The sequence below is a fragment of the Esox lucius genome, chromosome 19 (assembly GCF_011004845.1).
Source record: "Esox lucius isolate fEsoLuc1 chromosome 19, fEsoLuc1.pri, whole genome shotgun sequence".
Taxonomy (NCBI): Eukaryota; Metazoa; Chordata; class Actinopteri; order Esociformes; family Esocidae; genus Esox; species Esox lucius.
The window spans coordinates 20535776-20820463 of NC_047587.1; the positions used below are offsets into that span (position 1 = coordinate 20535776).

Sequence of the window (284688 nt, forward strand, 5' to 3'; positions counted from 1 at the left end):
TGGGCTATATTAATTGTTTTTCAATAATGTATGTTGTGCTTTTTGGACCTGTTCTACTTGTAATGTATGCTATTGAATCAACTTTTAGGATAAGGGTTAAATTAGATGTAACACTTATATTCCTCCCAACAAAGTCCATAACCACGTCATTACTATATAATAAAACATTTGCTTGTTCCAGGCACCCCTGGAAAAATGTATTGTTCTGTAAACAGATGTTGACCAGACCTCTACATGATGCAAATTGAAACTTGCCAAGTTTCTGCAACTGGCTATAGAAAATTCCACACTTCCCGTTACCAATTTCAACTTTCTAGAAGATTGCTGTTAAATTGAACAGTGCAAGTCAGATGAAGGAGAAACCATTACAATGATTTGTATGAAAACTGGTCAGATCTACACAGGAGAACCCACAGGTCTCGGCAAAGGACCTTCAGAACAGTTTAGCTGTCACTGAAGTTGTTGCTCACAGGTCCACCACACAATTTACCATACACAGCATGTTCACATTTGTCTAATACCTTGAATATATGGAAAATACATAAATGATAATACTGTATAAACTTGTGCAAAAGGAGGCCTGTTTCACTTTGTAACATGAATAGCTCAGATCAACTATATTTTAACTGCCATAAGCAGCATTCTCAACCATCAACCTCCTAATGATGGCCTTCTACTGTATCACATATAACCAAGCAATGGCTACTCAAAGAAAAACTGACCATGGCAGGCATAGTGAGTATGACTGTGCATGTGTATGTATGCATGTGTCTGTATTATAACTGCATTCAGCAGCTTTCTAAACCACCAGTGTCTCATTCTTGACTGTAACCAAAACATTTAAAACTTTTTTAGAGGCACTTCAGTCTTCAAATGAATATATTTCAGTTGTATGTCATCAAACAATTTTAATCCTGAAACAAAACACAATTAAATGTTATTGGAAAATACCATTTTATTTTACATAATTGGTACAAGCATAATCAGACTAGAGTGCTTGGCGAACATCAGTGCGTGTAATTTAATATTCAGGAACCCCCATATTAAGTAATGCCCCCGACTTGCGGTCTGCAGATATACCTAATTGGAGAAGAATGCGCTATCCCTGACCTAGACCATCATCCCAAACGGACACCAGACAGCGGTAAAGAAGAGATTGATTCAATTGCATCATGTCGTTCTTCTCAAATCACGCATTTTGATTACAATGGCACCAATGTGGATTATGATGGTTATAGCGTCAGCGCTACTGATCACAAATTAGCCATGATTACGTTTATCCTCCCTTGGCTCCCTAAGAAAGCTCTGAGTGTGTAGTAACCCAGAATATACAGTAATGTCCAGGCGCTTGCACAGATAAGGCTCAACCTGTACAGAGCACATGTCTCTTTGCTATCTAGTGCCCTGTCCAGTTGACATGTGCCCGTCCACCTCGGTGATATCTTGTGTTATCCGTATTTTTTCCACTCACCCCAACACATCGTCTGTCTGTGTGAGCCAACAACTCTGCCTATTGTTTCAGATTCAGCACATGCCCCATGGAACGTCTGTGCACGGTACTGGTAATGTCTCATCCAGGTATATGTGGCACTCCTAAACAGGGCCAGCCCTAGACATAAGCAGCCGCTTAGGGCCCATGACTGCCAGGGGACCCCAGACTGCTAGTGAGCCCCAGAGCACTAGGGGAGAGGGGGCCCCCAAATCACATTTTGCCTAGGGGCCCCAAAAGACTATGGCCAGCATTCCTCCCAGCCGACAGACAAGGAATATGTTTAAAATGTTGCCCGTATGGCTTTGATGAGGACAACACAGTGAAAAAAATCTATATTGGGGGCTCAACCAGTCTCTACCTAGGCACACCAAATCACTAAAATCTGCCACTGGATTCAGTTTTCCCTGCTAACCAATGTAGACTTTTAATTTTAAGTCGAACACAAACTCCACTACTGTGGTCAATTCTTATTGTGCCTTCACATGCGTTTACAGAAGTTTCACGTTTTGTCATCAGAACAAGCTACAAAAGAATACTCTTCAACGATGTCGATTTCCTCACAACGATGCAGCAATTTAAATAAAATATGTAAATATTTAAAATAAAAATGGCAATACTAATACAGCAATGTTAAGATAAGGGTGCAAGCTAAGTCTGGATTACAGAATTCGCATTTGAATCAGTGGGAAGTGATGATGTTTAAATATCTTCAGTAGTAAATTACGTTATCCAATAATAGAAAAATATATTATAACCGCAGTTATAAATTGCGCGTTTGGCAAGAATGTACTTTACCAGTCAGAACTTTAGACTCATTTATTTATTATTTTTTAACAAGTTTCCACATTTGAGTTTAATAGGGAAAACACCAAAACTATGAAATAACATACTAAACTGACTACCTCATGGTTGAGAATGCCAAGTGTGCAAAGTTGTCATGGAGGCAAAGGGTGCTACTTTGAACAATCAATCTTAAGGAATGTATTTTGATCTGTTGAACACTTCGGTTGCTACATGATTCCATGTGTTATTTCATAGTTTGTATGTTTTTAATATTATTATACAATTTGGAAAATCTAAAAATAAAAAAAATGCCCTTGAATGAGTAGGTGTCCAAACCTTTGACCAGTATCGAAGATTACGGAGGTTTCTGCTAGCAAACGCAACGGAGTTGAACGCATTCCAACCACGACTGATTTCGCAGGTACCATAACGACTAGCGCTCCATTAGAGCAGTCAAATTAGCGCTGCCCTCTGCTGGACCCCCTGACACTATCATTAAGCCACAACCTGGCTTAGAACACCTTTTCCAATTAGACCTCAACGCCACATAGCATCCCAGACACTACAATTATGTAACACCACAAATAAGAAAATTAAACTTTGTAAATGCGTTCTCTGCACCACATTGATCTGTGAGAATACCAGACAAGTTTACACACCAATGGACAGAATCTGTTAGGCAGAGTCTTGGGTAATATCTATAAGACCCCACTTCTGGAAATGTCCTCTCCTTAGGTTTAACCATAATAGCAACCTCATATGATGTCATGTGACTGAACTCTGTACTGATTTAGTTTAAACCGAAGTTGTTTTGTGGTTTCAAATATGTTTATTAAGAAGCAGCTGGTCATACATACAATAAAGTTACTTAAGAACTTGCTTTATACTATAAGGTTGTGTCTAAACTTAAAAATGTGAGACACAGACATCAAAACAGAAGTGACGGCTGGGTTATTACCAGCCGCTTGCCTTCCACATACACACCTTCCAGTTGTCAAGTAAAATAATCATCCTGTGAACAGTTGAGAGAAATTATGAACCCATAGTCAGAACAGGCAGGACGTTTTAGAAGCAGAAGGCAACCATTTAGTTAACATGAAAGCTGCTACCATCTGCGGACAAATATACACACCCACACAAAGAGCAGTCCCCACAAGTTGATCAGATGGCCTTGGAAGGGGTGGAAAGCAGTGGTGGTTTTGCAATTGGGAGAACAGAGGGGGGCTTCATAATCAAAGAGCTCTATAAGAACAAGGGGGGGGGGGGGGGGCTGTGGAGGGAGTGGTGGAGGCAGCCTGCTAAAAGCTAACCTGTTAGCTTCAGAGGGAGGAAAGAAGGCTCTCTTTAAGCCACACCTCCCAAGTGCACTCAGCTACAGAAGGCCCACCACAGCCAGCTAGCTGCCATGACGAGAGCACAAAAACACACTCACACAGGAGATAGTCGGGCCATTGATACACAGACGTCTCATACACAAAACTTTCTCTCTTTTTAAACACAACTGTCTGAAGTTTCAAAAGTCTTCGTGACAGGCAGAATGTCTGCCACATCCGTCTCCAACAGCCATTACTCCTGTCCTCCACTCTCCTCCATGTCCAGCCCTCCTCCGTTCTCCGTCCCCTTGTGAGCCTCCTTCTGTTCATTCACAAAAGAGTACATTTAGTTCAAAGTTAGTGTGGATGTAGCTTTATGTCATATTAAGTGTCCTCAATTTATAAAGCTACTGCCTTGTTTTGGTTACTCTTGAGTTCTCAATTTTTGTGCATTAACAGGTAGAGAAAAAACACTGGTAGTCTCAGCCCTTCAGACCTATTGTCTACACAGACATATGGTGAACACAGACCCAGCTGAAGTGTTACATTTCAAAATATGCATGAAGCATTTTAGTTCAGACAGCTCATTTATCAGGCGTAAACCATGGCATGCTACACTGTAGGGATGGTACAGACCAGTGGAGGAGTTTTTCAGTGCAACCCTATCTGGCTACCAGCCACAGTAAAGTAAATAAATGCACAATGAAGAATGAGTTCCTACGTAGTGACTTTGTTTGATTCCTGACTCAGTTTGTCTGGGGAGTTTCATAATCTTAAAACCTACTTTATACTGATTGTTTTGAAAAACAGTTTCACATGAGTAAAATCAACTTCCAAGTTTCTCTATTGGTCATTATGAAAATTGGAGGTACCACAAAGGATATACAGTAATTCTCATTGAATAAGACATAACACTGAGGCCTTGCCACTTTCATACACCCCTTATCATGTCATCTTCTTCCGCTTATCCGGGGCCGGGTCGCGGGGGCAGCAGTCTAAGCAGGGATGCCCAGACTTCCCTCTCCCCAGACACTTCCTCCAGCTCTTCCGGGGGGACACCGAGGCGTTCCCAGGCCAGCCGGGAGACATAGTCCCTCCAGCGTGTCCTAGGTCTTCCCCGGGGTCTCCTCCCGGTGGGACGGGACCGGAACACCTTCCCAGGAAGGCGTTCCGGAGGCATCCGAAACAGATGCCCAAGCCACCTCAGCTGACCCCTCTCGATGTGGAGGAGCAGCGGCTCTACTCTGAGCTCCTCCCGGGTGACCGAGCTTCTCACCCTATCTCTAAGGGATCGCCCAGCCACCCTGCGGAGAAAGCTCATTTCGGCCGCCTGTATCCGGGATCTTGTCCTTTCGGTCATGACCCAAAGCTCATGACCATAGGTGAGAGTAGGAACGTAGATTGACCGGTAAATCGAGAGCTTCGCCTTGCGGCTCAGCTCTTTCTTCACCACGACAGACCGATATATCAACCGCATTACTGCAGAAGCTGCACCGATCCGTCTGTCAATCTCCCGTTCCTTCCTTCCCTCACTCATGAACAGGACCCCTAGATACTTAAACTCCACCACTTGAGGCAGGCACTCTCCACCAACCTGAAGTGGGCAAGCCACCCTTTTCCGACTGAGGACCATGGCCTCGGATTTGGAGGTACTGATTTTCATCCCCACCGCTTCACACTCGGCTGCAAACCGTCCAAGTGCATGCTGAAGGTCCTGGCTTGAAGGGGCCAACACGACAACATCATCCGCAAAGAGCAGAGATGAAATCGTGTGGTCCCCAAACCTGACACCCTCCAAACCCCTGGCTGAGCCTAGAAATTCTGTCCATAAAAATTACGAACAGAACCGGTGACAAAGGGCAGCCCTGCCGGAGTCCAACATGCACAGGGAACAAGTCTGACTTACTGCCGGCAATGCGGACCAAGCTCCTGCTTCGGTCGTACAGGGACCTGACAGCCCTTAGCAAAGGACCCAGGACCCCATATTCCCGAAGCACCCTCCACAGGATGCCACGAGGGACACAGTCGAATGCCTTCTCCAAATCCACAAAACACATGTGGATTGGTTGGGCAAACACCCATGAACCCTCCATCACCCTGTAGAGGGTATAGAGCTGGTCCAGTGTTCCACGGCCTGGACGAAAACCACACTGTTCCTCCTGAATCCGAGGTTCTACTATCGGCCGTATTCTCCTCTCCAGAACCCTGGCATAGACTTTCCCGGGGAGGCTGAGAAGTGTGATCCCCCTATAGTTGGAACACACCCTCCGGTCCCCCTTCTTAAAAAGAGGGACCACCACCCCGGTCTGCCATCCCAGAGGCACTGTCCCCGACTGCCACGCGATGTTGCACAGGCGTGTCAGCCAAGACAGCCCCACAACATCCAGAGACTTGAGGTACTCAGGGCGGATCTCATCCACCCCCGGTGCCTTGCCACCGAGGAGTTTCTTAACCACCTCTGTGACTTCAGCCCGGGTGATGGACAAGTCCACCTCTGAGCCCTCCTCCTCTGCTTCCTCAATGGAAGACGTGACGGCGGGATTGAGGAGATCCTCGAAGTACTCCTTCCACCGCCCGACGACATCCCCAGTTGAGGTCAACAGCTGCCCACCTCTACTGTAAACAGCGTTGGTAGGGCACTGTTTCCCTCTCCTGAGGTGCCGGACGGTTTGCCAGAATCTCTTCGAGGCCAGCCGATAGTCCTTCTCCAAGGCCTCACCGAACTCCTCCCAGGCCTGAGTTTTTGCCTCCACAACCACCCGGGCTGCAGTCCGCTTGGCCTGTCGGTACCCGTCAGCTGCCTCAGGAGTCCCACAAGCCAACCAGGCCTGATAGGACTCCTTCTTCAGCTCGACGGCATCCCTTACTTCCGGTGTCCACCACCGGGTTCGGGGATTGCCGCCTCGACAGGCACCGGAGACCTTACGGCCACAGCTCAGAGCGGCCGCTTCGACAATGGCGGTGGAGAACATGGTCCACTCGGACTCAATATCTCCAGCCTCCCTCGGGATCCAGTTGAAGCTCTGCCGGAGGTGGGAGTTAAAGATCTCTCTGACAGGAGACTCTGCCAGACGTTCCCAGCAGACCCTTACAGTATGCTTGGGCCTGCCGAGTCTGTCCAGCTTCCTCCCCCGCCATCGGATCCAACTCACAACCAGGTGGTGATCAGTTGACAGCTCCGCCCCTCTCTTCACCCGAGTGTCCAAGACATATGGCCGCAGGTCAGATGAAACGACAACAAAGTCGATCATCGACCTGCAGCCTAGGGTGTCCTGGTGCCACGTGCACTGATGGACACCCTTATGCTTGAACATGGTGTTCGTTATGGACAAACTGTGACTAGCACAGAAGTCCAAGAACTGAACACCGCTCGGGTTCAGATCAGGGGGGCCGTTCCTCCCAATCACACCCCTCCAGGTGTCACTGTCGTTGCCCACATGGGCGTTGAAGTCCCCCAGTAGAACGATAGAGTCCCCAGTCGGAGCACTTTCCAGCACCCCTCCCAGAGACTCCAAGAAGGTCGGGTACTCTGCACTGCCGTTCGGCCCGTAGGCACAAACAACAGTGAGAGACCTATCCCCAACCCGTAGGCGCAGGGAAACGACCCTCTCGTTCACCGGGGTAAACTCCAACACATGGCGGCAGAGCTGGGGAGCTATAAGCAAACCCACACCAGCCCGCCGCCTCTCACCATGGGCAACTCCAGAGTGTGGTTCCGGAGCCCAAGCCGTGCGTAGAGGTGATCCCGACTACCTCTAGTCGGAACCTCTCAACCTCACGCACGATCTCAGGCTCCTTCCCCGCCAGCGAGGTGACGTTCCACGTCCCTAGAGCTAGTTTCTGTGTCCAGGGATCGGGTTGTCTAGGCCCCCGCCTTCGACTGCCGCCCGATCCTCTCTGCACCGGCCCCTTATGGTCCCTCCTGTGGGTGGTGAGCCCACGGGAGGGCGGCCCCATGTCGCTCGTTCGGGCTGGGCCCGGCCGGGCCCCATGGGGAAAGGCCCGGCCACCAGGCGCTCGCGAACGAGCCCCAACCCCGGGCCTGGCTCCAGGGTGGGGCCCCGGCTGCGCCATGCCGGGCGACGTCACAGGACACAAAATCTTTTCCATCATTAAGGGGTTTTTGAACCGCTCTTAGTCTGACCCGTCGCCTAGGACCTGTTTGCCTTGGGAGACCCTACCAGGGGCATATAGCCCCAGACAACATAGCTCCTAGGGTCACTCGGGTACTCAAACCCCTCCACCACGTTAAGGTGGCAGTTCAAGTACACCCCTTATCAAATTTTGAAATGGTTAAATAAAACCCATCATTTTTACCTTAATTATTGTCTAATATTTTGTCATGAAGTTAGCATTGGTAGATCAATCTGTATCGCTGCCACTGCACTGCAGCCTACAAACATTCATGTACACCACAACTTCAGGTGCCAGGAAGTGTCATTCCAAGAGTTGTCTCACCTTGGCATCTCTCTCTGCAAACTTCTGGAACATATTGGCATACAGCTTCTTGTCCTTCTCATGCTGCTCCTTGATCTGCTTCTGGCACAGAGCCACCTGGGATGGCAGACAGACATGGGACCAGGATCAGACAGACAGTAATAGAGGGGGCATCCAGATGACAGGAACATATAGACTAAAATAAAATAACAACCCCATCACTTGCTCAGTTGACTTAAGGGACTTGGATACGACTTTCATTAAACATCATTGAATTGAACACCTTGTGGATTGTGGGCAACATCAGCCTGATGAGCCTTAAGCAATGTACACTTTGCTGCAAGTGATTAAAGGTAAAGGGCATAACAACAGACTTCCCTGTCATTCACAAGAATGAAAAGACCCAGATGGGCATTAGCTAATTCAGGCTTTGTGGGGGTTCCAGATTGAATTTCACATGTGAAGTTGATTACATCTTCCTTAAGAGATTCAAATTCAACCACACAAAGAATGTAGTCGGCAGTAATACCTGGCTCTTGGCAGCCTTGTTGCTAGGATACAGTTGTATGACTTGCTGGAAATCTGCTCTTGCTCTCTCAAACTCCTTCATAGCAAACAGCGCCTCCCCCCTCCGGAAAAGAGCCTTCTCGTTGGCTTCGTCCAGCTCCAGGGCCTACACTCATGCACAATACAGAGCACAAGCAAGTTGGAGAATAGGTGTGGAATACTCATGGAGTCACATGCAGTCAGATCAGTTGTGTGTACCTTATCACAGTTGTCCAAGGCAGAGCTTGGTTCCTGAAGCTTGAGGAAGCACATGGCCAGGTTGAGGTGAGCAGCCAACCGCAGGGCCCGAGCTTTCTGCTCCTCCCCCTCAGGCAAACTTGATTCGTTCTCCAGCCATGACACAATCCTTTTATACTGCACTGATGCCTGGCGATACTTCCCCTCCTAAACAACACACATGTACACAAACTTTATTTACTGCACTACTGCTTGAAGCTACTTTGCTTCACACAGAGACATGCATACGCGCACACACACACCTTGAAGTACTGTGTTCCCTTTTCTTTGACAATGACACTCTGCTCCAGTTTTTCTGTGGCATTCATCTCCCAGGATTCCTTTGCCTGGGGAACAGGAAATACTTTGGTTAGGCAGCATATCACTTCTCAGAACGACAGACTCATCTGAGGCACATGTGGAAATGTCATGAATTAAATGCCATGTTTCTAGACAGGACCCAAGCGGCATCAGGAGGAGATCCTACCTTTTCAAAGTTAGTCAGTTTAATCTTGTACTGCAGAGTCGCTCCACCAGGAATATTGTACTTGCTGTTGCCTGTGTTTCCATAGCCATACCTATAAAAGAATAAACAGTTAAATATCCATACCTATGTAGTACAGACAAACAACTCAGCAAAAATACCCAGAGGACATTTCTCAGAATTAGATGTACATTAGCTGTGTAATGTGTTGGTGAAAGTATTACTTGGGTTTTATGGTGAAGAGAGACTCTTCCCCCTGCTCCATAGCGGTAAGGCCTTTCTCCACTCCCCTGGGGAGACCAAAGCTTTCTCCATCTCCCACCTCAAACTTTAGCTCCCGCTTATCAAACACCTTGCCCTCAAAGCTGCCCTCCAAGCACACTGCAGTTAAAAGGAAGAGAAACAGGCTTGTGAGTGCTTGTACCCTGTACAGAAGGTCTTTGTTTGGAGTATTTCTGTTTTATTGATGATGGGCATGCATGTATGTACCTTCTACAGCAGCTCCTTCATTAGGCTTTGTGTATCCTTCTCCCTTAGTGATGATACGACGTATGATTCCACCATCCTCTTCGTCAGTGATGTCCTCCCCTCGAAAATCAAACAGCTCCACCTAACACAACAGAGGAATTTAAGCAGTCATGTGCCAATGACATCTCAAAAATATTCACCATCCCTTTCAGACAGAAAAGAGGGTCACCTGGAAGACAAGGGTGGCGTTTGGGGGTATCTTCGGGGGGCTGCCAGCAGTTCCATAAGCGTATTCTGGCTTACAGATCAGTTGGCAGATCTCTCCTATTTTCATTGTTGCCACTCCCAGGTCCCATGCCTTGATGACCTGACCTACACACACAACAAGAGTAGCTGTAGCCGTGTCCAACATGTAAGTTTTTATTAAACACTTTACACACACCCACAGAATCACACACACCTTTGCCCAGCTCAAAAGAGAACTTCTCTCCTCGTTCGCGGCTGGAGTCAAAAGGTGTTCCATCCAGTAGTGTCCCATCATAGTGAACAAACACCTTGTCACCTGTCATGGGCAGCTCATCGCCAGTGCCCTCCTGCTTCACCAACTAGAGGGCGAGACAGTAAAGGTTAGCTGTGTGGCAGTGTATTGCACAATCAGCCTGTGCTAGCTACTGTACAATAACTAATTGTTTGGTTTGGTGTGTTCAAGTCTTGAGCAATGGGCTCTAAAACTGCTCAAGATATACAATGATTGGTGACAATTGTCTGAAAAGACAGTGTCAGCAGTGACCACTGCCTGTAGAAATAACATTCAGAAGGGCTGGGTCACCAATCCCAGAAAGAAACCTCAAAACACCTTCTGTAGCTGTATGTCCTAAATATGGCAGGCTTTCTAACTCATCACTGCTGCCTAGCAGCATAGGCATTTTCTTTAAGGTTCTAGAACAGTGTTTCACAGCTTCATAGAGTACTCTAAATTTTGAAGCTACACCAAAAATATTCAACTGGTCACCTAATCATCAAGCCCTCAATTATTTAAATCAGGTGAATCATTTCTACTGGCAAAAACAAAAACATGTTTGAGGGCGGTTAGGGACTGCTGGATAACACTATTCCTACTCCACTGGTAGACTTAAGATCTCAATCCAAAACAAAATGAGGGCGTGTCTCATTAGGTTCAAAGTAGTGAGGTTTTGCTTTTTACCTACTCTACTGTATCGTAGCCTTTAAAACCGGATGTTTCCCGACGCTTCTAATGATGCGTTATGAGTTAGCATACAATCGGCTACCAGATGGCGCTATAATTTCTGTCGTTGGTTACACAGAAATAACAGCGCCAGCCGATTGCTAACGTTAGCTGCAAACAGAAAACCACATACTGCACGTATCAGTTTCAAAATCACCCAGCTACTGTAACTAAACGGACAAAACTAAATAATCCCACATGCCCAAGTTTTATGCAAGCTAAATACTATTATGACACACTGATTATGATTGTCATTTGTTGTGTTGATATTCCCTTCGCTGCTTAACAAGTAAGCTAAGAGCATTACCTTTAAAACCCCTCCATCTTTCTTCGGCGTGATATCTTCTCCCTCCATCGGGATGTTTGTGTTCTGAGCTTCGTTACTAGTCACTTCTTCAGCAGTCATCGCCCTGGTTCTCCTGAAACACTTATCTATATCTGCAAACTTCTCTTTCCTACTAAAACAAACGGTACTGTACAACTGCAAGTAAAGACGTCGCAAGAGCCACAGTAGTAGCTAGATTAATGCCTGGGATCTGACTGCAGCCAGGCTAACTATAAATACAGACACAAATACAATACTGCAATCCGCTTGTTAGCTAGACAACTATATTTAGCAATTTTGGTGCCAAATTATGCTGAATGTGTCGAGGAGTTTTTTAGCCAACTAATGAGTCCAGAAATCCACGCTGCAGCAGTTTTGCTTGCTCGCTTTCATTCTCTTCTCTGTCCGTCACAGATTCTGACAGTTGTTTCTATCTAGGGGAGAAAGGGCCGAGAACTTTCTAGATACACCGCGCGGAGGGAAGGGGTGGCCGGTTTTGGAAGGGACCGTCAAGAAGTTACTCAACTCAATTAAACGAAATACTCTGCTATTATCTCACAAAGAGTTTTCTGATAGATATTTTTACGGTTTCATTTACGGAAACAATGTTTTACTAACATTTGTTAAATGGGCAAATACTTGAAAAAAATCATAGCCATCTTAGGACTTTTATACCGAGTATTAAATAAATACTAGTATATATATGAGGTAGAGGGCCTGCAAACGTTCAAGGAACATTTAAGATACATGTACCTTAGCTATACAAAAGACATCGTGCAGTTTGAATGTAGGCTACAGCTCTAACTCTATAATAAAGATATAATAGAGGCTTTCTAAATTCGAATTTATGAATATCGTATTTTCCATGTATAGCCTAATATTAGATTTAGGAGATACATTTTTTTTTGCTTGTTCTTATTCTGCATATGAAAACCAAGCAGGACATTATCCCATAATAAAATGAAATCAACAAGATTATGGTCAATATAAATCTACAAATATCTTGACAATTGTTTTATATATACAAAACTATTCCTCCCTCTTGGAGTTTTATATTAGGCTTTTGTGTTGCAACATGAAAGCAACATTGATTTAATTAAGTGTTTTTGCCAAAGATCAACACAAAAACATATCCATAATGTCAAATTGAAAAATTAAATGTAAAAACAAAATATATAATATTTTATAGTATATAGCCTATATGATGGTTTCTTCAAAAGTTATAAGAAGAAATCGTAAGATAAAAACTCCAATAATAATCCGTTAGGAAGGTACAAAATCATGATATAAATATTTCATCTAGTGTTATGAATGCAGCATAACTGCTGAAAATGTGATTAAATGCTGCTGTTATCAAATTATTTCACATACTAGGTGACACGATGTCACACTTAATACACTGACTGTGGATGAGATGAGAGCGTCTGCTAAATGACTATACATTGTAATGTAAAAAATTAATCTCACGGCTGATCGATCATTTCATTTGTTGGAGTGCGGCACAATTGGATTTTTCCTCAGTAATTTTCTACGCGTTAAATTCCCATTCCCTTCTGATTATGAACGCACCGTCAGCTCTCTCGCTACGCCATACAGTCAGAAAAACGCCCCTTCCGACGTCTCAGTTTCTTCGGCTTGTACATTGGTCAGTTTCTGAAATGCTTGGCGCGCTTGTTCGTGAAGCAGGGACTGTCATAACCAATCTCTAGCTCCTGCCAACTAGTCTACACATCATTGAATATCAATCCGTACCGGTGAGTATTTTTGATTGTTTAATATCGTAATATAATCGACAACCGGTCTAATAGTAATTGGTAGTAGTTAGTTGGTAGAAGCTGGCTCAGCGAATGCACGTTTACCCAGTCAGTATATCTAGCATTAGCTAAATCAACCCTAGTTTAGTTGAACTAGCACCTAGTAGTACTCTAAGCGTTTGCCAAGGCTGCCAGTCCCAAACTTGTACAATCTCTGTGTGTAGGTACCTGGATTACTGTCATCTGTAAAACATTTATTTTTTTAATTGATCTTAACCCATAGGTTACACGATCTAATCTGTATGGCACTTGGAAATCAGCTACGTGCAAACCGTGTGTTCTATGTGCATTCGAATTTCTATATCTTATTAAATGGTTAACAATAAAAATGGTTACAATAATAATAATATTGTTACAATAAGTTATTACTCTTACAAATATTGTTGTTTCTTAATTTTATTATAGCCACATTACTAGTAATTACAACCAAGTTAATGTCTAACATCCAGTCATCTGGAGCTTTATTTTCAGTTATGGAGGAGGCTGATGCCCGCGACTTTCCTTTCCCCTACAAGCCATACCCCATCCAGGAGCAGTTCATGCAGGCCCTGTATGGGGCACTAGAGCATGGCAAAGTTGGCATCTTTGAGAGCCCGACTGGAACGGTATGTGTTTGAAAGTGTGTGTGGATTCATTTCTGTTATTAATGTCGGTTTGCACAAATTCACCTCCGAAACTGTTGTCACTGTTGATAGATGTAATGGGACAGTGTTATACTTTTTTTTAATCCATCTGTCATCTATCACCATGGGGAAAGGCAAAAAACCCACAAAGGAAGAAACAAATTATTTTTGACCTCCATTATGAGGCAATATTTATTTTTTATTATCTAAAAAGCTAATTCTAAATCTAATTTCATTGCTGTATACTGATTGGCTGAAAGCCATGGTATGTGAAACCATCTACAGCAGGTATTGCATCACACAACATTTTACTGCTTTTATTTATAGGAAAAGGCTCAGTGCTGTTATGTTTTCAAGAGGAGGGCGCACATAAGTTCTCAAAATGGGTAGCAATAACTTTCAGTGTTTTTGGTGAAAAAGATTTACAATTTCAGAAATGTGTCATTTGGGTTGATTACATTAAATCATTAATGAAGTACAATGTGTGGGTGTCCGTTTATGTTCTAGGGCAAGTCTCTTAGTATAATCTGTGGAGCTTTAAGCTGGCTGAGGGATCATGAGGCGAAGAGAAAACAGGAGGCTGACAGACTGCTGCAAGGAGACATGGGTACATCTCTCAACAGCTCTTCCTCCTCAACTGTCTCCATCCCTCCATTGTCCTCAGCTGAGCCTGACTGGATCACTGACTTTGTTCAGAAAAAGGCAGAACGGGACTTGGTGTCTAAACTGAAGGTAGACGAGTTTGTGTGTGTGTGTGGGTGGGTGGGTGGGGGGGGGGGCGCCTTATCCTGTGCATGTGAATACATGCTTGTGTGTCTGTGTTTCAGGATGAAGAATTGCGGAGGAAGAAAAGGGAGGAACGCCTGGAAATGATCAGAAACAACTCTCAACTGAAATATGCTCTAAAGAGAAAGGTCAGGGCCAGTCCTAGGCATAAGCGAAATCATTCGCAGCATAGTAAATCTATACAGACTAACAGGTTGATTTTGTGTAGATCTGTGAGGATGATGAGGCAATGAAGTTGCTGCAGCTCCCTGTGGACCACCAGGGGGAGGAGCTCAAGGACCATGAAGAGGAGGAGCTTATAGTGGCAGAGTATGAGAGTGATGACGAATCAAAGACCAAGAACAAGTGAGGGCAACCCCATTTACTAGGCCACTGTTGACCACAGCTGAAATAATGCAGTAGCATTCTATTTAATAATGGCACCCTTTGCAGATTCTCTTGCGGTGATGATGAAGATGACTTGGAGGAGGAGCACGTCACTAAGGTGTGTGACATTGTTTCTAAGTTGTTTTTCTTTGGATTCGGAATTTGGTCCTTTTTCATCATCCCCTCTGTGTGTGTGTGTGTGTGTGTGTGTGTCTTCAGATCTACTACTGCAGCCGCACACACTCCCAGCTGTCTCAGTTTGTCCATGAGGTGCAGAAGAGTCCCTTCAATCAGGACGTCAGTCTGGTCACACTAGGGTCCAGACAGGTACACGCATGCACATGCAAGTTGTCAAATGTTTTCCCTATCCCGGTAGATCCTGTGTGTAATGGGGTGTGTGTGTGTGTGTGTGTAGAATATGTGTGTAAATGAAGAGGTCCGGCGGCTGGGCAGCGTCCAACGCATCAATGACCGCTGTATGGAGATGCAGAAGAACAAACACGGTGAGATTCAATGCTCCCATATTATTGCTGACTCACCTAAATCTGGTTGTTCAGAATCTTAAGCAATATCCAAAACCACAGTGAATCTATATTTGCAAGTAACTATTCTTCTGAAGCATTGGTGGCCTGTTGTTTTCTCAAAAAAACGTTCTCTCAGTCAACGACTCTCTTAAACACACATCTCTCACTCAGACTCTCTCTGACCTAGAGACTCTCTCTCACTCAAAGACTCTCTCTGTCTCACTGGCAGACCAGCGTCCGAAGGGGGAAGTGGACCAAGGTAAGAGGAGGAGGGGCGTGTCTAAGGCAGTGTGTCCATATGTCGGTGCTCAGGGGCTTCAGACACTGCGGGACTCGGTGCTGGGGGCGGTGCGAGACATAGAACAGCTGCTCAGCCTGGCGAGAGAAACCCGTTCCTGTCCCTACTACGCCTCACGCCTCGCTATACCCCCCGCACAGGTACGCACCCTCCCAATTCCTTTCACCTGCTCCTCTCCTGAATTTCAACCAGCAAACATTGGCCTAATGCTATAGAGAACATTTTCGTGTGTGTATGTAGCTGGTGGTGCTGCCCTATCAGACAGTGCTTCATGAGGGGACCAGGAGAGCATCAGGGGTGCAGCTGAAAGGACAGGTGAACCAACATTAACATACAGTAATATCACCCCCCCCCCAGGCTGTCTGTATGGTACAATCTATTGAGCTGTTTTAACTGTTTGATTTTATTGGCTTAGGTGCTGATCATAGATGAGGCCCACAACCTTAGTGACACACTCTCCTGTATACACAGCTCAGAACTGACTGGAGCACAGGTACACACCATGTTTAATTCAGCTTTGTGTCTGTACTACAATAACAAGCTATAATAAAAAGCATTAACAGGTTTTATTTTGTTTACATCTTACCTTGTCTCCAGCTATGCCGCGCACACTCCCAGCTGACGCAGTACTCTGAACGCTACAGGTAAGCGCGCACACACACACACACACACACACACACACACACACACAAGCACCCACATATTCCCTGTTTGATGTGATGTGGTGTGTGTGTGTGTGTGTGTGTGTGTAACAGGAGTCGACTGAAGGCCAAGAACTTGATGTACATCAAACAGATCCTTTTTGTGATAGAGGGTCTGCTCCGTGTTTTGGGAGGTATGTGTGTGTGTGTGTGTGTGTGTCATTTGGTCCTTGTCCACTGGTAGGGACTGGGTGGACTTTATATCATTTTTATCACCAAACCACCTTATTTCTATTGTCTTCAGGAAAGGTGGGACAGAATCCACACAGCCAGAGTACTCAGCCAGGTAAGAACACACTCACAGAAACACTTAAAGTAAACCTAACTTCAATAACCTATCCTTTATTCCTAAAAGTCACACCTAACCTAACCCCTTAATGCCTAAATCTAAAACATACCTCTGCTCTCACACCGCTGCATCTTCACCTAAGCCATTCATTGCCTTTGTCCTTGTGAGAACCAAATGATCAGGTTTTGATAACATTGTGGGGATTGAGAATAGTTTAGTAAAACCAGGTTCACAAACTATAGAATGACCTCTCACTTTGTCTTCCAGCAACTGAACTGCTGACAATGAACAACTTCCTGTTCAAGGCTCAGATAGACAACATCAACCTGTTTAAGGTAACCATGACCACAGCACAAACACAAGACTGCTAGTGACACAAGAAATTGGGGGAGGGATTGATGAATTGTATGTTACATGACACTGTCTGCCTCCCTGTCTTCATCCGTGAAGGTGCATAGATACTTTGAGAAGAGCATGATCAGCAGGAAGGTGAGGGTCCTAATAATCACCCCCAAAAAGAACCACAAGTACTCCAGAGAGCCAAACGTCTGTGTGATTCATAGGCCCCATGGGTGTGTTTTCTCCCTTTAGCTCTGTGGCTTCATTGAAAAGTATGCAGGGACAGGTGTGACATCACACACACAAACACAGTCTGACAAAAAAGAGAACCGTCGCACTGAGGGCCTGAATCGCTACCTGCAGGCTCTGCAAACCAGCCAACAGCCTGACACAGGTTAGTGTGTACACACACACACATCCACCAAATAAGTATGTAACATTTTGGCCACTGCACTTACATACAAAACTGAAACACTCCATGCTGAACGTTTCCTTGACTGGTGACCACTATGCGCACATTCAGTTCTCATACCACTGGAACATATTTCAAGAGCACTTGTAAGCAAGCAAGCAAGTTTATTTATATAGCACAATTCATACATCGAAGCAATTCAATGTGCTTTACAAAGAAAAACATATGAAAGTACAATAACATAAAAACAAATGCTCAAATGAAAACATCAAAGCATTGGGGTAGCTTGTAGGAAAACCTACAAAAGTCTGATGCACGGGATGCATACCTTCCCCATCTATGAAAAATGACTGCCTCAGCCTGTCTGCCTCCCCTGTAGAGTCTCCTCCTGGCCTGCAGGGAGCAGCAGATGACAGGGAGCTGGCAGCATCCCCAATGATGCAGATAGAAGGGTTCTTCATGGCTCTCACCAACACCAACACCGATGGACGGGTGATGTTACACACACAAGGTACACCGATGCAAACCCGCCAACGTAACTACAACCCTCCCAGCAACGTAAACACAAGACAACTTTGCTGTTGAGAAATAAGTCATTTCCCCAATTGACTGCAAAACAAAAGACAAGCAAAAATGTTAATGTTTCTATATTCTGAGTGTCCATCACTTTGTCTCACATGCCCCCCCCCCCTCCCCCACAGGTAGTGTAGCAGTGAGTAGTGTGAAGTTCCTACTGTTGAACCCGGCAGTCCACTTTTCTCAGGTGCTGAAGGACTGTAGAGCAGTCATCATTGCTGGAGGAACCATGCAGCCTGTAAGAACACACACACTATCATCTTCACCTGGGTTTACCTAGCAATTTAAGCCAATATGGCCACTCTTGTGGCGCAGTGGTCCAACAGTTATTCATAGCAACAAGCTGTCCACTGTTGTCTAGGTTTGAGCCTGATGAGTATCCTGATCTCATTGCATTCTAGCGTTTGGGTACCTGCAAAGCTAACTGGGTTGTTCTCTGTACTTCTAGGTGTCTGACTTTAAGCAGGAGCTGCTATTCTCTGCCGGGGTCGAGGCAGAGCGCATTACAGAGTTCTCCTGTGGTGAGTACCCAAAGATGCTGTAGTCTGGGATATATCTGACAGGGCTGAACAGGGTGGTGGGTAGTTAGGTGGGATAAGTAACCAGGTTAAAGGTCTGTTTTACAGTAATACTGATAACTAAAGTAACTTTTCATTATGGAACACATTAGATTGTATCCAAACAGCACCTGGTTTGGACGACCTGACTGTTTGTGTGTTTGGCAGGTCACGTGATTCCTCCAGAGAATATCCTGCCTCTGGTGTTGTGTAGTGGCCCATCTGGTCAGGAGCTGGAGTTTACCTTCCAGAACAGAGATACACCACACCTGGTAACACACAGCCCTTTTAAATCTGTATTTGGCTATTTGGAAAAGAAAATTGTAATGCTAATATGCAGACAGGATTTTCCGGGTGAATACAACATTTGTATTTCAACCAAGAGGAAGAGCTTAATACATCTACATAAATTAAATGTGCTTTGGTTTTTTCTGCATGAATACATGAAAATTGTCACAATGACATGACAAAATACCAAAAAGTTATTTTACAACCCCGTTTCCAAAAAAGATGGGAAGCTGTGTAAAATGCAAATAAAAACAATGTAATAATGTGCAAATCATTTATCCCTGTATTTAATTGAAAATAGTACAAAGAAAAAATATCAAATGTTCTGAGAAATTGTATAGTTTTTGGAAAAATACATGTCAATTTTTAATTTGATGCCAGCAACACGTTTCAAAAAAGTTGGGACGGGCATGTTTACCACTGTGTTGCATCACCTATTCTTTTAACAATACTTTGTAAGCGTCTGAGAACTGAGGAGACCAATTGCTGGAGTTTTGAAAGTGAAATGTTTTCCCATTCTTGCTTGATATTGGATTTCACCTGCTCAACAGTTCAGGGTCTTCTTTGTCATATAATTTGTTTCATAATGTGTCAAATGTTTTCAATTGGTGACAGGTCTGGACTGCAGGCAGGCCAGTTCAGCACCCAGACTCTTTTACTACGGAGACATGCTGTTTTAATATGTACAGAATGTGGTTTGGTATTGTCTTGCCCAAAAATTATTTAGATTTGTCAGATCACAGTACAGTTTTTCACATCGCCTCAGTCCATCTTAATACACTGAGGGCCCGAAGATCAAGGCCATCCAATATTGTTTTTCGGTTTTGTCCCTTGCATACAAAGATTTTTCCAGATTCTCTGAATCTTTTAATGTTATTATTTACTGTAGATGGCAAAACTCTTTGATAATTTTTTCTTAAATTGTTGCACTAATTGCCTGCGCTGTCCTTCACAGAGTGGTGAACCCCTCCCCAGCTTTGAACGACTCATCCTCTCTGGGATGCTCTTTTAATACCCTATCATGTTACTGACCTGTTGCCAATTAACCTAATTAGTTGTGAGAGATTCCAACAGGTTCTTTTAGCATTACACAACCTTTCCAGTCTTTTGTTGTCCCTGTCCCAGCTTTTTTGTGTTGTTTGCATCAAATTCAAAGTGGGCAAATATTCTTCAAGAAATAATAACATTTCTCAGTTGCAACATTTGATATGTTGTCTTTGTAATTTTTTCTATTGAAAATAGGGTTTAAATTATTTGCACATTGTTTTTCTTTACATACTTTCTTTTGGAAACGGGGTTCTAGATACTCATCAAAAAGGTAGTGTTTCTGTAGTTTCTGTTTCCAATTGAATTAAAAAAGGTTAAAGGGATAGTTTGTCCTAGATTCATATTTGGGTGAAATAACATTTACATTGAGTTGTTCTTGAAGCCCCATGGAGTACATTTTCACAACCGGCCAATAGTCAACTCTGTCCCAGCCTGGAATTAGCATTGTTAGCATCGTCCAAATTCATGAATTGAAAGTCAGATTTTGGTGACTTCAAACTGACACTATGCAAACTTTTCTGTAGCCATAACACACAGTCTGTTATTCAGCAATGATGTCTTCGGTAGCTAGCAAATGCTGAGTGGTTGTACCAGGTTATTAACGGTGGTAATGTCGAAACCTGAAAAAACCCTGATACAGAGATTTATGTAGTGCCAATGAAAACAACATTATTTTGAGGAATACAACATTGATAACTTCTTTGAGGTAAGGTTTTATTTCTCCCAAATATTAATCTAGGACAAAATGAATACCACTTACAAGCAGAACCACAGAAGCCATTATGCTAACCGCTTGGGAATGTGTCTGTCCATGTGTGTAGATGGATGAGACTGGACGTGTGCTGTCCAACCTGTGTAATGTGGTGCCTGGAGGCATTGTGTGTTTCTTTCCCTCCTACGACTACTCAAGAAGAATTTTGGGACATTGGGAGGCCAGCGGAGTCCTGGCACGCCTCTCCAGCAAGAAGAAGGTGCAGATACCATTAAGGTTTCAAATATAGAGGTTTATGTCTCAAAACAAGCTGTCTCATAGTCCAGATGTCCTGTCTGTCTCTCAGATCTTCCAAGAACCAAAGAAAGCCAATCAGGTGGAACAGGTGCTCAATGAGTTCTCACGCACAATTCAGGTGAGGCTAACAAACAATGGTCACTCCTGTGGAACCTCTCATACCACCTTTGACTTTTTGTGTAACTATTTCCAGGCATTTCTATTCATTAGACAGCATAGGTTGTGTTTGGTGCTGAAAGAGCAGTGGGCCAGATTCAAACCCATGCTGCAGTGGTACATGTGTATCGGAGGCAGCAGCCCAGGTGGCTGGACCTCCCTAGATAGTCCTTATCGGGATGCATGTTCAATGACTCCTCTCTGAGGTGTGCTGTGGATGGAGGGGTGTTCAATGACTCCTCTTTGTGAGGTGTGCTGTGGACAGAGGTGTGTTCAATGACTCCTCTCTCTCTCTCTCTGAGGTGTGCTGTGGACAGAGGTGTGTTCAATGACTCCTCTCTCTCTCTGAGGTGTGCTGTGGACGGAGGTGTGTTAAATGACTCCTCTCTCTCAGAGGTGTGCTGTGGACGGAGGTGTGTTTAAATGACTCCTCTCTCTCCCTCAGAGGTGTGCTGTGGACGGAGGTGTGCTCTCAGGAGCGTTACTGTTCTCTGTGGTCGGTGGGAAGATGAGCGAGGGCATCAACTTCTCAGATGAACTGGGCAGGTGTGTTTTATTAGGCGCTCTCTTCTTTGAAAACAGACATGGTTTCTTAGATATACATGTTAATAACGTGTGTGTGTGTGTGTGTGTGTGTGTGTGTGTGTGTGTGTGTGTGTGTGTGTGTGTGTGTGTGTGTGTGTAGGTGTATTGTAATGGTTGGGATGCCGTATCCAAACATCAAGTCTCCTGAGCTACAAGAGAAGATGTCTTATCTTGACAAGAACCTGGTGAGAGGGAAGGCAGAAACATTCTCCATCTTGTTGAGATACATGAGCAGCTATTATTAGTCTATGGCTAATGCTGAAGTTTTAAATAAATACCATTGACGTGCTTAGAACTAGTTGAGAGGCACTGATTGCCCAACGGCCAACAAGCTGCATCCACCATAAGCTAAAAATACAAGCTGTTATGCTTGTAAACACATACCGTTTCAAATTAATTACTTTCTATTTTTTACCAAATTTAACTTGGCATTTGTGGGAGTAGTGTGAGCTCAGTGGTGAGACTTAGAGGTGTTCAGGTAAACTCACACTCAAACTGGGATCTGTTTCAGCCTCACTCTGGTGGAAGGAGTCCAGGACAGGCTCTGATAGAGAACCTCTGTATGAAGGCTGTCAATCAGTCAATAGGTACTCCTTTTCCGTCTTTACACCTTCTCAGGTAACTTATGTATTAATAAGTCAAGCTATGTAAACCCTAGCCTAACCAGTCTTCTGGGGATTACCACTTCCTGTCCCAACAGGAAGAGCCATCCGTCACCGTGAAGACTACGCGTGTATCATTCTGTGTGACCGACGCTACTCTCGACCTGCAACTCTGGCCAAACTTCCTGACTGGATCAGAGCACACACGCGCACACACACCAGCTTTGGCCCCGCCTTCGCTGGACTGAGACGGGTAGGAGAAAGACCTGGACAGAAACACACACTATCTGTATATCACATGCGCTCTCTGACCAAACCTCTTTTTCCCTTGGTGGCGTCAGTTCTTCATTGAGAAGAAGAAGCAACAGCAGCTATGAGAGGACAGTGCATATCCAGTAAAGGACAGGACTTCCCGCTGGACCGGACTCTCTTTTTGATTTGAGGGATGTTGTTCTCAAACAAAAGCCTACATCCACACTTGTGAACTCTCCACTGTAATTTATTTTTTTACTGAATGATGTTAGTTACATTCCGATAGAAGTGTTCCACTGCCTCAGTGTAGTGTTAGTCAATGGGTTATTAAATATTAAACGTCTTCATGTTCAGAAGATATGGCCTGACTTCTGTAGTTGTCTGTCCTGTCTGGTCATCAGAGGGATTACTACCTGATTTGATGTTAATCTGCACTCTAAAAGGCCCTGTACTATATATACTCCCTGTATTATATGACCCATCTGGGTCAAAGGGCAGATACTGGAGGTGTGGTGGAAACTAGTGACCACATTTTTGTTACACAGTCATAACATCCTGCTGTTTATTGAAGTCGCTCTGCGACCAGAAATGCCACAACAGTATGTCACCTCAAAGAAGCCCAATGATAGCCCAGCAGAACCTGTCCTCAACAGGGGTTGGTTTCATTCCTCAGTGTTCTGTTCTCTGATTGGCTTAGAGCTAAATGTGCTTAGAGTTCCAATTGGGAAGTGTCAGTGGTTAGGCCTCCCAGTCATCCTCTTCTTCCGCAGTTGGCTGATGAGGAGCGGGAAGAGGTGGGATTACGTCAGACATCCGAGCGAATGCACTGCCAGAACCGGCTGGGCCCTCCCCAGAGTCCCCACCTCCAGGCCCCTTACCAGAGATACCTGGAAAACACACAGCCTGCTGTCACCAAGCCCAGAAACACTGAACCATTATCCAAGCCTTCTGGACAGGAACCCAGGGAGGAGGAACCCAGGGAGGAGGAACCCAGGGAGGAGGAACCCAGGGAGGAGGAACCCAGGGAGGAGGAAGGGGTTGGCGGGGGGGGGGGGGGGGTAAGACCAGACAGGTGTGCTCACCTTTCCTTCGCATGGCCAGTTTATTGAACAGATCTGACATGAAGTCTCCTCCACTGGCCGCTGCTACCACTGGAGGGATGGAGAACAAGGAGAAAGCAGTGAAGCAGACGCACAACACGTCTTTGTCCGTGCTGGCACAGTGGAGGGAGACCAGAGTGGTTACATCTACTGTAGCTAGACATTACATAAATACTGGAGTAGTAGTTTATGTCCTGCTCAGATGAACCCAGCTGTTAAATGCTAGAGTGGCCCCATTTCAACTGAACCAGCACTGATGTCTGTTGACTCAAAGGTCTCTCAAACACAAGCGAAATGTCTTACAGATAAAAACGATGCTTAAATCAGTGCTTTAATGAAGGTAATGTTTATACCATCTAAAGGTTAATAAACTTCTCTCCTCTATAACTAGTTACATAAGTGGTTTTGAGTCTGTAAGATGAAACTCCCACACCACCTCTCCTTCCTTTCTTCTCTTACCTTGTTCCTGCTCCTTCTGTTTCTTCTTCTCCATCTTGCGTTCTTTGACGTTACGTAGTTTGGCCTTGCCAATGCCTCCAGCATTCCGGATTGATTCTAGCAAACTGGCCCGGCTGTCTGATTCAAACACCTCGCTAGGTGCACCTGATACTGGAGCTGGAGATGAACACAGACCGTGACTGTTTGCGTGTTTGTGTGTGCGTTTGTCTGCCAGTGTGGCGTTTCAGTGTGTGCGTTTTTCTGTGTGTATGTGTTTGTGGTACCTGTGCGGCTGAGGTCTGCAGGGCTCTCTGCAGGTGGAGGTGGTGGGGGAGGAGGCGGGGGAGGGGGAGGGGCCATGGTGTGCGTGGGCTCCGGCGGGGGAGGCGGAGGAGGTGGTGGGGGAGGCGGGACTGCAACTTGGAACTGAGAACCTGTAACAAAAACACATATCAATTAAAAAAATTCCCCTCAGCTGACATGAAGGGATTTCCACAGACACTGTGGAGAATAAATCAGAGTTTACCAGGCAGGTCTTCCCCAGGAAAGGAGGGGAGGTCAGGGAAGGAGTGTGTGGGCCCAGAGGGAGCGATGCCGGGCCCCAGGTCTTGGCTGTAGGACAGGTCGTCCGCGATGCCTGGCAGGTCTGGGAGGTAAGAGGGGACATCAATCTCTGGGACCTGACCCAGATCTGGAACATAGAAGTAACTCTCTGCTGTCTGTAGGGGAAGCGGGTAAGACACAATGTCACGGTGACGCCTAAACCAGTTAGCAAAGCCCTTAAAAACATGTCATCCAATTAGAGCAATACCACAGATCTCTGGTTAATTCCAGGGTTTGGAAATACAACTGTGTGCCTACCTGTCTCTCCAGCTGTTCTCTTTTGGTGATGGATAGCGGCGCATCAAATGGTTTCTCTTCCTTCTCGGTCTCTAGGGTGTTGTGTGTTTTAGTCACTGCCCCAGCCAGGGGGTCGAGAAACACATACTTCTTATATCTAAACAAACACAACCAGTTTGAGAAGATTGTGTGTATATTGCCATACTTGTAATGATCAGACAAGTATTGTAGAACCTAACCCTAACAACAAGTATGGTAACATTTAAAAAATATATCTTAAGCCTTGGATTAGGATTAAGGTAGATTTGAATTAGGATTAAGGTTAGGGCTAGATGTAGGTTTGAATTAGGGTTAAGGTTATGGGTTAGATGTAGGTTTGAATTAGGGTTAAGGTTATGGATTAGATGTAGGTTTGAATTAGGGTTAAGGTTATGGGTTAGATGTAGGTTTGAATTAGGGTTAAGGTTATGGGTTAGATGTAGGTTTGAATTAGGGTTAAGGTCATGGATTAGATGTAGGTTTGAATTAGGGTTAAGGTTATGGGTTAGATGTAGGTTTGAATTAGGGTTAAGGTCATGGATTAGATGTAGGTTTGAATTAGGGTTAAGGTCATGGGTTAGATGTAGGTTTGAATTAGGGTTAAGGTCATGGATTAGATGTAGGTTTGAATTAGGGTTAAGGTTATGGATTAGATGTAGGTTTGAATTAGGGTTAAGGTTATGGGTTAGATGTAGGTTTGAATTAGGGTTAAGGTTATGGGTTAGATGTAGGTTTGAATTAGGGTTAAGGTTATGGGTTAGATGTAGGTTTGAATTAGGGTTAAGGTCATGGGTTAGATGTAGGTTTGAATTAGGGTTAAGGTCATGGGTTAGATGTAGGTTTGAATTAGGGTTAAGGTTATGGATTAGATGTAGGTTTGAATTAGGCTTAAGGTTATGGGTTAGATGTAGGTTTGAATTAGGCTTAAGGTTATGGGTTAGATGTAGGTTTGAATTAGGGTTAAGGTTATGGGTTAGGTTTCGAATAAGGGAACATAGGATTTTTCAATGTAATACATTTTTTCCACAGAAAGTTGTCACAAACTGAGCAAAATAAACATGTGTACTAACAGGTTCTCCGTAGTATTAAACAGCAGCAGGGAGCTGACTGAGGAGATGTTTCGAGGCAGACCTCCCAGCCCCTCCTCGGTCTCATCTTCTGAATGCTTCTTACTCCTCACACACACAGGGTAATAACAGGACTTCTCCTGGAGGGGGAACGGGACAGGAAGTGGGAGGACAGGAAAGCACAGCTCAGATCAGGCTGGTAAGAGCCTCCTTTTCTCCAGTCAACACAAATGGCCACCAGACATGAACAGCCAGAAGTTTTGCTTTCCAAACTTTTAATGAAGAACAAGTAGATCACCATCATTACCTTTTAACCAAGAGACTTACTAGTTTCTCATAAGACGGCCAGCAGCTTTCAAATAAAGGCAGCCTTGCAGGCAAATCAAAGACTGATCGAAAGACCTTCAATCCAATAAATACCTCTGGCTCAATGCCTCTCATGGGTTATTTTTCTCTCAGATTCATCCTTTTCCAGTAGCACGAGGTTGCCTTAATAATACATACGAGTCAGGGAAGCTTACGGGACATACAGGGGCTATCCTTGTGTAATATAAACCATGAACGAAAAGAAGTCACATAAATATTGCATGTGATAGAATAGGTTCTCAGTTCTCCCATCCCAAATTGCTGGAACTACGCAACAACAGTTACACACGTTGACCAAATTCTTAAAATTGTGAATGTGAAAGTATTGCTGATATCCAATATATTTAAACAAATAGGCCAATGGAACAGTGTTTGGTCTAGTTGTATCTTTTTGTCCAACTCTTTAGGATTTTTGCTACATACTGTCTTGTAACGTACATAGAACCTTTTATAGAAATATTTGGTAAGTCTAGCCTTATTAAAGGGTCCTGAGATTTCAACTTTATTATCCGGGTAAATGCATTATTTCCCCCAGGCTGATTTCTAACCATGTTGTCTTTTGGGGCACAGCCAAGCTGGCGCGTTGTATTTGTGTCCTTGATTTCCAATACTCTTTCACTAGGAGTAGTACATTGAAGTGGAAATAATGCGTTCCTATCGAGATTCTATCAATAAGCCTACGGTACCCCTACGGTGCCCCCCCCTGTTGTGAACCACTGTCCTAAATCACAGTGGCTTAATCGGCCTAGCCCCACCAATCATGTCTCACCACATCTTCCCCCATGTGTCTTGTGCACTCAAGCACCAGTTGTGTTGGAACATTTTTGTGGGTCAGCTCAGTGTGCAGCTGCTGTGTGGATAGATACTGCTCTGACTCAGGGCAGAACAAGGCACCTCTTGCTTCATTAAAACTTGGTAATTAGGATCAAATTATTTTACCAAAGTAACTAGCTTGCTATTTGAGGGAACACTGCATTTAGCGTTGTAGGCTGGTCAGCTTCTCTTTGATTCTGTTCTGAAGTGGCTGTCTCAGTTGCATCTGGACAGGATGTAATTGAGGAGCGTTTGTTTACATGATCAAACGTTAGACATTCTGCTCCCATTGTACCCAGAAAATGTTCTACAGGTCACTCTAGTTCCTCTTCCATCCACAGAAGTGCATATTTTCTGCAGTATTTGAAGGGGGCTTTTTTCAGTAATGTTTTTCTTTCTCAAATGTGTGGAGTGATTGAGATATTATTGTCACATTTTTACTTTGTCATGAAAACCAGCAACTCTGTCAAAGTTGCCATTAGCCTCTTGGTATCCTCTCTACAGTAAGTGTCCTACTTGCTTGGTCATCCACCTTGGTACAAAACAGCAAATACACCTTTACTCAGTATAAACACCCGGATGAGAATAACACAAACCAAAACGTGTGGGTTTGTCATATGGTAAACTTGTGTTGTCGAATGCTGTAGCTAGTTGTATTGGGAAGCCTACAACATTAATAATGGCACTTTCTACAGACAAACAGAAACAAAATTACATTTGCAAATTGGTTGTTTGGAATAATTTTGCTTCTAGCCAAATGTACATATTTTATTAGATTTACATAACCAATTAAATTGGTTGGAGGAGATAAAGCCTAATATATTTTATTGGTGGATTTGGGATTTGTCCACAGAGGTAATCAGTTTAGCTTTTCAGAGTAGAGCTATGTGTGGCAGGTTATCTTATGGGAGCAGCTAAATGTGGCATTGTATCCATTGAACAACTTCAGCAACTTTTACTGATGCAGATTTTAAGACGGATCAGCTGTCCTAACTTTATATTTTTGCTAAGATATGCAAGTATGACCTCAATCTTTCTCTCTCGCACACAGCACAAAATACTCCGGTTCCTGCTCAATTTCAGTTCCGGCAGTGTTAGAGAACTTCGTAGTGTTCACCATTAATAATGTACAACACTGCTGAGCTAAGGTGCAAAACACACGCACACACACACACACACACACACACACACACACTCTATTATGTAAGTGTAGACAGTAGGTTCCTGTGGGTAGTTTTAGTCAGGGCTTTTCATGTCTTATCCCCAGGTCAGAACATGTCTGTCCTCAGGTCGGTCAGGCAGAGCCCAGTAGGTGTTTCCTAGCTAGGTCAGAGCCCATCACATCCGCATTCGGGTCTGTATATGCAGCTGGAACAGCAGGGTTTATTCAGCTGTGTGGATGACTGATACAACCTGAGCTTCATAAAGAAGGGCTGCACAATATACAGTCAGGTCTGGAAATATTTGGACACAGACATTTTTTCCATTAATTTTGTCTCTGTGCACCACCACAATGGACTCGAAATGAAACAACCAAGATGCAATTGAAGTGCAGACTTTCAGCTTTAAATCGAGGGGTTGAACAAAAACATTATATGAAACATTTAGGAATTGCAAACATTTTCATACACAGTCTCCTTATTTCAAGGGCTCAAATGTTATTGGACAAATTAACACAATCATAAAACACAATCATCTCACTGTCTATTTTAGGTCACTGTCCATCTGTTAAGTGAAGTGCCGTCCAATCAACTTCGCTGAATTTGGCTGAATCTGAGTGGACAATATATCCCTATACACTTCAGAATTCATCCGGCTGCTTCTGTCTTCTGTCACATCATCAATAAACACTAGTGACCCAGTGCCACTGGAAGCCATACATGCCCATGTCATCACACGTCTCCACTGTGTTTTACAGATGATGTGGTATGCTTCGGATCATGAGCCGTTCCAAGCCTTCTCCACACTTTTTTTCGTTCCATCATTCTGGTACAGGTTAACATTAGTTTCATCTGTCCAAAGAATGCTGTTCCAGAGCTGGGCTGTCTTTTTTAGATGTTTTTTGGCAAAGTCAATTCTGGCCTTTCTATTCTTGAGGCTTATGATTCGTTTGCACCTTGTGGTGAACCCTCTGTATTTGCAATTGTGAAATCGTCTCTTTATGCTAGACTTGGGTAATGATAAGCCTACCTCCTGGTGAGTGTTCTTCACTTGGCTGGATGTTGTGAAGGGGTTTTTCTTTACCATGTAAAGGATCCTACGATCATCCACCACTGTTGTCTTCCGTGGACATCCAGGCCTTTTTGTGTTGCAGAGCTCACCAGTGTGTTCTTTTTTTCTCAGAATGTACCAAACTGTTGATTTGGCCACTCCTGCTGTTCCTGCTATCTCTCTGATGGATAATTGTTTTGCAGCCTAAGAATGGCCTGTTTCAATTGCGTTGGGAGCTCCTTTGACCACATGTTGTGGGATAACAGCAACAGCTTCCAAATGTGAATGCCACACCTGGAATCAACTCCAGACCTTTTACCTGCTTAATTGATGAAGAATTAACAAAGGAATAGCCCACAACTGTCCATGAAACAGCTTTTGAGTCAACTGTCCAATTAACTTTTGGTCCCTTGAAAAAGAGGGGGCTTCATATTAAAGAGCTGTAATTCCTAAACCCTTACTCCAACTTGGATGTGAATTCCCTCAAATTAAAGGTGAGTGATTGCACCTTAAGCCCATATTCGTAATTTAACTGTAACTTGAATATATTTAGGTAAACAGCCAAAAATAAACGTCAGTGTACAATTATATTCAAACAGTGATTAACCTACAGTATATTGCAATTGCAACTTGGTATGATTTAGATTAAAAGAGTTTAATGGTTTATAGTACAAATATAATGACCTATTAAAAAGCAAAGTAACAGGCTGCATTGTTCTTGTTTTGAGGACTTGGTTGACTTCTACAATTAGTCCTAACAAAACAGCATGCAAACGTCTAGAGGATCTAATAGCGACAAGGAGGAACTGTGCAAAGATATTGTACCAAACTATAAAGTGGGCATTGCATAGTGGAGCGGTGTTGAAAATATTGCATGCTCTTGCAATATGAATATTGCACATGTCAACACTGCAATTTCCATGTGAATTCCATCAACTGCACAGCCCTACTACAAAGCATGGATGAAAGTCAAAAGGCCTAATCATATTACATGCATTTAAAAAGCTGGCCTATAACTCTATAAGGCTGTGTGCATTTGGTCTATACACATATATTGTCTGTAGTAGGCCACTTAGTGGTGCTGAGGAAGCAGTTCTTTCTGTTTCCTAGGTCCAGTTAACCCTGAAATATGATAGTGCCTTTGTAATTATTTTCCTAATGTTACTTGTGCGTTACCTGCAGGGCCTTGTCATCAAATGGCCGTAGTTTAGCCTGTATGCGATACCGGGGACGCGTCTGGGAGGCAGGGTCTGTGGCTCCACTGAAGATGGACGAGTAATCCTGGAGACGCTCTGGAGCTGGATATTTAGCACTGGAAAACACCTACACGGATATACACACATCAAAATCCGATAGCCGTGTTGAGTATTACTACAGAGATCTGCATGTACAAGGGACAGCGTGTAGAAGGGGGACATGTGTTATAACTAGGTATGTGCGAAGCATGTGTTACCTTGGTGGCCTTCTTGCTGCCTTTGATCTTGTCGACACGAGCCTGGGCTAGCCTGATCCGGTCTGTCACACTCTGCAGCTGGCAGCGGTTCCGCTCCACGCTCTCAGACACCCTACAACACACACCAGGAAAAAGACAGATGTAGTATGTGTTCCGCTGATGGTATTCTGTATCACATCACATCAGTCAGAACAGTGATCATCTGTCTCAGAAGCACTTTGCAGGCTCTTAAGAAGTTCAAGTTGTTCTTAAAAGAAGTTGTATATTATGCATTATTGAAGTGTCCAGTAAGATTTCAACCACTCGATAATACACTCGATAACCATTGGAAAGGTTAGACATTTTCTTGTTTTCAAAAGAAAATACGTTTTTGTCCATTAAAATAAAATTGAGAAATACATCAGAAATACAGCGTAGACATTGTTAATGTTGTTGTAAATGACTATTGTAGCTGGAAACGGCAGATTTTTTATGGAACATCTACACATGAATCTACATACGGAATGGAACATCTACACAGGAATCTACATACGGAATGGAACATCTACACAGGTATCAACATACGGAATGGAACATCTACACAGGTATCAACATACGGAATGGAACATCTACACAGGAATCAACATACGGAATGGAACATCTACACAGGAATCTACATACGGAATGGAACATCTACACAGGAATCTACATACGGAATGGAACATCTACACAGGAATCTACATACGGAATGGAACATCTACACAGGAATCTACATACGGAATGGAACATCTACACAGGAATCTACATACGGAATGGAACATCTACACAGGAATCTACATACGGAATGGAACATCTACACAGGTATCAACATACGGAATGGAACATCTACACAGGAATCTACATACGGAATGGAACATCTACACAGGTATCTGTCACAGGCCGTCTGTCAAGCACGGCATTGTGATGGTCTGGAGGTATTTTGGTGGTGGTAAAATGGGAGATTTTTACAGGGTTAAAGGGTTCTTGAAGAAGCAACACTATCACTCCATTTTGCAAAACCTTGCCATACCCTGTGGACGCCACTTGATTGGAGCCCATTTCCTCCTACAACAGGACAATGACCCAAAGCAGAGCTCCAAACTATGGAAGAAGCAGTGTGCTGGAATTCTGTCTATAATGGAGTGGCCTGCACAGTCACTGGATCTCAAGCCTATTGAACTGTTGTAGGACCAGCTTGAACATATGGTAAGTAGCAAGTGGCCATCAAGCCAATCCGACTTCTAACCTTGTCAATTACTATATTTCCTATTCATTTTGCAATATTTCCCATTCAAACTAATTTAATCTATGTTTTCATAGAAAACAAGGATATTTCTAAGTGACCCCAAACATTTGAAAGGTAGTGTATTTTGGGTCACATTTGTGACCCATGACATAAAACAGTGGCTCTTATGTATCATTCAGTAAATTGAAATTGAGTTAGGTAATAGATGTATTGATCAAGATGATATTAGATATTGTTATATAGTACAAAAAGTATTTACATTACAAAAGTATTCTTAGTTGTGGTTTTAGTCTATAAATCACTGAATGGTTTAGGGCCTGAATACATTTGTGATATGTTTGAAGATTATAAACCGAGCAGGACTCTTAGATCCATGAAATCAGGTCAGCTAGTAAAGCCCAGAGTCCAAACTAAACATGGAGAAGCTGAAGATCTTAGACATGCCCCAAACGTATGAATTTTTATATCTAAGTTATAAACACTTCTCTTTACACATGCCTATGACTGAGCACTCAAACGTAATCACACTTTTATAGTTTCCTCATAGAATCTACCAGTTATGCTTTTATTTCATTTTTATTCTATTTGCGTTTTCTAATTCTTTGTAAAGCACATTGAATTACTTCTATGTATGAATTGTACAATATAAATAAACTTGCTACCTTGCTTAGTTCACTAATTGGGATAAAGCATGGGTAAAAGCCTTCTGGTTATGAACATCAGAGTACAGGTGTAGACCTGGCAAATATACCAGATTAAAAATGTTGTACATTCGGAGTTCATTTATGCATTCTGCTTTAACAAGATGTCTTTCTTACTTTATGTGGTAATGTTTTTTTGTGTTTAATTCAATGTTATATAATTACTATATATTTGTTTTTACAAATGAACACTTACTGTTTAAAAAAGTCTTAGGCCACCTGAGAAAAATATTTTAAAAAATAAACATTTTATTTGAGCTGTATTATATATACACATCGATGATTGCTGTATAATTTGCATTTGTCTTTTATACACACATACACACGCACGACAGGAAATGTGAGACCTAAAACAAAACTAATTTCTATACAAAATTATAAAAGTCAAAGTATTTTATTTGTCAAATGCACCAAATAACAGAAGTCATTCTGAACAGTGAAATTATTGTGGCATGGCACACAACATTTACACAGTAAGCATTGAGAAAGATTTAAAGCAAAAAATATACATAACAGTGAAAACTAGCAGCAATTCCAAAGAGTGTAGAAATGGGGAATATGGACATATTACATACAGTTGTGCTCAAAAGTATGCATACCCGTGGAGAATTGGTAATATATGTAAAACACATATTTTCTTTCTTATGGGATTCACATTCAACCGTAGGTCATAACAGAATGGCACAATCATAAAATAAAACATGGCAACAAAGAAAAAACATGAACTGACTGCATACCCTTAATTCTTAATACGGCGTATTGCCCCATTTAGCATCAAAGACAGCGTGCAGTCTTTTGTAATAGTTGTCTATGAGGCCCTGAATTCTTGCAGGTGGTATAGCTGCCCAATGCCCACTGGTCTTGGCAAAATGCCTCCAGGTCATGCAAAGTCTTTGGTCGTCTTGCATGAACCGGATGTTGGAGATCTCCCCAGAGTGCCTCGATGATATAAGGTCAGGAGACTGTGATGGCCACTCCAGAACTTTCACCTGTTTCTGTTGTAACCACTGGAGGGTCAACTTGGCCTTGTGCTCAGGGTCATCGTCGTGCTGGAAAGCTTCACAGTGAGGATGGTATGCTGTTCACTATAGATCTTGTTGACACCTCTCCAAACATAGAACTTATGGTTGTGACCATAAATCTCCATTTTGGTCTCATCACTCCAAATTAGTTTGCCAGAAGCTGTGAGGCGTGTCAAGATGTTGTCGGGCATATTGTAACCAGATTTTTTGTGGCATTGGTGCAGAAAAGGCTTCTATCTAGCAACCCGACCATGCAGCTCATTTTTGTTCAAGGATCGTCGTATTGTGCTCCTTGAAACAACCACACTGTCTTTTTCCAGAGCACCCTGTATTTCTCCTGAGGTTACCTGTGGGTTTTTCTTTGTATCCCGAACAATTATTCTGGCAGTTTTGGCTGAAATCTTTCTTAGTGTACCTGACCTTGGCTTGGTATCAAGAGATCCCCAATAAATAAGTGATTGAACAGTACTGACTGGCATTTGCATCTTTATAAAGTTCCATTACCTTGTTACGCAGGTCTTTTGACAGTTCTTTTCTGCTCCCCATGGCTCAGTATCTAGCCTGCTCAGTGCATCCACATGAGAGCTAACAAACTCATTGTCTATTTATACACATACATTAATTGCTATTTAAAAAGCCAGAGTGGGAAATTCACCTTTAATTGCCATTTTCACCTGTGTGTGTCACCTTGTGTCTCTGTAACAAGGCCAAACATTCAAGGGTATGTACACTTTCGATTGGGGCCATTTGGGTGATTTCGGTTACCAATATGAGTTGCCAAACAACTATGTGATAATAAATGGCTTCATATGATCACTATCCAGTTTTTTTGCATGATCAGTCATATTTTCAAAATCAATGCCAATATTTCACAATTTCTGCCAGGATATGCAAACTTACATTTATTATACAGTTGTGCTTGTAAGTGTAATAGTGCCTATTATTGGGTACATTATAATATGCTAATGTACATAGAAAGTGACCAGAGCATTTGAAATGTTCATGTGATCAATATGATCATAGATTAATGTTGCTGGTAGAGAAGCCTGGAAGTGCGTGCCCTGATGCTCTGGTAGTGTCTACCAGGCGGCAACAGTTTGATCAAACCATAGCCTGGGTGGCTGTAGTCTTTTATGATGTTCAATGTTTTCCTAAGGCATTCTGTATTGTCAATGCCTTGCACGGAGGGAAAATGGCAGCCGTTGATGCGCTCTGCAGACTTTACCACCCTCTGGAGGGCCTTGCTATTAGCAGTGGAGCAGCTGCCATACCAGACAGTAGTGCAGCCTGAAAGGATGCTCTCAATGCTGCATCTGTAAAAGTTGGTGAGAGTTTTGTCAGACATGCCTAACTTCTTGAGTCTCTTCAGGAAGTATAGGTGCTTTTGGGCAGTTTTAACCGCTGAGTCTGCTTGCCTGGACCAGGTGAGGTCATCTTTGATGAACACAGAGGAAATCAGACTTTTTCCACGTGAACTCCATTGGTGTATGGGGGCATGACTCCCCCTCTGCCGCTTCCTTAAGTGTACAATCATCTCCTTAGTTATGCAGTTATTGAGAGAGAGGGGTTGTCCTCACACCATGTAGCCAGGTCCATTACCTCCTCTCTGTAAGCGGTCTCATCGTTGTTGGAGTTGAGACCCAGGATGGTGGTGTCATCCGCAAACTTAAGGATGACGTTGGAGCTGTGTGTGGCCACGCAGTCATGCGTGAACAGGGAGTACATGAAGGCACTGAGTACGCAGCCCTGAGGGGTTCCGATGCTCAGGGTCAGTGCAGAGGAGGTTAGGTTGCCCGTTCTCACCACCTGGGGTCTGTTCATCAGGAAGTCCAGGATCCAATTGTAGAGGGAAGTGTTAAGCCCCAGGGTCCTGAGCTTAGGAACGAGCATAGCGGCCACAATAGTGTTGAATGCTAGGCTGTAGTCCACGAAGAGCATCCTCACCTATGTGCTACCCTTTTCCAGGTGGGAGAGGGCGATGTGTGCCGTCAGGGCGATGGCATCGTCCGTAGATCTGTTGGGGCGGTATGCAAATTCAAAGCGGTCCAAGGTGTCAGGAAGGGTGGAGCAGGTGTGGATTCTGGCCAGCCGTTCGAAGCACACGGCCTGGAATGCCATCTGGCCCTGGTGACTTCCGAGGGTTCACTCTCTGAAAGGCTCTCCTCGCGTCAGCCGTGGCTAGGGACAGACTGCAGTCGTCCTGATCCTCAGCAAGACTCACAGAAGGAATAATTTTGGTAGCCACAAACCGTGCATAGAAGGTGTTGAGCTCGTCTGGGAGCAAGGCTGCAGGCTGGGCATCATTGCTTTATATCCCTTTATTATCCGGGATGTGTCGCAGTCCACACCACATCCCTGTGGGGTCAGAGCTGTGGTAGTTAGACTCCAACTTATCCCTGTAATCTCTTTTTGCATCTCTGATGGCCTTTTGTAGGTCATATCTGGATCTCCTCAAAGCATCCAGGTCCCCGGAACTATAGGCAGAGGATCGTGCTCTGAGTTTAGCATGTACATAACCATTAACCCAGGGCTTTTGGTTGGGGAAAGTCCAGACACTGTCCCTCTGGGGGTAGAAGGGCCGAACTATTATGGTTAGGAGCTCCAGGTCTGGTGAGCAGTGTGTTGAAAGTACCGGTAACTGCAAATTGCAGTATCTTGTCCGAGATCTACATAGGATACTGGCACTTTTGCCTCTCTTCTTTCTCCTCCTAGAAAAATGCTTTCAGTATAAACCTTATATCTAAAGCCAGACAATGGACGTATATACAGTGTTTTTAAATGTTTGTTATTTGGTTTTAACTAAATAACATTGCATTAGGTGAAAATGCAAGAATATATAGGTAATTCCACATAGGTTGTGTTTTAGATAGTTAACATTTCCTTTAAGCCCAAACATTTCACTCCACCACCAAGAGCACCACGTTTTCGCTACAATTCCACCTATCTAACTTGAACAAAAATCTCCACATGGATAATCAAAGACAATTTGACGTCAAAGACAAGTCGTTAGGGTAGGCTTTTAGTGATATGGTAGTGTTAGGTTAACGTTAGGGATAAATAGAATTTTTAATGGGAATACATTTTTTGTGAACCCACAAATAATTCCCAAAGAATGTGTGTACCTGGTAAATATGTCTGTAGAGATGGTCTCCAGGTAGTGCAGAGCATCTGCTATCTGGTGAACAGCCTCCTCCCTCCTCAGGTCTGACTGGATCAGAGGCACAGAGTACACCTGACCCTCCAGACTCTGCTTCATACTCATTCTACAGTAACAACAAACAGACAGACAGATGGAGGGAGTGAAAAGGAACTCAATACAATTTAAAAGGGCTACATTGGCATTTATTCTCTGCTGTCAGGGAGAATAAACCTTCTCCCTGACAGCAATATAGTGTCCAGACTACCTCAGAGCGAAACTTTGTAGGTCATGCTGGTCTTATTTGCACTTAATTGGTAAAAAAAAAAAAAAAAAAACGTTTTTAACCAGAGCGTGCCCATATCTAAAAGTCTAAGTCATGGACGCCCTTGGATGCCAATGTCTCATTGGCCATGTTCGAGTGTATCCAACCAACAACATACCCTGGGTAAAATGTAGTGATGGCCATTCAAGGTTTCATTATCGTTCTTCTAGTAACAGGATATTATGCTAGCAGCGCTAACTCAGATTTTCTTTTTCAAAATAAAAGCCATCTTTGAACTGTATTAGGTATATAGTCAATCTAGTCTGTACATTTTATTTTTAATGTCCATTCCAATGTTATTCTTGTCTGTTCTTTTTCACAGACTAGATTGTTGATTATATTGCCTTATACGTTTCAATTATGGCTTTTATTGTGATAAAGAAAATCTGAGTGCTTCCAGCATAATATCCTGCTGCGAAAAGAACGCTAATGAAGCCTCGAATAGCCATCACCAATAAAATGTGACTTAACCACTGATCAATAAAAAATGATTCGTTATTTATGATTTAAGAAGGTTTGAAGATCAGTGAGTCTGCAGTTATTTTGATCTTTTGATCTTCTGACTGTCATGTGACGGGTGTTTACCACTTGTGGGCGTGTCCACATGCCACGGCGGAGTTACCAGACATCAGAAATTTGAATTAGAAGTTAATTGGACCATGGTAAAAAATAAAAAGGTTAGGTTTGTGCACTATTAGCTTTAGGTCCAAGAAGAAACAGTGGTTCTTTCAGCTCTGTCTCTAATATAGTTAATTAACTTTTGGACTACTGTAACGGTTAGTGACAGCCTTGGAAGCTATTTTAAGAGAAGATTAGGTGGCAACATTTGCTAGTATCACAAGAATATGTGGAAGCATTTTTCATAAATGAGTATAGACCTACTGTCGTAATTGGAGTCGAGTATTATCTTTACAACATTGTGCACCGATCCACTGCTACATCGAATTCTCTACCGGCCACAAATTTCCAGACTGACACGCTCACAGTTTAACTGCTAAAGCCAAATAGAGACAGCTAGCTTCGTTATTCTCCACAAAATAATGTTGTTAATGTTTCACTGTTCTTACCTGACCATTGACAGCTTGTAGTGTGCAAACAAATGCAGTTATATGTCAGCTGACCGCTTATTATCCTCTGTTAAACACACAACAGCCTGTCAGACTAGCTACTTCCGCATATAATCCCGTGCGTTCTGGTTCTTAAAGGGATAGTGCACCCACAGAAAACGCATTATTTTTCCAGAGAAACTGACAGTACTTCGGCTTTATACACCAAATATGGATGAAATCAAACAATTACTCAGAGGTTAAAGGAACATTTTACCTATCGTCTATATAATGTTTTGTGTTACGTTAATGTTAAATTTTTGTTTTGTGTGATTTATTGCTCTTTTTGGACTCCAGATAGAGAATATCTGACATATGAATATGACATATGACATAATGTAGTACATAAATGAATGTAAGACATAATGAAAATAACATTTCTGGACCCTGCTTCTGTGGCCTGACGACTCAGGAATATTACGCAGCACTATCTGCTACATACTGTATCTCCCATCTTGACTCCTTCCATTGCAGTTCTTAATGCCAAAATTAAGAGTGTTGTACAAAACAAGTAATCAGATTTTGGGACCAATCAGAATGTTCTGATACAGGTGTTTTCTCAATCTAGAAATTGCCTTCAGAATGAACTAGACTCGTTATGGAAAAGATAATGGAATAGGCGGGGATATGTCAAGATTGTCCTGTTTGGGTAGCCAGGCAATGTGACCTGATATCTGAACAGTGGCTGACTGGGACAAGAAAGCAGCTGTGGATTGTCTGGTCCCTCTAGACAACATTTTTTAAATTGAATATGGCAAGCACCAGGATTGTCGCTAGGCCTAAATATGAATTAGCCCCCCCTAAATAAATCAATGTATCAGTCAATATATTTTCTCAGTGATTACTTTTTTTCGCCAACTGTTCCATCGCATCTAAACGTCTTACAAATTGTATAGAAATTGTATAGAATCGTGTTCATTTGGCAGCATGTTCGGTTGAGTTTGATGCTTTGAATATAAATCGCTCATCTGAAGCAAGCTCTCTTCTGTAAATATCAGTTAGAGTCTCCCTAATGTTCCTAGTGTTCAGAGAAGTAAAACCTCTCAAGTTCAAAATGTAAATGAACTGGAAAGCAACGGTACGTTTTGCTAATCAAAATAATCTTTCAGCTAGCCCATCACCATTTTTTACAGAAATGTCTGGAGGTAAAACATTTTTTGAGCTCATGTATGGAAATTGTTAAGACAAGTTGCAATTTGTGAAATTCGACTTGCGCGACAGACCAGACGTCATGTACAGGTGCTGGTCATATCATTAGAATATCATCAAAAAGTTGATTTATTTCAGTAATTCCATTAAAAAAGTGAAACTTGTATAATGTATACATTCATTCCACACAGACTGATATATTTCAAGTGTTTCTTCTTTTAATTTTGATGATTATAACTGACAACTAATGAAAATCCCAAATTCAGCATCTCAGAAAAATAGTATATTGTAAAAAGGTTCAGTATTGAAGACACCTGGTGCCACACTCTAATCAGCTAATTAACTCAAAACACCTGCAAAGGACTTTAAATGGTCTCTCTTTTTTGGGGGGTGATATGCCGATAATATGGGAATAGAGATTTGTTATGTTCAGTTCTTCGGTTCAACAGAACACACTTGCAAAACTGTGCATCTTTCACAGATTCATGTTTGTTTGGACTTGAAGTTAACGTATTGCAACGTATTCTGTTCAGAGGAAGGGAGAGCCGGTTATTAAATGTTTATTTTTTAAATTATGATCGATGTTTTAATGACTAAGTTCCGAGATGAATGGGCTAATGACTACATCAGTTTTGAAATGATTCAGAATGAATCTAAAATATCGTTTAGAAACAGAATATGTTAATTTACTATAAACTATAGTTAACAAAAAGTAATTTGGCTATGTACAGCCGTTTTCGTGCCTTTTGTTGGTGTTGGATGGATGAGGACAGAGTGGGCTTTAATTTCTTTATTTGGATAGAATTGAAGTCATATTACATCAGTGTGTAACACAAACTATGAGACAGGTGTACTTTTTGGCCAACCTTGACCAAAAATATTTTACACCCGTTGTTATTCTAAAAATACATGATGAAAATATGTTTTGGGGAGTATGCCCAGACCCCCCAAAATGAGGCTTAGCCCCCCCATCCATTAATTTCCAGTGATGTCCCTGGCAAGCACATGTGTCTGACTTGATATATTAGTGATTTAGCATCCAAAGGTTCAAACATCTTTGTGCAATTATTAAGGTTTGACTGATATGAAGCAAGAATACAAGTCATGATTGAACCAACTACATGCCACGGCACATTGGTGCCAGATATTTGATGTCGAACCTATCCATCTGTGAATTGACAGGAGTTATCATTAGGTCAGAAATAATTAATATAAAGCAGATTGCCAAGAAAAAAGTGGTTTGTGTGTGTGTTATATCACTGAGAAGTGCTAATTTTATCTTTTATCTCATCTCATGCTATAACATCAGGGCATGAGATGAGATTTTCTGTCCCTGCTCCCAACTTCCCAAAACACACACATACAAACATATGGCTATTCCCTTGGCAATCTGCCATGTACTTATTCTGTGACCCAGTGATATGTCATATCAACTCACACAGATGGATAAATTCCACATCTCATTTCTGGTACCAATGTGGTATGGCATATTACATCTGACCATGACTGGCTCAGCAGTCAGTAGGGGGTCACCATGACAACAGTCAGTACTTGGTCACCAATGGCAACAGCACTGTACTGTAAGAACGACTTAATTTAATTCAATATTTGACAACTTTGTCCAGGTGGCCTATTGGAACCACTTGGCCTACAAATAATTGCATTTAAACAGACATAGCCACACAACCAGTTTACAGATGGGTGTGTGTGTGCCTGTGGCAGTGGGCGTGCGTGCGCTTGCGCCCACCAATGCGTGTGTGTGTGCATGTGAAGGTTTATACGCCAAATAACTTAGGAACGTAAAACACTCTAGTCTATATGTGCGAGGGAGTGCGCATGCATGTGTGATGACGCCACGCGCCCCCACCCAACTTGCCTCGCACAGCCCCTCGGATCGCATCTGGATCTGGTCCTCTCATCAGCAGCAGCACTCAGCAGCAGAGCAGTAGCCTATCGGTGGCCTCGAGGGAGAGAAGATAGTAGATGCTCTCATTACAGGAGTTTTTACCTTAATATATCCGGTCGTCATCTCGCTTTTTCTCCGTCTCGCTTACTGTCTCGTTCTCTCTGCTCTATGTCTTTTTTCCGTTTTGAACGGAATAGCCTATCCTAACTGTTTCTTCACCCGACCATCTCTCCGAAACTGAACCGAGGATTAAAAAAGAACATTTTTAAAAAAGAACAGTAGGATACGAGGAATGAAGAGGGAAATGGAGAAATAAAAGGAAAAAGAGAGGAGGACCTCTCATCCCATCCGTCCGTTCTAACAAGAAGGAATTTAAGCGACTTCTCTACGCTCGAAATTGTCTCACTATTTCTTTCTCTCTCTCATTTACTATTGATCTCACACTCTGGTCATGGCTGTACAAGGAACTAGCCTGCTAGAGAATCCAATTCAAGCGGTGCTGTACCTTAGAGAACTGACCACTATAGTTCAGAACCAGCAGAGCCTCATCCAGACACAGCGCCTGCGCATTGACGAACTGGACAGGCGCGTGGACGAGCTACTAGGGGAGAACAGGAATCTGCGCGAGGCAAGAGGAGTACAACGTCACCATCATTACCCGGACCCGAACATTCATCATCATCCTCAGCACCAACATGCAGAACCACAAGACGTGAGGTCTGTGCCCACCCTGACCCCGCCTGAACACCCTGAGCCAGAAACGCCACTTCCTCAGCCCGCGAATCCGGAAGCCATGCAGTTGGTACCGGCCCATGCCCAGCCGCAGTCACCAAGCCCTCCACCAGGCGAGACCAAAGGAGAGGACGGCAGCACCAGTCCGGGCTGTCGTACATTAGTTCCCCTGGCTCCCCTCACTCCTAACACTCGCTGCCGGTCGCTGGCTCTTGCCAGGCAATCAGAGTGAGTCTGTTTACTATAGCCTTTATCAACGTACATTTAATAAAATGCGAGTGCATAGGATCAGGCCCAAGCTTTAAACCATAGGCCTGCCGATCTTGGGTTTTAAAACGGTTAGATCATGTGACATGATTAATTTACAGTAGCAGCTTATTTGTGGAGGGGCCCAAAACGTGGAAGATTATATAACTAACAACTGTGTGTGTGTGTGTCTGTGTGTTTGCATATGGCTCAAATGCATGCTGTACTCATGGCAAAAACACTGCCTTGTTGAACTATGGTTTAGATGTAGCTCAGCTCATATGTTGTAGTTGGAGCTACCCTGTCCATGGTTCTGAATACAGTTGAAGAAATCCCTTGTGTTCATCTGATTGTATCTCTCAGTGTGTGTAATGTTGTGATTATGACTAAAATCTGGCAGCACTTCTGATTACTCTCTTTGGGACTCACCCCCCACTGAGAACAATAACAGAGAAGAGGGAGACAGGGATGGATAAGGGAGGGCAGGGGAAGAGGAAGGAGTGTCGAGGAGGAGGAAGGAGGGATGATGAGAGACTGATAATGCTTGGCTGTGAGGAACAACCTAAGTTCTACATTTTCCACTACATGGGTGTCATGAGAGGGCTAGATGTGCCTTTTGGTGACAGAATCTGTTCCTCCCCCTTTCTCCCCCTATTTCTCCCCGCTTTTCCCTCCAGCTGATCTCCCTCCACACGTATCTGACCCACTTAGCCCCTGGAGCGAACTGTAATCAGTTACTGTTAGGGGAGAGAGTCCGCTCTGATCACTCCTAGATCATCTATAATGTGTAGGAGCGTCTAGGCATGAATAGAGGGCCAGGGGATAGACAGAGTGAGAGAGCAGAAGGAAGTGAGAGAGGGAAGAGGGCGACATGTCGTTTTAAAATATTCACTGCTTTCTGCTTTGGAGATGTAATGGTTGTGTGTCTGTGTGTGTGCTGTGCGAACAGAGGTGACCTTGCTACGGCCATCACTGACATACAGAGACCTCCACCATTACTGGAGCTAAATGTCTAATCTGGGCTTGAACTCTTCCTACAATGTTAAAGTGCTTTGTAATGTAGAACCTGTGATCTGTCACAAACAAGAAAGAGTCACAACCGTAACCTTGCTGGAGGAAAGACATCATCCCGAGAGTGAAGAAAGTGCAGTGAGATCACAACCAGACCACCACTGACTTTACTAAATCATTACATTTACATATATGGTCATCCTTCCTCATAAAAAAATCCTTACATTTTAGAGTAAGGGAATAAGGTAAGTACACCCCCTGGAAAGTTGTCTTTTTTAACATATTCAGATGTGTAATCTTCACTTCAGCGCTATTGACAGACAAAGGTAGCATAATTTAACAAATTACACTGAAAGATTACTTTTTCAATAATTTATTCATAATTCCATAAATCAACAGAAATGCAATTTTATAGTGCAGAAAAGATGAATACACCTCCAGCTTAAATAGATGGTGTTGCCCCCTTTGACTGAAACTGTCTCGTAAATCAACTGGGAGGTAAATCAACTGGGAGGTATGTCTACCCAGTCTTCTTTACAGTACTGCTTCAACTGTCATATTTCAGGGCTATCTTGCATGCACCACCATATTCAAGTCTTTCTAAACCATTCCAATAGGACTGAGGTCTGGGTTTTTCACTTAACCATTCCATAACCCCCCATTTGTTCTTTTGAACCATTACGTTGTAGCTTCGCTAGTGTGTTTTTGCAAGTTCCAAGTTCAGTTCAGCTTGTTGACAGATGGCCTCACATTTTCCACAAGAATTCTCTAGTTCAATATGGAATTCATGATTCACTCAGTGATGGAAAGTTGGCACTGGGGCAACAAAGCAGCTTCAAACCATAATGCCACCGCCTCATGCTTTATGGTTGGTATGAGGTTCTTCTGTTCAAATGCAGGGTTTTGTTTTTTCCAAACATGTCTGGCATTGCAGGCAAGCATCTCTACCTTTGACCCATCTGTCCAGAGTGCATTGTTCCAGTAGTTTTGGTCTTTACATAGGTGTTGTCTGGATAACATCAGTCATGACTTAATATTTTGTTTCCTTCTTGGCCTGAAACGGCCAAGTTTGTGCAGTCTCTTTCTGACACTTAACTGATTCAATTCAACACTGATTGTGACAAGAGTGTCCTGTAGATCCCTTGATGTTACCCTGTAGATCTTAGAGACTCCTATGAGGATCTTTCGAACAGCTCTTGGAATTAATTTGGTGTGACGATCGGTCCTATGCAGATTGCCAGAGGTCTGGAATTTTCTCCATTTGTAGATGATCCGACAGAAAGCGGAATTATGTACTTTCTTCGAGACTCACGTGGGAGTGTAGTGACAGTGCATTAGGAGACGGAATAGGTGAAGTTCTCAATGGACAGTGGTGATGTGGTGATGTGCTTCCAAGTGTAATTAAGAATTTGGGCTGCAGACTTTTGAACCATTAGTGTCTTATGGGTTTCAGACGGAGAGAAAGATGTTTAGGATGATGACGTCCAGTCAAGGCCTATTGAAAATTGGAGTTACTGTTTTGTAGTTGAACGGACCACGGAGAGGTTGACCATCTGTGTGATATATGGACAGAGACCAAGGAGGATGTGATGACTTATATGGGGAAGGAATCTAAAGAGCAGGTTGTCACCTCGGAAGAAATCATGTGTTTTGAGATATAAAGACAGCCAGGTTTCAAGGAGGTGGGTTGGGAAGTTGATGGGGGGAAGGGACAGTGACATGAATCAGTCAGTGATGAGTTTATTTTGATCATATAGACCTTGGAGCAGAGTGCAGTAAAAATAGTAGAGAAGTGGTTTGCTGACAGTGGAGAACAGAATCTGTGAGTTCAGGTTGTTTGAGCCGTTGGCGATGTTGGGGAAGTAAGCTGACCTGACAGCCTTGAGGGCATCACTGTAGTGGGACAGTTTGAGTTTGTAGGTTTCAGTGTGCACAGTAAGCCCAGTAATCCCAGACTCCCTTCTCAGGCACCAGGGGGAGGGTGAGGAGACTGGTTTAGAGGGGAGTCAGAGAGTTGAGGGAGACAGAGCAGCTAGTTCATCATGTGAGTTGGGGGCTGGTCAAAGGGCAGAGTAGAGCAGGTTGCATCGTAAAGTTGGATTGGGGAAGCCGCGGTGAGTAGTACAGCCAGTTCAGGAAGGAATTATTATTTTACACATGGATAGTGGTCATAAGGCAGGTGCTTTTCAGATGGGATATTAAACTGGTGACTTCACTCTCCATGGTCTCTAAGGATCCCATGCTTCTGATGATACCAGCAGAGATGTTAAACCCAGTGTCATGGTCAAACTTACACCTTCATACTGTACCATCATAGCTACCTAATCATCCCTAGCATCTTCCCCCTTCTCTTCCCCTGTAACAAAATAATTAAATGATGTAGAACTTTTAGAACGGCTATTGATTACACTGCTCCAAAAAATTAAGGGAACACGTAACTCCCACATCGGGTCTTGATGAATGAAATATATTAAAGATCAAAATCTTGACTCTACATTATGTAATTAGTTGAAAACAATGGAAACCAAAATCACCAACCAACTGATGTCTGGATTCGAGCTCACACCAAAAATCGAAGTAAACAATTGAAATCACAGGGTGTTCCAAGTTGTGTGAATTTCATCACGGCAACGCGTAATGTGACTCGGTAGTGTGTATGGCCCTCAAGTGCTTGCATGCACCCTTGACATCGTCTGGACATGATCCTGAGGAGACAGCGGATGGTGTCATGGAGCATCTCCTCCCAGACCTGGATCAGGGCATCAGGGAGCTCCTGGAAATTCTGTGGCGCTACTTGGCAGCGTCGGATGCACTGATACTTAACGTTCCAGAGGTTCTCAATTGGATTCAGGTCTGGGGAATGTGAGGGCCGGGGAATGTGAGGGCCTGTCAATGGCATCAATACCTTCGTCATCCAGGAACTCCCTACACACTCTGGCACCAGGAGGCCAGGCATTGTCCTGCACCAGGAGGAACCCATGGCCCAGTGCACCAGCGTAAGGTCTGACAATGGGTCTGAGGATTTCATCCAGGTACATAACAGCAGTCAGGATACCATTGGCTAGCACGTGGAGTTCTGTGCAACCCTCCAATGATATGCCTCCCCAGACCATCACTGACCCACCGCCAAACCGGTCATGCTGGATGATGTTGCAGGCAGCATAACATTCACTACAGCATCTGAAGACTCTTTTACATATGTCACATGTGCTCAGTGTGAACTTGCTCTCATCTGTGAAGAGCAGGGTAACAATGGCGGACCTGCCAACTCTCCGCTAGAGGATGTCAGGCCCTCATGCCACCCTCATGGTGTCTGTTCTGACAGTTTGGTCAGAAACATTGCACGCCTGTAACCCTGGAGGTCATTTTGTAGGGCTCTGGCAGTGCTCCTCTTTTTCCTTCTCGCACAAAGGAGCAGATACTGGTCCTGCTGCTGGGTTGATGCCCTTTTACGGATCTGTCCAGCCATCCTTGTGAAATGGCCCATCTCCTGGTATCTCCTCCATGCTTTTGAGACTGTACAGGGAGATACTGCAAACCTTCTTGCGATGGCATGTATGGATGTGCCATCCTTGAGGAGCTGGACTGCCTGTGCAACCTGAATGGGCTGCAGGTACCGCCTCATGCTACCAGTAGTGACAAGGGCACTAGCAAAACACAAAACTAGAGAAGAATCCGTCAGGAAGGATAAGGAGAGAGCAATTGTCTTTGGCCACCACTTGCAATGAAATTCCCTTTTTGGTGGTTGTCCCTTTCATTTGCACCCAAACAGGTGACGTTGATTAATAATTGCTTACTGTATGCTTCCTAATTGGACAGATTAATATCCCTGAAGTTTAATTGATTTAGTGTTACACTGTGATGATTATGTGTTCCCTTAATTTTTTTGAGCAGTGTATATGCATTCAATAATGATTATAAGTTCATTTGAAAAAGACACAAATTTACATTTAAATGGAGCTGGATGTGTTCAAATGACGAGACTGTAGGTGCAGACAGTTCGGGTACTGGAGTAGTTATTATTCAGGTGGAGGAGATCTAGGGGTGAGTAGTTATTGTTCAAGAACAAACTGCAGTGGAAACCACAGCAAACCAGGGCAGAGTGCAACCAGGAGGAACACAAAGGAGCCAGGAGGCAGCAGGTGCATGTTTGTGATTTAGAGATTCAATGACAGTCAGATAAATCACCCAGAAACCACCAGCGTTGGCAGAGCAGGAACCAGCCAGAGTCTAACTAGCCAACACTGAACCAGCTAGTACTAGAACCCACAGTAAGAAACGGAAAACACAACCGTTGCCAGCAAGGCAAATCAAAGGGAGTCTGGAGAACCACTCCATGAGATCGAAGGGCTCTGGGACAGAAGAGGTTCAGGGGAGAGGTGGAAGCACCTGAGTTTTCCTTTGACAGTACGGCTGAGTTGTTCAGTGTAGGGGTGTCGCGAAATATACCGGTACTGACGATAACCGTGATATTTAAATAAGGAAATATTGATATCATGTTAATAATACACATATGATAATATCGTATTCGCTATGCGAAACTGAAGTTGTAAACAAGTGGATCCAAAAATCCTATAGACAAACGATGCATGTGCTAAAACCTATGCACTGGCGTTAAAATCAACTTGTTAGCCACACTAGAACTGCCGGGAGAGATCCGCAAAGACGTGCTGTTTTTGTAGCCTATTCACATGGAAAAGATTACTTTTTTCCCCCCATAAACTCCTCTCGGTTCTTCCATAACTTATTCATGGACAAACGATGCATACTAGCGTTTTAATTAACGCCTTTTTGTAGCATATTTACTAGGCGAAAATGTTTTGTATTTTTCCAAAACCTCTCGGTGAAAGGCCTTGTAGATCTTTTGTTTATCAGGTCATCTGATAAACAAAACTACATTGCTTTTGCACTATCCATTAAGTGTAATTGTTCTTTTTGTAAGCTTTTATTTTTTTATTTGTACAGTTATGGTTACAGACTCTCTCCACCTCCATACACTCTTATTTTGAGTGTAAATCGTTTGCCAAAAAAAAGAGGATCCCTGTCGCATCCTGTTTGTAATCTGTCTGTACATTAAAAATTTTTTTTTTACATTTCTTAATCATTGGTTCTGAGAGAACCTCTGCAACATTTTCTGTGTTATTTTATTCTGCCTTCAACATGCACCAAAACCCCTTCACATTCTTTTAGAGTTGCAGGGTTTTGAGTACTTACACATTTTGACAAATGTTTTGATGTGGTGACAATGTAGCCTCTGTTCCTCAAAGCAGGTAATTTCATTAGTCTGATCTGGGGAAAAGCATAAGCCAGTTTACAGAAAAGGCCTGCCAGCAGACACTCAACATTGAGACAGCTGTGTCCTGACTTCCAGGCATTTAAGTGGCAGGTAACCTAGTGCTTAGTGCATCAGATCAGTAACAGAAACGTTGCTAGACTGAATCTTAGTGTGTTACCCATAAGCAAGGCCGTTAAAAGCTCTCCAGTTGTTGTTGTTCCTAAATGCCCCCAGGTTGTTGCTGTTCATGTATGTGTTCTCAGTCAATTTACCTGGTAAAATAATGGGTAAAAATAAAATATATTATTACAAATCTATTACCTTAGTCTAATGTTGAGAGACCTGATAAATTGTGAGCTTGTTTGAGACAGGGATAGAGATGCGATAAAGAGCTAGAGAAAGAGAGAGAGAGGCCTAAAGAGAAAGTAACCATCTGTATTTGTTAACTCTTATTAAAACAAGAGACATGAAATCTGATTATCCATCCATCCATCTTCTACCGCTTATCCGGGGCCGGGTCGCGGGGGCAGCAGTCTAAGCAGGGATGCCCAGACTTCCCTCTCCCCAGACACTTCCTCTAGCTCTTCCGGGGGGACACCGAGGCGTTCCCAGGCCAGCCGGGAGACATAGTCCCTCCAGCGTGTCCTAGGTCTTCCCCGGGGTCTCCTCCCGGTGGGATGGGACCGGAACACCTTCCCAGGAAGGCGTTCCGGAGGCATCCGAAAAAGATGCCCAAGCCACCTCAGCTGACCCCTCTCGATGTGGAGGAGCAACGGCTCTACTCTGAGCTCCTCCCGGGTGACCGAGCTTCTCACCCTATCTCTAAGGGATCGCCCAGCCACCCTGCGGAGAAAACTCATTTCGGCCGCCTGTATCCGGGATCTTGTCCTTTCGGTCATGACCCAAAGCTCATGACCATAGGTGAGAGTAGGAACGTAGATTGACTGGTAAATCGAGAGCTTCGCCTTGCGGCTCAGCTCTTTCTTCACCACGACAGACCGATACATCGACTGCATTACTGCAGAAGCTGCACCGATCCGTCTGTCAATCTCCCGTTCCATCCTTCCCTCACTCGTGAACAAGACCCCTAGATACTTAAACTCCTCCACTTGAGGCAGGCACTCTCCACCAACCTGAAGTGGGCAAGCCACCCTTTTCCGACTGAGGACCATGGCCTCGGATTTGGAGGTACTGATTTTCATCCCCACCGCTTCACACTCGGCTGCAAACCGTCCCAGTGCATGCTGAAGGTCCTGGTTAGAAGGGGCCAACACGACAACATCATCTGCAAAGAGCAGAGACGAAATCGTGTGGTCCCCAAACCTGACACCCTCCGGCCCCTGGCTGCGCCTAGAAATTCTGTCCATAAAAATTACAAACAGAACCGGTGACAAAGGGCAGCCCTGCCGGAGTCCAACATGCACTGGGAACAAGTCTGACTTACTGCCGGCAATGCGGACCAAGCTCCTGCTTCGGTTGTATAGGGACCTGACAGCCCTTAGCAAAGGACCCAGGACCCCATATTCCCCAAGCACCCTCCACAAGATGCCGCGAGGGACACAGTCGAATGCCTTCTCCAAATCCACAAAACACATGTGGATTGGTTGGGCAAACTCCCATGAACCCTCCAACACCCCGTAGAGGGTATAGAGCTGGTCCAGTGTTCCACGGCCCGGACGAAAACCACACTGTTCCTCCTGAATCCGAGGTTCTACTATCGGCCGTATTCTCCTCTCCAGAACCCTGGCATAGACTTTCCCGGGGAGGCTGAGAAGTGTGATCCCCCTATAGTTGGAACACACCCTCCGGTCCCCCTTCTTAAAAAGAGGGACCACCACCCCGGTCTGCCATCCCAGAGGCACTGTCCCCGACCGCCACGCGATGTTGCACAGGCGTGTCAACCAAGACAGCCCCACAACATCCAGAGACTTGAGGTACTCAGGGCGGATCTCATCCACCCCCGGTGCCTTGCCACCGAGGAGTTTCTTGACCACCTCTGTGACTTCAGCCCGGGTGATGGACGAGTCCACCACTGAGCCCTCATCCTCTGCTTCCTCAATGGAAGACATGTCAGCGGGATTGAGGAGATCCTCGAAGTACTCCTTCCACCGCCCGACGACATCCTCAGTTGAGGTCAACAGCTGCCCACCTCTACTGTAAACAGCGTTGGTAGGGCACTGTTTCCCTCTCCTGAGGCGCCGGATGGTTTGCCAGAATCTCTTCGAGGCCAGCCGATAGTCCTTCTCCATGGCCTCACCGAACTCCTCCCAGGCCCGAGTTTTTGCCTCCACAACCACCCGGGCTGCAGCCCGCTTGGCCTGTCGGTACCCGTCAGCTGCCTCAGGAGTCCCACAAGCCAACCAGGCCTGATAGGACTCCTTCTTCAGCTTGACGGCATCCCTTACTTCCGGTGTCCACCACCGGGTTCGGGGATTGCCGCCTCGACAGGCACCGGAGACCTTACGGCCACAGCTCCGAGCGGCCGCTTCGACAATGGCGGTGGAGAACATGGTCCACTCGGACTCAATATCTCCAACCTCCCTCGGGATCCAGTCGAAGCTCTGCCGGAGGTGGGAGTTAAAGATCTCTCTGACAGGAGACTCGGCCAGACGTTCCCAGCAGACCCTTACAGTACGCTTGGGCCTGCCGAGTCTGTCCAGCTTCCTCCCCCGCCATCGGATCCAACTCACCACCAGGTGGTGATCAGTTGACAGCTCCGCCCCTCTCTTCACCCGAGTGTCCAAGACATACGGCCGCAGGTCAGATGAGACGACAACAAAGTCGATCATCGACCTGCGGCCTAGGGTGTCCTGGTGCCACGTGCACTGATGGACACCCTTATGCTTGAACATGGTGTTCGTTATGGACAAACTGTGACTAGCACAGAAGTCCAATAACTGAACACCACTCGGGTTCAGATCAGGGGGGCCGTTCCTCCCAATCACGCCCCTCCAGGTGTCACTGTCGTTGCCCACGTGGGCGTTGAAGTCCCCCAGTAGAACAATAGAGTCCCCAGTCGGAGCACTTTCCAGCACCCCTCCCAGAGACTCCAAGAAGGTCGGGTACTCTGCACTGCGGTTCGGCCCGTAGGCACAAACAACAGTGAGAGACCTATCCCCGACCCGTAGGCGCAGGGAAACGACCCTCTCGTTCACCGGGGTAAACTCCAACACATGGCGGCAGAGCTGGGGAGCTATGAGCAAACCCACACCAGCCCGCCGCCTCTCACCATGGGCAACTCCAGAGTGGTGAAGAGTCCATCCTCTCTCAAGGAGTGTGGTTCCAGAGCCCAAGCCGTGCGTAGAGGTGATCCCGACTACCTCTAATCGGAACCTCTCAACCTCACGCACTAACTCAGGCTCCTTCCCCGCCAGCGAGGTGACATTCCACGTCCCTAGAGCCAGTTTCTGTGTCCAGAGATCGGGTTGTCTAGGCCCCTGCCTTCGACTGCCGCCCGATCCTCTTTGCACCGGCCCCTTATGGTCCCTCCTGTGGGTGGTGAGCCCACGGGAGGGCGGCCCCACGTCACCCGTTCGGGCTGAGCCCGGCCGGGCCCCATGGGGGAAGGCCCGGCCACCAGGCGCTCGCATTCGAGCCCCAACCCCGGGCCTGGCTCCGGGGTGGGGCCCCGGCTGCGCCATACCGGGCGACGTCACGGTACTCAAAATGTTATTCTTCATTAAGGGGTTTTGAACCGCTCTTAGTCTGACCCGTCGCCTAAGACCTGTTTGCCTTGGGAGACCCTACCAGGGGCATATAGCCCCAGACAACATAGCTCCTAGGGTCACTCGGGTACTCAAACCCCTCCACCACGTTAAGGTGGCAGTTCTTGGAGGGGAATCTGATTATGTTGTTTGTAAAGTGTGTGTGTGTCTGTTTAAGTGTGTGCAAAGGGTTTGGTTCTAAGATTAAAAGAAAAACCTACACTTTTCCTTTTCTGCCTTCTCACCTCTGCCTTTCTGCCCTCTCACCTCTGCCTTTCTGCCCTCTCACCTCTGCCTTTCTGCCCTCTCACCTCTGCCTTTCTGCCCTCTCACCTCTGCCTTTCTGCCCTCTCACCTCTGCCTTCCTGCCTTCTCTGCTCTGTGTCTGTGTCCATGTACAGGAATCAGACTGTACTACACCAGTTCTGTTGTCCTGCTCCGGAGGCTACGGACGCTGATCTCACCGGCTCGTCCAGGTAACCTTGAAATCCCTGCTTTATCTCCGTTTTCTTTTTTTCTTCCTACTCTTTCTATTAGTTCCTTCACCGTCTATCGCTGTTTTCTTTCTGTCTGTCCCCCTGTCTTTTTGCTCTCCCTCTCCTTCGTACTCCTTCTCTCAGCAGGTTGATCTATGGTTCTGTGTCTCTGTGGAGCTTCATTCAGTCTGTTTGTGTGTGTGTGTGTATCTGTGTGCTCAAGCCATGTACTAGACCAGTGTCATCATCTCTGTCTGTGTTATGTGAAAGCCTGTAGCTTGGTCAGGTCGTACTCAGGTTGATGTGTTATGTGAAAGCCTGTAGCTTGGTCAGGTCGTACTCAGGTTGATGTGTTATGTGAAAGTGCTACCAGGGACTGACTCAACCTAAAGCTTCCACCAGGATAATTATTTGATGTAACAGTGGTGTGGATTGTGGATCCTGTCCCATCCTTTAGTTAACTTGACTAATTTCACTCCGGTTCCTGACAAAATCCCAGGACCCACAAGACCCAAAAGACCCAAAGGATTCCTGTCCCTGTCAACCTCTGCCATTGATTCCTGCGATGAGTATGTAGCAAGAGGAGTGTTGAAGGGGGAGCTGGCGACAAAGTGAATGGAAAGGTGGTAAATAACATCTAATTTATTGAGGGTTTTTTTTAGCAACAAGCTGATAGATGAGAAAAGGCAGGATTGGAAACATCCCAGGGTGTGTCAAGTATGCCAAACAAACTAATTATAGAGTCAGCTTTACACTGAAGGTGGGTGCTATTGGTATACAACAGACTCTTACTCATTTCGGGCTGGGATGTTTGGGGGGGCAGGCAGGTTAAGGTAGGCTCTGATTCAAGAGCATACATTCTGTTTTAAAGAGTAGATGGCGTTCAAAGTCTTGTCAGATGTTACTCAAGCTACTGTATATTGTATTATGGAGCGTGAAATATTGAATCAGGGGCTAGTTGTATTGAAGTCACGACAGTCCTCTGACATCCCTATCCTACTAACCCTTAACCCAACACCTACAACTGAACTCTAAACATCATTCTGATCCTAATTGTAACATTTAATATAAAATTGTATTGAATAGCATTTTCCTTACAACCAACAAGGTCATATCTTCCTTATTTTGCTATACTTGCAGGAAGTATTGCTCCCCTGAAGTATAGCTGTACTTGAACGCACAGACACCGACCACACGTCTTCACATCTGTTCTTGTGGGGACTAGAAAAACGATTCCCTATTGTTCCTATCCCATAAACCTGAACCTCATCTCACACACACGTACACGCATTCCGACACGTTTGAAATTGGCCTCCCGTTATTTTTATGGTTTCTGGATGGTAGGACACCTAGGGGTACAGATTACACCTCCCCCTCTCAAATAATTATGGCTCAGCAAATTGGCAAATACCCTACATTTAGAAAGAAGCCCATACACCCTGAGTCACAAATTATCTTAAATTTGAAAACATATGGTAACCTCTTGGCAGCTTAATTACATTGCAAATTACAGCCAGCATAGCTATGTGGTTCCATTCCTGGGCCTTGTCTGTTGCATGTTGTCCTTAATCTAAAGTATGTCCTCATTCTATGTATGTCTTCTTTATTATCTTCAATGTTTACAGGAGTATGTTTTATTAATATTATTGTTTCTAATAAATCATATCTAAAACATATTTTCCAAAGCACCAGGCTACTCATGATGGCTGACACAAGCAGTTCTTTGCTAGTTGCTTTGTTCTTAATTTACAGTGAGCTCCAAATGTATTTGGACAGTAACCACATATTATCCTGACCACTGTATTTCAACACTTTAGATTATTAATGATACAATGACTTTGAAGTTAGAGTACATACTGTCACCTTCAAGATGAGGGTATTTTCATCTATATTGGATGAAATAAAAGCACTGGTTAACTCAGCAATGGAAAAACAACCTGGTATATACAGGAGAACCTGGATGACCAAAGAATGTATACTACAATGAAAGGTAGGTGTGGATGTGATTAGGAACACTCTTCCGGAGGTAGGTGTGGATGTGATTAGGAACACTCTTCCGGAGGTAGGTGTGGATGTGATTAGGAACACTCTTCCGGAGGTAGGTGTGGATGTGATTAGGAACACTATTCTGGAGGTAGGTGTGGATGTGATTAGGAACACTATTCTGGAGGTAGGTGTGGATGTGATTAGGAACACTCTTCCAGAGGTAGGTGTGGATGTGATTAGGAACACTCTTCCGGAGGTAGGTGTGGATGTGATTAGGAACACTCTTCCGGAGGTAGGTGTGGATGTGATTAGGAACACTCTTCCGGAGGTAGGTGTGAATGTGATTAGGAACACTCTTCCTGAGGTAGATGTGGATGCTACTAAAAAAGTTACACCACCTGAAAATGTTTTCCCTGTGCTGTGGCCCTCAGCAATTATAACCATATGTTTCACAGAGCCTAATAATACTACATCACTACACTACATCAAGCCACCTCTAAATAGGTAATTCACTTAGCAATTAATTGAGATTCTGTTAGAGCACTGCAGCTTTTGTGTCTTTTGCTTCTTGTCCAGGACTTTACAAAAAGTTAAGTGTGAGAGAGAACATGTCTTCCTTAACAACGTCTCTGGAGGAGATCTAAACACCACCCCCTCCCCACACACACATACACACACACACAGACATATCCACATGAAAAGACACAGGTATACACCCATACTGTGTGCTTACATGTAAGCTGCCATAGCAACACAGCAATGACGCACATTACCATGACAACCCTTATAAGTAAATCTCACATATTTAATGTGACTGTATAAAGTGTGAGTGTGTTTGTTATTGTTTGAACGTGACCTGTATGTCAGATTAGACAGCAGATATTGCAGTGGACAATCGTTTACACTGTATTCCTTTAGTCTTTACTCAGTATCTATGATTAGCCCTGTCTTATTTACACTGTTTTCACTCAGTATTATTCACGCTTTTAGTCATTTAGCAGACGGTCTTATCCAGCGCAACCTACAGGAGCTATTAGGGGTAACTGTTGCTTGAGAACAAATTGGGAAATCTCACTGGTTTGGGAGTCGATCTAGCAAGTTTATGGCTACTGGTTAGATACTCTGACCACTAGGCAATTTGCGGTTTGTCTTCTTCACGCATTATTCACCCACTGTTTAGAGCATTTTTGCAGACAATGTTGACCTTATAGATAGTGCTGTAAACTAGAGACAGAGAGATCCAAAGTCATTACAAATAGGTTGAAGTACTATTGTAGACTCTGGAATGAGATATGCAGAACAAAAAGATAATGTAGAAAAAAGAAATACAGAATATTTAGAGATAGATTGATAGACTTACAGGGATAATATCAACCCTGTAAGTTAGCAGTTGTTCACTCGTCACTTCGAGCTAAATCAAGGGCCGAACGGGCAGCTTTTGTGAATTGCACATAATGTGGCAATTGCATCTTTGCGACCTGAGTCCAGGTAGAGAGATCTAGAACCATTAAAGATGGGTAGAGATTGTGGTGTAGACCAAAGATTGAGAAATCCAGAACATTTACAGATACGTACAGGTAGTGTTGTAGAATAGTGACCGAGATCTAGAACATTTAAAGATAGCTAGAGGTAGTGTAGATTTACTATTCATGCCACCTCCAGCTATACACGGCCTTGCCATGTTATGGAGAATTTGTATGTTGGTGTGTGTTTACATGTGTTTGCAAAGGTATATGCTTGTCAAGGTGTATGTGCATATCCGCAGGCTTTAGGTCTCTGTGTGGGCCTGAGTGATGTGAGATAACAGATGTTAATTTCTGTAGAGGATGCAGAGAAACCAGTTTGTCTGTATGTGTGTGTGTGTGTGTGTGTGCGTGGGTTCGTGCGTAGGTGTGTAAAGCAGCAGTATCATTAAAGAGCCATTACTTTCTGTGTCTATCTCCATCTCCGGCTTCGAAGGTCTTTCAGATGTACTTGCTGTATTCTGATGCCGTTCTGGCAGGGTTTTTAATGGATGTCTTAATAAGAGACAGACCTCAGCATGCGCAAACACACAATCACATATTAAAAACAACTTCCTGTCAAACAACTTCCTGTGACGCTAAGGACAGATGTTTATTTATTAACAAATATTTTACTGCATTCAGTCATGTGACAAGGTGAAACACAGACACCTTGATGGTTAACAGACATAAACTGGTTATTTGAAGGGCTGTTTTATATCAAGCAGACCACTGCAGTCTGTTGGACTGGCCATCAGCGGGGGTTGACTGGGGTAACCTGCTGCCTCCCTCTGCAGTCTGTTGGACTGGCCATCAGCGGGGGTTGACTGGGGTAACCTACTGCCTCCCTCTGCAGTCTGTTGGACTGGCCATCAGCGGGCGTTGACTGGGGTATCTGCTGCCTCCCTCTGCAGTCTGTTGGACTGGCCATCAGCGGGCGTTGACTGGGGTATCTGCTGCCTCCCTCTGCAGTCTGTTGGACTGGCCATCAGCGGGGGTTGACTGGGGTATCTGCTGCCTCCCTCTGCAGTCTGTTGGACTGGCCATCAGCGGGGGTTGACTGGGGTATCTGCTGCCTCCCTCTGCAGTCTGTTGGACTGGCCATCAGCGGGGGTTGACTGGGGTATCTGCTGCCTCCCTCTGCAGTCTGTTGGACTGGCCATCAGCGGGGGTTGACTGGAGTATCTGCTGCCTCCCTCTGCAGTCTGTTGGACTGGCCATCAGCGGGGGTTGACTGGGGTATCTGCTGCCTCCCTCTGCAGTCTCTTGGACTGGCCATCAGCGGGGGTTGACTGGGGTATCTGCTGCCTCCCTCTGCAGTCTGTTGGATTGATCCCCTGGTGAGGCAGGGTTTTTCCTTTCTAGAGTGCAAAATAGGTCATCCTTCAACGTTTAAATGACCTGGACAAATATCTTATGGTGCTCTGCAAATTCTGTCACAGATCTGAACACATACACACACACACACCTAAACTTGGATCACACACAGCCACATTGTGTGTCAGGCAGTGTTAGCGGAATAGTAAAGCCAGAGAGGAACATTAGTGATGTAGTCATTATTTAAACATGAGTAGTCTTTGCTTTTACACCCTAGCTGTGTTGTTGAAGCTGTCTTATATAAGAACTGGTAGACTTACCAAGTAGGGAGCACGCACCCCCCCCATACACACACACACACACTCACGCACACACACATAGACAAACACTTAGATACAAATGTCATCCCAGGGGTTAAAGGTAAGTGTTTTTGTTTCCATAGTGATGGGCAGCTTCTGAGTCTCGAAGGTGGGACTTCCTCCAGCATACAGGAAGGAGAGAGATCAGGGGGCATGGCACGGAGAGAGGGACCCAGCGATTACGAACTTGCCCTGGAGAACAAGACCAAACAGGTGTGTATGTTTTGCTGGATACATGTGGGTTTTTGTTGTGTTACACTGTATTAAATGGTCAGTAATACATACTCTGAGATCTTTGTGTCTCTGTTGATGAGAGAGAAGAGAAGTCGAAAAAACGGCAGCCTTTCTATCTCCAGGGCGACAGGAACATGAGGGATGATGGGTTGTCATGGTAACAGCTAATAACTGCTGCTGGCTACAGGAGATGTCTTTATCTTGCACAGAGAAGGGCGAAATGGACCTTGTGTGTGTGTGTGTGTGTGTCTCTGTCTTTCTCCCTGTCCTATTTTTCTCCCTCAGTTTTCTGCATCTCCTTCCCACTCCCCCTCTCTATCTGACTCCCCCTCTCTATCTGCGCCTCAAGGGAAGAAACAGAGTTGAAACAGAATGTCTTCAAATGTCTTCTGTTTATGTTGTGTTTCTGGTGTCTCTGTCTGAGTGGGATTGTAGTCTGGTGAGGGGGTGTTGGACTGTTTTAGGAGAGGAGTGAGGTTGTAGTCTGGTGAGGAGGTGTTGGACTGTTTTAGGAGAGGAGTGAGGTTGTAGTCTGGTGAGGAGGTGTTGGACTGTTTTAGGAGAGGAGTGAGGTTGTAGTCTGGTGAGGAGGTGTTGGACTGTTTTAGGAGAGGAGTGAGGTTGTAGTCTGGTGAGGTGTTGGACTGTTTTAGGAGAGGAGTGAGGTTGTAGTCTTTTGAGGGGGTGTTGGACTGCTTTAGGAGAGGAGTGAGGTTGTAGTCTGGTGAGGAGGTGTTGGACTGTTTTAGGAGAGGAGTGGGGTTGTAGTCTGGTGAGGAGGTGTTGGACTGTTTTAGGAGAGGAGTGAGGTTGTAGTCTGGTGAGGAGGTGTTGGACTGTTTTAGGAGAGGAGTGGGGTTGTAGTCTGGTGAGGGGGTGTTGGACTGTTTTAGGAGAGGAGTGGGGTTGTAGTCTGGTGAGGGGGTGTTGGACTGTTTTAGGAGAGGAGTGAGGTTGTAGTCTGGTGAGGAGGTGTTGGACTGTTTTAGGAGAGGAGTGAGGTTGTAGTCTGGTGAGGAGGTGTTGGACTGTTTTAGGAGAGGAGTGAGGTTGTAGTCTGGTGAGGAGGTGTTGGACTGTTTTAGGAGAGGAGTGAGGTTGTAGTCTGGTGAGGTGTTGGACTGTTTTAGGAGAGGAGTGAGGTTGTAGTCTTTTGAGGGGGTGTTGGACTGCTTTAGGAGAGGAGTGAGGTTGTAGTCTGGTGAGGAGGTGTTGGACTGTTTTAGGAGAGGAGTGGGGTTGTAGTCTGGTGAGGAGGTGTTGGACTGTTTTAGGAGAGGAGTGAGGTTGTAGTCTGGTGAGGAGGTGTTGGACTGTTTTAGGAGAGGAGTGGGGTTGTAGTCTGGTGAGGAGGTGTTGGACTGTTTTAGGAGAGGAGAGGGGTTGTAGTCTGGTGAGGAGGTGTTGGACTGTTTTAGGAGAGGAGTGGGGTTGTAGTCTGGTGAGGGGGTGTTGGACTGTTTTAGGAGAGGAGTGAGGTTGTAGTCTGGTGAGGAGGTGTTGGACTGTTTTAGGAGAGGAGTGAGGTTGTAGTCTGGTGAGGAGGTGTTGGACTGTTTTAGAAGAGGAGTGAGGTTGTAGTCTGGTGAGGAGGTGTTGGACTGTTTTAGAAGAGGAGTGAGGTTGTAGTCTGGTGAGGAGGTGTTGGACTGTTGTAGGTGTCCTGCTTAGCTTTTACATTTGGAGAAACAGAAACTTGAACCACTAGCAGCTTGTACCGTTATTCTGTGTCCAAAATATCCCCTCATCTCTCATCTTCTCATCCCCTCTCCCTGTCTGACCGTAGATAGAGGAGTTGGAGCAGCGGTACGGGGGTCACTTGGTGTCGCGACGTGCTGCGTGTCGCATTCAGACAGCGTTCCGTCAGTACCAGCTCAGTAAGAACTTCCAGAAGATCAGGAACTCTCTGTCAGAGAGCAAGTTGCCACGCCGCATCTCCCTGCGTCGGCCCAACCCCAACCGAGGCCAGAACCTCACCCAGCGGCACAGCTTCCTGTTAGAGACCGGGGGGCCCCCCATACGCCCCAAAACACCCCCACCACCCCCCTCACGTTCCACCTCCTTGCCCCCGTCGACATCCACCATCCCGGCCCCCGGCCCTTCGCTCACACAGCTGGAAGACTGCTTCTCAGAGCAGGTTGGTTTTGCGTGTAGCACTTTAGCCCAGCATATTGTGATCATACAGTTCTCTGCCACGTGAAGCGAAGCCTAGCGTAGCGTCATAATACATCTTACAGGAGGTCCTTGTCTAGTATTCTTATCTGACTTTCCAGGTGCGCTCTCTGGCCCATTCGATAGATGAGGCCCTGCGTGGGTGGAGTCTGTCGGAGGGGGTTGAGGGAGGGGCTGGGGGGCTGCTGATGGACCCTGGGGCATTTCGGGCGGCTGCTCAGAGTGCCTGTATGCCTCGCAGTGCCAGCTCCCTGCTCATGGCCTTCAGAGATGTCACCGTTCACATTGACACCAACAACTACACCGTCTCCACCACCACCACCTCCACTACCACCGCCACCCACGGCAATGCAGGGGCCCCCGGAGGAGGGAGCAGACAGACCTCAATGGACAGAGGGGGAGGAGAAGGTGGAGAAGTGAGGAGGCAATCAACAACCTCCCAGCTTGGGGGTGAGGAGGAGTTCCCTGCCCCCCCTCCCAGTGAGGAGTTGTTGGTGGACGGAGGGTCGAGGAGGGGGTCCACTGTGACAGGGCAGGGGGGAGACCAGGGAGGTCATAGTGGCTTGGAGAGACTTGGATCCACCTCAACCTCCATGTCAGCACAGTCCAACCAATACAGTGGTCACCCGTCATATCCCCAGTACCCCCAATACTCCACCTATCCCCAGGCACACCACCCCCAGCCCCAGCCAGACTCCCAGACAGCCAGGAACCAGGCCCTGGTCCTCTCTGTACCCAGAGACCACTGCCAGGACCCTGCCTCCTGCCCATCCCCCACACTCTCCACTGACACACACCGCAAACGACTGTACCGCATCGGACTCAACCTCTTCAACGTGTAAGTACACGCACGCATCATGAATACGTCCTCTGACACAGGACTGAATCACAGAATCATTCATACAATGGAGCAGGGTGGTTTTTTGGAAGTGGGAAATGAACAAATTGTCTCACAAATTGCATAAATAATTGTCTTAAACTATGTGCACATTGTATTTTAAAAAGTGTGGTGTGTATCTGTCCTTAATCAATTGAAAAAAATATTTAGAAAATGTTATCAGAGAAAATCTCGACCTTATATACTAGGATGAGTATTCTGTACCTATAAATGGAACACTTTTTGAGTATTATTTAAATATTATATTTCCATTAAAGAACATACATGACCTATTTTGGTATTTGTCCCCTTTTCACAATACTCACCATACATGTTAATCTCCCATGTAGCTTTTGTAATTACATTCTTAAATCATTATGGAATTAATCACTGTGTTGACTTTTTTGTGTGTTTTCTATTTTCTATTTAATGTAATTCCCTCTTTTTTGAGACTTGAAATGCTCAAGGTGCCTTTGATCCTTGCCTCCTCTCTCCTTGTCTCCTTGTCAAAACGCTTTGAAAATGATGCAAAAGACATAGATCCCTCCCTTCATCAGAATTTTAACTCTCAGAATTAATAAAAGCATTACATTTGAAAATCAGTGCTACTGCACTGGCCTGTAAGGGTCTTTAAGTGGGGCCCTATGTAGCTCAGTCAGTAGAGAATGGCAGTTGCAATGGTGGCTGGTGGTCTTGATTCCCACAGATGACCAGTACAAACAGAAAAATATACTGTAATTTACTGCAAGTCACTGTATAAGACTGGCTGCGAAATGCCGGAAATGTAAACACGTATACTCACTGAATATTGAACAACTTTGAAAGCAGCTTTAAAGATTTATCGAGCCGACCTTCTTTTAATTAATGGTGTGATTCTGACATTGTAGGATTGGTGAAAGACTATTTGTTAGTCCTATGAGTGTTATTGATTAACTGAACTTGTCCCGCTGACTGTTTTACCTTCCCAAACCCCGCTCTTTGACACACTTCATTGGCCTCCTTGTCCCAACCCTGTGTCTCCACCTCTGATGGACATAGGGAAAAGTGGGAGTAAAAAGAGAGACAGAGAGAGCGTTGATCTCTATTTATAGTAGTATACACGGTTGGCCTGCAGCCTGTAGTTAATGTAAATTAGCTAATGTGCATCATGATAGAGCTGTTACTTTATGGTCCTATAACCACATAAATACCCACCCACCTGCACAAAAAAACTAAACTTACTAAACATACACTGATATGGTTCTGTCTTTGTCTGCCGTAGGAATCCAGAGCGAGGCATCCATTTTCTGATCACGCGTGGTTTCGTCCCAGACACGCCCATGGGTGTGGCCCACTTCCTGTTACAGAGGAAGGGCCTAAGCCGACAGATGATTGGAGAGTTCCTTGGGAACAGCAAGTTGCTCTTCAACAGAGACGTCCTGGAGTGAGTACAGAAACGCAAACCAAACATATGTACTTAAATTCATGCATAAGGCAGTACATTTTACACATACATGCACACACACACACTGATGTATACTCTCACACTATAGAGAGACACAGAGAAAGGGAGAGAGTGTTTTGCTTAGAGGAAAATAGGTCACTGCACTCAGCAAAATGTTTTCTCTCTCCCTCTACTCTTTCTTCTCTCCTCTCTCCTCCCCCTCTCCTCCCCTCTTCCACCTTCTCTTCTCTCTACTCCCCCTCTATCTCTATCTCTCAGTCTGTCAGTCTCAAACAGGTTTCTTTGACATTATCCTTTGGGCTGAATTTTTCTATATGCATTTGTTGTGTGTGAGTATATTTGTGTGTTTGTACGTGTGTTCCAGGTCAGTGCTTCTGTGATGGAACTATGACAAAAAAGGGCAAAAATGCCAAGAGCAGTTGTACATTCTCTCAACCTTTCTCTCTCTCTCACACACACACACACACACATAAAACAATGACGTCAACTGTGAGATGAGAGAGACATAGCAGACTAACCTGTCATGCTCCGTTTCTAGCTGTGTGGTGGATGAGATGGACTTCTCAGGAATGGAACTGGATGAGGCTCTGAGGAAGTTCCAGGCTCACATCAGAGTCCAGGGAGAAGCGCAGAAGGTGGAGAGGCTCATTGAAGCTTTCAGGTCAGAATCTTTCACTAATCACTTCAGATTCTCTGACTAATCAGCCAATCAGGGTTACTCCAGAGGCCGGCACTTGTGGTTCCAAAGTGCCAGAAACATTATGTTCCAGCCTAGCAGCCCACCTGACCTGACTACTAAACAACCATCTCAATTGGTGTGTGCTAAATATCCGTGATGAGCTAAATCCCATGGACACATCAACATTTGTGATTAATTCCAAACAGATACAGTTAGTTCCAGGAAATAAATAAAATAATGAAAATGGGCTTAAAGTGCAGTCTTCCAGCTTTAATTTGAGGGTATTCACATCCAAATTGGAGGAAGCATTCTTTGATATGCTCTTTGATATGTAGCCCCCACTTTTTCAAGGGACCAAAAGTAATCGGACAATTGACTCAAAAGCTGTATTATGGACAAGTGTGGACTGTTCTTTCATGATTTCTTTATCAATTAAGCAGGTAAATGGTCTGGAGTTGATTCCAGGTGTGGCATTCGCATTTGGAAGCTGTTGCTGTGAACCCACAACATCAATCAATCAATCAAATGTATTTATAAAGCCCTTTTTTCAACAGCAATTGTCACAAAGTGCTTTTACAAAAACACCCGGGCTTAAACCCCAAGTAGCAAACAACAGTAGTGTTGAATTTCAGTGGCTAGGAAAAACTCACTAAGAAGGCCGAAATTTAGGAAGAAACCTAGAGAGGACCCAGGCTCAGAGGGGTGACCAGTCCTCTTCTGGCTGTGCCGGGTGAGATATTAAGAGTCCAATTGGAATAATTTATAAATGCATGTGGACTAAATTCAGAGTGTATTTAAATTTAGACTAGGTCAGAAGTATTACCAGATGGACAAGGACAGGGACAGCAACGGGCCCCACAAACCAGGTACTCCGCAGGTGTGGACCAGGACCTCATGTCCTCCTAAAGTTTAAAACGGGAGGAAACTGGGAAAATTCAGAAAATGCATTCCTCATATCAACAACGATTTATAGTAGAGAAGGAGAACATAGTGGGGAAGGAGAACTGACCCAATCCCCCAGCACAATAGTATAGCAGCGTATGACCTTGGGACTGAGATAGGGGGGGTCCAGCGACACTGTGGCCCTACCCGTGGGGAATCAAGGCAGGAAATCAATCCACCCACTTTGCCAGGCATCAACCAAAGGGATACCCACCAACCGCAACCACCCTGAATGAGGGGCTGAGTATTGCCAGCTGAGTACAGCCCAATTGCGCAACAGGGAGACAACAACGAGCCAGTGACTCTTCCCCCAAAGGCATTGGAGGGAGGGCATCCCAGTGGCGACGAGAACCTACCTGGCAAGACAGCAAGTCAAACATGCAGTCAAAGGAGCTCTCAGTGCAAGTGAAACAGGCCATCCTTAGGCTGCAAATAAAAGTATCCATCAGAGAGATATCAGGAATATTAGGATTGGCCAAATCAACAGTTTGGTACATTCTGAGAAAAAAAGAACACACTGGTGAGCTCTGCAATACAAAAAGCCCTGGACGTCCACGGAAGACAACAGTGGTGGATGATTGTAGGATCCTTTCCATGGTAAAGAAAAACACCTTCACAACATCCAGCCAAGTGAAGAACACTCTCCAGGAGGTAGGCATACCATTATCCATGTCTACCATAAAGAGAAGACTTCACAAGAGCAATTACAGAGTGTTCACCACAAGATCCAAACCATTCATAAGCCTCTAGAATAGAAAGGCCAGATTAGACTTTACCAAAAGATTTTAAAATAAATAGCATTCTTTGGACAGATGAAAATTAGATCAACCTATACCAAAAAGATGGGAAGAGAAAGGCATGGAGACCATTTATAAAATTAAAATGAACTAAAATGCAATTTCCTTATGCAGAGAAAGTTAGTTCACCCCTAAATTTACCATCACATTAAATGGCTAAAATTAGGATAATGTGCACTAAAATAGATACAAATGATTGGAAAGTCAATAGAGTGTAATTTGGGGTGGTCCAGCTTTACATAAACCAGTGTTAAGACGAAACCCAACATGCCAAAATCAAATGACGTATTGATGACCACTGGCAATCTACATTATGCTGGTCTTGCCACTAAATTTTGCCTGAGCTGACCGAAAGATGCTCATAGGAGTCTCTAAGCATCTCATGGTAACATCTAGGGATCTATATGCCCCTTTTGCTAATCCATGTTGAAGTGCATGAGTCCACTGAAAGAGACTGCATGAACCTGGCCGACATGAGAGTTCAGGAAGGAAAAACCCTTTGCTCTTAAGAAAGAATATCAAGGAATGACTGACATTTGCAGGATAATACCTGTGTAATATCCGAAACTATTGGAACAGTGTCCTTTGGACAGATCAGTCAAAGGTGGAGTTGTTTGGCAAAACACTGTCTTTGAACAGAAGAACCCCATATCAACCATAAAGTATCGAAGCGGTGGCATTAAGGTTTGGAGCTGCTTTCCAGCCTCAGGCCCTGGCAAACTTTCCATATTGTACCAGAATATTCTTTGGGAGAATGTGAGACCATCTGTCAACAAGTTGAACATGAACCTAACATGGGTTTTGCAACTGGACAATATTAAAAAAACACACAAGCAAAGCTACAGCAGAATGGATCAAATGGAAGAAATTGAGGTTTTGTCAAAGCCCAGATGTCAATTCGATCGAAATGCTGTGATGGTACTTGATGTGGTCCGTGTATTCAAGAAACATCTCCAACATCACATACGTTTAGCAATACTTTAAGCAGAAGAGGGACAACAATTCCACCTAAACAGTAAGACACTGATAGGCAGTTACAAGAAATGACTACATTAAGTTATTTCAGCCAAAGGGGACTACACCAGCAATTAAAGGTGTACTCATATTTTCTACTCTCTGAAATTCAATTTCTGTTTATTTTTGATTGCATAAATAGTTTTAAAGCTACACTTTTGTGATCTTACTGTTTAGTGTCTTGCTGTTTAGACGGGTTTGTTTATCAGTTAATATGGTTTAAATTTGGCTCAAATATCAATTTCTCCAAACATTTACAAAAAACAGACCATTTTCCAGAGGTTTATTTACTGTTTCATATGATTGTACATAGTGGTCTCCCAGGTCCAAAAAGAGCAGTTACTGGTTCCAGTCCTGTATGGACCGAGTCATACCTCTGTGGGAGAGACAAGCGGTTCCAGTCCTGTATGGACCGAGTCATACCTCTGTGGGAGAGACAAGCGGTTCCAGTCATGTATGGACTGAGTCATACCTCTCTGGGAGAGACAAGTGGTTCCAGTCCTGTATGGACCGAGTCATAACTCTCTGGGAGAAACAAGCAGTTTCAGTCCTGTATGGACCGAGTCATACCTCTCTGGGAGAGACAAGCGGTTCCAGTCCTGTACGGACCGAGTCATACCTCTCTGGGAGAGACAAGCGGTTCCAGTCCTGTATGGACCGAGTCATAACTCTCTGGGAGAGACAAGCGGTTCCAGTCCTGTTAGGTAACAATGTTATGTCATCGTTTATAAGGGTAACTCAGGGTAACATATGAAATAATTTTAGCTGAGGTATTATTCTGTGGCAGCTGGCAAGCATCTACCATATGCAGATGTGAAGATAAAAGAACTAGCTGGTGTAGAAATAGATTTGTTACATAATCACACAAACCCACGAATACAAACAACACGCACACATGCACACACACAGGTCCTCTCCAGACTCTATGGTGTACAGTAGGAAGCCTCTGCGTAACCTCTGTGTGTAACCTCGAAGATTAATTCACCTTGTTTTTCAATTGAACCAAAGCTCCAGTTGAAACCCCACCCCTCCAAATTGGAGAGATGCAAGCTGCCACTAGTGCATGTGATCTAGCAACTATCTTGTTACTGGTAAAGTGTTCTGCTGTAACCTCTGGGCATCGTATCGCCCCTTATGACGCAGGTGCAGAAACCATCTCTGACATGATCAGCCTTTAGCAGAAAAGTTCTCTCTTTCTCTCAGTACTTTACTCTGCTTCTCCCTTTGCCTCTATCTTTTCTCTCTCTCAGCCTCGCTCATCCACTCTTTCTCTCTCCTTCACAATTTCCTTCTCTGTCTCTGTTCCACTATTTCCCTATGCCCCAGAAAGACATACTGTATATGTAATGACACCTGTCTCTCCTTTCATCCCTCCGTCTTTCCTTCTGTCCAGTCAGAGGTATTGTATGTAATGACACCTCTCTCTACTGTCATCCCTCCGTCTTTCCTTCTGTCCAGTCAGAGGTATTGTATGTAATGACACCTCTCTCTACTGTCATCCCCCCGTCTTTCCTTCTGTCCAGTCAGAGGTATTGTATGTAATGACACCTCTCTCTACTGTCATCCCCCCGTCTTTCCTTCTGTCCAGTCAGAGGTATTGTATGTAATGACACCTCTCTCTACTGTCATCCCTCCGTCTTTCCTTCTGTCCAGTCAGAGGTATTGTATGCAATGACACCTCTCTCTACTGTCATCCCTCCGTCTTTCCTTCTGTCCAGTCAGAGGTATTGTATGTAATGACACCTCTCTCTACTGTCATCCCCCCGTCTTTCCTTCTGTCCAGTCAGAGGTATTGTATGTAATGACACCTCTCTCTACTGTCATCCCTCCGTCTTTCCTTCTGTCCAGTCAGAGGTATTGTATGTAATGACACCTCTCTCTACTGTCATCCCTCCGTCTTTCCTTCTGTCCAGTCAGAGGTATTGTATTTAATGACACCTCTCTCTACTGTCATCCCTCCGTCTTTCCTTCTGTCCAGTCAGAGGTATTGTATGTAATGACACCTCTCTCTACTGTCATCCCCCCGTCTTTCCTTCTGTCCAGTCAGAGGTATTGTATGTAATGACACCTCTCTCTACTGTCATCCCTCCGTCTTTCCTTCTGTCCAGTCAGAGGTATTGTATGTAATGACACCTCTCTCTACTGTCATCCCCCCGTCTTTCCTTCTGTCCAGTCAGAGGTATTGTATGTGTAATCCTGAGGTGGTCCAGCAGTTCCATAACCCAGACACCATCTTCATCCTGGCCTTTGCCGTGGTCCTCCTCAACACCGACATGTACTCCCCTAACATCAAGCCTCAGCGCAAGATGGGCCTCGACGACTTCATACGCAACCTACGAGGTGACTGCTGCTGTGTGTGTGTGTGTGTGTGTGTGTGTTGTTTGTGTGTGTGACTAAAACACATCTATAAACTGTCTGCCTTGTATGGGAGCTGGATCATTTCTTTCCTCCGACTTTTGTGATGTTTTTATTAGCCTATTGAAAAAAGGATGTCCACAAAGACTAGGAAGAGTGTGAAGCTGATGGTGGTAATTTAGGGACAGTGTGTCTGTGTGCGTGGCAGTGACTCAGTAGAATAACGAGCTGCAGAAGCCCTGCAACATTTATGATAGTGTTTCTGGTGTTACAGACAAGAGGGGTTATTTATAGAAGTCGCACATAGAAGTGCTTTGTACATTTGAATAGAGACAGAATCAATTCCATTTGAACCAGCCCACGTCAGACTTCGGGTTGAAGGAGACCTTGGAGGGGCAGAAACCTTGACTCAGGTGGCAGGAACACTGGGAACGTAAATCTGAGACACTTACATTAGTATGATATGTTTCAAATGGTTTCAAATGTTTGAAATAGTGTTCCAATCAAATATATTTAGGCCAATTGTATGTATTTATGGTGGTAAATCCATTTGTGCAGGTAAGCTCACAAGTCATCTATGGAGGAGACTTTAAAACCAGTGACGGACATTTATCATCTAAAGTGTATATGCATGTACCAAAACTGATTGGGGTTGCCCGATTTTGTGTTTTTTTTTATAGAACATTTGTTTTCACATTGATAATCGATATTTCACAAAGTGCTTTAGTAGGGGAAGAACAATTTAACCTTCTGACGCTACACTTGTTATTCCCCTTTAAAAGAACCAAAATGCACTAAGACATTTATTATTTAAAGAAGTGTATTATTTAAAACGGATATTAAAATACAAATGTATTTTAGCCCAGGTTTGGATCAATGTTTTAATTCATATTGTACAGCTTAAGAGACCACTGCACCTTTTCCTTTCCTTTCCAAAAAAGTTGAAAAGGTTTTGAGTGAGGAACAGAAGGGTTTAAATTAAGAGACCACTGCAAATTGAACGCTCCTGTGCCTCACGCAAAACTTTCCTTTTCAACTTTTTTGGAAAGGAAAGAAAAAGGTGCAGGGGTTTCTTAATTTTTTCCAGAGCTTTATGGTAAAATGTGAATAGTGTTAAGGGAATTAGTTAAAAAAAGAAATAATGTTAGCCCACCAACCACCATAATTTCTGCATGAACTAACTTTTGGTCTTATACAATCATGCAAAGCACAACATACATTACTAAAGTAATCATGCAAAGCATAACGTCAGTGTCGTAGACGTAGGCTGAGTGTTAAGGACGAGCTAGGGGCTACTCCTGTTTGGCTGGGGATAGTGCGTCTGTTGAGTCTCCTTGCTGGAACACAACACAAGGTCTCCCTCTGCTGGTGAGATTCAACCGACATTGAAAACCATCAGCCAATCCTGTGGTGTCCTGCCAATCGCCGAGTCAGAAGCAGGACTGGGGTGAATTTGGTTCTCAGTAAATGTTCTCTAGTCCCTCTTGTCTGACTGGTATAGTGTGTTTTCTCAGGGGTGGACGATGGAGCAGACATCCCAAGGGAGATGGTGGCAGGGATCTATGAGAGAATCCAGCAGCGAGAGCTACGCTCTAATGAAGACCACGTCAACTACGTCAGCCGTGTGGAACAGTCCATACTTGGCATGAAGACAGTGAGTGTGCCCTGAATGGGTGTGGGATTTAGAAAGTGAGAAACAGTGAGTAGTGGGCCATCATTCAATCAGTCAAATGTGTTTATAAAGCCCCTTTTACATAAGCAGTTGTGACAAAGTACTTTTACGAAACACCCAGCCTGAAACTCCCAACGAGCAAGCAACAACATTGTTGATGCACGGTGGCTAGGAAAAACTCCCCAAACGGGGCCAAAACTTAGGAACAAACCTAGAGAACAACCAGGCTCAGAGGGGTGACTAGTCCTCTTCTGGTGGTGAACATTTTAAGAGTACAAATTGTAGTTATTACTAAATGCATGTAAGCTGTGTCCAGAGTCTATAAAACCTAATCCAAGTCAGAAGCATGACCAGATGTACAATGACAGGGACAACCCTCGGGGGTTGGTCGGTAGAGTGGCAGCTGGAATCTTCAAGTATCATCTTGATCTGCCACAAAACTAGGAGGACAGGGACAGCTACGAGTCTTTCATGCCTGGTAATCCTGAGGTGTGGTCCAAGACCTCAGGTCTTCCTAAGTTTAAATGGAGCAGTAGACAAGGAACATTTAGAAAGCGCATTCCTTAGATTAACAAGGATTTACAATAGAGAAGGAGAAGTGACCTTACTCCCCCGGCACAATAATATAACAGCCTAAAACCTTGGGGCTGAGAAAAACCTTAGGGGTCCAGTAACACTGTGGCCCTATCCGAGGACAGCGCCCAACAAGCAGGAAGTCAATACACCCACATTGCCAAGCATCAACCAAAGGGACACCAACCAACCTCAACGACCCTGAAAGAGGTGCTGAGTATCGCCCACAGAGTCCACTCCCATTGCTCGAGGGCCGCACTGGAGAAACAACAGTAAGCCCATCTGGCAAGGGTGGAGCCCACCTGGCAAGACAGCAAGGGTGGAGCCCACCTGGCAAGACAGCAAGGGTGAAGCCCACCTGGCAAGACAGCAAGGGTGGAGCCCACCTGGCAAGACAGCAAGGGTGGAGCCCACCTGGCAAGACAGCAAGGGTGGAGAGTATCAAGCCATTCCAATCACCTTCACACCCCTGGGCCAGACAACACTTAGACCATGCTGAAGAGATGAGTCTTTAGTAGATACTTGAAAGTTTGCAGTGAGTCTGCATCTCTAACCTTAAGAGGCAGATCATTCCACACTAGTGGAGCTCTATGGAAGAAATCCCTGAATCCGGCTCTTTGTTTAGAAATTCTTGGTACAATTAGAAGGCCTGCATCTTGCAATCTTAGGTTACGTGTAGGTATATATGGCTGGTCCAATTCAGCAAAAAAAGTAGGAGCAAGTCCGTGTATTGCTTTATAGGTTAACAATAAAACCTTAAAATCATCCCTAGCATTAACAGGCAGCCAGTGTAGAGAGGCTTATACTAGAGTAATGTGTCAAAAGATTTTTGTACGAGTTAAGATTCTAGCAGCCGTGTTCAGCACTAAATAAAGTTTATGTATTGATTTATCAGGGTAACCAGAGAAGAGCATTACAGTAATCCAATCTTGAAGTAACAAAAGCATGGATTTGTTTATATGCATCAAATTTTGATAGATTTGTTCCAAAGATGCAAAAAAGCAGCTCTTTTGACATTTGACACCAATCAGCTATAACATATGACCAATGACAGGCGAAGTGAATAACAATGATAATCTCGTTATCATGGCACCTGTCAGTGGGTGTGATATATTAAGCAGCAAGTGAACATTCTGTCCTCAAAGTTGATGTGTTAGAAGCAAGAAAAATGGGCAAACATAAGGATCTGAGCAACTTTGACAAGGGCCAAATTGTGATGGTAAATGACTGGGTCAGAGCATCTCCAAAACTGCAGCCCTTGTGGGGTGTTCCTGGTCTGCAGTGGTCAGTAGCTCAAAATGATAAAAAAGTTAATGCTGGTACTGATAGAAAGGTGTCAGAACACACAACGCATCGCAATTTGGGGCTGTGTAGCGGCAGACCAGTCAGGGTGCCCATGCTCCACAGCCAAAAGCACCTACAATGGGCCCATGAGCATCAGAACTGGACCATGGAGCAATGGAAGAAGCAGGCCTGGTCTGATGAATCCTGATTTCTTCTGCATCACGTGGATGGCCAGGCATATGTGCGCATCATTATTTCTATGCACATTTTCCAACTCCAAACCATATAAACTTGACCAGTCCTCTTCTGGCTGTGCTGGGTGAATCAGACGGATGCCACAATAGTTGAAATAGCTTAACTATTGAGGCATGACCACTAGACAATCAAAGGATTTCTTTGCGAATAGTCAACTGGGGTGCAAAAAACGCATGGAAAAGAAAATACCCAAATGAATAAAACATTATCCTCCAGTGCCATCAAATTCCAGAACTGCAACCTACCTGGAGTGTCCAGAAGTACAAGGTGTCAAGTGCTCAGGGACATGGCCAAGGTCAAGAAGGCTGAAACATGACCACTGAGAGCATTGTGTTTGTTCAACAATAAAATAAATCTTGAGGAATACGATTTGCCTAATAATCGTGCACACAGTGTAGTGAAAACAATAGTGGTCCCAAAACCGAGCCTTGAGGAACACCAAAACATACCTCTGATTCCTCAGAGGAAAGGCCATCCACACATATGAACTGATATTTTTCAGATAAATAAGATTTAAACCAGGCTAGAATGTGTCTGGGTTGCCAAATATGGTTTTCCAATCTCTCTAAGAGAAGGGAGTGATCAATGGTGTCAAAGGCAGCACTAAGATGAAGAAGTAGCAGAACCGATACTGAAGCTTTATCTGAAACTATTAGAAGGTAATCTATCATACTTCAAGATACAGGATCAAAAAAGTTCCCCATTGATACCAGGTCAGGGAAGTTCTGTGTATTCTCAGAACAACTGAGGTTTTGAGGACTATACCTGTTTGAGGAGTCTGTCATTTGTCTGTCATGAGGAAAAATAATTAAATCCACAATATCTATTTCTAGTGACAGGACTAAGGCTAAGGTATGAATGTGGCAGTGTGTTGGACCTGAGACATGTTGAACACAACCCATTGAGTAATGGGTTCAAATGCTTTTTGAAGAGGATCATTGGATTTTTCCATGTGAATATTGATATTGACAAAAATTACTACGAAGTTAGACAAAAATGCTGGAAACTCACTGAGGAATATTGCCCGGGGAACCTGTAAATAGTAGCTATGAAAAATTATTTATCAGCCTGTTCAGCTTTCATGAGTAAAACTTCAAAAGAAGTAAAACTAGTGATGTGTTCAAGAGTAAATTGTTTTTTTTATGTCACAAATAGCAACCCCCCCCCTTTTTCGGGATGCGCGGGGGATATGATCACAAGTGTAGCCAGGGGAGGCCTTATTTAGGGTAGTAAATGTATCAGGCTTTAGCCAGGTTTCACACAGGCCAATTGCATTAATTAATTTACTGCAATTTCCTTTAAAGCAAGGGATCTAACATTTAGGAGTCCCCTTTTGAAATTTGAGGTAATACATCCATTTTTTTCATGACCAAGGTGGGGGAAGGCTTCATATTAATAAGTTTGCTATTGTTAGCACTACCTTGTTTTACTTTTCTCAGCCTAGAACGAGTCACAGTCTGAATAGGCAAAACTATGTTAACTGCTCTTGCTATACTATTGACCACAATGTTAGCAGGCTGGCCAATAGCCTGCAGCCTGACCTGCATCCTATCTCATTGTGAGGCTATAAGTGAGACTCCTGTGAATGTTCATAGATAAAAGAGCAGCACTCCAGATAGGATGGAGTCTGTCTCTCTTGAGCAGATCGGGGCTTGGCCCTATTTCTGGGAGAGTCACAATAACAGAGAGTTATCTACAAACCCTACCTCCACCGATGAGCAGAAATACGTTTTCAGCCAGCAATTGAGTTGTGCGAGTCTGCTGTAGATCTCGTCACTGCCCCTAACTGGGTGAAGGCCAGAGACAATTACTCTATGCCGAAACCTCTTTCTATCTATTTTATGTTCTGCTTCGTATCGTCTGAATAGAAATAAACGATACGAGAATAAAAATATCTCTGTACTCTATACTGGCCAGTTGTAGACTTTGCTAGCACCAACCCCAGATTTGCATCAATGTCAGTGGCTCTGCCCTCCGGTAAACAGTGTATGATCGCCGGCTGATTCTTCATTCTAATACTGCAGGTAACGGAATCGCCGATGGCTAGAGTTTTCAGTTTTTTCGGGCCACCGGTAGAACATGCCTGCCGGCCATTCCCCTCCGAAGATGGCTCAGGCTTGGATTCCAACTCCAGTGGGGAAAAAACGGTTGAAAATCTCTGTCGGCTCTAACAGCGACCCAGGTTTAGCTGGAACGAGTAACAGCAAGCAGCATACAGCACGTCAACAATCCCAAAATGCATTAATTTCCGTTTGTTTAGTTTTCGGTCAGAAATGTGTCAAAGAAAGATAAGAAAGAGTGAAATTTGTGAAGTTGTGTGTGTGTGTGAGGGAGGTTATTAATACCATGGCTTGTGTGTTTATTTTCTGTAGATCCTGTCTGTGCCACATCGTAGGCTGGTGTGCTGCTGTCGTCTTTTTGAGGTGGCGGACTACAACAAACCTCTGAAACAGAAACTGGCCAACACCCAGAGAGAAGTGTTCCTCTTCAATGACCTCATACTGGTGAGAACACACATGCACCCACACACAAACACGTTTGCGTAAGGACAGTATGGCTGATGCCCATTCTGCTATCCCCTCACGCAGATCCTGAAGCTGTGTCCTAAGAAGAAGACTTCTGCCTCCTACACTTTCTGTAAAGCCATGGGTCTACTGGGCATGCAGTTCCACATGTTCAGCAACGAATGTAAATACTACAGAGTATCTCTACTACTACCAGTAATACTATTACTAATAGAACTAGTACTATCACTACTACTGAACTACTAATACTACAAATACAACTACTTCTAGTGTTCTACTACTACTATTGTACTACTACTACCATTAATACTACTACTGTTACTACTTTTGCTACTCTCCTATAACACAGAACTGTTAAAAACATAACTAATTATGAGTCGTGACACTGTCAGATTATCACCGTCATAGTTACATAGTGGTTTGTGTGTGTGTTCAGACTATGCTCATGGCATCACCATGTTGAGCCCGTTCTCGTCAGAGAAAAAGCAGACGGTGAGTTTCTGCTCCCCCAGTGGGGAGGAGCTCAGAAAGTTCACGGAGGAGCTACGGGAGTCCATAACCGAGGTCAACGAGATGGAACAGATACACATCCAATGTGAGTGCGCACACACACACACACACACACACACACACCATTTCTGTCATTATCTGGTCCTATCTCTATGGTCTGGTATCTGTCTACAGGGGAGCTGGAGAGAGAGCAGGGGGCCCAGACCCACCCTCCCCACACCAACGGAGGACAGGTGGACACAGTCAGTGGACTGACAGGAACCCCGGCCGGTAACAGAGAACTTAGCCACTAACGTCCACACGCGATCACCGGAAAACGTGTAGCAGGGCGACATTGGCCACAGCACTTTTGACCTGGTTTTACATGCTTAGGACCAAGACGAATGGCCAGCGTGCTGTTACTTTCCTCTTAGATTGGACTTAAGATTTGTCACCGCAGTCACAACTTCTCTGTCCTTCAAATCGACCTGCTGCTGCAGGGTCTGCGCGCGTCTTTACCACTCAGATATTAAGGAAATCCAAGGTCATGCAAGCCAGGTACAACACTCACGGTATACACTCTACTTTCCACCAGCAACTTATTTGTAGTGGATTTGTTCCAGGCATGCAAATAGATATTTCCATAAACACCTTGTATAGGTGAGTGCCGTAAGTGTTTCTATTGATGAGATGAAAGGCTTATTGCAGTTTATGTTGATTATTAACAGATTAGATGATTTAAGTACAAAATAAAAATTTTAAATTGTGCAAACAAACAAAACGCGTGTTCATGTTAATATTTCCTTAATGTTTCTCCTACACCATCAACCGATCACCCTAAAGGGAAATTCTAGGCAGGAGATTTAAAACTGAATTTCCTCTTAACAAGCATACATACAATTCTATACAAAATAAGTATTTTCTATACAATTAGAGATTAGCTATAAATAAATTTGTGTCAATATGTCATATACATTTTCCTTTCTCATACAAAACAGTTATAAATGTAGGCTATTTACTTAGTGTATTTTAAATCACAGATTGTGGGGTCTGCTAAACATAAATTGCACATTCATGTTTTTAAATCTGCTCTTGTATACTTTCCTGTCCACTGCATAGTTTTAGCTCTTAATGTTTTTTTCAAATGTATGCTTTCACCTGAATAGTGATCTGAAGGTATTAACAGCTTTAGATGTCTCTTCATAAACTATATTTACCACAGTTTAAATACACCATACTGTAAAAGGTTTGAAGTTTTTCTGGTTAGTTTGCCAGAACCCGGAAAAAGTAATGGCTTTAGTTTTCCTCGGCCGTGATGCCGTCTCTATCTGAAACACTGTTGTGTTTCTCCCTCAGGCCAGCAGGAGTTGTATGACAAGACTGGCAACAACACCGTGGAGGTAAGTCATATAAATGCTCTGCCTCAGGTAAGTGTGTGTGAGAGATTGTAGGAAAATACAGACAGGTGAGGAGTAAAGAGACCGTTCTCAGCTCCTTCCAGCACTGTGTGCTTCAGAGCTTTACAGCTGCAAGAGGAGGGCTAAATTTAACCATCAGCAATCTGCTAACAGGAGCCAGTAACTATTTATCACCTGCTAATACAGGGTTAATTATTAGCTTCCTGCTTGTGGCTGGTTAGGTATTAGCCTTCTGTTAACACATCTGCTTCCACACCATCATAAGCTTTTCCAAGCCCTGCTGGCTTGCTGCCATCTTCTTGGCTAAATTTAGGGTTAATGTGTATGTGTGTGTGTGGACATGTGTATGATTTAAGCCCAGATCCCCCATTCCAAAATTATTTTTGTACAGTTAGTTACATATCTCTGTTGGAGACACCATGCCCTCGGTGTCATTTTCTGTCCACACACTCTCCCTTCTACATAACACTTCCCCTCCTCCACACACTCTCCCTTCTCCACACACTTCCCCTCCTCCAAACAACCCCTTCTCCACACACTCCCTAATCCACACACATCCCCTCCTCCAAACAACCCCTCCTCCACACACTCTCCCTCCTCAACACTCTTCTCTTCCTCCTTCCTCCACCTTTCCTCCCTTCTCCACGCGCTCCCCCTAATACACACACTCTCCTTCTTCTCCACACGCTCCCCCTAATACACACACTCTCCTTCTTCTCCACACACTCTTCCTATTCAACACACCCCCTCATTGAGTTTCTCTAGAATTTTAACACTGCATTTTCCCTTCAGTAAAACCCAGGTGTGTCTCTGGGCTGGTTTGTGTATGTATGTATGTGTGTGTGATAGCATGTGCTCACTCCTTGTATGCTTGCATGCTGTCAGTGTCTAACCCACCAGAGGGCTGCTGTAGGCTGCGTCCAGGCTGGTAACTCCTCATGCCATTCTCTGGCTGTTTCTAAACTAGGTGTCAATTCACAATAGGCTGCTGCAGACCTACCACATGACCCAGCCCAGCCCTGATAGGCTCCTGCAGACCTACCATCTGACCCAGCCCAGCCCCGATAGGCTGCTCCAGACGTACCATGTGACCGGTCCTGACTCCACCCAGCTGGCTCTGGCAGCTCCCCCTGCCATGCTAAGCCCCACACACCCCGGGGACATTCGCCCAGACACCCTCATTCAATGCCAGCAGATTGTCAAGGTGATTGTTGTGGACCAGAGCGGCCGTGGGCGAATGGAAGCCTTCCTCAGCCAAGGAAGTCCCTCCTCCCACCACCGTCTCATCCAATCAGCAATGTCCACCCCAGTACGGGTCAGAGAGGGATCTGAGCCCCCTCTGCCTCCCCCTCCACCCCCCTACAACCACCCTCACCAGTACTGTCCCCCCGACTCCCCCTTGCCCCTCCCACACACCCTACCTCACCCTCTCCGCAGGCGCAACTCTAGTGGCTCCCGCAGCCTCGTCTGACATAAGGGCCTCCACCACTGACACCACCAGGCCGTTTTATTTAATAGTCATGTACAGAGACACACAACACAAAGACACAGCCAGGGATAGAGGAAGGAGCGTGATGAAGAACGTAGATAGAGGAAGAGGAGAGAAGGAGACACTGGGGACAATAGAGAAGATTCCGTAGAAATCAAGTCATCTGTATGGTGTTTTGGAATATGATATCATTTTGACAACCTTTCTACCAATACATTTTCTGACCTTGCATCTGTGATGTATGACGTGTACCTGGCTTTAAAAAATACCCTTTAGGACCCTCTTCCATTCTAAACCCTAATATCACAGCCAATGGATCTCCTCCCAGTGGAGGGAGCTGCCTGGACAAGTTGACTGGTTTCCATCACATCTTCAACTCTCCAGGGTTTCTGCCCTGCTATTTGTCAGTCTATGTTTTGATGATGTGTTACAAGGTGATCATTAAATGCTAATAATACTTCAGATTTTTCAAAGGAAGTGAGTACATCAGAGCAGCTGACTGTATCTCCAGAGTCCTCACAGAAGATTACAATATGTGTCTCTATTTGTAACGTCTGACTTCTACCCTGATTATATTGTGGGCTACGTGGATTTGTGAGATTACGAAGGTGTGCCATTGTGTGTGAGTGTGTGCATGTAAAACAGTGTGTCTGTCCGCGTGCTTGTATGAAGCCAATACCATTGTAAACTCAGAGGTTTTGCTACATGGGTCTAAACCTTACACTCAGGAAACACCAGTTATGACGACACGCTGTTCAGCATTCTAACTTAACATTTGATTGGTTGATAACATCACCTTATTAGTTTGTAATGTTCTATTAATTACTGGTTGATAAAAAAAGATGAACATAGTATTTAATTCTTTAATAATCTGCATCTTTTACATTCTATCTGATTAGTCCTGTTGAATATGCAATGTTACGTTCTGAACTTAAATGGGTTAAGTATTATCCATTCTCACATGATTAACCTGTTCTATTTTTCACTGGACTGCATGTTACAGTATACACAAAGATGTATACACACACACACACACACACACAGGGCATCAAAACAGAGAATATGACTTATGAAGTATGTTTTATCAGATTATTGAATCTGTTTGATTATTATAATTATTGATTGTTGTCACATCTTTTCCTTCCCCACTCTCTGAGGGATTTGGTACTTAGTGATCCACAGACTGATCCTCTAATTGTTGCACCATATTATTTCATCAGAACAATGGAGATGTGTGTATATAGGGGACATAGATTTAATAGAGAAAGGCTGAGTGCCAATGTGTGCATTTCTGTATTTGTTCAGAGAGGAAGAAAATGTATTTACTTTGGATGATAAAAAAATATTAGTTTTTCAGATTATAGCCGCGACAGAACCCCCACTGTTGCCATGGTGTGCAGAATAGGCAGTCCAGTTACCATGGAAATGTGCACGGAGATGATGACACATCTACATGATGACATCCCTACATTATCAGGGCTCTGTGTTAAGGGCTATACTGTAGCTGTGACCGCGCTCGCGTTAGCATTAGATGGTTTAGTGGAAGTCCGCAGCAGTCAAGGTAGACCTTTTAGCATGTTCTAAAAGCCCAAAATGTAGTCGTCCTAGCCCTAGTCTGGGTCACCTGTCCTGCACCCATCTGGGAGATGTGCTTCACTGAGCATCGTCACATTTATAAAGTATTTACTAAGAGGATATCATGTTTATAACAGTTACAGTGTTTATTAAATTCATATTTCTAAAGATTTCTGTTGGAAGAGAATTAAAGAATAAAGTAGTTTGTACTCTGTCTTGAGTCCTGACTCCTGACTGTGCGTGTGCGTGTGTGCGTGAACGCATGCGTGCGTATATATGAGTGGGTATGTCTGTTTGATCCAGGTTGATTTGAAAGCATGTGCACTGTAATGTTTTTTGACATGGACCAACTAGGTGAAATATAATTTTTGGATTATGGGTTACGTTTAGGGGAAAACAATTTCTTACATAAAATACCTTTCAGCTGAAGTCAATTTGATTCACACAGTGACACACAGGTGAGTAGTACAGTTGGTTATTTTACTTGATGTCTAAAACACAGATGTGGAACTCTCAAGAAACAATACATCAAGAACACCCCTAAATAGTGACGATTATAGCCTAAACCTTGTAATGACCCTGACAAACATAACTCATAATATAGTAACACAGGGACCAAAAATGAACAAAGTGACACAACACCATTTGGCAGAATAAGTTAATGTACAAAAATCATTACAAGAATCCAATAAAATACACTGAAAGATGACTGGTGCAAACTACCTTTCTACTTGTGGACTTATAAAATGTAGACACAAGCCAATGTAACCAACCCCGTTTCTGGTTGGGGATTTTGACCCTTTGCCAGAAAAGGCCAACTTTTGTTCCCTTGGAAAAAAGGCTTTACTCTGGACTACAACAGTCTTTCTCCTTTCACTCTCCTTTCTCCTAATCTATCTCCTCGTCTCTGGGGGAGCAGTCCATCTGACAAGCAGCGTCTGTGCCCAGGGTTTGGCCACATGACCCAGGGATAGGTGTGTCTTTATATACCGAGAACTGGCATTACATTGTGGTTTCTTCCCATTCCAGCTCAACATCACCTGGGAGAGTACAGAACAGATAACATGTGATGTAATGTATATGTATACTATTGAGTGTGTGAGAATGTGTGTGACCTCACCCTCCATAGCGTCCAGTGAGTCCATCTTTTGCAGAGCAGAGTAGTTGACAAACCAGGTGGACTGGCTGTTTCCTTTACTGCTGAGCAGGTCAAGAGTGCTCTGGTGTAGGAACATATACTGGGCCTGGAGACATGAACACACTGAGATTATCAACAGGAAACCAGAGGGAAATCCTATTAGATCCAATTAAATGAAATTGTGTTTTCCCCTAGAATACTTTCTGATAGTATAATGAGTCTGGCTGTATGACATGAGTCTGGCTGTATGACCTGAGTCTGGCTGTATGACATGACTCATGCTGTATGACATCACTCATGCTGTATGACATGACTCATGCTGTATGACATGACTCATGCTGTATGACATGACTCATGCTGCATGACATGACTCATGCTGTATGACATGACTCATGCTGTATGACATGACTCATGCTGTATGACATGACTCATGCTGTATGACATGACTCATGCTGTATGACATGACTCATGCTGACCCCCTCACCAGGTTCTGAACCATGCACATCCTCTCGCTGCGGAGCTCAGCCACGAGGCCGTAGATGTCCACAAAGTCGTGGTCACTGATGTGCTGGATCAGGTGGTCCAACGCGATGTACACGCCCGTCCGGCCCACGCCGGCACTGCAGTGAACCACTATGGTGGTGTTGTCATGCCTGTTAGCCCGGACGGCTCTGACAAACTGAATAAGGGTGGCGCTGGACTCAGGCACGCCGTGCTCCGGCCACGAGGTGTAGTTAAAGTGGTGGACCACCATGTAGTCTCCATGCTGGGGTAACGGGGGGGAGAGAGAAGGGGAGACCATGACGCTGCCAACTCACTCACTCAGGGTATAAACCAGTGAAATACACGCATGCTTTACCCTCTCCACTTTGAGAGCTCTGACTGTCCAGTCAGGGTAGATGTCCTCAGTCAGCTTGGTGATGATGATGTCCCCAAACACTGTCACTGGCTTGGTGTCTTCTGGCCAGTACTGGTGACACCGGATCTACACACACACACACACACACACACACACCATTTGGTGACAGCAGATCTAAACAGACGTTTCCCCACTACTGAGACCTTGGTGTAGACTTTACCCTTCCTTTCTCATAGCACTGTGTGAGCATGGCGATAGTTCGTGTGCGAGTCTCCCAGATCATCCTCCAGAAGTCAGCCACAGTCCCGGGGAGAGGACCCTGGGTGGCGATAAACTCACTGGGACACAGATAGCCCTGAGGGGGAGATGCAGTAGGAGAGACTGTTCCAGTCAGAAAAGGGCAGAGTCCCAGGTCTCCAGCAGTGTCATAAACACAATGTGTTTATATGGCGAAGCTCAACAGGGGGTGACATGTCCTCTAAAAGTATGTGTGTGCATGTGTGTGTGTGTGTGTGTGTGACTCACTGAGATGAAGCTTGCGTTGATGTAGTCAGATCCTGGCATGCCAGGTTCAGACAGAAGCTTGACGCGGCTGTTGTTGTCTGTTCAAGAGAGAGTTGTTAGGATCTGTGTGGGTTTGTTAAGCTCAGTGTGGGGGTGTATCTGTGTGGGTTTGTTAAGCTCAGTGTGGGGGTGTATCTGTGTGGGTTTGTTAAGCTCAGTGTGGGGGTGTATCTGTGTGGGTTTGTTAAGCTCAGTGTGGGGGTGTATCTGTGTGGGTTTGTTAAGCTCAGTGTGGGGGTGTATCTGTATGTGCCTGTACGCACAGGGTTTGATGTTAGTAAAGCGGTTCTTGGATCTGTTCCAGGGAAGGTCAGCATCTGAAGTAGCCAGGTCCTGTAGCAGTTTTGGCAGCTCCTGGAGAGGACAGGGTTGACACTGTCAGTAGAAACACGCGCAAACACACAGACACACAAACGCACACATACGCAGGTTGTCACAGAGTTCAGTCACATACCGCAAACTCTTCCTGAAACTTGGTGTTCTCATTGGCACACAGATCCTCAACATGCTGCAGGAAAGACTTCTTACTGATCGGTCTAAGAGACAGAGAGAACGTGGGTTAGAGAAATCCTTGACGTCCAACTGTTGATGAACAACACACACACACACACAGGACACACACAGCACAGCTCTCATCTGGTTACTTACTTGAGAGACTTTCTGTAGCTGAGAAGTCTGAAACAGAGTTGACGGTAGAATGTGACTAGACTGTCGACTACACTCTGAATGACAGCACTTCACTGCACGCTAAAGTCATGTGACGGGAAACAACACACAGGGCAACACCGCACCGCAACATACTGCTATGGAATTTTACTGAGCTGAATGTATTCATTCATTCTACAATGTACAAACCCGATTCCAAAAAGGTTGCGACACTGTACAAATTGTGAGTAAAAAAGGAATGGAATAATTTACAAATCTCATGAACTTATATTTAATTCACAATAGAATATATTGTAGAGAACATATTGAATGTTGAAAGTGAGACATTTTGTAATGTCATGCCAAATATTGGCTCATTTTGGATTTCATGAGAGCTACACATTCCAAAAAAGTTGGGACTGGTAGCAATGAGAGGCCAGAAAAGTTAAAAGTACAGCTGGAGGACCAATTTGCAACTTATAATGTCAATTGGCAACATGATTGGGTATAAAAAGAGCCTCTCAGAGTGGCAGTATCTCTCAGAATTCAAGATGGGCAGAGGATCACCAATTCCCCCAAAGCTGCGGCGAAAAATTGTGGAGCAATATCAGAAAGGAGTTTCTCAGAGAAAAATTGCAAAGAGTTTGCATCTACAGTGCATAATATAATCCAAAGATTCAGAGAATCTGGAACAATCTCTGTGCGTAAGGGTCAAGGCCGGAAAACCATACTGGATGTGTGAGGTTTTCGCGTCATTCCTGATCCAACTCCTCCCCGCCACGCTCCTCACCTGCCACCGTTACACCTTCACTTCGCGACATGTATGAACGCACCCAACACTCCAGATCCCAATCACCGGAATACTGTACACCTGTGCCCTGTTAACCCTTCTATTTAGCCCGTGCTCTACCTCCACTCCAGTGTGAGGTATTGTTCTTAGTGGACCTGCCAAGCCTTCGTATCAGCACTCTGTATTTGCCTTTTGACTCCCAGCCTGTTGTGTTTCTACCCTCCTGTCCCGTCCTATTTCCTTGTTCCAGAACCCTGCGTCTTGACCTGTTCGCCTGCCCCGTAGAGTCTCTCCCTGCCTAACCCTGCCTGTGTTGTTGCCCTTACGGACTGATTACCCGGAACGCCGACCTACCTGCTTGCCCCTGGATACTCTTACCGTCTCTCCCAGCCTGTGCTGTTGCCTCCTCGGATTGATCACCCGGCTTCCTGACCTGCCTGCCTGCTTCTGGGTTTCTCGTCCCTGTCCATTCCTGCCTGTGCCTTCGCCTTCGAGGACTGATCTCCCGGTTACCGAACTATCTGCCTGTCTTTCTCGTTCTTGTGCTAGCCTACTCCCTTGTACGACGAGAAATAAATCTACAATTGCACTCCTGCAATTGGACCCACACTACTCTGGTCTTGGTGTTCACTACAGGATGCCTGTGATCTTCGGGCCCTCAGACGGCACTGCATCACATACAGGAATGATACTGTAATGGAAATCACAACATGGGCTCAGGAATACTTCCAGAAAACATTGTCGGTGAACACAATCCACAATCCGTTGCCGGCTAAAACTCTATAGGTCAAAAAAGAAGCCGTATCTAAACAGGATCCAGAAGAGCAGACGTTTTCTCTGGGCCAAGGATAATTTAAAATGGACTGTGGAAAAGTGGAAAAGTGTTCTGTGGTCAGACGAATCAAAATTTGAAGTTCATTTTGGAAAACTGGGACGCCATGTCATCCGGACTAAAGAGGACAAGGACAACCCAAGTTGTTATCAGCGCTCAGTTCAGAAGCATGCATCGCTGATGGTATGGGGTTGCATGAGTGCGTGTGGCATGGGCAGCCTACACATCTGGAAAGGCACCATCAATGCTGACAGTTATATCTAAGTTCTAGAACAACATATGCTCCCATCCAGACGTCGTCTCTTTCAGGGATGACCTTGCATTTTCCAACATGACAATGCCAGACCACATACTGCATCAATTACAATGTCATGGCTGCATAGAAGAAGGATCCAGGTACTGAAATGGCCAGGCAGCAGTCCAGATCTTTCACCCATAGAAAACATTTGGCGCATCATAAAGAGGAAGGTGCAACAAAGAAGACCTAAGACAGTTGAGCAACTAGAAGCCTGTATTAGACAAGAATGGGACAACATTCCTATTCATAAACTTGAGCAACTTGTCTCCTCAGTCCCCAGACGTTTGCAGTCTGTTATAAAAAGAAGAGGGGATGCCACACAGTGGTAAACATGGCCTTGTCCCAACTTTTTTGACATGTGTTGATGCCATGAAATTTTAAATCAACTTATTTTTCCCTTAAAGTGATACATTTTCTCAGTTGAAACATCTGATATGTCATCTATGTTGTATTCTGAATAAAATATTGAAATTTGAAACTTCCACATCATTGCATTCTGTTTTTATTCACAATTGTACAGTGTCCCAACTTTTTTGGAATCGGGTTTGTATGTTTCCAGCTGAGTATTGAGCTGATTGGGAAGTACAGTCTGCGTTAAGACAAGAGGGATGTGCTGATAGTGTCATAAATGTGGTAGAGGGGATTCTGTCCGTGTTCATCTGTATGTGGCACACGTCTTTGAAAGTCATTAGTAGATCATTGGGTCCTCTGTCAATCTGTTAAAGCCATCAGTGTGTCTGTTATTTGTTCTGAAGGTATGTGGCCCGTCTGAGTTACCAACGTCCCTTCAGTGTCCTGGGAAAGGAGGGGCAGTCTGCCCTTTGGGTGAAACTTAGGGAACATGTGCTGTTGACAAAAGACTATATCCTACCACACCCCTTTCCTGTATAAGTACTGATCGTTGTCTGATCTTCGGCAGAGATTTTTCACTGGTTACCTGGTTTGCTGTGATCTCTCCTTGCAAGTTTTAATAAACTGCTGTTGTGTAATAGAGATTTGTCTCTGTCTACTGGATGGATTTTAATTTCCAAAACACACACACACACACACAAAGAGCCATTACACATGGTACAACTACAGGCTACACTGATTACGCACAGTGACAGCTACACACAGAGGGTACAAACAGAGCCAACTACCAACTTACTGGATGACAAATATCTCCTTCCGTCTAAAGAAGAAGGAGGAATACCTGGAGAGAGAGTGTGAGAAGGGGTTAGAGTGAAAGAGTGAGAGAAGGGGTTAGAGTGAAAGAGGGAGTCAGAGTGAGAGGAGTGAGTGTGGGAGGAATAGAGTGTTTTGGAAGGGGGTTTAGAGTGAGATAGTGTGAGGGTAGACAGACGTGTTTTTTTTGTGTGTGTGTGTTTACAGCCAAGCCACCAGGCTTTATGGTAGGCCAGTAGCACATTAGAGGTACAGTAGAATAGACATACAGTTTATGAAGGTGTGTGCAATAGGAAGCAGGAGTGTGTGTGTGAAAGAGAGAGAGAAAAATACCTGCAAACACAAGCACACACACATCACACACCGGTTTAGCTTCTCTTCCTTTAGCTCCAGGTCAGCCACAGCAATCAGCTGATCCAGTTTAAACTTGGTCTCTATAATCTCCGCCTCCCGGGGAGAGTAGGTCCCGCCCTCCTTCTGCCGCTGACGGATCCTGTCATTGTAAGAGGGAAGTGTCAATCGCACTGGCGCCACAGACTATGGCCGTTTGGGGCTGAACTGTCAGAACCAGCTAGAGAAACTTGAGCGCTCAGCCGGGACCTTAAGAGGAACACTGTGTTTACCTGACAGAGGCGTAGATGATGATGATGAGCAGCACAGCCAGGAAGAAGGAGATGAGCACTCCCAGAATGATCTGTTCATCCCTGGTCAACAGCCCATTCACTGACAGACAGACAGAAATATTGTTTAATCAGTAGTCCCGGAGAGGTGAGCTGTGTACTGGAGAAGATAGGGGTGGTTACCTGCAGTTCTGACATGTTCAGAGTAGTCAGAGTCTGTGTACTGGCCAATGCTGTTGGTGGCTCGAAACTTAAACCTGTCACACACACACAAACACCTGCACTGTAGTGAAATTTGAATATACAGCTCTGGAAAAAATTAAGAGACCACTGCACCTTTTCCTTTCCTTTCCAAAAGACTTGAAAAGGAATGTTTGGAGTGAGGAACACAATCATTCAATTTAAGTGGTCTCTTAATTTTAACCCTTCTGTCCCTCACTCCATATATATATACAGTCGGGAGAACAAGTATTTGATACACTTTAAATAATTAATTTGCATTTTATTGTATGACATAGGTACTTGATCACCTACCAACCAGACCTGCTAGTTTTTCTTTAAGCCCTCCTGTTCTCCACTCATTACCTGTATTAACTGCACCTGTTTGAACTCGTTACCTGTATAAAAGACACCTGTCCACACACTCAATCAAACAGACTCCAACCTCTCCACAATGGCCAAGACCAGAGAGCTGTGTAAGGACATCAGGGATAAAATTGATGATAGCCCCGATACCTGAAGGATCTGAAGAAGGTCTGTATGGAGGAGTGGGCCAAAATCCCTGCTGCAGTGTGTGTAAACCTGGTCAAGAACTACAGGAAACGTATGATCTATGTTATTGCAAACAAAGGTTTCTGTACCAAATATTAAGTTCTGCTTTTCTGATGTATCAAATACTTATGTCATGCAATAAAATGCAAATTAATTACTTAAAAATCATACAATGTGATTTTCTGGATATTTGTTTTAGATTCCATCACTCACAGTTGAAGTGTACCTATGATAAAAATGACAGACTTCTACATGCTTTGTCAGTGGGAAAACCTGCAAAATCGGCATTTTATCAAATACTTGTTCTCCCCACTGTATATATATATACACGTGTGTGTGTGTAAATTTTTGTGTGCTGTGTATACTCACACGTAGGCAGTGTTTGGTTTGAGGGGGCCGTTACAAAGTGTGTTACTGTACTCTGCGGTCAGACAGTGGTCCATGGCTCCAATGACATAGTAATCATCCAGCTGGACCTGGGGTCTGTCTCCTGACTCTGTGGGCTGCCTCACGCCGCTGGTGCTCATCGTGGGTGCCTGCGTGTGTGTGTCGGCGTGTCCACCCTCTTGTTTGTGGGTACGGGTGTTTGTGTCCCTGGTCCGGCGGTGCTTTACACAGGGCGGGTTTCTGAACCCGCTGTCAGTGAGGTAGGGAGCAGGACGAGAGAGGAAGGCTGTCTTCCAGTTGGTCAGGTTCCTGCTGTCCATCACTGAGACAGAGGAGCAGAGAGACAGACCTCAGAGGACCTCCTGTAGTGGCTCATTTTAGGGCTGTGAGACAGATCTTTGTGTGTCTACGGATGCTTATGTGATTTCATACCCCCAGATTCGGACACAATGACCTGGATGCTTCTGATTGGTCCGTTGTCATCACTATAAAAACAGGCTGGCATGTGGACAGTGATGCTTCTGGACGTTACGACTGCAGCTCCTACTCGGTCCAGCAGTGCCTTGGGTTTTAAAGAGGGCTTGGGAGGAGCTATGCACACACAAACACACACACACACACGCATACACACGCACACAGAGACAAACACTATGTTATGAAGTGTATGTAGTGCATGCACCTTTAGAAGAAAGAGTAGCAAAAGGGTTGTTTGTGGCGGGATACGTTATACCTAAAGCATTCACACCAAAACACTTGTAAAACACTGAGTACTTTTAGTACTTGTATGTGTGTGGAACAGCACAAATACAAGGCACAAATATTAGACCTTATCTAAACACTGACTGGACTAACATGATAATTACAAACTACTTTTCAAGCCAGTGTAAAGTGATTTGCAGTCCTGGTGTGGTCTGTAAAAAAGGAGTTACCTAACAGGTTAGTTACCTAACAAGGCCTTCAAAAAATGATAAATCCTATGTGATGTATTTGAGAGCATTCAGAGGGTTCTATGAATAACACAAAATTATAAAATGGTTGTTGATGGAAAGTTTTTGGCAGAAACTCTTCAAAAAGTGTTCTTTGTAGAACCATATAAAAAACCCTACAATGATGTGTACAGACGCTATGTTACAGTGCTAGACCGTGTTTTTAAGTGAGAGTTTAGCCTTAGTATGTTCATGTTGTGGTAATGCAGGGCTTATGACAAACTTATGTAGCAGACCTGTCTTCAAATACTTGTTTGGAAATTATTTCATTTTTTTTTCTGTGTATTTATCTTCTTTCAAATATGCAAGCACAAAACACCTAATTGTGTGATATTATTCTAATACTTATTTGTGAGAATGTTGGAAAATTTCCCTGGAAGACTTTTCGAAACCCTTGTCCAACCCTTTTCCAAATTTGCTACATCCCTGCTAGAGCTCTATTGCTTTCTAGTGACAAATCAAGGACCCAATAAGGATAAGCATGTATCCCTAAAAAGTCTGTTGTTTATTTTATGTATGTAATGTGGTGCACTGTACCTTTTATCCCTGTAGTGATCCGGACCTCTGAGCTGGCAGGGCTCAACCCGGCTCCATTTACAGCTGCAATCTATGTGTGTGTGTGTGATAGAGAGAAAGAGAGATAGACAGAGATTGTTTACCACCATGGGTCACCATGGCCTTCCAATCCCTTCAACACAGTCAATCCCTTCAGCACAGTCAATCCCTTCAACACAGTTAATCCCTTCAACACAGTCAATCCCTTCAACACAGTCAATCCCTTCAGCACAGTCAATCCCTTCAACACAGTCAATCCCTACAGCACAGTCAATACCTAAAACACAGTCAAAGCCCTTCAACACAGTCAATCCCTTCAACACAGTCAAAGCCCTTCAACACAGTCAATCCCTTCCACACAGTCAATCCCTTCAGCACAGTCAAAGCCCTTCAACACAGTCAATCCCTTCAACACAGTCAAAGCCCTTCAACACAGTCAATCCCTTCAACACAGTCAATCCCTTCAACACAGTCAAAGCCCTTCAACACAGTCAATCCCTTCAACACAGTCAAAGCCCTTCAACACAGTCAATCCCTTCAACACAGTCAAAGCCCTTCAACACAGTCAATCCCTTCAACACAAAGCCCTTCTATCCTTGCACCCCCACTGGTTGGACAGCAGAGTTCTAAACCCATTTACAGTTTTTCACAGTTGCTAACAAACTAGAACCGGTTTTATCAACAATATTAAAAAAGAAATCACACAAATATCACCATGTTGTCATGTAAAAAACAGCTGTCAAGCAGTCAAGTTATTTTTCAGGTTAAAAAGACTGTCATAAAATCCCTGACCCAGGTTCATGACAAGATGCTGAGTCAGAAACCTTTTTAAAGAGTATCTTAAATAACTCCACACTGTGTGTGTCTGTCAGTGTGTAGTTTGAACACATGTTTGTGCAGCAGTTAACCTGTGTTGTGTGCAGTTATGACCTGTGTGTGTGTGTGTGTGTATGTAGATCTCACCCGTATGCTGTAGTTGTTTCCACCCTTCAGCCCGTTAATGACTGCGGTCAGGGTTTGGTTCTTGTTCTGGACCACAGTGAGTTGGTTGATGGTCATCATCAACTGGCCCTGGCAGTAGACCAGCGCAGTGTAGGAACTGATGTTCCCATTGGGCTGCTCCGGGGGGTGAAAGGTCACAAACACACTGGTCACGTTCTCTGGGACGAGTTGCAGGGTCACTTTCGTCGGGGGATCCCTGGGCTCTGGGAGGAGGGGGTGTGACACAAAGATTTGTCACCTTCAGTGTCAGGAAGTAGCCACGTTTGGTGTTGTGGGTCTGTACGTGCTTCTCACCTTCCTCCAGGGTTCTGATAACACTGGGCTCACTTGGCCGTCCATCCCGCCGTGCGTTCTCCAGGGGCCCGGTGAAGGCGGTCACGGTGACGGAGTACAGGGTGAACGCCGTCAGGTTGGACACAACCACAGTCCTCAGCTCCTCCGGGCCTCGCACTACAGTCTGGTTGAACCTGCCGCTTTCAAACTGAAGGGCACAGCACGTCAAGCAGTGGAGAGGCGACCCCTTCTGTTCCGTGGGTGCGTGTGTGCGTGTGTGTGTGTGTGCGTGTGTGCGTGTGTGCGTGCACTCACAGAGATGACGTCTACCAGGTAGGAAGTAGGGCCTGTGATCACACTGGGGAGTTGCCAACGGATACGGATGCTGTTGGAGGACATGGTCACTGACAGGTTGTTAGGGGGGCCATCAGGGTCTGCAGGAGAGACAGGTGGAAATATACACACACTGCCTGGGGCCGGGAGTACTTTGTGTGTGTGTGTGTGTGTGTGTGTGTGCGCGGGCGTGTTTATATGTGTGTACGTGTGCTTGCGCACTTACCTCCGACAAGTGTGCGCGCGTATATCCACGGTGTGTGTTCTCCCGGTCCAGCATTAGTAAAGGCTGCGATTCTGAAGCGGTAGAAGCGGTACTTGGCCAGAGACTGGAGGGTGATGCTTCTGTTATTCTCTCCACCATCGGAGCCATTCACTGGAACCAGAACCTGACCAGGGTGTTAATGGAGATGAGCAACGCAATGTTAGGAAACTCGTGTTATTCAGCATGCAGACACTCCTAGAGATGTATGACGCAGTAGCACAACCATTCTGTTCACTTAGCTTGGTAAACTGATAGCCTGGTGGTTAGACAGTTGTAAGTCGGCAACCAAAAGGACACAGATTCAAAGGTGATTTTTTTTTTTTTATGCCCTTGAGCGAGGCACTTAACACAAACTGCTCATGTAATTGGCTCTATATAAGTGCCTTCTAAAGGATTAATAAACTAAGACTGAAAACCATACCTCCTGGTCCACACAGCCTGGATCCAGTGGAGAGGGCGGCTCTGGGACAGGTGTGGTCTCAGCGAGGGGTGGGGTTCCAGTTAGGGGTGGGTCCGATTGGCAGTCGAGTGTTAGCCGCTGCACGGTAATGCGATATTCGGTGAGCTTGCCCAAAACAGAGAGGGGAGGAGCCCAATGGAGTGTCACACTGGTGGGTGTGGCTTCTGACACACTCAGGAAACGAGGAACACCAGGAACTGTGGGGATTAAATACATTTCATCGGTTTATCTGGTGTGTGTGTGTTTGTCAGTGTGTGTGTGTGTGTGTGTGTGTGAGCGTTTGTACCTGACTCAGCGTGTGTGTAGGCAGTACAGTTGACCTGGTCTCCTGGGCCGGCAGAGTTGACAGCCATCACAGTGAGTGTGTATTGTGAGTCCGGCGCCAGCCCACTGACAGTGTACTGGTGGACGTCAGCCTGCTGTGTGTATGACTGGGAGTCCACCTGGACCTGGTAGTACATGATGAGTCCGTTGGGGTTGGCTGGAGGCTCCCATTGTAGAAGCACAGAATCCCAGCTTAGACCAGAGCAGGAAAGGTTACCCACCACCTCAGACACTAGAACCAGGAGACACGTGATATTTCAGGTATTTAAACTAGCTTTCATAAATAGCCATGATTAATATTGTTGAGTAATAATGTTGTTGAATATTGGACAGAATTTCAAAATTCAACTTGAAAAGTATGAACTTTATGGTTACTGGTTTTTCAAATATATGTTGTTGAATGGGAGGTACTGCAAAATAGCCCTGAATGTAAATAGAAATGTACCATTAAATAACAATCTTAACATGCACAGTTTACATTTCAATCAAAATATAGTGTCTTCATAAAAGAGGAGAATATACATTTGAAACAAAAATAATGAAGGTTTTAAAAAGACTTCTGGAAACAAAGCAGCGATCTGGTCTCCAAAGTTTCAGTGTTGGATAGGGATATTTGAGTGTATAAATGTTTTGTATATATTCATACATACAGTAAATGCATACACACGCACAACCACACACACTACACACACATACATCTATACACTATACACCCACAAAGTGTACCTGACTCGTTGGTTGTGAAGGACACAGGAGTGCTGTACTGGTCTCCATGTCCTACTCTGGTGTAGCTACACACACTGATCTCATAGGAGCTGTAAGGCCTGAATCCAGTCAGCAGTCCTTCAGTCCAGGGACCTGTAGAGTTCTGAAAGAGAAAGAGATAGTAGAAAGAAAAACCAACAAACAGAAAAACTATCTATAGGGAGAACATAGAAATGTTTCAGGACTCCAGTTTTACCTTGTTTGTTTGACTGTGTGTGTCTGTTTGTTTAGTGTCTGGTATGTGTGTGTGAGACGTACCTGGTACGTGAGTGTGTGTCTGTTTGTTTAGTGTCTGGTATGTGCGTGTGAGACGTACCTGGTAAGTGTGTGTGTGTCTGTTTGTTTAGTGTCTGGTATGTGCGTGTGAGACGTACCTGGTACGTGAGTGTGTGTCTGTTTGTTTAGTGTCTGGTATGTGTGTGTGAGACGTACCTGGTACGTGAGTGTGTGTCTGTTTGTTTAGTGTCCGGTATGCGTGTGAGACGTACCTGGTACGAGAGCGTGTTTGCGTTGATCTCCAGGATTCTGAAGCCATAGTGTGTGACGACACCATTGGGTTCTAGTGAGGGTTCCCAGGTCAGCCACACAGAGAACGCCGTGTGGTTATACAGAGACAGGTTACGGGGAGGAGACATGGGCCCTGGAACCCAGTGGTGACACATTACTGGCCTTCATCTGGATGGTAGGGGTTATTAGAGGTTAAAGGTGAGAGGTTAAAGATCACCTGCTTCGTCTGTATGCAGCATCACTAGTAACGGGGGTCCGGACCCCTTGCGGGTGGAGGCGGTGATGGAGAGGTTGTAGGCTGTGTAGGGCAGGAGGTCTGTGAATGTGAGGCTGGTGTTGGGTGTGTGGGTGGTGTTTGAGCCTCCAGGGCCAAACAGGGTGAGGGAGTACTCAGTTATCTCTCCGTTGGCCTCCGTGGGGCGCTGCCAAGCCAGAGACACCGAGCAGGATGACAGGTTCCTACTGGACACCAGCACTGGAGCTGAACTGGGGACTGGAGGAGACAGTCTGCTTATAACGTGTGTGTGTTTTTAATGTTTATGTGTGTGTGTGGGTGCGTGTATGTGTGTGCATGCGGGCCTGCAAGTAATAAAACTCACTATCATCATCTGTCCTCACGTGCAGCTGACTGGAATGGTTGTGGGCGGGGCCGGCGCTCGTTGCTGGGGTTACAGTGAAGATGTAGGGATAGTACTTCCTGAGTTTGGTGAACAGGAAGACGTTGTCGTTGGTTGTCTTGGTAATGGTTCTGTTGACAGCTTGGGGTCCCAGGGGGTTGTTGTTAGGGCTGGGGAGGGTGGGGGTGTTGGGAGGGAGGGGGACCTCAGCCTCCTGTAGGGTGAGCAGGTAGAATGGACGCCCGTTGGGTTCCATAGGAGGGTCCCAACTCACTATGATGGCCGTAGAACTGAAGATCTGAGCACTGAGATTGTGGACCGGATCACTGGGCACTATGGAAGGAGAGATGAGTTAGTATGACTGCTTCCACTGCTCCTTTCATATCACTGAATACTAGAGCCCACTGAAATCACAGATTAAGAGACGCACTAAAGAGCGAGTCATTATTATCAGTCCTGTTATGAAACACAAGCTACACTGATCTATGTGATATACCAATGCGAAACTGGCAACATTAGCAACCATTCAAAAACCCCAGACAGAGAAAAACCCCAACATCATCAACAACAACAATACACATCATCATTATCATAACTTCATGATCAACAGGGGAAAACGTTAGTGTGAAAAGAAAACAAGAAACATTTAACAAGAAAAAATTGTTGTTTGAGAAACCTGGTTGTGAGAGACTTCAGCTGGAGAACTTTTGCAGATACTTATCCTGGCCACACCCTATTCTTGTGTTAAAGAATGAGAGAGAGTCTGACCATTTAGAAACATTGAGTCTGACCATTTAGAGACATTGAGTCTAACCATGTAGAGACATTGAGTCTGACCATTTAGAAACATTGAGTCTGACCATGTAGAAACATTGAGTCTGACCATGTAGAAACATTGAGTCTGACCATGTAGAAACATTGAGTCTGACCATGTAGAGACATTGAATTTGCACCAGGGAAAACAGGGATGAAGGGCCGCCAAACTAGAGGAGAGGAGGTTGGAGAGACCTCAATGCAGGTAGAATTAAGAGGTTGGTAAAGTGAATGAATGAAGGAGGAAGGGGGGTGTGTGGGTGTCTGAGCCCAGGGCAGTGAGCCCTGCTGGGCTTGGCAGGGCAGGAGAGGCAGGGTGGCCTGGAGGTCCGGTGGCTGGAGCACAGAGGCAGAGACACACAGTCAGTATCAGAGACATCATCAGAAACAAACAAGTATTATACGGCAGATTAAGGCTTCTGTCTGTCTACACAGTTTTTCCCAAAATCACATAAAAACAAAGAGATCTTAGTAAAATACTTGGTAGGTACACTAGCTATATTGTATGAACCGAATAATTTCTATAGATATGGGCGACAATATTATCTATGCATTTGCCACATATTGCCACTTTTGTTTATAGTCAATCTGCTCCCATTCAACTGTGATCAAGCTATATCTGGGAATAAAACATTATTTCCCCACTAAGGATTACACCTCCAACGCTATGAACTACCACTGGAAGAATACCCTGCTGCTGACTCAACCCTTGGATGAAACCTCAACAGTATGTACTGGATGTATTGACAGCATGTGTTCAATAAATAACAGAGGCCTGTTAACATACTGTAGCACCTTTTTGACATATCATGAGATGTCTAACAGTTTTTTAGACTTAACTTCCACAAGGAAGTAAAAGGAGATACAAACTGACTGTCCCAGGCACAGAGGCCATAAAGGGACAAAAACAACCAGTTTGTTAGACTGACAGAGTTACCTCCTTTTACTAGCCAGCTGAAAGTCACACTTAAGCCGCAGAGTTTTTACGTGATTTTAGTTCAAGTTCAAAAAGAGGTCGGGAAAAAATCTGTGCAGACCGTGCGTGTGACAGAGAGAGACTGACCGTCCTCCAGGGTTAGTATGTGTAACGGCTCAGTTTGGACCCCCCCGTCCCCCTGTAGGGTGCTAGAGGTCAGCCAGAGGCTGTACGTCTGTCCTCCTCTTAGGCCAGACAGACGGTAGGACAGATTCTTCCCTGGAGACACAGGGTCCAGCTGTGAAACTGGGATAATCTGGAGGGACGGAAAGAGGAACAATGTCCTTACAGTAAAGAATAACCCACATTTACACATAACTGAACAATGTGTAAATGTGCAGCTTGCATTGCTGGAGACCTCACCTGCTTTCTGACCGTAATATTGTTTGAGCAGTACAGAGTGTAGTGTAGGATGATTCCATTGGGCTGACTGGGGGGTAGCCAGAGAACAGTCAAAGAGGAGGAGGTCAGGTTCACCACCGAAACGTTCTGAGGAGGATCCGATGGCCCTGTGGAAGAGAAGTGCAATAGTGATCTGGTGTATGTTGCCTGTCACGTGTTCACGCAAACTAGACTAGCCTGCAACTGAACCACAGAGTAGAGACTAAGATTTTATCAAACGTTCATGGGTGTGTATGTAAGAGAGTGTGTGTACCTGCATCCATAATACTGAAGGTGATGTACACAAGGACCCCTCCATCCCCCAGACGTGTCCAGCTGGAGACGGAGGCGTTGAAGCGACTCCTTGAGTCCACACTGATCACCACTGATGACCCTGTCACGTTGTACCACACCTCAGACGATTCATTCCTCCAGGACGGACAGAGGGGACGGACAGAGGGGACAGACAGAGGGGACGGACAGAGGGGACAGACAGAGGGGACAGACAGTGGGGACAGACAGAGGATACAGACAGAGGATACAGACAGAGGGGACAGACAGAGGGGACGGACAGAGGGGACAGACAGAGGGGACAGACAGAGGGGACAGACAGTGGATACAGACAGAGGGGACAGACAGTGGATACAGACAGAGGGGACAGACAGAGGATACAGACAGAGGGGACAGACAGAGGGGACAGACAGAGGATACAGACAGAGGGGACAGACAGAGGGGACAGACAGAGGATACAGACAGAGGGGACAGACAGAGGGGACAGACAGAGGATACAGACAGAGGGGACAGACAGAGGGGACAGACAGAGGGGACAGACAGAGGATACAGACAGAGGGGACGGACAGAGGGGACAGACAGAGGGGACAGACAGTGAGGTTGACTATATTGTGCATATCTTTCCATCCCTTTCCATCATCACATTGTATGGTTCCCTAAGGTATGCTGGCTAGCGAACATCTAAAGGTTTTTTCACGTGGTCCTTATGGAATACTTAAACAATCCAATTCAAAGTGCAGATCCCAGATGAATGGTGAGAGATCAACAGAACTCACCAGACTCTGACTTTGTAGTAGAGGATCTCAGAGTTGACCTGCTTGGGCGGTTCCCAGGACAACTCTACCTCGTAGTCTGACAACGTCCTTGCTAGTAGGAACTGAGGGGGGCTGTCTGGGTCTGAAACACACTTCCTATTATTTAAGACAAAACACGACACACTGATAACCCCGTCCCTCGGGTAAATTGACTGGAAGAAGGAGCGAAGGTTAGCCAAGCGCTCCTGAACATCAGAAGGAGCGCCTGCATCCCGTCTCATCTGTATATACAGCCCTGTGAAAGGAAACCATGTCATGACGGTAATGATGGTGTGTCCTTGTTGAACAACTTAGTGGTAACCGGCGACACCTGCCCCGTGATCTCAGAGCATCAGGACAAGATGGAGAGAGGACGTGACCTCACGGCAGAGAGAAGAAAGATGAGGTGATGATGAACGTCCGTGGCCCAGAAATCTGGGCCAGTTAAAGGGTCCACTATGCAGCCACCTGAAACAGGATGTCTGGCCCTCCTCTCCTTACACCACATCTGTCCGTCCACCAGAAAGATGTGAACAGGTTTACTGTGTTTCTGGTGTGTGTGTGTGTGTGTGTGTGAGAGAGCCTCTCACCATCCTCCAGTGTGGTGATGTTCAGTGGGTCGCTGCTGTGGTTTCCGGGCCCCATACGAGTGTGTGACTTCACCACCACAGTGTACTGTGCAAACTTCCTCAGATGTGTGATCTGGGAGTGGGCCACGGGCGTGGTCAGGTTGAGGAAGTGGGTGGAGTTTCGCAGCTCAAGGCTGTAAATGAAATCCAAGTTAACCTACAGCATATGCAGTCATCATGACACAGTTCCAGCTCAGGAGCCATGCAGAGACGTGCCTGTAGTGTGTGATGACTCCGTTGGGCACCAGGGGGGGCTGCCAGGTCACGTTCACCTCACTGGGACTGACGGACATGTAGGACAGGCTGTATGGAGGACTGCCCGGGACTAGGGACCAGACACACACACACACACACACTTCAGCATAAGGTGTTCGTGTGTGCCTGTATCGAGAGTGTATGCAAGTTTAGTTAGACTGTGTATGTGTGTATGCTTAACAGACAATGCAACAGGGAGTTAACCAGGGTCTCCCTCCTTCCTGACAGAAACGGAAGGTCCTATTGGCTGAGGAAACCAACAGGAAACTAGACATACTGGTCAGACCTCAATTACCTGACTGGAGCTCAGATTCTGATATCGGGGCAATCTGGTAGCACTGATATTGGCAGCCTCGGCCATGTATTGGCTTACAGCATGTGGCCTTCAGATTGTGGGCCTGCCATAGATGGCGACACACAGTGGCCCCAAATGTATTGTGATCCTAGCGACGCCTCTGACGACGCATTTGGCAGCCTATTCATTTGAACAAGGTACTTTCTGTATCATTGAGTGTCCATTCATACAGCGACCTTAAGAACTGAATGTACATTTCCTTTGTGGATCCAAATAAAGTATTTAAAATGAGTTTTGTGTGAGTGTTTTGGGGTGTGAAGACTCACCATCTTCCCCAGACAGCATAGTGAGTGTTTCTGAAATCTGGTTCCCATGTCCAAGGCGTGTGTATGCTCTGACAGAGACATTGTAGTAGGAGTAGGGCATAAGCCCTGTCAAAGTCACTCTTGGGACAGTGGTGTTCAACAACGCCACATACGACTGGTTCTCATACAGGACCTCATACTGCTGGATCACCCCATTGGCTCTCTCTGGAGGCGACCAGGACAGGGTGCTGGTGGATGGAGAGGTGTCCACCAATGTTAACCCTATGGGTGGGGAATCCGGTTCTGAGGACAGAGGGAGATCATCAGATTCTCAATTGCTCTGGAGCCACACAATAACAAAGGAGTGTGTGTGTGTCCATGTTACGTACCGTCCTCAGGAGTGACAACAAAGATATCGTCCAGATTAGACAGAGAGCCCTCACCAACCACTGTAGATGCAGCAACTCGCAGTTTATAACCTGTATACTTCTCCAGCCCTGAAACACATTAAGCAGGTTATAACCTGTATACTTCTCCAGCCCTGAAACACATCAAGCAGGTTATAACCTGTATACTTCTCCAGTCCTGAAACACATCAAGCAGGTTATAACATGTATACTTCTCCAACCCTGAGAGCAAGGCATATGTACAGTGTGTGTGTGTGTGTGTTACCTGTGAGCAGTATGCTTGTCTCCAGCGTATGTCTCTGAAAAGCCTGGTTGCTGTGCAAGTTGAGTCCGTAGACGGCGTAGTGTGTGATTCGTCCATTGGGGTTTAGGGGCGGAGACCAAGTGACCAGGATTGAAGTGGAGCTTACATTCTGATAGGACACGCCCACCACCGAGCTAGGAACTACGACAATGACACCAGACAACATAAACAGCTGTGCACGGCAATGACACACCTACAGACAGCGGGGATACGGTGGATCTGTGTGTACCTTCCTCGTTGGTCTTCTCAGCAACATGTGTGGCAGGTCCCTCTCCAACTGGGGTTGCTGCGGTAACGATGAACGTGTATTCAGTGAAGGGACTGAGACCAGAGACCAGGTAAGACAGCCACTCAGACTGCATGTCTATCACCTCCTTCCTCATATCCACTCCTACAACACACACATTCTGTTAATCAGCGTCTGAACACCGTTATTAGGATTAGGACAGTGTTAAATGGTTTTCCATGTGGAAAGGATAGAGGTTAAAGGTGAGTACCTCTCGGGGTGCTGGAGGCTGCAGAGCGTGTGGAAAAGCGTGGCTGGCCGGAGGTGAGCTGATCAGGCTGTGAGTGAGCGGTGAGCCAGGGGACTGCAGTAGGCAGGGGTGAGGAGGTCAAGGAGAGGGCAGGGGTCCCTGAGGTCACAGGGTCAAAGGTCAAGGGAGAGGAAACTGAACGGTAAGAGGCTTGGTCGGTCCCAGATCGAGGGCCAATACTATTTAGAGTGGGGATCTCAGTGACCCTCGGGTTAATAGTACTGATGTGGTCATGTTTTGGGTATGTCTTGCTGATGTGATCAAGGTTAGGGTCAGTGTTACTGTGGTGGTTGAGGTTAGGGTTAGTATTAGTGATGTGGTCCAGGTTAGGGTTAGTATTAGTGATGTGGTCCAGGTTAGGGTTAGTATTTGTGATGGGGTCCAGGTTAGGGTTAGTATTAGTGATGTGGTCCAGGTTAGGGTTAGTATTTGTGATGGGGTCCAGGTTAGGGTTAGTATTAGTGATGTGGTCCAGGTTAGGGTTAGTATTAGTGATGGGGTCCAGGTTAGGGTTAGTATTAGTGATGGGGTCCAGGTTAGGGTTAGTATTAGTGATGTGGTCCAGGTTAGGGTTAGTACTAGTGATGTGTTCCAGGTTATTGTTAAGGTCAGGGCTGGTTTTAGTACTCTGCGTGCGGCCGGTTGAGGTGATCGCCATTCTGCTGGTGAAGACTGAGTGGTCGGGGAGGGTGACTGTGAATGAACGCGGGTAATTGGTCAGGCTGAGGTCAGCTGATCTCTTACGCCGCAGTGATTCAGCAGGGATACCTGGAGTAGGAGTTCTGTCACCAAGGCTATCAGTGTGATTTAGATCCTAAAGACAAATGGAAAACATTAGGCACACATACTCTCTCTCTCTCACACACACACACACTCACACAGTTGTCTTTCTATTGTTGTGGGGACCAGAAAAAAAAGTCATACTCCCTAACACTAACCTGCCCCTACCCTTAACATAACCTAACCCTCACCTCAATAACCTAACATTTATGTTTAAACATAATCTAGCCCTATTGCCTACAGTTGCACTAACCCATAACGCAAAAACCTTTATGTAACCTAAATTCTAACACTAATTGACCCTAAACCTTTGCCTTAAGACGGAAATTGTCTGGTCCAAATTGATCATCTGAACCAAAGCCCAAACACACAGGTACCTGAGATCCGATCAGGGTGATGTCCTGCAGCAGTGTGTTGTCAGACAGAACCAGGATTCTGTAATGTGTAATCGGACCATTGGGCTGGGCAGGACTTCTCCAAGTCACACGCACAGACACTGAGTTTACTGCCACTGCCTGTAGAGCCTGCACAGCACTGGGAGCTACACACACACGCACGCACACACACGCGCAAACACACACACGCACACACGCACATACGCACGCACACGCACACACACACACACACGCGCACACACACACACACGCGCACACACGCACGCACACACAATGTTAGAAAGCAACAAGAGGAGGCCCAGCGCATCACTGTAGAAGACAGGTGTGTGACCCTACCCTCCGCGGGGGTCAGTAGAGTGATAAGGGCCTCCGGACCCAGCAGGCCAGCAGATCTCGCCTGAACCACCACTCTGTAGGTTGTGTATGGAGTCAGACCGGAGTACATAAAGTGTAGGTCAGCAGTGCTGTTCTCATAGAGAACCCCTGAAACACACGCACACACACGCACAAACACACACAAACACACACACACACACACACACAAACGTTTTCACTTATTCAGGTGACTCACAGGAGAAATAAAGGTTAAGTATGTTGCCTTAAGCCACAGTGATCTGGAAACCTCAGGTCATTTAAGTCTACAAGTACTTTAAAATGAGTGTTGTATATGTGTGTGTGTGGGCGTGCACGCGTGTGTATGTGTGTGTGTGTGTGTGTACCTATAGGGCCATATAGATAGATGACGTAGCTGAAGCGTCCAGTAATTATGGTTGGAGGGTCCCAAGAGACAGCAAATGAGGTTGACGTCACATTCCATACGGACAGGTTGTGAGGAGGGTCTTCTGGGGCTGAAGCATGCACACACGCACACACACACGCACACACGCACACACACACAGACACACACACACACACACACACACACACATACACTTGTTTTACTATAATTTAAAACACCTAACCTTAAATCTACCCTTCATCTTTACCCCACTTAAACCACTAGAACCCTGACATTAACCACAAACCTACAAAACCAAAAGTGAGGACCGGCAAAGTGTTGTGATTTACCTTGGGTAAGAACGCACACACCATCACACACCCACACACACATTCAAACATGCACACACACACAAACGCACATTAACATGAAGACGCAGGGTATCCTGAGAGATAGAGATTTTGTAGAGAACTAAATGGATAGGCATATAGAAATTTAAATTAACTGTAGACAGTTATAGAAATAGATAGCTGTGGAGAAATGGTGCGGATGTGTGTGTGTGTGACAGTGTACCTGACTCAGGCATGCGAACCATGGTAGAGGCCACCTGTCCCTCCCCTTCGGAGGTAAAAGCGGACACTTCAAAGACGTATGCAGTGTAGGGCCGCAGCTGGTCCACCCCTACGGATATTGGTACAGCCCAGGTAGCAGCAGGCGGGACAGCTGACAGGGTGATAGGAGGAGAGGAGGCAGTCACCTCCGACGGACTGGGAGTCCCACGAGACAAGATATCTGCTGCATCCTACACACACACACACACACACACACACGCATGCGCACACTAGGTATTTACAGGGCGGTCACCACATTTGATAAGGACAGCTTCAGTCCTAACCTACCCCTAGCACTCTGTTGAGTCAGAGACATTAGGAAAGCTTCCTGATAAAGGATTTATGATTGAAATGGTGGAGGGCAGGTTGTGGTGCCAAGAACATCTTTACAGTTGGAACTCTTCATTAATAAGTCCACAAACTTCTCTTCATTTAAATCATTTTGCGTCTACTCTCCAGAGACTAGTTAGGGAATTTGGGAAGAGGGCCATTTGGTGTTTGTTGAGAATAAGACTATGAGCCAGAGACGACCCGGGCAGGAGAAAGATGTTTAAAACGTTAGGACAACGAAAGGAGGACAATTCCTTGACCTAGCCTCCTTTTTCGTCAACTCCCACATCTCTCCCAAAGTACTTAGTGAAATCTAAGCCCTGAATTTCTCCAATCAGAGAGACTTAGGAAACTGCACATCCTTTTCTTGCAAATTGTTCAAAACAATGTTTGGATTTCCACTACGAAGGACCAATTAAATTTTGAGTCTAATCATCATATAAAGAGAGGAGATGGGGAATAATACAAAAGAACACAGCAATCCTCAGCTTATATAACCCTAAACACACTTTCTACAAAATCACTGGATTCCTGAAATAGCTTGTTGAAGTTTCCCACAATGTGCCCTCCCTAACATCACGGCCAAGTAACAGACCATCATACCAGTTAATGTAGTTTCCATCACTAAATATAGTGTATAAGAATCTCAATGTGAGGAATAATTCAAGTGAACGACTAAATCATATTCATGGATCTGTGACTATGTCCATATACAGTGGGGAGAACAAAGGCTTCTTTTTCTTAATGAAGCCCTACTGTTCTACACTCATTACCTGTATTAACTGCACCTGTTTGAACTTGTTACCTGTATAAAAGACACCTGTCCACGCACTCAATCAAACAGACTCCAACCTCTCTAAAATGGCCAAGACCAGAGAGCTGTGTTAGGACATCAGGGATGAAATTGTAGACCTGCACAAGGCTGGGATGGGCTACAGGACAATAAGCAAGCAGCTTGGTGAGAAGGCAACAACTGTTGGCGCAATTATTAGAAAATGGAAGAAGTTCAAGATGACGGTCAATCTCCCTCGGTCTGGGGCTCCATGCAAGATCTCAACTCGTGGGGCATTAATGATCATGAGAAAGGTGGGGGATCAGCCCAGAACTACATGGCAGGACCTGGTCAATGACCCGAAGAGAGCTGGGACCACAGTCTCAAAGAAAACCATTGGTAACACACTACGCTGTCATGGATTGAAATCCTGCAGCGCACGCAAGGTCCCCCTGCTCAAGCCAGCGCATGTCCAGGCCCATCTGAAGTTTGCCAATGACCATCTGGATGATCCTGAGGAGGAATGGGAGAAGGTCATGTGGTCTGATGAGACAAGAATAGAGCTTTTTGGTCTAAACTCCACTTGTTTGGAGGAAGAAGAAGGATGAGTACAATCCCAAGAATACCATCACAACCGTGAAGCATGGAGGTGGAAACATCATTCTTTGGGGATGCTTTTCTGCAAAGAAGACAGGACGACTGCACCGTATTGAGGGGAGGATGGATGGGGCCATGTATCGCGAGATCTTGGCCAACAACCTCCTTCCCTCAGTAAAAGCATTGAAGATGGGTCGTGGCTGGGTCTTCCAGCATGACAATGACCCGAAACACACAGCCAGGGCAACTAAGGAGTGGCACCGTAAGAAGCATTTCAAGGTCCTGGAGTGGCCTAGCCAGTCTCCAGACCTGAACCCACTAGAAAATCTTTGGAGGGAGCTGAAAGTCTGTATTGCCCAGCGACAGCAACGAAACCTGAAGGATCTGGAGAAGGTTTGTATGGAGGAGTGGGCCAAAATCCCTGCTGCAGTGTGTGCAAACCTGATCAAGAACAACAGGAACCGTATGATCTCTGTAATTGCAAACAAAGGTTTCTGTACCAAATATTAAGTTCTGCTTTTCTGATGTATCAAATACAAATGTCATGCAATAAAATGCAAATTAATTACTTAGAAATCATAGAATGTGATTTTCTTTATTTAAAAAAATGACAGACTTCTATATGCTTTGTAAGTGGTAAAACCTGCAAAATCGGCAGTGTATCAAATACTTGTTCACCCCTCTGTACATTCCTGTGGTATAAATAAGATGGGTTCATTGCTTTTTTGAGTATATTCTGTGTTAATTATTAGTTTATTCTGAAATGTATAACAGTAATAACAGTGAAAGTAGGTAATGAACAATATTCCCAATGCTGTTTTATCCCCACCCCAAACAATAACTCTAACCTAAACACAGGATGAACACTGCCCAAAACGCCTCAATAACACTTCTAATGTTGACGTGAGATATTAAGATCTTGCTGGAATACTAAAAGACAGAGAGAATGCGGGAGACAGTGGGGGGCCAGTTGCACTGCTCTGTTTAGACCACCACATAGTCTTTTCTTTAAGTTTAAAAAGCCCATCCATCACGGTGGACCAACGGTCTTGGAAGTAGTCACGGATAAAGCAGGTAGAGGAAGGCAGAGAGCGACACGGAGAGGCATACGTACGTTACAGTGTGGTAGTGCTCCGGTCATGATTTCCTCAGCATCCACCTCCAGCATGCGAACGGTCTGACCGGTACGAGCGTGTTTGGCTTTGACGGCAAACTTGGTGATCAGACCGTTGATGCGGAGCGGTAAGAACCAGGTGACCACGACAAACGTGTGGTTCTGAGCAAACGCTGTCAGGTTAGTCACCAGGCCGGGGGCTTGAAAAGAGATGGAGAAACAGATGTATTGGCTTTGTGTGTGACTGTGTATGTATGGGTTGTCGTCAGGTAATTAGAGGATACCTACGAGCCTCATTGGTTTTGATGTAAAGAGACTTGCTAAAAGGTCCAACACCAGCAGAGTTTTCTGCTGCCACCTGAACAGTAAGAGAGAGACATTATTAAGTCAGCATACAGGACAGCATACTAAATGTTTCCACTGTCAGTAACATTCTGACCCTAACACTACTGCAGTACGGTGGTGTGGGACACATCTCTGATCCTTGCTTTAGCAAATTAGATAAATGCGACATGCCATGCAGTTCCCGTACCAGGGCATGATTCAGCCAGGCAGGAGGATCTCCATACAGCACCACTAGCATTTCAAGCGGCTTGCCAAACCTCATCTGTCACCTTAGGAAATAGATCCACTGTTGTACCCTATTTACAGCATTGGTGGTGTTGATAGTGCCCGACAAGTCCTCTGTGAGTACACAGGAACTTCAAACACCTGACTCTCTTCACTTTGTTGATGTAGATCGGGGCACGTTTGCTCCTCTGTTTCCAGAAGTCAGCAATCTTCTTCAAGTCAATAATTTGTTTTGCGGATGTTGTTGTCCTGGCACCAGACTGCTATATTGATTCCGTCCTACTTGTAAGCCGACTCATCATCAGGCCTACAGCCATGGTGCTAGTCCAACAGTCTCAGCTGCTTCCTCCATTTCAATTTCATTTACTGTAGGTTGGGTGTGATTTTGGCCAACTGCTATTTCAGCACGCTAACTCTCCTATCTATTACCTTTCATTAAAGCAAACTACCAAAACATATATTTAAATATACAGTATATACTTTTCTTTATTAAAAGAGTCAGTAAGGACAGATTGTTGCCAGTCCTCATAGCCTTAGATAAGCCCATTAAAAAGTCCAATACCCAGTTGCACAGCGGGATGTCCAGATCTGAGCATGGTAATGAATTTGAAGGGAACAGTAGTTTTGAATGCTGAACTACAGACCATAAACAGCATTATCATGTAGGTGTGTTGTGGCTCTTTGAATAGCAATGAAAATGTCTCCGTTGATCGGTTTTGTCAGTAGGCCATGTGGAGTGGATCCAGTGATCCTGATAGTCTTCCTCTGATGTGGGTCATGACAAACCCATCGAAGGACTTTGTCATGTCTTTTTTTGGACACTAGGACAATGGTGGCCTCCATGAAGCAAATGGGAATTACAGCTTGTGACAAGGTTGAAGATCTCCTGGTTGGCACACACTCTGAGGAGGCGCAAGAGCCTTTCCCGTTGGCTCATTGCTGTGTACTTCATAGCGAGTGAAGAATGCAGAATTCATGCAGGTCAACTTTCCCATGTGGTTTGTTTTAGATTTATTTGGATAAAATATTCCATGACAAAGAAAATTGCATCTGGTTGAAAGGACTCCCATATTCATATGCAGTTTTGCTAGCTAATTTGGTCAGCTAACATACACAAAGCTGATTCTTCAGCAGTTGCACGTTTACAAACCAGAAACGTGGCAGTTTGGCTAGGATAGCTTGATGTGTCCCTTTCCTACCCTAACCCAGGTTACATTAATGTTTACTTCGGCCAGTTCTGCTGGAACAGGCAAGCTTGCAGGTAATAGGAGTCGATGGAGATAGGGGTTGAGGGCCTGCAAGCACTGATCAAGGTCTGGTAGATATTTTCTTAAACCAAAAACATTACTCAGTTAATTAACCATTTGTTAAGTAACAAATTATTGCACAAACAGCTTGAGAAAACAAAGAAAAATTGACACAAAACACACCAAACAAAAGTAAAGTTATGTGGTAACCAAGAAATTACACCTTACAAAGCTCTGACATTTTGTTTTCAGATAATTTGACACACATACACACATTCACACACACAAACTCCCTTGCCTGTCATGCTAAGCAGTGTTATGGCCATTAAGGAATAATGTATTCAAAAACAATTAACAATCCTCTCATACAGAGTATTGAAAGAAGAGTCTGTGGAAACAGAACAGCATGGCTGATCCATAGATCTGTTTACAATTAATTATTTAATTGCAATCAATTATTCAACCAGATCAAGATAATAGTTTCTGAGTCTGTGTCCGTAACGCACAACTGCATATACACTGTTCTCAAACGACTCTCTTGTACAAACCCGATTCCAAAAAAGTTGGGACACTGTACAAATTGTGAGTAAAAAAGGAATGGAATAATTTACAAATCTTATAAACTTATATTTAATTCACAATAGAATATAGATAACATATCGAATGTTGAAAGTGAGACATTTTGTAATGTCATGCCAAATATTGGCTCATTTTGGATTTCATGAGAGCTACACATTCCAAAAAAGTTGGGACAGGTAGCAATAAGAGGCTGGAAAAGTTAAATGTACAGATAAGGAACAGCTGGAGGACAAATTTGCAACTTGATTGGGTATAAAAAGAGCCTCAGAGTGGCAGTGTCTCTCAGAAGTCAAGATTGGCAGATCACCAATTCCCCCAATGCTGCAGTGAAAAATAGTAAAGGGGTATCAGAAAGGGGTTTCTCAGAGAAAAATTGCAAAGAGTTTGAAGTTATCATCAAGGCCGGAAAACATACTGGATGCCCGTGATCTTCGGGCCCTCAGACGGCACTGCATCACATACAGGAATGATACTGTAATGGAAATCACAACATGGGCTCAGGAATACTTCCAGAAAACATTGTCGGTGAACACAATCCACCGTGCCATTCGCCCTTGCCGGCTAAAACTCTATAGGTCAAAAAAGAAGCTGTATCTAAACAGGATCCAGAAGCGCAGGCGTTTTCTCTGGGCCAAGGATAATTTAAAATGGACTGTGGCAAAGTGGAAAAGTGTTCTGTGGTCAGACAAATCAAAATTTGAAGTTCATTTTGGAAAACTGGGACGCTATGTCATCCGGACTACAGAGGACAAGGACAACCCAAGTTGTTATCAGCGCTCAGATCAGAAGCCTGCATCTCTGATGGTATGGGGTTGCATGAGTGCGTGTGGCATGGGCAGCCTACACATCTGGAAAGGCACTATCAATGCTGACAGTTATGATATCCAAGTTCTAGAACAACATATGCTCCCATCCAGACGTCGTCTCTTACAGGAAAGACCTTGCATTTTCCAACATGACAATGCCAGACCACATACTGCATCAATTACAATGTCATGGCTGCATAGAAGAAGGATCCGGGTACTGAAATGGCCAGGCTGCAGTCCAGATCTTTCACCCATAGAAAACATTTGGCGCATCATAAAGAGGAAGGTGCAACAAAGAAGACCTAAGACAGTTGAGCAACTAGAAGCCTGTATTAGACAAGAATGGGACAACATTCCTATTCATAAACTTGAGCAACTTTTCTCCCCAGTCCCCAGACATTTGCAGTCTGTTATAAAAAGAAGAGGGGATGCCACACAGTGGTAAACATGGCCTTGTCCCAACTTTTTTGACATGTGTTGATGCCATGAAATTTAAAATCAACGTATTTTTCCCTTAAAGTGAAACATTTTCTCAGTTTAAACATTTGATATGTTATCTATGTTGTATTCTGAATAAAATATTGAAATTTGAAACTTCCACATCATTGCATTCTGTTTTTATTCACAATTGTACAGTGTCCCAACTTTTTTGGAATCGGGAACAGAGAGAAAGAGTGAGAGAGAGAAACCAACTGAGATAGAGAGACAGGGGGAACACATCAAAATGCCATCCAAAATAACATAAAACTCAACATCCCAATCAAGATCGGCCTGAGAACAATCAGTCATAGAGCTTTATTCCCTCTATGGGTGTGAGGCACACTTTACCATTGTTTCCATGACAGCACATTTCAACACTGGACAGGGCTGCAGTCATTACGGATTTGGCCAAAGATGAGGAGCACAGTGGGACCAGGGTGACCAGCAAGTTTTACAGACCAGCGAGGAACAGACAGATGACAAAAACAGACAGATGACAGAAACAGACTGATGAGAGAAACAGACAGATGACAGAAACAGAAAGATGATAGAGACAGACAGATGAGAGAAACAGATAGATGATGGAAACAGATAGATGAGAGAAACAGATAGATGAGAGAAACAGATGGATGTTGGAAACAGATGGATGTTGGAAACAGACAAATGAGAGAAACAGATATGAGACCTTGCTGTGTACTGTCTTGAGAGTTACCTGGATGTTATAGGTAGAACCTGGTAAAAACAGGTTCAGGAGGGTCTCAGTGTCAGGTAGGGGTTTCGGAGCCTCTTTGAAGGTGGTGTCTGGATAAGGACACATCTCTTTGTACCTGCAATTAAAGATATATATTTTTTATTTCAACACCAGTTGATATACAAACAATTGAATCTAAAACATTTTTAAGTATATAGCACAATAGATTAGCTTCATTACAATGACAGCAGTGTAAAAGGAGTCTTATCTGAGTCAACATCACCTGATCACATAACCGTGGACGTGGGAGTCATGGGGCATGACCCAGGACAGAAGGATCCCATTGGAGCCTACTCTCTCACCCTCTAGATTGTTTGGGGCGGATGTTGGGGCTAGGAGAAGAGAAGGGGAGGAAAGGACAACAGAGAAAAGACGGCATCTGTTCAGGCAAAATTCTCCAAAATCTCCTGAAAGTCTGTCAGATATGTCATACATAACAGTCGATTTAACAAATTGTGAGGACTATGAGAGAGGTTGTGACATATCCTCTTGCTCCAGATACTGCTGTTACTGTTTGGTAGTGGGTGAACCAACTGTGTGTGTGACCTGACTGCTCTATTCTCGTGAATGGACCCTCAGAGGTCTGGCATTTCATTGACATTTACTAGCACCCTTTATCGTACTTAGCACAGGGTTAGAGTTACCACACACACACACACACACACACTCACACAGGTTGGAAGATAATAAACATTATCAGCAGAGGGCAGCAACAGAGCAATGATTCCTCAGAGCGGATAAATCTATGGGTCAACTGTAGGCCTATGTGCATCTCACCGGTCTCCATGGTGGTGATTATGCGGCTGACCGGTGGGCTGAGGTTGGACGAGGAGGCGGCGGTCACCATGACCGTAAACGTGGTTCGAGGACTCAGACTGGATACATCTGCCTGAGGAGAGACCACATGATTAGAACCTTCCCACAAACACCACATTTTTATGTATGTGGTTGCATATATCAGTGTGTGGGCACACATGGAGCAATCTAACCTGTGAGTGAGTGTATCCCAGGAAACATGTAAAGAACAGCAGGAAGGTGAAGGCCATGTTTGAGTTTGCCCAGTTAGCTGTTAGCTGGTCGGAGGCAGCAGTTAATCCAGTTAGTTGGTCAGAAGCAGCAGATAATCCAGTTAGCTATTAGCTGGTCAGAGGCAGCTGTTAATCCAGTTAGTTTTAAAATGGTCAGAAGCAGAAGTTAATCCAGTTAGCTTTTAGCTGGTCAGAGGCAGCAGTTAATCCAGTTAGCTATTAGCTGGTCAGAGGCAGCAATTAATCCAGTTAGCTGTTAACTGTTCAGAGGCAGCAGTTAATCCAGTTAGCTGTTAGCTGTTCAGAGGCAACAGTTCTGTTAATTGGTCAGAGGCAGGAGGCTAGAAAGAGGCAGTGTTTGTGGTGTCCAGCTATATAGCCATGAACTCAATGTTCTTGGTTAGATGGCTTAGAGGTAAGGATTTTAGGTTGCAGTTTTTCAGTCCAGTGTGGTCAACAATTTATTTACAGCAGTTAGATCTTTGTGCATTAGTCTAGGACTAATTTAGTAAGCTATTTCACATTTAGCTGGTAAGAGTTTCAGGGCGATATAGAAATGTAGTAAAAGAGTTGGTTAGCTACAGCAGTAGTAGTCATAGTCTGGGGTACATCAACAGGTTAGCAACAGTAGTAGTTTTAGTACAACCCTTGAGTACATTAACAGGTTTGCAACAGCAGTAGTAGTTTTACTACAACACATGGGTACATTAACAGGTTAGCAACAGCAATAGTAGTTTTAGTACAACACTCGGATACATCAACAGGTTAGCAACTGCAGTAGTAGTTTTAGTACAACCTGGGGTACATCAACAGGATAGCAACAGCAGTAGTAGTTTTAGTACAACCCTTGGGTACATCAACAGGTTAGCAACAGCATAAGCTGTCGTAGTCCAGCCCTAAGGTATATCAACAGAGGTAGTAGTTGTAGTCCAACCATGAAGAAGCAACAGGTGAGCTGAAGCCGTTATATTTGTAGTCCTGCCTTTGGGTTGTAACAGGTTTGCTACAGCAGTAGAAATAGTTGTCCTGCACTGCAAGTAACCCAGTCCACCTTTAGCAGTATGTCCAATGGTAAGCAGTTAGGTTCAGAAAGAAGCAGAGCAGTGTGTACACCATGCCTCCATGTAGGCAAACTCACTCATTCTCTATTTCTCTGGGGAGAACAGTTTCCCCAAATGAATGATTCAGGGTTGAGCTCAGGAGGCCTGCCTAATAAATAATGAGCTATTACTAAACCTGTGTGTGTGTGTGTGTGTGCGTTAGGTTACACTGGAGGGTATCTGACACCTGACTGCTGAGCAGGGTTGGACGTGGGTGGGTGAGGGAGAGGTATGTGTTTGTGTGTGTGTTGTGATTGTGTGTGTGCATATACCTCACCATAAATTAGTGGTGTTGAAGTTTGCAGAATCCTGTTAACTCCTCCCGTCTCCACTGGTGCTGATAACATCTACCGTGCAAAATGAATTCCATGTGTGTGTGTGTGGGCGTGTGTGTGTATGTTTCTATGTGTGTCTGTAATAAGTTTTTAATGCTGTTATGAAAAGCCAAGTGATGTCTTTGTATATTTACTGCTAAAGAATTGGTATAGGGTCCTCCATAAATATTGGGACAGTAAAGTAAAAATGGCTATTTTTGCTGTAAACTGAAAATTATTCAAAAATGAATATGAGGCAGAAGACAGAATGTCACATTTGATGTCAGTCTGTCTCATAGTTATTTCCATATACAATGGGGGGATGGAACACTGACAATGCTGTTATTCTTAGTTGGTAAAACATGTAAGTGTTGAAATGGACAGAAATGAAAGGTGGCATTCTTAACTTCTGTATTGTCACATGCCTTGAGTGGAAACAAAAAAATATCCGTTTTGACTTTACTGTCCCAATACTTATGGAGGGCACTGTACATAATCAGAACATTTTAATATCTTGATGAAAATGTTGACCTTAAAAGGCCATTCTCTTTTAATCTCAACCCGCCAAACTCATCCTAGCCATCGTGTTTCAACATCCTATTGCTTGCTGTTTGGGGTTTTAGTCAAGGCATCTGTGAAAGAACTGTGATAACTGCTGAGTAAAAGGGCTTTATATTATCCATGTTAATGATTGGTTGCGTGTAGGATACCTGTACATGTCCATCATTTGTGTGGTAGACAGAGACAGTTCCTTGGTTGGGAAGCAGGCTGATGAGGTACCGCTCCACGCACCCCTCTGACTGTTCCCAACGAAGAGACAACTTCTGGGCAGACACACTCACCACACACAAGCCCCGCACACGGCGTGGCACTGAGAGACAGAGGGAGAGACAGAGGGAGAGACAGAGAGAGAGACAGAGAGAGAGAGAGAGTGTTGAAATCTGGGACAATGTGGACATAACGTGGTATAGTGTGGTCATAGTCTGGTCAGAGTATCCTTATTGTGTGCTTGTAGTGTGCGTGTTAGGGTTAGAGTTAGGGTTAGTGTGTGCAGAGTGTGGTCATAGTGTGTTTATAGTGTAGTCAGAGTGTGGTTAAAGAGTGGTCATAGTGTGTTTATATTGTGGTTTAAGCGTGGTCATAGTGTGGTCAGAGTGTGTTTACAGTGTGTTTAAAGTGCGGTCATAGTATGGTCATAGTGTGGTCATATTGTGGTTATAGTGTAGTTATAGTGTGTCTACAGTGTGGTCATAGTGTGGTCATAGTTTTGTCATAGTGTGGTAAGAGTGAGATTATAGTGTGTATTTAGTGTAGTTATAGTGTGTTTATAGTGTGGTCATAGTGTGGTTATAGTGTGGTTATTGTGTGGTCATAGTGTGTATATAGTGTGGTCAGAGTGTAGTCAAAGTGTGGACAGAGTGGTAGTTGTGTTGCTCTCAGGTACCTGTGGTTATGGTCAAGGAGGCTGCGGTCCCTGCCATTCCTCGTCGGATACGCTTCACACTCATATTGTAGTTACAGCCGTCCTTCAGTCCTGTTACCGTAGCAACCTGCATCTCACTGGAAACTTCGAGCATTTGTGTGTGAGAGCCATTTTCTACAGTTACCCTGTGGAAGTCAAACTGACCAATGGCAGCATCCCACCTCAACACAGCACAGGAAGAGTTAACGTGGAGCAAAAAGAGGGAACACACACGAGCCGGACCTGCAGCAAACACACACGTTAGTATAACATGACATCTGTCTCATCTCACAACCATCACAAATGTCACTAAGCTTTAACATGGCTAGCCACATTTAAAATAAAAATTGTTGATTTGCATTTCTGTGTGTCCGTGTGTGTGTCCATGTGTGCGTGTGTGTGTGTGTGTCTTACGTGTGGAGAACGGTGTAGTGACAGGCTGGCTGGAGTCTGATCCCAACAGGCTCAGGATGGTGATGTTATAATCTGATCCTGGTGTTAGGCCTCCAACCTGGACGCTGTTGGTCTGGAGCAACATTGCACGACACGACAACTTCTCCCCTGACTGACACAACAGTAGCTAAGAAGAACACAAAATATTAGGACTGCAACAAAATCTAATGTTGGAGTTTTGCAAACCAAAAACACAGAGCAACCAGTATCCTGTTTTATCTGTACAGATTCAATTGTCCACCCAGACTAGAAGTCCTTAGATTAGGAAGTTTAAGTTATTAGTAAGGGATAGATTGAGGGTCAGGACTAAGGTTAGGTTTAAGGTTATGTGATAGTGAACAGGGATTTCAGATTTTCCAGTCCGCACAAGGATAAAAAAATGTATGTGCATCTATACAGTATGTGTACTGCTTGGTCATTCTACCTGGCAGTGGCTCTGTGGGGGTCATACATATTTAAAGGGCTGGTAACCAGAGTGGCCCTGCTCTGATAAGTCGCTAGGCAACGACCAGGTGAGTATGTTCTCTGAAAGACTGCAGGTTAATATTACCTGACTCCCTGTTCTGACCCCTGTCCTGACCCCCTGTCCTGGCCCCTGTCCTGGTCCCCGTCCTGGACCCTGTCCTGGCCCCCTGTCCTGACCCCCTGTCCTGGCCCCTGTCCTGGTCCCCGTCCTGGACCCTGTCCTGACCCCCTGTCCTGACCCCCTGTCCTGGCCCCTGTCCTGGCCCCTGTCCTGGTCCCCGTCCTGGACTCTATTCCTGACCCCCTGTCCTGACCCCCTGTCTTGACCCCCTGTCCTGCTTCCTTTTATAAATTATGTGTGGCCCTGCTCTGATGAGTCACTAGGCAATGACCAGGTGAGTATGTTCTCTGGAAGCCTGCAGGTTAATATTACCTGGCTCCCTGTCCTGACCCCCTGTCCTGACGATCTGTCTTGACCCCCTGTCCTGGCCCCTGTCCTGGCCCCTTGTCCTGGCCCCTGTCCTGGCCCCCCGTCCTGCTTCCTTTTATAAAGAACTCATTATGTGTGTTCTCTCTGCAGTGTGCAAGTCGTTTGCCAAGAAGAGAACTTGGGTCTTTAGGATGGGAAATGTCCTGACTACAAAGGCACTTACCTTAAAAGTAGCCTGACTCTAGCCCTGTTAACCCTGGTGTCATGACTACCTTTCCAATCTGGCTCTCAAAACAACATGGCTACCTCATCATCCCCAGCTTCTAGTTGGCTCATTCATCCCCTCTACCTCCCCTTAAAGAAAAACATGTAAAATCCTATAGGTACTACTGTATATGTATGCAATCAATAATTTAAGACACTTTGGATGAGAGTGTCAGCTAAATGACTGCAATGTAAAATGAGAGGAGAAGAGAGTGTCCTACCTTGTACCCCTCCACGCCCCCTACTGGGGCTCCCCAGCTGACAAACACAGATGAGGTCCAATCCTCTTCCAACTGCAACACTTCCTGTGGTGCTCCCGGGACTAAAGAGATACCAACCAGAAACTCTTTTCTCATATGAGCCAGTCAACAAGAAACTAACCCAATCAGAATTAACTGTTCTGTGTTAGTAGTGTATGGATTAAGAGGTGGGTTTGATATGTTTCTTACAGTTTATATTTTTCTGCCAGTTCCCGGGCAGAAATTGTGAAATTTTGGCATTGATTTTGAAAAAATTACTGGTCATGTCTTTTATTTAAGGACAGTGAACATATGAAGCCATTCATTATCACAGTTTTTTGGCTCCTTTTAAAATCATAATGATAACAGAAATCAACCAAATGGCCCTGATCAAAAGTTTCCATACCCTTGAATGTTTGGCTCTGGAAAATTAAAGGTGAATTTCCCACAACTGTGGCTTTTTAAATTTTAATTAGTGTCTGCGTATAAATAGTGAATGAGTTTGATAGCTCTCACATGGATTCACTAAGCAGGGTAGATACTGAGCCATGGGGAGCAGAAAAGAACTGTCAAAAGACCTGTGTAACAAGTTATTGGAACCTTACAAAGATGGAAAATTATATAATAATATATCCAAAGCCTTGCAAATGCCAGTCAGTACTGTTCAATCACTTATTAGGAAAATTCAGGGATCTCTTGATACCAAGCCAAGGTCAAGTAGACAAAGAAAGATTTCAGCCAAAACTGCAAGAAAAATTGTTCAGGATACAATGAAAAACCCACAGGTAACCTTATGAGAAATACAGGCTGCTCTGGAAAAAGACGGTGTGGTTGTTTCAAGGGGGACAAAATGACGATTCTTGAACGAAAATAAGCTGCTGGGTTGAGTTGCCAGCGAGAAGCCTTTACTCCACCAATGCCACAAAAAAGCCTGGTTACAATTTGCCCGACAACACTTTGACACAGCTTCTGGCACACTGTAATTTGATGTGACGAGACCAAAATAGAACGTTATGGTCACACCCATAAGCGTTATGTTTGGAGAGGGTTCAACAAGGCCTATAGTGAACAGAATACCATCCCCACTCTGAAGCATGGTGGTGGCTCACTGATGTTTGGGGGTGTGTGAGCTCTAAAAGCACGGGAATACGGCTGGCTGAATGCAGCGTGTTATCAGAAAATACTGGCCGAAAATGTGCATTCTTCTGCACGAAACTGGGCATGGGACACTCTTGGACTTTCCAGCACAACAACGACCTTAGGCACAAGGCCAAGTTGACCCTCCAGTGGTAACAGCAGAAAAAGGTGAAGGTTCTGGAGTGGCCATCACAGTCTCCTGATCTTAATATCATCAAGCCACACTGGAGAGATCTCAAACTTGCGGTTCATGCAAGACAACCAAAGACTTAGCATGACCTGAAGGCCTTTTGCCAAGACGAATGGGCAGCTATCACCTGCAAGAATTTGTGGCCTCACAGACAACTATTACAAAAGACTGCACGCTGTCATTGATGCTAAAGGGGGCAATACACAATATTAAGAACTAAAGTTATGCAGACTTTTGAACTGGGATCAGTTAATTTTTGTCTTTGTTGCCATGTTTTGTTTTATGATTGTGCCATTCTGTTATGACCTACAGTTGAATGTGAATCCCATAAGAAATAAAAGATGTGTTTTGCCAGTTCACTCATGTTTTCTTTACAGATGGTACATATATTACCAATTCTCCAAGGGTGTGCAGACTTTTGAGCACAACTGTAAATTCAGTGTGAGTGAGATCTTGACTTTAAAATGGAACATAAGCTGGAGAGAAACTGATTACCTCTTCTTACTGGAACAAATCCAAGAAAACGTACAGCTGTTCCCAGGCATATATTTGGAAGTATGTCTGTGTGTGTGTGTGTGTGTGTGTGTCCACAACTCACTGGTGTTGATGCGTATAGAAGTAGGTGTACTCCTCCTCTCTCCATTGCTGCTGATAACATCAACTGTGTAATAGCCTCCTGGAGATAGGTCCTCAAACCTGTAGGACCTACACATAGTAACTCATAGTTAAGTCAGGAACACACACACACACACACACACAATGTTTCTATCCTTGTAAGTACCTGAAACCTAAGCGTAATCTAACCGTAACCGTATTAGCCTAACCTTCTTGCCTAAACCTAACACAACCCTTAATGCATAACCCTAAAACTAACCAGTAAGGAATAAACCTAAAAGTAAACCCATTTCTATACTATTTTACCCTTAACAAAACTGGAAAACAATTTTCCTAGTGAGGACCTGCCCAAAAGTCTTGTAGTGACCAAGTTTGAAGGTTACATTGTCGTTGTGGGGACTTACACATACACAAACTGAAGATATGGATCACAGACACAGGCCGATGTTACCCAGGCAGCAAGTGGAAGCTGGACCAGCGAATAAGAAGACAGCATGCCAGGAGGAGGGGACTTACCACGGCTCTTGGACTGAGAGATTCAGCTGCTGACTGGAGGTTTGGTTCGTGATTGAAAGAATGAAGCCTTTTGCAACGCCCCTAACCTTTCTCCAGCCGACTGTCACAGATGTGGTGGTTTTATTGAGAACAGACACCTTCACTGGACTGGGAGCTGATACACACACACACACACACACACACACACACACACACACAGACACACCTCTGTTTGTTTATCTATCCTTGTGTGGACCTGAAACTTAACACAGAAATGTTATCTTACTGTAACCTAACCTCAATAACCAAAGGTTCTAACACTATACCAAATTATATGTTTTTCTATAAATCTAACCTCTAGCAGATAATCTAAATTACCCTAGTGGAGGGCTCCCAAAACATTTTTTTTATCTGTTTATGTGCTCATAACAATCATGAATGTTAGTACTGTAGGGTTGTGTTTAGCAATGTGGTTTTGTACATGTGTGTGTGGGAGAGAGAGAGTGTGTGTGTACCTGTGGTGATGTTGACTGTAACAGGGGAACTGTCTGTGAAAGACTCTTTCTCTGTCCTCAGAGAGAAGCGGTACAGACTGCCTGGTATCAACCCAGAGAACACTGTCCTGGGAACCGACACCTTCTGGACCTAACACGCACATAAAGTGGATATAAAAAGTCTACACACCCTTGTTAAAATGCCAGGTTCTTGTGGTGCAAAAGAATGAGACAAAGAGAAATCATGTCATAAATGTTTCCACTTTTAATGTGACCCATAATGTGAACGTGAAATCTTTGAGGGTGTGCACACTTATGCAACCAGTTTATTGTAAGGTTTTTATTTTTCATTTTTCCCCCTCAAAGATTTCAGTTTGTTTTTCAATTGAATTGTTCACATTATGGGACACATTAAAAGTGGAAAAAGTTCTGACATGATTTCTCTTTGTCTCATTCTTTTACATCACAAGAACCTGGCATTTTAACCGGGGTGTTTATACCCACTGTATATATTTACACATTACATAGACACACACAACCACAAACTAACTTCACACACACACCTGCAAGACCAACCTGTAAATCAGACAAACTGGTGGGGAAAACATCTACTACCACTTGAGAATCACTTGGGGAAATTGGAAGAACTGTCACCTTTAAATAGATTACCTCAACTCGAAATGTTGTTATGTCAAATTATTTATGTTTTTTTGTAACACTTTCCTATACCTTAATGATTTGTGACCATTTGGAATGGATACCTAACTTGAACTAATTCCATAATTTCAATTCCTAACCATTTATAAAAAAAATTATACAGAAAGAATCATACTGACACCAAGGTTTCTTTTTTAGCTGAGACTTTTGTTACAGCTATGAAAACCAAATAAATACACAGAGTAAAAATACTAAATACAAAGAGTTTAAACACATTAAGAATACCAATTACATCTGACTGTAAAACAGACACTTAACAGTTTTTCTAACTGTGTTGTAGGCACCATGGCCTTTCGCTTAAGATAATTCCACAGAACATTCCAAACATGGGAGGTGTAGTAGTTAAATTACGTATTACCTGTAAATAAGCCCATGGTATGTCTAGCACTAGCCAATCCTGTGAGAGTTTGATAACTGTAGTTTCTCAAATGAATGTTTGAGAGATAGTAGTGAGTTTCTTCAGGACAGCGTTATAAACAAACATCAGCCAATGTCTGGCCTTCCTCAACCATTCAAAAAGAATTATTATGAATCATAAATTGTACCCTAAAACCAACTACTAAGCCAGAAATAGCCTTTTTCCTGGTGTGGACAGCTTAGTTTAGTACATCCAGAATAAGACACACATACACAGCTGGCTTACCATTAGTGTGTGATGACAGTTGAGACAGATTACTTCATAGTTGTGTCCATGTCCATGGGCGGGACTCCACAACACTTCTATTGAAGATTCTGTTACCTCTCCCGCTTTCACATTGCTGGGAGACACAAGGCCTACACACCCACACACCCACACAAACACACACACCCACACAGAAACATTTCACATCACTGACACCATTATAAGAGAAGGACGAGGAGAAAATGATATTTACAGTCAAGTGCAAACTGGTTGTCTTTTCTTTTTTGTTTTACACATATTTGAAAACACTGATAATTGAGCTAAATTCCAACCGCATTCATTGATAAAGGGAACCCAACTGATCAAATCACATTAAAGTTTGAAACAATTCATGCAATATATTAACATAAACAGAAAGGCAGTTCACTTATGCAGAAAAATATATTGCCACACATGACAATGATCCAAAACACACCAGCAAATTTACCACAGAATGGATAAAAAAACAGAAATGGAGGGTTATGGAAGTCAAAGCCCAGATCTCAAACCAATGGAAATGTTGTGGGAGACTTGAAGCTGGTTGTGCATTCAAGAAAGCTGTCAAACATGACAGAGTAGAAGTAGTACTGTAAAGAAGGGTGGGCAAAAAAGTTCTCCTAGTTGATTTAAGAGACATCTACATTAAGTTATTTCAGACAAAAGGGGCAACATACGCTATTGACTTTAAGGAATGCACTTATTTAGTGCGAATGTGATAGAGTGAATGATAGAGTGAATGTGTGTGTACTCACAGGTTTAGAGTATGTATGTGTGTAGTCAGATCCTGAGAGTGTTTGTTAGTACTCACGGGTCCTGACTGTGTGTGTGTTGTAGGGCGGTCCGGCTCTCTGTTGGCTGGTGCTGTAGACGCTGAAGTGATACTCCTCCCCTGGAACCAGTCTGCTGACCACCACTGTGTTCTGACCGGGAAGGAGTGGGGACCACTCACACACTCCCTTACACACACATATGCCCTCACACACTCCCTTACACGCACACACCCTCACGCCATCACACACACCCAGCACAGGTCTCTGGACATGCAGAATCACACAAGTGCTTCCCACAGAAACAGGCACAGCTACCTGCACTGGCCAAGGATCTGAAAGCAGACAAACAGACACACACACACAAATGAAACACACATACAATGTATACAGAATTTCCTGTGGTGTCTGTTGGTCTACCTGTGGTGTTACTTGGCTTACATGATGTCTGTGATCCTACCTGTGGTGTCTGTTGGTCTACCTGTGGTGTTGCTGGGCTTACATGATGTCTGTGATCCTACCTGTGGTGTCTGTTGGTCCACAACACCACAGGTAGAACAGGTAGTTCTACCTGTGGTGTCGTGGTGTTAGTGGGTTGACATTACATCTGTGATCTTTACCAGTGGTGTCGTGGTATTAGTGGGTTGACATTACATCTGTGATCTTTACCAGTGGTGTCGTGGTGTTAGTGTGCTGATATGACATCTGTGATCTTTACCTGTGGCGTTGTGGTGTTAGTGGGCTTACATGACATCTGTGATCTATACCATTGGTGTCGTGGTGTAGTGGGCTGACATGACATCTGTGATCTTTACCTGTGGTGTCGTGGTGTTAGTGGGCTGACATGACATCTGTGATCTTTACCTGTGGTGTCGTGGTTTTAGTGGGCTGACATGACATCTGTGATCTTTATCTATGGTGTCAGTGGGCTGACATTACATCTGTGATCTTACCTGTGGTGTTGGTACTGCACATCTCTTGGCTATTGTTCTGTCCTCTCACTGAAGCCACGCACACCTCATAGGTCTGCCCTGGATCCAACATGCCCAGAACCACACATCTGGAGCCATGTACCCACAGTTCCCTATGGCGGCCCTGCTTGAGAGGGCTTAGCCTGACGTTGTACCTATCAGGCCGTTCACCTGTTGGGGCCGACCAGCAAACTGTCCAATTCTTACCTCTGCTAGATACATACACATCACTTGGAGGGCTCACCGCTACATAACCCCACACACACACACACACAGACACACACACACACACAAACACACAGACACACAGTCAAGAAAAGTGTATAGAATATAAACATAGACTCAGTGTAAATACTATATATTTAAGCAAGGCATGGGGGAATGTGGTATGTACCGTATATGGCCAATATACCACGGATAAGAGCTGCATCACAGAGACACAGCACTTAGCCTTGATATACTGGTTATATAATACAAACCACCAAGATGCCTTATTGTTTGTTTAGACTGGTTAAAACCTAAAATAGTAAAAACAGTAATAAATTATGTGATGTCATACCCATGGTCTACGGTCACATATATAACTGCTTTCAGACAATAAGCATTTAGAATTCGAAACACCGGTTTTATAATCGTGAAACAGACATAAAGTCAAATACTCAGAAGACAGTTTCATACCGGTGAGTACTGTCAGTTCCTCCCCTCCACAGCTCTCCACACCAAAGTCTGTGACAGAATCAACACTGACCCTGTACTTCCTAAACCCCTCCAGTCCTGTAATCACAGTTGTCCTGGTGCTGCTGGACACGTTTATTCTCCTCTCCTGGCCGGAAGCTACACGCCCCCAGCGAACAAGGAAGCTCCACCTGATGGCATGCTTGGAGTCTGGGGCCATCCAGCTTACTGAGATATGACTGTCCGTCACCTTGCTAATAGTGACGTTCCGGGGAGGAAGGGGCAATGTGTGAGCCATGTGAGTGCTTCCCAGGCTCCAGGCAGCCCCATTGACGTGAGAGGCTCTGAGGAAAATGGAGTAAACCTTTCCTGGGGACAGATCTGGCACCTTCAGCCTCCTGGACCGTAGAGACACTGGGAAACAACCAGCCCTCCCCCTCTCCTCCTCTGCTTCCTCCTCCCTTTCCTCTTCTTGGTATTGGACACAGAGCTGGGGGGTGGGGTGGGAGGAGTTTAGGAATGTGAGGTCATTCCAGATGAGCACTGCTTCTCTCTCTGTTACCTCTGCCAGGTCAAAGGTGAACAAGGGAGGGTGTAGTGGGACTGAGAGAGAGAGGGGGGGGGGGGCTTTTGACTTTAATAAGAAACAACCAAGCACCAACACATATATCCATCCTCCATTCCAGTCATGCAGAGAGCCCCTGAACCCCTAAAACCTCCTGAAACATATCTGCATTGTTAATCATCACCACTGCTAAATTAACAACCTTAGCCTGGACAAACAAGAACCAAAACACATGTTCGCTATAACTGGGTCCACTAAAGCCCCACACACAAAGAGACATACAAAGACAGTGGTGGAATCAACCCGGAATACACATGTGGGGCAGGCTTAGGTATGGAACCATTCCATACCTAAGGTATGGAAGCCCCCTAACATTTTCAGACCAGAGAGTGTTATTGAGAGCCCTCCACCTGTATCCAGACATGCTCCCAGATCCCAAAACCCACAGAGAAAGATACTGACTGAGAGGAAGAGTGAGAGATTAGTGAGAGACAGATGGAGAGTGATGGAGAAAGGTGAGCAGTGTTAAAGAGGTTTTAGGGTTAGTGGAGGTGGGCAGTGTTTAAGAGGTTTTAGGGTTAGTGGAGGTGGGCAGTGTTTAAGAGGTTTTATGGTTAGTGGAGGTGGGCAGTGTTTAAGAGGTTTTAGGGTTAGTGGAGGTGGGCAGTGTTAAAGAGGTTTTAGGGTTAGTGGAGGTGGGCAGTGTTTAAGAGGTTTTAGGGTTAGTGGAGGTGGGCAGTGTTTAAGAGGTTTTAGGGTTAGTGGAGGTGGGCAGTGTTTAAGAGGTTTTATGGTTAGTGGAGGTGGGCAGTGTTTAAGAGGTTTTAGGGTTAGTGGAGGTGGGCAGTGTTTAAGATGTTTTAGGGTTAGTGGAGGTGGGCAGTGTTAAAGAGGTTTTAGGGTTAGTGGAGGTGGGCAGTGTTTTATATTAGATATTTACTGTGGTATTAACATTTAGTGCATACTTTCCCAGTGACAAATAAAGGGTAAAGGAATGTGACACATGAATGCAGTCAGGAAGTAGCCTTCTCCAGTAGCATTCTTCTGTAGGGCAAAACAGTCTGAATCATTGGCTGGCAGCAGGGATGACATCAAAACGCTAGTCAGGTTGTAGGGAGAGCCATCAGACCACACAGGCTGCCCTTCATCCTGCAGAGAAGGTGGTATGTGTCAATGTGTAGAAATGCACATGAAAACAACAGGGTATATCAACAAACAGGCTAAGAATGTCCAGGTCATCCGTTTTACATCACAGACAAACACAGCTCCTTTGTAAGGAGGATATTATCCAGTGTCTCTAACTGTTTAGAAAGCAAACAGAATTTATGCCAATGCAGCCCGTTTCTCTCAGTCAGATGCATGCAGCTGTGTGTGTGTGGACTTCACCTGTCTGTCGTTAAGAGCAGTCCAGAGCAGGAGGTAGTTATGGGTGGTCAGGTGAGAGGAGAGGACAAGGTCTGTCTCAGTTTTAATGTCAACCAGATGGCTTCCCGAAGCCAAGCCCATACAGGTTTGATGGGCGTTGCCCCACGACAGGCTCCGCCTACTTACACTGTAACAACTCCTTTTGCTTGCCAGCCAACCAATAGGACACTGGGCTGATGAGAGACAGTGGTCAATTGACGGTCAACTCGAGTGATACAGCAGTTAACATTGTGTGTGTGTGTGTGTTGTACCTGTCTTCACAGCAGTGTGTATTCTCTGTATGAGGCTGATGCGGAGGTGTGTTAGGGCTTCGGTCAGCTCTGCTGTGACTCTGTAGAGGGCTCCAGGCTGCAGATCTCCGACCGTGTACGAGGAAGGGTGTGTTTGTTCACTTTGTGTGTATTGAGTGTGCGTGTGTTTGGTGAGTGTGTTGTGTAGACTGAGGGCAGTGAGCGTCTGTCCATTCAGGAGGTTGACGGTCAAGAGCATGCTGCTGGTTGTCACCTCCACACTGAGAGAAGAGTTGTGGATAGAAGCTACACACACACACACACACACACACACAACTTTACACATCCAAGTGTGAAAAAGAAAATCATTCCAATCATCATTTAACATTTTTGTTTTGGTTTATAACAAGACCATAGGGGTCAGAGATCAAGGATAGGCTCACCGATGTGAAAGGTCTTGGCCTCCAGCGTGATGTTTTTTAGAATGGCACTCAGTGTCATGTCAATTCCACCTGGCTCCTCAGCCAACCACAGCAGCAGTCTGCAGTCTGTAGAACACTCAGAGCGGCCAATAGGATCTAGCCACACCTAGGGAGGAAACAGAGTGGCCAGTCATCAGGTAAGATGTTCATAACACCAGGATTGTAGGTTTGATTCCCACTGGGGCCGGTACGAAAAACTCTGTATTAACTCACCACTATAAGGGTTTTCTAAATGAATTAAAAGTTAATGTTGCGGTTCAGTCGCTGAGAAACGTTTGTGGTTTTGTGGTCAATTGGTGGGGTAATGGTGAGGAAATGATTGTATGGATGTTGTGCAGTGGTTTGCATTCTGACCGTGAAATTGCGTGCAGTCCTGTAGGAGATGATGTAGCTGTCTGGATCCTGACCGTAGGGGAACTGGCCAAACACAACCTCCACAACAGCAACCTCAGACCTGAACCCCTCAGCAAACGAGAGACTGACCACCTAATAACAGAGATGGGAAGAGACAGGGACAGGGAGAGGTACAGAAGGAGAGGGGAATCAGATGGAGAGAGAGAACTTTAACAGAAACCGTTACCATAGACCATTGCTGTTTTGCATGAATCAGATAGCTAGCTGTGTGTCTTACCTGGAGGAAAGCTGCCAGCAGCCACAACACAGCCCGTCTATCCATTGGGAAGCCTGGACATTCCATCAGTGCACTACAGGAATGCCTTCATTATCCTCTAAAGATGGTATAATATATACATGCATCCAATGTCAATGCTTTGGAATCAGAAACGCTTGTACATTTGTACATCTCATTAACATACTAAATAGCGAGACAACTACACGTCTGAAGGCTGCCCTGAAGACTGAGATCACAGCTCTGTGTAAGAACAGGAGGAGTGCATCACTGCTGAACAACATCGGGAAAGTCCTCCCCAATGACGCAACACAACGTTTGAAATTAGCGCCCCGCAGCAACTTTCCCAGAAGCAGAGGCTCACGTGGAGATGTCCACAGTCCCATCCAGTCTGTCTATGAGTCGCACGGACCAATTTGTTCTGCCACCCCCTCCTCTGTGTTGGGGCATAAGAGTAGGTTACTATGACGACATGGCTTGCAGCCACTCAGAAAGGAACTACTGAGGAGAGAAAGAGACAGGAGAGGGGGATAGAAAAGAAAGAGAAAAGAACTTGAAGTTGGCCAGGCAACACTTCATACATTCATACTCTGGTGAATTCAAGGACATTTTCACTTCTTCTCGCTCTCACACACACACACACACACACACACAGGAAATTAACTGACATTTTTGTCAATTCATTTCCAGGCTGTAGTAATGCAGCAGTAACCAACTCCAGTGCCGTGTTCCACTTAGCAGATCAAAACTGTGTGTGTGTGTGTGTGTGTGTGTGTGTGTGTGCACCCAGGGAGCGGAACAGAGTCGTTAAATGTGACTAGTCACCTGTGGAAAATTTGAGAAATAGGAATCATTCATTGATCAATCACTAATCAATCATTAACATAGTTCTGTGAATTTTTAATGCATCCATTGTTCCTGGTTAAGGTCACTTGTGTTTGACCGGATTTGGTGGCATTAACATGGAGTATTTGCATGGTAATTAGATAAACACAATCTTCAACAGACTCCCACACCACCAGGGCAGAGAAACAAAAACACGTCAGCAGTGAACATGTTGAGTCAGCAGGGGAATGTGTGTAGTGGAGCAGGAAGATGAAGAGCAGGGAGCCTCGCGGTTAAGGACATGGGGTTACGGCCCAGGTAACCAGGAAGCTTGCGGTTAAGGACACGGGGTTACGGCACAGGTAACCAGGAGGCTTGCGGTTAAGGACATGGGGTTACGGCACAGGTAACCAGGAGGCTTGCGGTTAAGGACATGGGGTTACGGCACAGGTAACCAGGAGGCTTGCGGTTAAGGACATGGGGTTACGGCCCAGGTAACCAGGAGGCTTGCGGTTAAGTACATGGGGTTACGGCACAGGTAACCAGGAGGCTTGCGGTTAAGGACATGGGGTTACGGCACAGGAAACCTGGAGGCTTGCGGTTAAGGACATGGGGTTACGGCCCAGGTATTTTCTCAATTTCCATAAAAATGGCAGGAAAATAATATATTTTTAAGAACATTTGGTCAGTAACCAAAATATTGGTTACTGACCAAATCGAATCCATGAACCATCAAGGTATAAATCTGTTGTTCTGCCCATATTAACACTCATTGATCCAGGGCCCTTGTCAATAATGGCTGACCTGCAGGCCATGATCCAACCCTCCAATGGTACCTCAGGAAGAGTCAGATATGCAGAAACACATTTCTAATTCCCATTCGTATAATAAACTCTATATCAGTGGCTCTCAAAAGTTTCTCCCCCTTTGAAATATACACATTTTACTGTGTAATGCAATCAATTATTTTCAGTTAATTATGAATGTTTTTGTGTTGATCAGTGTCAAAAACTAATTAAATCCATTTTGATTTCATTTAAGTCGAAATTAAATTAAAATAAAGGTCCAAGGGGGTGGACATTTTGAGAGCAACTGCAGCTGTAAAATAAGACGTGTTAAACGAGACAAATACGAGCCCCCACCTAATAATAATTATTAGTACTACTGACGAGATGGGTGAGTGTTTATTCAGACAAAAAGCAGCAGTCAGTCAGTCATTATGGGTTGCTTTATTGTTCTATTCTGAAAGGGTACATCTGAATGATTACCGGAGCAGGGCTTCACAAACCACACAGCCAACAGTGTTCTGTAGAAATACAGTCTATTATCAGACGATTAGGTGAATTATCACCTTAGTAAAACAATCACTGATTTAAATAAAAAAAATTTCACATAAAAGTTGTACATACTGTATGTAATGAATGGTTCTTCTTTTAAAACCAATTGTATTGGCATATAAAACACATCAGTCATCATAAGAGCACTATATCAACAGACCAATCAGTAACTGTCTACTGGAACCAAATGGTCTCAGCCTAGGTTCTGAGGATGAGCTGGTGTTACACAAAGGAGCAGTACAAACAGGACCAAAGTGTTGACTGAACACTGCAGTCTATGACACTGGGTCCCTACAACCGGTCATATAGCATATAGCTCTCAACAACAGACTAAAGGAATACTAATGAACTGGCCTGACTGAGTGTTTGATTTGTCTGTTCTGAACTCTAACCTCTAACCCCTAATGTTGGTCATACTGAAGCTCAAAGGAATCTGTCTAGTTCCATTGACAGGAGCAGTCTAGAGGCTCCTGGAAGCTGTAGTCCACCAAGGTAGCATTGCGAGAGCAGTAAAGGGTGATGGAGCGGGTCTGAAGTCCACTCTCCCTACAGCACTTACAGAAGCGGGCATGGCTATTAATATTGAAGTTGAAGATGGTGGCCGATGGACACTTCCCATCACATGAATACACTGTCACCTGAGAGAGAGAGAGAAATGTTATCTTCTGGAGATGTTGTCTTTACAACAACTGTCTGATTGACAGGCTCGGTCTGATTGACAGGCTCGGTCTGATTGACAGGCTCGGTCTGATTGACAGGCTGCCTCACCGGTGCGTTGCTCCTGCAGTCATCTTTTCTGATGGTGGTTCGGATGGCTACACGCTTACATGTCCTGCCGTCTTCCTTACCTAAACACATACGCACAGAGGGGAAAAACTGAGGCGCATACACACACCCTTCAGCCCCAGAGTCCTGTCATTCACATAGTCAAAGGCCTATTGAGCTGGGCTCTTTGTTGCCTAGCAGCAGGGGCACAGTTGGATTGACAGCCGGCTGACCGAGAGGGGTGGTGGGTGGGTGGGGGGGTGGGGGGCAGTTCTCACGCCTGAGACTCAGCTCCTATTGGCCACTGGCCTGAACTTAGTCTTACTCTAGCCAATCAAAGTAAGCAAGGGGGAGGGGCTTGATGGTGGAATGTTGAGAGGTAGCAACTTGGTATCCAGCTCTCCGCTTGGCCAAACTGTAGACCTGAAGGAAAGGGGAGCATTCTAACATGGGGAATTCAGCACATCAGTAACATGTTGACACATTGGAATGCAATTCTACCCTCAGGAATGTTTGGTTAAATTTGACCTGCAGTTCATATGATGGAGTGGTAGGTTAGGACTAGACAAACACACATACACTGTGACAGGTGACATGTGAGAAGTGAGAGGTCGTTGTACCTGTGTCGCTGTAAGTACTATCAGTGGAGGATATTGGGTAAGAAGTGAGAGGTTAAAGGTTAAAGGTGAGAGGTCGTGGTACCTTTGTCACAGTTAGTACTACCAGTGGGTGTTACGGGGTTAACGGTAAACGGTAAAACACCGACTCCAGAACCTGGGAGCAGCGGCAGGAACAGCAACGTCAGGAGAACACACAGTTTAACTTTGGTTTAGAACACATTAAACACACACAGAGGAATCAACACAGTAGTCATGCACAGCCAGGGGAGCCAGTGGTCTCTGGGACTGGACAACAGCCAGATGGACAACACGCAGGTTCACACGCTGATGCACCCAGGCTCATTCTCATTGGCCAAACTCTAAACACCAAGCATCACCATTGGTCAGACTGTAACAAACATAGCATTCCCATTGGCCAAACTGGTAAAGCAGGCAAGCGGGCAAGGAGGCGGAGCTGCTGCATTAATGGATGAGCAGACAGGGGCTGTATTCTTCACTATAAAATAAGTCACAAAACAACATTTGCCCCGATCCCATGGACACCTAGAAAGTACATTATGGATTCAGAGCGTCAGTTTAGCTACAGTTAATCACTAGCATCACTGAGCGCAAACCAAAACAGGAGTGATAGGAACCCTGTTTGCATGCTGCTATTCTTCCGATTACTGTGGTGTATGACAACAGTCAAAACCTCTTTAAATTATCCCAACAGTGCTTCAGGAGCATCAGGCAGGTCTGGGACCACCCCTAGAGCTGAGGCTGCTGGGTAGTGTAGTGATTCATGCTGGTTACTGCCAGCCAACCACAAGCTTTTACTCTGCCCTAGGCTGCTACAGGCCACCCACTCAAACCAGTCAGCCAATAAGCCCAACAGCTGCCAGGCAACACCCTGCCCACCCTTGTGATTGACAGCTGAAAGCGTATGAGAAGCGAATGTAATTGGTCACTCACACGTCTTGCAGCAGCCGTCCACATAGCTTTGGACCACACCCCCGTTCTGCAATGATAAAAACAAGAGAAAATATTTCAGGCACCTAATTGTGAAAGGACATCAGTGTGTTAAGTTGGTAAACAGGTTTTACAATATAAATTTGTACTAAAATGTCCCCCGGAAAATGTGATTCATGGGGAAATGTCCCTGTCCTCATTTTTAAAGGAAATGTTTTGGCTGAAGTGATAAGGTTCAGGATAAACATTACAACTGAAGGTAATAATTGGAGTTAGGTGTTAAGGCTAAGGTTTAGGGTTGGTTTTTTGGGGGGTTATGGTTAGGCTTCACCCTAGATATCACACTGTTGTTCTCTACAAACATCAAGATGCTGAGTCCCTTCTGCAGGTTCATGCTCCACAAAATCTGTAGAGTACAACCTTACCCCAGACAAAATCTGTAGAGTACAACCTTACCCCAGACAACATCTGTAGAGTACAACCTTACCCCAGACAACATCTGTAGAGTATGACCTTACCCCAGACAACATCTGTAGAGTATGACCTTACCCCAGACAACATCGGTAGAGTATGACCTTACCCCAGACAACATCTGTAGAGTATGACCTTACCCCAGACAACATCTGTAGAGTACGATTTTACCCCAGACAACATCTGTAGAGTACGACTTTACCCCAGACAACATCTGTAGAGTATGACCTCACCCCAGACAACATCTGTAGAGTACGACCTTACCCCAGACAACATTTGTAGAGTACGACCTTACCCCAGACAACATTTGTAGAGTATGACCTTACCTCCCACAACATCTGTAGAGTATGACCTTACCTCCCACAACATCTGTAGAGTATGACCTTACCTCCCACAACATCTGTAGAGTATGACCTTACCCCAGACACCATCTGTAGAGTACGACCTTACCCCAGACAACATCTGTAGAGTACGACCTTACCCCAGACACCATCTGTAGAGTACGACCTTACCTCAGACAACATCTGTAGAGTATGACCTTAACCTAGACAACATCTGTAGAGTATGACCTTACCCCAGATAACATCTGTAGAGTACGACCTTACCCCAGACAACATCTGTAGAGTATGACCTTACCCCAGATAACATCTGTAGAGTACGACCTTGCCCCAGACAACATCTGTAGAGTACGACCTTACCCCAGATAACATCTGTAGAGTACGACCTTACCCCAGACAACATCTGTAGAGTATGACCTTACCCCAGATAACATCTGTAGAGTACGACCTTACCCCAGACAACATCTGTAGAGTACGACCTTACCCCAGACAACATCTGTAAAGTATGACCTCACCCCAGACAACATCTGTAGAGTATGACCTTACCTCCCACAACATCTGTAGAGTATGACCTTACCCCAGACAACATCTGTAGAGTATGACCTTACCCCAGACAACATCTGTAGAGTATGACCTTACCCCAGACAACATCTGTACAGTACAACATGACCTCACACAAAGTGGTGCAGCTATTAATTCAGGCACTTGTCATCTCATGTCTGGACTACTAACAGTCCCTGTTGGCAGTGTTCCCTGCTCGTGCCATTACATCCCTGCAATACATACAGAATGCTGCAGCATTCCTTGTCTTTTAACCTTTCAAAGCTCCTCCACTCAACACACAGGCTTCCAGCTGAAGCTTCCTCCACCCACCTGGTGCCTGTGATCGGAACAGCAAGGGGAACTGCCCTTCCTTACCTTCACGCTATCAACCCTACATACCTATCACAACTCTTTCTTCCACCACCTCTGGTCTCTGACATGTGTGTGTGTGTCTGTGTGTACCTGAGTACACTCAGTATCGTTGAAGGGGGGGCAGACCACTCCTGAAGCCAGCACCACGGCTCCCACAGGTGTCTCCACACAGTCATACCGTGTACAGTTCTCCACCCAGGAGCTCCCCGCCTGTACACACACACACACAGAACAAAAAGACACACACACAAACACACACAGAACAAATGACACACACACACAAACATCTTCAAAGTTATGGTTCCAGGATATGCAGTGTTTCTCTCTGTTACATCATATTAAAAGTCAGTGTGTTATGTATTTTGTCCCTCAATTTAGTCATATTAAACGTCTGTGTGTTATGTAGTGTGTCTGTTTAGTCATATTAAATGTATGTGTGTTATTTAGTGTGTGTTTAGTCGTATTAAACATCTGTGTGTTATCTAGTGTGTGTTTAGTCGCATTAAACATCTGTGTGTTATGTAGTGTCTGTTTGGTTATATTAAATGTCTGTGTGTTATGTTGTGTGTCTGTTTAGTCATATTAAACGTCTGCGTGTTATGTAGAGTGTGTTTAGTCATACTAAACGTCTGCATGTTATGTAGTGTGCCTGTTAAGTCATATTAAACATCTGCGTGTTATGTAGTGTGCCTGTTAAGTCATATTAAACATCTGCGTGTTATGTAGTGTGTGTTCAGTCATATTAAACGTCTGCGTGTTATGTAGTGTGTGTTCAGTCATATTAAACGTCTGCGTGTTATGTAGTGTGTGTTCAGTCATATTAAATGTCTGTGTGTTATGCAGTGTGACTGTTCAGTAATATTAAACGTCTGCGTGTTATGTAGTGTGCCTGTTATGTCATATTAAACGTCTGTGTGTTATGTAGAGTGTGTTCAGTCATATTAAACGTCTGTGTGTTATGTAGAGTGTGTTCAGTCATATTAAACGTCTGCGTGTTATGTAGTGTGTGTTCAGTCATATTAAACGTCTGGGTGTTATGTAGAGTGTGTTCAGTCATATTAAACGTCTGTGTGTTATGTAGAGTGTGTTCAGTCATATTAAACGTCTGCGTGTTATGTAGTGTGTGTTCAGTCATATTAAACGTCTGGGTGTTATGTAGAGTGTGTTCAGTCATTAAACGTCTGCGTGTTATGTAGTGTGTGTTCCGTCATATTAAACGTCTGCATATTATGTAGAGTGTGCCCGTTTGTTTATTCATATTAGGTTGTGTGTTCTTACAGTGAAGAGCTCATTGGTTCCGTTGCTACTCATGAAGGAACAGGAAACATTCTTACAGGAGCCACAGCACACCTGAGGATCTGATGATGCTACATACATCTGGTGCTGAGAGGCAGGAGGAGAGGAGGGAGCAGGGTTTAGATGCTAACAGCTCTTAACAGGATGGCAGTGTGTGTGTGTCTGTGTGTGTGCCTGTGTGTGTGTGTGCGTGTGTGCGTGCATGCAGGAGAGACACAAACCTGGCCACAGGTCTGAGAGCAGTTGATGGCGGATACGTCCATGGCGTAGTATCCGGTGAGTGTGTCGCGGTGTGTCAGACAGTGGACAGTGTAACACAAATCTCCTTCATAGTACTGGACCAGGCTCTGACCCGGCCCCAAAACCGTGACTCCCTGGAACACACACACCTCCGCCTTCTCTACACACACAGGATCAGAATTAGAGGTTGGCAACTGTGTGTTTGTGTATAGTGCGTGCATGTGTGCGTGTATAGTGTGTGTGTGTGTGCGTGTATAGTGTGTGTGTGTGTGTGTGTGTGTACTTACTGCATGTGTAGCGAGGGCATCCACAGGTGCTGCTGCTGTCTGGGACCTCCACTTGTACCTCACCCTGTGAGACCACAGATATATCCATGACCACAAACACACAAACAAACACACATAAAATGATAACGCTGAAACTGAGTGACTCACCACTGGACAGACTGGGAGAGTGTTGTCCTGACACTGGCACTCTGACAGAAGGACACAATGTGTTTAGTACACAATTGGGGACCTAGAAGACTGATCTGTTTGGACTAGAAACATCTTCAGACAGTTCTGGGCGTGTGTGTGTGTGTGTGTGTGTTGGGTGTGTACCACAGTGACGGTCAGGGCAGCAGTGTCCAGGGAGGGTGGTTTGGACCAGAGAGAGTCCAGGAGAACAGCTTAGAGACAACTCAGGACACAGGTTGACATCACACACTGCATACAGGAAAACACTGCTGTAATGATGGACACTGTGAGGCCCTGTACAGATGGTTTAGTGTGTAGAGGATAATGTATGTGTGTGGGTGGAGAGTGTACAGATCAGGGATGGAAATTAGCACCTGCCACCAGCCAAATGCGGGTGATTTTGTGTTGTGGCGGGTAAACTCGCTTCACCTACCCGTGGCGGGTAAATAAAAATAGCATACTGTTTCACCTGGACACTTTTACGGAAGAGGATTAGTGCCAAGCAATAATAAGAAAAATAAAACCATCTCGACATTAGTCACTATAATGCGAGATTAAACTCGTTAAATTTTGAGAAAAAAGTCGAAATACAATCTTGAGAATAAACTCATTCAATATCAAGAATAAAGTTTAATAATCCGTCTAATGGGAAACCACGAAACCTCGATGAATCGCGCGTAGGTGAAGCCAGCGATAACCTTGCATTTGTCCACTGGTTGTCAATTCATGTTGGACAAAAGCGAGTACCTTGCGCAAATTGTACCGATTTTTCTTCTAAAAAGACCTAGCCGCTTGCAAATTATCTTTTAAATTCGTATGCTAATTATAATTCTGTCATAATTAGCTAATAGTTGATAGTATTTCTTTGTTACTGAAAGAAAGTCTATAATATAGCTTGACTAATTGATCCAACTCTGCCATGTCCTCTATCAGTAGACTATGCAATGCACACTGATCGAATGCGTTATTCTCAAGATTGTATTTCGACTTTTTTCTCGAAATATAACCAGTTTTTTCTCGAAACACAACGACTTTATTCTCGATATTTAATGAGTTTATTCTCAAGATTGTATTTCGACTTTTTTTCTCGAAATGTATCGAGTTTAATCTCGCATTATAATGACTTTATTGTCGAGATGTTTTTAATTTTTTTTATTTTTGCTTGGCACTAATCCTCTTCCGTACACTAATCGCAGAGCGTTAAGAGGACCGCTGAGAAAACATCTCAGCCAGTGGACAAAGTTTTTTTAAAGAACGATGGAGAAAAGCAGACAATGGGGAGTCCCATGATTGGTTAGTTTACGACGAGACAAATCTGATAATGTACTGCTCCGTATGTCGTCAACACGCTTCACATTGTTGGTTAAAAACAAGAAAGTGGCTGGTAAAAACATTGAGTGGCTGGTAGATTTTGAAATCCACCAGCCACAGTGGCCGGTGGACAAAAAATTTAATTTCCATCCCTGGTACAGATGGTTTAGGATGCAGAGGATAATGTCTATGTATGGGTGGAGAGTGTACAGACGCTTTAGGATGCAGAGGATAATGTCTATGTATGGGTGGAGAGTGTACAGACGCTTTAGGATGCAGAGGATAATGTCTATGTATGGGTGGAGAGTGTACAGACGCTTTAGGATGCAGAGGATAATGTCTATGTATGGGTGGAGAGTGTACAGACAGTTTAAGGTGCAGAGGATAATGTATATGTATGGGTGGAGAGTGTACAGACAGTTTAAGGTGCAGAGGATAATGTATATGTATGGGTGGAGAGTGTCCAGATGATTGTGCGCGCATTACCACAGTGGTATTGAGGGCAGCAGCTGTGGGTGCTGTTCAGGTTTACAGCTAGTATCTCTCCATAGGAACAGGATGGAACGGGCTCGATACAAGACTCACACACTGGAAAGAGAACACACACGCCCGCATAAGCACACATGCACACACACGCACACACACACACAAACACACAGTGAACCACTGACATCCTGTGACTCGTGGCGATACATGGGACGCCATATTTTTGCATTCTATTCTGTCATTCATGTTACTATTTCATATCAGTCAACAAACTGGAACTGTATAGAAAATTACTTAATTTAATAAAGCATACTTGGTCACATCCCCACTGTATTGTCATGTTTAGTTGAGAAAGGCAGGTCTCTAATTCAGCAGCCCCAGACTAACTCCGTACTCAGTTGCAGAAAGCTTATCGAGGCACCAACTCCCCTTGACTTTCTCAGGTGGCGCTCAATTGGCTGCCCTTGGATGGTGCAAGCTCAAGGGATCAGATGGGTGAGTGGGTTCAGACCGGGACACCCAATATGTCGTCTAGAGACCAGTCTGGAGGACTACAACACTGGTTTTTGTCTTGGCTTTTTGTACATTTCACCAGTTGTTTGTGACTTGGAAGATGCAGTGTGGTTAAAATCCAGCATGATGGTCAATGTTGTAATTGGGAACTTACTTTCAAACTCTGGAATCTGGCCAGCCTGTAGCAGGCAGTGCCAGAAATGAAGTAATTTAGCTAAGACATGGTGAAGTAGAAAGCAGAGGTGAGAGAGAAGTCCCTTCCATTTTGTTTAAAATGTAGCCAACATTTGATAGGAAAAGAGACCCGGCTTCCTTAGCACTGTCTTATTTTCATTCAGATAGACACTGCTTGAAATGAGTCCAACAACTTATATTGCCGGAAGATTAAAGAATTTCAGAATTTCTTTAAAATAAATTGCTTTATATAAAATATTATCTTTAAAGCAGGTGTATGTTTTTTTTTTTTTTTTTACATCATTCCAATTTACTCTTACAATGTTCATAATATTTTTACATTGATTCTGAAGTCAAATAAATAATACAATACAACGCTTGACTGTTTCTTGTATTAAGAGCGAAGTAATCAGGAAGTATAAACTGACCATAATCCAAACCCTGCTGTTATATATCAGCATGTATGTGGCTCAAAACGGGATTTTTTTTTATAGTGCAATTAATTTGTTGTATTTGATGCATATGAGTTTCCATATTGTATTTGACTCACCAATATTTTCAGGTAAAAATGAATGTTGGATGAAGGTGTATGATCTAGAAAGCACTAAAACACTTCATCTTACCGCACAGAAAGGAGTAACAGCAGGAGTTGTCCTCCCGGACCTCCACTAGGAACTGGTCTTCTCTGCATTCGGGGGCAGTGACAGGGGGACATGCATGGGGGTCGCACTCTAGGACACACCAATCATAGGACTTAGTTACTGAAACATACCAGACAATATGATAACATATTAAAGTATATCTGGGTTCAACACCTACCACAACGGTATTCTGGACAGCATGACAGGGCACTGTAACCAATCACCAGTCGGTTTCCGTTCTCACAGGGCGGAGCTTCACTCTCACAAATGGTCAGATTGCATTCTGAGAGAGGTACAGAGAGAAGGGGGGGGGGAGAGAAAAGGAGAGATATAGAGTGAGAGACAGAAGGAGAGAATTGAGAGGGAGAGAGGGTTAGTGTGCACGTGTCAGTATGTGTGACTGTCGTGTGTGTGTGTGTTCTCACCACAGATCTTTTTGGGGCAGCAGACCCCCTCCTCCAGGACTTCCAACACATACTCTCCTTCCCTCTCACACAGCGGACTGGGACTGAAGCTGCAGTCCGGTTCTTCTGGCACCACGGAACCGTTCTCCAGGCAGCGGAACAGACAACAGCCACGCACAGAACTGTTCCACACCTCTCCAGGGGCCCGTGGAGAACCCTCGTTATCAGTGCACACTTCACACACAGCCGCACAACACACCCGCGCGTTTATTAGTACAGAGAGCAAAAGCTCATAGCGTTGACATGCCACAGCTGACATGTGCCTGACATAGAAAGGCCATTCTCACCACACTGCTCCTCTGTGACACAGTAGGAGGAGTCGGCTCGGTGGAGGAGGGTTCCGGGACGACACACGCACTCCTCTCGGATGTGGGAGCAGGTCGTCTCCTCGTAGAACTCTCTGTTCTCGCAGGTCCGGGTATTACAGGTGGACACACACGACTGGTACTCTCTACCTGGGGGACACCTCAACGCTACACACGCACACACACCACCAGAACAAATCACTGTCACCTTCGCAAGCCAACCCAATGTGCGTGTATAAGCGTGTCCTGGTATGTGTGCGCGTGTGTGTGTGTGTGTACCGGGTCCTTACGGCAGAAGTTGTGTCTTCTCCAGCTGATGCAGACCTGGTAGGTGTAGCAGACCGCTACGTAGGCGGCCAGGAAGTCACACTGATGGGCCTTGTAATGGAGGTCGCCAGCCCACATGACGTCGCAGAACTGCTCCGGGGACACCTTGCCGTGACAGGGGACGAACGGCCTCTGCCTCAGCATGGACAGGCAGGTGGAGCAGTCCCCCGTGGTGCAGTTGTCCCCGATGCGCCGCGTGTGCTCCGCATCCTCCGAAGTGTGGACCCTCCAGGCCTGCAGGAACAGACGCAGGTCGTCCACCTCCCTCACCACCGTGCCGTTGGGCAGCTTCAGGTCGTCGGCCGGGTTCCCGTCGCAGCAGCCTGGGGGACACAGCGGGAACACATGAGGCGGGAGCCACTCCCGGGCCCGGTGCCGTGTAACAACGTGAGCTGGGGCTCATTTCACGCGTCAGGGCTGTCTCACCGCAGAGCCCCCTGGTGGGAGCGGAGGTATTGGACAGGGCGGTGTACTGCAGAACCATGATGCCGGTGCTGTGGTACCACTGGATGTTGACCCCTCCAGGAGTGGTGATCCGGTACATACTGCCCGTGTCCTCCACTGCCAAGGCCTGCCGGGAGAAGGGCAGCCGCGCCTTGATGTGGTTCACAGACACCTGGACACACAACCGCACAGAGATATTAAAGGGGTAGTGTTCTGCAGTTTATATGATCAGTAATGGTTCAGTCGATTGGTTAAGTTGGTTTAGTCGGTTGGTTGGTCCAGTCGGTTGGGCTGGTTCAGTGCGTTGGTAAAGTTGGTTCAGTCGGTTGGTTGGTTCAGTCGGTTGGGCTGGTTCAGTCCGTTGGTTAAGTTGGTTCAGTCGGTTGGGCTGGTTCAGTCAGTTGGGCTGGTTCAGTAGGTTGGCAGGTTCAGTCGGTTGGGCTGGTTCAGTCGGTTGTGATGGTTCAGTTGGTTAAGTTGGTTCAGTCGGTCGGACTGTTTCAGTCGGTTGGTTGGTTCAGTCGGTTGGTTGGTTCAGTTGGTTGGTTTAGTCGGTTGGTTGGTTCAGTCGGTTGGTTGGTTCAGTCGATTGGTTGGTTTAGTCGGTTGGTTTAGTCGGTTGGTTTAGTCGGTTGGTTCAGTCGGTTGGTTGGTTCAGTCGGTTGGTTGGTTTAGTCGGTTGGTTTAGTCGGTTGGTTGGTTCAGTCGGTTGGTGGTCATTGACGGTAACCTTGCGGTCGAGGCGGTTGATGATGATCCTGTAGGAGGGGGTGGTGATGTTCAACTTCTTAAAACACAGGCCTGACGTTCCTCCACTGGGGCTCTGAGTGAGAGGTGTCCGGGTCAAACAGGGTACCACTGGCCATGACAATACCATGGTAATTATTATGATAAAAGGTTAAAGGGAAACTTACAGGTCTTCTAATGGAGTTGACACTCTAAATAAGATGTGAGAAGAAATCAGCATGTCACAATAAGGAGCTTACAGCATCATATAACAGTTTGTAAAGGCTGTGCATATAAAACGGCATGTACCTGGCTGGTGGGGCATTTGTTCACTGTTCCTATGATGTTCTCCCTGGGCAGGTGAACCAGGATGTAAGAGCCGTTATCGTACAGAGCCACGTTGTTGCCGTCAAACGTTATCACGCGCAGGTCGGACATCACTGAGCAGCGACCTAGCACACACGACAACAGGCAATGTTTGACTGTGTGTGTTGATGGGTCAAGTGTGTGTACTGGATTTTAGACTGATTTAATAGGTAGATGGGTTTTTACTGACCACACTAGTTGTAGTCATGTGTTCTGGTTGCCAATAAGAAAAACTGTGCCGTGGATTCCTAGAATTGATCTACGTTGGGTTTCCTCTGCTGCATGTAGACTTCCTGACTACGTAGCCTCCTCCTGGAGTCCCTGCTCCCTGGCTAACTCAGCATTAACTATTTTATCATCGCACGGACCTCAGCCATCAACATGTAAGTCTCTTTTCTTTCTTGCTTTCTTGATGTGTTAAATATAGTCCTGTTGTTTTAGTTGGGATATGCTGGTTTCTGAGACCAGGAAACGAGTGCACAGAATTTGAAGATATACTTGTTTGTGTTCATACTGTAGAGACCAGGCTGGCTCCTTTTTACCTCATCGCAACGTCGCCAGAGCTCTCAGAAAGAAAAAGCATTACTCTGAAGTTAAATGGCAGCTGATATTTCAATAATCAAACATTGCTGTCTGATCTGAATTACCTGTATAACCAATTATGTCCTTGTATAAAAGGATCTGCTGAACTTCCTTGAGCTTCAATTAGTGATAGCCACTACATAAACAACAAAACCCATGGCCAGATAGCCTAGGGGTTAGGGCAAAACACTGCTGGTTCAAATCCCCTAGCCACCATGGGGAGAAATGTGCCAACGTGAGGTGTACACGTAACTTGGCATTTGGACTTGTGTTTGTCTGTTTACATATCTTAAAGATAAACTATACCTACACATTAAACAATAAAATCTAACTGACCAAAAATTCTGAAATTGGATATACACTCACCTAAAGGATTATTAGGAACACCATACTAATACTGTGTTTGACCCCCCCCACACCATTACACCACCACCACCAGCCTGCACAGTGGTAACAAGGCATGATGGATCCATGTTCTCATTCTATTTACGCCAAATTCTGACTCTACCATCTGAATGTCTCAACAGAAATCGAGACTCATCAGACCAGGCAACATTCTTCCTGTCATCAACTGTCCAATTTTGGTGAGCTTGTGCAAATTGTAGCCTCTTTTTCCTATTTGTAGTAGAGATGAGTGGTACCCATTCTCCTCTGACCTCTAGCATCAACAAGGCATTTTCGCCCACAGGACTGCCGCATACTGGATGTTTTTCCCTTTTCACACCATTCTTTGTAAACCCTAGAAATGGTTGTGCGTGAAAATCCCAGTAACTGAGCAGATTGTGAAATACTCAGACCGGCCCGTCTGGCACCGACAACCATGCCACGCTCAAAATTGCTTAAATCACCTTTCTTTCCCATTCTGACATTCAGTTTGGAGTTCAGGAGATTGTCTTGATCAGGACCACACCCCTAAATGCATTGAAGCAACTGCCATGTGATTGGTTGATTAGATAATTGCATTAATGAGAAATTGAAAATGTGTTCCTAATAATCCTTTAGGTGAGTGTGTAGTGTTTAGGAATTAAATGTAGTAGTGTGCAGTAGTCACTGTGTATGCTTACATGGGCACTGCCAGAGCGGGCAGCAGGGGTCAGTGTTGGCGAGGACAGCCATGCCCAGCAGAGAACAGCGAGGAGGAGTGGTGTTGTAGCGACAATGTAGAGAGGAGTTATGAAGGAGCAGTTCCCCGTTTAAACAGATCAGCTCGGCACACTCATCTATACGGTGGGAGTATGGAGGCTGGAGAGGGAACATAGACAGAGGTCAGAGAGATCTATTTGGTGGGAGTATGGAGGCTGGAGAGGGAACATAGAGGTCAGAGAGATCTATATGGTGGGAGTATGGAGGCTGGAGAGGGAACATAGAGGTCAGAGAGATCTATTTGGTGGGAGTATGGAGGCTGGAGAGGGAACATAGAGGTCAGAGAGATCTATATGGTGGGAGTATGGAGGCTGGAGAGGGAACATAGAGGTCAGAGAGATCTATATGGTGGGAGTATGGAGGCTGGAGAGGGAACATAGAGGTCAGAGAGATCTATATGGTGGGAGTATGGAGGCTGGAGAGGGAACATAGAGGTCAGAGAGATCTATATGGTGGGAGTATGGAGGCTGGAGAGGGAACATAGAGGTCAGAGAGATCTATTTGGTGGGAGTATGGAGGCTGGAGAGGGAACATAGAGGTCAGAGAGATCTATATGGTGGGAGTATGGAGGCTGGAGAGGGAACATAGAGGTCAGAGAGATCTATATGGTGGGAGTATGGAGGCTGGAGAGGGAACATAGAGGTCAGAGAGATCTATATGGTGGGAGTATGGAGGCTGGAGAGGGAACATAGACAGAGGTCAGAGAGATCTATATGGTGGGAGTATGGAGGCTGTAGAGGGAACATAGACAGAGGTCAGAGAGACCTCTCACCATCTCCATGCACTCGGCCTCTCACTGATGGTCTCTTACTGTGCAGGGAGTGGTGGGCAGGGGAGAGGGAGGCCGTGCTGTTGGCATGACGGCAAACTCAGGTGTACTGGAGGGCTCTGGGCTGGTGGCTCTTTCCGTAGTTATGGACTCCGTCATCTCGGGGGGTGATGTCGACATAGTCGCAGAGACGTCATAGATGTGGGGGAATGCTGAGGTGGTTTCTGTGGGAGTGGCGACAGGACTGTGTGTTTGAGTGGCGGTGGGTGGGTGTGTGGCCGGGTACAGAGGGGCGGAGGAGGTGGGCGAGGAGGGAGAGGGAGCTGAAAGGGTGCTGGACGGCCGGGGGGAGGTCTCAGGGAGGGTCGGGGCGGAGTCGGTCACAGCCAGGCTGGGGCGAGCGGAAGACGCCGTTTCCATGGTTACCGTCGTGTTCACAGTTAGTGTTGTTACCCGAGTGGTGCTGCTTGGTGGGGTGGGGGAGGTGGAAAGGGAGAAGGTGGAGGTGGAGGCCGTAACTTCAGATGTAGTGGTGGGCTCGGTCGCAGAGGTGGAGAGCAGAGATGGGAGAGGAGAGGGGGAGCTAGGGGGGGTGAGGTGCTCAGTCACTGGGGCTATGTGGGGAGACGTGGGAGCTCTGGTGGGAGTAGCAGTGGTTGCCAGATCACTGGGAGTAGTTTCTGTAACCGTAGAAGTGGTCTTTGTAGTGGGTCTAGATGTGGTGGTGATAGTAGGCCTAACACTAGTGGTAGTGATTATAGTTGAGGTGGTGGTCATTGTTGTTAACACGGGGGTTGTCGTAGTTTGGGGGGTTGTCGTAGTTAGGGTGATGGTTGTCGTAGATGGGTTGGTTGTAGTTGGAGTGGTGGTGGTTGTAGTTGGGGTGGTTGTAGTTGGGCTGGTTGTAGTTGGGCTGGTTGTAGTTGGGGTGATGGTTGTCGTAGATGGGCTGGTTGTAGTTGGGGTGGTGGTGGTTGTAGTTGGGCTGGTTGTAGTTGGGGTGGTGGTCGTAGTTGAGGTGGCTGTAGTGGGTGGAGTGGTGGTGGTCCTGTTTACGAAGGCGTACGGTGTGGGGGTGGGAGGGAGGGACACACCTGAGGACAAACACACGGACATGCTTTACGGGTCCAATCACTGAGCTGTACTTGAACAGACCCTGTGCCCCTCTACTCACAGTCCTCTGGGTAGACACATCTCCTGGTGACCTCATCGAGTATCATGTTTTTGGGGCAGCGAGGGAAACAGCCCTCCACCCTGTCAAGACACGCAGAAATAGACAGACGTGTTCAGAAAGCTTTCTCACACGGCTCATAACAAGGCGGGGCAAAATCGGTGTTCATAGCCTGTGCTTACGGGGGCAGGAAGTGGCAGCGTGTAGAGGTGGGGTCGGCGCATGTACGGACACACGGACTGGCACAGGCATGGTAACGCCACTCGCACATCATACGGTACGGGATCACAAAAGTGCTCTCTGTAATACACACATGGACATTGTCAGCGTACACACAAAAACCACAGAAGAAAAACCTGGGTGTGTGGGTGTGTGGGTGTGTGTTTTTCATGAGGTAGAGTTTGCGTCTGACCCTCCAGGGTAAAGGAGCTGCTGGTCTTGAAGTGGTCGTTGTTTTCATATCGCTGAGCGCGCGCAGACGTGCGTGTCAGAGTAAGAAAAAGTCCTGGCTGGCCAATCAGCTCGAAGGAAGTGTGGCCCGGTAGGAACAGTCCCTGGTGCTGCAGGAAGGATGCCCTTCGGCCAAACTCCTCCCCTCGGGTCCACTGCTCCAATCGCAGCCCGGCACTCCCAGTCACAACCAGGAAGTAGTTAGGGCGCTCCGCGGACTCCAAAGAGACCACCGGGAGACCTGGAACATACATTAAAACCAAGGATGAAGTTCAAGCGTTTCTTTGTTTGTGTGCGTGTTTGTACGTATGTGTGCATGAAACTCACGCGATGTGCGGTCCTTCTGTAGACCCGCTGTAATCATGAAGTTAAAAAGCAGTCCATGGGGTGGCAGCCCACCTACAAACTCTCTAACCAGGGGGAACACTGATCCACTGGTTCTGTTCACACCCAAGACTGTAGCGTTGTACACAGCACCGACTACAGAGAACGGCCCGTCACCTAACTCTACAGACAGGCAGAGAGACAGACAGACAGATTGTTATGCTCAGTTTGTATAACTGTGAATCAAATTCACATTTTGAAAGCGCTTATACAGACACTCAACCTCAAAGCAATCCAGTCAATGCAGATGCAACAGTGCAACTGTGTGTTTATATTTCTGTGTGAGTTGAATGATGTCAGTCTTTTATTAGAAAACATACCTTGGTTGTAGTATTCACAGTCATAGGCTGGAAAAGAAGAGACAAGCATTTTAATCAGAGGTATTCAGCTGCCTCCTCAGGGACCCCCATACGTTCCACAATTTAGTTGCAGCCTTGAACAGGCACACCTGATTCACTAATCAAGGACTTGATGATTAATCTGCAAGTGTCATCTGTTCAGCTGGCTCTGGAATACATTAAATACATGGAATCACTGGGGGTCCCTGAGGAGAAGGCTGAATACCTCTGATTTACATTACAAACAGAAACAGTAGTTGATATATTTAGAAACAAGCCACAGGTTAAGGAGCAGGTATGTGGTGGGAAAATGTGTGAGTCTAGGTCGAGAGGTGTGAAAAGTACAAAGTAGAAATACTCTAAATGACAAGGTAAACAGAATTCATAACTAACCAGTGACCTTAATTTATCATTTACACCCTTTTTATTCAATTGATCACTGGTTAGTTTTGAACTCACTTTACCTGGTTAGATAGTACTTAGATACTTCCCAAACGTGGTGACCACAGCCGAACCCAGTTGAGTAATTTCACTTAGTCCTTTTTACAATTCTGTCTAGATCCAATTGTTGACAAATAGAATGGGTCCCCCCAGGTGTATGGTGGGAAAATGTGTGAGTTTAGGTCCATTTGTTGACAAATTGAATGGGTCCCCCCAAGTGGAGCAGTGGTTTCTATCACTGCCTCAGCGTCCAGCAGAGGTCCAGCCAAGGGCCACCCTGAACTGGATCAGGTAGATGTCAAACAAAGCTGCCTTCTCTTGTAGAGAATAATTGTGGCTGTTGACCAGGGAATTTGTTCCCCGCAAGCACGCGTGTGCCGAGAAATTCTTCCTGGCTGAGCGAGCAGTGTGAGAAAAAGCTGAATGTCTGGGGCAGATGTGTATTAGAGAACCCGTTTGGATCTTTGATTCAACCGCAAGAGCATAAACACAAACTGGATATTACAGAACAAATGCCAACAACACTGTGGTTCAGGTCAGTGAGGGGCAAGGCTGTACAGTTGTGTGTCCTGGAGTATGTGTGTGTGTACTCACGGCAGACAGACGGGTTTCTCCAGACCACAGTAACGCCGTGCTGACAGCAGGTGTGTGCATAGGCAGCGATGGACGTACACAGACACTCACAGTCTCCGCCCCGGTTACAGTTACACGTGTCTGTCAAGCAGTTCCTATAGAACCATGAGACATCCACCTACACACGGACACACCCACACGGACACACACGCACACACGCACACACACACACACACACACACTCTCTGCAGGTTACAGGTGTACATTCGGGTCAGGTCATTCCACCTGGGAGGGCAGTGAAGGTTTGGCGGGAGACAGAGAAGACAGGGGGAGGTCTGATGTGGGTTAGTGGTGTGTGTGACTAACGCAGAAAGAAATGGGAGACGTGGGTGTTTGTGGGCGTTGAGGTGGGTCAACCGTTATCATTAATTCAGATTGGGTCTGAGGGTTGGGACATCAGAACAAAGAGATTTAGACTGACTCTGGAACACATGCAAGGATCAGATTAGACATTAGAGACAATTACACAATACAATATGCTTTGTATGCATGTGTGTGTGTGTGTGTGTGTGTGTGTGTCTGTGTGTGCACCCTTCATCACTACAACAAATTACATCCAATAAATCTTCAAAAACTAAAACCATTGGGCCGATCCCAAGTCATCCATTCTTTTCACATGTCCACAAGTGTGTCGGGCTTCATGCTACCACTCCATTTATACTTTCTGAAACTAGCTAAACTCAGGCCATTTGAAAAGATGGGACTATCGTCATACAGTACAAATGCGACCAAAATCTTTTCACCTACTTGTTCATCAAAGCGGATATGTAATCAAGGATAAACACATGGCAACTTCATGATAACAGAGGAAAAGAAAATGTTTGTGGGATCTATTTTTTTTTATCTTTGATAGAATTATAAACTTGCCTGTCATAAAAGTAATGAGGTATGGGCTCAAGGGTAGAAACAACTTCAAGGTTTATTTTTGCACAAGTCATTGTCTTTTATATGTTTCAGTTGGTGTAGACTTTTTGTTCTCTAGAAGGGACAGATACTGGTTGCTATATATATAAAAGGCTGTCTAGCAGAAAATCCCTAACTAGTGGTTTGAACAAGCCCCCGCCCCTGTATCAGGTTCGCACCAAAATACTGTGCCTGATATATATTGTGGAAAAAACAGGAAGTCCCTAGCATTAATATACATAGAGCACTTCATTACAGAACTGATCTACTGGGAGAGATAATTGTACTTTGGTGTTTAAAAAATATATGTATACAAGGTAATATAAACAAATTCTAAATACTGAAATTAGAAACAGAATTAAAACAATACCGGATATAATAAGAACATTTGTAAAGTGAAGTTTAACAATGAATACATTTATTATTTGTCCTTTCCAGTAAAATATTTTATGTCCTGTAATTCAGTTAATATCTGATACATTTCAAACAAAATCAAAAGTTTATCTTCATACATTGTTCAAATGTTATTATTAATGTTATTATTGCTTTCAAAAACCTTTTTGCAATTTATGAACAGCCAGTGTGCAGTTTATTTTGAGGACTTCATATAGGCCTTTGAAGGGGCAGTTAAGCAATTTTTTTAAGCATCTTTTAAAGTCTGTTATTTCAGTTGATGGGTACAATAATCACTACAGGTGCTGTCATATACATGCATAGTTATTTTGATGTATTATTTTACAAGCATTTCCCCCCGTTTTACATTTTTGGGATTTTCTAGCCATGATCATGTCCACATAGATTATTATGTCCCAATCCACACAGATTATTTTTGTTCACTGAGATTGAGAAAAGGCTACATAACACAGTGCCATGTTTTGCACTGCACCGGGATTCACTACTGTTGATAACATCGTTTTTGACAGTTGCCATGTGCAGTTTATGTGCCAACAAAGTGTTGTACACCAATGGCATGCAATAAATTAATATAAAACAATTTGCATTATCCTATTGATATTGACCATTATTGCTCTGTGATTTAGGGTGATTGGTGGGTGATTAGGATGAGAATTAACTAACAGGTGGACATTAATTAAGATTTGATGTTTACAGGCAATTTAACAATATTTTATTGTTCATGGAGTGTTCCCCATTACCTGTAATGGGTAATGGGGAACACTCCATGTTAAGTCAATCTGAAATCAGTTAAACATACAGCGATAAACCTACAGTACCATCTGTTGGCCGTTCTGAGAATATTACAAAACTATCACAAAACTACTTCTCCATGTCAGTCTGAACTGGGACAGACCAGCGTTCTAAAGAATGTATGTGGACCAATCTGGGTTTGGACTAACTACTCTGTAAATGATATTGAATATTTCTATATAAGCCCAACGTGTCTCTCAATCAGCCACAGGACGAGGCAGAGGCATCAGACAGTGTTTGTATTGTGTTGTCATTGGTGCTAAAGCAGCTTTTTAATTACAGTCATCTTTAATCCTGAAATTGTAAAAACATTGTGTATTTGAAAATACATTCCTTGCTTAGTGTTATATTGTAGAACTCAGTAATTATTTAATAATAATTTGCTTTTAATTAATGTAATCCATTCATTTAAATATTAAGTACCTGTATGGGCAGGTTTATTATCCTATTGATCGTAAATCATCCTGGACTGTTCGTGCATTGTTTCATTGATCAAATCTCCCTCTGATACATAATTCCTCTACTGGTAATATCAGCCTACTTGTTTTTATCAAGATAATGATGAAGATAATATGACCAACAAATAGGAGAGATGATGCAGAGGGCAAAGGTTGTTTTGTGTGACTCGTGTGTTAGACACAGACCAATTATTAAATATACCTTTCACAAACATTTTAAACAGTGTAAACCACACTGAATTAAAAATGTATCTAGATAAAATATATATCAGATAATGTGTCCTAATTTGAACTATTATTGGTGTCTTTATTAGAACGTGGCGTTACATCTGTAAAATACAGTTAAAATGCCATCAAGTTTGAAGTTTGAAAGACAAGCAATAGAAGCAGCAGCACATTTCCACATTGTGAATATATACACCCTATGGATGTTTTATAATCAGAGTTCTCTCTCATCCCTACACTCTATTATGTTCTTGTCAACAACCTTGTCAATCAGATCAGCAACAGGCTCAGACCTTCTGGCTTGATTAGAACTGAAAACCTCTGCAACCCTTCACCTGAAGTTGTCTGTGTACAGGTTGTACTTGATCTATCGGGACAACAATGTCCCTAAAGTGTGCTTAAACCAAGACAATGTTATTCATGGGAATATTTTCCCCTTCCCTAGTTAAAGAAATAAAGTTCTATATTTTGGCTCAAGTGAAACTTTCAATTGGCTTGTTTGATGAGATGGTTTCTGTGTGTGTACTCACCACGTTGTGACAGGGGGTAAACACGTCACTGTAGAGTAGGGCACACTCTCTCTTGGCGTACGGCTGTCTACCAAGGTCTCCTTCACACGCCCTCTTCACCACGTAGTCACTCTCACACTAACAGAGACAAACACAGAATGTGTGACTGGCTTGGTGACTCGCTGGGGGACAGGCTGGGGGACAGGGTGGGTGTCTGATTTCTGAAATCTGCCAGGTAGACCCTGGGGAGACCTGACAAGGTTGAGTGAGAGGGAGTAGCAGGAAGGGAGGAAATCAGCCTCTTTTCACTACTCAACTACACAAAGAGAACACAACAGCTGGACATCATTTATCATTAGAGAATGTGTTGTTCTGTAGAGGTGGTTCCCAGTTCCACTGTGTGTGTACCTGACCGAGGGCCCAGCTGTCTCCAAAGCCCTGAGCATTGCTGACCTCCATGTGGCTAGATGTGGTCATGTCATTCACCGTCACACTGTCAAAGTTCCCACATAGACCACTCAGGAGACCCTAGACACAGACAGGAAGTGATGGAGAGGAAAGAAAGGAGAGAAGAAAAGCCAGTGTGTTGGTGGGAGGTTGGTAACCTTCCAAAGAGGTCCAGCTAAGCTCAAATAAGATAATGTGTATGTGCGCGTGCGTTAAAGTGAGAGGTAATAGAATGCTGACCTTCCACTGTGGTCCAGCTCTGATGTGCACGGTCGTCTTGCGGTCCCAGAGTACGGTCAGGTCCTGGTTGGGGAAGTGGATGACTGTGTAGTAGCCTGCGGACCAAAGCTCAAATTGTGACCCCCTGCCTACCACCGTGGACGGGCTCTGGGGGAGTAGAGGACACAACAGAATACACCTGTTCAGGACACACCCCTGCTGCATGGACCAAACAGTCCTCAGAATGGAAATCTGTTAGAGCAGCCGTCAGAGCTGTCAGAGTTTCTAGCCAGTTAGAGGGAAAGGTGTGTACTTGTGTGTGTGTGTGTTTGTGTGGTACGGTACACACAGGATGGCCTGAGTTGTCGTTGAAGTAGATCTTGGTGAAGCCAACATGGATCACTAGCATCTTCATACAGACAATCCCACTCTCATAGCAGTCCTTATTCTGAGCCACGATGGACACCTCACCATCGATACTCTGGAAAGACAGAGGTCCAGGAGACAGGGAGAGAAAAACAGACCCAGAGACAGGGAGAGACAGGGAGAGACAGGGAGAGACAGGGAGAGACAGGGAGAGACAGGGAGAGGAGACTCAGAGAAAGGGAGGGAACGACAGGGAGAGAGTGACAGGGAGAGACCCAGAGACAGGGGGGAGAGACAGGGAGAGGCAGAAGGTGGGAGACCCAGCACAAATTTATAGAGACAGACCTAGAGAAGAGCCTCACAAGCAAGGTTTTGTCCACACATTCAAACAAATCACACATATATGAGGGATAAAACCCATTATCTGTCAGGTGAAATACAGCAAAGCCCATTCACAGCAACAACATTTGAGACCTGTTTCAATGAAAAAAGGGCAACCAGTGGAGTAAAAACATGAACTCAAACAGTATATTTATTTTCCCTTGTCATCCCTGCTCATGCCTTGTGTATAGTGTTTACTTAGTAGTATGTAAGGTGTTTTAATTGTATTTCCCCCCCCACTGCTGTTATTTACTGTACATGTCTTTTTCCAAACAAATTGAATTGACAGAAACTGAATTGACAGAAAGAGAGAGGAAAGAGAGAAGAAGAAAGAGAGCAGAGTGGGAAAGCACGGAGGGTAGTCGTTATTCTGAGCTACTATAGACTGCACTTCATTTACACTCTGGGGAAAGAGAAAGAGTACTGTGTTTATGTGTGTGTGAGGTCTCCAGAGCGGTGTGCTGCCCGTCCCCAGGGCAGGTAGAGTGCATTCCTGGCGCTCAGTGTTCCTCCACTGGGAGCCTCTGACATTTACAGTAGTAGCATCACGTTCAGGGTTGCCGTCAGAAGGGAGCCACACACTAGACAGGCAGATGGCAATGCCATGTATAGAGCTGCTTTACAGTACTTGGTCTGTCTGCCAGTTGGAGATATCTGCTCTACACGATATCATCTTTGTGGCCGGCCCAGTCTGTTGCCCTGGGTAACAGAATAGGTCAAACCAAAAAGGGTGATATGATGGATCTAATATGGCCACCGGTCCAATCGCTGCAGATCCTTGATAGGAAAGTCCCAAAGTCCCGCTCATTCAAATTCTATATCCCTGGGAGTCGGCCGCAAACAGGCCTCTCTTTGTGTAAGTCAGGTGTGTGTGTGTGTGTGTGCGTGTGTGGGCTGATACAGCTTTACTTACAACAGTCACTCTAATTAAAAATCTTTCCCAGATTACTGAAACTGCTTGGATCCCCTTTCCTTGATCTTAATCTGCCTAAATACACAAACACAATCACTTACAGCTACACACACAAACACACACATACCTTGAGTAAGTAGACCTGACAGTCAGAGTGGTAGTCATACTCCAAGCCATCGAAGGTGTGGTAATGTCTGTCACTATAGACCGTGCACACAGCTGGACACGGAGAGTAACTACAGTTGAAATATCCCCGGTGACACACGCTGAAGAGATTCAAGCACAGGGGGGACAAATATAGGGACGAAGACGGAGAAGTCAAAATTAAAGACAAAGAGAGACCGTTCCTGAAAAACAATTGAACCTTTGACAACTTCTCAGGATAATAGTGTTCTGTTTTCCATGTGAAGAGCATTAAGTGAGGGAGGCCTGGCCGTGCTACCATCTGTAACAGGGGGTGTCCACGGTCTCTCCAGGCAGATACTCCAGGCCCAGCCAGGCACAGGGACAGTTCTCTGGGTAGTAACACTCCCCACGGTGCAGCACAAGCCTACACAAATGCACACACACACACACACAGTATATATACTGTGGTTAAATTGGGATTTGAAATAGAAAGTTTGAACATTTATTTTTAAATATTAAATATTGTTTTATATTGTTTAACAGGTGACATTCTATTTTGGATGTCACCTGTTTTGGTGCAAATGAAAGTAACAGGTGCACTGGAGAGGCAACAGCAAGACAACCCCCAAAAAAGGAATGGTTTTGCAAGTGGTGGCCACAGACAATTGCTCTCTCCTTATCCTTACTGACTGATTCTTCTCTAGTTTTGCATTTTGCTAGTGTCCTTGTCCCTACTGGTAGCATGAGGCGGTACCTGCAGCCCATTCAGGTTGCACAGGTAGTCCAGCTCCTTCAGGATGGCACAACCGTACATGCTGTTGCAAGAAAGTTTGCTGTGTCTCCAAGTACAGTTCCAAGAGCATGGAGGAGATACCAGGAGACAGGCCATGACACAAGGAGAGCTAGACAGGTTCGTAAAAGGGCATCAACCCAGTAGCAGGACTGGTATCTTCTCTTTTTGCGAGGAAGAACAGAAAGAGCACTGCCAGAGCCCTACAAAATGACCTCCAGTGGGCTACTGGTGTGCAATGTTTCTGACCAAACTGTCAGAAACAGACACCATGATTGTGGCATGAGGGCCCAACTTCCTCTAATGGGACCTGTGCTCAAAACCCAGAACCGTGTAGCCCAATTGGCATTTGCCAGAGAATACCAGAATTGGCAGGTCCGCCACTGGCTCCCCATTCTCTTAACAGATGAGAGCAGGTTCACACTAAGTGTGAAAGAGTCTGGAGATGCTGTGGTGAACATTATGCTTCCTGCAACATAATTCAGCATGACCAGGTTGGTGGTGGGTCTACGCTGGTGCAGGACAATGCCCAGCTTCATTTAGCCTGAGTGTTTAGGCAGTTCCTGGATGACGAAGGCATTGATCAATCAATCAATCAATCACATTTATTTATAAAAGCCCTTTTTACAACAGCAGTTGTCACAAAGTGCTTTACAGAGACACCTGGTCTTAACCCCAAGGAGCAAACAACAGTAGTGTTGAATTTCAGTGGCTAGGAAAAACTGCCTAAGAAGGCCGAATTTTAGGAAGAAACCTAGAGAGGACCCAGGCTCAGAGGGGTGACCAGTCCTCTTCTGGCTGTGCCGGGTGAGGTATTAAGAGTCCAATTGGAATAATAAATGCATTTCTCTGGGCTCAATCCAGAGTCTATTTGATTGTAGACTAGGTCAAAAGTATGACCAGGTGGACAAGAACAGGGACAGCAACGGGCCCCCCAAACCAGGTACTCCGCAGGTGTGGACCAGGACCTCATCTCCTCCTAAAATGTAAAACTGGAGGAGACTGAGAAAAGTTAGAAAGTGCATTCCTCATATCCCCCAGCACAATAATATAGCAGCGTAACACCTTGGAACTGAGACATTGATGCCATTGACTGGCCTTCAAGTTCCCCCGAACTGAATCCAATTGAGAACCTCAGGGACGTTATGTATTGGTGCATCTGACGCTGCCAAGTAGCACCACAGATTGTCCAGGAGCTCACTGATTCCCTGATCCAGGTCTGGGAGGAGATCCCCCAGGACACCACACACATTTGTTCTAACCTTGTGGGGACTAGAAAAATTATTACCTATATTCCTTATCCCCTAATCCTAACTATGACCCCAACCTTAACCTAAACTTTATGTCTGAATATAACATAACCCTTCATTCTAACTCCTAAAATTAAAACATACCCAAATTATAGGTTATAACCTAAACATCAGCTATATCCGTGAATAGCCTTTTTCTGGTGGGGACCGGACAAAAGATCTGTCAGGACTTTCGTCTTGGATATTTCTGGTCCCTGCATGTATAGTAAAATTTGTATCTCACACAGCCACAGACACACAGACACACACACACCATACCCAGGTGGGCAGACACAGCCAGGTATGCAGGGTGTGGTCGGAGGACACGTGAGGTTCAACATCAGGTTCCGACAGGTGAGCTCACAGGCCACACCTCCTCGCCAGGCCGCCACCCCCTGAACTCCTTGTGGCTCAGAGCAGCTGTGGAACACCTTTCCTTCCGGACACTGGCCTCGCTCTGGCTCTGAAACACACAAACAGGTCATTCAGGACCAAAGCCCTTGTTGGATGGATGTCGTGGGAGAAAGAAGAATGAGAGGGTCATGGTTTACCTCTTTCTTCTGCTATACACTCCATTCTTCCATTCCTGCATAGGCTATTAGAGTCAGTGGAAAAAAGAGGAGAACCATTCTTCAGAACTCTAGTGTTACCAATTAATGTCTTGAAACCACTATTGTATGTACCCTGGTTAGTGTGGGTGAGTGTGTGTGTGTGTGGGGGTTGCTTACCAAGGGCCTGCGGCACTGAAAGACACCTCCCCTGGCTGTGAGACCCCTCCCATAGAGTAACAATGACACTGAGACCTTAAACAGGAGAGCAGGAAAGGTTTAAGGAAGGACGGTTCTATGTGCATGTCTCTGATAGTTAGGAAAATGTATTTTTTATCAGAATATCGGGTTAAGTTAGGCAATTATTTGTAAGGGGGCGGGGTCTTACAGCTGAACACAGCGTTGCCGTACGTCATCATAATAACTGCCCTCGGAGCAGCCACACCCCTCCGCACAGTCGTCAGGGTTACAGGTCTCTCCACTGGAGAGGGAACGACAGGACCGGCCACAGGACGACACACACGACTGGTACTGCATCCCACCCAGACACACCACCCCTACACACAAACACACACCTCCATCATCCCACCTAGACACACCACCCCTACACACAAACACACACCTCCATCATCCCACCCAGACACAGCACTATCATCCCACCCAGACACACCACCCCTACACACACACACACCTCCATCATCCCACCCAGACACACCACCCCTACACACAAACACACACCTCCATCATCCAACCCAGACACACCACCCCTACACACAAACACACACCTCCATCATCCCACCCAGACACACTACCCCTACACACAAACACACACCTCCATCATCCCACCCAGACACACCACCCCTACACACAAACACACACCTCCATCATCCCACCAAGACACACCACCCCTACACACAAACACACACCTCCATCATCCCACCTAGACACACCACCCCTACACACAAACACACACCTCCATCATCCCACCCAGACACACTACCCCTACACACAAACACACACCTCCATCATCCCACCCAGACACACCACCCCTACACACAAACACACACCTCCATCATCCCACCAAGACACACCACCCCTACACACAAACACACACCTCCATCATCCCACCTAGACACACCACCCCTACACACAAACACACACCACCATCATCCAACCCAGACACACCACCCCTACACACAAACACACACCTCCATCATCCCACCCAGACACACAACTCCTACACACAAACACACACCTCCATCATCCCACCTAGACACACCACCCCTACACACAAACACACACCTCCATCATCCTACCCAGACACACCACCCCTACACACAAACACACACCTCCATCAAACCCCACCCAGACACACCACCCCTACACACAAACACACACCTCCATCATCCCACCCAGACACACCACCCCTACACACAAACACACACCTCCATCATCCCACCCAGACACACCACCCCTATACACAAACACACACCTCCATCAAACCCCACCCAGACACACCACCCTTACACACAAACACACACCTCCATCATCCCACCCAGACACACCACCCCTACACACAAACTCACACCACCATCAACCTGCACAGACACACCACCCCTACATGCTGATCCCACTCCGACACACGACTCACCACACTCTGAGACGTGGGCCCGGTAGTTGACAGTGATATGGTGTTTGGAGCAGAGATAGGCGTAGTGGGCCAGGGCTGTACACAGACAGGTGTTACCACAGCGACAGGCCTGATAGCGACACTGCTGCTGGTACACACTGGGACTGATGTAACCATGGCACGGAGCAAACACACTAGCCAACAACACCTCGCACAGAGTGGCGTAGAACACTGCAAAACACACACGGAAGTTCAAAACAGAGCCCCCTGCCAAATGGCGGTCATGGGTGATGTTCTGAGGTCAGGTGTTAGAGGTTGGTTACCATTGTGCTGGTTCATCTCACAGGGGTCGATGATCGGCTGGTTGATAGGGGCGGAGCAAGCAGATGATACCCTCCAGGCACTAGCATGGAGCTGGGGAGTCCCCTCTATCATCCCTGCTGGAGACCTAAACACACACACAAACACAATAGTATGAATATACTTACTATAATTCTAGCACTTTGGATATTAAGATAGTTGTCAATGGTCAGCATAAGAGGAAGTCATGGTGTATTTCCTTACAAGAAGTCATCCCGAAGGTTTCCATTAAAGGTTCCACAGAGGCCCAGTGTTTTGCCACGCCATTGGCTGTCCAGTTGTAGATAGACACGTCCACCACGCCAGTCATAATGCAGGCGCAGTCCAAGCAATGTCCTCAGCTGGACGAACACCGATGTTAGCTTCCGCACCTCAACTACATCTATATAAACATTAAATAAGATGTTCCACAAGGCTATGTGTTAGGACAGTTACAATTCACAAAGTGTGACACTAACAGAAAGCCATAGTCTGGTGACATCCCTGATAGGATCATTATGGTTCAAAAAGGCAGACACTGACTACAGTGGGGAGAACAAGTATTTGATACACTGGCGATTTTGCAGGTTTTCCCAATTACTAAGTCTGTAATTTTTATCATAGGTACTCTTCAACTGTGAGTGACAGAATCTAAAACAAAAATCCAGATAATCACATTGTATGATTTTTAAGTCATTCATTAGCATTTTATTGCATGACATAAGTATTTGATCATCTACCAACCAGTAAGAATTCCGGCTCTCACAGACCTGTTAGTTTTTCTTTAAGAAGCTGTTCACTAAGTATGACATTAAATAAGGTGTTCTACAAGGCTATATGTTAGGACTGTTACTGATCACTAGTTATGACATTAAATAAGGTGTTCTACAAGGCTATATGTCAGGACTGTTATTGTTCACTAAGTATATTAAATAATGTGTTCTACAAGGCAATATGTTAAGACTGTCACTGTTCACTAAGTATGACATTAAATAAGGTGTTATACAAGGCTATATGTTAGGACAGTTACTGGTCACTAAGTATGACATTAAATAAGGTGTTCTACAAGGCTATATGTTAGGACTGTTACTGTTCACTAGGTATAACATTAAATAAGTAGTTCTACAAGGCTATATGTTAGGACTGTTACTATTCACTAGTTATGAGATTATATAAGGTGTTCTACAAGGCTATATGTTAGGACTGTTACTTTTAACTAGTAATGACATTAAATAATGTGTTCTACAAGGATATATGTTAGGACAGTTACTGTTCAATAGTTATGACATTAAATAAGGTGTTCTACAAGGCTATATGTTAGGACAGTTACTGTTCACTAAGTATGACATTAAATAAGGTGTTCTACAAAGCTATATGTTAGGACTGTTATTGTTCACTAAGTATATTAAATAAGGTGTTCTACAAGGCTATATGTTAGAACTGTTACTGTTCACTAGTTATGACATTAAATAAGGTGTTCTACAAGGCTATATGTTAGGACTGTTACTATTCACTAGTTATGACATTAAATAAGGTGTTCTACAAGGCTATATGTTAGGACAGTTACTGTTCACTGAGTATGACATTAAATAAGGTGTTCTACAAAGCTATATGTTAGGACTGTTACTGTTCACTAAGTATAGCATTAAATAAGGTGTTCTACAAGGCTATATGTTAGGACTGTTACTGTTCACTAAGTATGACATTAAATAAGGTGTTCTACAAGGCTATATGTTAGGACTGTTACTGTTCACTAGTTATGACATTAAATAAGGTGTTCTACAGGGCAATATGTTAGGACTGTTACCGTTCACTAAGTCTGACATTAAATAGTATTCCACAAGGCTTTGTTTATAACTGTTACTGGTGTCGTAATACATGCTACCTAATGGTGATCATATCCATGTTTATATTATATCATACAATATTAGTAAAATAATCAATCAAATTATTGTATCATACCATCAGTGTAGGGCAAGGTAGGGACAGGGTTGACCCCAATAAGCACCTCCCCCTCCCTGGTCAGAGTCACCTGGTGACTAACATCTTCATCCAGAATTACCACCACAGACTGTATACACACCTGCTGCTGGGCCTACATACACACACACAAACACACACACACACAGTGTCAGATTGCAAATGTGTGTCTCCTCTGGTATCCTTACAGAATGTGTACCTGTGTGTACCTCTGTGCAGGTTGTGTACTGCAGGGTAACAGTGAATCTGCTGCCACTGCGACTCTTAGCCAGGACGTATTGACACGCCCCAGGCTGCAGAAACATCCTCCCATCGAACGACGTCACAAACACATCACCAACTACTGAACACTCCACTGGAGAGAGAGACAGAGAATCAGAAAAAGACAGAGTGAAAACGAGATGAAGAAGGCAGACACCGAAAGGTGTGACAGTGGATCGTTCTGTTCATGAGTTTCTGATTATAAGACTTGAAAAGATAACTGACCTGTACAGTTGTTTTCTGTGCAGTTCCACACTCCTCCCATACATACACTGTAAACATGCCACAGGTTAGTGACACACGTACAGACAACACAACCCAGCGTACACGCAATTTAAACACCCTCACCAGCTGCTGCATCCCTGCTCCAGAATATTTCCTTGTGCATATGAGGTGCCGTGGTAGACACAAGGACACTGAGACACCGCGATACATGTCCCATTCTGCAGAATCAAGCCTGAGGTGGACGTACAAAAAATGGGTGAATGTTTGCGTGTATGTTAGGGATGCGAACAATGCAGTTATTGGCAAGGACATAAGTATTCAATTACAGCAGTGAGTGTTTTGTGTAGTCCTATTTTTGTGTAATCCAATTTTTATAACAATGAAAAACCTGTCTAATAAAAAAATTAATTTTACAAGTATGATAAAGGCTGCCTTTATAATTGGTGTGCTATTTTCCATATGTTTGTAAAAAAATATCCTAAATATGCAATTAATATTATTTAAATAGTGAAATAATTTAAAATGCTTATGCCAAGTGTCTGTCTATGTGTGCATAGTATCAGTGTACCGTCCGGGCAGTAGCATCCATCCAGGCAGTGTAGGTTAGTTCCCAGACATTCTTTGTCAAAAGTACAGGTGGGAGGACAGCAGCTGATACAGTCTCTATGGACAAAACTCTCCTCACAGCCGTCATCTATACAACAGTAAGATAAATCACTTCAGAGAGTGTCTTTAAACAATGCCACAAAAATCTGGGTTCATGGTAGTACAATGTTACTGACTGCAGGATGGAAAGCTGTCCCTCCACTCGCGCACAGGGTATCCTACATGACTGCAGCTTCGGGTGTACTCCACAAGCGCACGGCAAAACGTCTCCTCATCATCGGACCTGGATTATAGTAGAAACCCAGGCAACATTCACACCAAAGCCAGATAACATTGAAACCACATTCAAATTACAACCAGGTAACACCCAGACCTAGAAAAACAGCGAGACAACAACCAGACAACATCAATCAAATGTATTTATAAAACCCTTCTTACATCAGCAGTTCTCACAAAGTGCTTTAACAAAACACCCAGCCTGAAACCCCAAGGAGCACTATTGTTAGGAAAAACTCCCTAAAAGGGGCCGAAAAACATTCACAAATCATGGCGAGACTACACTGTGAAAAAGTCAGACAACACCAAGACATCACTCAGCTATGATGTCTTGGTTGGGCTGGATGGATGGTAGAAAAGGTTCACAGGTAAAAATATGTAGCACGATATTGATTGGCCCATACTGTAGGGCCGCAAAGTTAATCAAATTATGATCAAAATTGCATATATTGGCATGTTGGCATGTACAACATCCAAAAGGCCAGCTTCCACAGTTTTCTCTATTCTTTGACACTGCCAACATAACAGAAAGAAAACTGTGGTAACTCCTCTGATGAAACGTGCTTGACTTCGTTCACAGACGCTCTACATTCCCTCACTCAGGAAGGCACATGATGACAAACAGTAATTTAGTGCATCATCTGTGTTTCTTTAATTCAGTTAGCACGACACAGGCAAATATTCCCATGATGTAATTCTACACTATGTTGTGCGGCAGGACAGAGCATGGATTTTGGCATTGATGTGAAGGACTACGTTGTTGCATAAATGCTGTCCAGAGAAGACCAAAATCGCAAATAGACACTAATATGCTAATAAAAAAACAAATGTATTTCCTTTTCTGTTTCAACGTGAACAAATGTGCGGCATGAATGCTTTGTAAAAATGAAGGGTAGCAACGTCTTTTTCCTCACAATTAACATGCATGAGGGTAAAGGAAGTTAAAGAATGCACTCAGATACAGGCGTCAAACAAAAGGCCACAATGCAATCATTGCTGCGCGAGTCAATAATCAGAAGCTGTCCCTATTAAAAAACATCCTGCAGTGAAAGTATATTACATATTCTAACTATGCACCTACGTAAGAACTCCTAAATCATGTTGTATTGCAATTAGAGGAAAAACCAATAAGCTACGATATATGCCGTTAGTGTCCAAAATTCTACATATACTTTATTTTAAGACCATATCGCCCAGCCCTCATTCAGACAACAGCCAGACTACACTTTTAGAACACTCAAACATACACCTAGACAACAACCAGACAACACTCTGACAAACAACCAGAATACAACCAGACAACACTCGGACAGCCAAATGAAACCAGACTACACTCAGACAAAAACCAGACCACTCTAAAACAACAGTCCGTCAACAACCAAACCAAAGCCAGACAACACTAAAACAACAGTCTGACAAAATCCAAACAAAAGCCAGACAACACTAAAACAACAGTTGGACAAAAACCAAACCAAAGCCAGACAACACTAAAACAACAGTCCGACAACAACCAAACCAAAGCCAGACAATACTATAATACAATATAGAGAGATAAAGAGTTCCATCCATTCTGGGCTGTTACTTACACACAGAGGTCGGAGACACAGCTGGCCACGAAGGGGTTTGGATCCATATTCTCATGACAGGACAGGAAGGGGAAGAAAAGAAGAGCGCTGCATTTCTCTATGGCATCCTAAAAATACACACACACACATACACCATTCTCTGTCAATAAAACAGAAATAGAAGCACACAAACAAACCAGGTTCAAGTAACAGGATCACAAACAGACTTGTCTTACATCCATGTCAGACTCAGAATGGCAGGGTCCAGTGAAGTCTATGTCCACCAGAGGGCAGCCTCTCTCATGGGGCAAATCTACTGACCAGCTGTTAGCAAACACTGCTGGCTCTTCTGTCTGCACACCTATATATATTTAAATACACACACAGACACACAAAAAACTGAGACAACACACAGTTAAGGATTGTCTCCAAATGCCATCTAATAGGAATAATAAAATAACTGTATAATATATATATTCTGTATAATATATACAGCTCTGGAAAAATTAAAGAGACCATTGCACATTTTTCTTTCCTTTCCAGAAATGTTGAAAAGGAAAGTTTTGAGTGAGGAACAGAAGTGTTCAATTTGCAGTGGTCTCTTAATTTTAACCATTCTGTTCCTCACTCAAAACTTTCCTTTTCGACTTTTTTGGAAAGGAAAGAAAAAGGTGCAATGGTTTCTTCATTTTTTCCCGGAGCTGTATATTGGAATATCGTCTCGGTTTTTGTTTTGCTTTTTACTCGGCTCTCATCTCATCTCTTTTCCTGTCCTCTCATCTGTTCTCCTCTCATGTCTAGTCCTGTCCTCTCCTCTGCAGGTCATGTTACAGAACTAGGACCTCCTGGTCAGTAATAATAACTATAATGATTCCCAATGGTGCTGAGAAGAGAAAGGTTGTGATGGAGGGATGATTGGGTGCTGAGAGAGAGGACAAGAGCTGCTGGAGGAGGGAGGATGAGAGGCTGGTCAGACTTGTCTGTCCAGTCTTCCAGTAGCCTTTGATGAGATGTGTGTGTTTCTCACCGCGGGCTGTGGTGAAGTCATCACTGGGTAGGTTGTTGTAGTTCCCACAGAGGCCACAGGGGGTGCCGTGGTGCTCTTCAGACATCTTCAGATACACACCGCTACTTCCATCCCAAGCCAGAGAGAAGCCAAACACGCTCTTCACCAGAAGGTAGTCAGCCAGACGCTCTATAAACACTCCTCCGATTGTCTGTGGCAGGCTTAGCCTACACACGCACACACACACACACACACACAGACACACACACTTACATACATTAGTTTAACTGATTTTTATTTTTGTGTTTTACCAAAACGTATTTTGTTTGTGGTCTGTAACTGTTTTTGATTCTGCGCACTACAAAAGTATAAAACTTAAAAGAAGCTACATGTATTGATGTGCTGAAGGGCTCTGTGCACGGTCTGTGTGTCCCTGGGTTAGGGTATCTGACATACGTAATCCTCCAAAATGGTATGTCAGGCATGCTCTGATTGTACTTGACTTTCAGGGGGTGTTACAAGTTTATGATATATATATATATATATATATATATATATATATATATATATATATATATATATATGCTTAGAGGCATTTGTTTAGCACACCTAAGGGACAGCACAGACCTTGCCAGTCCCAATATCTACTAAAGACCTGAGGTCAATGAGGGAATAACACCGATGTTTAAAGCAATGTACTGTACTTTGTCTAGTGTTATCAGTGAGCGTCTATTTTTGTCTGTTCTGTGATTTTTTCTGTTTGTTTTCAATCAGCGAACCTAAACTGTATGTGTAAACATGCATACGCAAGGCCCAGCTGTGAAAGACACCTGGTCTCAGTCTGTGGTTAATAATGATGAAGGTACCACACCCCACACACGCACATTACAGGACACACTGACTACGCTCACCCACCTGCGGCCCCCCTGGTGGACTTGGTACCCAGAGATGTGGATCTCCTCCTCATTGGGGAAGAAGAGACTGAGAGCCCTGGGACAGGAGTACACACTGCCCTCACACACGCGGCTGTTATGGAGCCACACGGTGTACTGGGGGGTGGGTGAGTGGCAGTCCTGGGCAAGGATGTAAGAGCAGCTTCCAGGGAAGTAGAAGTAGTTGCCATCAAAGGTCTCAAAGTGGTGCTGACCCCAAGACCTGCAGATCCCATCTCTGTCCTGGCCCTGGTTAACGACTACACACACATACACCAACTCTGAGTCCTACGTGGTAATCTCACGTTAACCTTTGATAGTGTGAAATTGGGTAGGGGAGAAACAAAGTGGGGTCGAATCGGTAAAAATATAATATACACATATAAAAAAATAATAATAATGTAATCCAATAAGTTGTCGTCTAGTATTTCAACAGTATCTGTGATCTGAAATAATGCTTTGTGGAACAGAATAATTCATCTGAAATCATATTTACATACATGTTACCTAAACCCTGTGTGTGTGCGTTTGGTTGTGTGTGTAGGGGGCAGTTGGTCAGCCACAATGCCAGCTCTCTAAAAGCCACTCAGTTACAGGAAACCCCAGTATCTGTGCCATACCAGGACAACTGGACCCTGTGTCAAACAGAGGTGGTGCTGGGACTTCACCCAGGTGGTTTACATGTCTTATTATTAAGTGAACTGGAACAGTGTATAATGTAGTTCCTCCCTGTCTACTTCACCTGGGACAGGAACTCTACAGCAACACTTCATATTCCCAAAGCTGTTGTGTTAACCATCCCCCCACCAAAACCATGACAACATGAGAGCAATGAAGAGACCCTGCTCCGAGACACTGTGTAGTCCACAGAAACACAAGCCTAATCCTCCAGACTCAGTCACACACACACACCAGACGCAACTGAGTGTTTGTGAGTGGATGTGGTTATTAATGCTGCTTATTAATGATTGTTGATTGATGTGTCAGTCTAATCAGACACACACCAAAACACACTGTGGTTCTAAGTTCAGGATGCGTGTGTGTTACTCACTGATCTGGCAGCGGTCTCCGAGGGCCTGGAACTGTGCACAGTCACACACACCCCCCTCCTGACACCAGCCCCCATTTAGACAGCCACAGTACTCTGCGAAAACAGTGTCCTCAAGATCTTCTTTGGAATTGATATTTACCCAAACTGTGAATAATCATCTTAGTACTGAGTGTCTGGAGCCACATTCAAAGAATGTCAACACGTTAGTGTGTGTGTGTGTATACCTGAGGAGGCATCGCGGGCGGTGTAATTGTGTAGAACACTGCGAGGGACAGTTGCTTCGGACAGAAGAGGAGTGAATGTCTGGAGAGGAGGAAACACTGAGGATTACACACCAGCACACCTATCAGTCTCAGTTTGTTGGTCTACGCTGTGTGTAGCTGCATGCCTGGGCGCCCTACAAAGGCTACTTTGTGCCGGTCAGGGTATGTGGGTGTCCCCTGACCCCTCTGGTACTCTTAGGTGTAGTGTACCTACCTCCTCCCCTAGGAGATCCCGTTTCCTCCGCAGTGCATTAGCCCTCCTGCGCGCACACACACACACACACACACACAGGGAAAGAGATGAGCATTATGAGGAGAAACATACAAACTGAAGTGAAGTGCACTTTAGACCACTTGAATATGGCCAAACGTGCACACGCTCACAAGCACACACATATCATCTTGGCCACGATGTTTAATGAATGTTTTTATCTCTTCCTCACATCTTCTCTTCTTTTACCTTTGTAATCTTCCGTCTGTCTCTGTGAGTGGGCTTTGAGCTGCTGAACACAACAAACAACCATCACTAAAACATTGCAATCTGTGTTGTTTCATATTGCTGTATTTATTATTGATGTATTACAGGGTTCAACTACAAAAGTTTTGCTTCCTGGATAAAGGTGACATTGATGAAAAGTAAAATAATAATAATAATAAAAAACACTATCACAGATCTGCAGTCAACAAAACAAGAAAATCATAAAATTATTAGTTATTTTAGGATCAAAGGCCAAATTATTGAAGAGCATGTAGAAACAACTCTCAATGATTTATAAAACTATCAGTTATAACCTATTTTTATAAAATGGAAAACAATAATATTTTCACAAGACTGCGGGAGTTGAAATACATGTGACTAACTAGCTGGAACAGTACAATTATCGTCCGGTATTTCATAACGCGCAAACTGCAGAATATATATTTTTTAATCTGGAATCACGTGTAATTATGATAAACGCGCGTGCAGCACAGTAGCCTGCTCATCTATAATTACGTGGTCAATTGTGGTTTAGGGGTGCTGTGGGTGTGCGGTTGGGAGACTAACCTTGTGCCGTCAGCAGCTGAAGGAATGAACAAGAAAGTAGAGCCAGTTTTACCCCCAGCGGAATGTTCATCTCAGAGTTGATCAATCAGAAGTTTAACGGAACATTTCAGAGGACAGACCGGGGAGTGGATAAACTCTGTTCGTTACCGTGCTTCCCGTGGTTAACATTCACGCGCACAGCGTATGTTGAGCAAGTCCCTCAGAAGGATGACGAACGTATCAGTGCACCTGCGCGCAGGTGTCTGGGTGTGTGCGTGAGGTTTTGGTGCGGAACAGGTGACATCAAACAAATTACTAGATTTAAACACCGCATCTGTTAATCTTGTGGTTAATCCGAATTTTAAAGGAACAACAAAAAGTTTGTGTGCAGATTGTAGTTACGACAGTGCACAGGAGCGTGTAGACTTACCCACAGTAGTCATTGTCAGCGATAGAGAAGGAAGAAATGAACAGCTTCGAGTTTAGTTTTTTAATCAGAATGATTCATATTTTGTCATTTGTTGTTGTTATTATTTAGTCATTGCGTATTTTCTTTTCTTTTATTACTATTATTTATATTTGATAATCTATTTCAAATTGTCTCAAACTTTCTTATTCTCTGACCTTTTAACTTTGCCTTTGTTTATGAACCAAGTATAGCAAAATCACATTTTGATTTGTAGTCTTTACGTCCAGAACCAGTAAGATTTTCAGTACTATGTAATTCAACCTTAAAATGTTTATGTGTTGTTAAATCAGAAAAATTGGGAAATATATCCTGTCCCTATTTATTTTTTAAGCAGATGTTTGGATTAAGTGTTTGGGGCAAAATTCGCCATTGGGTTAGTATTATCATTCAGATTAATGTTATGGTTACGAATTATTGATTAGGTTTAGGCATTAGTGCTAGGTTCATTTGAAACATAAATGTTATTGATTGAGGGTAAGTCAGGGTTAGGTTGAGGTTAAAGTTAAATTTAGGGTTAATGAAAGTATGTTTTTTTCTGCGGGAAATCAGTTATGGTGTCCATATTAACATACCTGCGCCAGTGTAAGGCATGCACTCCCTCTGCTGGCTAGTGATATGAATCTAATGATTGAAGACAGACACCAGCAAAAATCTCAGAATGTTTAATCACACTGTAATACGATGATACAATAATTTACATGATAGTTTTATCTTAATATCCTAGATGGTTAATATGCCCTTAATACTTTACAGTAGAGGAGGAGATTTGGGTAGGAGGCGTGAGTGAGGGGGTATTGGGGGAATAGGGAGGTGGCTTGTGTTTTAGTTTTGCGGTGGGCAGTCCTCAAGTACTAGGAGAATAAGGACATGGGGGTACATGAGAGATGGAAAGGTATCAGGTGGTATGTGAAGATTTGGGGTTTGGGAGTTGGTTAAGTAGGCATTAGGGAGGGATTTGGGGATTGGGAAGTATATGTCTATATGAAGGCTGCCTATTGATGTGACATTACTTCCTGATGGCCAGTTCAGTGTTGACTTCATCCTCTGCTTTCAGGCAGTGCCATTGTGCAATGGGCCGGCGGGGGTTTGCCAGCATGTCTGACCAATGACGGAGCTCTGTGCCGGTGCTGGTTCCGCCTAGAAACACCTTCCCGATGGCGTCATTCTTGCCAATCTTATCATAGTCCAGCACTGTCACTGCAACCTGCACCTTCTACACAAAGACACAGACAGTCTTCTTTCCAAGGGCCACTCTTATGAACAGAGATATATGGTAGTAAGGGATGATAGTGTGTGTACCTGTATCTGTTCAAAGGGCACCTCGAAGCTGAAGGACTCGTTGTAGTAAGGGTTGAGAGTGTTTTTCTTAATGCTGGTTTTCTTCTTCTTCAGTCTCTTTCCATTCTGCAGTAGGTGAATCTTTACATAGGGGTCTGACCGAAGAGACAGAGGTCAGGCTAACACGCGCACAAACTCACAAATACACACAGTCATACGCACCCATGGTGCCGCTCAGCTCACCTGACAGTCCTCCTACATCCATCTTTTTCAGGTTTTTGGCCTCCAGGACTACAATGCTCAGTTTCCCTGCTGTAGGAACATACCTCAAAGACAGACAGATATCACCCAGACGCTCTGACTGGAGGGGTACAGAAGAGAAAGGGTGAAGAGAAGGGATCAGTGAGGACGGTTGGTATGGGAGGGGGTGCACTGACTTGTTCCTATCCATATCCTTTGGAACTATCCATTCTCACTTCTTCTTTCTCTGCCTTCTTGAGCTCCCGCCACTCCTGAGTAATCTGACTGAAGTCCAGGCTGCTCATTGGTACTCGTAGTGCTCCAATAGCATCGTGTTTAGAGAAACGATCAAAGTCATACACCGTCATCACCAGAGTCCTGCCTCCAAGCTCACTGTACGGTACCTACACACATTCAGTATACACACACACACACACACACACACACACAGTACTTTGTTTAATGTTGGCTCATGGTTTAGAGGTCAGTGGTTGGAGATTAGCTGTTAGGGTACCTTGAACGTGAACGTCTCATTGAAGGTTGGGTTGAGAGTCTTCCTGTGGACCTTAGTTTCAAACTTTCTCTTCTTGTCTGGCAGCAAGTAGAGTTTAACATATGGGTCTGAACTCCCACCCACATCCATGGCTGGGAGATCACAGGCCTGTAGAATTCCTACTACCATCTATACATCAGAGAGGGGGTAAAGTGGAAGAAAAGTGGAGGAAAGAAAGAAGAGAATGAACAATATAATATATCTGAAGTTATAACATTTGTTCGAAGGACTGTAATGTTTTATTCAGACAGGCTGATCAGCAGCTCGCCAGGACCTTGATGATCAAAATCCGACGGGTTAATTTGACGCTCCTTAGTTGCTAGGTTAGCTGAATCAGACTGGTTCATTTGATGCTCCTTGTTAGCTAGGTTAGTTGAATCAGACTGGTTCATTTGATGCTCCTAAGTAGCTAGGTTAGTTGAATCAGACTGGTTCATTTGATGCTCCTAAGTAGCTAGGTTAGTTGAATCAGACTGGTTCATTTGATGCTCTTTAGTAGCTAGGTTAGCTGAATCAGACTGGTTCATTTGATGCTCCTTGTTAGCTAGGTTAGTTGAATCAGACTGGTTCATTTGATGCTCCTTATTAGCAAGTTTAGCTGAATCAGACTGGTTCATTTGATGCTCTTTAGTAGCTAGGTTAGCTGAATCAGACTGGTACATTTGATGTTCCTAAGTAGCTAGGTTAGTTGAATCAGACTGGTTAATCTGTTGCACCTCAGGAACTTGGTTATCTTAATCACACTGGTTAATCTTCTACTCTGCATGATTTCGGATATCTGAATCAAGTATGCAGGGAAAATACAAAAGGTCTCACTGTGTTCTCTGTAAAGTTGTAGTCCAATGAGAACTCCAGTTTGCCCAGTTTCACGTCTTCTTTGGGATCCTCCTCCTCCCTGCCAGTCAATCTAGTCTCTGTGTCCCTCTCATCCTTAAGAGGCTACAGGACAAACACACACAGACTAACAAACAGCTATACAAAGCCTAATCTGCGTTACACCATGCTATTTATTCAACATCGTCAAGCAGAGTTCCACAGAGAGTTGACTGTATAACACATGTTTACCTCAGAGTTACCTCCCTCCAGCTCAGTGTCCCCGTTGGACACATTCTTGCCCTTCTTCTTCTTCTCCTTGTCTGTGCCCTTGTCTTTCTTTTTCAGACATTTCCTCCACACACACAAACAGCATGACAACACCAGAAACACACTCACAACACATAGAGCTATAATAGCCCATGATGGCACTGCACACACATGCATATACACACACATGCACACACGCACGCAGGGATAACATATCGATAGTGTTTAATATAACATCTTCGGGTATTGTATTTCATTTTAATGCCTTATGCGCCTGAACTGCCTTTTAACCAAAAAATTTGCTTAATTTGTAACTCACTTTGCAAGGAGTGCAACTCTTTCATAAACTTTGTAGGAGCGTGGCCTCCTTGCCAATGTTCTGGGGTTGTTGTGGCATTAAGGCTGGTTGACAGAAGAGCGGGGCTGGGCTGTGCTAAAGCAGCCCTATGACTGCCTGTCATCACCTAGAGAGAGAGAGAGCAAGAGAGAGAGCAAGAGAGAGAGAGAGAAAGAAGTCCACCATCTCATGGACTTGTGGTTACAGATGTGTATGTATGTGTATGAATTTGTGAGTATGTATTAATATAGAACCAGAAGTCCTCAGAAGTATTATAACCCATGACAAATCATGACAGTTTTATTTTGCCTGGGATTCTAATTAGTTATAATTTAGGTTTAAAAAGAGGTTTAGTGTTTAGGGTTTACAGTTATGATTTCAGGTAGGTTTAGATTCATGGTCGGATTAGTGTTTTCAGTTTAAGATAATTTTTCGGGTAATGGGTAGAGAAAAATAGGACATCTCATTGGAATATATTTTGGTCCTCAAAACATCCTTACGGACAGTAATAGAAATGTGTGTATTTGTGTGTGCATGTGCCTGCGTATTAAATTTCCTCTTGTGTTTCTGCTGGGTTCGCACTAAGGCCTTCTGTACACAGGATACACAAGCCTGTCAAACCTGCTGACCACACAACAGATGGAGAAGCGATGAGGACAGAGAAAGGATATTATGAGTGTAAGAGCTCTCTTGGAAACAAGCAGAGAAGGATTTTATTCCAGTGTTAGGATGGTCCCATTTCGCTCCCTTCACTTTTACCCTGGTGCTAACCCAATTTGCCCTTGACATTATCCATGTTAGCAGCACATAATCCAAAACAGTCTGGCGTCACACAACTACTGTAACATGCAATGATTATGACATCCTAATTTAATCACTGGAGATATAATACATTTACATATCACTGTTAGGTCTTCACAGTAAAATAAGACATCAAACTCTAAACCACTTAATCTCAAATATGACATACATTTAACCATCTGTCAGGTCATTACTATATAATAAGACATCTCTTTAACCATATTTCAGGTCATTACTGTAAAATAAGACATCAGACTCTAAACCACTCTATTAAATCTTTACTGTATAATAAGACATCAGATTCTAACCCACCTCTGTTGACTCTTAACTGTAAAATAAGACATCAGAATCTAATCCACTCTGTCAGGTCCTTACTGTAAAATAAGACTTAAGACCTGAAACTAAAAATAGCATGCTGTGTATGGTTCTAATATTCCTCATTTACAACCAAAACTGGAAATAGAATTCACCATAATCCAGTTATATATCTAACCCTAAACCAACATTCCAAACCTTTCATATCTAAGCAAAACCCTGCATTCTTACCCTAAATCAAACCCTACAAGGAATACAAATAAATGTTCATGGATTTAAGATTTTTAGTTCAGGACTAGGCTTTATCTGCCCCTAAGAAACTGTGGAATACTTTATCTAACATTAACCTAAAACTGTAACCCTAACTCTGCTCAACTCCACTCATCACTGACCACACCCTCAGGGAGAAACAGTCATCCAAATATATATGGAGTCCTTACCTATTTGTGTGTGTGCCCCACTGGCCTTGGTTCTGTCAGGCTGCAGCGTGGAGAGAGTGATGAGTCCCAGGTACACCTCTGCACAAGAAGAGAGGTGAAAGACGGGAGATGATAACAGAGGTCGGGGATGAGAATTGAAAGGATGAGGAAGGGAACAGAGAAGAGGATGGGAGGCGAGGTGGCAGCTTGTTTGTTTTAACCCTCTGTTCATTTATCAGAGGCTATGAAAATAGGAGCACAGGCATGGCAGGAAAAATGGAATGAGCGAGAAAGGGGCAGGAGTGAGGGCATCTCTGGTTGGCTGTGTGGAGGTGTGAGTTTTAGTATGGGGATATGCATGCTCCATGGGGTACATCCCAAGGGGTTGAGTCCTTCTGGTCCAAGCCCCGCCCTTTGTGACCTCTGCTGCACCACCCACATAGGTCACCCTGGCAGGGACATTGATTAATATTCATGGCTTTGTGACAGAGCTTTTTATAGGCTCATTAGCATAATGAGATTTCAGCAGGAGACAGCATCTACATTCAGCTGAATGACTGGTATTAATCTATTAACCTTCTGTGAATGTATCCTGTATAACAGTTTGTGTCTACGCTGTGTACGCGTTTGTATTCTATTCATCTGTGATTGCGCCTTAAGAATCACTGTATGTCTGTGCCATTGGACATGCACATACTGTTAAATACATTTAATGTTTTCTGCGGTCGATACCATCTTCTCTCGTATTAACTCCATAAATAGACGCTGCTGCCTGAATTAGAACTGTAGGATGCGGTTTCTGCAGCAATGTTGGGATCAAGTTCCGGCCCCACCCAGTTCACCTTGACCCAAAGGAAACAGATTCATGCACATACACACATGCGCAGAGCTTACAACTCTGTTGATCACCTTGCCCGGTATTCTGTAGACAGACGTTCTATTGATCTGTGTGTTGATGTGTTCTAGGTGAAGACATTCTGTGATGGGAAATTGTGAAATTCCCCACCAGTGTATCACTGGTTCATTTTGTAAAAAACATTGAAAGGCAAATTTGTTTGTTGACCTTAATGTTGAAATCGTGGTTGAAACATACTGCATAATATGGATTATTCTGTTTAGTCTAAAACCCATCTGGAGGTACAGTGATTATATTTATATAAAATCACCATCACACATTGGTACTCCACACATCCTTTTAATCAGAAAAAAACATCTCCACCTGACTGACAATATCACACTGTTGACAAGGCAACAAGTGACAACTTATGTACAAGGTAGTACTGGTCATTAGCGGTAGACATGGCGCATTGAGCATGTAAAAAAAACAACAGTTATATCATACAGATTACCATAATATTCTATCATTTTATAAGATAGGGAAACACTTTACTACAACACTCCATCATAGAGGCTTCATAACTGTCATTAACTATCATACCAACAGTGTGACTGCCAATCACAATCTACTTTACACTAGAAGTCATAGCATATAACATCTGTTAAGTCATTGTTATGGCAGAAATATGTAGCCCTTACGAGAGACGGTTTCGGTGAAGTTCAACCAGATCAATAAAAGTGGTTATAAAGGATCATCCAGTAAGTTATATAGTCCGACAATAATAACTAAGGACCTGAAGAGGCAAAATTCTGACTCCGTAAGCCTCCAAAGATGAGTGTAATATGTGTGTTCATAGAATGTGTTATGTAGTGTTCATGAGTGTCTAGAATGCTTGAGTGTTTAGTGGTAGAGTATATGATTCTGTAGATTCTTAAAACAAAAAGGAGGCACTCAGTGGAGAGACACACAGAAAGGGAAGAGAGACAGATGACACGTCCTAAATTCTAGGGTTTTACATTTTTGCTTCAGCCTGTACAATCACGGGGCTATGAATGTTTTCAGAAATTAGGAAGCAGGAAGATCTCAAACTGAAGTCATGTTATGTGATCTACCAAGAGCCCAACCAAGCTCAAACACACACATAGGTACTGAACCCTGCACCCGTCAGGACCTAGCAGAACCAGCCCAGTCCTGGCGGTGCTGACGTATCACACTGGTACAGTCTTCATGATTCTCAGATGTGGTCCACTCCAGGGGTATCAACCACTAATCTGGCCTTTGCAAAGCCGGGCCACATTTGGAGTGTGGCTATTAGGACAATGTTGCTGCCAATCAAATAACAGCAGTTTGTGGAGGTAGTCCATAGAGTGGTCAGCTGTGTTACGTCAGCCTCACAGTCAAGTGTATAGCAGACACACAAGGCTATACACCATGGGTGGAACCAATTCAGTTTGTTTCTAATTCACTTGAATTCCTGAATTAAAACATTAAATTACCCCAATCGGAATACATACAGTTCTGCAATAAATTGCATGCCTGGTAGATAGTTTAAAGATACCAAAATGAAAATACTACCTCGGTAGTATTCTACACATAGTTTTTTTACGAAATTACATTGGATCTGCAAACGAAGACAAAACTAAGGAAATGCTGTGTAACTTGCCCATTGTTCAGATTGGACGAGGGGGTGACGGAGGTGAATCCTGAACCAGGTGTTTCCTGATGTCCAAAGTCATGCATTACAACAGGATGTGTATAGCAGGCCAGGAAATCAAATAAATTATTGTCAGAGGCATCAGAATGAAAATGTCACTCCATTACCCATAGTGCACTATTTAGGAATTGGGATTTCAGCTCCACAACAGGAACGACCTGAAACTGAGCCTAACCCGGTTTGGGAAGTGGAAGGATTAGAATTCATCATGTCTGGCCAAGGCCTCGCCAAAGTCTGTAGCTTGACTACCCACGAAGAGGTCATACTTCTCAACGATCTCTGCCTTGGTCAGTTTGCCATCCTATAGAGGGAAAAGAAATACATAGGTTTAGTACTTGCTGAAACACCCCCTGTCATTTTACACACACAGGTGTTTCACTATCAAAGTGAGGGCTGCCAATTTAGTACCACATTTGAGTTGTTCTGTCCGTAATATGGACTACTACATTTCAGACATGATGATGGTCTTCTGCATACCAACCCTACACAATTGGTTGGCTCAGGAAGGAAATTCCACAAATTAACTTTTAACAGAGCACACCTATTATTTGAAATTCATTCCAGGTGACTCCCTCGTGAAGCTGGTTGAGAGAATGCCAAGATTATGCAAAGCTGTCATCAAGGCAAAGAATCAAAAATCTTAATGTATTTTGATTTGTTTAACACTTTCAGTTACTACATGATTCCATGTGATTCCAGTGTGGAAAATAGTAAAATAAAGAAATACCTTTGAATGAGCTGGCGAGCCCAAACTTTTGACAGGCACTGTATATGTACATGTGTGTATGCATGTATATTATAAATGCAGCCCAAAATGAGAGGTTTGAAAATTTCCCAAACTGCATTATAACATAGCTTGAATGTTAAACCCTAACTCAATGTCTACACCTACATTTAAGCCCAATACTAAGAGTAACCCTAAATGTGTAACCCCTAACCCCTAAAATGGAAATGTACTTTTTCATCATAGGGACTGGCAATAGGATCTTATAAGGGCAGAATTTTTATGTTTTACAATCATTGTGAGTAGTTCTGGTCCATCTTTCATCTGTGAAAACACACACACCTTGTCATTATCTGACTCATAAACCAGATGTTTTGCTTCTGCCTCTGCGTGGTCATAGTCTGATGGGAGGATCCAATCTCTGGTCTCCTCTTTGTCCATGCGGCCATCTTTATTTTTGTCTCTAAACTCAGTAAATTGTTCTCTCTCGGTCTTCACCCATTCTGGCTCTGATGGGTCACCCTCCTGGTTATACATGTCACCTAGAGGAGAGAAGGCAGAGGGGAAGAAATAAAGATCAAGAAGCTCTGCTGATTACATACTGTAACTCTGGGTCCCCTATGTACTCATACAGTTGTTATTACAGGTTATAATTAACCCATGTTCTCCTCCAGGTGGTATTACAGGTTATGAAAAACCTATGTACTCCTCCTGGCAGTAATACCGGCTATAAACAACCTATGTAAAACTCCAGCCATTCTTAATGTAATGTATAATTTATATGTACAGGAGTATTAACAGATAACAGCTCACCAATATACTCCTCTAGATCTATGAACCCATCTCCGTTTTTATCAATGTCCTCCATGGTCTCCTACAAAGGGAAAAAAACATAGATGTTAAAGATTTGGTACCATAATCAGTAAATACTTTGTGTGTATTCCACACAGTAAATAGTGTGTATAACTCACCAGTACAACTATGTCCTTCATATGGTCATACTCCTCAGGATGGAGGAAGGCTGTAAACTCCTCTTTATTTGCCTTCAGGTCTGTGTCCTGGTCAGCCATTTTGAATCTCCGCTCATCACGTGACATCATCTGTCTGTAACTAAAGCCATCTTCTGGGTCCGGATCATCTATGGGTCAAACATACCAAGCCTAAATCACACTTCCTAGTATTAAGGGACTGATCAGGGTTGTGTCATATATTAAATGATTTCATTTTGTGTGTGGGCATACCTAGTATATATCCATATGTAGCGTTCTTGTACTCCTCCCATGACACCAGGCCATCTCCATTGAGGTCGTGACCTTTCCACTGGCGGTCCACGTCATCATAGATCCACCTCTTCTGACTGTGTTTTATCCACTTCTTCATCTCCTCCACTGATACGTACCCATCACTGTCCTCATCTATCCGTTCAACCAACATACTGCATGTAGGGAAAGACAGGTAAGGTGTGGAACCAACTAATCTCTTAATTTCTCGCTTTCAAACTCGATTTATGGTGAGGGTGTGAGAGTGGAACCAATGTGTGAGTGATTTTCATTACCCCAGTCTTTCCTTGCTCTCTTCAGGTGTGAGCTGATCGAAGGTCTTAGCCTCGTCCTGTCCAAGAAATGCCTCATGGTCATAATCAAAGTTCTCTGCATCATCATGGTCGCGGTTGCTAAGCGGGTCGTCGTGGTGGACACGGTCCTTCTTCTCGCTCGTTGGTTTACTGGAAGCATAGACCACGCACAGCGCGAAGCACATAACCAACGGCCTCAGCTCCATTCTCTGACACACAGACACACACAGTCAGAGACAGGAGAAAGTAGTGACACAGGAGAACTAACAGTGTTTACAACAAATTATGATTCAGTGTGACACTGAATTTAGTTGACAACAATAATTTGTCATTAGTGTACCATACACAGATTAAGCCTAGTCTAGGACAAAAACAACAAGCTCAATTGAGTTTTCTATTGAACTCGACTTTTAGTCCTAGAGTACTCTAGGCTTAATCCCTGCGAAACCGGCCCTTGTTGTCGGTGTGACGGCCTTAGCAAGTTAGCAACCAACCTAATATGAAAGGGATCAGTTTGTGCAACTCAAGATAAATTAGACAGAGCTTCGAACGTAACTTAGTGATAGTATGTTTGAGCACTGACAGGACAAGTTATGTCCATGTGGAACGCTATGTCACAGATGTCCTCTAACAATCTCTATGGTACCGCCAAGTTACCCGTTACAGTTGGCTAGTAGTAGGCTAGCTAATTGTTCGATAAGTCATGATTGCATGACCATGACAGAGTTTGCATTAGTTTTTTCTTCAGTCTGTATAACGTTAATGTTACAATACCATAAAAACAGGAATTATTTTAAAATTGACGTAGGTTATTTATTTATTTTTAAATAAAAACGTTATTTCACTCACCACCGGTCCCTTAGAATTTTTTTTCCGATTTTGAACATATACTAGAGATACACACCCATCGCCGTAACGCAATTTCCGGTGCAAAACCCCCAGCCAGCCAATAGCGACTCAGACACGATTGTGTACTGCCGCCCACTTCCTCTTCAAGACTCATTCAGTCTTGTGATTAGCTAATAACCGCCACGTCCTCAAGCGTGTAAAGAAAACCACTTTCACCATTCACAAAAACAGCAGCACTTGTCTGGCAGAAATTAACAGGGCAACATTGATTTATTTCGTTGCACAACGATTTCTGGTTTTGAGTTTCATCACACATTGCCGAATGAGCGTCTGTATGCCGCCTACATAGTAATAATAAAAACATGCCATTGTCATCATCAATCATTGAAACACGGACTGAATGAAATGACAATCCCACTTTCGAAATGCTATAATGGAGATACTACAACGTATAAAGACACACGCACGCACACACATGGGTGTAGAATACGGGGGGATTATGACTCCCTCCCATATTACAGACAAGTCAATGGGACCCCCCCAAGAGTGAAAATCCTGGGACCCAGTGACACTGACCCCCCCCCCCCCCCATCCATCACACAATATGGTATTAAAGTACACATTGTCATATGATATTTAATATTTCCACAGCATACAGAATATAATAAATAAAAACATCTAATACAAATAATCTAACGGTGCAAAACAACAACTGGTTTCAAACAAGAGTGACAACTGATTATATCCTTTTGAAACAGATGTATCCTCCCGAAACAAGCTGAACCTTATTTTGACTGGGAATGTGATTTGAGACAGGGTTAGGGAATCCATACACAAAGCAGAAAGCATTCAAGCATTTGCCATATCTTCTTTCCGTGGGGGCAATCTTTCAAAAAGAGATGCAATTATGTCAACAGAACTACACTTGTCAGACAGTGTGGTGTGTGGATATTTAATAAACAATGTAGCAAGTTGGCTAACACGATCATCATTCCCTTGCTTGGGAAAGTGCACTTGTAAACGCACTCGGATGTGACCGTGTAAAACCTCATTCAAGATCTGAGGGTACAGTCTACTTTGCGATTGGAGTCCAGTAAGGGTGAGGTCCACTTCTAGGAACAAAACTTTTAGCCCAGTTCCATCTTGCACCATCAGCTTCCAATGCCTAGCCACTGGACTTCCTCTCCCAGGGAAGAGTGAAAATGATGACCTGATGGCTTTAAATCTATACATCTGATGGCCTATCTGGCTACTCCATCTGTGCCTGAACCTCTTCTGCTGGCTTGGAGGTCCCATTTTGGTTCTGGATGTAGTTAGTGGGAGAGTCATGTCTGGCTGGGGACATTCCATCAACCACTGGCTGAAACTGGAAGTCTCCTGCAACAGCACAGCAAAAAAACAGTCAAAATTCAAGCATCTAGACTTTTCATTAAGAAGTGATGACTTCAAAGATCTCAATGTTTCACTTTGACTCTAAAGGAAATGCAATTCTGTAATAGATGTTGGTCCAATATGGACAGTTAAAGGGATAGTTGGTTTGCATACCAATTATTTTGTAAAAATAATAATAAACACATTCAAGAATTCTGTGATTGTTCCCATCAAGTGCAGATTGGACCATTAACATATTTGATGTGTTAAATACCGTTATTTAACAAATCCATTTTAAAACGCAAAACTTGTAAATGGTGTTCCGTAGCGGAGAGCTTTAATATTTGTTTTTCCTTGTTTGTTGTACACATTTTTTGTTTGGCAACAATCAGCTCTTTGGGATTGGGTTAGCAGATTGCATCTCAGCTCATCTGACTCTACTGTCCCCTAGTAGTATTGCAGTTTCCCCCACCCGTTTGTTGTTTGATTTAATACAGTTTCAGGAAGTATGAACTTAAACACATTAATTTTGTCACATTCTAAACAAATTCAGCAACGAAAATGCTGAAGCATGCCGAGGCTTTTATCAGTCCAAAATAAAAAGCCTAGCTCAACAGCGTGTTACAGGGGTGAATTAGTGAACTAACCTGAGCTGTTGTCTCCTTCCTTTTTCTCAGTAAGGAAGGTTCTCTGCATCATCAGCTTCTTCACTGTGTGACACTTATAGTTCAGCTTTGGACTGGCCTGGTCTTCGCCTACAACACACAGACACAGCAGTTAGAGCAAATGAGGATCAGTTCGTCTTTAAAACTCACCACTTGTTAAAAAACTCACCACTTGAAGTTCCCTCTTCAAAGAGCACACAGGTACCCAGAGTATCTGTCAGGAGAAATGGGAGACACTCAGAACGGCAACAACAGACCACAAACAATTCCTAAACACAAAGAAACATAACTGTAGGGGCTAAACTATCCAATAAAATAAGCAATGAAGCCGCAGAGTTCACATTACGTAGATTTCCAATTAGCACTATACACCGATTAGCCATAACATTATGACCACTGACAGGTGAAGTGAATAACACTGATAATTGTTGTCATGGCACCTCATTTAGCTAGTTGGCCTTTATAATCAAGAAAATATATGTGTAAGTTACTAGATTTATGATGACGGAGAAACAATTAAACAACATAGAAAATCATTCAATGTTCTTATTTATTCTATTTGTATGAGCACAGATACGTTTTAGGAAGGTTTCTCTAAAGTCTTTGGTCGAGAAAATAATCTTTTAGGAAGGTTTCTCCAAAGCCTTTGGTCGAGACAATAATCTAAAGAGCTAAATTGTGTCCGAGCAGACACTCCTTGATTCCATTTCTTGCTGGAAGATAGTGTTAAAACCTGGCGTTCTCTGAAAAACAAAAATGGATTGTGGGTTGTTTGACTAAACCATATGCATAAGCGAATATTGCACGGAAGAAGCAATTATATTGCCTTTTAGCCATGCAAACTAGTCGAAGTGCACATATTATTGTTCCAGCTAGCACAATTATGGTTTCATGTTTGCTAGATAGCCATCAATGAGTCTCTTATGGCAATGCATCTAACGCAACTGATAGCCCAGATTACATTTTGATTGGTTTTGATGTTTACTTTGTTCTTTCTGTGTTCTGTTGTTATAGAAAGAGCCCATCAACTTCAACCTCATTTGAAACAAAAGTCTGTGGTAATTGTTCCAGCATCAATGGTTGGAGGTGACACTGCTTCAAACCGGTCAGGATGCTCATAGTAATGACAATGTCAGATCCTAATGGAGTTATTGAACCGATAAACAACTCACTGCCAACAGGTTGCGTTAACTACCTTTTGGAGCACAGAATGTGAAGTAGATTTCCACCTCCTTCATCCTTCAAAGAACTGGAGGATTTTATTCTTGAACATGGTGCAAAATCCCACAATACAATCAATCAATCGTATTTATAAAGGCCTTTTTACAACAGCAGTTGTCACAAAGGGCTTTTACAGAGACACCCAGCCTTAAACCCCAATGAGCAAACAACAGTAGTGTTGAAATACACAGTTCAGGACGCATATGACAGAATACCAAAAAAGATTGCAGGTGTTCTGCATGCAAAGGATGTTTTTTCTACTTATTACTTCCTTGACATTAATACAGTATATAATAAGGTGTTTGTAATTCTGTCCACCCGCAGTAAAATGAAATGTAAAGCAAAATTGCAACCAAAAATCTATTTAAATCTTACAAAATTAAACTTTTTGTAAATATACATTAATTAATTATAACCATTTGGTTTCTAAAATTACTCTTCTGGAACGTGGGGAATTAGAGATCCATAGCCCATCTTCCCTATAGACTCGTGGCAGGAATATGGCCACTCTTTCACTTAGAGAATCAGGAGTTGGGATGAAGCCATGCTACTTTTATTGATCTGCCTGACCTAAAGTGGTATTCTTTAGGAACTCAGTCAAAGACAAACAGAATCCAGTATCAAATAATTGACTTACCTGCATATTCTCCTGCAAACACGTATCTCCCCACCTGCATCATTGGCTGTTCACTGTCAATGTCCTTCAACACAACAAATAGACAATCAAATGGAGAGCAACTTAACAAGTTGTAACTAAATTATTGCTGTACTACCTAATGTGGTAAGCAAGGCAGAGAGAAAGAAACTAGATTACTCACCAGTATTTTGCAAGTGCCCTGACACTTTGTCAAAAAATCTGAGTTTATAATGCCTGAGAGCTCAACCACAACAATCTGCTCCTAAAGGGAGATGGATGTTAGAGAATGAGAAAGAAACAGAAAGTGGAAGAGGGAATGTTGTATTAACATTGGAAAATTACTGAAGGCAATATGACAGATTTACCTGTGTTTTTCTAAATTACTGTATTGGCCCTTTGTGCACCAAGGGAACATCCCAATCTCTAATTGTTCTCAAAATGTGCAGTTGTTCATCTACAAAATACAACCCCATTTCCAAAAAAGTTGTGAAGCTGTGTAAAATGAAAATAATGCAATGATGTATAATTTCTGATAGACCCATCCTCTCTGGAATAATCTTTTAATGCCAATCATGTTACTGACCTGTTGCCAACTGACCTAATTAGTTGTGTGATATTGCACCAGTCTTTTGTTGCCTCGGTCCCAACTTTTTTTAAACGTATTGCTGGCATCAAATTCAAAGTGGAAATTCACAAAGGAAATTACTAGTATAAGAATAATTCTAGAAAATGTATATAGCCCAGCTAAACCAAGCCAATGTGATTTTAGATATGTATACTACGCTGTATAATACTGAACGAGCGTACACTTCAGAATGTAGGCTTGATTATTGTGATGCAGACTCATATTAGGTGAATCACAACATGACCACGGGTACTCGCATTTCATTGGTTCTGCTGCAAACCAAAACCCTTTAAAACTGAAACAATAGGTCTGGACACATGTACCTATTTAAATTATTCGGACGTTTTCTAAACTGCTCTCAATTTGTATCAGTGCCGTTTCACAGGAAATCCCAACTAAGCTACAGCAAAATAAAGCATGGTAAAGTCACTTTGTGAAAACCAGTTTTTGGTCTCACCTCCTCCTCCCATTCATCTTCCATATTCACGATTATTGATTCGACGTTCCAGGGTACAGCAATCAAACCAAGGCCATCATGTGTTGACTGATCTGTTGAATCTTACGTCGCTAGCTATACGTCAACCGCGCACGCTTCATCTACACATGAACACGTGTTCTACAAAAAATATTACCATGAAGAATTTACTGTATACTAAAGACATAGATGTACCACCTGAATATACTAATTCACCTGATGGTTCAACAGATCAAACGCTATAAAATTACTTAACTACTTCCGGAAATGTGTGCAGTATGGTATGCGGGTGGATCCAGAAAACTTTAGAATCTAAACGAATGTTGCCCCCTAACGGTCACAATGTGTGTGGTTCTTCGGTTTCCATCTGACCAACATGAAACTTTGATGGCCTTCAAAACGTTTGTTCAACCAATCAATGTAATTAAGGGATTCGGTCGAACACGATTTGAAAGCCTTTCTTTTGTAAAAGTACTCCAAAAACAAACTAAAGCATGGCAAAGATCTATTTTGAGGCCTTGTACATGCTTTCTCAGAATGAGATTTATATATATTAATATTTTCATTAGAAACTAGCATCAATTCAAAACAACTCCTTGTATATTGTTATAAGTGTTATATCCAGAATGAACAGACAGTAAATGCTGTAACAAATAAAAGGTGTCGATTTATGACAGAATTAAAAATATAGTAACTAAGCTCAAATTTAAGATTGATGTCTTATCATTTGACAAAGAAAATAATTTGTCCAGGTTTCTTTCACATAATTTTTTGGATTACAGAGATATTACTTATATGCATACAGAAGTTTCTATTTTAAAACCTTTGGGTGCTGTATATCACTGTGCTCTTCATTTAATCTCTGGTGAACTTTTTATTTGATATGAAAAGGCAGGGTGTGCTATTTGTACAAAACCCTACAGGAACATCCAGCACATCTGACATTACGCATCAATGTTACACCTACAAATCATAGTATGAGAACAAGTGCCTGGGTACTCCTAGGATGGTTACTGAGCTTACAGTTATTATGCCACAATAGTGCAGAATAAGCATCAGGTAGGGCTGAGAAGTGTCATTTACAGTTTAGAAGATTGCTGATAGTTTCTGTTTGTTGATACATTTATTTGATTTTCGTCTGTTGCCCTCATCCTATGATAGTAAATATTTTAACGGGTTAAATGTATTTGAATGTGTTAAATATTTAAATGAGTTAGATATTTTAGTTTTACTGATGTGTTTTTGTTTATTTCATATTAGTTTTATCCCTTTTAAATTATATTCCCAAGGCATACTTGTAAATAAGAACCAATCGTTAATGTGTTTCTTCTTAATAACTAAATATATCTCCAATCCATCCACCTGACAGGAGTGGCATTACAATACGATGATTAAACAACATCAATACACAGATGCACCTAGTGCTGGGGACAATACAAATCCCCTCCAAAATGCACAGTTTTATCACACAATGCCTCAAATGTCACATGGTTTTTAGGACAGTGCAGTTGACATGCTGACTACATGAACGTCCACTAAAGCGGTTGCCAGAATTTTGAATGTAGATTCCTCTACTTTACGCTGCATCCAACATCATTTCAGAGGATTTCTCAGCATGTCCAACTGAACTCACAACTGGCCTCCTTACCACACCAGCCCAGAGCCTCCACATCCGGTTTTGTCACCTGCTGCTGGTTTATTTGAGACCATCTACCTGGAAAGCTGATGAAACAATTGGTTTGCACTACAGAGACATTTCTAAACAAACTGTCACTTAAGTTAAGTTAAGTTTCTCCAGTTTACAGAATGGATCCTCCAGGACATCAGAGAGCAGCTTCTCTCCAGAGTCTCCGGGTTTATTCATTTTTAGATCCAGTGTTGTAAGGTGTAAAGGGTTTGACCTAAGAGCTAAAGCCAGAGAGACACAATCTTCCTCTGTGACCCCACAGCCAGTCAGCCTGCAAGGAGAGAGAAAACATATCTTTCATTCTGTCAGTTCTGGACACATAAAAAACAGGTTCTAGTTCCGTCCGCACATTTCTTGCCTGACAAGTGCCGACAACTTAAAAAGATTGGCAGATGCTTCACTACATTGGTTTTAATAATTTGTTAGAAGGAAACCTCAGGGTCTCTCAGAAAAAGATAATCTTACCCCAGTGTTTCCACTTTACAATGTGCATTTCCCAGTCCAGCAGCGAGCAGCTTCACTCCAGAATCCTGAAGGTTATTGTGACTAAGGTACAATTCTTTCAGACTCGTGGAGTTTGAGCTGACAGCTGAGGCTAAAGACCCACAGCATTTCTCAGTGAGGTTACAGCATTTAAGCCTGGGAAGAGATAATGCACAGATGATTGTGACTGTGCAATTTTACTGTCCAGCAGCAAGCTGCCTGCAAGCCTCTATTAGGACCCATTATACCAGACCTCTTTTGAATGTGCAGTAATTCTTACGAGAGTCTCTCCAGTTTACAGAGTGGGTCCTCGAGGATTGCAGAGAGCATCTTCACACCAGAGTCCCCTGGTTGGTTGTTGGTCAGGTCCAGCTCTCTAATGTGTGATGGGTTTGACCTCAGAGCTGATACCAGGGAATTTGCACTTTCCTCTGTGATTCCACAGCCAAAGAGCCTGCATGTGATTTTGTAGAAATAAAAAAATATTTTTCAAACACTTTACTACATTTACAGTGCTATCCATAATTATTGGCAAAGTGGGGATTTGAAATCAAGTATAGATTGTCAGCTTTTATCAGGGTGTTTTTTTGTTTTGGGAAACCTTTTGCTTATACATATTCACCCTAATTCAGGGCACAAAAAGATTTCACAAAGATTCCCATAATGTCAAAATTCAGAATCATCAGAAGCTGTTGGAAAGCAGGCTGGTGAAGTCCCAATCTGCTTACTTCCATTTTTCCCTTTGTTGTGAGTCTTGTTGTATAGGCGTGGGAGTTTCCTGCTCCAGTGAGAGACTCTTGCTCTACCTACACTATTGCTGGTGTTCTTGGAATCCTGTCGGTTAATGGTAGCATGCACCTTTGCAATACTATCTACGTTTCACTTATAGGAGGCTTTATAAAAGGTTTGAGTGTACTTCGTCTTTCAGTTTTCACGCCCCACTTGGTGCTGTGGACTTTTGGTACACTTTTGCAGCTGTTGCCGGTTAGGGTTGAACCGTTGCGCTACATTCATTGGAAGCTCTGGGTTGTTTCCCGTCACCCCGCCACCTTCCTGTCTGCCTGCGGGAGCTACAAGGGGTACAGTCACTGATGGAGATCGCTGTGAGCACACCGCTACTTCCTGGAAGATTTTAATGTTTTTGCAATGTTTTTTTGTCCCGTTGGCAGGACAGCTGCACTGGTCATGTAATGCAATAGATTTCTAACCAACTCTGTATCCCCTCTACAGGAGGGTTCCCCATTCTAAGAACATGTAAGGACAATTTGTTGGCGGCCTGGCTGTGGACTTAAATTATTATTCTTTTTGGAGAAAACCCAAGCTACACACAGTTTCTCCTTCTCCTTTGGAAACCTGATTGTCCGGCGCTTGCATGCATGTCCTATTATGCAATTTAAAGAAAGAAAATAAGAAAAACTCTTCAAAATATATCTACAAAAAGTCACTCTTGCTTCCAGTCTCAATTTCAACAAAGCCAACTTGTTACAACAAATATACAGTGGGGAGAACAAGTATTTGATACACTGCTGATTTTGCAGGTTTTCCCACTTACAAATGTGATCCAGAAAATCACATTGTATGATTTTTAAGTAATTAATTAGCATTTTATTGCATGACATAAGTATTTGATACATCAGATAAGCAGAACTTAATATTTGGTACAGAAACCTTTGTTTGCAATTACAGAGATCATACGTTTCCTGTAGTTCTTGACCAGGTTTGCACACACTGCAGCAGGGATTTTGGCCCACTCCTCCATACAGACCTTGTTCAGATCCTTCAGGTTTCAGGGCTGTCGCTGGGCAATACAGACTTTCAGCTCCCTCCAAATATTTTCTATTGGTTTCAGGTCTGGAGACTGGCTAGGCCACTCCAGGACCTTGAGATGCTTCTTACGGAGCCACTCCTTAGTTGCCCTGGCTGTGTGTTTCGGGTCATTGTCATGCTGGAAGACCCAGCCACGACCCATCTTCAATGCTCTTACTGAGGGAAGGAGGTTGTTGGCCAAGATCTTGCGATACATGGCCCCATCCATCCTCCCCTCAATACGGTGCAGTCGTCCTGTCCCCTTTGCAGAAAAGCATCCCCAAAGAATGATGTTTCCACCTCCATGCTTCACGGTTGGGATGGTGTTCTTGGGGTTATACTCATCCTTCTTCTTCCTCCAAACACGGCGAGTGGAGTTTAGACCAAAAAGCTAAATTTTTGTCTCATCAGACCACATGACCTTCTCCCATTCTTCCTCTGGATCATCCAGATGGTCATTGGCAAACTTCAGACGGGGCTGGACATGCAATGGCTGAGCAGGGGGACCTTGCGTGCGCTGCAGGATTTTAATCCATGAAGGTGTAGTGTGTTACCAATGGTTTTCTTTGAGAATGTGGTCCCAGCTCTCTTCAGGTCATTGACCAGGTCCTGCCTTCTCACCCAGCTGCTTGCCTATTGTCCTGTAGCACATCCCAGCGTTGTGCAGGTCTACAATTTAATCCCTGATGTCCTTACACAACTCTCTGGTCTTGGCCATTGTGGAGAAGTTGGAGTCTGTTTGATTGAGTGTGTGGTGTTATGGAAATTTTGAACTAAGGTACATTTGAGAAATGTCTGTCTTTCCAATTGCCATCACAGTGGACATGTGTCTTTTATACAGGTAACGAGTTCAAACAGGTGCAGTTAATACAGGTAATGAGTGGAGAACAGGAGGGCTTCTTAAAGAAAAACTAACAGGTCTGTGAGAGCCGGAATTCTTATTGGTTGGTAGGTGATCAAATACTTATGTCATGCAATACAATGCAAATTAATTATTTAAAAATCATACAATTTGATTTTCTGGATTTTTGTTTTAGATTCCGTCTCTCACAGTTGAAGTGTACCTATGATAAAAATTACAGACCTCTACATGTCTTGACAGCAGTTTATCAAATATTTGTTCTCCCCACTGTACAAAAAAACCCCTAAGAACTGTATCTTAACATTATAGTTAAAATTCCAAAAGTCCAGACATTTGGAGTATCTGCCAAAAGACTAAATGCTTCACTATGCCAGCAATTATGATGGCACTGTAACTACCCAATTAAGTTTGAGTATTCAATTAAAGGTCTAAAATTCACCCATGGTTATACTGACAGTACCTCAGTGTTTCCAGTTTACAGAGTGGCTCCTTCAGTACAGCAGATAGTTTTTTTATTCCAGAGACTCTTAACTTATTTCCACCCATGTCCAGCACTCTGAGGTATGAAGGGTTTGTCATCAAAGCGGAAGCAAGATAAGAAAGTCCCTCCTCTGTGGTTTCAGTGTTATACAGCCTGCAGAGGTCAAATGCATTATTGAATGTTCTGATGTCATCTACATTGTTGTACACATATTCAATTGGAAGTACATTTACAAGTGGATTAACTTGCTAACCTAATAGGATCTCAGAATGGAAAGCGCATGCCCAAATATCTGCAACAAAATCAGATCACAAATCGACTAAATCAAACCGTGGATTATTGAGCTGTTCTAGTTCTAGTACTAACCTCAGTTTTTGCAATATACACTGAGGATTCTCCAGTTCAGCAGAGAGCAGCTTAACACCGATGTCTTTTAACTTGTTTTTACTCATGTCCAGCTCTCTCAAGTGTGAGGGGTTTGACCTTAGTGCTGAAGCTAGATAAACACAGCCATCCTCTGTGACTCCACAGCTACTAAGGCTACATATGGAGAGAGAATGTTAATGAGTATCTTCATAAAAACAGTAAACTGCTAATCATCCCAACATTCTCACCTGGAAATACAGCTTTTGGTACTAACCTGAGTATTTCCACTTTACAGTTTGGATCATTTAGTACAGTAGAGAGACGTTTTAGCCCTGAGTCTCCAAATATATTCTGGCTTAGATCCAGGTCTCTCATGTGTGCTAAGTTTGACCTTAGCGCTGAAGCCAGGGAATCGCAGCCTTCTTCTGTTATACCACAATTCTTCAGCCTGCAGTGGGAGAAATACTTATTGTTGAAATACTTACATGCAACTGGACATTTGAATTTCAATCAATTCAAAGTTCCCCCCCAAAATACTAGTACACAGCTCCGGAAAAAATTAAGAGACCACTGCACCTTTTTCTTTCCTTTCCAAAAAAGTTGAAAAGGAAAGTTTTGAGTGAGGAACAGAAGTGTTCAATTTGCAGTGGTTTTTACTTTTAACCCTTCTGTTCCTGACTCAAAACCTGCCTTTTCAACTTTTTTGGAAAGGAAAGATAAACATGCAGTGGTCTCTTAATTTTTTCCGGAGCTGTATTTCCATTTGTGGAGAGATGTCAATACCTCAGTGTCTTCAATTTACAGTTTGGATTCTTCAGACCGACAGAAAACAGCTTCACTCCTGAATCTTGAAGTTTGTTGTCACTCAGGTCCAACTCCCTCAGTGAAGAAGAGGTCCATTTGAGAGCTGAAGCCAAAGACTCACAGCATCTCTCAGTCAAGTTACAATTGTTCAGGCTAGAAGGAAGGTTTAAAACATAAATATGCTTCTCAAACAAAGACTGCAAAGAACAAACATGGAGTTCTGTCCTAACTACTCACATTGCTGTTCTGGTAGCTTTGACCACAGGTAGCAGCCTTTTCAGACCTTCTTCTGACCTGGAATACTTTCTTAGTTCGAACACACCTTGCTTCTCCTCTGATGTAAGCAACACAAAGACCAAAGCTGACCACTGTGCAGGTGACAGTTCAGCTTCTGAGAAATGCCCCTTGTTCAGGTATCTTTGAATCTCCTCCACTAGAGAATGGTCATTCAGTTCATTCAGACAGTGGAACAGATTGATGCACCTCTCTGGAGAGAGATTCTTCCTGATTTTCATCTTTATGTACAAAGCAGTTTCCTCACTGCTCTGTGACTTACTTCCTTTCTGTGTCAATAAGCTTAGTAAGAGAGCTTGATTGGGCTCTAGTGAGAGGCCTAGAAGGAAGCGGAGGAAAAGATCCAGGTGTCCATTCTTACTTTGTATGGCCTTGTCCACTGCATCTTTGAGTAGAAACATTACAGGTGTTTCTCCTGACTCTGTCTGAACACTTACGCCCTGAGAGAGAAGATTTACATTGCTGTTTTTGAATGTTAGAAACACAAACAGAGCAGCTAAAAACTCCTGAATGCTTAGATGTACAAAGCAGTACACCTTCTCCTGGCGCAGCCCATGCTCCTCTATAAAGATCTGTGTGCACACTCCAGAGTAAACTGATGCTTCAGGGACATTAATGTCACATTCTCTTAGATCTTCCTCGTAGAAGATAAGATTGCCTTTGTTCAGCTGTCTGTATGCCAGTTTACCCAGTTTCATAATCATCTCTGTATTCTTGTGGTGGTCACCTTCTCTAAGATACTTCCTACTTCTCTGTTTGGTTTGGAAAATCAGAAAGTGTATGCACATTTGAGTCAAAGTCTTGGGTATCTCTTTACTCTCTGATTCAGGCAACAGTCTCTCTAGAACAGTGGATGAAATCCAACAGAACACTGGTATGTGGCACATGATATAGAGACTAACTGAGGATTTCATGTGCGACAAGATTCTGCTCGCCAGGTTCTCATCACTGAATCTTTTCCTGAAGTACTCTTCCTTCTGTGGGTCATTAAATCCACGTACTTCTGTCACAAGGTCAATACATTCAGGTGGGATCTGACTAGCTGCTGCTGGTCGGCAGGTTATCCAAATAAATGCAGTAGGAAAAAGATTGCCTGTGATGAGGTTTGTCATCAGTGAATCCACCGAGGTTAACTCTGTAACATCAAAACAGCGCTTAATCTTCTGGAAATGAAGAGGGAGTCGACACTCATCCAGACCATCAAAGATAAACAGCACTTTGCATTCATCAAAGTTTATCATTTTGGATTCCTTTATTTCACAGAAAAAGGAATGTAAAAGATCCATGAAACTGCATATCTTCTTCCTCATCAAATTCAGCTCACGAAAAGGAATTGGAAATATGAACTGAATATCCTGATTGGCTTTTCCTTCAGCCCAGTCCAGAATAAACTTCCGTACAGAAACAGTCTTTCCAATGCCTGCTACTCCTTTTGTCAATACGTTTTTTATAGGTCTATGTTGTCCATGTATGTTAAAGATGTCATTACATTTGATTGGTGTATCTTCTGCTGTTGTCCTGGATGCTGTCTCAATCTGTATTATCTCATGTTTATTATTGACCTCTCCAGATCCCCCCTCTGTGACGTAGAGCTCTGTATAGATGTCATTCAGAAGTGTAGGGTTTCTTTGCTGTGTTAGTCCCTCAAAAACAAACTGATATCTCTTCTTCAGAGTTGATTTGAGTTTCCTTTGGATTTCTGCCACAACACAGTCATGTTGGTGCCTGGGGAAATTAAATCAAAGTTTTAAAGATTTTGTCTCAAAGGAGGAACATGTAAAAACGTTTATATTACTAGTATCGAGCCCTGAGTGATGGGAAACTGTATAAACAGCAGACACTCACAACTTCTGATCCTCCGTTGCATCTAGATGGTCCTTTACCTGGTCCTCCTCCCTAGTCTCCATGCTAGGAACAGGACAGTCATGAGTACGTATTTATCAGTGATATTTTATTTGATGAATCATGAATCTATTGTGATAACCTTTTTTGTTGTCTGGAGCTTATCATCACTGAACATTATTGGCAGGACTGTAGAATGGTCCCTCTTATTGACGCACAGCCGCGTAAAGGGGTTATTGAATAGTATTACATAAAATCCATTGAATTATGTATGTGTGAGGGTAAAACAAGTTACCGTTGTTCAGAAGAAAATGGTTCTTTATTAAAGTTATATGGAGGATCCATTGAAATGTTACTCTTCATAGACACACAGCTTGGAACAGAAGATGCCTGTGTCTTCTGATGGAACCTGACCAAGGAGATTAGAAATGTTTAGACTGAGAGAGAAAGAGATATCAACTCCCATTGTTGGAGAATAGTTATGTATGTCTGAGGTTAAAATGACATTGTATTACTCTGGTTCACTGGAATAATTGATTGGTTGTCCCATAGACCTGTTACTCTTCATAGACATATAACTGGGAACAGGAGATACTGGTCCTTCCAGATGGATCCTGCCGTAAGAACAATATTATCTTTAGTCTGACGGGACGATATAGTAACTGTTGAGAAGTACTCAGATATCTGTGTAAGGGTTATGCAAGTGTATGGTTAAACCATGAAGTATTATTACCCAGGTTCTTCACTGAAATTAGGTGGAGGATCCACTGACATGTCACTGTTCATAGACACACAGGTAGAAACCGGCATCTTCTCATGGAACCTGACAAACACAATTTGGCATCTTTAGTTAGCCTGAAGAAGAAACCGTATTTTCTTGGGGAATACTGTATACATGTGTGTGGTTAAAACATTGTCTTATTACCCTGGTTCACTGGAAAAGTTGATTGGTGATCCCATAGACTGGTCACTCTTCATAGACAAATAATTAGGAACACCAGATACTGATGTTTCCTTTTCCCCTTTCTCAACAGCAAGAATATTCTTTGAAGACGTCTCCCCCTCCTCTATCTCTGCCCAGAGACTCATTTTTTAGATGTAGTACCTCCTTTGTCAGAAGCAGACAAATCCTTTCCTCTGACCTCAGTCAAATCCTGTGAAGGCACCCAGAAACAGAGAATGGTATCAATCACACAATGCAGTCAATTTTGCTGCCAATGGAGAGGAAAGTTGATCCATTACAATCACCACAAAACCAAGCAGCAGAATCTGAAGTGTCTCTTTCCACATTAGATGATTCATTTATCCAATAAGAGCTTTTAGATTTACAAATCAGGTCTGTGTTTCGTTTAGTGTTATCCTGGCTTGATGTTTAGATAACCATGTATATCTTGTCAGGACAAGGTGATGTTTGTCAACCTATTCACAACAACTCACTCTATATAAAATATAGGCAAAATATAGGCAAAGCTATTGAATAAAATTGTTCTATAGATATTTACATAGTTATTAAAATGCTAAGTTGGAGTCATCTTACATGAAACACAGACCTTATTTAAAGTGGATCTCAAAATTCTCCTACGGATGAAATTAATGGTATAATAATCAGGGTAGGAAATAAACTTTTTGGTTCACTACCTACTGTGGCTGGTGGATGCCCATATTTTACCAGCCACATTTTCACCTCAAAATAAATGATAAATGACAGAAATCAAAATCTTAAAACAACATGTATTAAAAAGAACAACAAATATTACAAACATATGTTTTTATATACACTGCAGGGACAATTAGTAGGCAAATCCTATTCCTCCAGATTTATTTTATTGATGAACAAATACAATGCTCATAGTCAATCCAAAATATAATTGAACCTCAAACCTGAAAAATGAGTTTTGATCTTTCTCAGGGGAATACGTAAGTGTGCAGAATTATTAGGCAACAATTAGTGTGCAGAATTATTAGGCAACTAAATTACAAAAATAATTTCTCCCACCGACTTGTTCATTCAACATTTTTAACGTAAGTGCAACAAATAAGTAAAACAAAATGAAAATTAAATAAAATGTCTGGCCGATATAGCCACCCTTCTTTTCAATAACTGCCATGAGCATTCCATCCATGCAGTTTATCAGTTTCTTGATTTGTTCACGATCAACTTTTGCTCAAGCAGCAACCACAGCCTCCCAAATGCTGTTCAAAGAGGTGTATTTTCTTCCCTGACTGTAAATCTCACATTTGAGAAGGGTCCACAAGTTCTAAATAGGATTTATGTCCTGCATAAAAAGACATGGCCTTCTTGAATGCTGAGGACTTCTTCCTGTACAACTGCTTGAAGAAAGTATCTTCCAGAAACTTGCAGTAGGTATGGGAGTTGAGTTGGAATTTTTTTAAATGTAATTTAATGACAGCAGCCCATACCAGAACCCCTCCTCCACCTTGCTGGCGCCTGACTCAAACTGATGCCCTGTGTCCATTAGTGATGGCCACAAGCCCATCCATCTGGTCCATCAAGAGTCACTCTCATATTATCTGTCCATGGTCCTGAATCCAGGCACAGGACCATGGACAGCACCCACATGGATTAGAATGTACTGCTAGGTATACCACTGTGGCCTTGTTAGGCCTTGGCGCCGATCTCAAATTGACCAAAACATATAATAGTAAAAAAATTGCAACCTGATCTATTAATCTATAATTACAATCGCGCATTATGACAATGTAGACGTGTAGACCGCTAGCATGTCATTTCCTCATGTATATTAAAAACTCTGGGGGGGGGGGGGGGGCCTCTGGTATATCATCTGTGTTCCAGGAAATGACAATATATTCTGATTCTACACACACATTGTTTGAGTATTTCTACATACCCTAGGTTTGAATAATTCTCGAATGCCAAATCTCAATTCAGATTTCTTAGTGTAATTGTTTTGTTATAAGGTCATTTGCATTGGCCCAATTTGGACATTTTCACTTTGGGGTGTACTCACTTTTGTTGCCAGCGGTTTAGACATTAATGGCTGTGTGTTAAGTTATTTTGAGGGGACAGCAAATGTACACTGTTATACAAGCTGTACACTCACTACTTTATATTGTAGCAAATTGTCATTTCTTCAGTGTTGGCACATGAAAAGATATAATCAAATATTTGCAAACATGTGAGGGGTGTACTCACTTTTGAGAGATAAATGATCATATCGAATCGGAAACTTATTGTAAAAGTCAGATTAGTACCTTCGGCCATGAAATAAAAATACCCAATTAAAATGTAAATAGACAAATACAACTCAAATTAACGACACATTTTAATCATTAGCTACAATGTAGCTACCCACTTCGTTCCTTTCTAATAGCATGTGCACGTTTTCCATAATGATTTATTAGTTGTGGCTACTACATCACCCACTCCATCTCCTGCATGTTCTTGGTTTTCCTAATTTCTGTAACTTACCTTAATTTTGCACCCGTGGGTTTTTAACAGTTTGTCTATAAAATTATTGAGTAAACTTCATGAAAGCTTAAACAACAAGGTTTATATTTGTATCTATGTAGGATAGGTTCGATTACGATTTGTTTTCGTTGACATTGATACCATCGTGAACCTCAGCTTGAGAGACCTTGAAGATTGGAAGGGGTTGGGGTAAACGCGTTTGACTCCGCCCACATTGAGCCCGGCCCACTGCAGTCAGGGGCTTCTTATGGAGCCAAATTGAGGCTAAATGTACACCTTTAGCCTAATTTATACAATTCTTAAACTTCTCTCCACATATTGCATTGGGAAAGCAGTGCATGGAAAGGCTATGATTTTCATCTTATAATGGTGTGATTCATGGCTATTCGGGTGCGAGAATTCAATGGCCAGATAAAGCCCCGCCTCCACGCCAATAGAGGCTCAAAACTTGGTTCGAACGAAGGTGGGAACTGTAATCGTAAGAAGCGAACGTGGAAAAAACGTGTTTAAACGAAGACATTTTATGATCGGATGCGAAAATCAATATAATGATTTTAGCATACACTTTTTCCACGCTTGATTAAATTTTTTTCATACGATTGAATGTCGTTTTTTTCATACTATGAAATATTTCAGTTACGTTTTTCTTTTCTTACAGTCAATATATTTGAGCTCATTTTGGCTCCCTAGCTTATCGGAATGGGTAAAAGGAAACGGGGAAGATACTTGGACTAAAAATGTATCATGACACATAAGAATGACAAAATGAACATTTGTACGATTTATTTACGTTTGCAGCGTTTTCAACAGGTCACCTACACGATCCTTCCTGGCCAAGGATTCTCATGCCACGCCTACGTCGCATCTGGAAATGTCAACAGTTAATCCGAACAACACCCTAACACCGGAATGCTCGTCTCTGCAGTGCTCATTTCTTATTAGGCAAAGTTTTGTCCACTGTTTATTACACACAGGCAAAATCAATGATGTAGTTATTGCGATAACGAAAAATGACATTCTCAGTAGGCTATTTCACAATGGCAAACATCATGGACCAACGTTAGCTACATTAACAAGCGTGTAAGCAGAATGCAAACAAACCAAATTGCTCAAACTTAGACAGTTTAGCTTCCATCACTCAGTATGTATGCAAGCACTCAATGAATGGGGTATACAGTAGTATTATATCTGTGTATTATACGACATTTTCTTTAATAAATAATTGGAGAAGGCGTAAAGATGATCCATATTCCTATACAGGTGCATGGTCATATAATTAGAATATCATCAAAAAGTTGATTTATTTCAGTAATTCCATTCAAAAAGTGAAACTTGTATATTATATTCATTCATTCCATGCAGACTGATATATTTCAAGTGTTTATTTCTTTTAATTTTGATGATAATAACTGACAACTGATGAAAACCCCAAATTCAGTGAAATTGACAACTGATGAAAACCCCAAAGACACCTGGTGCCACACTCTAATCAGCTAATTAACTCAAAACACCTGCAAAGGCCTTTAAATGGTCTCTCAGTCTAGTTCTGTAGGCAACACAATCATGGGGAAGACTGCTGACTTGACAGCTGTCCAAAAGACAACCATTGACACCTTGCACAAGGAGTGGTCCAAAGTTATGTTCTCTGATGAAAGTAAATTTTGCATTTCCTTTGGAAATCAAGGTCCCAGAGTCTGGAGGAAGAGACGAGAGGCACAGAATCCACGTTGCTTGAAGTCCAGTGTAAAGTTTCCACAGTCAGTGATGGTTTGGGGTGCCATGTCATCTGCTGGTGTTGGTCCACTGTGTTTTCTGAGGTCCAAGGTCAACGCAGCCGTCTACCAGGAAGTTTTAGAGCACTGACCAACTTTATAGAGATGCAGATTTCCTTTTCCAACAGGACTTGGCACCTGCACACAGTGCCAAAGCTACCAGTACCTGGTTTAAGGACCATGGTATCCCTGTTCTTAATTGGCCAGCAAACTCGCCTGACCTTAACCCTATAGAAAATCTATGGGGTATTGTGAAGAGGAAGATGCGATACGCCAGACCCAACAATGCAGAAGAGCTGAAGGCCACTATCAGAGCAACCTGGGCTCTCATAACACCTGAGCAGTGCCACAGACTGATTGACTCCAAGCCAGGCCACATTGCTGCAGTAATTCAGGCAAAAGGAGCCCCAACTAAGTATTGAGTGCTGTACATGCTCATATTTTTCATGTTCATACTTTTCAGTTGGCCAACATTTCTAAAAATATTTTTTTTTTACTGGTCTTAAGTAATATTCAAATTTTCGAAGATACTGAATTTGGGATTTTCATTAGTTGTCAGTTATAATCATCACAATTAAAAGTAATAAAAATTTGAAATATATCAGTCGGTGTGTAATGAATGAATATAATATACGTTTTACTTTTTGAATGGAATTAGTGACATAATTATATTTTTTATGATATTCTAATTATGACTAGCACCTGTATATTATAAAGAGGTTACTCTCACTTTCTGCCACCAGTTCGTCTCTGCCCACAAAAACGTAATCACTGTTCACTAACACAAAAAGGGTCTACACCTCCGTAAATCAACTCTGTTCTCTTATAGACCTGCAATATTGAATTCTTGAGTTCACAGGAGTATAAACTGTAGTATTCATGCATTGAACATCCCTCCTCTTACTAGCAGGCTAAGGAAACAACATAATTTTGTTATTTGGGATATTACCTACTCACCCACTTCATTTGCAAACCTCATACAAATCGTGATTCCGAATGCACAAAAAAGTCCATGTAAGCTTTCTACAGCACCGACGCAGTCTTCTCACGGGAATTTAAAACGGCAAATATCGAACAATTGTTCGTAAACAACAGTAACAGTAAGCTACTGACTATTGCCGGGTCGTTCGCGAACGAACGATTCTTTTTAACGTTGGGAACTGACTATTGTCGGTTCTTTTTGTTTAACGTTGGGAACCGAATTTCTTTGGTGAAAGGAGCCATCGATTTGTCTCCTTAATTTGCTTATTTTTAAGCTCAAACAATGATTATTTGCAGATAACGTGAAAATGTATTCACTAAAGTTTGTGTATCCGCAATGGAGAATCAGTACATATTGGGGAGAGATCATCTCAGTGTTTTGGGGTTACTTGTAAGCAAACGAAGACCCCTTCGGTAGCCAAATGAGCCGGCTTCATCCGGAGAACGGAGCCAAAAGAGCCGGCTCACCAAAAAGACTCGGAATACCGTAACTTCTTCTGACATGCTTACGTCACAAAGCCATCTAATTTTATGGAAAATGAAACTTAAGGTGACCGGTGAGGGGCGGGGAATATGGAGCATACATACGCATACACACATCTGGAGCTATTCAGGCACGGCGATACATAAACCTACATAGCCCAGTTCAGCCCCCTCAAACGTTTTTGTATCTTAATGTAAAAAATGAGCTTCCTGATAACACTGAAACCATGAAAATCTACTATTTTTTTTCCCCCCACGTTTTGGTCAAACTCCACCTTTTCTCCCCGGGAGAGAAACAATCCTGGCGCCGTGCCGGTTGATAATACACTATGTTGTATATCCAGCACAAGTAAGAGAAGCGGGAGAGAGGGAGGCGTGGAGCAGAACATTTACTATGTGCTTTAGGTTTCTCTTTCCAAACCGCTTGCAGGTTTGAACTAGAAAATGAAGCATTTAAGCCTTGTTCAGCTGGCCCACGATTGAAAGTGACGAATGTTGTTATAGTGTCATTGGAGACGAACCTGGGTCTCCCCATTGAGAGGGAGTCTTTAATCGCTACGCCACGGAGCTATACGTTTGATAACCGTCTCAACATTAGATCATTTTATTACGCATTAACATCACGCACATTTTAAATATTTCGCTAGAGACCATTAAGCATTGTGTTAAACTTTTCTTAAGAAGTTTACTACCTCCACCACAAATAGCATTTATAAACTGTATGGATTTTGCTACTATGCCGTTTTCACAGTTTATTAGCCAGTAATAGGCTTCTATCAGAGGTGTTGCTAGGATCACAATACATTCGGGGCTTAGACCCCCGGGACAGAAAATACAGGGTATGGATGCTGTACTACAGCTCTTCTTGGCCGGCTCCGTTTACAGGGTCCGGCAAAAACTCTGTAAAACAACCACCATAACTGCTATATCTAATGACTATACCGTCTGGTGAGAATTCCAAGCATTGGTACTTTAATTTGATCAATCCATACATTTGTCAGATTGATGTATTCAGTGCCCTTGGGTGGCCCAGCATCCAAAATAACAGAATGCCTGAAAATATATTTTTAAAATTGAAATGAAATTATTCCCATATTGCTGTTGTTAAGCAAGCTATTATTCTATGTGGACCAGACATGGAAACAGAATTCTGAGCCAAAGCCAATTTCTTTTCACTGATATTGTTGCTAAGATACAAAACATTGAGCAACTCCAAAGTTAATTAATAACAATCCCGGAAGATATTTAAGCCAGCCGTCTGCATGTGCAACTGTGTGAAGCAGCCTGCTTTAAAACCCCTATAATATCCATTGAAAACTTGACCTATTGAGAAGTACAGAGCCTTCACTGTGATCTTGGAGATTTTCTACTCTGATTTTCTACATCTGATGAGCAATAAAATATCTTGACTGATACATTTAGATACCTTTCACTTAAACAGTCCATGTTTGATCGTGATTTATATGATGGCCTGGTGAACGCAAGACCCTTCTTGCTCCCTTATTTGTTCTGTGGGAGTCAGTAAGGTTCAGTGGAAGTCAGTGAACTCAGTAGATCAGACCCAGTTGCTGACGTTGTGTCTGTGGGGGAGAAATCCCCTGAAGTGGACTGGCGCTCACCATTATACCAACATTCATTAATGAAACAGATTTTTGGTATTTTTTTCTCCAAAAGAATTGAGTGCAAAGACAAATCATCTTTTGCCACTGGCCGTTTTAACAGCTAATTACCCATTCGTGAATGACAATGATACAGTATCTATCAATATAGGAGACGATAACTGACTTTTTGGTCAAGTGAAAAGAGGAAAAAATAGTAGACGGCGAAGTGTTTGTCTATCCTGAACAAATATCCACCAGAACAGTTTTATTTTAGGATGTTATGCAGCTACTGAAGGTTGTTGGGAGCAAAGCTTTTGTCTGTCCTGAATACATCCTTAGGCATGTTTTGCCAGTGACGGGAGGCTAACACAGGACCTGTTGTTCTGTATTTAGTGTTTCTAATCACTATCAACGGGTAGTCAGTCAGTCAAGCACTCACGCAGGCAATCAGTCAGTAAGAGACATTCGCTCTTCTAGGCCGGATCCGTTTACGCGATATATTTGGAGAATCAATTTAAGGAAAAGAATGAGTTAAATGTAAAAAGCTATTTCCGGAGATTTTTTAAACAAGTGAAATAGCCCTTTTCCAGAATTATTAACATTATAATCAGATCATGTTGTTCTTTTCCTTGTAACAGTAATTTTCTCCACCAGAGGGCATTATCGTTTAGTGAATAGTAAGGTATGTTACTTTGCTCCGTATTGCCGAATCGTGTAATACCAAAGTCTCCTATTCACGTAGCCTGGGTTCTCTTTTCAGTTTCTCACTATGTCTCCCTTACTATCTCTCAACATCTCCCTCTCTCTCTTTTTTCACTATATCTACATTACGCTATCTTTTACTTCTCCCTAATTCTCTATCTCTGTACGCAATCTTCATAATATTTGACTCTTCAGTGGGGTTTCTATATCGACCAGGCAGGATGTTACCATAGCAATAGCTCATTTAGTTGGGATACGATTAGATACCATAGGTTAGGGGAGGGGGTCTCCCTTACCAATTCACTCCCCCCTACCCTTACCCTGCTTTACCCAAAGAAATTAGTAAATGTAATGTACGGTGTGGGAAAGGGTGGGGATTGTAGGTTGGACTTTCTAGGAAGCGGGAGTGATGGAGGTTATGGCCGGGAGAGAGGGGGGTGGTTGGGTGTGTGGTTAATTGCCCCATTAGCAGGGATAGGGTACATCTGAGGTAAGGCCAACTGTATTACAGTAACATCAACACCTCCTAACACATGCCTTAGGGTAGAGGGAGGGAAGACTGGCACCAGGCCAGGTGTGCGTGTGTGCGTGCGTATATGTACGTCTAATGTTGATTTGGTTGCACTGATGGTTGTTTTATTGATCACACACACTCACACATACACACACATAAACAAACACATTAGACAGTGTGGTTTGTTTCTGACTGTCCAGAGATTGTCTGTGTGTGTGCGTGTGTGGCTGCGTCTGACTCAGTCAAAGATTAAAGACTTGCGCATTATTCCCCAGAGAGATTTCTGCTCGTGCAGCATCTATCATAAGGTTATAAACTCAACTGAATATTCGGTTTTAAACAAACTTTTCTCTGTAAAAAAATGTCTGCAACCTTTTACTAATTAACATTTAAATAATGTGTTTCTACAGTAGATTTCAACAACACCATACGTTTTTAGTGATCCGTGCACTGGATTAAGAGTGATAAAAATTAATTCAGTTACAACATAAATATGTGGAACAGAAATACACATTAAAGCGTTGTTTTACACTAAAGCGTCGGTGAAATAAGTAAAATAAACAATATATAGAAAAAGGATAGAAAATAAGTAACCTATTGTTTAATCTGAATTGGCTATTTCCCGCATTTTTGTGATGCTATTTTGAGTATATTTTGATACAATTACTTTCTAACTATGCACTATTCAAATGTATTCATCTTATTTAATATACATGAAGAACAAACACATCAATACTATCAACTAAAATGCGTGATAATAGGGCTAGAGAAAGTATTTCTTCATGCATTACATTTTATTCTGGAAATTATGGATTATATTTCCTCCTGGATTTACTGTAACAACATTGATGCAGAGAAGTGGGATCGTAATGTCAGTACACATGGATTTAAATTTGGAGTCAGAAATGTGTAGGCTGCAGCAGTATTGAATAAATAATTTAAATTGGTTTGCCTTTGATTTTTGTTAAAACAGAACATTCTGTTCAGTCTTTAAAAATGTTTAATAACGTAATGTGTGGAAATGATATCAGTTGAGATCCTATTTATTTTTCTTTGATTCTAGCAACCTGCGATGCAATGAAAAATATATTTTTGTTTCATATATTTTTTTATCTGGAGTTCAAAGCTTAGAATCGTCAAAGGATTTCGAATATACAAACAAATGCTATGTAATCTTTGAAAGGATATTTAATGCAGGGCACTTCTCATAGGATCTTTTCAAAAAGCAGTTTTAGCCTATGGTATTGCCTTATTTCACAACAACCATCCAAAAGTTGAATGCATAGGAACTTCATCTATTTGGGAAGAGATGGACTGAAGGTGAAAATATCCAATCCAGTATGTTGATTCTTATTCATACAGTTAATGCATTATAAATGTTCCTGAATTGTATATGCTTAGGCTGTCAGATAATCTACAGCATATTATTGATACAAATATGAACTATGAAATATTTATATCAGTTGTAGTATATTATCTTATATTTGATATGGTATTCCGAAATCATTATAAGCCTATCATTGTACTAATTCAGATTCTATTAAATAATTACTTTGGTTTAAGTTCTCAAGAAGGGAAATAATTACCTATGTCAAACATGAACGATAGCGTACAATCGACGTACCTTTACGGAATAAAAAAAACGGTTTATATGGTTGGTGATGACGCAGGTTATTGAATGTTGCTTCTGGTCCTCCAGAGACTGACAGATTGTATTTTATTTTTTTTTTACCGTGAAATCCACAATTGAATTATCATGACAATGGACGGGAGAAAAGAGAGAAAGAGCTTCTGTTAGGGGAAAATCTGAAAAGAATCATAAACACATGTGTAGGCCTTGGCCATTTTGTGTGTGGAATTCTTTGGTTCTCTTTTTAGTCATACGGCTGAAGAGTCACGTTGAGAGGCGTGGTTTTACAGTTTTCTGACCAGTGGGCTATTTGGACGGACAGAATAAATATCTCAAATAATAAGCAAGCACCTGATGTTAGGACTATGGATGTATGTGATAGGTTATAGGGTTGGCAACGTATCCACAATTCAACAATATTTAGCCTATACATTCACATTTCACAAAAATTATTGGTAGTTTAAATGTTAAAAAGAGTCACTTTCTCTAACATCCAATAACCAAAATTACAAGGATAATCCAGTTACTTCACTGTTTTCTTCATATCCTTCGTTCTCTCTTCACTCTCCCCCTCTCCACTCGCGTTCTCCTTGGCGGCCTCCCATTGATGCTGCCTGCGCATTTACGCACATGCGCAGTGAGATAGTCTCAGCCATCTGCAGGAAACCAATTAGCAGAAATAAAGAGCTAAGTGTTTTGCTCTCCTCTATGATCAGACCTCACTCTTCCTCTCCCCCTCTCACATCCCTCCGTCCAAACTGTAGATATAGCTTTAAGAACAACGATTTTAGGAAAACTGAGGACTCCGTTATGGTGGTGTCTCTGCTGCTGTCTTCTCCTGCGCTCTCTCTGGTCAAGAGATAGTATGTGGATGTTAAATATACCCGCTATTTGACTGGATTACTACTGATAAAGACAGCTCCAAGGAGTCCGGATACGCTGCCGCCACCTTACACATGTAAGTCTGCGTTTGATTCTTGTACGCGATGTCACTGAAAGCCTATACAATCCTAGTGATGCGCAGGGGTTCATTGTTGTAGGCTGCCAGTTATATCAACATTCCTATTAATTACTTATAGACTGCCTTAGAATGCACTTTTAAAAACAAGCGACATTGTTAATCTGTGTGCAGATTAATTTGTTTAATCTGTGCGTTAATTTACTGTCACCTTTGTTTTGCTGTTGTTGTTGACTGGAAAGAAGAGTATTCTGTCGTTGTAGGTTTTGGATTGCTGTTCTCTTCTGAGTAGGCTAAACAAAGACAGAAGTAGGCTACTGTAATACAAAAGTCGGCATATCTCCATTCCAGTTAATTAATGTCTGTGCCAGCCGGTATGGCATATCTTCGTTTATAGCAGCAATTTCAGTGTTCCTTTCCTGCTCTCTCTCTCTCTCTTTCACTCACACACACACACACACACACACACACACACACACACACACACACACACACACACACACACACACACACACACACACACACACACGTTTTGTATGTCCTTGTGAGATAGAAAAAACTTTGTTTTTCTAACCCTTACTCCAACCATAACCTTAATAACCTAACCTTTATGCCTATACCCAACTTTAACACCTAATGCCTAAACCTAAATCTAACCTCAATTAAATTTTAATCCTGAATATTTTTCACCCTAAACATACCCTTTAAGCCAGAAATAACATTTTCCTTTGTGGGGAATGGCTAAATAACCCAGTTTTCAGGATTTGGGGGAATTCTAGTCCCCACATGTATAGCAACACTAGGTACACACACACACACACACACAAACACTTACCTGAAGTAAATGGTTTCTCATACCAGATAAAGAGATGGTAGTTGGGAATCCTAGTGTAAATGATTTAGATATTTCATTGATAGACCCATGTCATTGATTTAGATGTTAATAAAAAAAATACAGGATCACCGGAGAAGCTACATATTTGTCGATTTTTGTGAATTCCTTCAAGCCCATTTGGTTTATTGTGTAGCAGTAATAAAATGTATGGTATTGAATGTGCATGTTGTCCTTCATTCACAAAAATCCCCTTTCTCCCTCTCACAGGTGGGGTAGTGATGTGTGGCTGTTGTAGGTGTGGTTATGGACAGAGGTGAGGGAGGGAGAGGAAGGGATGGAGACAGAGAGGGAGGAGAGGAGAGAGAACGTGACACCAGCCCCAAGCCATTAACCCATCCTCTCCTGAACCTGGAAGTGATTCCCTGGGAGGGGTTGTCCTCTCATACCTCAGCCCCGGCCCCTGCCAAAGAGCCCCCCATCCTGACCCAGACAGAGCAAGGGCGTGTAGAGGGGACCGCAGGCAGAGAGATGACCCCAGGATGGGAGAGGGGTGGAGACTCTAGTGGAGAGAAACTCGAGGAAGAGGATGAGAAACTGAAGGAGAAGATGGAGAAAGATAGGTTGTTACTAGAGGATGACAGAGAGGCAAACGTGGTGAGAAGGAAACCTGCAACAGCCCTTAGCAGCAAACACGGAGGAGAGGAAGACAATGAGAGGGATGAGACAGAGGAGGAGGAGAGGGATGAGGCCACCTCAAACCAAAGCCAAACCAAATCTAAATGTAGTGTATTACCTCGACAGAGCCGGCACAGCTCTGCTTCCAGCCGTGTTATAACCATTTCTACACTGAACAGCAACACACACATCGCTCCTTCCTCTTCTCCAAAGCGCTCTACCTCTCCAAAGCACTCTACCTCTCCTATCTCTCCTATTACTTCTCCAAAGCTCTTCACTTGTCCATCTCTCCAAAACTCTCCAAAGCTTTCCTATTCTCCTTCAAATTCTCCAAAGCGCTCTACCTCTTTTTCTGCCTCACCTTCTCAGAGCGAGGCAGAGATGAGAGACACAGGGAAAGAGCAGGGCAGTAGTCTGGGTGTTCCTCTGAGCTTTAAACTGCAGCCGTCTACCCTGTCTGAGAGTGATGCCAGGGCAGGCACCGCTTACCCTTCCCTTATAGCCAATGGAGATGCCGCCAAAGTTCCAAAACCAAACAAAAACCCACTAGAGAGAAAGGGAGATGAGGAAATTGAAAAAGGAGAAGAAGAGGGACATGGAGCGAGAGAAAGAGGGGAAGATGAGAATGTAGAGGCAGTTTCAAAATACCTCCACACCTCTCCCTCCTCTCCTTCCTCACCCTCGTCTCCCACCTCACTGAACAGTCACATGGCCTTGTTGCACTCCCGGAACTCCTGCAAGACGCTAAAATGTCCCAAATGTAACTGGCACTACAAGTCCCAGCAGACACTGCAAACCCACCTCCGAGAGAAGCACCCTGAGTCCGGGACCTTGTGTGTGTGCGGGGGCTCCGGGGAGAAGTGCATGTGTGGGGAATCAAGGGACGTGTGTGTGTACTGTAGCACCGGCCAGGCTCACCCTCGTTTGTCCCGGGGCGAGAGCTATGTCTGTGGCTACAAGCCCTACCGCTGTGGCGCGTGTGACTACGCCACTTCCTCTAAGGGGAACCTCAGCATACACATGCAGTCAGACAAACACCTGAGCAACGTGCAGGCGGCAGGGCACGCCCATCCCGCACAGAGCACGCGCACGCATTCCGCCATCCCCCAGCCGCCCGCCCCCGCCGCCCCCGCTCACCCCAGCCAACCCCACCCCAGCCAACCCCACCCCCAGGGGAAGAGGTGGCGCTGCGAGGTGTGCGACTATGAGACTTCCATTGCCCGGAACCTGCGCATACACACCACCAGCGAGAAACACACGCAGAACGTGCTGCGCCTGAAGCACACCCACAGCGTTCTGCAGTTGCAGAGGAGCTTCTACCTGGCTCACTGCAGGAGTCTCCCGACTCAGCCGCCGGCACGGCGCAGCCCAGGTATGTCACCGCTCACACACGCTGGTTGGCCCCGGCCGCTGTCCGGGTGGCTTCTGGTCTCCGGGTACATCAAGTCGCTGTGACATTTGACTGTTATGCCAGGCTGTTTTCTGAGTGCCTGCTGCTGTGTGTTCTAGGTGGGGAGCGGTCTACGGACATGGATCTGCTTGCAGCAGAGGATCCAGTCGCCCCTGAGTCAACGCTGACCCCCTCCCCCTCTCCGCCTCCCTCCTCCTCGCCATCCCCTTCTCCCTCCCCCTCGCCCCCTCCCTCCATCTCTAAGTCTTTGTCTTCTCCGCTTTCCCCTGGTATTTTCCAGTGCTTGGTGTGTTCCGCTTTCTCGTCTGACACTCTGGAGTGTTTGGGATCTCACCTAAGCACCGCCCGCACCCTGCCCCAGTCTGAGTGGCGCTCTCTGGTGGCTGGAGGCTGCTACTGCAGGCTGTGTGGCTACAGCACCCCTCTCAGGGCTAACTTCACCCTGCACTGCCAGACAGACAGACATAGGGCCCGCTACCAGCTGGCTGCCCACCTCTGGGAGAGAGGCGAGACGGGGGAGGCTGTGGACTGGGAGAAGGTTGGGAAATTGGTTGCTACAGGAAACCCTGTCCAGCTGAGATGCAACGTGTGTGAATTCCAAACCACCAGTCTGGAGAAAATGAAAATCCATAGCATCAGTTCCCAGCACCAGGCCAGCCTAACAGTCTACAGGGTCAGTATACACAACTATTAGACACTTTTGTCTTTGCTGTTCAAAGACTGCAATTGTTTATTTTGAAATACCAGATTATACCTGAAGTTTAATCCCTCTTCTCTTTTTAGTTTTTACAGCAGTATGACAGCGCAGTGGATGCAGACTCCTGGTCGTTTCACTGTCTCTTGTGTAACTACTCCTCTCGCTCTAAACTCCATCTACTGAGACACACCCATTCCCTGGGTCATCAGAAGAAGGAGGAACTTCACAAATTGCCATTGTTGAGGGGGAGGAGCCTGGAGGAAGGGGTGGAGCTCGCAGCTATATTCACCATTCGAAAGTTTTCCAGCCCTGAAACAGGTAAGACATTCACCATCCCTGGACAATCGCAAGGTTGACATCCCCTAAATTAAGTTTTACATTGTCACATCCGAATGTACATCCGAATGCATTTGCCCAAGCAAATAATTAGCTATGAACCCCATGAGGAGTGTGGTCGATGTGGTTCGAGTATGACTGAAATATAGTCATGTTGATTCAATTTGACACTTTGCGACAACCTGGTTTAGACACATGTCAACAGTTTGCATTCAATTGTGGGTGACATCAACCCTGAAAGTTAGTAAAGTTCTTCACCTCAAGCTAAACCAAGGGCACAGGGGGAAGCTTTTGTAAATTGTATCTGTTTTCAAGGGAATTCCCCAGAGGGAAAGGGGCTAGGGCCAGTGCATAGGGTGTCTATTTTACATTTAGAAGTCAAGTCCTCGTTCTTTTCCAAACCCCTCTTCGATGAAGAGTGCACATGTTCTGTCTCCCTGATAAACATAATAATCATAGTTAATATATAGAGTGCATTTCAATATTTAAATAAATCAATACTTTACTTACTAATGCAAAATATATATTTTTAAACTTTATAAATATATTTTAATTTCTCATTATTGGAGAGACAAGTGAGAATAGTAGAGGAGTATGTTTTTTGTGCTGGGAGCTGGATTCTAACCCATGCTGCTGCAGTAACACTGCACCGGTGGCAGTGGCCTGGACCACTGGATCACTGGACCATTGTAGGCTGCATAAATGAGGAATTATAAAATGATGTCTTGACATGTACAGGTAAAGTATACCAGAGCTAGAGGGCCACATATGAGAGAGCCCTGCCACCCATGTGGCGCAGGGAATACTTCTGAAGAAGCTTGCCTCTGTAGTTAAGTGCATTACCACTGAGGGCAACCGAGGTATGCAGCAAAGCATTTGTGAAGCCACAACACACACAACCTTGAGGCGGATGGGCTACAACAGCAGAAGACCCCACCGGGTACCACTCATCTCCACTACAAATAGGAAAAAGAGGCTACAATTTGCACAAGCTCACCAAAATTGGACGGTTGAAGACTGGAAGAATGTTGCCTGGTCTGATGAGTCTCGATTTCTGTTGAGACATTCAGATGGTAGAGTCAGAATTTGGCGTAAACAGAATGAGAACATGGATCCATCATGCCTTGTTACCACTGTGCAGGCTGGTGGTGGTGTAATGGTGTGGGGGATGTTTTCTTGGCCCATTTTAGGCCCCTTAGTGCCAATTGGGCATCGTTTAAATGCCACGGCCTACCTGAGCATTGTTTCTGACCATGTCCATCCCTTTATGACCACCATGGCTACTTCCAGCTGGATAATGCACCATGTCACAAAGCTCAAATCATTTCAAATTGGTTTCTTGAACATGACAATGAGTTCACTGTACTAAAATGGCCCCTACAGTCACCAGATCTCAACCCAATAGAGCATCTTTGGTATGTGGTGGAACGGGAGCTTTGTGCCCTGGATGTGCTTCCCACAAATCTTCATCAACTGCAAGATGCTATCCTATCAATATGGGCCAACATTTCTAAAGAATGCTTTCAACACCTTGTTGAATCAATGCCACGTAGAATTAAGGCAGTTCTGAAGGCGAAAGGGGGTCAAACACAGTATTAGTATGGTGTTCCTAATAATCCTTTAGGTGAGTGTAGGTTGCAGTAAGAATTGACTCCAAGGTTTCTGGTGGTTAGGACAGCTACAGTGTCATTTTACAGAGAAAAGAAGAATGTGTTCATCTATGTCTGTGCACCTCTGTTTTGCTAGTCTGTCAGTTGACTTTTAACCATCTAGTGTTTCTACTTGAGTAGTTTGGCTTAGACCAGCCCCAACATAAGCATGTTCTTCATTATTTGGAATCACTAAAACATTCACAAAGGTTATCTAATGTGGACAATTGCTGTTGTATCATTTCATGTGAAGACAGCCTTTGACCCAGTGGAAATATTTCCAATTCCGTACCCCAGCTGTACTCCGCTTGATCAAAGTACCTCCTCTGACTACAGAATCCTTTGGAATATCAGTGAACTAATGCTTGTACCTTTCTTTTAAGATTTCCCCCAAATTTTTTTAACAGTTTTTAGTTTAAACATAAATCATATTTGAAACACACTTTTTCCTCCGATGGATACACTTAAAACAAACATACAATCTTGGAGAACCATCGCAGTTTACATGTTGGTTAATGGCATTAATATGGTTTTCCTTCCACAATTCCTTCACCCAGAGAACAATTTTACTACTGGTCTACAAATATCCATGCTGTTACGTTTTGCCTTAATGACATGCCTGTGTCATCCAGCTGGCATGAAATGGAGTGCCAGGACCCCTAGATAATCATTGTATGGTTGATGTCCCCCATCCACCTTGACAAGTCACTTTATCCTCATAATCCATTATAGATAGCACAATCCTTAATAGGAAGAAAATGAAGGCGCACTTTGACCTTCGACCGCTCTTACTCCTGATTGTGAGGAACCCCTCTTTTGCCCATTCCAATCCTTTGATGGGGAGAGCCAGGAAGCCACCCCACAAGGGTACTGAACCTAGAAGAGACTTTCACCTTTTTCAATAAACTGAGAGAAAACTATGGTCTCCCTAGGGAAGAGTTTACTAAGATATTTGCAGATTAGAGAGTATGGAAGTAAATATTAGAGGCAGTGTACACCTACTTCCCTGTTCCCCATGTTTTTTTTAGGCATGACTGTCGGTTGTTTTTGGATTTGTATTTTCACATATATATCAGATCACAAAAACATGACGTTTTTAATGTATGATTCCATGTCTGTTTATAGTTATGTTTGTTCAGTTATACTGCAAGAGGGACTTTCAACCATATCTTGCACATAAGTCTAGATCAAGTTGACAGATAGAATCAAGTAAAGGGCCTATGAAAAGTCAGTGATAAGAAGTCAGAAAAAAAGCTTGGATGGAGCATGGTGAAGAGAACATAATAGAGAGGTGAGAGAAGGAATGCTTGATTATGGTCAGGGATCAATCAGGTTAACTGATTTGTCGATACCCAGACTCATTACATCCCCTATTAACCCAGACAATAGTAACTTGAGACATTGCTGCTGTGACTGCTACTGCATTGTAATATTCTAGGAATAGAGGTTAGTTGCGCTGACTCAGAGCTGTCAGTACAACTAAGTCAGTGTGCTACTCAGTATTAAACAGTCAATACCAGGTATTAGGTCTGAATGAACTGGTCTGAACCCTAGAGGCCTCCTTAACAGAAAATCAATGCCGGATCAATTAGTGTGTGTGTGTGTCTATGGTGTTGTGCATCAACCTACTGTATGTGTACCTTTCTAGATGGAAGCAGTGAGGAGGAGTGGGAGAGAAGAGATTGCCTATCCCCAGCCAAGCGATCATTCTCTGGGTTGGAGGAGACCCAGTGCTCCCTTTCTCCGAAATGCCCTAGACCGGACCACGTCGCCAGTCAACAACGGACGACTGCCAAGTGTCCACTGTGCCAGGCCTCACTGGAACACAGACACCTGAGATGTCACCTCACAGTCACACACAGCGTGGCCCAGGACTGTGTGGACAAGCTCATGAGCGTGGTAAATGTGTGTGTGTGTGTGTGTGAGTGCGTTCTGTTTACCTTTTATTAGCAAAAGTGCACTCAAGCTGAAGTATCTTGCTTTTAGTGTCTCTGGCAAACAAAGATTGCTCATCCCTCTTCACGTCTCTAACTTCCATTATTTTACCCAGCAGGCTAAGTGCTCTTTGTCTCCTTCTCTGACTCCACTTGACTGCCTCCTTCGTCCGTCCCTCTTTTCTTTCTTTTCTCTCACTTCTTTTTCTTATCCCACCATCTTCCCTCTGTCTCTCTCTCTCCATCTTCTCTCTACCCTCCTCTATCTTTTCATCTTCTCTCTCCACCCCTCCTCTCTCTCCATCTTTATCCCTCCCCCCCCCCCCCCCACCCCCCGTCTTTCTCTCGGCACCCCTTATTCTGTCTTTCTCCCCACTCTCTGCCCCCCCTACGGTAGCGTAGCCTCATTAATTCAGTCTGGGGTGATGATGGCCATTATGTTCCTGGCTTTCCAATTACTCTCTCTAGATTAAGCCTGACCTTCACTCTCTCACTGCGGCGTGTGTGTAATGCGTCTTTTCTGTCTTTATGATGCAACTGTGTGTCTTCTTTCAGTGTATGTATGCATCGTTGATTTAAAAACACTCTTGACTGTTTCCCTTCATCTCATTCTATTATTCATTAATTTGGTAAAAAAGTAAAGCCTGCAGTGGGAAAATGAGATGGTAGACAACGGGAGTATCACTGTTATTAATCCATCAAAAAGGAGCAACATTGTTTTGCCTGACTATGAAGACAGTCAGTCATCTGGATAGATTAAGACTCACGGTGTTGTTTGTTTTCCTTTCTAGGTGTCAGTGGAGCTGCTGGAGAGTCTAGAGGAAAAGGCACAACGGATGGAGTCCCCCTCAAACGACTCAAACGATTCAAATGATTCCAACTTAAACGGCTCTTACACCAAAGAGCTCCTCTCAAAGGAGAATCAAACAAACAACTCCTATAGAAATAGTGATGAAGTAATACCAGCCAAAGATGCCCCTACTCAACTCACCCCTCCCTGTGAGGACAAGCAGCCAGCAGAGGATAACCCCTCTCACCCCATAGAGTCCCCCAGCTCTCCCCCATCCCCCGCTCCTCTCCCTCTCTCCACCAGCCATCTCCCCTCACCAGCCTTATCTTCCTCCCTTACTAACGATGCTGTGCCCTTCTCTGATCGTCATGGTTACAAGTTCCGCTGCGGTAAGTGCAGTCTGGCTTTCCAGACGCAGGAAAAGCTGCAGCTGCACTGGCAGTACCACGCCATGAGGGCGGCGACGGAGTGCCATCTCTGTTCTCGCCGCTGCCGCAGCCAAGAGGCCCTTCAGAGACACCTCATCAACACACACCTGCAAGATCTACAGGATTCCCATCTAGACCAGAGTGGAGCACATGTCCAACAACCAACCATCCTCGAAGGGGATGAAGACGATGGAGAAGGCATGAGTGAAGAAGAGCTGGATATGAAAGAGGAAGTTGAGGGCGAAGAAGATGATCTGGAAGAGGAGGAGAGGCCCAGTCAAGAGGTTGATGATAGTGGTCAGGATGAAGGGCAGCCCTTCATTAAGGGCTCCAACCAAACAGTGGAACGCTTCCTGGACCCGGCTCGGCCCTACAAGTGTTCTGTCTGCTGTGAGTCCTTTACCCAGAAAACCATCCTGCTGGTCCATCAGAACTCTGTGTCCCACCTCCACCGAGTCAGACGGGCTCTGCAGGACTCCAGCCCTGTTCCTTCTGAGACCCTCCAGGGCATGGACCCCAAACCGTCCCGCTGCAGCCCAGCCCCTGACCCCAGGCCCTACCGCTGCAGAATGTGTGGGGTGGCCTACAGCCAGAGTTCCACCCTGGATATCCACCTCCGTTCCGTGCTCCACCAGACACGTGCCCGTGCGGCTCGGACACAGCAACCACTGAAGCCCCACAGCCAGCAAACTCTTGTGCCAGCCTCAACCTCGACAAAGGTTCCGTATGCCCAAGTCCCAGCTCTGGTCCAAGCCCATATCCCGGCCTCCAGCCCTTTACATGAAGGAGGGGAGGTGTCCACCAGCAGGCCAGGTCCTCCCTCAGGCTCCCCAAGCCTCTGTACTTCCCTGGGTGAAGCCCCGCTGAATGTCATGGTCTCTGGGCAGGCTGAGGGCCATCATGCTAAGAGGAGGAGAGTAGATGACCTGACAGTATCTAGGGGACAGCATGACCTCACATTACTCCAACAGCAGCTAGCTCAAGCCCAGTTATTACAGCAACAGCAGCAATTAACCCAGGCCCAGATACAGCAACACACAGCCCTCCTCCAGCCCCAGATCTTTAGTCCAACACTGCTGCCCCATCTCCCCTTGCTGAAGCAACATCTCCCTAAAACACCAGAGAACCTCCAACAGGGGAACCTCCTGCCTCACCTCTCGTTCTCCCCAGACAGCCTATTCTCTCTGCAGCAGCAGATGCTACTGTCTTTCTACCTCTCTGGAGGCTTGCAGCTCAACCCCAACACAACCATTAATCAGACCACCTCAGATCTAGCTCCTCAGACCACCTCAGATCTAGCTCCTCAGACCACCTCAGATCTGGCTCCTCAGACCACCTCAGATCTGGCTCCTCAGACCACCTCAGATCTGGCTCCTCAGACCACCTCAGCCCCGTCCTCTCAGACCACCTTAGGTCTGGCCCCTCAGAAGAGGGGTCATGAACTTCCCTCTACAAATCCAGAGACAACTAGTGTCTATGTTCCAGCTCGCACCCCAGAATGTGAGACCCTGGTTGAGACAGCGGACAGTAACTGCACTCTTGAGCAAACAGAGAAAGAGTACAACCCATCTTCCCCTCTGGAGGGAGCAGGAGAAAGAGATGGAGAAATGCATGACCGTGAAAAGAGGGAAAGAGCAGAGAAGGCCCTCAGAGTTCTTCTGGAGAGATACGGCTGGGAGCTGGCCCTGCAGTCCACTCAGAGCAGACAGAGACAGCAGCACCGGCCGGTGGAGGGAAGCCCAGAGAAGAAGGACGAGAAGCCGTGTGGAGAATGTGGCAAACTGTTCTCTGACTCACTGATTCTGAAGAGCCACCAGGAGTTTGTTCACTGCCAAATGATCCCGCCTGTTGAGTTGGAGAGATTCTCCAGAAAGTACAGGCTGCAGTATGACCGCCTTTACCCCCTCACACCTTTCACACCAGGGGGCCCTTCTGCGGCACCCCTGACACCAGCTTCATCACCTGAACCTGCACACCTGCCCCCTGCACCGGCCTCAGATTCCAACCTGGATCCAGCCCTATCCATACCCCAAGCACCACCCTTCTCCACCCTTGCTCCAGTCCCAACAAAAGAGCTAGCCCCAACACAAGAGCTAGCCCCAACACAAGAGCTAGCCCCAACACAAGAGCTTGCCCCAACACTAGACCCAGCTCAAACCACAGCTGCAACCTTAACATTCAAAGACCTAGCCTCAGCTGTACCAACACCTGCGACTGTGCCTGCAATCCTGTCCCCAGCCCAAGACCCAGTCATTCCCCTCCACACAGCTCTACCATCCCCCTCTCCTCCTCCACATCTACAGCAGCAGCAGCAGGAAATTAGCACAACAACAACCAGCCCTTGCCCAAATTATCTAGCTGTCACACCCCAGCTCAAACTCTCCATATCTCCTCTTCCCCTACCCCAACTCCCCCTGCCCCCTTTAGCCAATCTCCCCCTGCCCCATATTCCCTTCGCCATGGACCCTCCTCTCCTCCCCTTTGGTCTGATGCAGCCCATGGCCCTCCAGTCTGTACTTCAGTACCACTCCCTGTTATCACCCGGTCATCCGCAATCCCTGTCTTACCACGCTACCACACACACTACCCATAACCCACCTCTAGCACCGTACTGTAACACACACTCTGCTCCAAGCCCAGCCCTGCCCTCTATGAAGCGTAGGTCAGAGGAAGGGCCAAATACAGGGTCTCTAGGTGACTTGGCCAGTGAGAGATATGATGGGGCTGATAGAGAGGTAGAAAGGGATGAGCAGAGGCGGGATAGGCGACAGAGGACCACTATCAGTGCCGAGCAGCTAGAGGTTCTGTACCAGCGCTACAGTCTGAACTCCAACCCGACCCGCTCTGTGCTAGAGGGCATCACCAGGGACACAGGCTTGAAAAAACGTGTGGTTCAGGTACTCGCTGCCGTTCTCATAGAAACATTTCTTAATATTAATATTTAATATTACATTTTTATCATGTTCTGTAACCTACTGTCTGTCGTTGTTCAGGTGTGGTTCCAGAACACCAGGGCTCGTCAGAGGAAGGGCCAACTCCAGACCATGGGAAGAGGAGATCTGGGCATGGTTGAGAACAACAGACGCTGTCCGTTCTGCAGGGCTCTCTTCAAAGCTCAGAGTGCCCTGGTTGCCCATGTGAGGGCCCGCCATTGGTCCCAGTCGGACAGAGCTGCTCATGGCCTGTCTCCTCACATAGGTTCTGCTGACGACTTGGGCTTCTCCAACAATCATGGTTCATCACTTTCCCCTCTCACAACCATGGTTCCCTCTCTCTCCCTCCATCCTTCTCTTTCTCCGGTCTTTCATCCGTCCCCAAGCCCCTTTCATCCCCCCACAAGCCCTGGCGTCGGCCCTGCTAAAAAAAACGAAGCCTTTGGGAAGAATGAATTGACCTTTGACCTGAACCAACCCGACATAGAAGAAGAGGAAGAGGATGAGGAAGCTCTGTCTACAAAGATATCGCCTTCACCTGAGCGGGCTCAAGATGGTAACCGTAGCGATCTGTTGTCTTTGGGGTACAGTTATGGGATGGCGAGCTTCAATGTTCAAGACACCGGTCTGTCTGATAGTGTGGATAAGAATGGACCAAGGCAGCAGCAGCAACAGCGGCAGCGCACCCAGATGACCCCCCAGCAGATCGCCCAGCTGAGAGCCTGCTACAGGGATCACCCCACCCCCAGCCCACAGCAGTGTGAGGGTCTCGGGCAGCAGCTGGGCCTGCCACGCAGGGTGGTGCAGGTGTGGTATCAGAATGCCCGAGCCAAGGAGAAGAGGGCTAGGAGCCTCCGGGTGGATCCGACCACAGGGTAGTGAGGGATAGACTGTGGACAGGGGAGAGAACGCAAACAGCCATGAACTAAGTGCACGTCAGTCATTACTGTTTACTAACCACACACACAGCGAAGAACCAACTAGATGCCACAGAAGCCAAAGAGCATTCTACCCGTGTAACTCACACCCTCCTCAGCCCAAAAACATCAGAGGGAAGCTTTAAGACACCTCCTTTCCTCTCCTGTCCTCCGACCAATACCTCAGGAGTTAAGCCCTCCAAGGAAACAGATCTCCTATTCCAGACCATATAATCTGGAGACCCAGAAAAGAGTATGTGTCCTGTCCTCTTCTGTTGAAAGAGGTTACTAGTGTTGTAGTTAATTCTGGTGTAAGTAGGAACAGACTCTAGCATACTGTTAAAGAGGTAGTCTGACATTTTAGTGCGTAGAGCATTCTTTCAAAGTAAAATAAAAACAAAACAAAATTCAATTAAAAAAAGAATTAATATTCTTCACAAAGATCTTCTGCAAAGACTGGCTTGGATTCCAAAGCTCGTAACCAAAACCGTACATGTCTGTGGATTGTGTTGTCAATATTGTGGTTTTCATTCCCAAACTGCAGAACAGAGCAAACCGTGAAGGGTTGAACTGTGTACCAACCGATTGACTGTGGTGCCAAAACAGACATCAACCTTCTCAAGTTAATAGTTACTCTACTGCACATGTAGATGTACTGAACGTTCCTTATGTGGATAACAGGCCAAATAGCACTGACCTAAGTTCACGTTGTCCTTCGTGAGTGAGAAGTAATATAGAAGCTATTTTGATAATGTTCGACCAATATCTGTCAAAACAACTTTAACCAAACACTACACAACATTGCCTGTGTTTAGTAAATGTTAATTAATATGAATATTATGGATTGACGTTGTTGTCATGCTTTGATAAGAAGTGTTATTTCGTGTTTTATGAGAACATAATGTAGGCTTTATGATGTGGAGTTGAGGTAAAATGTTGCCTTTTTCTTCCTATCTCAGTAAATCCCAATAAGTTGTGTAATATATTGTTATGACTACTATTCTCAGGCCAACTGAAATGTTTTTTATTTTGGTCGTATTATTGTACTTCTTTCTCATCTGTTTCTAACGCTTGACAAAATCTCTTTTTTTTTAAACTTATGATGTAAATGCTAATTCTAAAGAATCCTTTCTGGATTGGACAGATCTGAGCTTTCTGACCAAGTGTTAAATAGTGTGAGGAGTAAATTTACAGTATGTAGTTTTTGGTTGACGCAGAGTCTTCCCTCAGACTGCTTGTCTGACCACACTCATTGATATATACTGAAAGAGTTACTGCTGAAAAATGAGTTATGTCTATTGTTTGCACTTAACTCTCTACCACACTTTAACCATCTCTCTCTCTCTCTCACCCTGCTTTGTTAATCTGCATCTGCAGTCTTTTTATTCTCTAACTGTAACAATATTGCTATAGTAATAATGGTAACAATAACATTAATAACTATGGTATTATCTAATGCTTTAAAACACAACCCAAAGACATAACAACACTGTAACTATTGGTGCATAAACCCCACAGAAACACTTGATAATGTAACATTGATTGTTAGAAAGAAAGAGTGACTGCTGTTATCTGCCTTTTTACCAGGCCACTGACTGTATAATGAACCTCCATGAAAACCAAAACCTACTTCTGTACTAGGATGGGGAGCACATCTCAAAGCCAAACGCTACAGGCACTAGGGCTCTCAACTAAACCTAGCCCTGACAGCACTCAGCAGGGAACCTAACCCAGTCTCTAGTGCACTAGCTTGGGAACTAACCCCAACCCTTTGGGCAGTCAGTAGGGAACCCAGCCCAGTCTCTAGTAGTTTAACTTGGGAACTAACCCCAGCCCTTAGGGCAGTCAGTAGGGAACCCAGCCCAGTCTCTAGTAGTTTAACTTGGAAACAAACCCCAGTATGTAGGGCACTCCTTAGGGAACCAAAACCTGTCCCTCGTGCACTTAATTGGAGTGTACTCAATAGGGAACCAACCCCAGCCTTTGGTCTACTCACTAGGGAACTATATCATAGCCATTATTGTGTGTAAAGCGGTTTCCCTCCTCAATGTAAATGTCTTTGTGAGCAGGTCAAATGTTCATTTGAGGACATCCAGTTCGCTGCTAACATGTTTTGTAATACTTTCATAACTACAAACTGTTAGAACACCCGTGATGCTGTTTATAACCTGACCTTGTGATGTTAACAAAAAATATATTGATCTCTAGTATTTACTCATGCAGATATGTGTTACTCTGTGGATGAGTGGTTTCGAAACAAAGATACAAAGAAGATACAATGATACTACAAAGATAAGATACGTCTATACTAAAGATGCTACATAGACATTGCTATGGCAGATTTCATTGTATCTAGCTGAGAAACCTTCCACTGGTATGTTTACCAGTTGGTTTCTGCTCCTGTGTCCCTGGTTGGTTTTGCCATGTAGGTAGCCATGTAGGTAGCCATGTAGGTAGCCATGTAGGTAGCCATGTAGGCAGCCATGTTTGTCTCTGCTTTAGTCCAAGCGACATTTGTCACCATGTAGCCACAGTGGTTTGGTAGCCATGTAGTCGTGTAGCTGCACGGATTGGAGCCATGTAGTAATGTAGCGATACTGTCACCCAAGCTAACCTTCCAAAGGATGCGGACTCACCCTGCTTTCCCTTTAGCTCTATAACTAACCAATGTTTACCACAATACCAATGATCTTTCTTCTCCATCGAATTTCCAAATACTGTACCACTTGGCAGTTATGTACATATCGTTGTTTTATTCTTTTTCCTCATTTTCTTAATGACTGTACAATGTAGATATTGTGTTGTTTACTGTTCCTGGAGGCTGTTGCCATAGTGATAACCAAAAGATTCCTGTGTTGTGCACCTGTTCCAGGCTCCTGCTCCAGTGGTTTTGTTGGTTTGTTATCCCCAGTTTTACGGATGTGTGTTATTTTACCTTCACCCTCCATAGCCACTGAGGTAAATAAAGTCTGGTGGACACATTTGCCCTGTGTCGTGTATGTGTGCGGGGGCGTGTTGGGGGTAGATTCCTGGCCCTAGAGGTCACTTCATTAATTACGTCAGTGACATCCAGCCAGATGACTTTCCTTTGTGACAAAATGATATGATGAATATTAATGACCTCACATGAATGAAACTGCCGCTGCTGCTGCAAACGCTTGAAGGTCTGTGTGGAGGGGGAGGTGTTCAAGGAGGGGGAGGGAGTGAGAGTGTGTGTGTGTGTGTGTGTGTGTGCGCATGCAGGGGATAGAATGTTATTGCCTGCTAGTGTATGCATATTTGATGCTGTTAGGCTGAGTTGGATGCGGTACTGGGAGGAGGCTTAAGGAGTGGAAGTGGGGTGTAATGTCATACACTGTGGTATCAATGGTCCTATGAGGTGGGGGCTGGGGGGACCAGAAGGGTTATAATGTCATTGGTGTTGGTGTGTATGTAGGCTCATTTAAGATTTAGATTGGTTTTGTGTGAGCTGAGGAGAAAGGCCAGTTCATGTTTATTCATGAGTCCCAGGAGTCTCTGGCTCAGCCACCAGTTAAAGAGACAGAACCCTGTTTTCACTGATAACACACCCACCCTGCTTCAGTCCTGCCCAGGCAGATGCTTTCGTGTGGTGTGTTTCAAATTTTACATGGTTTATTGGACATATGCACAGGACAAACAAAGCAAACCAATCAAACCAAATTCTTACTCCCAAGATTCCTGCTCGACAATGCTGGACAAAATGTGTACAAAGTAAAAATGCAACAAAATAACAGAAGACAGCATTGATAATACAATTTGTGTAATACAATGCGCATGTTCAAGTTCATGTTGCACATTATCAAGGTATCAGTGTACACCCATAAGGATGCAAGGACGCACACATTCAGCCGAGCACGTGCGCACACGCACGCACTGTAGGGGCAGTAATCAGTGAATGTCATTGAGGGAGAGTTTGTTCAGCACTTCATCAGGTATAGAGTGGTTTTTATTAGAAGATGTGCTCTCTATCCATCTTCTTAATGATTTTATAATGGTTGCTAGGCCGGTCTAATCAATCCTATGGGAGAGAGCCTGGTAACAGTCTATTCACAATGCGAATGGTCTGGAACAAAACCACATTCTCTTCACGGAATCCAAAGACTCTATATTGTGAGACTGATAAAATGATCTGCTTTTTAGTGGCGTTTTAAAGGGATAGTTCACTCAAATAGTTTACACACATTTGTGTGAGTTAGTTGTTTTTGAATCTTAAGGTTTTTTTTTTATGTATTTTTATTCTTCTCACCTCCCAACCCCACGGCCCTCTCCTGGATAGCTACTTTACATCCATAATGAGACATGGCTCAACAGCAGGACGGTGAGGTGGGCACGCGTCACTGGGACAGTTGTACATTCACCCTGCATTATGCTAATCCTTATTCTCATTGCACTCAGACAACACCACACACTCACCGTGATAGGGTTGGGTCACGGGAGCGTGTGTCAGGTTTGACTGATTGTCACGCTGCCAAACTGATCTGCATGCGAAAAGACCAGCAGCCTAATTACATCGCTTATGGTAAAGAGTGTTTTACACATAAACACACACACACAGATATGGACATTGTTGCATCACTGAGTCAAAGTGAGTAATGACGTCCAATCCGTCTAACCGTTTGGGCACTTTACTCTCCAGTCACAGAGTCCAGAAAGGGGAAACTGGAAAGGCAAACACCATAAAGTATAATGGATGTTCAATGGGGTAATGTGGTTTTAAGGCCGAAACACAGGTTCTTTTTCAGTATCAGTCTTCTTTCATGATGATATGATGTTAATTCTCCTGTTAGAATGACTGATTGTCGCTGGCATATTTTAATTATGGCCAAATTAAATGGATTGGCCGGTGGACTCTGAAATGTTGCTGTTTAATAATAACGAGTTGCTTTTTTTTTGCCAATTCCATTCCTGCTGGCTGAACCAAATGAGCTCTCACAGTTTAATGACATGCAAATGAAATTTGCATGAACTCTATGATCCTGTGATACTGCAGCCGGTATTAAATTCCTTGGCGTGTTTGAAGCAAAGACGAGCACCAGTCTGAGGACACCATGGGGGTTCCATTACATTTTTGCCATAAACACGGAACAACCCTTTATCAGAAGATGTTCAGTGGTACTGATCAAAATCGTGAAGGTAAAAAACAGATTCTCCCTTCCCACCTCCGCTTCCATTTCAGTCTGTCCAGCTCCTCCTCTCGTGTCGTTTATTGCGCTGCATTTACATAATGAAGGCTGCGATTAATTAAGATCCCACAGGAGTCTGGAGGGAGGGAGAGATGGAGAGAGTGAAAGGAGGGGTAAGGAGGGGATGTGGGGAAGAGGCTGATCCACTGCTCGTTAATCTCCAGACATTAGCATATCCAGTCCCGTCCAACCACAAGGCACAGTTTAGGCGTGTGAGGTGGGGTCGGGTGGTGGGGTGCAGGGAAAGAAAATTTTGCAGAGCGATTAAATCACTAATTATGATTGGCTGCTCAAATTACTCCGTCACTGTTAATTATCAACAGAGGAGATAACCAGACACACATACAGACACACAGCCACACCTACTGACAGTGTCTGCTGGGGTCTGTGTTCTGGCCCTTGACTGCAGTAATCTGACTAGCAGAGAAAGGACACACAGGGTGACTCCAAAAAGTAAAAACTCCTTTTCCTCATCGATTCCTCTGTGTACCACGGGCATGACATCACGTAATGTTTTGTAGTTCTGATTGCGATGCAGTTGACAATAGCAGCAAGGTGTCTTGGGGGTTTGTGGTGTATTGCCAGTATATATCACAGCGAAGTGCTGCAGCCGGGCACTCTGCGATGCTTTATGCCTACCAACAGCTGTTAGCTGTGGTATATTGGCAATATACCACCATCCTAATGCCTTATTGCTTATATGAAAACGGATGCAGGCCACCATAAGGGAGGAAGGTCTTGTTTCGTAAAGTTCCTTTTGTCCTAATTGCCAGGCCGTGTTTGGGAATAAGAAGTTCTTCTTCATTGACTAGCCTGATAAAATAAAGGTAAAATAAAAGCCTGATACACTATAAGAGATACCAGTGCCAGCAAAGATTTCAGTGTCTGCTGCTTAATAGATACTGAGAGAGCAGAGGGAGGTATTGAGAAATCCCCCCATGCTGTCCTCAAGGTTTCATGAGGTCTTGTGCCCCCCATGTCTTTGCCCCTGGTTGTTGGTTGACGCCATTTCGATCCCGTCTGAGGAGTTACATCCCGTTTAGATCCTCAAGTCTTAACCCAGCCGGTCACAGAGAATGTTCATGCTTTTTCTTCAGTTTTTAAGCGGATTGTTAGCGCCTGTAAGCATCTGTTGTGTTGTGTTTGGTGCAGTGCCAACTCTCTGTCTGTCTCTCTGCTGAAAGATACCACCGCCGTTGCCCTGATACTCCTCACCGGATTTGTCCAAACAATCCAACAAACAAACATTGATTAGCAATAAATCCTCTCTAGTCAATATCCTTTCTCCAAACGAGACCATTCTATTCCGCTAGCTCTGTTGTTTCCGTGTGTACCAAGGCAGCTGGCTGGCAATGGCTTCGATTAGCTGGCACATGGAGTAGAGAGAGATGGGTGCAGAGACAGAGGAGGTTGGAGGGAGTGGACACTGTTGTTGGTATGGCGCCTGTCCTTCAAATGCCAGCTTCCTTTAAAGTTCCTCTCAAAATGCCTGGCGGGTCCTTTCTCTTCAATGTCCTGCTTTTCAGCTCTTCAACCTTCTCTGCTTCCTCATCCTCCTGGCTCCCCTACACCGGTCGTCCTCAATCCTCTTTACATCACCTCTATATATATATATATATATATTTTTTTTTTTTTACTTGAATCTGTCCAGGTAAGTCGATTACCAAGTGTTAATTGTAGTGATGACCTGGTATCTGAAAATCTTGTCTGTGTGTGCTGGTGTTGGTATGCTGGTGTTGCGATGTGGAGGACTGTTCTGTTCCTGTCCCTCTTCGCCACCCTCCCCATACCAGTTTGTGGGAACCAGCCTGAGTGGATGGCACCGTGCCAACCTCATTCTCAGTTCCTATCTCCACCGCACCCTTTGCCCATCTCTCTCTCTCTGTCCCTCCCTCTTTAACCCCTGTCTTTTTTCTGTCTTTTTGTGTCGGTTTGGGTATCTGTCTGTCTACTGGTCTTTGTTGTGTCTCTGTATGTCTTTCTGTGTGTTTTTCTCTGTCCGTCTTTCAATCTGTCTCAGTATGTTTGTTGTTTCTTTGTCTGTTTCTGTGTCTGTCTTTATTTGTCTGTTTGTTTCACTAACTGTCTCTCTTTCCCTTTCCCCATCTCCTTGTGATGCCCTGAAGTTCGTCAGACTAATTTCTCTGGGGTAAAATATAACACACACACCCCAGGAATTCATAAAAGGAATCCTATTTATTTTTAGCTCAGACACACATACTTTACATACTCACACAAATACACACACACTGGCCAAAACACAAACCATAAAAGATCACTGTAGATTAATGAGAGGTAATTTTGGTGTTTTTTAAATGGTGTTCACCTCTCCTTACTCTTCTTTCTCATTGCGTTTCTTTGCTTTTGTTTTTCCTTTAAACTCTCCTGTATTGTTAAACAAAACCTACTATGATAGATCGTTATTATGCTAATGTGCCTCATTAGCATAAACCATAATGTAGTGAATATGTAAATGAAGGGTGTAATATATGCAAGGCTGCAGGGGGAGGAATTCTCCTATCTTCTGTTTATCGTCTATTACTACACACCTCTGTACCCCCTGTTCATTCCTCCCTCTATTCTGTCCTTTTCTCCAACCTCCATCTTGTCACACACACCTTCTTTCCCATTCACCTTTCTCAAGCCTTGATATGTTTGTGTCCTTCTTTCTCTACCATCCTGCCCCCTAACAATCTTCCCCTCTCTACTCTCCTCTCTCTCTCCCTCTTGACTACTATATTCTCTCTCTACTATATTCTCTCTCTTCAATATCCTCTTTTTTCCCCCATCTATCTCTCTATAATTCTCTCTCTCTTTTTCGTTTTCCTCTTTCCAGCCCTTCCTTCCATCAAAGCATCCAGAGGTGGATGCTCTCTCATCTTCAACCTCTCTGTTCTCTCTTCTGCTCTCATCATGCACACTTCCTCTTTATTTCGGCACTCGAAACATCCCTGCAGTGATCCACAAAACCAACAGCTGCATGTTTGATCAGGCTCTGGAATATGAACACTGAATAATGAGCCCAACCTCCACTGTATGTTTCTCTGTGCGTGTATGATAATGTTTTTGCTTCTAAAAGCATGTGTATTCCTCTAATCTTACTATGCTGTTCACGTAGATGGCAGAGTTTGTTGCTATGGCTGTTGCTATAGAGCTAGGTGGTCCCGTCAAGCACACATCACAGCCAGACTCCTGTGACACCTGCCAGTGGAGTGATGAGTTCTCCCTGTTTCTCCTCACCTCCATTAACCCCTCAGCCTTGTCCCTCTGCTCTCTACCAGCTGATTCACTTAATGCTTCTAATGAGCTATCGACCAGCGTGGGAAAACAGAGAGGCAGAGAAACAGAGTCAGAAGGGAGAGAGCAACATAGAGGACAGGGAAACGGGAAAGGCTTTGCCATCAGAATGGTGCCGCATGGTGGTGACACGGTTAAGATTACGTGTTTATGTACCCTAACCGTGTTATTGCTTATTGTGAAAACGTTTTAGTTTGCCCTCCCGCAGTGGGGGAAGAGGGAGCAGTCGTGTGTACGTCTGTGTGTGTGTGTGTGTGTACGTCTGTGTGTGTGTGTGTGTCAGTATGTAAGCGTGTGCTCCCCTCACCTCCCCCTCATGTTAGTATATTTTGGATAGCAGACCTCCCTAATGTAATAACTGTGTCTGCATGTCTGATTTACACCAAGAGAGAGCACATAGCCTGTGGTTAATTACTGTGTGTGTGTGTGTGTGGGGGGGGGGGGGTGTACGTGCGTGAGCATGTGTGTCAGAATGATTTATGAGTTACAAATAGCTATTCCAGTGGCCCGTTTCTCCTCACTTAGTTTTTAATATGTCTTTCCATTAATTCTCCTTGAAATGTTATGATGGTTTTCTAGAGGTGTGGGTGTGTTAAGGAGACACTTTGGACACACGCCTGGTCCAGGACAGACTTGGAGTAGGCCACAGCGGAAACACCATTTTCCACTCATTTACGATTTATGTCTCTCAATTTCCTTTCTCTCTCCTTTTCTCAGTTCACTTCTTATCTGCAGTCATTACCTCCCTTTCTCTCTCTTTATCACTCAGACTGTATGTAGCTAACTTGGCATTCAAATCAGATATTAAATGATAGCATGTAACACCAGACGAAAACTGTAGGTCAAAGTGTTGGTCTATTCACTGATCTGTCTGTAAGTGGGAGACTGAGAGAATCCAGCTAATCTCCCCTGTTCTCTATTGATCACACACTTAGAGACGACATACTCTGTCTAAACACTATTGATCTCTCTCAGCTTGCACTCTCTCTTCTCACTTGCTCTCTTGCTAGCTTTCCTTCTCTTTCGCATTCCTTCCATAGCATATGAGGATCACGAGAGAATAAATTAAGGCCATTGATGAAAGTCGCGGGAGATGTGATAGGATTTCTACAATTGCAAAAGATGGTCATGAAGATTTGTCTTCTGTGTGGGGCGGAGACCTGTGATGGGAGACTATTGCCGTTTATATCTTTTGCTTGTTTGCCCTCTACTGGTTAAACATTCGCTTCGCATCGGAGGTAATAACAAAACAGCGTGGAACTGAGCTTGTAAACTGGCGTTCAGCTTATGTACGTTTCGCTTTGAAGCCAATTCGAATTTATTTGGAACTAATAACATTTTAATATATTTTCATGGATGATTAAGACTCCACTTTGGTATTTTACAGGACCTGTTACGCATTGGGTGGTGGATTGGTATTTGCCAGCATGCCTGGATCAGTTGCAGAGAACCCGATTCGTTCCAGGTTCGTCAGATGCTGAGCAAGAAGCTGTTGGGAGAAAGGATGTGAGGGCTTCTGCCTCTGTGTCTTTAGGACACAATAATATCTAGACTCAGTTCCTGCCGTTTATCAGGCCCGATAAGTCTACACACACCCTCATCTCCACCTATTTGGAATAGCCGGGTTCTTTAGGAATTACGTGAGTATCCTCAAATAGTTCTTGTCTGTACTCGAGTTATACATTTTAGCGGAATTTGCTAGAAACAAGTCACCAACAGACAATACTTCTAAAATGGGTCGACCCAGTGAATATGGGCTTTGACAGTCCAAAAGTATCATACCCTCAAACAATTTTGAATTCTTTATTAACCAGATGTCACATTGAGATTCAAGAAACGAGTGTACATATTAGACACAACACAACATTAAAACTATTGATGGCCTTAATAGTTCAAGTTCATGAGAAAGTTGAGAAGAACTAGTAGTGTAGTTTGAAAGTTGCATTTTGTTAATGTTCAGCTTTTGTCCCGAGAGTCAAGCACAGAGACTACTTTCAACATCGAAACATTTTGAAGTATACATTATGACCGTTGTCTGTTACAGGATGTGGATGATGACTTGGAGGTCACTGGCCTTCCCTGGGCTCCAAACACAAAGTACACAGTAACTCTCTCGCACAACCCAGATATTGGTTTCCGTATCCCACTTCATGAGTTGTTGTCAGCAGAAACCTGGTCTAGGGGATCCCCTAGACATGCCCCATTCACCCCCTTCACCTTCTTGGGGCACAGTGACTGCCCTCTGGAGTGGCTGGGACTGGCACATATAACATATCTCATAGTTACCATAACCTTCCAATAACTTCACCATAATTAACAATCTCATCATAGAGTTATCATACCCTTACCAGAGCCATAACCTTACAATAGTTACCATAGCCTTACCAAAGCCATAACCTTACAATAGTTACCATAAAGTTATGATAGTTACCCTAATCTAATCATTGTATCCTATTATAGTTACAATAATCTTACCATTGTTACTATAACATTACCATATTTACAATAATCGTGTTGTAGGCCATAACCTTACCTCTATCTCTTTCTATGTATTGACCAGTTGGTGTTAAATCCCTTCATCCCTGTACACACTAGCCAGACCATAGCCTCTCCCTAGGTATGGTTCTATGCCCGTCCTACCCAGATCCAGTGAGGCGGAGCCACTCGTTCTGTCACCACACAGGTTGTGTTGAGGAGCAATTAGAGTCTCCGGACCACCACTCTTGGTATGACCTGGTCCCCATGCCCCCACTATGCGCCTGAGGCTCTGGGTCAATGTTGTTTCATTTATTTCCTTGGCTACATGGCTGTTTGTAATCAAGTTTAACACATTTTGCTATATTAAGGAACGCCTTCCCTTCAACCGAGGATACTGGTGTTCAACACAGGTGGTCGGTTCCTGCCTGTCACCACATGTATAGAGTTGAAGCATCAGATGGTGCTGGCATCAGGGGCTGTCCTGAGGGGCTGCATGAGCTGCAGGCAGGATGACACCAGTGAACTAGACTTCAGTAGTGATGGCCATTTGAGGCCTCATTAGCGTTATTTTAGCAGCAGGATATTATGCTGGCAGCACTCTGATTTTTTAAATCACGTTTAAAAGCTATCATTGAAATGTATAAGGCAATAAAGTTAACAATCTAGTCTCTGAAAAAGAACAGACAAGAATAACATTGGAACGGACATTAAACAGAAAATGTACAGACTAGATTGTTAACTATATTACCTTATATATTTCAATGATGGCTTTTGTTTTGAAAAAGAAAATCTGAGATGGTACCACTAGCATAATATCCTGTTGCTAGTAGAACGGTAATGAAGCCTGGAATGGCCATCACTAGACTTCAGTGTGATGAATGAGGAGGCGAAGAGCGGGGAGAGATAGGAGAAACCAGAAGATGGAGACCTTGCGTACCAGGGATGTGGAAGGAGGCGTACCTCCACCACCGAAGGGTGCACTTGCCCAAAGGTGTTTTGAAATGCTTAGAAAATATGCAATGTAAAAGAAACGTGCATCATCAACAATTAGGAATGTCTGCTGTAGTCTATCCGAAAACATTGTTTTAAAACTGAATTTCTCCCCGATTCTGTTACAAGCTGATCCAACACATGCGTTTTCCAGGTCACCCAGAGAAAAATCTGGGACACTGATATTTCCACCACTAAACATGACCCAGATCAAAGGTTAGATGTTCTGGATGACAGCTGCTACAAGCCCTTAATAACTGCAGTCAGTGTGTGCTGCTTTCAAAAACAACAACACTTAAGTGAACTCAACATAAGTGCAGATCCTTTTAAATTAAAGGATCTGCACTTAACATTATTTAATAATCTTTCCACACTTTCCATCATGGACTAAATAGATGACTCAGTGAAAGTAGTTAAAGATAAACCACTAAAACCCATGACACAAGGAAGTGTGAGTGTTTTATTTCTACATCTCATCTTCAGTGCCAGTGCATGCTGTACACGCAGAGGCACAAACAAACAGTAGAAACCAGCCTCCTCCAAATCCAAAGTGCTCTGTTAATCCCTTCCCCTGTGAGGTGGACTGATCAAGACCTCTATATTTGACAGTGATTGTCTGAGGACTGTTCTTCCCAATAGAGTTTAGTCTCCTGTTCCTCACCACGAGCCCTTAAGGTGAACACTGGGGATGAATCTTAAACGTCTCCCTCAAGCCCCCCGACTCCTCAAATCAGAGACATAAACCTCGGATGATTTAAAGAGCAGGTGGAGGACGTGAGGAAGTGAGGTTACGACATGAGATTCATCCAGAGGCTGTATCAGGACTTACTGGACAGTGTCACTCTACTTCAGCCATGTACATTACCATGCCACCTATGTAAGACACTTGCCATTACACATTACAATACGCTAAGGACTCCTAACATTCAGAGCACAACACAGGCGGGTCAATGCGGATGAGCTCTGCAGCTCCTCTGGCGTTTCTGGTGTAGCATCACAACTTCCTCTGGTAGTGATTGACAGGCAGGCGTGGGGGGGACGGGTGGGGTGTTAACGTTATTCCTAGACCGCGTTAATCCTCCATGGATCTGATGTATCTCTCATAGGCCTTTTCATCCATAAGGGCGTCCAGCTCCTCTGGTTTGGCAATGGTCATCTTCATCAGCCAGCCTGTTCCAGCAGGGGTTAGAGGTCAAAGGTGAAGGCTTAGCAGTCACAATCCCTTTTTTGTGAAAGAGCGCTTTAAAAACATTCAGTTGCACAAAGGGATGTAAAAATACAAGACCACACATATGCTTTAAAATAGTCATTGTGTATGCATCTGTGCACTCACCATCTTTGTAGCAGGACTTGTTGATGAGCCCTGGTTTATCTGCCAGGAGTTGGTTGACCTCCATGACTTCACCGGTCAGAGGAGAGTACAGCTCACTGGCTGCCTTCACACTCTCCAACGCTCCAAACTCATCTAGAAAAAAAATAAGCCCAGGTCACAAATAGATCCTGAAGAAAGCATCGGTGGCAAGTAAGCCAAGGAGATCCGAATTGTATTGCCCTTCTCAAGTCTGTAGAATGGCAACTGCTCCTTACCAGCCTGTGCCAGCTGGGTGCCAACCTCTGGTAGTCCACAGTACACCACATCTCCCAGAGCTTCCTGCAGGACACAGATTTAGGTTACATTTACATTTATTTTGCCGCTTAAATAAGTTAACAACTCCTGAAGGTCATAGCAGTCTACGGGGTCCATGTGCTATGGTGCCAGCTGACTTTATGGCTGAGTGAGCAGTGTGATGTGAAGCAGCATGGTTCGGACGGACGTTCTTCAGAAGTTGCATATCTTGTAACTAAAACTCACTCTCGAGCCCACTTGGTTGCTGCAATGAAACAGGGCCCTAGTCATGAAAATTACAATATGAAATGTGTGCGTGTAACAAACACAAGCACCGTCGTGATCCAGAATGTATTGGAGAAGCCATAAATACTGGATGAGTAAGCACTAGAGGGTGTTATGTTAGTAACAACTTGAATAATGTGTAGTTATGTGGAAACATGCGGTCGTGCAAACAACTCACCTGAGCAAAGTTGCTGATTCCAACCGTCCCTAACCCTCCCTCTACTCGTATCCATTCGTGTTTGTCTGTGAATTTAAGAGCTGTGGAATTCAGGAAAGGTACAATTAATTCCCGTGTATATCAAAGAAGACACAAACCTAAAAACAATTATCAGTGAGTATACGTAATATCTATTACACGTGAAGCAAGCAACGTTATGCCCCTGCCATGAAAATCAAGCAGAACGTCCTTATTATTAACTTTGCTAGCTAGCTTATTAGCTAGCTGACTAGCACGCTAGGAGGTCCATAAGCTAAGCAGCTACCTGATGGGAGTTGAGTGGCAGTGGACAGAGTCCGTAGTAAATATGGCCTAGATACCAGCCGAGTAGGAGGTAGCTGTGCTGAACGTGAGAGCAAAGATAGGGCAGAAGTAAAGTTGGAGGACAAGCAACGTAGCATCACACATGCAGCCATTTTCCTCTGTTTTTATGACTGTAGTTACAGTCGCGTGTTTTTAGACGTCATCGTCACAATTTGGGGCGCGTTCATCAAAGCACAACGTTGCGGAAACGTTCAGGTACTAGACTTGTGTATATAGAAAAGTAGCTATTTTCACCAGTATATAGTTTCTAGAGAATACGTTTTATTTTTTTTAAATATGGTTGACAAATGAATTAGACAACCAAGTACATGATTAGAAGAGAGAAGCTTCAGGTGAGCAGTAGCTGGGAGAGAGAGAAAGTTAATAATACTGGAGAAAAAAGAGAATGGTAGAGAGAGACTAAGGGGCTTTCTTTCGTCCAAACACTGTAACAAGCAGTATTCAACTGCAGATGATGGTTCTGAGAGCTTGCTTGACAACTCCATCTGAAATCTTTTGCTGCTCTGTGTTCAGTCTGAGACTTCAGTCTGAGACTTCCATAGTTAAAGTTGTTTGAGTGAACCTCAAAATGAGTGATGTAAAAAACAACAACAACTTTGCATAATCTCTAACCAATATTTAAGATAACTACACACTATTCTAAACATGGCTTTACCTGCATATTTTCTGGCACTAGCCCCGCCAATTCAGTATCTTCGACATATCATATATGTAAAATTGTTTTGGTGATGTACAAATCATCATATAAATGCTCAGAATCCAGACTACCTGCAGAGGAGGAACTATAGTATGTGAATGTGGTGTAGTGTTTGGCTGAAGTGAGGGGTTTGGGTAACTATGCATTAGGGTTTAGTTTAGGTTGCCTGTCCACACAAAACAGTGAGAGACTGGTAACATTCACACATTTACATTTTTTGATAACTGGAGCAATAAAAAAATAATATTATCTCCTTACTTTAACCTTAACCTAAACCTTACCTTAACCTTGGTAACCTAACCTTTATCCTTAACTTCAACTAGTCCCTAACCTAGCCCTAACACCCCACCCTTATCTAACTTGTAATGTCTGAACCTAAAAGTTATTTCAACTCTAACACAAACCCCAGTTGTACATTTTACCCTAAACCTAACAATCTAATATAATGTCTACATTTGGAGACCTTGTGGGGACCAGTTTGTCAGGTTTGACTTATTATCTATGTGGGGACTTCTGTTCCCCACTTGTATTGTTAAACTTCAATCACACACACACACACACACACACACACACACACACACACACACACACAAACCTCTATGGATGTAGTGTTTGGAGAAAGTGTTTCCTCCATCCCCAACACTTCCCTCCGCCCCTTTCCATCGCTCCACTATCACGCCCTCTTCTCCTCCCTCCACTCCACCCCCTACTGCTTTAATTCCTCCAATCCTCTTTGTAGGACTGACATCTGCTACTGTCACAAACAGCATTAAGCCAGGAGAGGAGTTGAGGAGAAAGAGGTTGTCATTCTCAGGAACAAACAGATCTTCCGCTTCCACTAGCTCATCTCCCAAGTCTCACCAGGCCACAGTGGGGCTGCTTTCCCCTCTCAGCACCTCTCTCCACCCGCCGTGTTGCGGCTCTCATCCCTGCCTGGAACCAGGGGACACCCAGGGGACACCCAAGGGACACCCAGGGGACATCAGGGGACACCCAGGGGAAACCCAGGGGACACCCAGGGCACATCCAGGGGCACTAACGCAGCCTCACCCAGAACCGAAAACTCCATCTGTCCTCATCAGGTTCCTCCTGAGTCTACAGCGTGAGCCACCCTCCCTGCTTCAACCTTACAGCGAGAGGTAGTTCTCCATCTTCATTTCTCCCAAGTTCCCATTCATAACCCTGTATAGAGAGAGAGGAGCCCTAAGACACATAACCTTTGGACTGCCAGTGGGGCAAGTTGTAAAACACTGTGTCTGTTGGTCAGTGTGTTTGTGTGAATTTCTGGGTGGCAAGGAGTTAACAAAAACCAGTGTGTCAGCAGTGTGTGAAAGAAAGAACACACTCTGGGGGAAACTTGTTTTTGTTGTGGTAGTCAGGTGTGTGTGATATGACAGGAGTGTGATTGAGGCATCGGAACTCTAAGGTATTGGATGTGTGTGTGTGAGGGACCAGGTGTGTCAGAGAGGCATTGGTTGTGCTTTGGTTGTGTGTTACATCAGTCAGGTGTGTCTGAGAGGCGTTGGTTGTGTGTTACATCAGTCAGGTGTGTGTGTGTCTGTGTTTGTGTGTGAGAGAAGTGTCAACCCTTAAGGCCTTAACCCTGGATTTCTCTGAGATGGAGGATCAAGGGTATGACCGGTTTGGTGAAGGTGACTCTGACACCTACCAGATCGACTACCGCCGTATCGTCGGCGACACTGAACCCGCCAGACCACGCCTCTTGCCCCGCGACGGGGAACACGCACATCCCAGCACCAGCCTGCATGGGTCATACACACACACCAACCCTCACATCCATGGCCACGAGACGGCCGCACAACGCTACAGTGCCACACGCATCCAAGCTGGTTACGAACCGGAGAGGTGAGTTAGACACACACACACACTCATACACTCACACACACACACACACACTCATACACTCACACACACACACACACACACACTCATACACTCACACACTCACACACACACACCACAAACTTTCATTGACGTTGTCTATGAGCTTTCTAAATCCCAGTTAGCTGCTACCGGGAGACAGTGATGTAACCAAAGCCTATTACCTGTTACTTGACCGTGACACGTAGACTAAAAATACTTTCCACTGACAGGTCATATAAAGTTAAACAATATTTTGAAGAGCCTCAGTATTAATCTGGAGGTAGACAGTCCTTTATCCGTCACTAGTTTTTAGATGCTGAGAAAAGATGACGGCCTCTGTAAAGGATGCCACTGCTTGACAAGTACCTTTTTCTCCAGCACACAACTCTTTGCTTATATCATGTATAGCAACCAACCGTAGGTTACAGCACACATGGAGACACGCTAAAGTGGAGGATTACGTCCTTCAACCTGTCGTTACATTTAATCTGCATGATTACAGTACAAACCCTGCATTTTAGAGTAGAAGCACTTGGACCCATATGGTCCGCTGGGTTCTATGGACATATGGTCTGCTGGGTTCTATGGATATATGGTCTGCTGGGTTCTATGGACATGGGAGAAGAAGAAATGTAAATGTGTATGTGTGTATGCGTGTGTAATGTTTGTGTGTGTGTATGTGTGTGTAATGTTTGTGTGCTTGTATCTGTGTGTAATGTGTGTGTGTGTGTGTGTGTATATGTGTGTGTAATATTTGTGTGTGTATATGTGTGTGTAATATTTGTATGTATATGTATGTGTGTGTAATGTGTGTGTGTGTATGTATGTGTGTGTAATGTTTGTGTGTGTGTGTGTGTATGTGTGTGTAATGTGTGTTTGTGTGTGTGTGTGTGTGTATGTGTGTGTAGTGTGTGTATGTGTGTGTAATATTTGTGTGTATATGTATATGTGTGTAATGTGTGAGTGTGTATGTGTGTGTAATATTTGTGTGTATATGTATATGTGTGTAATGTGTGAGTGTGTATGTGTGTGTATGTATGTGTGTGTATGTGTGTGTAATGTGTGTGTGTGTGTATGTAGGTATGTATGTGTGTGTATGTGTGTGTAATGTGCGTGTGTGTGTCTTCCAGCATGGCTGATTACTTGATCAGTGGTGGGACAGGTTACGTTCCTGAAGATGGACTGACGGCTCAGCAGCTCTTCTCTATCGGGGATGGACTCACATACAAGTACAGTTTTTAATCCATTTACCAGAGTTCAAAACCAGCTTTTCCAATTATCTTGAAATTCTTACATTTTAGCGTTTTTAAGTATTTTACAGAGAAAGTTCTATTGACGTTTGCAACAATCGCACCAGTTCTTGCAGGTCTACAGTTGTGGGGCTAAAACTACAATTAGTCTGTTGTTTGGGTGCACAGCTTGCACCCATAGTGATGACTTGTTTACTTCTTCTTTACTTATTATTGTATACCCCTGGGAGCTCTCCAGTCAATATGTGTTCACTATTCTTCTCAATAACTCTGAAAGCATGATTAAGAGCCTGGCCCAAGGTCTACTGCTCTGGTATTAAGTAGATGACCTTTCAATCAGTAAGAACCTTTGGCATGTTAGTGTGATGAGACTGACTCCATCTCATCACCGTGACGTCTGAGACTTCTGCGATGACAACCCCAGGACTGTTCCCAAGCCCCTTAAATCAGATGAATGTGAGGATATAAGATTCATATTTTAGGGCTTGTGTTATCAGCCCCAATGGACGTTTACACAGGATGAGAACATGATATCCCCACGTCCAGTACATTATGAGGATTAGCAAGCAGTTTTAGAAAGATGTGTTCCTATTCCAATCTCTGTCAGGCTGCTTGAAGGTGTGTGGATTGTGCTGACCAAGAGTGGGTGCCGGGGGATTGATGCTGTGAGACAAGGAGGGAAAGGACTTCACTTATAATATCCTTCACAGTTTGGCAGAACGACGAGGGACTGTGACAGAGGACATTATCAGACATTATTAACCCTATATCTCACCATGTCCCCTCATCCTCTCCCCCTCTCTCCTTTCTCTGCCTACAGTGATTTTCTGATCATGCCTGGTTTCATAGACTTTGTCTGTGATGAAGTGGTGAGTAGTGGTGAACAGAAACTATCTACAGTTTCCTAGGCATGCCCCTCCATGTGATACACAGTACACACTTACATGCGATATCAAACCAGTTCGTTCACACCCCAGTAGCCATGTGCATATGTGTGTGTTTGTGTCTGTGTCTCTGTGTGTGTGTGTGTGTGTGTGTGTGTGTGTGTGTGCGTGTGTGTGCGCACAGACACTATTTTCCTATTGTCTTCTCTGTTTCTGTAAGGATGGTACTGTAGGCTACTTAGTTTCTATCAGTTGGATAACGTGTGAACACAAACACACATGGACACTCAAAACGCAGCTTCTGTTAGCGTGCAAGCATGCACTGGCAAATGGGTGGGTAGACACATGCACACAGACACACACACAAACACACACATACACACACATGGACACACACATACTCACTTAGCAAAGAACTTCTGCCAAACCAGCCAGACCACTTCACTCCACAACACAGCAACAGCAGTCCCTCCTGGCAGCCAAGCAGACCCCTGTCCTGTGTAACTGCTTTAGATACAGGGTGGCACAGGTGTGGTTGTTTTTCGCTTGTTTGTTCTCTACTGGCAGAGTGGTATGTCCCCTGTGGCATATGACTGTACATACAGGAAAGAACAGGGACAGCGAAGGTCCAGGTGCCTCCCAGTGGCAGTGATGAGGTATTGCATGTTCTGATTGGTCTTTGCAGGGTTGAATATATTTCCCCAAACAATGGTTTTACAAGCAGAACGATTAGCCCAACAGACATTTGGAAAGAATGCATGAACGAAAGTCACTTTATGTTTAATTCTTTTAGCTTCTGTTCAGTGAAATGTTTCACAAATAAATGTTTAGAATTGGTGGAATAAATACACCCAGGTTTCGAACTCAAAAAGGTTTCAAAGGGAAAAGTGAGTTAATCGCAAGGAATGTGTAATTATTGTGTGAATGTACACTTTGTTATACAACAGAACATCCGTTTGTCTTCATTCACAGGAAGACACATTCTTTTAAATCTCGCAACTGTAATTAGCCAATGGGCTTATAGTACTCTGTTGAATTCTGGGTAGCCTGCCACTGTATAAATGAGTGTGTATTGCCATTTGCTAAGATTGATTCTGAATACCAATGAGACACACACTGCGATACTATATAATTCACGATTTAATCCTCTCCCTTGGCTACTGGGTATGTTATTTATGAAAGTAGCCACTATACAAACGTCTGTATTCTTACAGGAAAAAAACTAAAACCAACAGCTACTATAGGCCCCCCAAGGAATGCCTCATATTCAAAGCCGTTCAGTTGACAGTGTGTTATTATGTTTCTAGTAACTTTTTTCCCATCACGGTAATTTTCAGTTTCCTCCTCTACTTCCTGCTTTCAGGACCTAACCTCAGCTCTGACCAGGAAGATCACACTGAAGACTCCTCTTATTTCCTCTCCCATGGACACAGTCACTGAGTCCTCCATGGCCATCGCTATGGCAGTGAGTACAGAGCCACGCCTCTTCACACGGCCGGCACTATAAGACAAAACTAATTTGTCACAAAACCTTTTTGGTTATTGTTTTGAGTATTGCCGTAAAATGGAAAGATATCTTCTAATACAGGGCTGCTCAATCCTGTTCCTGGAGAGCTACCGCCCTGTAGGTTTTCCCTCCAAACCTTATTTTGCACACCTGATTCTACCAAGGAGCTGGATTGAAAGCTAAGTCAGGTTAATAACAACTGGGGTTGGAAAGAAAACCTACCGGATGGTGCAGTAGATCTCATAGAACCAGGATTGAGCAGCCCTGTTCTAATACCTGGATTCTGGTTGATTCATCCTGAAGTCTTATTGGACTGATGTAATGTTTCAGAAAACCCTGATTGGTCAGTGCTCTGTGTTTTGCAGCTCATGGGAGGAATTGGCATCATGCACCATAACTGTACTCCAGAGTTCCAGGCAAACGAAGTCCGGTTGGTCAAGGTGAGAGAGGCCAGCTTATTGAATACTGATACTGACTTACCAGTAGAATAATATACAATATTAATTGACAGTGTCAAAACCTGCTTATTACACTCAAACCTGCTGCTTAAATAAAGGCCCAATTTGCTAAATTAGGTTTCTCTGCTGTGTGTATTTGTGTTCAGAAATTTGAGCAGGGTTTCATCACTGACCCAGTGGTGATGAGTCCTCACCACACAGTGGGAGACGTGTTTGAAGCCAAGGTCCGCCACGGCTTCTCTGGCATCCCCATCACAGAGACTGGCAAGATGGGCAGCAAGCTGGTGGGCATCGTCACCTCCCGAGACATCGACTTCCTCTCAGAGAAAGACCACAACATACCACTGGAAGAGGTGTGTTTTAGGCTTGGTTGTGTGGTTAGCTGTTTGTGGAAGACACATTTGTTTGGATCTGTGTGTGAATACGAACATAATGCCGCCAGGATTACTATTTTTAGGAGCATTTAATACTGTTTCTGTGGTGTTCACATGAACGGCTGATTATTTCAGGCCATGACAAAGAGGGAAGATTTAGTAGTTGCACCAGCTGGCGTCACATTGAAAGAGGCCAACGACATCCTGCAACGCAGCAAGAAAGGTACCAGCTGCTAGTGGCCCCAAATGTAGATAGACTTCAGCCAGGTACAGACGCATACTTAACGCCAATTTTGGTGAATGGAAAGATTTAATTGAAACTTCCCCACTTGTGTCCTCGGTCAGGTAAACTGCCCATAGTGAACGACAGCGATGAGCTAGTGGCTATCATCGCCAGGACAGACCTGAAGAAGAACAGAGACTACCCTCTGGCTTCTAAAGACTCCCGGAAACAGCTGCTTTGTGGAGCCGCCATTGGAACTCGGGAGGAGGACAAATACAGACTGGACCTGCTGATGCAGGCTGGGGTGGACGTGGTGGTGCTGGTGGGTTGGGCTGCTGTTGGGTGTTCCTGGTTGGCCGGTGCCGTTCCTGTGTTCCTCTCTAAACCCGGTCTGTTCTGTGATGTAGGACTCCTCCCAGGGGAACTCTGTCTATCAGATTAACATGATCAACTACATCAAACAGAAATACCCTGAACTGCAGGTGGTGGGGGGAAATGGTGAGTCCTCCTCTCCCTGGATGTCATGCCTGTTTCACTTCATTCCTCTCTTATTCACTGTCTTGTTCTGTTTCTAATTCCTGTCTCTTTTGTTCCTTTTTTATTAAAAAGGAATAAATGATGAAACTCTCATCCTTCTCTTATTCCTCTGAAATTATTATCTTTTTTTCCATCTTGATCAATCTCTCATTCCTTTTTGTTACCCTTTTATTCCCTCTTATTATCTCTCCCCGTCATGTTCTTCTTTTATTCCTCTGAAATTATTCTCTTATCTATAATCCCTCCCCAATTCTTTCTCTTATTCCCTCTCTCATTTCTCTCTCCACCCCCCTCTTATTTCTGTCCTATTCCTTTTTTATTCCTTTTCCTCCCTGTCCTATTCCTCTCTTCTTCCTTTTCCTCCCGGTCCTATTCCTCTCTTCTTCCTTTTCCTCCCGGTCCTATTCCTCTCTTATTCCTTTTCCTCCCTGTCCTATTCCTCTCTTATTCCTTTTCCTCCCTGTCCTAACATTACGTCTGTCCGTAGTGGTGACTGCAGCGCAGGCTAAGAACCTGATCGATGCGGGTGTGGATGCCTTGAGGGTGGGGATGGGCTGTGGCTCCATCTGCATCACCCAGGAAGGTATGGGGAGACAGGGACTGGGGAATTAGGAGGTCTGGAACAGTGGATGTGTAGAGAGGAGATTCTACGGAATGTTTAGTTTAGAAGAGGAACACTTTGGGCCATATTGCTGAAACATCTTTGTGTTGTGGGCCAGTGATGGCGTGTGGGCGTCCCCAGGGTACAGCAGTGTACAAGGTGGCAGAGTATGCCAGGCGCTTCGGGGTGCCCGTCATTGCAGATGGAGGCATTCAAACGGTTGGACATGTGGTCAAAGCTCTGGCTCTCGGGGCATCCACAGGTGTGTGTGGAAAACATCCCTCATATTTGGCCATTTCCCAGCAACAACAAATTCCACACCATACTATATATATACTTCTACCTCTTTCACCTCTGACCTCTGTGCCCTAAGTCATGATGGGGTCATTGCTTGCGGCAACAACGGAGGCACCAGGGGAGTATTTCTTCTCCGACGGCGTGCGACTGAAGAAGTACCGTGGAATGGGCTCCTTGGACGCAATGGAGAAGAACAGCAGCAGCCAGAAACGCTACTTCAGGTAAAGAGAGTTGTGTATTTCAGATAGAGACACTATGTTGTGTGTTTAATGTTGTGTATTTCAAGTAGAAAGAGGGAAGTAGTGTCTTTGTTGTTTATTTCAGGTAGAAGGAGTAAGACAGTGTGTGTTGTGTGTTGGGGTAGCGATAGTGAGAGTGCGTATGGTGTATTGGAGATAGAGAGAGTGAGAGATTGTGTGTTATGTATTGGGATGGAGAGAGTGAGACAGTATGTGTTGTGTATTGGGGAAGAGAGAGTGAGACAGTGTGTGTTGTGTATTGAAGGTGGAGAGAGTGAGAAATGTGTGTTGTATATTGAAGTAGAGTGAGACTTTTTCTTGGTTGTGTATTTTAGGTAGAGGTAGACAGTGTGTGTGTTATGTAACTCCAGTAAAAGGTCTAAATGAAGATGTGAGTGTTGTCTATTGATGTGAGTGTTGTCATAAAAATATGAAGTATCTTTGTTTCTCAACACTGTCAAGGCCATGGTTAAGCTGTGTGTGTCTCTGCAGTGAGGGGGACAAGGTTAAGGTGGCCCAGGGAGTATCAGGGTCTGTGCAGGATAAAGGGTCCATCCATAAGTTTGCCCCCTACCTCATCGCAGGCATACAACATGGCTGCCAAGACATTGGAGCCAAGAGTCTCTGCATACTGCGGTAAGTCTGTGATCTGATGCTGGATTACCTTATTGGATCCCAGCATTTTGATAGGATCTGTCTCTTTTCCATTGTTCTGATGTGTTTTTGTATGTAATTCCAGCTCTATGATGTACTCTGGGGAGCTGAAGTTTGAGAAGAGGACCATGTCAGCCCAGGTTGAGGGGGGAGTACACGGACTCCACTCGTAAGTCTGACTGTGCCTGGATGTACATCCTTTATTCCTCTCCTCTGTCAGAGAATAACCTCACCTGATGTTTCCTATGGTCTTTCCCGTTATGTCTGTCCTGTATCTCTGTTAGTGATGGTAGTCTGTCCTGTATCCCCGGTTGTGTTGGTAGCCTGTCTGGTACCTCTGCTCAAGGTGGTAGTCTGTACAGTATCTCTGGTAGTCGCAGTGGTCTGTCCTTTATCTCTGGTAATGACGGTAGTCTGTCCTGTATCTCTGGTAGTGACGGTAGTCTGTCCTGTATCTCTGGTAATGTCTGTGGTCTGTCCTGTATCTCTGGTAGTGTCTGAGGTCTGTCCTGTATCTCTGGTTGTGACGGTAGTCTGTCCTGTATCTCTGGTAATGTCTGTGGTCTGTCCTGTATCTCTGGTAGTGTCTGTGGTCTGTCCTGTATCTCTGGTTGTGACGGTAGTCTGTCCTGTATCTCTGGTAGTGTCTGTGGTCTGTCCTGTGTCTCTGGTTGTGACGGTAGTCTGTCCTGTATCTTTGGTAATGTCTGTGGTCTGTCCTGTGTCTCTGGTTGTGACGGTAGTCTGTCCTGTATCTCTGGTAGTGTCTGTGGTCTGTCCTGTGTCTCTGGTTGTGACGGTAGTCTGTCCTGTATCTCTGGTAGTGTCTGTGGTCTGTCCTGTGTCTCTGGTAGTGGCGGCGTTCTGTCCTGTATCTCTGGTCATGTTGGTAGCCTGTTGGTATCTGTTCCCATCAGGGGCATCCATATTTCCTTTACTACATGTGGTTTAGGAGTTACAACTAAAACCAGGGATTGGCAGTCTTACCATCTGATGTCTGTTATCGGTGTAGACTTCCCCTCTAGCTAAATCAGTAAGAACATATCCAATTAATTACATTTTGACTAAAGAGTATGTTGTTTTTCTGTAATTATATTACTGCTTTAGTTGGGGCCTAATGCTGCATATTGGCCAGTTGTGGATAGAATAGCCTATCCAAGACTTAAACAGTAGTACTCAAACAAGTGAAAATTGAAACATCTCTCTCTTTCTCTAAATCATGCTATCACCATAGATATTCTTTTGTGCCATGTAAGTACATTCTCCCTGTGTTCACAAGTCCAGCCTTCTTCCTACAACAGTTCTCTGTGCTTGTATTCCTGACTGCTGTCTGTGCGTCTTGTCCTCCTGTAGTTATGAGAAGCGCTTACACTGAGGGAGGTGGTAGAGGGAGTTCAAGAGCAGCACCCAGTGTACCTGCCCCAGCAGCCACCACACACAATGGATACATGTGACCTACCTACAACCACTGCTCAACCTCCACCCAACCTCGTCTACCCTAACTCAATTCTAGCATCACAGACCCCACAGACCCCACCACTCTCTCTCTCTGTTTCCATGCTTTACTGGGACTGCAGAGCAGATCTAGGTTCAAATACCATTAAATTGTTTAATGTTAATTACTTTTGTATTCAATTCAAAGTAAGTATTTTTACATATATTTATTTTGAAACAACAAGTACAGTAGTTTCATATTTGAATGTTTGAATTTGGAAGCACCCTTGGAAAAACGGAAATCCCCTCCCATGTATTTCACCAATAAATTTGAAAATAGTGCTTAAAATATGTATTTTAAAATACTTTGAAATTCAGTTTGGTAAAATATTACTTTCATACTCAAATGAAGCCGTTCTTTTGGGCTGTGTATTTGAAATAACAAAACTAAGCAGATATAAAATGTTCATACCAGATACTAAAAAATTATTTGAGCCTAGGACTGCCATAGTTACTTTTTACCTCTTACCTGATTGATAATATGACATAATCAGCAACACTATGGACTATTGCTAATGGCCATGTGTTCTGTGTCATGGCACAGAACCAGTGGGCTGGATAAGGTACTGTATGGAGCCAGTGTAGAACTGGGACAACCTGTGTGCTGGGAGAAAATTATTCCTCTGTCAGCTGGTGTAATTTCCCCCCGGAACTCTTTAGGCTTATACCAGTTTTGGTTGATTTTGGTCCTAGTTTTCAGGTGTGTTTGAAGGTTTGTGAAATAGCCTAGAGGTCTGTCAGTGTGGCTCTGTAGAGAAAACCAAAGCTACTGAACCTTAAATCAGTGATGACCACAGCGCCTTAAGACTGAACATGGAGTCTGTGGCTAGTCTAGTCAGGCTTTCAGTGGGTCGTCATTAGTTCAGAAGAAATTAGTCACATTAGACCACATACTGTTTTGTCTTTGTGTGAAGTTCACCCCTAGGATGCATCTTTCTGATGACAGGATGATTGTACAGTGAGAAATCAACTGGCCGAAATGTTTATTTTATTCTGTTCTAATGTTAATAATGGGGTGTTTGCATTAGTGTTGGTTAGCTGTTTGTCCATTGTGTACTATTTCCATTTTTCATATTATTTTCATATTATCAGCTATTGTTTGCATGTAGCTCACAGGATGACTACAGATGTCTTTAGCAATGGGATAGGCAGAAACATTAACAATATTGCATCAGAAAGTTTACATAAAATATAACTAGCACATCAGTTATATCCACAATATCTAGCTAGAATTAATAAATAGTTTGAGCCCTTTTGATTTAATCATGTCAGCACACTCAATTGATACACCACCTGATTGTTTACATATGGAAGAATGTGCAGATTTGCACTGATATATATATATATATATATATACACTCACCTAAAGGATTATTAGGAACACCTGTTCAATTTCTCATTAATGCAATTATCTAATCAACCAATCACATGGCAGTTGCTTCAATGCATTTAGGGGTGTGGTCCTGGTTAAGACAATCTCCTGAACTCCAAACTGAATGTCAGAATGGGAAAGAAAGGTGATTTAAGCAATTTTGAGCGTGGCATGGTTGTTGGTGCCAGAAGGGCCGGTCTGAGTATTTCACAATCTGCTCAGTTACTGGGATTTTCACGCACAACCATTTCTAGGGTTTACAAAGAATGGTGTGAAAAGGGAAAAACATCCAGTATGCGGCAGTCCTGTGGGTGAAAATGCCTTGTTGATGCTAGAGGTCAGAGGAGAATGGGCCGACTGATTCAAGCTGATAGAAGAGCAACTTTGACTAAAATAACCACTCGTTACAACCGAGGTATGCAGCAAAGCATTTGTGAAGCCACAACACGCACAACCTTGAGGCGGATGGGCTACAACAGCAGAAGACCCCACCGGGTACCACTCATCTCCACTACAAATAGGAAAAAGAGGCTACAATTTGCACAAGCTCACCAAAATTGGACATTTGAAGACTGGAAGAATGTTGCCTGGTCTGATGAGTCTCGATTTCTGTTGAAACATTCAGATGGTAGAGTCAGAATTTGGCGTAAACAGAATGAGAACATGGATCCATCATGCCTTGTTACCACTGTGCAGGCTGGTGGTGGTGTAATGGTGTGGGGGATGTTTTCTTGGCACATTTTAGGCCCCTTAGTGCCAATTGGGCATCGTTTACATGCCACGGCCTACCTGAGCATTGTTTCTGACCATGTCCATCCCTTTATGACCACCATGTACCCATCCTCTGATGGCTACTTCCAGCAGGATAATGCTCCATGTCACAAAGCTCAAATCATTTCAAATTGGTTTCTTAAACATGACAATGACTTCACTGTACTGAAATGGCCCCCACAGTCACCAGATCTCAACCCAATAGAGCATCTTTGGGATGTGGTGGAACGGGAGCTTCGTGCCCTGGATGTGCATCCCACAAATCTCCATCAACTGCAAGATGCTATCCTATCAATATTGGCCAACATTTCTAAAGAATGCTTTCAGCACCTTGTTGAATCAATGCCACGTAAAATTAAGGCAGTTCTGAAGGCGAAAGGGTGTCAAACACAGTATTAGTATGGTGTTCCTAATAATCCTTTAGGTGAGTGTATATATATATATATACATAAAAAATGTATACTATATTTGTACACTACTACATATTTTATGTTTAGTGATTCTCATGGCAGATTTCCTGGACAAAGTTTAAGCCTAGCTCTTGACTGAGAAGTACGCTCATCCAGAAAACCTGGGATGTCTTTCCTGAATGTCCATGTTTAACAGGCTGAAAATACTGCTGCTGCCTGATGCTGCTGCCTTCCATGTCAGTGTTCCTCCTTCACAAGACATGCAGCTGGTTGATAACATAAAGCACTGGCGGTTTACTTAGAGACCCAGCAGCTACAGTAGAAGTAAATTCTTCATCAGTTAGTTCTTCATATGATGTCAACATTAGGGCCCCGATTCAATCAAACCCACATTCATGCATTAGCATTTATCCCCATGGGCAAAACAACTCACAGACCGGCATTGGGTACAGTATGAAAAGCTACTGCCAGGGTTTGTGCAAAAAAGCTAATAAGATGTGATATTGTTGTTTATTTTGGTATTTTATGGTTTATCTCAACCTCAGGCATTTAATTATGTTGCATCATGTTGTTGAATAAAGAAGTTGACATTCCTATAACATCTACTGCTGTCATTGTTTTGTGTAAGCATGTTCTACAGTGGGGAGAACAAGTATTTGATACACTGCTGATTTTGCAGGTTTTCCCACTTATAAAGCATGTAGAAGTCTGTAATTTTTCTCATAGGTATGTATGTTTTTTAAGTAATTAATTTGCATTTTATTGCACAAAATAAGTATTTGATACATCAGAAATGCAGAACTTAATATTTGGTACAGAAACCTTTGTTTGCAATTACAGAGATCATATGTTTTCTGTAGTTCTTGACCAGGTTTGCACACACTGCAGCAGGGATTTTGCCCCACTCCTCCATACAGACCTTCTCCAGATCCTTCAGGTTTCTAGGCTGTTGCTGGGCAGAACTAACAGAACTTTACATTCTTTGTAAGTAGGAAATCCTGCAAAATCGGCAGTGTATCAAATACTTGTTCTCCCCACTGTATGTTCTGGCAACATTCCTATAACATCTACTGCTGTCATTGTTTTGTGTATGCATGTTCTATGTTCTGGCAACATTCCTAAAATGGTACTATGTTGAATTATTACGATGAATTGAGTATTATGATTAAAGAGCTGACATTTCTTGACATCATTACATCAGTTGCTGACCCACTTAGATTTTTTTTTTTACACCATTAGAGGGCAACATGCTCTTTTTTTTGCCGGTTTCCTCATTCACTCCACTCTTCGGTTGCTGTTTGTCAGTCCTTCACCACTTTTTGTCTTTCTCTTTGTCTTTCTCTCATAGAAAAAGTGTTTCAATGCTGCTCAATTGCAACATAATAAAATATGCCACTCTCAAGGCTTTTATTGTGGCTAGATGATTTAAATGATATGTATAAATAGAAATAGATTTTTTTTTATAATCTCTTACAGGTACCCACTGAAGAAACTTCCAAACTTTGTTTACAATCTTACACCTGTGTGTTTTATTTATTTTAAATGTTATTTAATCTTACTTTGTCTTCATTAAACAACATACCAGTTAAATGGTTTACTGTGCACAGACTGACACAGTGTCACTCAGATTGGACGTCTGTGTGAAGCTATCAATGAATTCCTGTCTGAAAAGGTTGTAGATGGATAATCTGTGATAGATTTGGTCATTGTTTCCACAGCTACATTTGCTACTTTGACACTAGCACAACTCTTGGGTGTTGTTGCTGTAGTGACCTGTAAGCTGGTATTGTTCAGGAAGGCATAAGTTATAAATGCTTCATAAGCAAACATGTTTTTTTTAATTAAAAACATCTATAATGTATGAGTGTCTGTTACACTTTATAATCACTTTCCCCAAGGAGATGGTGATTTTGCCTGTTGGTAATCAGTACACTGACATTGGCAATCAGAGCCTTTTTAATTTAGTTTTTCATCTGGCACATTTTAATCTGTATGTACACATAGCATAGCTTATACTTCATTAACTAATCAAACATGTCATGGTCTCTTAATTTAGTTCCACTTTGATAAAACTTGAAGCTCTATTTCTATGTGCAAAATCCCCTTAGAAACTGTAGCTGCTAGTTCTGCCTTGTCATATGTCTGATTTAGCATTAAAAAGGCAGTTTGATATAAATGCCAACACCAATCAAACACTATGTGTAGCTTATCGTTGAAGTCCTTTGGTTTCCCTAGACGTCAATATATCATCTCTGTGCATCATTCACACATACTGTACATGAAATATCCTTATGTCATTATGTAACAGATAAATACCATGGTTTACCTTGGCGGGCTAACAAACTCTTGCGGCACAAAGTCATTGTTTAACCCAATAGCATCGCCCTACAGGTCAATAGTGTCACTGCTCATACTAAGAGCATCAATCTGCCGGCACACGCTGACAAACTCCGCTTGTACGGCCAGATCCCGTTCCAGCAACCGGCTTCCGCTCAGGTCCTCTCTGCCCTCGCGTCGCCCCTCCTGGCTGCTGTCCTGCGAGGCAGAGCTGAGGGAGCGGTAGCGTCTGCTGTGGGAGAGGTGGGGAAGCGTCTTCGGTAGGCTGCTCTGGGACGGCTGCCCTCTGGTGAGGTGGGAGTTTGACCGTGGCCCTCCTGCCCCCTGGGTGGGGAACAGACCCTGAGAAGAGCCACTCAGGGACTCCTGACACAGGGAGCTGGAGTGACTGCCTCTCCACCAGCGCTCAGCGGGAGAGCTCCCATTATTGCAACCTGGAGATTTCTCCATGTCTCCACAGGAAGTGGTCCGGTAGAGGGGGCAGTCGGTTGAGCTATGTCCAAGCCGTGAGGCATCCTGGCTAGGGTGGTAGGCAGGGGAGTTCATGGAGAGGGTGGAGGTGGCGTGGAGAAGCCTAGATGGGCTGAAGATGCTGTGGGGGAACAGGGTCTCGCTGTACAGGGCCTGGTCTATGCTTCGGGACAGGTCAATGGGAGAGGGGGGGCGAAGGTCAACTGTGGAGTCAGTGTCCAGGGCCAGACTAGCCTGGGAGAAAGCCTGAGACAAAACCCCATTATGAGGCCTCCTTGGTGGGCTGGGAGGGTCAGGTAGGTGGGAGAGCTTGGGGTTTCTGGTCTGGCAAGAGTTGGAGATAGGATGCAGGTTCCGGCCGTTGGAGGGTGGTTCCATTATTGTGTAGAGGGGGAGGGTTTCCGACTGGGGCTTATTGATGACATCACACACCACCAGCTTCTCGTCCTGCCCCAGGGACCAGGGGTATTGAGAGGGGGGGACAGGTGACAGGGGGAGGTGGTGGCTCAGTCCTCCAGAGGGTGAGGCACAGGGTAGCCGTGCCCAGGAACCAGGGCGGGGGTTGGCATTGGATTTACTCTGAGGGGAGGAGTTACAGTTGGAACAGCAGAAGAAGAGAGGACGAGTGCCGAAGATTGACAGACACAGACACACGCCCACCTCACAGAACCTGCAGCCCAGCTGGTACCCCCACCAAGGCCAGGCCTGGAATCCCACCCCATCACTCACCCCTCCGAGCCCCAACGCATGTAGCATCCCATACAGCTGAAGACCCCCACACCCTAACAGGCACAGAGCCCCTCCCACCCCAGCCCCACCCGCTCTGCTCCACTCCTCTGCGTCAGCGAACGGGCACCGGGACAGTCGCCCCACCAGAACCGGTGAACCAGTCACCTCTCCCTCACCGTCACTCAGCCGCTGGATGTGCTTGGTGTCTTGTCGCACAAGGCAGTAAAAGAGAAGGAAGGAACAGGGGAGGAGCAGGCAGAGGAGTATGAACACTCCCTGGGGAAGCAGGAGGAGGACAGGGAAGTTAGGGAACACATGGAAAAGAGCTATGGATCCCAGGGAGGTCCCGAAGTGAATCAGTGAGAGGAAGAACAGAAAACAGGGGCGAGGCAGGGCCGAGAGATGGAGCGAGAGAGACAGGGAGAAAGGAATGGGGAGGTGCATGCGAGAGCGGAGGGAGAGCAGCAGGAAACAGAGGGAGAAAGCAGACGTGAGGCAGGGGAATGGCAATTCAGAGAGGAGGAGGGAGCCTAGAGCAGGCAGGAGGTCTTGGTGACTATAAGCATCATACAGCAGAGAGAATGCTCTAGTGCCTCCGGCAGCAAGGAGGAACAGGTGCAGCAGGGTGAAATAGGGGCTTCCTGGGGGACCGCTCAGGGGCAGGCCTAACAGGCAGAGAACAGATATCAGACCTAATGCAGCAAACACAGATCCCAGACCGTAGATGTGCGCCTCCCAGGCAAAGCCCCAGGTGGCCAGGGCTGAGTTCCAATCAGAATTTAGAGGCACAAAGAGAGGCGGGTTCAGAGACAGAATGGGCCGCTGGGATTGATTGGAGATATTGTCGTCGGGGTAAACGGGACGCTGGGATTGACTGGAGATATTATCGTCGGGGTAAAAGGGATGCTGGGACTGATTGGAAATATTGTCGTCGGGGGAAACCGGATGCTGGGATCGATTTGAGATACTGTTGTCGGGGTAAATGGGCCGCTGGGATTGATTGCTTGTGTTGCAGGTTGTGGCTGTGGCATCCAAACTGTCGATGAAAGGTGGCTCATTGGGAGGTGACTTTGACCAGCCCTCCTCTGAAAACACAACTGTAAAAACACAAACAAGATGGTTGAAACTGATGGCAAAAACAACCCTATGAAGATCTGCAAGGACTTCATAGGGTCTGAAGTCAGAGAGAGAGAGAGAGAGAGTGAGATAGAGAAAAGGAGAGGGAGAGAGAGGTGTAATTCATTATACAAACCCGATTCCAAAAAAGTTGGGACACTGTACAAATTGTGAGTAAAAAAGGCATGGAATAATTTACAAATCTCATAAACGTATATTTAATTCAAAATAGAATATAGATAACATATCGAATGATGAAAGTGAGACATTTTGTAATGTCATGCCAAATATCGGCTCATTTTGGATTTCATGAGAGCTGCACATTCCAAAAAAGTTGGGACAGGTAGCAATAAGAGGCCAGAAAAGTTAAATGTACAGATAAGGAACAGCTGGAGGACCAATTTGAAACTTATTATGTCATTTGGCATCATGATTGGGTATGAAAAGAGCCTCTCAGAGTGGCAGTGTCTCTCAGAAGTCAAGATGGGCAGAGGATCACCAATTCCCCCAATGCTGCGGCGAAAAATAGTAGAGCAATATCAGAAAGGAGTTTCTCAGAAAAAAATTGCAAAGAGTTTGAAGTTATCATCATCTGCAGTGCATAATATCATCCAAAGATTCAGAGAATCTGGAACAATCTGCATAAGGGTCAAGGCCAGAAAACCATACTGGATGCCCGTGATCTTCGGGCCCTCAGACGGCACTGCATCACATACAGGAATGATATTGTAATGGAAATCACAACATTGTCGGTGAACACAATCCACCGTGCCATTCACCGTTGCCGGCTAAAACTATAGGTCAAAAAATAAGCCGTATCTAAACAGGATCCAGAAGCGCAGGCGTTTTCTCTGGGCCAAGGATAATTTAAAATGGACTGTGGCAAAGTGGAAAAGTGTTCTGTGGTCAGACAAATACAAATTTGAAGTTCATTTTGGAAAACTGGGACGCCATGTCATCCGGACTACAGAGGACAAGGACAACCCAAGTTGTTATCAGAGCTCAGTTCAGAAGCCTGCATCTCTGTTGGTATGAGGTTGCATGAGTGCGTGTGGCATGGGCAGCCTACACATCTGGAAAGGCACCATCAATGCTGACAGTTATATCTAAGTTCTAGAACAACATATGCTCCCATCCAGACGTCGTCTCTTTCAGGGAAGACCTTGCATTTTCCAACATGACAATGCCAGACCACATACTGCATCAATTACAATGTCATGGCTGCATAGAAGAAGGATCCGGGTACTGAAATGGCCAGCCTGCAGTCCAGATCTTTCATCCATAGACAACATTTGGCGCATCATAAAGAGGAAGGTGTGACAAAGAAGACCTAAGACAGTTGAGCAACTAGAAGCCTGTATTAGACAAGAATGGGACAACATTTCTATTCATAAACTTGAGCAACTCCTCAGTCCCCAGACGTTTGCAGTCTGTTTTAAAAAGAAGAGGGGCACAGTGGTAATTTTTTTTTTAGATGTATTGATGAAATTTGAAATCAACTTATTTTTCCCTTCAAGTGATACATTTTCTCAGTTTAAACATTTGATATGTCATCTATGTTGTATTCTGAATAAAATATTGAAATTTGAAACTTCCACATCATTGCATTCTGTTTTTATTCACAATTGTACAGTGTCCCAACTTTTTTGGAATCGGGTTTGTAAAAGTACATGATTCAAACTCCTTTAACTGGGTTAGACAGAGAGCCAGGGGAGGGGGGCTGGGTGGAGGAAAAAATAGCAGATTACGTAGTATTGACCCCACTATTGTTCTCCTTTGTATAACTATAATCACAGGCATCTGGAACACTGGGATTACATCATGACATCACTGATAACATCACATTGTATGTGCACATATTGTATGTACTGCATAGTTGATGACATAACATCTAAATAATGTAGAGAGTGCTGTTCCCTATGTGTCAGCCTACTGCCTCTGCATTGCAATATACTAGGTCATATGTTAGCTATTTGGAACTCTGCAAAAGGATCTTATCTGGTCTCTCCTCTTCATGTTCATGTGTGTGCATATATGTGTGTGTGGTGTGTGTGAAGTGTGAGACACAGAGGCAAGCCAGCTCTCCGTCTTATACCTTGAACTAGTTTCTACCTGAACTACAGTATCTAGCCTCTGGAAAGGCAATTCTACAATGTCCCACATAACAACACCAACTCACTGTTTCCCCACAGGAAAGGAAAGTAATGGAGTAGTGTAGTAGAGGAGAGAGAGGTAAGTTGTATAGGATAGAAAACAGAAAGATGAAGGGGAGGTGGGAATAGAAGGAGTACTGATGGAGTAGAGAGAAGGAGGTATGAGAAAGAGACAGAGATGGAACAGGCATACAGTAGACACCAGACATAGAGCAGACATACAGTAGACACCAAACAGAGCAGATCTACGGTAGTCACCAGACATAGAGCAGACATACAGTAGACACCAAACAGAGCAGATCTACGGTAGTCACCAGACATAGAGCAGACATACAGTAGACACCAGACAGAGCAGATCTACGGTAGTCACCAGACATAGAGCAGATATACAGTAGACACCAGACAGAGCAGATCTACGGTAGACAACAGACATTCAGTGACTGACAATAATAGTTCTTGGCTGTGTTCACAAAGTGAGTGACATTCCTATTTAAGACCTAAATGATCATGAAAAGGAAGGTCAGAACTAACCAATGACATTCATTGATCAATATTAAAAAAATGAAGAGTGAAAATCCACAGACTACGCACTCTACGGAATTCTGGAAAACTGCCAAATACAGTAGTTTTACATCTTACACCTCTGTGATGCATATAGAGTAGACATGAAACAGCACAGAGTAGACATAGAACAAACATAGAGTATACACCAGACAGAGCAGAAACAGAGTAGACATAGAGTATACACCAGACAGAGCAGAAACAGAGTAGACATAGAGTATACACCAGACAGAGCAGAAACAGAGTAGACATAGAGTAGACATCAGACAGAGCTGAAATAGAGTAGACAGCAAGTTGAGGGTGTGATACTGGAGGACAGGTTGGGGGTATGATACTGGAGGACAGGTTGGGGGTATGATACTAGAGGACAGGTTGGGGGTATGATACTAGAGGACAGGTTGGGGGTATGATACTGGAGGACAGGTTGGGGGTATGATACTAGAGGACAGGTTGGGGGTATGATACTGGAGGACAGGTTGGGGGTATGATACTAGAGGACAGGTTGGGGGTATGATACTAGAGGACAGGTTGAGGGTATGATACTAGAGGACAGGTTGAGGGTATGATACTGGAGGACAGGTTGGGGGTATGATACTAGAGGACAGGTTGGGGGTATGATACTGGAGGACAGGTTTGGGGGTATGATACTAGAGGACAGGTTGGGGGTATGATACTAGAGGACAGGTTGGGGGTATGATACTACAGGACAGGTTGGGGGTATGATACTAGAGGACAGGTTGGGGGTATGATACTACAGGACAGGTTGGGGGTATGATACTGGAGGACAGGTTTGGGGGTATGATACTAGAGGACAGGTTGGGGGTATGATACTGGAGGACAGGTTGGGGGTATGATACTACAGGACAGGTTGGGGGTATGATACTAGAGGACAGGTTGAGGGTATGATACTGGAGGACAGGTTGGGGGTATGATACTAGAGGACAGGTTGGGGGTATGATACTGGAGGACAGGTTTGGGGGTATGATACTAGAGGACAGGTTGGGGGTATGATACTAGAGGACAGGTTGGGGGTATGATACTACAGGACAGGTTGGGGGTATGATACTAGAGGACAGGTTGGGGGTATGATACTACAGGACAGGTTGGGGGTATGATACTGGAGGACAGGTTTGGGGGTATGATACTAGAGGACAGTTTGGGGGTATGATACTGGAGGACAGGTTGGGGGTATGATACTACAGGACAGGTTGGGGGTATGATACTGGAGGACAGGTTGGGGGTATGATACTAGAGGACAGGTTGGGGGTATGATACTGGAGGACAGGTTGGGGGTATGATACTACAGGACAGGTTGGGGGTATGATACTGGAGGACAGGTTGGGGGTATGATACTGGAGGACAGGTTTGGGGGTATGATACTAGAGGACAGGTTGGGGGTATGATACTGGAGGACAGGTTGGGGGTATGATACTGGAGGACAGGTTGGGGGTATGATACTGGAGGACAGGTTTGGGGGTATGATACTAAAGGACAGGTTGGGGGTATGATAGAAGTTGGTCTTACTTGTGTCTGCTCCTGTATCCCCTGTGAGCTTCTCTGTGAAGTCCTGCATCTGGTCTCCAGTATTCTTCTTGCCTCCATCTGACTCCAGCTGTGTTAATGTCATTGCTGATGTGAGCCTAACGGGGGGGTTGAAGCCATGGGTCTCTGTGTAGTCAGAGCTAAAGAGAGTGACAAGTGTTGGTCTACTAATGCTACCTCCATTCTGTGGTAATGACAGAGGTATAAGAGCAGTCTGTCCATCATGTGAGGGAGTTAATGAGGAGCCATCCTTCCTCTCTGTCGGGTTGTATTTGGGTGGTCCATCATCAGGACTATCTGGTGGTCCATCCTCCGGACTGTATGGTGGTCCATCCTCAGGACTGTCTGGTGGTCCATCCTCAGGACTGTCAGGTGGCCTATCCTCAGGACTGTCTGGTGGCCCATCCTCAGGACTGTCTGATGGTCCATCATCAGGACTGTCAGGTGGTCCATCCTCAGGACTGTCTGGTGGTCCATCCTCAGGACTGTCTGATGGCCCATCCTCTGGACTTTCAGGTGGTCCATCCTCAGGACTGTCAGGTGGTCCATCCTCAGGACTGTCTGATGGCCCATCCTCTGGACTGTCTGGTGGTCCATCCTCAGGACTGTCTGGTGGCCCATCCTCAGGACTGTCTGGTGGTCCATCCCTATATGAGGGTGCGGGTGGAGGTTTGGAATCCATCCATGCAGTGACGCTGTCTGACCCTGTCAAGGTGAATATCTCCAGACCAGTTATTCTCTTGACAGGATTAGGTGACGCCTCAAAACTTTCCAACATATCAGTGTATTCCCCAATAATACCTTGAAACTTATCAGTCTCATCCTGTTTCTCCTTTTCCTTAGGTAAAAGATTGGAGTCCCTTGAGTCCACTGGAAACCAGTCCACTGATTTACCCATTCTGGCTCTAGTGGCGGAGCCTACAGGAGCCCAGGAGGGCCGTACAGGGCTATGTGATACATCTACTGGGTCATGTGTCTGTGTGTCTGTATGTGGGGTCGGTGGTGACAGTGGGGCTCTCTCCTTGGCCATGGGAAAGGCCCGAAGATGGAAGAGAGGACCAAGAGAGTAGAAGACGAGGAGCAGACGGAGGAAAGAGGTCCACATCACAGCAGCTATGATGGAGACCGCGCAGTATAATCTTCTTCGTGAAGTCACATGATGACGATAAACATTGCTGTTGTCTAATTACATGATTTCCAGCAACCTCCTCTCTCTCCTCTCGAACCCACACACCGGAAAATCAGTAGCACTGCAGAATGCAGCGACAACACAGGTTAGAATCGGTTTCTAGTGCAGAACACAGAAACAACACAGGTGAGAATCAGTTCTACTGCAGAACACAGAGACACAACATATACACACTTCAGAGTCAGCGTACGCAAACAACTGTACTCAGAAAGTAGCACGGCTCTCCTGTCACAGTGGGACAGTTCTCACTCTGACCTGTTCCTCTTTTTCTCTGGTTACAACTCTCCATCCTACCTCAGGCCTCTGGCCTCTCTGGATGCTGCTTATTTTACAGACATCAGATAAATTAACACACACATTACTCACTGTGCTGTGTCCGTCTGCTTTCCATCAGTCAGGAGAGGAAAGGTCCCGGCTCAGTTCTGTCAGGAGAGGACAGGTCCCGGCTCAGTTCTGTCAGGAGAGGACAGGTCCCGGCTCAGTTCTGTCAGGAGAGGACAGGTCCTGGCTCAGCTGTCTCTGACCATGCTGCTGCTTCTGTTTCCACTGCTACTGTAAAGATCCCTGCTTGTCTGTCTGTGTTAAAAAACTGTGATTTACAGCCTCTCTCCTCTTTTTACCGTCACTGCATTCCTTCAGTCTCTCTCCCTCCCTCGTTCAGGGTGCATCTCTTACTTGTTCAGTCTCCCTCTCTCCCCCTTGTTCAGCCTCTCCCTCGTTCACTGTCTCTGTCCGTCCTTCGTTATGTCTCTCTCCCTCCCTTGTTCAGCACGTCTCTTTCTCTCTCCCTCTCTCGCTCCCTCTCTGATGTGTGCTAGGAATGTATGCTTCTGGTGGATACACCTCACTGGCCAAATGATTTGCTAAGCCCCCCCCCCAACCCCCCGCCCCACACAACATATACATAGAGAATGGGAATGGGAATGTATCTTTAACTGAAGAGTGGTGCTTGGCATAGAATTAACAATTAAATCAATACTGTATTGAATGTCATTTTTGGCTCTCTGGTGATGGTTAACATCCAGATCATGGAGAACAGAAATGTTTATCTCGGTGAGCTCTGCATACATAAATGGTTTCAGTTGGGCATCTGGCCTCTGTCATCACACCATCTCTGTCTCTCTGTCACATCTCTAATATACATACACAGACGTCTCGTTCTGTCCTCTACTCATAGCTTGCCTTCAACACATCATGGGGATTTAATCAGACTAATAGAGTCTCTCTGTCTCCCTGCAGGGGAAGGTCCGGGCTCCTGTCCTAATTTTATTCCTCTACGGATACTTTTAAATAGACACTGTTCCACATGCCTTGTTAATCTGTGTACATCTTTAATCTGCACTCTGACAGTCCAGTACTCCACATATGGGTCATTGTGATGCACTGAATATTTTAGATGTGCTCTGCTAGAGTACAACTGACTGGGGGTTGGGTTATGTTTAGGCATCATTGATTAGAGCAGTGCAGTCACAGAGCATGAGCCAACACATCTACCCCATTAGCAAAGCCCGTTCTCGAAATAGTATTCCAGTATCTTGAATTTACATTAAATCTGTTGGATCTAGAGCAATGGTAAAGGAATTGTCTTGGGCATTAACATCTCTTCCAATTATCTGGTCAGCTGGTGACACTGTGAGGCAGGTTTAAACAAAAGGAAAGCTCTTGTCTATCTCAGCCTATTGTAAATACAGACTGATCGCCAGACGGTGTAGAATGATATTGGTTTGAGAGCTGTGGCATTATTGGTCCCTGTGTATCAATAGAATCAGTGATCCATAATGAGGGAGAGGACTAATAACTGATCAATGTTGGATCAATGATAGTCAACAGGACTTTCTCACAGTAGGTCAGGCTGGAAATCACAGATCACAGGATAGCCAGTGTTCTGTACCACTGTAAACTGTGCCAGCTCTGGGCCTCAACATGGGTATTGAGGCTTCAGTCAACGCTTGGACGGCCCTGCTGGAGGGGTTTAGTAGAGCCACACCAGAGCTGACTGACGTTTGGTATGAAGACCGCACAGGAAGGCGCTAACCAGCCGGAACTAAAGGGGTCCGGAGAGGAACAATGACTAACCAAACACATGACCTCACCATCGGGCACAGCCACACCACCCCGCCTCATACCGGCTATAACCCCCCCCCCCCCCCAACACCCAGAGACTGTCTGCAGGGGTGCTGACTCAGGCCTATGGCCTGCCAATGTGTGTATGTCAGAGAAGATATTTACATAATCAAGGTTTAATACAATTCATGTCACCTGGCCACGAGAATTGCCGAAAATGTAAGTAATAATATACACTACACACTATAAAAAAAACACACAATAATCACAAATGTAAATCTTTTGTGTGTTTAACTTTCAAGTAATTTATTTTGAATTGCCAAACAATTAACCCGCAGATTTCTTAAGTGTAAAATGTATTTTGCAACATAAAAACTGTGACTCTCATTAGTGTTGACAAAATGTTTACACTAAACCATTGCAAAATCACCAGAACATCAGAAAAAAATCATTTGATTGGAGGTTAATCCTAAACCACGGTACACAGTGCAGATTAAGGTAAATAATTTGTAGTTGAAGTTAACTACACTATCTCCACATTGAATTAGGAATGACTTTACCGGATTTCGACCAGCAAATATAACATTGGTGATGAGCATGGTGACTTGGCACACGCTAAAGCCAGGGGTGTATTCATAAAGCCAAACAAAACGATGTCTAAATCCTAAATGATCCCCTTCATTTGTGTGTTCATGCGTGCCTCCACCATCTGCACAAGTGTCCCAAAGCTGAGGGAGGGAAAGTTATCTAGGGTGCACGGGCCAATCCCATCCTCCAGTTGCCCCTTGCCCTTAACAAAAGATACTGGAAAGGTGTGCCTAATCACAAGGCCTGTGCCAGGAAAAGATGAAATATCTTCTGCACCAAATGTTTCATTCCTACTGAGGTTTATTTCTACAAAAGAAGGGATTTGATTATTTTAATTGAATTCTGTTCTTAGTCATTAAAAGTGGAACACGAATTGCATCATTGAAATCACAAATGCGTTTCATAGTCCATTGCAGTTATTGATCACTTCACCACTCTCTTGAAGTCACCGTCTGACTTTCTAAGCCACAAGTGACAAGTGCATTGTGCCAAAGGTGTCGGGCCATGGGGCTGGTTTAGAGGTTGTATAGCAAGAAGGGGATTTCCCACCATAAAGAGTGAAATAAGTGTGCAAGCTTAAAAACAATGTGTTATTTTGAAGCGTGCTCTCGCCAAACCATAGGTATACCAAATGCCAACTCATCACGTTTTCCCTTGGTCCACATTTGTTAACCCTCGACACACTGATTGCACACCTTGAGAGGGGCCCAATACTTGTCTTGATCACTAAGTTTTACTTTAAAATATGCAAAATAGGCTTGCTTGCCAAATGTTTGCCCTTTGACTGGGAATGGAGAAACTGCCACAGATATAACAAAATGAATCTGGGCTGTTTAGGCACTTACGACGACAACTAACAGAGGCAGCCATGATCTGAAAGAAAGGAACTAAGTATGTGAATACAAAATAAGTTGAACAGTCACAACCTAAGAAAAACAAAAACAGTTTTCACAAAAGGTCTGCTAACCCCTTGGACAGTGGATATAAATGGTCTACACATCCCTGTTAAAATGCCATGTTTTCGTGATGTAAAAGAATGAGACAAAGATAAATCATGTCAGAAATGTTTCCACTTTTAATGTGACCTATGCTTTTTTTGAACAATTCAATTGAAAAACTAACTGAAATCTTCGAGGGGGAAAAATGAAAAATAAAAACCTTAGTTTTAATAAAATGTTTTGAGAATTGACACCTGCAAAAGATGAAATACCTCCTTAATGAAACATTCACAATTACTTTACTGATATACAGTGAGTATAGAAAAGAACCCCCCCCCCCCTTTAAAATAATCACATTTCGTTGCTTTGCAGCATGAGAAGAAAACGGACAAAAACTATTTTTGTTTTATTCAGCTGTATTTACAACTTATAACATCCAAGTGAAAGATATAATACCAACTTGTCAGAATTATTTTTTACTAATTAAAAAACTGAATCACTGAGTTGGAAAAATCACCCCCCTCCTAGAAATGACTTGTAAACCCAACCAGGTGTAGTTAATCACCTTCTCAATAGCACACAAAGCCAATTGACTTTCAACTGTGATCAGCTGTGGTCATTTTGATTAGCTCAGCATGAAACAAGCTTTTCCTGAAGCATTTCAGTCCTTGGTAGTGCAACTGAAGAAAACAATCAACAGTGGGTGGCAACATTGTCAAAAGATCTCAGGGATAAAGTTGTGGACAGGCACAAGTCAGGAGATGGATACAAAAAAAATTCAAAGGCTTTATCAGAGCCTAGAAGCACAGTGAAGTCTATCATTAAGAAGTGGAAGGTATTTGGTACAACACAGACCCTCCCTGGGTCAGGACGTCGCTCCAAACTGGATGAAAGAGCCAGGAGGAAACTGGTCAGAGAGGCTACCAAGAGGCCTAGAGCAACTCTGAAGCAGTTGTAGGAATTAATGACAAAGAGTGGTCATTGTGTGCATGTGACAACAATATCACAAATTCTCCACAAATGTGGCTTGTATGGGGGGGTTGCAAGAAAAAAGCCACTCCTCAAGGAAGGCTAAATGCAGCCACGACTGAGCTTTGCCAAAACGCACCTTGAAGATTCTAAGGCCACGTGGAAAAAGGTGTTATGGTCAGATGAGACTAACATTTTATTATTTGGCCTCAACGCCAAATAATATGTCTGGCGAAAATCCAATACAGCTCAACATCCAAATGACACCATTCCTACAGTAAAGCATGGAGGTGGTAATATCATGTTATGGGGTTGTTTCTCTGCAGCAGGGACTGGAGCACTTGTCAGGAAGAAAGGAAAAATGGATGGGGCAAAATACTGTCAAATTCTTGAGGAAAATCTGCTGTTCTCTGCCAGAAAGTTGTCAATGGGAAGAAGATTTACCTTCCAACATGACAATGACCCAAAGCACACAGCAAAACTGACCACACAGTGGTTGAAGGAGAAAAAGGTGAATGTCCTTGCATGGCCTAGTCAGAGCCCAGACTTAAACCCCATTGAAAATCTGTGGAATGACTTGAAGACAGCAATCCACAAACAGTCACCATCAAATTTAGCTGAACTTGAGCAGTTCTGCAAAGAAGAGAGGTCAAATATTGCAACGTCTAGATGTGCAAAGTTAGTAGAGACATATCCCAACAGACTAAAGGCTGTAATTAAAGCAAAAGGTGGTTCAACAAAATACTGGCACAAGGGGGTGAACCATTGTTGATTTAATTTTTTTTATGACATGTTGGTGTTATATCTTTCACTTGGATGTTATAAGTTGCACTGAGTAAATATAGCTGAATGAAGAAAAAACTGTGTCTGTCTTCATTTCAGGCTGCAAAGCAACAAAATTTGATTATTTTAAAGGGGGGTGATTCTTTTCTATACTCACTGTATTGTAAAATGACAGAAGGGATTTGTGTAATTTGTGTTACATGCTTGTTTAATTTTTTTAGAGAGAAACATTAACTGCAGCACTTGGGGCAGTGTCTCGAAGAATCATACTGAATCCCAAATAGACCCCTCCTCCCTCCCTCCACTCCACCCTTGACCCTGTATTCATGCGTTCATGTGTGAATCCGCCACTGGCACAGATGTGTCTCATAGTTAGGGCAGCGAAAGGCTTTATGGGCTAATTAGAGCCTCCAGAGCCTCAATCCAGTGAGTGAATGTTGCTGCAATGTGGAATCCCATAAGGTACCATGTTATTTTGAAGCTTGTGTGCAAGTCTACACAGTTCTCTGTGTAAAATTGGATAGGCGTCCCAAATGATGTACAATACAGTCAACTCCAGAAGTATTGGCACCCTTCATTAATTGAGCAAAAGTGAATGCAAAAATAAACACAAACAATTACTCATATTCTTTTCATTCGAATGAGCTGATGATCATCTCGGTCAGTGGACAGTTGTTGACGCCCTCTGTCAGTCTGTAGAATTGTTGTCCCTAATGTATGTTGCTTGACCTTTATTCTTATGAACCGCCGTCTTAGACATTTTCAGGATGGAAGCAACCTGATGCTTACTGTATCCCTCTGCCAGTAAAGCCATAATTGAACCCTTCTTTTCCTCACTCAAAGCTATTCTTTTCAACTCTTTTGTTATGCTGAATAGTTATTTTTTTTATTCAAATTACCTTTGAGATACTACTTGCACAGTTTTTGCCATCCAGCTGGTTCTATTGCAAGAGGATAGTGATGACCACAGCAGTGGTTTTTATACTTTTCCTTATTAAATTAGATTTGGTTCAGGTAATCACCTAATCAGTACCTCATTAAGTAAAATGAGGTGTGCCTGTGTTGGAATTTAACAGACACACGAATGGGAATGCTGCCATACATGTAGAGTTGCTGATTTAAGAAAAATTAGGAGTGGTCTCTTCCTTTTTTCCAGAGCAGTATATTACCAATTCTCCAAGGGTATGCAAACCTTTGAGCACAACTGTATAAAAAAAACTAGATTAAGCACTGAAAATACCCACCCAGATGCTGGTGCAAACACTGTCAGGGCAAAAATCAAACAAATTCAACGCCAAATTTGCCATGAAGAGGACATGTACATATTGCCCCCAGGCATACTGAGGAAGGTGGCGAGACAAATCCAAGGATCACAGTTTCTGAACTACCCAGTTTAGTGGAGTCTGTTGGACACCACCTTCATGTCAACAGGCACTTTGGAAGGGTTGCATAAAAAAGCCCTTTTGTGAGCCCAATCCACAAATCGCAGCACCTGAATTACGCCAAGTGTTATTGGAACTACAATGGGAATCGTAACACACAAACGTGCTGATGGTGTGCCGATCGCGCACACCATTGGCACATTTTGAAACAAAAGTCAACGACATGCAAGGCACCTGGCACCTGATACCCACCTGATGCCCACAGTAATGCTGATGGATCATTGATGCTTTGTGGCTGTTTTGATAGAAGTGGTGCTGGGGCTCTTGTTAAGATCGATGGCATAAGGAATTCTACTAAGTACCAGGATATTTTAGTGTCCAAAGTGTGGGTCAACCTTAGTTAGGCGTAGTGCTGATATTCACAAATGTTTCTTAACAAGCAAAAGTTATATATGCACCAGATGCTGGTGCATGTATAATCCGACTCACAGTAGTAGCATTGGTTCACTTAGAGCAGGTGTGGGCAATATTTTTCACTGGGAGGCCACATTGAAAATGCCAGAGAGCATCGTGGGCCAGATTACTTTTTTAACCAACATGCCTAAAAAACACACAACATAGCTAACTCTGTTAACTTGCATATTATATTTATGCATATTTATTTTCCATGCAACACCGTTTTCATAACTGAACTTAATTTACTTTAACAATGTTTTTTTTTCTTCTTCTGTTAACTACTGTTATTATGGCAGGCAAAGGCCTACAAAATCCCTTTTTTGGGTTATTACTCAACAGAAATGTTGCAACACATTTGCAACACATTTGCCTTAAAACTTAACTTTCAACTCAACAGAGTTAGCTACATTACATAAGGTATAGTGTATAACAGTTATATAGGTATAATAGTTATTAGGGCAGACATAAGTCTATGAAATCACTTTTGAAGATTTTCACTCAAAGCAAATGTTGGTATAATTGCTGTCATCTAACTTCATACAGTATATATTTTGTACTATGTGCTTTTAACGACATCGATTCCAGCAGCCCAGACCCAAGAAATCAACTTTTAGAGCTACTCACTCACAATATGAACAGTAGAGCCTTGTATGGGCGTTGACAAGTGAGGTGAAGTCATGAGTAATTTCTGTTGAAGCAGTGTGCGGTCCTGTTGAAGAAGTGTGCGGTACTGCTGCAAGATGTTCATCAGTGAGGCTTGGACTTGAATTGTAGCCTCGGGTGACAGTATTTGTATTTCGCTGCATGCTTGCTCTGGAAGTGCCTCTGCAAACTGTACTCTTTAAAAACTGTGACATTAGCTTAACATATTGTAGCGTCTGTCGGGGCAGTGTCTTGAACCCACAACCTTCGGCTCCCCACTACCCACTACTCCAAATAGGGATATCCCCTTTAGAGGGGCGAGTAGCGGCCATACCAAGATCGTTACACTAAACCTAACCAAACGGGAGAGCGTGTCCTTCACTATACCAAGTCCCTCACGGAGACACACCTCTCCAATGGCCATCCAGGCCAATCCCACTTCTCCACCAATGTAACACCCCTGGCCGGGATGCTAAATCAGGAGTTGGAGTCAGAGGTAAAGAACACCGGGTAGAATTTATTAACCCTAACAAGACAGCTGTGTAGCCACTGTCTACGCCCAACAATATCAGTTAACACACAGACTCTTGACAAACTCTCTCCCAGATCTGTAGCTAGCTCAGACAAGTATCATACGTTACCGTTCTCTATCACACGCAGGAGTGGAGCCACAAGTGAGAGAGATGCCCGCCAAAACCCCACCTTATATAAGCTATGGCCGGAGACCCCTGGACACGCCCCTGCTGTCCCCGAGCCCCAGAGATGCCCTCCTCACTGCGGTACGTCCCACCTGGTAAAACAGCCCCAGCTAACTGTCAGGCCCTGCCCCCTAATGAAACATAACAGAGCAACTTAGAACACAGGGTCGCTACAATATTAAGCAAGATGCTTTACCTGCGACATCTGCAAATAAATATTTTCCTGTCAATAGTTTTTTTAAATACCCTTCTTTCGTTATCAGCTTTTCTTAGGCTCATTTCCAGAGATCGCTAGCCATCAATTGCGTGTAGCAATTGATAACTTCCACGTGTGGATTGTGGTGCTGGTCCCTACGTATCATAGCAACGCAAATACCTTGTTTCAACTTAGAGGTCTTTTAAACAGACAGTATGATACTGCTGTACTTATTACTGGGAGTGCCACAGGACTTTTAATTAGAAAAATAAATATATATGCAACAGTAAATAAAGTAACGTCAGGTATATTTTATTTTGTATCATTTTAAAAGTTCTGGATGTATCGCGGGCCAGATAGAATGACTCAACGGGCCGGATCTGGCCCGGGGGCCTTATCTTGCCCAGGTCTGACTTAGAGGATCCCAGTCATGCTTAATGTGCCTTTCATTATCTGGAAGGCGGCCTGTATTTTTCCCCTGAAGCACAGATTTCACTAAACCTGGCTTCAGATTCCTTGTCCGTTATACAGCCATACAGAGCAATCATCTGATGCAATGTTTCCCACATAGTGGTATGGCTGCCCATTTGAAAGACGAATCATCAGACCAAATAGCTTTTTCTATAGCTCAGGCATCCTGGTTTTATGCTCCATATATGCAGAAATGTGTCTGTATACGTTGGCCTTGAATACAAGTGACTTCTGAATGGCAAGCCTGCCATTAATTCCAGATTTGTGAAGCTCATGATGTACAGATTTCATTGAGACTGGGTCACAGACATGCAGATGTAATTTTGCTGTAATTTTTCAGGCAGTACTTTTGGAACATTGAGCGCCAATCCTGTTAAGTGTATTCCCATTGGTCTGCTTCGACTTGTGAACCACTTTTCCTCTTGGCTGATGCAATCTGTCTATGTTCTGCACACGCCATCATGATTTATGAGAAGGTCCACTGGATATATTGAATCATTTTGTAGTTTTGTGACCGATGCCCTACTTCAACTTTGCAATGCAACATGTTGCATTGAAGGCCAATTTGTCTGGTTTCCTGAAATGACAAACATACAGTGCCTGTGGCACGTTCAGATGGTGCTTTCAACACTTTCAGCTTTTTTTCCTTCTTAACTTTTTCACTGCCTTCACATGAGATCCTTGGGACTGTATGGCACTTCGACATCAGTGTTTCTATACTTACATAATCTCAGCACCCAGACAGCGCACCACTGTGAATTCACAAATTGTTGAAACACCACTCCTCCAAAACGAACCAAATTTACACAAATGGTGACCATGCACGCACTTTGCACAGCAAAGTATAAAATCACCTTTCCTCAATGCACTTTCAGTTTCTACAATACTACATTGATTGACTTCTCTTTGATTACTGTAAATACATACTCAAAAATATAGCCTGATGTGAAAAATGGCTCTCAGAAATACACCAAGTTATTATGAAATAAAAATTATTATTATGAAAGTAGACAATCAGAAAAAATATATATTATTGTGAAATCCACCATTAAATAAATATAAATTCTGTGCAAATTTTTTTCAAAAGAATTTGTTCCTATTCATACTTATTTTCATACTGAATTACTCAGCCCTTTATTATACTGTCAATGAAGTTTATTACACTGACTCTGAAGACCTTGATAGCGCATCAAATGGGTGACAATTGGGTAGTAATGTGTGAAATTACGGTTTTAAATTTTCAAAACGAGTATGATGTTAACAGTATATGTTAAACTATGCAAAAAAATCTATATAATATTTCGTTTATACCAACCTCCATTGTTTTTAAGCAACCTTTCATACGGTTTAAAAAAAATTTAAAAAATATCACAGAATTTTTTTTATTGACACCGATGACAACATCCGTTACAATTCCAAGATGGCTACCCTGTTTAGAAAACGTGTGTTTACCATTCGTATCTCAGTGATTTGAATGTGCTCGGTCATAAAATGCTTTCTTACAATATTTCGACTGTTTTAAACATTTTAACAGTATATTACATTGAAATCACTCTTGAATAGTTCATAATTCGCTGCCGAGACCATAGTGTAGGAAAGTGTGGGGAGTGTGGAAAAGTAGAGTGGCTAGCTTGGCAGCTAGCTTACTTGTTAGCTTGCCAGTGCACTTTGGTGAGTGGCTTAGCTAAAAAAAATTAATACAGTGATCAGAAGTAGCATACAAATTCACAGGGCTTTTGCAGAAAATAAGCTATGTCTGCTCTTACAATATTCGTCGGGAATTTGCCAGGAGATGCATCAAACGACCACTTAGAGGAGATATTCTCTGAGATTGGACCTGTGAAGCGCTGTTTTGTTGTCAGTGAAAAAGGTGAGACTGCTAAGGTTTCTGTTAACTTCGGCAAGGTAGCTATATTGCCCAACTCCACGGATGTTACACCGAACATCTAACTCCTACATCAGGTCAAGTTGTATAGCATTCAGTCACAATGTTAGTTATGGCATTACCCGTTGTTGTACCTGTTATAGCAGCACGTGTCAGCCCTGGATCCGACTGTATCAGTAAATGGTATACATATCGGATGTGTACATCGCCGAACAGCGGCTAAGAGAAAGTATTCAATCCACATTGTTTTATCTACATTTAGAATATGTTTGGTCATTGAACTACAAGTAACCGCCTCGTAATATATTGAAATAACGTATGTGTGTAACAGTCTTTGATGTGGTCCTTGAAGGTGGTGGGAAATGTCGAGGATTTGGGTATGTCACATATTCCATGGAGGAAGATGCACAGCGGGCCATAAGAGAGGTGAAAGAATACCATGGTCAGAAAATCAAGGTGTCAATGGCCAAGAAAAAAATAAATGTCAAAAAGAAGGGGGCAGGTGTGTAAAACATTCAAATAAATAGCAGTTATTTAACTAACTATATCATTCATGGAAATAGTAGAGGTTTAAACATGTATTGTGTTCTTTTTTTCTTTACAGCCATAGCACCCAAAGAAACAGTTCCACAAAAAGAACAGAAATCTCATGGAGGAATTAAGAAAACCAAAAGGAAAGCCAGACTTATCATCAGAAATCTGAGTTTCAAGGTAAATCTGAGTTTTGAGGACAATTCCATTAACACTGCATTGGTGCTGCGGGTGGAGTAAAAAAGTGATTGCATTCAAATCAAACAAAAAAAAAGAATAAACATGGGAAGCACTTGGAGGAATGATGGCTAATATATGTTATGAGTTTAACCCCCACCCCCTTCCTCTGGTCCCACAGTGCTCTGAAGATGATCTGAAGGAGACCTTTGCTAAGTTTGGGGACAGTCCTTGGAGGCCAACATTCCTCTCAAACCAGGTCCAGATCACAGACTTAACATGGAAAGAATTATCCCCAAAATATACTACGCTCTATCGAGCCTTGGTGGCTTTTGGTGGCTATCAATTAGCATGTTTTCTATGACAGGGTTGACCATTCATCTCTCTGTTTATCTTCCTGTGTTTGTCTTCAGATGGAAAAATGCGGGGTTTTGCTTTTGTCCAGTTTAAGAATTTCCTGGAGGCAGGAAAGGCATTAATTGCCATGAACATGGTGGAAATCAAAGGTGAAACACAATAGTGTGTGTGTGAGTGTGAGAGATGCTATGAATATCTCGCATAAAACATTTTTGTATCTTGATAATTTTCTGTGGCAATTCGCTGCTGTGATCAAGTCTTTATTCTCTTATTGATCCTTCCAGGAAGGCAGGTAGCTGTGGACTGGGCTGTCGCTAAAGACAAGTTTGTAGCTACTCAGCCAGCATGTAAGAAGGAAAAAAAATGTTGCAGCAGAGAAAACAGCCCCTGAAAAGTGACTCTGAAGAGGAGGAGTTGAAGGAGGAGTTGAAGGAGGAGTTGAAGGAGGAGTTGAAGGAGGAGTTGAAGGAGGAGTTGAAGGAGGAGGAGGAGGGGGGAGGAGGAGGAGGAGGAGGAGAAGAAAAAAACTGTGATAATTTCAAAGAACAAGTATGTGCTTTTGCAGTCTTCATCTTTTCAGTTAAAGTTTAACCGATAAAGTGGATTTTTGGCTGTAACAATTCAGACATTGAGTATGCTTGAAATAGCCTTTGATTCTGAGGACTGTAGTATTTAAGACAGGGTCTTGTGTTCAACAGTCCTTCTGTCTTTACAGAGTTAGCTCTAAGCCAGCTTTGCAGCCAGACAACCTGGCCTCAGAGGATGAGAGTGAGGAGGAGGGAAACAGTGATGAAGAGTCTCACAGGTCAGATGCCGATGACAAAAGTGACAATGAGTCTGACGATGATGATGTTGACGACACCGATGATGAGGATTCTGGTATAATGGTCTTTTCTTGTGATGTAACTTTCCATCTATTGTAGCCTCTTTAGCTCTTCTCTCTCTCTCTCTATCTCTGTTAATTGCTGTCCCTCTGTCTTTTTGTCTCTCACTCCGTTCTTTTCTTCCTCTAGATGTTGCCGCTAAAAAGCCCCTCCCATCAGATGTCAATGAGGGCAAAACCATCTTCATAAGGAATCTGTCATTTGATACAGAGGAGGAGGGCTTGGAGGTTGTGTTACTACAGTATGGAGAACTGAAGTACGTCAAGATTTGCCTGCACCCAGACACTGAACACTCTAAAGGTATTGTCCTGGCTCTAACAAACCATTATTCTTTCTCACTTTTCAGCAGCATATAAGCAATTATGGTCCAAAAGCAAAAACATACACTATATGTTTTTACGGTGAATCATTATTGTGTTACTGGTTGTTGACTGTTTTATGTGGACAGGTATTGCATTTGCTCAGTTCAAGACAAAAGAAGCAGCAGAGAAATGCATTGCTGCTGCCGCAGAAGAGTCAGAGGTGAGACGTTTTTAAGTATCCTTTGTTCTTTAGGTACATCTCTCCCTAGGAGCCCAGAGACCTCTGTGTGGTTATGTATGTGTGAAGGCAATGTCTGTGTAATGTCTCTCAGAGCGGCGGTGTCCGTGTGGATGGCAGGAAGCTGAACATTGTAGCAGCGGTGAGCAGAGAAGACGCTGTCAAACTAAAGGACAAAAAGGTGAAAACACAAACCGGGACCAGGAACCTCTATCTAGCTAGAGAAGGATGTAAGTAGCTCCTTTCTCCTCATCTCCCCTTCCCTCTCCTCTCCCCATATCTTTACTTCATCCCTGTCTCTCTCTCTATCAGTGATCCGGGCAGGAACTAAGGCAGCTGAGGGTGTTCCAGCAGCAGATATGGCCAAGAGGGCCAGAGTGAGTTCTTCGAGTTTTTCAACTATAGCATTGTCTTACTATAAAAGCTTTGTTTTCAGATAACTGTTATCTCTCTACTCTCTCTGTGTTAGGTTGAGGACCTGAAGCGGACCAAGCTACGTGACATTAACGTGTTTGTTTCTAGGACCCGTTTGTGTGTTCATAACCTGCCCAAGTCTGTAAATGATAAACAACTACGACAACTCTGTCTGAAAGCTGCAGGAGGTGACAAGGGGGTCCGCATTACAGAGGTATGGCAGAACTGTGTTTACAATGCTGTTTACATTGGTCTAACATCGTTGACCACAGGTCTACTCATCTTTCTGGCTGATCTGTTGTGTGACCACTTGGTGGGACTGTTGTTCTCTAAAGCTGTTTTGTCCATTTCCGAATGGCTTTTCATTTGTCGTCTAACTCTCCCCCAATGTCCTCACCCTCTCTCTTGTCTGCCTCTCTCCAGTGCAGGGTGATGTATGATAAGAAGCCCGAGCGAGGTCAGGTGTTAGGCCGATCGCTTGGTTATGGCTTCGTTCAGTTCCGAGATCATGAACATGCTCTGAAGACGCTACGACACCTAAACAACAACCCTGATATCTTTGGAGAAAGCAGGGTGGGTGTTTGTGGCGCTGTGCCATTGTTGATCTGTTTGTGTTGTGCACACACTCATGTCCAGAGCACGTCTGGAGTTTGTCCTTGACAGGCTGCAGCTGTGTTTGCGTGTGATTCTAGAGTATATGTTCCAGGATTTTCGAAACCCCCACGTGCAGCTCTCCACATCACGTCCATGTGCTATTGTGATGTAGGCCATGGCCGGAGAAGTACAACATTTGATTATTTAGAATTTCAATTATGTTGTCCAAGAAAGTGCATCGATTCAGTTCCGGAGGTGAATATTAGAAAGTTTTGGTGCACAGGGACTCTGTAAATTGGTTTTAAATGGTGTTAAAGTGGCATTAACAAAATATTAAAGTATTTTGAATTCAGCTTGATGAAATCAGTAGTTTCATTGTATATGCGTTTTTTAAGAAATGCCCTATTCATAGGTTGTGTGTGCGTGTGTGTCTATCTACAGAGGCCTATTGTTGAGTTCTCTCTTGAAGATGGAAGGAAGCTCAAGATGAAAGAAATGCGACAACAAAAAATCAAGGTGTGTGTTTGTATTCTGGTGTGCTGATGATGATGATGATGATGATGATTAAGACGAAAAGTTAGGCATCTCCCTGTTCCATTTTATTGTTTTCCAGGAGCGTTTCATGTCGAGGGGACCTCTGGCAACTGGAGGAAAGCCACAGTCAGGAGGTGGGACTGGAACTCAGAGAGGTGGTGCCGGAAACCCCCAGGGGGGCCATGTTACCGAAAGAGACACCGTCGCCATCCGGCCAGAGCAGGAACATTGGAGGTATAACGTTCTGCATCTATGGCCTGACTTGTGTATGAAACAGCAAGTTTGGTTGCTTTAAAATAATGGTGGAATTACCTGTTTCCTGGCATTTTCCTCCTTTCTTCCTGTTCTTTTAACACAGTGGCGGTGGGTACAATCACTTGGAGAAGCCAAGTCAGGAACAATAATCCATATTCATCCATATACATAGTCTATTGCAGTGTCTCCCAACCTTTTTCAGTTACTGTACCCCCAAAATGTTTTTGCACTGCTTTCAGTGCCCCTGAAGTACCCCCTCATGTTAATTTCACTAGTAAGTCTATGGTGTCATGAGTGTTTTCAAGTACCCCCTGTGGAGAGGCCAAGTACCCCCAGGGGTCCTAGTACCCCTGGTTGGGAACCACTGGTCTATTGTACGGCAGAGAGAAGACAATGTTGTGTAACACTTTACACTATTAACAATGCTGTGTGGTAGGTTTCCATGTCTGTGTGTGGTGCTTTAGCAGAACATTACCTGGCTAAATCCGGTCTAACAGTTATTAGGGATGCCCCGTTACTGTGGGCCCACGGTTCAGTACATATTGTGGTTTGTGGGTCTCGGTAACGCTACGGTTTCGGTATCAATGACGTCTTCATGTTATTAGTGTTTCCATTCGAGTAGCGGACAGTGGCAAAGCAATGCTTGCTGAATGTACTTTGTTTACGGCTTACCCTCACCATCGTACTGAACACTGAATCCAAAGTTTTCCCACAAAGCGTAGTTGAAATACGGTGGTGCGTCTTCACAGTTGCTTCTCTCTGAACCCGTTTTACCTCTGTTTGCGCACAGTGAGAAACCACGATTTCAGTCAGACGTCAGCAAGACACTCGTGACGGTTGGCTGCTTTTCTTCAAACACTGTTGTTCATGAGGTAGATGGCTAGTGCCAAACTAGGTAACTTAGCTAGCTAGCTTCTTTGGTGGATCCACAACCCATACAGAAGTATTCTGCCACCTACTGTAACCGGAGTGTAGAGGGCCGCCCACGGCCTGGGTCGTATTGAATTTGTAGTGGCATTAAAAAAAGTCTTAAAACATCTTGAATGTAACTTCCTGAAAACCTACTATACCCTCTAGGGTGCCTTTAGGGAGGTTTCTCTACTGAAGACGTCATTGCAAATCATCCACTAGTTGTTTAAGGGAGAGGGGGTTGCTGTCCCTGTGATTGCCACATTTTGTGACATTGCTGTAGAGTAAAGTTTGTGAGCCCTCAGTACCGGCCTGGGGCCCCAAGCAGTTGCCTGCCAGTTCACAAGCTTACATGTCTGGTTCTGTGGATCTGAATTTAGAAAGTGCATGTAGTCTGCAGAGCAATAAGCATGCTTTGGAAATTGAGAAAGTGACCAGCATATGGTATTGAATCGTAGGGGGCGTACCGACCGGTTCAATATCATACCGTGTACCATTGCGTCCCTATCTAACATCATGGCTACAAGGAGCCAGCCAGTTAACATTTAGCTGTGTTTGACCTGAATTCCCATCTTCCCAACCCAGTAGGATATAATGAAATTCTGAGAATGGTCTAAAACCTCAAGTCCATGGCTATTTAGGAAAGTGCAACCTTTAACTAGCTACTGAAGGAGAACGATAACATTGGGTAATATTATATTTCCATCGTTGACCTTTTGAATTGTGATTTTATTGGTGTGAAGCATTTTCCTCTCTGGCTTCCCATGGGAGATGTTTTTGAGCTAATTGTCTTAGCTCAAAGCAAATAGACAAGGACTGTTTCCCGCCATTCTTTGTTGTTGTGTCTGACATTTGTCTTTGATTTCCATCTTTCTCATCTAGGACCTCCCACCCAGCCACAAGGCCAGTCAAAGGGCCAGCCTCAGGCCACACATTATTCTGGCTTCCAGACCACTCCAGTTTTGGAACACATAGAACTGGAGGATGGTAAGAAGCGGCGGAAAGTTCTTCCTCTGCCCACGCACCGTGGCCCCAAGATCAGGTAACACGAACACTCTTGCATGCACCGCGCCGTACATGTCGCATTGTAACCCACCTGTTGTTAATGATGCCTACTGTGTGGTGTGATTTCCCATCTTCAGAGCTCGTGATAAGGGGAAGCAGCTGCCTGCTCAGCCTAAGAAACCCAAGAGCCGGCCCAGCAGGAGAGAACGACAGGGTGTGACCTCCCTGGAGAAACCTACCCAGCCTAGACCACAGGTACAGTATGTGTGCATTAGTACCAACTCCGTATGCGTAACCCTACTGATTGGTACCCCGGTCTTTATAGAGTCTGTTGTTCTTTTCCTTTGGGTTCTTATTATTATTATTACAAAAGTTCAATCATTATCAAACTAACTCTAGATAAAATTATTACTGCCTTATGAATTCTTTAATTATTCAAAACTAATTTTAGCATTTTCCAAAAACTAGGAAATGTCCAATGTGGTGTGTTTTTTTTTACCATAGCTTCCAACGATCAGCTTAGGTCATGCTTCTGGTGCCCTAGTCTGTTTTAGTACATGCTATTGCTAAATGGGCTCAGCACCTCTTGAGGCAGGTTGTGATCCTGCAAAAGTTGCAAGTCTTTGTAAATTGAACCCTCTGTGCCTTTGGCAAAAAGAACCTTTACACAAAACATAACTGGGTTTTGCCGTTGTCCCACCTAGCTATCTAAAGGTTAATGTACTAACTGCAAGTTGCTCTGGATTACAATGTATGCTAAATTATTGCAATGTAAATGTCACAGGCATTTCCATTGTATCTGTCCCAGACAGTGGATTGCAAGTCCAATTAGATGATGTTGTTGCCTAGGGTTTGGGAGAATTCTCTGTTAACCAGACTCTGTTCATCGATTGTCCCCTCCTCTCATTATAATGCAGAACAGACTCCATTACATTTGATTTGTGTAGTACACTAAATGGCCATTGTTAGGAGGGTATTACAGGACTAGATAGAGCAAGAGACACTCTGTTGGAGCAAGAGACAGTGCAGTAGGTTTCCTGGCAACCTGAGCCCAGTCCAGTGGTGCCTCTACCTGGTACTGATGAGTACTGTCCTCAGTGTAGGGTTAGATGTTCTATCAAGTGAAAATGAAGCCTCCACGACCACTCTCCCACAATCAATCAATCAAATGTATTTATAAAGCCCTTTTTACAACAGCAGTTGTCACAAAGTGCTTTACAGCGACACCCAGCCTTAAACCCCAAGGAGCAAACAACAGTAGTGTTGGATTTCAGTGGCTAGGAAAAACTCCCTAAGAAGGCCGAATTTTAGGAAGAAACCTAGAGTGGACCCAGGCTCAGAGGGGTGACCAGTCCTCTTCTGGCTGTGCCGGGTGAGATATTAAGAGTCCAATTAGAATAATAAATAAATTTCTCTGGGCTAAATCCAGAGTCTATTTGATTCTAGACTAGGTCGAAAGTATGACCAGGTGGACAAGGACAGGGACAGCAACGGCCCCCCAAACCAGGTACTCCGCAGGTGTGGACCAGGACCTCATCTCCTCCTAAAATTTAAAACTGGAGGAGACTGAGAAAAGTTAGAAAGGGCATTCCTCATATCCCCCAGCACCATAATATAGCAGCGTAACACTTTGGAACTGAGACGGGACACACACACAATGCTTGTGTTGACACTTTGGCCATGTATTTCATTATTTTCTCAGACCGCTAAAGGGGTGAAGAAGCGGTTTAGGAGCCGAGAAGATGAGCGCTTTGACAACCTGGTTGAACAGTACAAGAAGAAATTGATGGGCAACAAGACCGCTGCTGTCAAAAAGAACAAGTGGTTTAGTAGTTAAGTATGTATATTTTGGCATAACCCACTTTTTTTTAACATTGGTTTCTACATTAACATTCACATTTTGAAACAAAGCGATTGTAGTTGAGGTGTTGGCATAATATTAACCCCTTGAACTGTGTACAGTAAAATGGAGTCCAGTGGGATAGTGTAGGTCTGTGACTTCACATTTTACACTAAATTGTGGTGTAGAATTTAATTTACCCTGACTCTGACTCTGCCATCACAACAGATGGGGAAGCACATGGTGAAAAAACATGAAAATCTGTGTGTTTATTTAGAAGCTGATGTTTTACTCTGTACTGTGCTTTATGTTCATGTTAACTTTTGGTGAATAATATTGTAAAGAATATCAGAGCTTTGAGTGACATTTTTATTAAAGAACTTGGCCAAAACCATAATGGACTGTTATTGTGTAGTCTGTCAGAATTTTTTGTTAAAGTGTTGTTATTCAAGGAGTATTGACATATTTTCAGTCTTGAACAGGAAACACATCCACCCACATTGTTGATATGTAATGCTTTTCAGAGGTATTGACCGCATGTTCCCCTTCAAATGGTCATGGCATTGAGAAAACTTTGCTCAGCTGTGACCTGTTTGTAAATGTCTCGCTTGATTTCAGACAGGCCAAAACTCCCACAATGTTGATAGCCTGTTAGTAATGTTTACTGCAGGTTTGGACCCTTTCACCCACGCCTTATATCAATTGATTTTCTTGATGACAAAAGAATGACAGAATAACTATTTTGTACTGAACAAAAATTGCAGTGTAATGTTCAACAATTTCAAAGATTTTACTTAGTTACACTTCATATGACATCTGTTGAAATTAAGTAATTAAGCCCTATTCTATGGATTGTTTTACATGACTTGGAATGCAGAGGCATTTCTTGGTTACAGCTTAAAAAATACTTGACTTTATCTTATGTGGCCACCATTTGCCTCATGCAGTGCAACATCTTTACATGCTGTGGATTTTCGTCAGTGCAATGTTGTCCCTGTCTTCAGTGGCTGTGTGAAGTGGCAGGAAGATTCTTTTATTTCATTTAGAAGATACAGCTAAAGAAAAAATTAAGAGACTCTTAATTTTAAACCTTCTGTTCCTCACTCAAAACCTTCCTTTTCCAATTTTTTGGAAAGGAAAGAAAAAGGCGGTGGTGGAAAAAGGAATTTTTTTCCAGTTCTGTATTCCTATCCAAAACAACTTATATATTGTGGACATTTTAGGATGGCTAGGTGAGGCATCCACTCAAATGAGTAGTATTGGGGACCCCCTACTGGGCAAGGCCGGATCTATATACTACAAGGCCCCAGGGCACAAGTTTCTTTGGAGCACCCCCACCCCATGTAATATCGGCTACTTCATTCTAGCTTTTCATGTTGATTAAGGAAAAATATTGAAATTAATTAGACTTTTTAAGTAAAATCACCTCTCACTACTTTTTCTTATTTCCATTTCTTTTTGAAGGTCCTCTGTTACTGTGTTTTTGTTCCATAATCCACAAAACAAAAAAACTAAAACACTATAAATCACTTATTTGATTGACGCCAAGCTATGTTAGACAAAACTGATAGATGTTATTCACGTGATATTCAAACAGCAAATTTAATTTGGACAAAATTGGTTTTAGGAGAAGTACAGATTTTATTTCTTAAAAAAAAAAATATATATTACAGTAGGCTACAATTTTCTTCCTGACAAATTTTTGCCACATTTTACTGGTGTCAGGAAATGTACTAAGTATTTCAAATCAAACTTATCTGCAACATTATTATAACCTAATTGTTGTGAAAATTATATAATGTTCTTTTATATCAAGTTAAAATCAAGTAAGACATAAAAAACATCCCGGTACATTAAGTCATTTAGCAAATGCTTTGTTTTATCCAAAGTAAGTTTCAAGTGAGGCTGAGAACAATTATTGCATACAACTACAATACCTACAACATAGCACTAAACCCCACTAATAAAAATTGGTATTATTAATTATTATTATTGGCTCACATTTACGGAAATATCTAACACAGAGGCCCTGGTATTTGTGGTGGGGCCGAGGGGTCCTTGTATAGGTTGTGGAGGGACCCTGGTATGAGTTGTGGAGGAGGGTCCTTAATATTGTTTGTGGAGGAGTCCTGGAGTTGAGGTGGAGGTAAGGGACCCTGGTATAGGTTGAGGTGGAGTCGAGTGGTCCTGCTATGGGTTGGGGTGGAGCCCTGGTAGTCAGGGGGCACTTTATGGGCTGAAGTGTCCACATATTAAAGCGCTGTCAGTCTATCTACATTTTGCATTCATTTTAGGCCATCAGGGTGCCAGAGGGCCCTAATGGTGAGAGGCCCCTGGGCCCAGGCCCCATTTATTTTCCCAGTCCATTATCCGGCCCTGCTCCCGGGTACGTTCTTAACAAAAGTAACCACTATACGAATGGCTGTGTTATTACAATTTGTTCTCATTACCGTAATTCCCCATTAAAACCTGCACCGTGTATAAACCGCCCCATTAATTTTATAGCTTTGAGTATATACGAAACCGAGTATTAACTGCACCCGAAATTATGACTCATACATACTTTGTACATTAAAATTAACATCTGTCAGAGGGTGCTACCAAAATGAATTTGTTAAAGAATAAAATCAGATTTTTAAAACCCTGTGACACCAGTTGTAGCATATTTACTGCATGGGTTTCTGAGAACTATGTCGTCAAGCAATCATCTGTGAAAAAGTTTTCCAGTGGAAACGGTTTTATAAATGTTAACTTGTGTATTAGCCCCACCCATGTATTAACCACTGTGGTTGAAAATGTTTTAAAAATCTGTGCATAAGCTGCTGTTTATAAATTGGAAATTACGGTAGTACTTTTTGGAAATTTCTACATTTGACGGCTCAATTTGGAACCAATTTGGAACCAGCAAGACCAACAACATCACCGAGAACATTTGTGAAATGTTAGAAACTGTCCATCCTAGCATGTTTATTTGGAAGTTTGTTTCATAATGAAAATAGCTGGATAATTATAAGTGTGTTCAAGTAAGTGGATAAACATTAACATCTTAACTGCTGATGTTGTATATAAAGTAAAAAAAAAAAAAAAAGTCACATGTAAAGTAATCAGTGACAGTTAACCATGGCAAAAACTTCAACTTCAGTTCGTTGGTAATGAGTTCATAACAGTAACTCAGCAGATCTTGAGCTGATCCAGGTTCAGCAGTAACCAACTTAGGTAGCCCTTTAGTCTCTTTAGTGCTGCTGGACCCAGAGTCAGACCATACCTCTTGTTAGTGTCTTTCAGAGCCTCCTTCAGATCACCCTCTGCTGACTGTTTCTGGGCAGGGCAACAAACTTTCATCCAGTTCTCCAGCAGGCCCTTCATAGTGGAGGTGTCTTCCACCAGGGGTATGAGGTCCACCTCGTCGAGGAAGAGCATTATGTCCTGGTAGAACTTTATGGTCTCCACTATAGAAGGCAGGCCTTTCACAAGCCTGTCTGCTGGCTCCGCATGAGGAAACTGATCCAAACCCTCAATCACCATGTTAGGAGACGTATCCAGCTGGAGGATGGGAGAGGTGATTATGATTCATGGAAGCTATGCATGCATTATTTCTTGGATTTATTCATTGATAAGCCAAAGAAAGCATACCTCAATACTAAAATAGGTGACTGAAAGATTGACTAGGCCTACCTTTTTGATTCTGAACATCATGATATGCGCCAGGTGTTTGACCTTGGTCCTCACTACGTTTAGTGACAGCGATGCTCCTGCATCCGGTCCCAACAAGGCCAGTAGAGACAAACCCAGGAGTGCCATGGAGTTATCCATACCTCTAAGACGGATGGGCAGGTGGATGTGTTTGGAAATGGGTGGTTACTCTGTAAATATTGAATAGTGTAAGAGATATACATGATTTACATTCAGGTTCCTCTCTTGCAGACCGTTGAGGCACACAAACGCATATGGAATTCAATTATATTCACATACAAAGCAGAGAAACATAAAGGTAAATACAATGCTAATTAAACAAAGTGACTAAGATAGAGATGTAAAATTGAAAGAGGAATATAGATAGAGGTGGAGAGAGTGATGCATATGCCGGTAGAGATGCTGAGAGTGATACAGATAGAGGTGGAGAGAGATTGAGAGAGATAGAGGTGGAGAGAGTGATACATATTCTGGTAGAGATGCTGAGAGTGATATAGATAGAGGTGAAGATGTAGAGTGATAAAAATGGAAAGACAGATACAGTTTGAAATGGCAGGAGTGTGTCTTACCTCTGTATGTGTATGTCACTCCTAGGCTCCCCTCAGGGCTTCTCTTATAGCACGGGGCAATTGACTCATATCCTACTCTCCACCCCCTTGATCCCTTCTCTCCCTCATGTAGGGTAACAGGGCAGGAGACAGGTTCAGAGCACATCATACAAACCCCCCCACACCCCACCCACACACACATACACACACACACTTTGTGTATTTGCTAATTGTGTGGTAATCTGATGTTGTTGCCTTAATGTTCTGTGTCTCATCTCCATAAATGGGAAATGTTGACGTAAGTGGATCCCTGTACATTTCTACTATCTTATGTGTGTTTACGTGATCACAGTGCATGAATGACTATGGCACAATGAGCCTGGTAGCTCCCACTAGTGCATGTCTCATCAACTGATGTGACAGTGACTACTAATGACTACTAACTATCTATTGCAATGCCCAGAACATGTGGACTAGAGGGAACATGAAGGAGCAGAGGATGGAGGGAATAGAGGACGAAGGAGATGGATTGGGGGTAGAGGATGGAAGGGAATAGAGGATGGAGGTAGTAGAGGACGAAAGAGATAGAAAGGTGTAGAGGACGGAGGGGAGGAGGAGACATGCACTAGTGGGAGCTACCAGGCTCATTGTGCCATAGGAGGGGAGGAGGATGTAGGGGATGTAGGGGATGGAGGGAGTAGAGGATATAGGGGATGCAGGGAGTAGAGGATGTAGGGGATGCAGGGAGTAGAGGATGTAGGCAATATAATATAAAGGTACTTTGCGTTACAGAAATAGAGGAGTAAGTTGACATAGTGCAGGAAATTGTCAATTCACCAACCTTTATGGACATGAGAGTGAAAGGAATTTTCTCTATGTGTGGCATTAGAGAACCTCCACCCATAATCACGCCATACAAAGTTGCTAGTGGCATGGAATCCCAATCCGAGCATCCCCCTCCCAGGAATCCCGGTGGTGCTGACCCACTCGACACTGCCCTTTGAGGCATTCCTCTGCATGTTCGTATGGGTCAATCATTTCCTATGACTGAAAAACACTGGATCTTTGATTGGCAGTTCGAAGGTATCCATTCCCAGATCTGGAATTTATTCCTCCAAAGGAGGACAAGAGAAGAGTAGGGTAAAGGAGAATATAAGGTGGAGACGAAGGAAGTGAAAGGAGAGAAGTTGGCGGAGATAGGAGAACAAGAGAAGGGGAAGGAAAGGGGAGGGGGAGGACAGGAGAGGACAAGAGGGATAGGAGGAGAACGTGGAAGTGTAGGGGGATCTCAGAATATATTTTCATTCTAGAATGGACATTGAATACAGATAGAAGATTAGCTATTTATGTTGGCGTATTGAGCCACCGTATTTTATCTCCTTTTTTTGGGAACAATTTTCAAACTAATCACTGAAAATTGGGAGAAATTAAAGGAACAAGCTTATTTATGCAGCTCTAGAAAAAAGTAAGAGACCACTCCTGATTTTTCTTAAATGTATGGCAGCCATTCCATTCCAGTGTCTGTTAAAATCCAACACAGGCACACCAAATTTTACTTAATGAGTTATTGATTAGGTGATTACCTGAACCAAAACTAATTTAACAAGGAAAAGTATAAAAACCACTGTTATGGTCATCACTATCCTCTTGCAATAGGACTAGCAAGATGGCAAAAATAGTGTCAACAACTCATACCTCAAAGGTAATTTGAATTAAAAGATTACAATTCAGCATGACAAAGAGTTGAAAAGAAAAGCTTTGAGTGAGGAAAGAAGGGTTAAATTCTGGCTGCGGTTCATAAGAACAAGGTCAAGCAACAGACATTGGGGACAACAAGCTACAGACTGGCAGAGAGCGAAAACGACTATCTTCTGACCAAGATGACCGTCAACTCATTCAATGTCACTCAACAATCGTAGGATGACATCAAGTGACCTACAATAAGAAGGGCAAACAGCAGCTAGGGGGATGTGCATGGCAAGGATGGTTTGAAACAGGCTCTTAGAGGCAGGGCTGAAGTTGTGCAAAGTTAGAAAAAAGCCCTTCATCAATGAGAAGCAAAGAATAGCCAGGCGGAAGTTTTCAAAAGACCATAAGGATTGGACTGTAGAGGAATGGAGTAAGCTCATCTTCTCAGCTTTGCCTAACACCTGGTCATCTAATGGTTAGACGGAGACCTGGAGAGGCCTACAAACCACAGTGTCTCGCACCCACTGTGAAATTTAGTGGAGGATCGGTGATGATCTGGGGATGCTTCAGCAAGGCTGGAATCGGGCAGATTTGTCTCTGTGAAGGACGCATGAATCAAGCCAAATACAAGGTTATCCTGGAAGAACACCTGCTTCCTTCTGCTCTGACAATGTTCCCCAACTCTGCGAATTGTTTTTTCCAGTCAGACAATGCTGCATGCCACAAAGCCAGGTCAATCAAGGTGTGGATGAAGGACCACCAGATCAAGACCCTGTCATGGCCAGCCCAATCTCCAGACCTGAACCCCATTCTGGAATTTGATCAAGAGGAAGATGGATGGTCACAAGCCATCAAACAAAGCCGAGCTACTTACATTTTTGGGCCAGGAGTGGCCTAAACTCACCCAACAGCAGAAAATGTGTATAGTAATGTGAGCACATGTGAGCAAAATGTGTTATTTGGTGGCAACTGTAGTATGGGTGGGATGTAGCGGGCCTTCCATTCTGTACATAAGCTTGGATGAATGAATTCTACATTGATACTATACGTATATACATAGATACATTTTCAATTTCATGTACAGAACGTAAGCTGGGGTCCCTTACAAATTTCAGTATGGTTCTTAAATTGTGGATAGCAAACCTGTAAGAAAGCAGTGTTTACAATGTGTATTCTGCGCATACAACTTATAAAACCTGAAACGCTCTCTCTCACTCACACACCCACATTTAGTTGACTTCCTGCAGCTTATAGAAATGCTATATTACTGGAAAGAACTCAAATGTTATGAGATAAAACTTCTAGACCATTTTACTGGGAAAAGCTGTCTCAGACTTGACTAAAGGCCATTCCCTAAAGCAGGATATGACAGTATGAATAAAATATATTCCTGGAATTCTGATTCAGTTTTGCTTTGTGGAATGTTGGTTGGCGATGCAGTTGTTCCATAGAAGTGAAGTTCACATTCCTTAGTATCTGATATGACCACCAAAACACTGAGCTGACTCTCTTAACAGGAGTGTGTGAAAACATGAAAATACCAAAACATAATTCATGATTCCTGTTGCATTATGCTTCAATTTCCAACTCTACCAGTGTGAAATTTAACTGAAGAAAATAATTAAAATATAGAATGAATGTTACAGTCTTTTATTTTGTGTTTTTTGCAGACTCATAAGCGGAGCCGGCCAAGAAGAATGAATGTCTTTTACTGAGTGAGTGACTCACTGACTGAATGACTGACTGACCCTTCATAAATAGCATAGTGGTTAAACACGCGGACCTGCAACTAATAGGTCCCTCATTCGAATCTTGACACAATCAAAGCAAATTATGCATTAGGATTTGTTTTGGGCAGGTAAAATCTTCGCTGGCTACAAACTTCAATAGCTACATTATAGTAAGCCAAAAATAAAACTGTTTATATTGGGGTAATGTAGGCTAGATAAGAACACCTTGGGCAGAAAAAAGAAGGGGTTTCCAAGATTCTCTCGTCTTTTCACTGTACAAAAAAGTCTGTTATCGTCACCTGTATTGATAATTATTGTATCAATGTTATTCACGAATGAAAGCAAAAACAAAAAAATTTATGCCATGAAATAGCTTAGACTCTGTTAAGTTCATATTCAGTATCGCTAGTAATGGAGTCTAGCGAAAATATTCAAACTTTGCGTGATCTAATGTCCAGACACTATACCGACACTTGAAAAGTGTGCAGTTCTGTGGCTAAAGACATAGCTACTCATGTGAGCGACCCCGGTTCAAATCTTACCTCAATGTCATCTCACTCAGTCTCTTCTCACTGTAATGTTGGTTACAAGCTGATATATACATTGAAGAGTGTATCTACCTAGCAAAGGCAACCTACTGAGAGATCATCTAAACAGAGAGGTTTCTGTTGTTCTCATTATCTAGGCACATTCACCTAAAATGAAACGTACATTCTCATTGTAATTGTTAACGCTAAGATTCCACACTTTCAGTTGCGGGCTGGCTGAACTAGGCTTGCCTGGTTCCTTTTCTGGTTTTCACTACAGAGTACAGCGCAGTTTTATACACAAGCTGCTGACTGAATGGGGAAAGGACAGTGATCTCATCAAATTAATCAAATAGAATTGTATACCTCACCTTACAAATTCAGTAAGCCTGGTACATATACTCATACACATTACGTTGGCAGAACCTTTAATGGCAACCTTCAAGTCAAACTTCATCGTGGGATTTTTTGTTATTATTCAGTACTGTATTTTTTCATCCTAACTTAGATTAAACTTCATTGTCATTGAACAGTACAAGTAGGCCTACACTGTACAATGAAATGCAGTTAGCATCTAACCAGAAGTGCAAATAGAGGAGGGCAGAATGATGGCAGGAAGCTGGGCACCAGTGATGTGCTGAGCAGTTTTCATCACCCATTGCATGGCCTTCCGGTCGGAAAGGAGAAGCTGCTAAACTACACTGTGGCGCAGTTTGTCAGAATGCTCTTGATTGTGCTGCAGTAGAAGTTCACAAGGATCTTGATAGACAGAGGGGCTTTCTTCAGCCTCCTCAAAATGTAAAGGTGCTGCTGCGCCTTTTCAACTAGGGCTGAGGTGTTGAGGGTCTAGGAGAAGTCCTCGGAGATGTGGACACTGAGGAATTTGAAGCTGGACACACGCTCCACCTCAATACCATCGATGAGGACTGGGATGAGGCTGCAGCCTTAAGACTTCCTGTAATCCACAATGAACTCCTTGGTTTTCTTTGTGTTGAGGGCCAGGTTGTTGTCAAATTCTCTGGAAAACTAAGTGTTACAAAAGTAAGGACACTTATATATCTCTCAGGAGTTGGAAGCAAGGGTTTCTGTAAGAGGACCATGGAATATCTGGTTAGGTTATTAGACATGTGTGTCTGAGAATGTTTGTGGTTTTTCCAACATTTAGAATCATTCCATCTTAAACAGATGTTCTACTGCCATCTACTGGACTAGGTCAGCATTTTAAAAAAAACTCAGCAAGGGTAATAAACAGCTACAGTATTAGTCAGGTCTGTGCCAATTGGGGACGATTTGTGGTCTGGAGCAGAGTAAAAGTCAATTTGTTCAGGATACGGCCCCACCTCTGGGGAAAAATGTCCCTGACCTTTTGGGTAGTTTTGTTTATTTGGCAGATTTGTGTTCTTTTTTGATCTTCTAGGGTAGTTTTGTGATCTTTTGGTTAGTTTAGTGTAATTTTGTAATTTTGCATGCTTTTGTGCATCTCTTCTTTTTGGCAGTCTTGTGTTCCTTTGGGTAGTTTTGTGTTCTTTTCATGTGTATTCATTTTATTATCATATATTTTAGATGTTTTTTTAAATGGTGCTTATTATGGTGAGTGTTTTTATTAGAATATATAAAAAGATAACTTTAGCATAAGTACATCTGCATTTGTTGAAATGCAGATGGAGATATAAATATATATATATATATATGTATATATACAGCTCTAGAAAGATTTGAGAGACCACTGGAACATTTTCTTTCCTTTCCAAAAAAGTCAAAAAGGAAAGTTTTGAGTGAGGAACAGAAGGGTTAAAATTAAGAGACCACTGCAAATTGAACACTTCTGTTCCTCACTCAAAACTTTCATTTTCAACTTTTTGGGAAAAGAAAGAAAAAGGTACAGTGGTCTCTTAATGTTTTCCGGAGCTGTATATATACAGTATCTCTCAAAAGTGAGTACACCCCTCACATTTTTGTAAATATTTGATTATATCTTTTCATGTGACAACACTGAAGAAATGACACTTTGCTACAATGTAAAGTAGTGAGTGTACAGCTTGTATAACAGTGTAAATTTGCTCAATAGGGTTTAGATCTGGAAACAAGCTCGGCCAGTCCATCACCTTTACCCTCAGCTTCTTTAGCAAGGCAGTGGTCATCTTGGAAATGTGTTTGGGGTCGTTATCATGTTGGAATACTGCCCTGTGGCCCAGTCTCCGAAGGGAGGGGTCATGCTCTGCTTCAGTATGTCACAGTACATGTTGGCATTCATGGTTTCCTCAATGAACTGTAGCTCCTCAGTGCCGGCAGCACTCATGCAGCCCCAGACCATGACACTCCCACCACCATGCTTGACTGTAGGCAAGACACACTTGTCTTTGTACTCCTCACCTGGTTGCCGCCACACAGTCTTGACACCATCTGAACCAAATAAGTTTATCTTGGTCTCATCAGACCACAGGACATGGTTCCAGTAATCCATGTCTGCTTGTCTTCAGCAAACTGTTTGTGGGCTTTCTTGTGCATTATCTTTAGATGAAGCTTCCTTCTGGGACGACAGCCATGCAGACCAATTTGATGCAGTGTGCTGCGTATGGTCTGAGCACTGACAGGCTGACCCCCCACCCCTTTCAACCTCTGCAGCAATGCTGGCAGCACTCATACGTCAACCTCTGGATATGACGCTGAGCATGTGCACTCTACTTCATTGGTCGACCATGGTGAGGCCTGTTCTGAGTGGAACCTGTCCTGTTAAACTGCTGTATGGTCTTGGCCACCATGCTGCAGCTCAGTTTCAGGGTCTTGGCAATCTTCTTATGGCCTATGCCATCTTTATAGAGCATATCTTTTCTGATCCTCAGAGATTTCTTTGCCATGAGGTGCCATGTTGAACTTCCAGTGACCAGTATGAGAGAGTGTGAGCGCGTTGACACCAAATTTAACACACCTGCTCCCCATTCACACCTGAGACCTTGTAACACTAACAAGTCACATGACACCGTGGAGGGAAAATTGCTATTTGGGCCCAATTTGGACATTATCACTTAGGGGTGTACTCATTTCTTCAGTGTTGTCACATGAAAAGATACACTCAAATATTTACATAAATGTGATGGGTGTACTCACTTTTGTGAGTTACTGTATATATAGAGTGGGGAGAAAAAGTATTTGATACACTACTGATTTTGCAGGTTTTCCGACTTACAAAGGATGTAGAGGTCTGTACACTTCAACTGTGAGAGACGGAATCTAAAACAAAAATCCAGAAAATCACATTGTATGATTTTTAAATAATTAATTTGCATTTTATTGCATGACATAAGTATTTGATCACCTACCAACCAGTAAGAATTACGGCTCTCACAGACCTGTTAGTTTTTCTTTAAGAAGCCCTCCTATTCTCCACTCATTACCTGTATTAACTGCATCTGTTTGAACTCGTTACCTGAATAAAAGACACCTGTCCACACACTCAATCAAATAGACTCCAACCTCACCACAATGGCCAAGACCAGAGAGCTGTGTAAGGACATCAGGGATAAAATTGTAGACCACGCAAGGCTGGGATGGGCTACAGGATAATAGGCAAGCAGCTTGGTGAGAAGGCAACAACTGTTGGCGCAATTATTAGAAAATGGAGGAAGTTCAAGATGACGGTCAATCTCCCTCGGTCTGAGGCTCCATGCAAGATCTCACCTCGTGGGTCATCAATGATCATGAGGAAGGTGAGGGATCAGCCCAGAACTACACGGCAGGACCTGGTCAATGACCTGAAGAGAGCTGGGACCACAGTCTCAAAGAAAACCATTAGTAACACACTACGCCGTCATGTATCGCAAGATCTACTTCCCTCAGTAAGAGCATTGAAGATGGGTCGTGGCTGGGTCTTCCAGCATGACAAAGACCCAAAACACACAGCCAGGGCAACTAAGGAGTGGCTCCGTAAGAAGCATCTCAAGGTCCTGGAGTGGCCTAGCCAGTCTCCAGACCTGAACCCAATAGGAGCTGAAAGTCTGTATTGCCCAGCGACAGCCCCGAAACCTGAAGGATCTGGAGAAGGTCTGTATGGAGGAGTGGGCCAAAATCCCTGCTGCAGTGTGTGCAAACCTGGTCAAGAACTACAGGAAACGTATGATCTCTGTAATTGCAAACAAAGGTTTCTGTACCAAATATTAAGTTCTGCTTTTCTGATGTATCAAATACTTATGTCATGCAATAAAATGCAAATTAATTACCTAAAAATCATACAATGTGATTTTTTGGATTTTTGTTTTAGTTTCCGTCACTCACAGTTGAAGAGTACCTATGATAAAAATGATAGACTTCTACATGCTTTGTAAGTGGGAAAACAAATACTTGTTCTCCCCACTGTATAACATTGCATGTGTGGCTCCTGGCTGCGACACCATGTAGGGCCTTATCAGGTGTGATTGTAGTTGTTTTGATGGACATGCTTGACACATGCATGTTCCCCATAGTTACACCTCATTCCCTCCCTCAGGGAAAGAAGGTTATCTATTAATATCCAAGGATAAAATACGTATCTCGGGAGGAAGGCTATGGGGTGAAAGTTACATCTGGCGAAGGTCAGTCCTCATAACGCTATATTTTATATTAAACATGATTCAGACACACCATCTAAACATTTCTCAAAGAGCCGGTCAAAACCTGCAGGTAACTCACTCTGGACTGGAAGCCTGCTCCTGCTCATAACCTGAGAGTCATCCTAAGTGGTGTGAA

General features: G+C 43.9%; 16 protein-coding genes and 1 long non-coding RNA gene across 34 annotated transcripts; 5 read left to right on the forward strand and 12 right to left on the reverse strand.

The window, feature by feature from the left end:
- Positions 1-2294: 2294 nt before the first annotated feature.
- On the reverse strand, positions 2295-11814 carry fkbp4 (FKBP prolyl isomerase 4). The gene is made up of 11 exons (XM_010890440.4): positions 11314-11814; positions 10221-10365; positions 9990-10132; positions 9782-9902; positions 9517-9673; positions 9296-9386; positions 9072-9155; positions 8791-8976; positions 8555-8698; positions 8047-8142; positions 2295-3910 (listed from the first exon to the last, which is right to left on the reverse strand). The coding sequence occupies exons 1-11, from the start codon at positions 11410-11412 to the stop codon at positions 3842-3844; spliced, it is 1335 nt and encodes a 444-aa protein (XP_010888742.1). The 5' UTR covers positions 11413-11814; the 3' UTR covers positions 2295-3841.
- Positions 11815-12526: 712 nt separating this feature from the next.
- Positions 12527-22739, forward strand: ddx11 (DEAD/H (Asp-Glu-Ala-Asp/His) box helicase 11). Of its 4 annotated transcripts, none has more exons than XM_034288095.1 (28): positions 12530-13085; positions 13595-13750; positions 14276-14500; positions 14596-14682; positions 14763-14899; positions 14987-15038; positions 15140-15247; positions 15336-15423; positions 15674-15882; positions 15983-16057; positions 16158-16235; positions 16340-16386; positions 16498-16577; positions 16688-16729; positions 17000-17067; positions 17183-17221; positions 17324-17465; positions 17863-17994; positions 18185-18297; positions 18508-18580; positions 18785-18888; positions 20773-20922; positions 21010-21078; positions 21562-21662; positions 21802-21886; positions 22213-22288; positions 22402-22556; positions 22645-22739. In XM_034288095.1, the coding sequence occupies exons 2-28, from the start codon at positions 13619-13621 to the stop codon at positions 22678-22680; spliced, it is 2703 nt and encodes a 900-aa protein (XP_034143986.1). In that variant the 5' UTR covers positions 12530-13085; positions 13595-13618; the 3' UTR covers positions 22681-22739. The 4 variants fall into 4 exon arrangements, with proteins under 4 accessions (XP_034143988.1, XP_034143986.1, XP_010888746.2 ...); XM_010890444.4 differs by having other exon boundaries at positions 13617-13750; XM_034288096.1 differs by lacking the exon at positions 12530-13085 and adding an exon at positions 13136-13305.
- Positions 22740-22786: 47 nt separating this feature from the next.
- On the reverse strand, positions 22787-41736 carry wash1 (WAS protein family homolog 1). Of its 2 annotated transcripts, none has more exons than XM_029114853.2 (11): positions 41462-41736; positions 36992-37132; positions 30883-30994; positions 30606-30752; positions 26043-26179; positions 24955-25090; positions 24620-24812; positions 24378-24527; positions 24115-24270; positions 23638-23706; positions 22787-23442 (listed from the first exon to the last, which is right to left on the reverse strand). In XM_029114853.2, exons 2-11 carry the CDS (start codon positions 37129-37131, stop codon positions 23294-23296), a joined length of 1389 nt encoding a protein of 462 aa, XP_028970686.1. In that variant the 5' UTR covers position 37132; positions 41462-41736; the 3' UTR covers positions 22787-23293. The 2 variants fall into 2 exon arrangements, with proteins under 2 accessions (XP_028970686.1, XP_019895875.2); XM_020040316.3 differs by lacking the exon at positions 41462-41736 and adding an exon at positions 38398-38524.
- A 29-nt stretch (positions 41737-41765) lies between these two features.
- Positions 41766-80107, forward strand: iqsec3b (IQ motif and Sec7 domain ArfGEF 3b). Of its 5 annotated transcripts, none has more exons than XM_034288090.1 (15): positions 41766-42451; positions 52861-52935; positions 58183-58312; positions 60120-60470; positions 60607-61343; positions 62644-62805; positions 63365-63487; positions 68432-68598; positions 70128-70267; positions 74770-74901; positions 74986-75085; positions 75359-75517; positions 75607-75702; positions 76768-76811; positions 77797-80107. In XM_034288090.1, the coding sequence occupies exons 1-15, from the start codon at positions 41943-41945 to the stop codon at positions 78298-78300; spliced, it is 3429 nt and encodes a 1142-aa protein (XP_034143981.1). In that variant the 5' UTR covers positions 41766-41942; the 3' UTR covers positions 78301-80107. The 5 variants fall into 5 exon arrangements, with proteins under 5 accessions (XP_034143981.1, XP_034143982.1, XP_034143985.1 ...); XM_034288091.1 differs by having other exon boundaries at positions 77814-77954; XM_034288094.1 differs by lacking the exon at positions 41766-42451 and adding an exon at positions 48756-48866.
- LOC114829511 lies at positions 62352-63429 on the reverse strand. Its single transcript, XR_004574771.1, has 3 exons — positions 63345-63429; positions 62613-62800; positions 62352-62407 (listed from the first exon to the last, which is right to left on the reverse strand). It is a non-coding gene; the product is annotated as an uncharacterized LOC114829511 (long non-coding RNA).
- A 58-nt stretch (positions 80108-80165) lies between the features above and the next one.
- ptprq (protein tyrosine phosphatase receptor type Q) lies at positions 80166-125754 on the reverse strand. The gene is made up of 61 exons (XM_034288089.1): positions 125595-125754; positions 125318-125449; positions 124925-125069; positions 124503-124787; positions 124213-124424; positions 123792-123975; positions 122265-122864; positions 121569-121832; positions 120657-120950; positions 119831-119961; positions 118492-118621; positions 117998-118151; positions 117465-117571; positions 115522-115622; positions 114103-114268; positions 113671-113931; positions 112937-113097; positions 110562-110673; positions 110008-110116; positions 109746-109860; positions 109382-109420; positions 105640-105709; positions 105352-105551; positions 102501-102729; positions 101929-102057; positions 101546-101692; positions 101192-101355; positions 100662-100848; positions 99996-100133; positions 99728-99889; positions 99460-99639; positions 99177-99284; positions 98809-99090; positions 98149-98257; positions 97894-98066; positions 94031-94381; positions 93649-93924; positions 93413-93564; positions 92886-93027; positions 92122-92391; positions 91797-92032; positions 91337-91499; positions 91093-91211; positions 90799-90985; positions 90466-90707; positions 89485-89554; positions 88394-88552; positions 87944-88283; positions 86987-87060; positions 86807-86906; positions 86548-86676; positions 86167-86211; positions 83103-83129; positions 82909-82990; positions 82718-82808; positions 82416-82492; positions 82111-82245; positions 81891-82016; positions 81516-81797; positions 81014-81137; positions 80166-80933 (listed from the first exon to the last, which is right to left on the reverse strand). The coding sequence occupies exons 1-61, from the start codon at positions 125658-125660 to the stop codon at positions 80896-80898; spliced, it is 10083 nt and encodes a 3360-aa protein (XP_034143980.1). The 5' UTR covers positions 125661-125754; the 3' UTR covers positions 80166-80895.
- LOC109614685 (phosphatidylinositol phosphatase PTPRQ-like) lies at positions 95824-97826 on the reverse strand. Its single transcript, XM_020040317.2, has 4 exons — positions 97286-97826; positions 96493-96647; positions 96201-96346; positions 95824-96093 (listed from the first exon to the last, which is right to left on the reverse strand). The coding sequence occupies exons 1-4, from the start codon at positions 97579-97581 to the stop codon at positions 95866-95868; spliced, it is 825 nt and encodes a 274-aa protein (XP_019895876.1). The 5' UTR covers positions 97582-97826; the 3' UTR covers positions 95824-95865.
- A 1893-nt stretch (positions 125755-127647) lies between the features above and the next one.
- otogl (otogelin-like) lies at positions 127648-165132 on the reverse strand. Its single transcript, XM_020056712.2, has 55 exons — positions 165029-165132; positions 164444-164486; positions 164198-164243; positions 163945-164023; positions 163721-163813; positions 162653-162929; positions 161759-161964; positions 160968-161092; positions 160753-160859; positions 159067-159173; positions 158853-158978; positions 158408-158516; positions 158285-158331; positions 158008-158153; positions 157781-157913; positions 156044-156221; positions 155803-155927; positions 155501-155710; positions 154238-154406; positions 154030-154104; positions 153853-153896; positions 153581-153764; positions 151539-151646; positions 151224-151362; positions 149786-149917; positions 149458-149604; positions 149179-149298; positions 148792-148908; positions 145431-145587; positions 144378-144404; positions 144001-144180; positions 143636-143914; positions 143406-143523; positions 143227-143306; positions 142095-143146; positions 141205-141382; positions 139502-139644; positions 139381-139404; positions 139197-139289; positions 138449-138638; positions 137986-138345; positions 137678-137863; positions 137352-137564; positions 137105-137209; positions 136909-137016; positions 135599-135700; positions 133946-134050; positions 133781-133821; positions 133634-133697; positions 133328-133506; positions 133089-133193; positions 131901-132020; positions 130090-130135; positions 128522-128601; positions 127648-128391 (listed from the first exon to the last, which is right to left on the reverse strand). Exons 1-55 carry the CDS (start codon positions 165096-165098, stop codon positions 128191-128193), a joined length of 7998 nt encoding a protein of 2665 aa, XP_019912271.2. The 5' UTR covers positions 165099-165132; the 3' UTR covers positions 127648-128190.
- Positions 165133-166202: 1070 nt separating this feature from the next.
- On the reverse strand, positions 166203-170760 carry LOC105022217 (synaptotagmin-1). The gene is made up of 9 exons (XM_010890455.3): positions 170524-170760; positions 168950-169094; positions 168613-168791; positions 168364-168486; positions 167509-167676; positions 167231-167398; positions 166998-167115; positions 166776-166909; positions 166203-166689 (listed from the first exon to the last, which is right to left on the reverse strand). Exons 2-9 carry the CDS (start codon positions 169089-169091, stop codon positions 166483-166485), a joined length of 1239 nt encoding a protein of 412 aa, XP_010888757.1. The 5' UTR covers positions 169092-169094; positions 170524-170760; the 3' UTR covers positions 166203-166482.
- A 917-nt stretch (positions 170761-171677) lies between these two features.
- LOC105022218 (calumenin-B) lies at positions 171678-176284 on the reverse strand. Its single transcript, XM_010890456.3, has 7 exons — positions 176201-176284; positions 175334-175560; positions 175020-175213; positions 174750-174916; positions 174592-174652; positions 174121-174320; positions 171678-173355 (listed from the first exon to the last, which is right to left on the reverse strand). The coding sequence occupies exons 2-7, from the start codon at positions 175555-175557 to the stop codon at positions 173251-173253; spliced, it is 951 nt and encodes a 316-aa protein (XP_010888758.1). The 5' UTR covers positions 175558-175560; positions 176201-176284; the 3' UTR covers positions 171678-173250.
- Positions 176285-176816: 532 nt separating this feature from the next.
- Positions 176817-181707, reverse strand: gtf3c6 (general transcription factor IIIC, polypeptide 6, alpha). Its single transcript, XM_010890457.3, has 6 exons — positions 181177-181707; positions 180276-180356; positions 180095-180158; positions 178406-178450; positions 178219-178326; positions 176817-177577 (listed from the first exon to the last, which is right to left on the reverse strand). The coding sequence occupies exons 1-6, from the start codon at positions 181198-181200 to the stop codon at positions 177450-177452; spliced, it is 450 nt and encodes a 149-aa protein (XP_010888759.1). The 5' UTR covers positions 181201-181707; the 3' UTR covers positions 176817-177449.
- A 128-nt stretch (positions 181708-181835) lies between these two features.
- On the reverse strand, positions 181836-202294 carry LOC105022221 (NACHT, LRR and PYD domains-containing protein 12). Of its 4 annotated transcripts, none has more exons than XM_020040480.2 (15): positions 202123-202294; positions 201481-201609; positions 190745-190973; positions 190553-190642; positions 190335-190433; positions 190115-190228; positions 189823-189885; positions 187921-189702; positions 187663-187836; positions 187154-187327; positions 186880-187053; positions 186493-186666; positions 183645-183818; positions 183347-183520; positions 181836-183152 (listed from the first exon to the last, which is right to left on the reverse strand). In XM_020040480.2, the coding sequence occupies exons 3-15, from the start codon at positions 190906-190908 to the stop codon at positions 182969-182971; spliced, it is 3540 nt and encodes a 1179-aa protein (XP_019896039.2). In that variant the 5' UTR covers positions 190909-190973; positions 201481-201609; positions 202123-202294; the 3' UTR covers positions 181836-182968. The 4 variants fall into 4 exon arrangements, with proteins under 4 accessions (XP_019896039.2, XP_019896040.2, XP_034144135.1 ...); XM_020040481.2 differs by lacking the exons at positions 201481-201609; positions 202123-202294 and adding exons at positions 194061-194135; positions 196000-196162; XM_034288244.1 differs by lacking the exon at positions 202123-202294 and having other exon boundaries at positions 201481-201623.
- si:ch73-386h18.1 (zinc finger homeobox protein 3) lies at positions 201661-217485 on the forward strand. Its single transcript, XM_029115161.2, has 7 exons — positions 201661-201911; positions 203014-204793; positions 204931-205505; positions 205616-205847; positions 209163-209413; positions 210240-213563; positions 213660-217485. Exons 2-7 carry the CDS (start codon positions 203050-203052, stop codon positions 214476-214478), a joined length of 6945 nt encoding a protein of 2314 aa, XP_028970994.2. The 5' UTR covers positions 201661-201911; positions 203014-203049; the 3' UTR covers positions 214479-217485.
- A 9440-nt stretch (positions 217486-226925) lies between these two features.
- gcsha (glycine cleavage system protein H (aminomethyl carrier), a) lies at positions 226926-229044 on the reverse strand. The gene is made up of 5 exons (XM_010890461.5): positions 228859-229044; positions 228555-228634; positions 228073-228136; positions 227819-227950; positions 226926-227655 (listed from the first exon to the last, which is right to left on the reverse strand). Exons 1-5 carry the CDS (start codon positions 229007-229009, stop codon positions 227558-227560), a joined length of 525 nt encoding a protein of 174 aa, XP_010888763.1. The 5' UTR covers positions 229010-229044; the 3' UTR covers positions 226926-227557.
- Positions 229045-229989: 945 nt separating this feature from the next.
- impdh1a (IMP (inosine 5'-monophosphate) dehydrogenase 1a) lies at positions 229990-241378 on the forward strand. Of its 7 annotated transcripts, none has more exons than XR_828884.3 (17): positions 229991-230753; positions 231195-231480; positions 232629-232727; positions 233569-233617; positions 234996-235097; positions 235505-235579; positions 235744-235950; positions 236107-236194; positions 236317-236516; positions 236602-236692; positions 237219-237314; positions 237451-237594; positions 237706-237850; positions 238453-238504; positions 238608-238691; positions 239757-239773; positions 239876-239975. XR_828884.3 is itself a non-coding variant. In XM_034288475.1 (17 exons), the coding sequence occupies exons 2-17, from the start codon at positions 231233-231235 to the stop codon at positions 239974-239976; spliced, it is 1890 nt and encodes a 629-aa protein (XP_034144366.1). In that variant the 5' UTR covers positions 229997-230753; positions 231161-231232; the 3' UTR covers positions 239977-241378. The 7 variants fall into 7 exon arrangements, 5 of the variants coding, with proteins under 5 accessions (XP_010888766.1, XP_034144366.1, XP_010888764.1 ...); XM_034288475.1 differs by having other exon boundaries at positions 229997-230753; positions 231161-231480; positions 238361-238504; positions 239876-241378; XM_010890462.5 differs by having other exon boundaries at positions 229997-230753; positions 238361-238504; positions 239876-241378.
- A 3151-nt stretch (positions 241379-244529) lies between these two features.
- Positions 244530-253473, reverse strand: LOC105022240 (proline-rich transmembrane protein 4). Its single transcript, XM_034288195.1, has 3 exons — positions 253034-253473; positions 251461-252728; positions 244530-247203 (listed from the first exon to the last, which is right to left on the reverse strand). The coding sequence occupies exons 2-3, from the start codon at positions 252581-252583 to the stop codon at positions 244955-244957; spliced, it is 3372 nt and encodes a 1123-aa protein (XP_034144086.1). The 5' UTR covers positions 252584-252728; positions 253034-253473; the 3' UTR covers positions 244530-244954.
- A 9800-nt stretch (positions 253474-263273) lies between these two features.
- rbm28 (RNA binding motif protein 28) lies at positions 263274-272186 on the forward strand. Its single transcript, XM_034288196.1, is given in 21 exon segments — positions 263274-263724; positions 264092-264241; positions 264344-264450; positions 264629-264667; positions 264670-264706; positions 264861-264953; positions 265089-265132; positions 265177-265353; positions 265503-265683; positions 265818-265988; positions 266137-266210; positions 266323-266458; positions 266541-266605; positions 266698-266856; positions 267066-267215; positions 267678-267752; positions 267850-268004; positions 268129-268160; positions 269817-269976; positions 270077-270194; positions 271642-272186. Coding segments are annotated over 21 exon segments (2376 nt in total). The 5' UTR covers positions 263274-263606; the 3' UTR covers positions 271777-272186.
- Positions 272187-284688: the final 12502 nt, after the last annotated feature.

What these genes read in the sequence shown, in the direction of transcription:
- LOC105022218 (XM_010890456.3), bottom strand. Translation starts at nt 175,557, where the DNA reads ATGGAGCTGAGGCCGTTGGTTATGTGCTTCGCGCTGTGCGTGGTCTAT. An exon ending in GAGAGCAAGGAAAGACTGGG is followed by an intron (nt 175,214 to 175,333) that starts GTAATGAAAATC and finishes CCCTACATGCAG; the next exon opens with TATGTTGGTTGAACGGATAG. An exon ending in ATGAGTCAGATAATGACAAG is followed by an intron (nt 173,356 to 174,120) that starts GTGTGTGTGTTT and finishes TTCCCTCTATAG; the next exon opens with GATGGCAAACTGACCAAGGC.
- si:ch73-386h18.1 (XM_029115161.2), top strand. Translation starts at nt 203,050, where the DNA reads ATGGACAGAGGTGAGGGAGGGAGAGGAAGGGATGGAGACAGAGAGGGA. An exon ending in GTTTTCCAGCCCTGAAACAG is followed by an intron (nt 205,848 to 209,162) that starts GTAAGACATTCA and finishes GTACCTTTCTAG; the next exon opens with ATGGAAGCAGTGAGGAGGAG. An exon ending in TGGACAAGCTCATGAGCGTG is followed by an intron (nt 209,414 to 210,239) that starts GTAAATGTGTGT and finishes TTTCCTTTCTAG; the next exon opens with GTGTCAGTGGAGCTGCTGGA.
- LOC105022240 (XM_034288195.1), bottom strand. Translation starts at nt 252,583, where the DNA reads ATGTGGACCTCTTTCCTCCGTCTGCTCCTCGTCTTCTACTCTCTTGGT. An exon ending in GGATACAGGAGCAGACACAA is followed by an intron (nt 247,204 to 251,460) that starts GTAAGACCAACT and finishes GTGTTTTTACAG; the next exon opens with TTGTGTTTTCAGAGGAGGGC.
- LOC105022221 (XM_020040480.2), bottom strand. Translation starts at nt 190,908, where the DNA reads ATGAGTCTCTGGGCAGAGATAGAGGAGGGGGAGACGTCTTCAAAGAAT. An exon ending in CCATTTTCTTCTGAACAACG is followed by an intron (nt 189,886 to 190,114) that starts GTAACTTGTTTT and finishes TCCTGTTCCTAG; the next exon opens with CATGGAGACTAGGGAGGAGG. An exon ending in AAAGCTACCAGAACAGCAAT is followed by an intron (nt 187,837 to 187,920) that starts GTGAGTAGTTAG and finishes CCTTCCTTCTAG; the next exon opens with CCTGAACAATTGTAACTTGA.
- impdh1a (XM_034288475.1), top strand. Translation starts at nt 231,233, where the DNA reads ATGGAGGATCAAGGGTATGACCGGTTTGGTGAAGGTGACTCTGACACC. An exon ending in ACTTTGTCTGTGATGAAGTG is followed by an intron (nt 233,618 to 234,995) that starts GTGAGTAGTGGT and finishes TCCTGCTTTCAG; the next exon opens with GACCTAACCTCAGCTCTGAC. An exon ending in ACAACATACCACTGGAAGAG is followed by an intron (nt 235,951 to 236,106) that starts GTGTGTTTTAGG and finishes TGATTATTTCAG; the next exon opens with GCCATGACAAAGAGGGAAGA.
- ptprq (XM_034288089.1), bottom strand. Translation starts at nt 125,660, where the DNA reads ATGGAATGTCCAGGCTTCCCAATGGATAGACGGGCTGTGTTGTGGCTG. An exon ending in GGGGCGTGGAGGGGTACAAG is followed by an intron (nt 114,269 to 115,521) that starts GTAGGACACTCT and finishes TGTTCTTCTTAG; the next exon opens with CTACTGTTGTGTCAGTCAGG. An exon ending in CATTGTGTCCGAATCTGGGG is followed by an intron (nt 88,284 to 88,393) that starts GTATGAAATCAC and finishes CCTCTGTCTCAG; the next exon opens with TGATGGACAGCAGGAACCTG.
- ddx11 (XM_034288095.1), top strand. Translation starts at nt 13,619, where the DNA reads ATGGAGGAGGCTGATGCCCGCGACTTTCCTTTCCCCTACAAGCCATAC. An exon ending in TCTGCTCCGTGTTTTGGGAG is followed by an intron (nt 16,578 to 16,687) that starts GTATGTGTGTGT and finishes TATTGTCTTCAG; the next exon opens with GAAAGGTGGGACAGAATCCA. An exon ending in AGTTCTCACGCACAATTCAG is followed by an intron (nt 21,079 to 21,561) that starts GTGAGGCTAACA and finishes TCTCTCCCTCAG; the next exon opens with AGGTGTGCTGTGGACGGAGG.
- gcsha (XM_010890461.5), bottom strand. Translation starts at nt 229,009, where the DNA reads ATGGCTGCATGTGTGATGCTACGTTGCTTGTCCTCCAACTTTACTTCT. An exon ending in TGCCACTCAACTCCCATCAG is followed by an intron (nt 228,635 to 228,858) that starts GTAGCTGCTTAG and finishes TGAATTCCACAG; the next exon opens with CTCTTAAATTCACAGACAAA. An exon ending in CACCCAGCTGGCACAGGCTG is followed by an intron (nt 227,951 to 228,072) that starts GTAAGGAGCAGT and finishes TTTTTTTTCTAG; the next exon opens with ATGAGTTTGGAGCGTTGGAG.
- wash1 (XM_020040316.3), bottom strand. An exon ending in TCTACAGACATATTTACCAG is followed by an intron (nt 30,995 to 36,991) that starts GTACACACATTC and finishes TGTGTGTTGTAG; the next exon opens with GGTGTCTGAGAGCGTGGAGC. An exon ending in TGCAGACCTCAGCCGCACAG is followed by an intron (nt 24,271 to 24,377) that starts GTACCACAAACA and finishes GTTCATCTCCAG; the next exon opens with CTCCAGTATCAGGTGCACCT.
- iqsec3b (XM_034288090.1), top strand. Translation starts at nt 41,943, where the DNA reads ATGGCTGTACAAGGAACTAGCCTGCTAGAGAATCCAATTCAAGCGGTG. An exon ending in TTCAACAGAGACGTCCTGGA is followed by an intron (nt 62,806 to 63,364) that starts GTGAGTACAGAA and finishes CTCCGTTTCTAG; the next exon opens with CTGTGTGGTGGATGAGATGG. An exon ending in AGGCTCATTGAAGCTTTCAG is followed by an intron (nt 63,488 to 68,431) that starts GTCAGAATCTTT and finishes CCTTCTGTCCAG; the next exon opens with TCAGAGGTATTGTATGTGTA.
- otogl (XM_020056712.2), bottom strand. Translation starts at nt 165,098, where the DNA reads ATGAACATTCCGCTGGGGGTAAAACTGGCTCTACTTTCTTGTTCATTC. An exon ending in ACAAATGCCCCACCAGCCAG is followed by an intron (nt 139,405 to 139,501) that starts GTACATGCCGTT and finishes CATCTTATTTAG; the next exon opens with AGTGTCAACTCCATTAGAAG. An exon ending in GGACGGCTGCTGCAAGACGT is followed by an intron (nt 128,602 to 130,089) that starts GTGAGTGACCAA and finishes GTATGTGTTTAG; the next exon opens with GTAAGGAAGACGGCAGGACA.
- LOC109614685 (XM_020040317.2), bottom strand. Translation starts at nt 97,581, where the DNA reads ATGACATGGTTTCCTTTCACAGGGCTGTATATACAGATGAGACGGGAT. An exon ending in CTTCAGTATTATGGATGCAG is followed by an intron (nt 96,347 to 96,492) that starts GTACACACACTC and finishes TCTCTTCCACAG; the next exon opens with GGCCATCGGATCCTCCTCAG. An exon ending in ATATTACGGTCAGAAAGCAG is followed by an intron (nt 96,094 to 96,200) that starts GTGAGGTCTCCA and finishes CCGTCCCTCCAG; the next exon opens with ATTATCCCAGTTTCACAGCT.
- fkbp4 (XM_010890440.4), bottom strand. Translation starts at nt 11,412, where the DNA reads ATGACTGCTGAAGAAGTGACTAGTAACGAAGCTCAGAACACAAACATC. An exon ending in AAGATGGAGGGGTTTTAAAG is followed by an intron (nt 10,366 to 11,313) that starts GTAATGCTCTTA and finishes CTCGCCCTCTAG; the next exon opens with TTGGTGAAGCAGGAGGGCAC. An exon ending in ACAAGGCTGCCAAGAGCCAG is followed by an intron (nt 8,143 to 8,554) that starts GTATTACTGCCG and finishes CTGCCATCCCAG; the next exon opens with GTGGCTCTGTGCCAGAAGCA.
- gtf3c6 (XM_010890457.3), bottom strand. Translation starts at nt 181,200, where the DNA reads ATGGAAGATGAATGGGAGGAGGAG. An exon ending in AAGATGAATGGGAGGAGGAG is followed by an intron (nt 180,357 to 181,176) that starts GTGAGACCAAAA and finishes ATCTCCCTTTAG; the next exon opens with GAGCAGATTGTTGTGGTTGA. An exon ending in GGAAGGAGACAACAGCTCAG is followed by an intron (nt 177,578 to 178,218) that starts GTTAGTTCACTA and finishes GTGCTGTTGCAG; the next exon opens with GAGACTTCCAGTTTCAGCCA.
- LOC105022217 (XM_010890455.3), bottom strand. Translation starts at nt 169,091, where the DNA reads ATGACAGGCAGTCATAGGGCTGCTTTAGCACAGCCCAGCCCCGCTCTT. An exon ending in ATGAGACGTTCACGTTCAAG is followed by an intron (nt 167,399 to 167,508) that starts GTACCCTAACAG and finishes GAATGTGTGTAG; the next exon opens with GTACCGTACAGTGAGCTTGG. An exon ending in AGAAGGCAGAGAAAGAAGAA is followed by an intron (nt 167,116 to 167,230) that starts GTGAGAATGGAT and finishes GTACCCCTCCAG; the next exon opens with TCAGAGCGTCTGGGTGATAT.